This window comes from Equus asinus, chromosome 8 (assembly GCF_041296235.1).
Source record: "Equus asinus isolate D_3611 breed Donkey chromosome 8, EquAss-T2T_v2, whole genome shotgun sequence".
NCBI classification, from domain to species: domain Eukaryota; kingdom Metazoa; phylum Chordata; class Mammalia; order Perissodactyla; family Equidae; genus Equus; species Equus asinus.
This window is the reverse complement of record NC_091797.1, coordinates 27,600,233-27,834,154: the sequence shown is the minus strand read 5'-3', so window position 1 is coordinate 27,834,154 and position 233,922 is coordinate 27,600,233. Positions and strand designations below refer to the sequence as shown.

Here is a 233,922-nt window from a genome sequence, read left to right as displayed (position 1 = left end):
CTGCAAAAAATAAATACAGGAAATTATGGAAAAACACAACTCTGCCCTTTTGACTAAACTACAAATAGAATTTTAAAGATTTTTGAAAAAATAAGTTACTGTGCTGCTGTTACTGATGCTGTCAAAGCAATTATTTGTCTTTCTGAGTCTGCTGATTTCAGCGTATCCTGTCCTCAGAGCCGCTTCATTTATTGAGCCCTGATTTGGGGGGTCAAGAGATTTGTTTGAGTTTCCTAGACCGAGTGCCAGGTAGGTCTCTCCGGGAGCGGCAGGTGGACCCCTGGCTTCAGCAGCGTGCTCCCCAGCTCCAGGCGATTTTTTTCCTGGTTGGTAATTGTTATTATTATTTTGAAAAATCAAGAACAATCATGCATAGCGAGTAGAAACAGGCTGGGTCAGCTGAAAAATGCCCACATGCTCCCACCCTGGGTCTCCGGGTGATATAATTAGCTGGTTTTATCCAGCGGTGAGTGGGCGGCTTGCTCCCCGGGCACCCAGCAAGGCCAGAGGATGATGCAATGGAAGGCAAGCCCGGGCAAGGCCAGGCCTGAACGGTGCTGGCCAGAGATGCTGAGGCGACGCACTGGGGCGGGGAGAGGGCGGGATGGAAGCGGGGTGTTTCAGGGCTGAGGGGTGTGGGGGACCCAACTGCCCACCAGGCACAGCTGGGCTTCTGCTGCCTCAGCCTTGAGCTCCCAACCCCCCTTCCCCAAATCCTGGCTCCCTCCTCCCTTTCCCCATCCCCACTTGGTGACAGAATCTATTCTTAGTTCTCTCATTCTCCTGAGATGGAAGGGTCTGCTGGGAGCTTCTAGAGGTGAGAACGGGGCCCTGGGGATGGACAGAGCCTGAGGCTGGCGGCTGGGGAGGTTTCCATTACCTGGGGAGGTTTTTCAAAAGACCCGTACACTTGCATAGCTGTCTGACCCTCACTCAATTTTAATTCAGTAGGGTCAGATAGGGTCAGAAATTAGAATGTGTTTTTAAATTGTGTTAATTATTATCTGAGATAGTATTAACTATTTAAAAAAATATATGATGAGGCCTTGCACCCTGAGAGGCGGACTGTGCACAGCACAACTCCAGGGGGCGCTGTTCCCCCAGACTCGGATGCTGCTAATGGTGCCCTTGGAGGTGGGCAAGACGGTGGACCTGCTTCTCTCCCCAGAGACCACCACTGTCATTGATTCTTGTGTCTTCTTCCAGAGAGAGGCCACATGCATGTTGGACCTGAGCAGTTTTTCAAAAGGGTTTTCCTCTCCTTCCCCTCCCTGTGTTGAGAATCACTGAGCTGGAGGGAGGAAGCTCTAGCAGGGAGTTCAGGCAGCTGCCAGGAGACAAAGGAGGACGACGCCCTCCCCGCAGTCTCACCAGAGCCAGCCCCCTCCCTCCACCCAGTCAGGGATGGGTCCCATGCACCCTGTCCAGACCCTGTCAGTCTCTGTATCTGCATTTTGGTCAACAAAAAGAGGCCGCCTTTTCTTAGTCATCCTCCTGGGCCCCCAGGCCGTTTTCAGACGGATTTGCTGAGTAAGGGATTTTCCTGCATTTCAGCCCCAAGACTTCCAGGCAGACTTTGATGTTGGCTAGTAAAAACAAAACAAAACAAAACAAGCTTGTGTATCAGAAAGGGGAAATTGGGTCCTGCTGTGTGACTTTAGGAAAGTCACACTGTCTCTTTGTGTCCTCGTTTCCTTCTTTGGGAACTGGGGACATCACATCTCCCTCATTTTTTTTTAACCTCTCAGGAAGGTTGTAAGATCCTAGGCCTGAGAGCACCCATTTTATAGACGAAGATGTTGAGGCCCAAGCTCATGCAGCTCAGGGGTGGCACTGTTCTTGTGGCCAGGTCCAGAGACTGGGCGGGAAGAGCCCTTGTAGGGAGAGTAGGGAGGTGAACGGGGTCTCATCTCCCTCCCTCCCCTGCTGGGACAGACAGCCAGTAGGTCACCACAAATCTGTGCCTGGACTCTCGCATCCAGGTGGGGACACATGACAAGTTCTCACTAACGGAATGTGGATAGGCAATGATGCGGGTCACCTCTGAGCCGGGTGTGAAGAAATTCATGTGCCTTCTTTATGCTCTTCCTTCTCTTTCCTCCAGCTGGAAGCAGAGCTCCTAGGGCCCTAGGATCTGGTGCAGCCTCAGGACGGAAGGCGCCTGAGTCCCTGAGTCAGAGCATGGAGGTCTGCCCCTCACCAACCAGAACACCTCAACCGTACTCACATGTGAGTGAGAAATAAACTTCTGTTGGGTTGTCACTGAAATTTGAGAGTTTGTCTGTTACAATGGCTAGTGTCATCCTAACACATACCCCACTTTTCTCCCTAAGTCCCTCCCCGAGCTGTTTGCATGTACCCGAGAGGAGACACCAGCAAGTACCCCTCCCAGCAGGTGCAGGGCTGTCAGAAGCCACCGAGGGTGGGGAGGCAGAGGCATCCTCTCCACCTGGCCTCTGATTTTGGCTCCAGTGAGGCCACCAGCATTTGGGGCTTAGGGGTTGCAGCTGTTGCATTCCACAGCGTCTCTGGTGGCGTTATGCCTATGTGTGACGCTCAGAGCCATCCTAGGGAAGCAGAAACAAGGACAAGCAGCTGACGGGGGTGGGGAGCAGAGGGGCCACAGCTAGAACCTTGAGTCTGCCCTGAGTCCCTGCCTGTGCCACCTCGGCCAAGGCCCACACCTTCTGGAGCCCCCACTTGCTCGTCTGTAATATGAGTCCAAACCACCTGTCCGGGATAGAGGAGGGCGGGGTGGGGAGGCTGAGGAGGCGGATAATGCCTCTGAAATCAGAGGATCCAAACCCAAGACCCTCAGAACGTTCACGTATGCTGGGGGTTTTTCTTGAGAGGCGCTTAAAGACAGTTTGTGAGGGAAGAAAAAAGTGAAGGAATGCATAATTCCTACTCTTTTGGAATCATCCAGAAGGCTGTTCCCAGCTAAAGGGCCTGGGATGAGGGGCGTCTTGGGGGCTTTGAAGGCCAGCTCAGGGCACTAACTCTGTGTCTGTGGGCAGTTCCTTTTGCCACCACATGTCTACTCTCAGGTGTCACAGTCTCTGAAATTCCACCATTAATGCTTCATTCCTTTGGATTCCTTTTTGGTCCTCTACAAAAATGCAAGCAATGATAATCCCCAACACGTGTTCCGGGCTTTATACTTGTTCCAATAACCCTGAAAAAGACCGACGGCGAGGCCCAAACACCTGGTGCGGGCGCTTCTCCATGCACTTTCCTTGAGGCGGGACGGCGGTGAGCCGTTCTCCCCCTGGGCGGACATTCAGAGAAACTCCCGCACAGGTGCCCCAGAGACCCGGGAAGGAATCGTCACAGTAGCCCTGTGCATAGTAACACAGAACAGGAAATAACCAAGTGCCCTTGACAGGAGAAGGGGTTACTGGATGTTAAATAACAGTAAAGAGGATGGAGCCCTGTTTTAGTTATGCCTTGCTGCGTAACAAACCGTGTTCAAACAGAGGGGCAACCCCAGTCATTTGTGTGCTCACAATTCTGCCATTTGAGTGGGGCTCAGGAGGGGCTCGTCTCTACTCCACGTGGCTTCATCTGGGGACCCTCAACTGGGGCTGAAAGATCAGCTTTCACAATGGTCCGGCTCACACGCCGGCACGTTGATGCTGGCTGTCGGCCAGGGGATCAGCCGGGGCTATTGGGAGTGGGGGACTGGGTTATCTCGGATGGCCTCTTCCCACGACTGCTCGCAGCACAGTGGTCTCACAGTAATCCAGCTCCTCAGAGCAGGGCTCAAGGCCCCCAGGAGTGGAAAAGCAGAAGTTGCTAGACCTTCTCAAGGCTTAGGCCTGGAATGGGCACAGGGTTACTGCTGTCCCATTCTATTGGCTAAAAGTGTCACAAGCCGGATGTATTTCAGGGGAGATGACTACGAAAGCGTGTGACTACCCAGAGGTGTACTTTCCTGGGTGTCACAGGCTTCCTCAACCTCCCTCCCAGCCATGCGGATCAACCTTGGGTAGGTCATACTGCAGAACAAATATCCTCCACGTTTCAGTGACGTCACACAAGGGTTCCTTCTTTCTCACACACAGATCCCACACGCTCTGCTCCACACAGACATTCAGGAACCCGGGCTGACGCAGGGCCACTGGGTGGAGGTGGGACCCTCTGGGACATGAGACTTCCCTTTTGCCACAGCTGCAGGGGACGACAATGCTGGAGAGTTTCACTCAGCCTCAGCCTGAAAGAGACAAATGTCACTTGTGCTCATATTTCATGAGCTAGAACTAGTCACATGACCCTATCTAGACTGCAAGGCTGGGAAATGTGGGAGAGCACGTGGGAAAACGGGTGAGCAATCCTGTCTTTGCCACAGGGGATAAAATTATTGAAAACAAGGGAAAGTTCAACGTAAAATTCGAGATGGTGTTTACTTCGGGGTGGGGGAGGAAGGGCCAGGATAGTAGAGGACCTCACAGGGAGGTGTCAGTGATCTGTAACGTTCTAGTTCTTGGGTTGAGGAGTGAGTGTTAATTATATTATTATATTTTTAAAGAATGAATGAGTGAATAGATGAGTGAATAAATAAAAGAGAGGGCCCAGAAGCAGTGGCACTAACGCCTCAGCTTGTGAACCAAAGAGAGCCCTTCCATAACCGAGCTCTAGCTGAGGCTGCCGGGCCTCAAAGGTACAAATAAATAAGTGAATAAAATATGGGCTCATCCCCTCAGGTCCCAGCTCAGAGGATGTAGTGGGCATGTAAACCCAGCAGGCCAGCAAAGCACAGTGGCGTGGATCCCTCAGCAGGCGCTCTGGGAACCAGAGGGGGTCCCGAGAAGGCCTTCCCCCAAGGGGTCAGGTAGGTTGGGTCACAAAGGATCAATGGGCGTTCAGCAGGTGGAGAAAGGAGTAGAGGTGGGGTAGGATGGTCAGGAACACTCATTCCAAGAAGGGGGAACAGTATGTGCACAGGCACAGAGAGCCCTTCACTCCTCAGGTGGCCTGTGTTCACGGCATTTCCTCACCACATTCTAGGCTCTAAACGATCTGATCGACTCATTCGCACCGTGCTGTGCCGCCCAGGAGTTCCTGCAGGAGCCGGGCACTCCTTCTCCGCACTGGCTGTTGGGAACGTTGGCTGCTGACGCTCCAGCTGAGTCCTCCTTCAGGACTCATCTTCAGATAAGGGAGCTCTTTTGGGCAAGGTCACTCCCCCCTCTACCCCAGGGGCAGCCACATCCAAAAGACTGGTGGAAGCAGGAGTATAAAGGCCCAGCCCTCTCGCTTAAATCCAGGGAACTCTGGAGGACCAGTGCAGCTCCAGAGCTCCCTGTGGGGTCAGCTGAGGCCTCTCTAGGGCCTCCAGCGTCCATCACAGCCCGACTCCTCTCTCTGCCCAATCCAGTTTCCTTTATATGCCCACGGGGGTTGATTGCAAAGGCCCTCCCCAAGAAGCCTCCTTCAAGCAAGTCTGTACTTTAGAGTGTGTTTTCTGGGAAACCTACCTAAGATACCCACTAAAGTATAAATGATTACTCAGTTCCAAGGGATGTCTTCCCTGGGGGTGTTTGCATAGCAAGAATAATAGCTAACATTCATGGAGCAATTTCTATGTGCCAGGCACTGTGCTAAGCACTTTGCCTGTATCACCTTATTTAATGAGGAATAGAATTTACGCCAAAGGAATGAATTTCTAATGGTGAAATTTCAAGCTTAAGGAGGCTGGAAATGTTTATGTGGCACAAATTCTGTTACAAATTTCTCTGCCTCACGGTATTCTCAGTCCTGATCTTTGTACTGGCTGAGTAAAGCCCCCAGAAGTTCAGGATGCGGGCTCCCAATCTCATTCTTCCTCAAAAAAAAGCTTTTTTTGTTCTGCTGAGGAAGATTCTCCCTGAGTTAACATCCATTGCCAATCCTCTTTTTTTTGCTTGAGGAAGATTAGCCCTGAGCTAACATCTGTACCAATCTTCCTCTATTTTTTTCATTTTGGGGGATACCTCCATAGCGTGGCTGGTGAGTGGAGTAGGTCTGCACCAGGGATCCGAACCCACAAATCTGGGCTGCCGAAGCGGGGTGTGCATAACCTTAACCACTCAGTCACAGGGCCGGGCCCAAGAAAGGCTTCTTCTGCTTAGTCACAAAATAATATTTCTGTTCTGCCTCTTTTCTGGGGTCTCAATTCTTGGAAGCCTGTGTGAAGGCTAATTCCTCTTAAAGCTGACTGCCACTGTTTGGGACTCCCCAGGGACTTTTCTGAGAAATGGTGACATTGTTCCCAGCACTTCCTCTCCCTTCCTAGGCACTCCTGCACCCACCGCTGAGCCCTCCTCACATCCTCTGTCTTCAGGCTCAAACTTTCCCTCTTTCCTTTCCATCATCAGCTCCCTCCTGGGTGGGGCTGACCTGGCCCCTCTGGTCCCCCAGGCTGAGCCTCGCTCCATCCCTAAGCCGCCTGCTTCCTGGGGAGCATGCCCGGGCAGCAGGCTGGGGCCCTGACTGGCTCTCCGGCCCTCGGGGACATGTCCCAACATGCTGAGCCCTGAGACTTAGAAGAGGCTGGGCTTGTCCTCGGGGCAGCCTGCTTTGGGGGAAGAGGAGGGTGGTAGGAGACAGAAGACCCCCCCCCCCCAGAGACCCCAGGGAGACCCCAGGGAGAGCTTGGTCTGAGTTTCTCTGAAAGGCTCTGTTCCGTGCACACGTGTGTGTGTGTGTGTGTGTGTGTGTGTGTCTTGTGTGTGACTTTAAAGAACCTGCTCCTTCCTTCCTTCAGGAGGACCTCCTCCTGAGGCAGGAGCCCTCCTTAAGGGCATGCCTAACTACACATTCAAGTGTATGTATGGTTGGAAAGTGTTTTTGTTTTTGTCTTTTTTTGAGGAAGATTAGCCCTGAACTAACTGCTGCCAATCCTCCTCTTTTTGCTGAGGAAGACTGGCCCTGAGCTCACATCTTTGCCCATCTTCCTCTACTTTATATGTGGGACACCTACCACAGCATGGTGTGCCAAGCGGTACCATGTCCGAACCCAGGATTCAAACCGGCGAACCCCGGGCCACCGAAACAGAACGTGTGCACTTAACTGCTGTGCCACCTGGCCGGCCCCAGAAAGTTGTTTCTTAAAGTACTGAAGTATTAGGCACTTAGTAGGTGCATAATAAATATTTGTTGAATTCTGTTGTGGTGGTGGCATTTAGCTAGAAGTTATATAAAAAAAAAAACCCTCTCACTTCCCAACAACAACAACAAAAAGAATTATTTCATTGTGAAGCTCAGTACCACAAAACTTTAAGTAATTCAATACAAGCTTTCCTTAAAAATTTTTTTTTCCCAAAATAAACAGACAGACAATGTCAAGTCTATTTGAAACGCCTGAAAGCCAAGGGGATTCAAGGCAGGAGGAGGAGATGCCTGTGCTGCTGGACATTTGACAACCCAGCCTTTGGGTGGTGTGGGTATGTGTGTGTTGGGGTGGAGAAAGGAGCTGGGGAGGAGGGGCTGCTCCGGGGGTCCTGGCCTTTTTGAGGCCCTCCTGAGGTCGGGCTGCAATCCCAGCAGACTCCAACATGAGGCATGCTGGGGTCAGGTGCTGTGCCCTCCTGCCCTCCCCCGGCTGCATCCCCGCAGTAACGGAGGAGCCTGTGCTCGAGGTCAGCTGCGTTAGTGGAAGGAGACCGGGCATGTCTGGGCAGAGGTTTCAGACACCCCATGGCCCTCGATGTCAGCAATTGCAGCCGCTCCAAGCCTCAAGTCTGTTTTCTAGTGGGAATTCTGTTCAGATTAACGCTCTGCTCTCTGCAATTTTTTAAGAGCAGAAACTGCAAATGTTTTGGGTAAAGGAAGGAGGCAAAGGTCGGGGGCACTGGGGGCAGGGGGTGTGGAGGTAGGCAGGAGCTGATGGGCGCTTCACTGGCCTCTGTGTCTGTCAAGAGCACCAGTGGGCATTTCCAGAATTGTCCTTCGTCAATGTCACCTCAGCAAGCTGCCTGGAAATGAGGGGTGCTGGCTGTGTCCCCCGTTCTCGTGTTTCTAGAGCCACTGAAATAGAAAAGGCAAGAAGCAGAGGGCTCTGGGTGAGAGGCAAAAGCCCTCTGTGCCAACCATAGCCATTTATTTGCTGTGTGACCTGAGTCAGGTCAATAAACTTCTCTGAGCCTCAGTTTCCCCAGCAGTGTATGTGGGCTGTGTGGGGAATATTCAGGAGCTAGCTCATCAGATCCTTCTCTCCTTCCCAGCTATCAAATCAAATCACAGTCACATCAAATGCAGTCACAGAGGTTTCATCTGTCGAGGTGAGACAGAGCTGGGTGTGGGCAGGAGGAGGCAGCAAGAGCTTGGTTCAATGTCCCATTTCCCCTGGAGACCACATTGGCCCTTTCTGGGAACTGTCCCCAATTCCCTCTTTTTTGTGAGGCATTTGACAAGCAATAACCTTGCATCCCTTTAGTTCTGAGGGCCTCAGTTTCCCCGTCGGTGAAATAAAGCGGATTGAATCCGGTTCAGGCCTCCACGATGCTTTGCGCGGCTGTCTGCGCGCCCCAGCTGCTTGGGGGGAGAGCTTGTCTGGGGACGGATCCGTGGGAACAGCGCTGGTCTAGTGGGGCTTTTCTGGGAAAGGCAAAGTGAGACGCATCATTTTTATTATTTAAGGATTTTCATTTATGAAAGTCACCCCTGGTCTTTTCAGCTGCTTTGGGTAAATCCTTGCTCACAGTCGGTCCGCAGCGGTCCAGAGAAGGGCACATCCTAGCAAGGACATCCCTTCCTGGGGAGCGCCAACTCACTCCCCAACTGAAAAAACCCCAGATTTGTGGCTTGGTCCGTGGGGAAGTGTGTCAAGCGCACACCCAGGCGCGGTGGGGGGGCGGCAGCACGCGCCGGTGGCACCCGCGCGCCGAGCCGGTGGAGCGCGGCCAGGGGGAGCGGCCGCCGGCCGGGGCGGGCCGGGCGCGGGGGGCGGAGCCAGGCCTTTTTATTGGGGCTGCGCCGGCGGCGCCAGCGGAGGTGTGAGCGGCGGCCGCGGTCGGTGGCTCGGAGGACCCAGCCGGGCGCGGATTCACGGAGACCCCGAGACCCTGAGAGGAGGTGAGGGAGCCGTGGGGGCTGGAGCGGACCCCAGGGGGGCGGCTGGGAGCCCAGCGGAGCGTGGCGGCGTGTCCGTGTGTGTGCGTCCGCGGGGACGCGTGTGTCCGGGGGTGTGTGCCAGGTTCGCAGGTGAATGACGCGCGTGGGTCTGCGCGTGGGTCTCGGTTTTGCGCACACGGGTGTCTGTAAGCGCGCGTGTGATGGCATCGGGATGTGTCGGGCGGGGAGCACAGAACGAGGGACCCCTGCCACGCTCGCGTCCCCTTGAAACCCAGCCGGGCCGAGGGAAAGCGTGGGCCCTCCGCCCCCGGAGCTCTCCGCCCGCGCCGTTGCGCCCAGGTCCCCCTCGCGCCCGCCCGCGGCGCGGGCAGGACACCCTGGTCCGCCGAGGGTCCGGGAGGGGCGGGGAGCGCCGGGCCGAGCAGGTTCATCCGGGAGCCGCTCCCGGGCGGCTCTCGGACCCGATCGGTGCCGCCCCGGCCCGGCCCCCTGAGGTCTGGGTCCTCGACGCCGCCGTGTCCGCCACCCGCCTGGGTGCTGAGGTCAGCGCGGGCTGTGTCCCCGGCCCTTGGGAACGTGTCGAGACACGTCCCTTAAGGGCAAGCGAGGAGGTGACTCACGGTGACAAGGGGACCCCAGGGAACGGGCCGAGTGAGGTCAGAACCCCGCCCGGGCTCGGGGACAGTGGCGACCCAGAAGTCGCCTTCCCTGCCCCTCCGCGCCTTGTTCCCCCATAGACACAGTGACCTATCTGGCTGGCACAGAGTGTTCCCAGGGAAGCCCGGACACCGGGAGGTCCAGGACCGGGTGTCCGGTCCCCGCCCCGTGGCGCGCCCTCGGACACCGGGAGCCGCGGCCCCGCGCTGAGTGGGCTCGCGCCCGCCGGTCAGCGCAGTAGTCCGCCTACCTCTCTCCCGCCCCCGGGAGCCCCGGGCCGGGCCTGCGCTGGGGTCGCCGATGGACTCCGGGGCGCGCAGCCCCCGCTGGGCCGGGAGGGGGGAGGGGTCGTATCTTTGAGGGGTGGGGCTTCAGGGGGCGCGACGCTGCTCGGGGCCTCTGTGGGCTGCGTACCCGGCCCGGGCGCCCCCACCCTGGTGGAGATTCCCCCTCCGAGGGCGGCTGGACTGGCCGGAGCAGGAGGGGGAGTCGCCCTTCGGGCGCGGCTGCCCAGCGCGGACCACAGCGCGTCCGCCCGGCCACGGGCCTCGGGGGACCCCGGCGCCCTGCTCGCGGGGGAGAAAATCTTGGAACTGGTTTGGCACTTCAGGGCGCCCGGGCAGCTCCCCCGATCCTCCCCTCCCTCCACGTCGCGTTTCGGGGAGGACTTTCGAGCGGTTTTGTTTTCCTTGCTCCCGTCTATTTTTATTTTCCAGGGGTCTGACTCATCCCGTGCTTTGGGCGTGGAGATAAGGTGGAGGGACCAGATCCCTGCGCGCCTGTGCGTGCGGGGGGTGTGTGTGCGCGCGCGCGTGTGTGCGTGTCACGGAGACGGCGCGAGAGCGCGCGGTTACCCAACCGTGGCGGGGGTTTCGGGAGCCGGGCTGGCTCAGCGTGACGTGTTCGCGGCCCCCAGGCCCCCTCCCGCTCTCCCCCTCCCCACCCGGGGTGACGCGCAGCCGGAGTGGAAGCGAAGTTTTGGCGGGCGGGCGCTTTACAGGAAACTGACTCATCGCGACTCCCTGCCCCTGTCCCCGGCCCGGCCCGCGCGCCTCCGCCCTGCGCGCGATTTCCTGGAGACCGGCGCCCCCTGGCGGCCGGCGCGAGCGCCCACAAGCCGCCCCGCGCCCTGCCGAGAGGACCCCACTGGCTCCACGGTGTCCGCCGAGGGCTCGCTGCTTCCTTGGGGGTTAAAATATGCTTGGCGTCTGAGGCACAGAGGCCTACAAAGGAAGCCACTCTCAGTGACTTGTTTGTGAAACATCTTTGTGTTTCTGAGTTTGCTCTGAGCTGGCAGTTCTGGCAGTGGGCGCGAGAGCAGATTTTGATGGGGGGCCTATGAGAGCCGCAAGAGAGGAGGTCGTGCAAGGAGAGAGGGCCCCTGCCTGGAGGCCGGTCCCCTGGAATAACCAGCTCCCGGAGAATGTCCCAGACACATGAGGCACTGAGACCCACAGTGTCCATGTCACCCACCCTGTGTGTCCTCTCTTGGCGGGCACCCCGAGAGCGCCCATCTGGGGAGCTGCCGAAGGCTTATTTAAATTCTCTTGAATTTGAATTAAGTTGGTCTGGGGACGGAGGGGCCTATCAATCTATATTTTGAAAAAGCTTCCCAAGTGATTCTGCTGGGCCTCTCTGGTTAAGAAACCACGAAGTTAGAGAGTGTGTCGGGCTCAACACCAGAGCACAGAACCCAGGGCAAATAGGCCTGGCTTCAAATCCTGGCTGTGCCACTTGCGAGCTGTGTGACCTTGGGCAAATTACGTAACTTCTCTGAGCCTTGGTTACCTCTTCTGTAAAAAAGAACGAGTATACCCACTTTTTAGGAAAATTCATATTTGTAAACTTCTTAGAACAGCCCTTGGCACATAAAAATACATAAGTAAATATCAACCCTCGCCCTGAAGAGAGTGGACAAAGGTTATTTTAGGGCTCTGCCCACTGTACTGGGTGACCCCTCCATGAAGCAGTGGCCTTTGGCCTTTTGAGCTGTGTGGCTTGGGGACAAGTCTCATATCTGTTTGAACTCCTGGCCCTTAAACTTGGTGTAAGGTCACCTGGTGCCTGTGCTCCCTGTCAGCTGAGACCATGGGCTCCACTCAGTGTGCGAGGTGGAGTGGGGAGGGTAGGTGTGGCTCGGGGCCAGGGCTTCCTGCCCCAGGAGGCCACTCAGCACAGCTTTCCCCGTCAGAGCCCGCAAATCCGGACTTGTCCCCAGGAAAACCCAGTCCTTGCTAAGGGGGAGCCAGGCCAGAGCAGGGCAGGTGGGTGCCAGCCTCGCTCGTGGGCACGCTCCCCTCCCTCTCCTGAGGTGGGAGGGGAGGAACCGGGCAAACCGGATGCCTTTCATTTTCTTCCCCTGCAAAACTTGGATGCAGGCACACGGGCAGGGGCTTTGAGGTTGTCTAGACGTCTGTCACCTGATGTGCCTGGCAGGATGTGGCCCAGCCTGGGAGAAATCGTGGCCCTGCCCTGCCCCACCCAGCTCCTCCTCACCCCCAGGCCGCCGCCTGATGACATCCTTGGGAAAGGCCCTCGGCCCCCAGCACCTGTCAGCTGCTTTCTGAGGAGGGTGGTGGCCCCGGGAGTGCTGGGGAGGAGGCCCCGGGAGTGCTGGGGAGGAGGCCCCGGGAGTGCTGGGGAGGAGGCCCAGCCGGAACTGAAGGCGGAGTTCTGCCGCCTGTGTTTTCCCAGGACTTCTGTAAACCAGGGGCCCCTCCAGGCACGTTAACGCCATTAGCTCAGTCGGTGCTCACATCTGTCCTCTGAGACATTCGCTCTTCCTGTCTCCATTTTACGGTTATGGAAAATAGAGCCCAGAGAAGTTAAGCCCTTTCTCCAGGGTCACCCAGCAGAGCCTGGGTTCCAATCCAGGCAGAGCTCACAAGACACAGCCTCTCAACTCTTCCATCCACCTTGCTTGGAGGGACGCCCCAACGATGGCTTGAGCTTGCTTCCTCACCCACGCTCTTTAAACCTTCACACAACCCTGCTTTACAGATGAGGAAACTGAGGCCCAGAGACATTAAGTGGCTTTTTAAGTGGCAGAACTAGGAATAGAACCCAGGTGTTTTTTGCCCCAAAGTCTGGGTACTTTTGAGATGCAGAGCAGGGTCACCCCACATGGGCATCAGGTGGCTGGAGGACCTGTCAGCCTGTCCGTTCATTTGGGAACTGACCTGCTGGCCAGGGCTGGGGCTGGGGAACTGCTGGAGCCTGGCAATTCACACCTACGAGCTTGGGGCATTCACACCCAGGAGGGACACCTCGGTCGCAAACAAATTGATTTTAGCTGATAAGACCGGCAAACAAACAGGCCCCTGATCCTGCTGTCGCAGTAGCCTTGCCTTTGTTGACACAGCTTGCCCTTCAGCTTCCTCAGTGACCTTGGGGTGCCAGGCTGGCTGAACTCTGCCCCTGCCCAGTGTCTCTGGGGAGGGGGGAGCCTGTGGGGAGGAGATGATGGGAAATCAGCTGGAAAGAGCCGGAGAGACCCTGTGATCATGCTCTCCTGGGAGGACCTCACCTGAGACCCTGTGATCATGCTCTCCTGGGAGGACCTCACCTGAGACCCTGTGATCATGCTCTCCTGGGAGGACCTCACCTGAGACCCTGTGATCATGCTCTCCTGGGAGGACCTCACCTGAGACCCTGTGATCATGCTCTCCTGGGAGGACCTCACCTGAGACCCTGTGATCATGCTCTCCTGGGAGGACCTCACCTGAGACCCTGTGATCATGCTCTCCTGGGAGGACCTCACCTGAGGTCGCACGGAAAAGCCCGGCCTGGGGAGGGAGGGTCCAGTTTCCCGAGTGACCTGGGTCCCCTGTGTCTCAGCAGCAGGCGCCATGTCGGAGCCGGCCAGGGATGCTCGTCCGATCCCGCGTGGCAGCAAGGCCTGCCGCCGCCTCTTCGGCCCGGTGGACGGCGAGCAGCTGCGCCGAGACTGTGACGCGCTGATGGCCAGCTGCGCACAGGAGGCCCGGGAGCGATGGAACTTCGATTTTGTCACCGAGACACCGCTGGAGGGCGACTTCGCCTGGGAGCGCGTGCGGGGCCTCGGCCTGCCCAAGCTCTACCTGTCCCCGGGGCCCCGGGGGAGCCGGGACGACCTGAGAGGGGGCAAGCGGCCCAGCACGTCGCCTGCCCTGCTGCAGGGGACAGCCGAGGAGGACCACGTGGACCTGTCGCTGTCCTGTACCCTCCTGCCTCACCCCCCTGAGCGGCCTGAGGGGTCCCCGGGGGAGCCTGGCACCTCTCAGGGCCGAAAACGGCGGCAGACCATCATGACAGGTGAGGACAGGTGCAGGGAAGGACACTGCAAGGGACCAAGGCTCTCAGAATTCATGGTGCAGGGGCTAACCTCTCTGGTCCAGCTTGCTCATCAGGCAGAGGGGGAAACAGGCCCAGAGAGGGGAAGCGATTTGCCTGGGGTCACACAGCAAGCCTGCAGTCAAGACCAACTAGCAAGCATTTATTGGGAACATTCATTATATGCCAGGCCCTTTGCTAAGTTTCTAAGTGGATTTTGTTTAGTCCTCATAGCAATCCTGTACCAAAGGACATTCTTGCCCCCCTTTTATAGGCAAGGAAACAAGGCTCAGAGAGCTGGAGTGATTTGCCTAAGGTCCCACAGTGAATTTGCAGTGGAGAGAAAACGAATAACAGTAATTTCCTGACTGTCCTGTCCCGTCTTAACTCCCCTTCCCATCACACACACACACAGACACACACACACACACACACACACACGCACACACGCCCCGCCCCCCTTCCCTGCCGATTTTGTTCTCTCTGGCACTTTTTTACTATGAACAGCTCCCTCCTTATCTTGATATTGTCCATGTCCCCAGTAGGGTCTTATCTCCATCAGAAAGGGGTGTGTATCTCTCTTGTTCGTTGCTGAATCCCTGGCACCTAGGATGGCGTCTGGCACATAGCAGGTGCTTGACCAATGGCGAATGAGTGATGCTGACGTTCGAGCGTTGCTCTGCCGGGCCCTGGGCCAAAGTCTTCACAGAGAGCATTTTATGAATCCTTAGAGCATCACCCTGGCGTTGTCCCCGTTGTTTGGATGAGGAAACTGAGGCTCAGAGATGCAGCCAGGACCCCACTGCAAATCTGCAGCTGAGTGAGAGCGAACAGTAGTGATGATGATAATAATAACTAACATTTCCACGGCCCAGGCACTGAGCAGAACACTTTCACGGAGTATCTAAGGGAACTCCTAGAACAGCGTGGTCCAGTCGAGCTCGGCAATAATGCACGTCCGGGGCCACGACCCCGTCAGCCGTTGAGCGCCTGACGTGTGGCAAGTGCAACTGAGGAACTGAATTTTCCCTTTTATTTGGTTTCTGTAAAGTTAAATAAGCTTGCAGGGCTAGTGGCTCCTGTCCTGGGGAGTGTGGCTTGGAGCCAGCCTGGGATGGAGGTCCCATCATCAGTCACATCTGTGAAGCTGGCAGGAGGCTCCGTAAACGCCCCCTGGGAGACAGGGTGGAAGTGGCCAGAGCTGTCCCTGTGCTTGGCGACATGTCCCTTTGGCCTTAGGGTGGGGTCCCTGGCTGGCTGAGTGGCTCTGTTGTACCTTTCTCCCCCCGGCCTGGCTGACTTCTGTTCTCTCTCCCCAGATTTCTACCACTCCAAACGCCGCCGGATCTTCTCCAAGAGGAAGCCCTAACCTTGCGCTCCTGGAAGCATGGGGCTCCCGTGGGCCCCTGCCCCATCTTTGGCCTTGGTCCTTCAGTTTGTGTGTCTTAATTATTATTTGTGTTTTAACTTAAATTCCCCCCCATGTACATACTCTGCTTGCCACCCCCGACCCCAGCCTCTGGCATTCTAATTATTTAAAAAAACATTAGACAGCAGAATGATAGGCTGATTAGAGGGCTAGGTATTTTTATTATGCAATTATTTAAAACCCCCTCATCCTCTGCTCTCCGTTTCCTCTCTCCCCAAGTCAGGCGGGGCTGGCATGACCCTCAGCCGCTGGGGGCTGCTCTCCAGAGGGGCCTGGCTCCCTCGGCTCACTATCTCCTGGGCTTTATAAGGTTCTGCCCCTTTCCTGCATCCTCAGATCTGAATTCCTTACAATTTGAGAAGTAGACAGATAGCACTTTGAAGGGGGCCCAGCAGAGTGGGGGAGTCATCAAGACTTTGGAGCGCCCTCGCCTCCTCTAAGGTGGGCAGGGTGACCTTGAAGTGGGCACAGCCTAGGACATGGCTGGGGACTTGGCACCCTCCTGGCCCCTGACCCCCCACTCTGTCCTGTGAAGCCTGGGGTAGGTAGGGTCCCGTAGCAAGCCACCCCGCCTCCCCGCCCACCCCTCTGCCGCCCACAGGGTAGCCAGCCTCAGTGTTGGGCCTCTACCCTGTTGGCTTCCTCTGCACTTTTCGAGGAGCCCAGGTGCCCCTCTTTTTTTTTTTCTGTTTGAGGAAGATTCGCCCTGACCTAACATCTGTGCTAATCTTCCTCCACTTTGTATGTGGGTCACCGCAACAGCATGGCTGAAAGGTAGTGTAGGTCCACAGTTGGGATCCAAACCTGTGAACCCAGGCTGCTGAAGTGGCGTGTGCCAGACTCGACCACTGCACTACAGGGCTGGCCCCCCAGATGCCTCTTTTCAAGCTGGGCTCTCCCCTCCCCCTCTGCTCCTCCCCTCTCCCCCCGTCCTTTCCCTCCAGTACCCTCTCAGCCCTGGATGGCAGCTCTGGGGTGCCTGTCCCCCCAGCTCGGTGGACTGGAAGGGAGGGCCGTGCTCAAAGCAGGGCTCTCCAGTTCTCCCTCAGGCAGCTCGGGCAGCGACCGCCTGCTCCTCCTGGCTCGCAGGGTAGGGGTCCTGGGTGGTCGGACAGGCCTCCTTGAGAGGGGAGCTCTCTGTGTTAGGGGTTTGTGTGGGGGCAAGCAGATTTTTCTAGGAGGGAGAGGGTGCCCTCAGCCCCTGGACCTCATCCAAGGCCCTTCCCATCTGCCCCACCCTCCCCCGTGTTGTTGCACTTTGAAAAGCAGCTGAACAAGGAGTCAGATGTTTGAAGATGGCGGGAGGAGAGGCTGTGGCTGGGGCACACCAGTGGGCCACTCTGGGCCCGGGAGTTGGGCGCTATTGTCTTTCCTGGCCCTGAACATGGAGCCCCTGACTCCAGACAGCTTCCAGCTCCCGTCACATCCTGGCCTGGGCTGTTTTCTCCTGGCTCCTCGTGTGTCCTGGTTCTCCCGTCTCCACCTAGACTGTAAGCCTCTCAAGGGCAGGGACCACGTCCTGTACTGCTCTGTCTCCTTTACAGCCTCTCCCCCAGTGCTGGTATACAGCAGGTGCTCAATAAATATTTTGTGATAACTTTCCTTGTAATAGTATTGTTGTGGTCAATATATTTCGTCATTCATAAGAACAAGTAGGTGGAGGGTTTTTTTTATTGTTTTTATAATTTTAAAAGTTAAGCATCTAAATTTAAACACAGAAAGCAAACAGAAAGACCATGAGGCAAAAAAGACGAACAAGGAGGGGCTGGCCCCGTGGCCGAGTGGTTGGGTTCGCACGCTCCGCTGCAGGCGGCCCAGTGTTTCGTTGGTTCGAATCCAGGGCGCGGACATGGCACTGGTCATCGGACCATGCTGAGGCGGCGTCCCACATGCCACAGCTAGAGGAACCCACAACGAAGGATACACAACTATGTGCCGGGGGGTGTTGGGGAGAAAAAGGAAAAAATAAAATCTTTAAAAAAAAAAAAAAAAAAAAACAAGGAAACAAAAACAAGAAATCATCACAGCTTTGCAAAGATCGCCAACTGTCAATATTTTGGTTTGTTGCGTTCTTTTTTAGTAAAGAATATATCATAGCTTGACATCATTAGTCATCAAGTAAATGCAAATTAAAACCACAATAAGATACCACCGAGTACCTACCAGAACCACTAAGATGAAAAAAAACTGACGATGCCATGTGTGGGCGAGGGTATGGAGCAGCTGCAATTTTTAGACCTTGTTGGTGGAAGTATAAAATATTTCAACGACTTTGCAAAAACCATTTAGCAATAGCTTCTAAAGATGCCTCCCCTCGTGCCCACTGCATGACCCAGGGATGCCATACCTAGGTTTGTTCTCAAGAGAAATGAGTACATATTTCCAGCAAAAGACATGTTTATAGCAGCATTATTCTTACCAGACCCAAACCGGAAACAACCCAACTGTCCATAACAGAAGAATAGATATGCAAATGGTGATATATGTATGTAGTGGAATACCGTACAGCCTGAAAAAGAACAAAGTACTGTTACATGCATGTTCTGATGATCTATTTATAGTTAATCACCTCAAGACTTAGTGGCTGAAAACAATAATCATTTATTTGCTCTCAATTCTGCCATTTGGGTGAGAACTACTTTTGAAATGCTGAATAATTCCCTGCTGTACAGGGCTTGGCTTCGCTCCAGCGCCCTAGTGGTCTGAGATAAGACTCTCCCATCGGGGCTTTTCAGAGACCCCCCCACACTGTCTGCTCATCTCCCGTGGATGTTCCTAGTACGTGGGATATGCTGGGTCATAAGTCCCAAGCGCTGTGCCCTATCCTGGACCTGTTGCAGAGCTTTTCTCTGGACTCTGCTCAAACATGGCAGCTTCCCGAGTCACCCATTAAAGGGGCTGGAGAAGTGTTTAGTAAACGGCCTCCAGAGTCCAAATTGGCCTGCCAGTGCTGTGCCTCTTTTTGGTGGTAGGATGTCCACGGTATGTCCTTCCCCATAGAGGGAATATCCCATCATGCCCCAGTTCATTTGACTGCTGAAAACTTAACTAACGTGATGGGTTTCAGAATTTTTGTAGGGAATGTCAACATGACCCACTTTTTTTTTTTTTTTTTAAGATTGGCACCTGAGCTAACATCTGTTGCCAATCTGTTTTTGTTCTTCTTCTTCTCCCCAAAGCCCCCCAGTACATAGTTGTATATCCTAGTTGTGAGTGCCTCTGGTTGTGCTGTGTGGGCTGCTGCCTCAGCATAGCTTGCTAGATGGTGGCATGTGCTCGCCTGGGATCCGAACCAGCGAAAACCCGGGCCGCTGAAGCGGAGCATGAGAACTTAGCCGCTCCGCCACGGGGTCGGCCTCCGAACATGACCCACTGTTGATCCCCTTTCCTGATATGGGTTGGAAAGAAAGTATTGGCTATATTATTAGCTTCTTACAGTCAGAGGCGTGTAGACTATTCTAGTAACAATACCATATCTGATATAAGGGCTGCAATTAGGGCCACCACGTGGATAACCATCGATCACCACGCTTCGTTTCACCTTCACAGGAGTAGTCTGGGGTGGATGGCATGGGGACATGATGAGGACCATCTTGCATCCTTTACATCTTTGCAGGTGGCTCTGGTCTCTGCAGTTCCACCTGGGATGCAGTATTGCTTCTGACCTACTATCTTGGCTAGTGGAGTAATTTTAAAGGCTTCTGCTTGGTCCTCTTTCCCATAGATTAGGGAACCAATGTGAGAGTTCTGTCAACTGCTGAGTAAATCCATCCCAATTTGCACTCAGGGATGAGGAAATAGCCACAGACCCATTGGACCCATTCATCACCTGGCCTCGTGTGTCCCCTACTCTAAGAGGGGGTTATAATGGTATTTGGGGTCATCTGGTACCAGTGTAAACTCAGACTCTGTATCCAACCGACCTCAAAAGATCTGGTTGTTCCCTTTTCCCCAGGTGGTTTACTTGGGAGGTGGTTCCTGGAAGCCCAAGGAGAGTGGCAAGTGGGAGAAAGGAAAGGAAAAAGCCAATAAAGGTGTTGGTGAGCAGTTCTTCTGTTGCAGCTGGGACCTAAATCCACTAGAGGTCTGAGGAGAGCATGTGGAACGTGCCCCAGAATTGTCCCTCTGGGGCACTTGCCTAGCTACCTCTGGGGTACTTAACTCCCACCGCCATCCATTGCAAGCCCAGGCTGCTCCTCACGGGCGGAGCAAGTTCCCGTGAGCTGGAGAAAACCAGGACTCTCTCATTTGAGGTGAGAAGCTGCATCCCTGCCAGGAACTAATTACCAAATCTTCGGGTGAACACAGAGGCTGTCGGGAACGTGGCTGGGGCATCAGCAGGGCTGCTGTAACCACCCTTCAGCCAGCCTACTGCCCAGGTGAGTATGTTGGCAGAAATCACTGTAGCTTCCACCTGGTGCACAGGAATGTGAGTTCCATGGCAGGGGGTGGTGGGGAAGGGGAGGTGGAAGAGTGGAGCGGGGGCTGGGGTGGTCTTTGCCTATTTTGTTGCTGCTGTATCCCAGCACATAGTAGGTGTTCAATAAATGTTTGTTGAATGAATGAATGATTCACCATGGCTTGAATCTCCTTCCTGATCCGAGCGCTTATCTCCCAAGCCCCACCCTAGGCCCCAGCCTGGACCCTATCCCATACTATCCCAGCTCCCAGGTCACTTGACATCGCTTGACAGTCAGTCTGGCACATGAACCAGGCCATCTGCCCATCGGTAGGATGGAGAAGTTGGAGATTCTCTAACTCAGTTTCCTTTCTTTTAACAACCACAAAAATAACAACGGCTCACGTTGATTATCACCTGCCTAACGTCGTTCCAAATGCTCCCTATGGTTTATAGCATTTCATCCTTATAACAAACCTATGAGGTGGGCCCTTGTATGGCCTCTATTTACAGATGAGAAGCTGAGGCAGCAAGCCCTTCAGCCCCGTGCCTGAAGTCACGCCCCTAGGAAGTGGTGGGGAGCAGGATATCCACGCTGCCCTGCTTGTGACCCAGGTCACACCGCCTCTTTGATCAGCCAGAAAGGGGAAGTGCCTCGCCCAGCCTCTACAAGGGGGCGCGAAGAGGAGGCTGCTGGACCATCTCCTGCGTCTTTAAGGTAACCTAGGTTTTCCCAATCTTACGTAAAGTGTGCTGTACAAATGCAACTTCAGAGCAAGCTCCCTGCCTGGTTCCCCGCACGACTGCCAGCCTCCTAAGCTCCATCTAGAGGTGGTTTGGAGCCGGCAGCTGGAGGCAGGGGACCCAGGCCTCCTGGTTTGAGCCCCCCGCTCCCACCACTGCACCCCAGCACAGCGCATCTTGCCTCAGGGGCACTGAACCATGAAGTGAAGTCAAGCATCTTTAGGGAATTGAAAATTCGTGAGTGTGAAAACTTTCCCATTCATAAACCGTCTGGCTGTCTTTGATCCTTGTTCATTAACTCAGTGCTTGTAAAATTTAGTTTCTGAGCTCAGTGTTTTTAAATCTGGCGAGACGAGATTTTAAAACTAGCTCCACTGTTTCCAAAAAGGAAACTTTCTGGATCTGACTTTTCCTAGCACTTGCTGCTGACCTTGTGCCAGTTGGCTCTGGGGCGGGTTTCTCCCCCGGGGCTGGTGCAGAGGGCAGGCCGGCCGGGCTCTCACCGCCCCCAGACTCCACTCCGGGCACTCTGAGGGCTGTGCACCCTCTCCCAGGCTCTCCCGGCCTCTCTTATTTCTGTGGTTAGGAGGATAAGGGGCACATGACCGGGGAGTGCCTTGAGATCCTTGGGCTGGGTCTGGAAATCCAACCTCGCTGTGTTCCCAGAGAAGTGGAGAGAGTCCCGAGCTGGAGAGACAAAGTTCTGGATTTGCTGTATTTGCCCAAACCCAGCAGCAAACGCTGCTGGCCCTACTCTCAGAATTTATCCAGGGTCCAGGCACCTCTGGTCACCACCTCCAGTGCTGCCTCCTGTCTGAGCCATCGCTTCTCGTCTGGATTATTCTGACAGCCCCCTCACGGTCTCCCTGCTCCTGCCTTTACCTCGTACAGTCTATTCTCCACAAGGAAAGCAGCCAGGGGATCCTTTTAAAACCTACGCTGGATTGTGTCACCCTCCAGTGGCTTCCATCTCACAGTAGAAACCCAGGTCCTTACACGGCCAACAGGTTGTACTCTTACCTCTGACTTCATCTCCACCTGCCCTCCATTCCCTGCTCCAGCCACACTGGTCTCCTCACTGTTCCTCACAGACACAAAGCCTGCTCCTGCCTCAGGGCCTTTGCACTCACTGTGCCTTCTCCCTGAACACTCTTCTTTCAGGTCTTCTTCCTTGTATACTCTATTCCACTATCACCTCCTCAGACAGGCTTCCCCCAGACTACCCATCTAAATACACCTCCCACCATTCTATCCCTTCACCCTGCTTTACACCTCTTCATAGCACTACGTTACATATGGATTTTTTATGTCTTTTTCCCCCCATTTTTGTATTCTCAGTGCCTAGCACAGTGTCCGGCACATATTAGGTGCTCAATAAATAATTGGTGACTGAAACAATGAATGCCTTATTTGGTTTAATAAAGTCACAGAAACTCTCTGAGTATCAATTTTCCGGTGGTAAAAAAAAAAGGGGTGAAAGGATGGTTGGTTGTGAGAATGTGTGTTTATTTAGAAATTAAATTTATTACTTTTGAAAACTTTGTTTTGAAATAATTTCAGACATACAGAAAAGTTGCAAAAATAGTAAAATAATTCCCATATACCCTTCCCCAGCAGTCCTTGAATGTCACCATAATTTTACCACGTTTCCTTCATTATTCTCTCTCTGAATACGTACAAATTATTCTCAGATTTAATTTTGAATGGGTAATGTATAAAGATGGCACATCTTCTCCATCCTTCTCCGTTCCAACACTTTTTCTCCTCAGCCCAACTGCTACCAGCTTCTTGGCTCTTCCATCAGAAATATTCTATGCATTTACAAACAGATATGAATACCCATGCATTTATATAGCATAAATTTCATCCACACACATACAATTTTTTCTTCACGCAAAGCATACTACGTTCACTGTTTCCCACCTTATTTTTTTCATTCAACAACATATTTAGAAAGCCATTCCATATCGATCCACCTGGATCTTTCTCATTTTTCTTCACAATTGCATAGTAGGTCGATATGTGGACGGATCAGAGCTCATTCAACCAGCTCCCTGTTGATGGAAACTTAGGTGGTTTCCAGTCCTTTGCCACCACAGACAATGCTGTGATGAATGTCCTTTCATATCATCATTTTTTACATCACCTGTGGGACGAATGACTGGAAGTGAAATTGTTGAGTGAAAAGCTTTTAGCCTTCTAAATGCTGATAGACATCACCGCATTGCTTTTCATGAACGGTTTACCAGTTTATGTTCTAACCAACAATGTGTGCAAGTGTTTTCCTACATCCTTTATAACATAGGCTGTTATTTTTTTTTAAATCGTGTCAGTTGGATAACTTAAAATGATATCTCATTGTAGTTACAATTTTTATTTCTTTTATTATGAGTGAAGATTAACCTTTTTTTCACGTGTTGAAGAGCAATTGATGTTTTCCCCCATGCATTGTCTATTCACACATGGTGCCAATTTCTCTAATGCATTATTGATTTTTCAATGATCTGTAGGAACTCATGATATAAGGAGGAAATTAGCTTATTTTCTGTGATATGGGAATATTTTTTCACAATTCGTTTGCCCTTTGATTTGTCAATGGTGACTTTTTTTTTGCTACTCAGTCTTTTTTTTTTTTAATTTTAAAATTTCTGTATAGCAGAATATCTCAATTTTTTATGGCTTCTAATGCTTTGTGATACACCTGGAAAGGCCTTGCCTGCTCCAAGATTATTTTAAAATTATCCCATGACCCCTTATGGCATTTGTTCAAACATACACAAAAGTAGAGCGAGGGATGGAATGAGCCAGTGGTTCCCCCACCAGCTTCACCAGGAACCAGAACCAGGCCAGGGCCTGTGTATTATTTGGTCTGTGTCCGGCTCCTTCCCCTCATCCCTTGATTATTTTGAAGCAAATTCCAAATGGTATATAATTGTATGATTTTTATTATTATTATTTTTTTTGGTGAGGAAGATTGGCCCTGAGCTCGCATCTGTTGCTAATCTTCCTCTTTTTGCTTGAGGAAGATTGTCACTGAGCTAACATCTGTGCCGGTCTTCTACTTTATGTGGGAGGGTGCCACAGCATGGCTCCATGAGCGGTGCTAGGTCCGTGCCTGGGATCCGAACCTTCAAACTCTGGGCCACCAAAGTGGAACCTGTGAACTTAACCACTATGCCATCCGGCTGACCTCCAACTGTAAGATGTTTTCAATACTTAAACTTTTGATCCACCCGTAATTATTTTAGAGTTAGACCTCCACCTTGGTTTTTGCAGATACCTAGCCCATTCTCCCGGTTGTTCAATGAAGAAACCATCTTTTCTCACTGATTTGAAGTGTCACCTTTATCAAACGCTAAATTCCCACGCATGTTTGAGTCTATTTCTTTATTGTGTACCATTGCTTTGTCCACTTAGCTTCACGCTCCAGTACCACACAGTTCTGATAGTCGCAGCTCTACGAGACGCTTTGGTATTAGGTTTGACTATTCTGTAGAAGACGACTTGGGTGTCAGCCTCCCCTGGTCTTCCAAGCCGCTGTCAGAGAGTGAGGACCTGAGGTCAGACCTGGGGTGCGGTTACCTCAGCTCGTTCTGTCCCCGGCTTTAGCCATAACTGTGCCCATCAACGCTCCAGCTGGGATGAGGCGTGGCATCACCCTGGCAACCAGAGAGTGGGATCTGAGTCCTAGCTTTGCCGCTGAGGGCTGGGTGACCTTGAGACTTCTACCTCACCCTTTGGAGTCTCTGCTCAGAAGGGCCTCCCTCCCGGCTCCAGCAGCTCCAAGATTCTAGAGCGAGGGGGCCTCGGGAGTACCAGGCAGCGTTGTGAAAGGATAAACAGTGGTCACTTCTACAGGAAGTCCCATAGATTAACACAGGAGATCAGCTCTCTGGGGAACGGAAAGAGTGGTTGGGCAAGAGACAAGACAGTTAACAGCTCCACAGCTCGTGGGCACCTCGGGGCAGTGGCTGCCTCATCACGGGGCCAGGAGGCACGGGTCTGCAGGCACAGCTGGGAGCCTTCAAGAGGTGGGAGCCACCCGGGGTTGCAATGCTTCTTTTCTGTGGAGGGGTGAGGCTTGGGGAGGGAGCAGCGGTCCCTGTCCAGCTCCTGTGACAAGGCTGTGGGTTTGGTCTAGTGCATGGTCTGCGTGGTCTAGTGGAGGGCACCGGGGCATGAGGCTGGGGTCGATTACCGACCCTTCAGTGGTTGTGTGACCTTGGGCAAGTCTCCTGGCATCTCAGAGCCTCAGTTTCTCTGTCACGTTAGTGAGGGGAAGAGAGAGGGGAAGCAGACCAGAACAAGGCAGTAGTTGGTCTCTCAGACCCGCCAACTGGACAGTTGGGTTCTGTAACCGTTGCCATTACGTGTAGTTGCTGGAGTAAGTGGGATGGAGAACAGACCCAGGTCCTCGCCCATTCGTGAGAGAATGATGGCCCTGGGGAAGCCAGAGGTGCCTGTGGAGTGTATTGCACTCCTGCCACTGACGCCCACCCCCCTCTTGTGTGCTCTCCACTTCCTGACCTGCGGTGCCCACTCTCCCACCCAGATCCCACGAGCCCCCGGCAGGGAGCCGGGCCTGCAGACGCCCGGGAGGGGGATCTGTTTGCTCTATTGTTTGGCTTCAAGCTTCATATGATTTCTGGGGAACATGGGGAGATGTGGCAGTGCTGAGGGGTGTGCGTGTGTGTGTCCCTGGTCACAAGGGGGCTTCTGGCTGTTAAGGGGGTGAGATAGCGATGATCCAGTCAGGGGAGCATGGCAGAGGAGGGGCGTGATGGGGTGCCCCCGCTGGCTCACTCAGAGGGCTGCTGTTCTGAGTGACTCTGAGGGGGCAGGGACCTTTGGGCATGCCGTGAGAGGTGTCACATCCGACTGTGAGAGAGCTGCCCGTGAGGGAGTGCTGGGCGACGGCTGACTGACTGGGAGCCGGCTGAGGAGGGAGGGCGTGTGTGTGCGCGTGGGTGGGTGGGTGTGGTGCACGTACAGGCGTGTGAGGATTGACCGAAGGATGTCTCCACTCTCTCTGCATGGCCATGCCTGGCCTCGAAGGGGGCACAGACTGTGTTTAAGATGTTCTGTGAGGCCGTGAGGGGGAGCACACCACACCCGGCTGACGGTGACAGGATCTTCAAGGCAGTGCTGGTGGTGGGACACCCGCCTTCCTGCCCCAGGCCTCCTGACAGGCAAGGAGGGGCCACCGAGTGACCCTCCAGGGAAAGAAGGACAGGCTGGCTCACGGGGCAGATGCTGAGGCCCGTGACAGCATGGGGGCTGGCCAAGGTGTCCAGAAGGTGCCGCTTTCTTACAAAGTGCCAGGGGACTGCTGGAAATGGGCAAGGAGGCACAGCTCAGCCAGGAACTCCTCGAAAGGGATGTCGAGAGTGTCCCATGTCCTGGGATACAGCCACACGGGATTTATTTCAGGATTCTAGTTTCCTTTACTTGTGGGAGCCTGACAGACTCAGCGACGTGGCACCCATGTCACAGGAGACTCTTCCCCTAGTGCTTTGGTTCTAGAAACTTCCGCACTGGGGATCTTATCTCGCTGCCTCGCGTGTGTTATCTCCATCAGCAAAAGTACAGGGGAAACTTCTTCTAAGTCTCACAACCCCGAGCAGAGCCTGCTCTGCCCTGCTCCAGCGAGGGCTTTTGTGCTCCCACAGAGGAGCCCCTGTTCAGGAAGTGGTCTTGGGGGAAGTCCCTCCCATGACAAACCGGGAGAGTGGATCTGGTGCCACCACCGCTGCTGATGTCGTGGCTTGGGCCTCCCTCCCTCAGTTTCCTCATCTGTCAAGTGGGGATAAATCATATCTGTACAGAACCTAGCTTTTATGACGCTCAAATGGAATTTCACCCTCATCCGTGCTGTCACCACCATTGTCGGGGCATCTTTGCCCAGCGGTCACTCTGTGCATGGCAGAGCCAGGAGTAGTGTACATGGATCATGAGTTAACAGACCACGTGTGCCGAGCGCCACCCGTGTGCGAGGCACCGGTCTCAGCACGTGGGATGGAGCAGCGATCGGAAGAAGAAACTCCCTACTCACAGGAGAATTGCGTTTCAGTAAGAGGAGATGGAAATTTACAAAATAAACGAATAAAGTGACAAGTGCTAAGAGACGTAAAGCCAGAAAGGGAGGTGGACCGTGCTGGGGAATGGGAGGTGGCGTTTCAACAGCAATTATCTCGTTTAATCCTCATGGCAACCGTGTGGTCAGTATGCGCCTCATGTTCCAGTGAGGAAACTGAGGCACAGGGACATTGAGCGACTTGCCCAAGGTTGCACAGCTAGCGAGCGGCAGGGCTGGGAGACGCAGAGGTCTGTCTGACTCCAGAGCACCGACTGGAAGTCCTGGGCCTCCTTTTCCACATCTGGGTGTCGGGAGGGTGGGATGGACTGCCAGGAGAAAGGGGCACCTTGTCCTAATTCACACTGAGGGGACCCCATGTATCGTGGCAGGCCCGCTTACCACTTCACCGGCATTCAGCTGGTGCTCGCTAACTGCTTGACACTTAAGTGAGTGCTAGATCTTGGGAAAGGTTTGGGCAGAAGGAAGGCTTCTCAGAAGAGGTGTGTAGGTAACGGCTCTTTGCGGGGAAGAGGTCCTGGTTTGCAGCATCAGCCGGTTCTCGTGGTGTGAGTGCTCCCCGGTGCTGATTCCAGCCAGTCGGGGAGGAGGGAGGAGCACAGGTGGCTTCGAGAGCACCTAGGCTCTGGCTCCAGGACACACTGCAGTTTTACATCTGTGATCTCAGAGACGGAGAGAAGGAGAGAAACAGAGAGACAGAACAGACAGGAAGAAAGAGAGACACAAAGACTGGTGGAGAGAGATTCTACTTCACTTTAAAGTTTAGGGGCCTCCCCAGGGTGAGGGGTTTCTTCATTCAAGTCCTAGGCAACCTCTGGGAGGGAACTTGCCCGAGGCGAGGCGACCTACGGGCTCTAGTCCCCTGCAATGAGCCCATCATCCCTGAAGCAGAGCTCCCAGACTCCTCTACTCAGCCTGTCTGTGATCTTTGGCTCCAATGGGGGCCTTGTTCCCGTTGCCTCAGTTCCTTTGCACCTGCTGTTCACTGCTTTTAAATCCTGCCTGCCTCCTTTAGAGCTTGGCTCAAGTCCTCTCACCTGCAGGAAGCTGCCTGACTGTGTGCACATTAAGCCCCTTCCACTCCGTACAGTTTTCTGTACCCCAGACTTAGTCCCCCCAGGGCAGGCCCAGACTCTACCCCTTCCAGGCTCCACCTCCCTTTTTCCTGGCCTGGGGACTCACCTGGACAAATCCTTATCCATCAAAATCCTTATCAATTGACTGACCTAAGACCTTCAGTGACAAATGAAAGAACCTCAATTAATGAATTGGACAACCCTTGCTTGAGCACCTACTGTGTGCTAAGGAGCTGGGAGCAATTTGGACCAAGGCATACGGTGACATCCATAGGGGGAGCCCAGAACATCATGAGGCCACAGACAAGGGGGCACTGAACCCTGCTTGAAGTGTGGGGGTGGCTGCAAGGAAGGCTTCTTGGAGGAGGAGGCCTCTAAGGTGAGGGAGGAAAAGGTATCAGCTAGACAAGGGGGTGAGAGAATTGGGGTGGTTTGGGGCAACACAAGCAAGGGTGGGAGGGAATCTGAGATTCCAGGAACAGTGTGTGGTTCAGAAGGGTTGACGTGGACCGTGAGGATGTGGGGGTAGACCCCGGCCGGCACAGGGTTCTCTCATATGACGGCTGGAGAAGACTTGTGACAGTTGAGGATTCCAGGCAGAGGGAACAGAGGGCGAAGGCCCTGAGCAGGATGTGCTGGAGGCCATGGTGGTGGTGGGGAGGGGGCAGGGGGGCGTCAAGTCAGAGAGTCCAGCACGGTCTGATCAGGCAGGGCTGCGTCTGCCGTGGTGACGGGGCGCTGGGGGAGGCTGGCAGCAGGGAGTGGCTCTGCTCAGCAGCCCAGTGCCCCCTCACGTCTCCTCTGTCCCCAGGCCAAAGCAGCATGGAGAGTGAGAGAGTGCCCCGAAAAGGCCGGAAGCTGGGCTCCAGCCGCCGGCGCCAGATTCGAGAGCTGGCTGATGGCCAGGATGCCCCCGTGGCCCCAGATACAGAGTCCTGGTCCTCCCAGGCAGCTGCAGAACTGCAGGGCTTTTTCAAGGACTGTGGTGCCAAGGAAAGGGGCTTTGTCACCCGAGAGGACCTGGCGGTGAGTCTAAGACCCCCTCCCACCCCTGAATCCCTTTTCTACAGCCTTCTGAGAACTCCTATCCCAGGAAGGCAGGGCTTGCCTGCTCCTTCCCCTTCTCTCTTCTAAAATTTGCTGTCAGAAAAGACCAGGAATTTGTTTATACTAACGTGTAAATGACTGATAAGGCTTTATGTGTCACTCTCTTCCGGAAACACTAGCATTTTAACAAAGGAAAGGACTTTAAGCCAAAGAGGTAACTTGCAAATGCTATAATTCTAGGTCCATTGAGTAGGAAAGTTTATCTTGGAGAGCAGTTAGAGCCCTGGAAATCAAACCATGTTGACGACTGATGATTCTTTAGTTTTTCCTCATTCCCTGCAAAGGGACCTCCGTGGTTTGCTGGTCTCCCTGGGCCTGCCGTCTCCACGCTCCAGACTTTGTCCTTCCCCCATCAAAACTGACTCTCCTTACATTCCACCCTCAGGGACACAACAAAGTACAAAGAGCTGATGTTAAAATATAATTTTCAAAAGGGTTAAAAAAAGAAAAAAGGACTGTTGAGTACACCTATCCAAGGTCTTATCTAATTAGTTATTGTTATTAATTAATGAGAGAACCAGTAACATGTTGTGACAGGTTCAAGAGCATTTGAGAAGCAGGATTTTTATGGGCCACTTGAGACAAGAGCGTTAGGATAAGATCACTGAGTTCAACTTTAAAAATGGCTAATGTCCAACTGGCCATAAATCTTTGGGGTTATCTGTTCTACTAGACGAAAATTCTTCTCATGTCTTCTGGACAAAAATCTACAAGTTAACAAGTAACTTCAGTTAAGTCTGGGACTTTTAATTAAAGGTAAACAATGAAATGAACTGAGTGAATTCCTCTGGTCTAGACAAAGCCTGGGTAGTCTTTACCCCCATATATTATTGAAAAGATGTGCTGCCTTATTTCCAAGTTTCAGATAATTTTTCTTTGATCATAAATAACCTCCAGAGTTTCTTCTTGCTATAAAAAAGGCTGGTCTCGTTGGGTTTGGCTTGAGCATTTCCATAGGGGCAGGGAGGGTGTAAATGAAACAGCGGGGCCTCCTTGAGCTTGCTCTGCAAACCTGGGCTTTCGAAGTGTTGAGCCATTTTAGCTTCTGTTCAGAAGGTTTCTTAGGGAATCTCAGGTTGGACTTTTAAAACCTCTATTTGCTCTTTTATCTAGAGTGACCACCTCTCCCAGTTTGCCTGGAGGGCACCTGGGATGTGGCACTTTCACTGCTAAAACTGGGAAGGTCTTGGGCAAACTGGGGTGGGTTGGCCACCCTACTTCTCTCCTAAGGTGAGGAAACCACGCCCAGGACTCTCTCTCCGCCAGCTTTCACCCATAGCACCTGTAAATGTGAGTGACTGCCTCTCTTCTTGAGGTTCTCACTTTTTCTAAGGTCCCTCTCCTGCCCAGAAGTGGCCTTCCTTATCTCCTGGTCCAGCCACCCTGCTGGGAGGGCTTCGCAGGCATCGGCTCCATGGGTGTTCCTTACAGTGGACATGTCCCACCTGATTAAACGAGAATTATTCCCCAGTATGACACTCCAGTTACACAATTGATTTATCCAACTATAGCCCAGCTAGAGGGAGGGCAGATTCTTACTGAGCTTGTGTAAAGAACTATATTGCCACGGACCCTGTGTAAATAACTATATTGCCATGAAATTATATTGCCAGTAAAAGTATTGGTTTCTAAAGCAGGAGAGGGTCAGTAAGATTCAGATACCATTTAAAATGTTTAATTTCAGTTTACAAAAGCATAATCTACTAAACCAAAGGTTAGAGACAGCTCAAGAAGACAAAGAACTTCCTTATAGATCCATAAAAATAGAACAATAAAAAATAATGCCAACTATATTCCCAACAAATAACCACAACTAGATTTCCTCGAATCATTCTTTCAGTTCCATGTAATTAATTCCTGTTCCGCCGGATCTTGGGTGAGCTGGCTGTTTCTGGACTCAAAGAGACCCAGAAACTGTCAGTCGGCTAGCTCAATCTGAAAGTCAGCTAGTGTCAACTCAGAATTGTGTATCTGAGGGAAGCATCAGTAGTTCGTAGAACCTGGTACCGGCCTTTCCCACAAAGTTTTGAGTCTGTCCTTTGTGGAAGACACAAACTGTGGCCTGCAGCTTTTAGCTGAGCCCTCAGGCAAGTGTAGGAAACATAAACTTATTTAGTAACGAGACTGAAAGGCTGTGGTTATTTATGACAGTAACCAATAATATCAGAGTGGAAGAGAGTAAAGTTCCCCATTGGGATACAGTACATCCCTAGTTCATAAGGGTTTGATCAGTGTTTCCCCTGAAGACAAGAACAAATTAGGAATGGCAGAGGTGTTGAAAGATCTCTAGGGCCTTTCCATAAAGCATGTAATTTCTGAAATATTTATATTAATAACATTTACCTGTGTAAGCTTACCCTAGGAAAGGCTGAAAATCTCTTCTGATTTGACGGTTCTTCCTATAATGCTCTTTTGTTTTTTGAACTCAAGTCATGTTTAATACCAGATTTCATTACAGGTTAAAAGTCTGAGTTTTTGTTTTCTTCCCCATGCAACAAATATCACAAGATTTTTCTTTATTGAGAATGATCAGTTTCTCATCTTTTAGGAGCAGGTGTTAAACACAACTGTCTTAATTAATCTTAATGAACTTTTAAAATACATTATAAGTTATCTATATTGTCCAAAAGAACTTTAGAAATATTTTAGCTTCAAGGGTTTGAAGTAAGAATTTCCCTATAATTTTTGAAAATCATTTTTTTCATATGTTTTTAAATTGAGGTATAATTGACATAAGCTTATATTAGTTTCAGGTGTACAATGTAATGATTTCATATTTGTATGTTGCAAAATGATCACCCCAGTAAGTCCAGTTAACATCTGTTACCATACATAGTTACAAATTTTTTTTCCTCGTGACTAGAACTTTCAAGAGCCACTCTCCTGGCTACTTTCAAATATGCCATAAAACATTGTGGGCTGTAGTCACCATGCTGTCCACTACGTCCCCACGACTTATTCATTTTATAACTGGAAACTTGTTCCTTTTGATCCCCTGCACCCATTTTTGCCCATTGCCACCCTCCACCTCAGCCAGCCACCAGTCTGTTCTTTATATCCATGAGCTCGATTTTTTTTGTTAGATTCTACATGTAAGTGAGATCATATGGTATTTCTGTCTTTTTCTGTCTGACTTATTTTGCATAGCATAATGCCCTCAAGGGCCATCATGTTGTCGCAAATTGCAAGACTTCATTCTTTTTTTATGGCTGAATAATATTTCATGGTATATATATATATATATATATATATATATATATACACTACATTTTCTTTATCCATTCATCCTTCGATGGACATTTGTTTCCAAATCTTGGCTGCTGTAAATAATGCTGCAATGAACATGGGGGTGTATATATCTTTTTGAATTAGTGTTTTTGTTTTCTCCAAGAAAATACCCAGAAGTGGGATTGCTGGATTATATGGTAGTTCTATTTTTAATTTTTTGAGGAGTCTCCATAATGTCTGATATTGGGCAGGCAAAATCAAAAGAGCTACCAGAGAAGATCTGGGCACTAGATTAAGATAAGATCATGAGGGGCCGGCCCAGTGGTGCAGCGGTTAAGTGCGCATGTTCCGCTTCGGCAGCCTGGGGTTCGCCACTTCAGATCTGGGGTGCAGACATGGCACCGCTTGACAACCCATGCTGTGGTTGGCATCCCACATATAAAGTAGAGGAAGATGGGCACAGATGTTAGCTCACAGCCAGTCTTCCTCAGCAAAAAGAGGAGGATTGGCAGCAGATGTTAGCTCAGGGCTAATCTTCCTCAAAAAAAAGAAAAAAAAGATAGGATCATGGGAGTTTCAGAAATATTACTTGATTACCTATTTAATCAAAGTGACAATCAAATAAAATATTTTGAAATAAACATAGAAGAAGTTAACAGGATTGCAAGGATATTTAGCTCTTTCATAAGAGAGATGCCTTAGCTTTTTATTTTTTTAAAAATTAGAACATGATAAAGCCAAACAAAGCAGAGAAAATTGTTCTGTTGACATATGAAATCAGTTATCTGGGCAACTTACACAGAAGATAAATAGTAACCTCTTTTGAACGCTTGCTAAGAGTGGTAAGATCAATTTATCATTTTAATAGAGATGGAGCCAAATTCTAGCTTTGCATTAACATAACATATGGCAGTAAAAGTTCCACAGGCTTTTTTTTTTTAATTCATTTTTAAACTCATCAAGACTGAGCCAAATTTGGCAAAATGTTAACCTATTTCAGAGCTTATTTTCAGATTAGGTGTAATAAAACAAGGTGAATAACGTGCCCTCTCAGCAAAGCCTCCACAACTCTACGTCCATTCTGCTTTTGCCTTTTTATCCTTTTTCATGTTCAGAAACAACCAGACACTTAAGACAAAACCACTCCCCTTGTCCCTGGGAAGGCAGAACCGTGTCCCATTTCGCCTGCAGACACAGCTGCGTTTGTCCGCCGCTGCTGTTCCCAGGATAGGCTCCAGCATCCGTAGTGATTACAACTTTTACAAAGCAATTAACTTCTATTTCACAGAAAGAACGGGGGCGTAAGTAACTGAGAAGTGTCTGTCTTGCACAAGCATTTCTGCAGACCAGCAGAGCTCACAAACACACAGAACACAGCTTTCTACAGTCACACATGTACCGTGCACAACTTTTAAAAAAAATTGTGATAAAATACACACAACGTAAAATTTGCTATTTTAACCATTTTTATGTGTAGAGTTCAGTGGCATTAAATAGATTCACGTTGTCGTACAGTCATCACTGCCATCCATCTCCGGAAGTTTTCGTCTTCCCCCGCTGCAGCTCTGTCCCCACGAAAGCTAACTCTCCTTCTCCCGTGTCCTCGTCCCCTGGTAGCTTCCGTTCTACTTTCTGTCTCTATGCATCTGACCCCTCTAGGGACCTCATGTAAGTGGATTCATCCAGTGTTTGTCTTTTTGTGACCGGCTTATTTCATTTAGCATCATGTCCTTAAAGTTCATCCACATCGTAGCAAACATCGGAATTCCCTTCCTTGTTAAGACTGAATAATATTCCATTATATGTATGTAACACATTTTGCGTATCCTTTCATCTGTTGACGGACACTTGGGTTGCTTCCGTGTTTTTGTTGTTGTGAATATTGCTGCTGCGAACATGGGTGTGCAAATAGCTACTCGAGTCCCTGCTTTCCTTTGCACAACTATTTAAAGTGGCAAAAATGAATTCACTCGTTAACATGACCAAAAGATATAGCTGCTCTCTAGCGTGTAAAAATAAGAAGTAAAAGGATATAAACTTAAAATTATGCTTAGCAATCAATGTTTCAGTATCAAACTTTTCCTAGAAATTATCCAGGTAGCCAAAAATAATTTATTAATTAACTTAACATTCAGTTTTTTCAAGTTACCTAAGGACCCTGGAAACTGTGTTTAAGGTGACACACTACAAAATTTAAGTACTGTTGATGTAAAATTTGTTAGAATAATGAATCAATTTAGTTGAACACAAATTTACATCTTTATAACCTTAAACATTATGTAAGGATAATGTTGACTTATTTGATCAGTAAGACAAAATGAGGAGAATAGGAATTCTGATTAACTAGCTCCTTTACAAAAAACAAATTGATATTTTATTTAAAAAAAAGAAGGTATAATTGTGTTATACTTAAGGCAGAGAAAGCACAAATGGCTATTATTTGTGTTTTATCAACTAGAACTATTAAGCCACTCTAATTTGTCTAAAAATTCACTTTAATTACGTGAACATAGCTCCTTAAAGGCTTTTCGAGCTAACACTTTCTTGTGAGAGGGATTAAAAACAAACGTCTAGCACATTTAAGGCATTAGAAGTTGGGTTTCTGTATTTTCAGTGATTTGGGGGGCTATTAGTTTCTATAAGCACTTATTTGTCTCAACAAACCAATCGGCACAGCACCCCTTTAAGAGACGGAGTCCGCCGTTATTAATGCCCTCCACATAATATTTCACACTCCCAGTGAGAGTTAAAGGTCTCTCTGAATCACAGACATGTAGACACACACAGATGTAGAGAGTCTGGCTTCATTGCTGTGACTCCAAGCCGCAGGTCAAAAGCGAACCCAGAAACACAGGAACTCGCCAATCCAGATCTCAGAGAACTGTTCTTCCCGGAAGGACAGAATTCTTAACTGATCTGAGGTCGCACCTAGAAAAACAAACACCACCAGCCGCCAACAAAAAATTCCAAACCAGACTTTCTGTTGTCTCTCAACCAACAGACCTCGGTCTGCATCGTTCAGCCAAAGGTGAGACCATAAAAATCAAATTCCGCATCATTGCTGCCACCAAAAACAAAAACACAAAATCAGCAAAAACAAAACAAAAAATGAGAGAAACAGAGAGCGCACAGACTTAAAGTCCTACTGCTTGGAATTCTTTCTAAGTGCCACGCAGCGCTGGGGCTCGCAGAGCCCGTGGAGGGCACTTCTCCAGCAATGCTGTTGACTTGTTCTGACAGCAGAGTCCCCTGGGGCGTCTTCACGGGACCTCCAAAACTGATGAAGCATCATCTCCACAAAGGTCAGATCACGACCTGGGACAAACGTAAAATGGATCCATACCGAAGATTTTATTTAACTCATTAATTAATGAGAGATGTTATGAATGGTTGGAAGAGCATTTAAAAACCCAGGTAATTCAACAAAGACATGTTAGAATCAGGTTGCTGGGTTAGAGTTCCCCAAGCTGGTTAATGTCCAACAGGCCATAAATCTTTGGGGTTATCTGTGCCATCGGACAAACATTATTTACATCTCTCCTGGACGAAATCTACAAGCTGACATGTGACTTTATTTAGTCTGGGACCTTTAATCAGTCCTGTCAGATGAAGCAGTACACAGCTATAGTCTAGAAAATGCTTGGGTGGCCTTTGCCCCAGGAGGGTACTGCAACGACATGCTGTCCACCTTTTGGACTTATTTTCGAGTTCCAGATGACTTTTGCACACCGATAAACACATTCTGGGGAGGATCAGCTGCTGTCCTTTATTAGGGTCCTAAAGGGATGAGACCCAGGAGAGAGTTTTGATGCTGGATGGAGGAAGGGGAAAGATTGGAGGAAGTTCGAGGCTCTGCTGAGAGGGCTGTCTTGCATGGGGTCCGGGAGCCTCAGGGGGAGGCCCTGAGTCAGGGTCTGGGTGGGATTCCAAAACTGGGGAGAAGGGAAGTGGGGATGGCTGAAGACAAACCCCTCTTTTTTTGAGGGTGGCCCAGAGCTTTCCCCGGTGGGAACAGCCACTCAGCTCCCCCCTTCCTTCCAGGTGGCCAAGTTCAGCTTCCTGGGCAGCGAGGAGGAGCCTGGGATGATCTTCGACTGGGTGGACGTGGAGCGGAAGGGACGCCTCTCCCTTGAAGAATTCAGCTCTGGGCTCCGTATGTCTGTCCCGGGAGGGTGTCTGGGGACGTGCCGCACTGCCAGGCGTCCCCTGCACTGTGCCCAGCACAGGGCGAGGCTGGGCTGACAGGAAAGTCAAGAGTGACACCTTACTAGCTAGAGGACCTTCAAACACCCCCTGGAGCAGATGCTAATTCGGATTACTGTGGAGATAAGGATGCTAAACCTGGGTGGGGACGTCAGTTGGTTCGAGGCAGAGCGGAGTCTTAAGACTGTAGCTCAGGGGACCTGCTTGCTTCCTTTCCCAACAGTGAGGGCAGTTCATTGGCTGGCGGCTCCCCTGAGCATCCCCCTCCTCCAGAGAGGCCTCCAGGCTTGCTTTCTAAGCAAGGAATTCCAGGCCCCAGGGAGCAGCAGAGGGTGATATTTAGGGGATGAGGGTTTCCCAGGCCCTTAAGACCCACTGGGCAGGGCCACTCCAAAACCTGCTTCTCAAGACAGACCCGAAGGGACCCAGAGAGACCAAGGCCAGCAGTGCACAAAGCTCCCACTGGTCTCCATGGGGAGATCTTCCGGCCCAGGGAGGGGAAGGTGTGGTGGCCTTGCAGAGACCCTGCAAAGCACAGTTCAGCCTAAACGTCTGCAAAGCCATCCAGAGTTCTCAGGTCTGCTGAGCCTCCAGAATCTGAGGGACAACAGAGGGGGAGGCCAGGAATCAGCATTCATAGGTCGGGGCAACCCCAGGAGCCAGTCGCTCCAGTTCTGGTGATTGAGAAGCTGGGAGTAGGGAGGGAGACTTGGGGCCTGGAACCAGGGGGTCAGGGCCAGGCAGGGAAGGGCAGAGGGAACAGTGTTGTCCATGTAGCCCTAAGGGGCCGTCTTCACATCTGTAGCCAGTCATGCCCACCACACCAGGGCCTTTCCGATGCCTGTGGAACAAAGTCCAAATCCTTGCCCCAGGCCCACAGGCAACACTATCCAGACTCGCCACCCTCTGCAGCTCCCTCGGGGCTGTTCACCCCTTCCTGTGTGCCAGTCTGGCTCCTACCACAGGGCCTTTGCATGTGTTGCCCTCTCTGCCTGCAGTGCACTTCCCTAGAAATCCACATGGCTTGCTCCTTCTTGTTATTCACATCTCAATTTCATGTCACCTCCTCGGGACACTCCTGACCGCCTCACCTGAAGTAGACCCTGTCCAATCCCACAATGGAAATTACCCTGTTTATTTCTTTAGCTCACTTAACAAATTTATTTTTTAAATATGTCCTTTCTCAGCCCTCACTAGAATGTCAGCTCCACCAGGGCAGGGATTTTGGCCACTTTTGTCCCCAGCACATAGTAGATGCTCAATAAATATCCCTTGACTGAGGGAATGAAAAATCTGTTGGCTACCATGGAGCTGCTGTGTGACATCCAGCAAGTCTCTTGGCCTCTCTGGGCTTGAGGTGTTCAGCTGTAAAATGGGTACCTTGTCTACCTTGAGTCGACTCCCAAGGTTGATGTGAGGAACCTATGAACACGGCCCTGTGTAAATGTGATTGACACAGATAGAAGTACTCCCTCAAGGGCTGGAGGAGGGGCGGGACCTGGGCTTAACCCTACTCTGCTCCCTTCTCTCTCCCTCTGTCTCACAGAGAACATCTTTGGCTCCAGCCCGAGAACCCACAGGCTCCGCAGAAGGAGGCCACTGACGTCCCAGCAAAGATCCCTGGCCAGCAGCCTCCCAGCGCTGGAAGAGGCTGACCCAGAGGAGAAGGCAGCCTTCTTTACCTTCATGCAGCAGCTGGAGGCCGGCCACTTACTTCCTGAGTAAGGCCAGCTCCGTGTATGGTGGGGGGCAAGCGCTCACCTGGACACAGAGCCCAGGTGGGAGCTGCCAGGCCGAGCTGGGTGCACATCCTGATTCAGCCCCTTGTTAGCTGTGTGACCTTGGGCAAGCTGCTGAACCTCTGATTCTGTTTCCCCTGCAGAAGGAGTGTAAGAGCTGTGGGATTAAACGCAGCCGTGTGTGTGGGATGCCCGACTGGCCCCAAGCAGCCCTTCCCACCCCGCTGTCCCCTCCCTGTCCTGTCCTGTGGGATCACACCCCAGAACACCCCCTAATAATCCGGGGGTGGGCAGGTCTGGAGACAGGAGAGCATTCTTCAGACTGTCGCAGTCTCTGGGCTCATGGACTTCACTCCTGCTCAGAAAAGAGGGGCCCCGCTGTGTCTGATAGAGCCAGCGAGGGAAGCACCCTCACCGCTTCTGGGGGAGGCAGGGCTCCTGGGGCAAGCACGGCAGGACTTGGGGTGTAGGCTGGCAGGGCGTGCGGTGGGGCGCCACTGACTCGCTTGGCAGCTCGGCCTGGCTCCACCCTCTGGCGTCTGTCTTCATGACTTAATTAAATCTGCATGAAAGTTGCGTTTATTGAGCACCAACCTTGTGCCAGGCCCCGTGCTGGGGCTTTCACTGGGCGTGTCTCTCATTCTCCAGCCACCTCGCTGGGCAGGTGTCAGCCCCCCATTTTACAAGTAAGCCCAGAGAGGGCATGCAACTTGCGAAGGTCACATTGCTACAGAGTGGGAGAAGAGAGAAGGCAGGTGGAAACCCTGGGCCATCAAGTCCCCCCACCCCACAATTAATCACCAAACAATGGAGACAAAGTGTTGTGGGGATTCAAGAAGGGAGAGGGCGCATCTGGGAAAGGATCCTGGAGGAGGCGGCCTTTGAATTGCGCCTTGAAGGGTGTCAATAAATCTTTGTGGCCCAGGTGCCCAAGTTTCTTGGAGTGGGGTCCCTCTGCTTCTCCGTCCCGCCTTATATCTCAACTCTGGCCATCTTCCCTCCCCAGGCAGGCGGAGATCTGGCAGCTGTGGGGGAAGCTGCGGCAGGAGGAGCCCCAGCTGGCAGGCAACCTGGAGGGCTTTCTGGCCAAGATGAGCAGCCGCCTGCAGGAGGCTCGGGCCGACAAGGAGGCTCTGGAGCTGAGCCTGAGGAAGTGAGTAGGGCGCCCCGCCGGTGTCTGGCGCACAGTGGGTGCTCTTCACGTCTTCGTTGAATCTTAATTGAATTCCTTCAGCTTCAGAAGAGTGGAGGCCAGGGGCCCACAGCAGGGCCTGGGAGCGGGGTGGGGCAGAGCTGAGCTGGAAGAAGGGGTTTCTTAGGGGACCTGCTGGGGAGAACTGCGTTGGGCCTTTCGCAGAAAGGGAATGGAAAGTGTGCCTTGGGGCAGGGCCACTGCGGCACCACATGCTGGGGGCCCTGCTCACAAAGGTTATAATGCATGTGGTGACCCTGGGGTTGGCATGGGTGCAGCCCTGCCAGGAGGTCTGAGTTATGGGGCTAGGGGAATGGTGACAGCAGTAAGTGGGGACAGAGTGAAGGGACGACGGAGACCATGTGACAGGGCCAGGGGAGCCACTATCCTGGTGATGGTTACAGGAGCCGGTGTGACTAATGTCAAAGCCGTGTGAGTCAGGGCGCTATTACTGGGATGACTGTTCTCAGGGCGACAGGGTTCAGTGACGGCTGGCAGAGTGAGGTGGGCAGTAGGGTGGACTCCAAACCCAGGCCCAGGCCACCCCTGCCGGCAGCAGAGTCCCAGGGTGCTGATGCGCTGGCTTGCAGGCGGGACTCTGACCACCACCGCGAGGTCCAGCAGCTCTACGAGGAGATGGAGCAGCAGATTCGGCGGGAGAAGCAGCAGCTGCAGGCGGAGGTGGGCTCCCCCCCAGCTCTCCCCTCCACTCCCCGACCCCTCTGCTGGCAGAGCTGCGCGCTGGGCGCACGTCCTCTCACTCCCTGACCAGCTCGCTCCTCTGAGAGGTGAGGTGGGGTGCTGAGCCTTGGCCCCCTGCCCATCTCAGCCAGGTCTCGCTGTGTCCCCCGGAGCCAGTCCTTCTGATCTCTGGGCCTCAGTCTCCTTGTTGCCACAATCCAGGCCTGAGCCAGGGAAGTTGTCCCAAGACCCCTCCTTGCTGGGGCATCCTGGATCCTGCACCCCGGGCCCGGGTGGAGGCAAAGTGTGGGGAGGGCCGGCCGCGCCCAGCTGGGTCTTGGAGTCTGTGGGGCAGGGGCTGAGCCCTCTCTGCTCCCCAGAGCGACTCCCGGGACCTGGCCCTCAGCTCCCAGATGCAGGAGGCCCTGGAGGCTAAGGAGCGCGAGGTGCAGCGGCTGACTGAGGACCAGAGGGAGGTGAGTGACAGGCTGAGGACCAGAGGGAGGTGAGTGACAGGCTTCCCCAGGGGCCCAACCTCTGAGGATTCACAGACCCTGACACCACCTCCTGGGACCTGCCGTGAACGCTCGCTGATTCCGACTGGATAAGTCAGCCTGAAGCCACCAGTCCCGCCCTGAGGGTCCACTGGGCTGGTTGGGCACCCGTATGAGAATAGCCCCTGGGAAAGAGGTATCCTGGGCCCTTTTCTGCCATGAGGCCAGGTAGCACAGCGGGAGCCCTGGGACTTGAGTCAGCAGGTCCCTGCTGTTCCTTAGGAGCCAGGCAGATCTGAGGAAATAACTTGGCTTGTCTTGGCCTTAGTTTCTCCACCTGTAAAATGGGAACAGCCACGTCTGCTGTGCCTTCCCGGCTAGCTGTGTCAGACGAGGCAATAAACGGGAAAACACTTTGGAACAGGAAAGCACAGCAAGCGCGAGGTCTCAGCGTTGGCGAGGCTAGGCAATAGGGTGGTTCCACTCTCGTCTCTTCTGTCAGCTGAGTGAACTTGGGCAGGTTTTTAAGCTCTCCGAGCCTTGGTTTCCTCATCAGAGAAGTGGAAATCAGAACTCCTGCCTTGGAAGGCTGTTGTGAGGACTAGAGATACTATATTTGGGGACCTAGGATGGTGCCTGGCGCATAGTAGTTTCTTTATACATCACAGTCATTACTGTCTCTGAAGCTGACCTAGCTTCCCGGTCAGAAGAGCTGCTGCCCCGACACCCCAGGTGTCGTCGCCTGTGGTCACTTCCAGTTGGCCCTGTGGTCACTTCCAGTTGGTCCTGTGGCTGAGTCTTTGGGTCTGAGGCCCCTCCCTGCTGTCCTTCCTTCCTCAACTTCCAGACCACTGACCGTGGTAAAACCCCCATCTGTTGTGACCAGGAGAGCCAGCATCCCCTGAGCCCTGGACAAGGTGCCCAGAGCCTTCCCCACCATGGCTGTGGCTGGCCCTGCCACCTGGTCTCGCCCTCCCGACACGGGCTGACTTCCCAGGTGCCTCTGCTGCAGCTGCCCCTTGGAAATGGGGGCGGGCCCCCTCTGCCCAGGGAGGAGGGCTGGGCCTTCCTCACGGGGCCATTTCATCCTATACCCTGGGGATGTGAAGCCTCTCCCCCCAGGTCGTTCATTCCTTTATCCAACAACTATTTATGATGCTCCTACTGTGTGCCAGGCACTGTCCTAGGTTCTGAGGAACCTGATAGACACAAACCTCTGCCCATGGAGTGATTGTCTAGTCACAGAAATGGATGATAAAATAAGCAAATAAAATCTAGAACCGATTAGCTAGTGGAAGTGCTAAGGAGAATAAAGTAGAGCAGGGCAGGGGGATCGAAGGACTTTGATAGGAGAGTCACGAAGACTCACTGACACGATGACCTGGAGTAAAGACCAGAAGGAGGTGATTGGCAGGCCATGTGACATCTGGGGGAAGGGTAGTCCAGGCAGAGAGGACAGTGGGTGCAAAGGCCCTGAGGTGGGCATGTGATATGAATGTTCAAGGAACAGCAGGGGGACCTGGGGGCTTGAGCCGACTGAGGGAGAGGAGCTCGGGGATGTCACAGGGGTCAGGTGGGGGAGGCTGCAAGGCCCTGGAGGCCATTGGGAGGGCTTTGCCGGCCACTCCACCGAGTCAGGCAGCTCTCTGTCTCCGAGTCCTGTGACTTGCTGTTGGATCAGGAGCTCCCTGCAGACCACTTGGTGCTTGGAGATGAGCGGCCATAACAGCTCTGAGCAGAGGGTGGCGTGCTCCCGTTTACGTTCGGGCCTGGTGGTACTGGCAGTTTTATCCTTACACAGGCCCCTCTCTCCTCCCCACCCTGACAATTCCAATGTCCCTCCCGGGGGGAGGTAATGGGGCTAACTAGGCCAATGAGGGGTGACCCCTCTCCCAATCCTATGCTTTAAACTGGGTGTCCGGGAGCCTGGAGTCTCTGCCCACAATGGCCCGGAGGGCATGGGGCCTCTCTCTCCCCACCCTGCACCCCCGCAGCTGGAGGCCCAGCTCCGCCACCTCAGCAGCTCTCACCAGGCGGCCAGCTCCGAGAACCAGCAGCTTCGGGAGGCCGAGCGCGACCTGGCTGGGCAGCTGGAGGAGGTGCGGGGGCAGCTGCAGGTGACCCAAGGGCGCCTGAACACCGCCAGGAGCCGCGTGTCCTGGCAGATGGAGGAGGACCCGAGGCAAGTGGCTGCCGTGCCTGGGCGGAGGCCGAGGCCCGGGGCTTCCTGGAAGAAGAAGGAAGCTCTGAGTTCTTTGAGGCTCTGGTCAGCCCCAGGACACAATCTCCCTCCTTAAACCTCACAACCCTGCCAGGCTGGGATTATCATGCTCATTTCTCAGACAAAGAATTTTGAGGCATGGAGAGGGGAAAGTTGTGTGCCCAAGATCACACAGATGGGATTCAGATACACACACACCCCCCCACACGGGTCTAGCGCAGTGCTGGATCCCTGGCAGGCACTCACTCTACTTATTAAACTCAGAGGAGTGGGATGGGCCAGAACGGTCAGGGAAGGCTTCCTGGAGGAGGTGAGGCTTCATATAAGCCTTGAAGATGGAGCAGGATTGGATGAGGGAGAGGCGTGGGGAGCACGGGTCTGGTGAGAAGGATGGTCTGCCCAAAGCCTGGGAGAGAGGGCCAACCTGCAGGTGTGCAAAGGACGGCGAGGGATGAAGATGGGATTGGTGCGACCTCTACCCACCCCTCCCCTGATCCTCACTTCCCTGTTCCCTTTCCAGTGGCCCCAAAGCAGGTGAAGAGAAGCCTCCAGACCCTCAGGCAGTGTCCTCTGAGGGGTCTCCCCTGCCTGGACTGTTTGGGGACAATGATGACTGGGACCAGCTCCTGGGGAGCTTCAGCAGCCCCCCGCAGAAATATTTGCAGCTCTCCTGGAGCCCACCCCCGACCCCGAGATCCCCCGCAGGCCCCCAGACACCCCGAGGGGTCAGGCAGATCTCCATCTCCGAGCCACAGGCTTTGCTGTTTGGTCAGGAGCCATCTTCAGATCCGGATGGAGCTCCCAGGAGCCCCCCAGGGGTGCCTTCCAGGGCCAAGGAAGGGGAAGGAGGGGACCCGGATGGGCAGGACATCAGTCCAGAGCAGCCAGTGCAGCCTCACAGCCTGGATCCTAAGGAGGAGTCAGGGCCTGGCCCCGAGGACCACTTCCTCTGGGGTCTCCCAGGGACCCCCACTGGGGAGTCTGGGGCCGTGGTGGCGGCTGCACTCAAAGTGCTCATTCCCTTGGAGGATGGACCCCCTCCTCGTGTGAACTCTCCCCCTCCCTCGGCTCCAGCTGGGCCCAGCGAGCAGTTCCATGCCTCATTCCTGGATGACAGGGGTCCCGGGCCTGGGCCTGTCCCAGCCACGCCACCCCGGCAGAGAGAGGCCCTCTGTCAGGACCCATACACCACTGGCTCTGGGCCAGAGCTGGGGTCCCCAGGAGCTGGAGCCCTCACCCCAGGGCTACCTGAGCCCTCCCAGGGTCTGGAGCCTGCGGGTGAGGCTCCCGCAGAGGAACTGGAGCAGGGCGAGCCGCGCCCAGACGCGCAGGAGGGCTGTCCCAGGGGGCTCAGAGAAGCTCATGGCCAGGTCCTCGCAGCAGATGGGCTGCCTGCCTTCCATCACCAGAGTCTGGAAGAGGGGCCCAGGGCGGAGGAAAGGAAAGAAGCGGATGGAGGAGGGCAGGCTGGCAGTTCAGAGCAGCCAGCTGAGGCTCATGGCCTGAAACCTGGGCGTTCAGAACTGCCCCAGCAGGATCCTCCACCTGCCCCTCTCCCGTATGCCACACCGCAGGCTCAGGCTCCCGGAAGACCGTCACCCCCAAGGGGCTCTCCCCCCAGGGGTTCTCAGCCTGGGGATGCAGCAGGGCCCCAGGAACCCACGAAAACCCTCCCCACCGTGGAGGAGCTGGAAGTCCCACCCACAACTGTGCACACGGAAGGAGAGCAAGGCCCCTCTCAACGCAGAGAGCCAAGGGCGCAGAGCAGGCTTGAAGACCCAGGAATGGACTCCAGGGAGGCTGGGCTGACCCCATCCCCAGGGGACCCCGTGGCCAGTGAGCCTCTAGCCAACCCTGATTACATCTTCCATGTCGTCTTCCTGGGAGACTCGAACGTGGGCAAAACATCCTTCCTGTACCTCCTTCACCATAACTCCTTCGCCACCGGGCTGACAGCTACAGTGGGTAAGGCCCGCCTGGGAGGGCGTGGGGGTGGGAGGGGGCCCAGGGGCGCAGACCAACGAGCCAGAACAGGCCCAGAGGGAGCCATCCCCGGGGAAGCTGCAGGCTCTGTCCTGGCCACAGGCCCCGCGTTAGACATGATTTTATATGGGCATAATCGTGCTATTTTACTAATCCTCTCTAATTACAGGTAATTTGCTTTTTCTGCATTGATCTGATTAGCTTATAATGTGCCCCATCAACAAAGCACCCTGCAATTTAGGTGCCAGTGCTGGCTGAGGGTGAAAACAAGCAAGTCCCCACCACGTGGCCCATGGGCAGGCCGCCGCAGGGGCCGTGCTGGGCGGATCTGTCACGACCAGCTCTAGGCCCGTCTGCCACGCTCCAGCAGGAAGCCACCTTGGGCAAGTGGAATATTTCACACAGACTGTATTTCTAGAGTGCAAATCCCAGCTCTGCCACTTAGAACAGTATGAACTCGGGCAAATTATTTAACCCCTCTGAGCTGCCAAATCCTAATCTGCATAATGGGGACAATAGTCGTGCTGATTTCCTAGAGGGGGTACAAGGATAGGTCAGTTAATACGCGCCAAGCTCTTAGGATAATATCTGGATGTAATATGGATAAATATTTATTTATTTTTTTTTTTAAGATTTTATTTTTTCCTTTTTCTCCCCAAAGCCCCCTGGTACATAGTTGTGTATTCTTCGTTGTGGGTTCTTCTAGTTGTGGCATGTGGGATGCTGCCTCAGCGTGGTCTGATGAGCAGTGCCATGTCCGCGCCCAGGATTCGAACTAACGAAACACTGGGCTGCCTGCAGCAGAGCGCGCGAACTTAACCACTCAGCCACGGGGCCAGCCCCTGGATAAATATTTTTATTGTTATTATTATAACAAGTAAATATTTGATAACGTCTAATTCAACGGCTCCTACAAATGACATACCCCAAAGCACGAAGGCTCCTCTCCCTAAAAGTATTGGGATATTTGCCCACTTGATAGACCCACCGTGTAGACCACAGGAGAGCGAGCTTGTGGGAGTGAAAGGGACATCCACTTAGGGACAGAGATGGGGTGATCCACGTCTTTGTGTCACCCGGGGTGCATGCTGACCGGGGACCAGGGCCAGGCTGGGAGATAAATGACAGCCCTCATGCCAGAGAGACCCCAGGACAAGTTCTCAAACTTTTTTCTGCCTAAGAATCCTCAACTGGGGAGCCAGTGAAAAATGCAGGGTCCTTGGGAAGGGGGAAGCCGCAGCTGGCCTGGCCTGACATGGAGCAGGGTCTCCAAGGCCACCCTTATGAATCCCCTGAGATCCTGGTCACCAACCACCTGCAGTGCACCAGGCATCATCCATACAAGTCTTACTGCTTACAGCGACCCTCCTATAAATGAAACTCCGTCATTACTGTGTGGTCAGAAAGTTCCACAAAATTCAGTCAAGAGAAACACAGGTGCATAACTATGAAAAGACAGGGCAAGGCTGCATGCGCTGCTAGCCTGCGGTGGGTACCTGAGGGCCAGGTGCGGATCCAAGGCTGTCTGTGCCCCAGCTGCAGTTTGGTGCCCCCTGGTGGCTGCTACCCATCTGGTCTGATCTTCCCTGGGGACCATTCTGGCTTCCTCAGTTGGGGACACGCCCCCCTCAGCATCAGGCTCCTCCATTCCCGCCGCCATCTCTCAGAAGATGGGAACTGCGGCCTGCCGGCGTTTAAGAACAGGGACAGGTGGAGGCCCGAGCCAACTGAGTTAGATCTGAATGTGCATTTTTGCCACGCTTTTCCACATCTTTCCCCATTTTACAGATGAGGAAAACAGAGACTGGAAGGCCTGATGAAGTCTCTTGCCCTAGCTGGGCCCCAAAGTGGATGCCCAGGGCCACCCGCCCTCATAGCGCGTGCCCCACTCCAGAAGTTCCGCCCCCTTTTGGTTCAGCCTTGCCCTCTCCCTGCGGCTGCTCGTCTGAAATCGCAGGTTCCTGGGGAAGGAGAAAACGTGATATTCCTAACAGTTTATGTGGTTAAGTTGTAACACGTTTTGGGGAGAAGGTGGGGACACGTGGGTGAATTGCGGAGGCGCTGGGCAGGGAGGTGGAGAAGTGGGAGTATTGGGGAGCTATTGCATGCAGAGAATAATCCTTCTAGTTGCTCAATAGGTTACACGGCGGCGGGTATTTAAACAGAGGCTGGATTTTGTCGCTGGTGGCTCAGATTAGGCACCTGGGGGGTTCCTGAGACCCTGGGCTTCCTAAGACCTTCAGGAAGGAGGGCAGTAAAGAGCGGTGGATGCTACAGACTTCTGCTTCAGCACTGTGCTGCGCTCAGGCCTGGGGGCGGCCACTTCTCCCGGCTTCTTATGGAGAACATGGGGGGTGGGGAGGGTCTGTGGTTCCAGTCCCCGGCAGGGGCAGCAGCCGGTGCCTATGAGGGTCATCGTGAGCGACCTTGAGAAAGGTGTCCGCCAGCCCCGGGCTGATATGAGGAGATGCCCTTTTCCTGAGTTGGCCTGGGGCCTGCAGTGGGATCTGCAGCCTCGGGGCTCGGCTAGGAGAGGGGGTGGGGATGGAGACAATGAGGCCCCTCTCACACCCCCCACCCCACCTGGTTTCCTCAGAAACAGGGGTTGGCAGAGGGTACACCCCAAAGATTCCAAACCTCCCTGGGATTTCACTCTTGCCTCCATATTTCCAGGGACAGAAAGAATTTCCTGGGCCATGTGGAATCATGGCCACAGGGAGGGGTGGAGCTGTGAAATTTGAGGGGCCAGGGTTCAGCGAGATGAGAATTAAGAATGATAATAAAAATCACCACCTCTCAGGCACCCCGCCCCCCAAAACTGGGCTGGACCTCTGACACGAGTCATTTAACCCTCTCACCCACCCTGCACTGTGGTTCATTGTACATCGCCACCTTGCAGACGAGGAAGGCAGGCTCAGAAAGGCCAAGTGACTTGCCTGAGGTCCCTCAGCCGGTTCAGCAGTACAGGGTGGACACCTCACAGCCCAGTCAGTCACCCCTGAAGTCAGTGCTCCTTCCGCCTTCCTAGGCTGCCTATGTACCCCACCGTCCGGTTGAAGGGGGAAGATGTGTGCAATAATTAGGGGATGAAACAGGGAGTATTATAAAAATAAAATAATGAAGCCAACTTTCCCAAGCGGCCTGAGGAATAAATGTTGCTGTGCAGGTGGGAAGACAGATAAGTTCATAGAGGTCAGAACGATGCAAGGTGCCTTGTATTGGCACGGACTGTCAGGGTGCGGAAGTGAACCCCATGCGCTGGGTGGCAAGGAAGCCCTCTTGGAGGATGTGGGCCCTTGAGGGTGAATAAGATTTGGAGAGGGGTCGGCCCAGTGGCGCAGAAGTTAAGTTCGCACGTTCTGCTTCGGCAGCCCCAGGTCTGCTGGTTTGGATCCCGGGTGTGGACCAATGTACCACTTAGCAAGCCGTGCTATGATGGGTGTCCCACACATAAAGTAGAGGAAGATGGGCATGGATGTTACCTCAGGGCCAGTCTTCCTCAGCAAAAAGAGGAGGGATTGGCAGCAGATGTTAGCTCAGGGCTAATCTTTCTCAAAAAAAAAAAGAAAAGAAAAAAGATTTGGAGAGTGGACGGAAGCCCAGCAGCTGGAGGTTCCCACCCCCTGGGGCTGGTGTTGGGGACAGGTATATATTCGGGCAGGCCTTGGCTTGAAGTGCTGGACGGTAACTTGGAAGCAGGCCTAACCCCCTTCTGTGTGTCCTAGGAGTGGATTTTCGGGTCAAAAACCTGCTGGTGGACGGCAAGTGCTTTGCCCTGCAGTTCTGGGACACGGCTGGCCAGGAGAGGTGACAGGCACTGTCTATACTAGAAATATTGGGACCTGGGCTGAGCCCGGGGTGTGGAGGGGTGGAGGGCAGCCCAACATGAGCAAGAGGAAACCGAGTGCAAAAGCAGCATCTGCCCTTAAGGATCCAGGGGGTCGGGAAGGAGAGATGGGTCCAGCTCCAGTGGGGGACACAGGGCAGCAGACCCAGAGGCCCCCTCGGCCTGGCAGGGCATCTGTGAGAGCCATCCCAACGTGGCCCACAGGGACAGCTGCCCAATCGCTTGTCCTTCTGAAGACACTGGCCTTCCGCTTTCCAGCTGGGCAGTAGTGAGCAAAACACAGAAGGCACATCTTTGACCCAGCGGTTCCACTTCCAGAAATTCATTCTACTGATAAACTCACACATGACTACAGTGTCAGAGGGACAAGATCGTCCACAGCAACATCGGCTAAATTGTGAAAGATGGGAAACAACCTAAATGGCATCAGTAGCGGACCGGTTAAGTCAGTCAGGCTCTATCCACACAGTGGAATATTACGAAGCCACAAAAAAGACGGAGGACCCTTTTTATGGACGAATAGGGAAACACCTCCCAGCCATTTTATTAACGGGAAAAAGCTAACTATAGACTACTGAATATTAATAAGTATAGTGAGCGTTTTACACCATATTTATGTTAAACAGGGGAAAAAGGGTATGTGTATGTATGTGTATATTATATATGTATGTCTGTGTATGCTTATATACATTTATGTATATTCATAAAATACTTCTGGAAAGATATTTAAGAAACTGGAACCCCTGGTCAATTCTGGGGAAGGGGATTGGGTGGCTGCAGGTTGGGGGTGTCCTCGAGGGGACAGACTTTTCGCTGGGTGCCCTTTGGTACCTTTTGAAATCTGAGCCCTGAGCACTATCACCTGTTCAACACTAGCTAGGCTGTAGGAAGGAAAGCACACGCACGCTCTTCGGGAAGCAGTTAGAAGCAGGAGAGGTTAATTCTCCCGCTTTGCGGATGGAGGGGCTGACCCCCAGAGAGGCCAGGGCCTGGGGTCAGCCCACCAGGCCTGGCCTCACGCAGACTCTCTGGGCCACAGGTACCACAGCGTGACGCGGCAGCTGCTCCGCAAGGCTGACGGAGTGGTGCTCATGTACGATGTCACCTCCCAGGAGAGCTTTGCCCACATACGCTACTGGCTGGACTGTCTCCAGGTGAGCAGATGGCTGATGGAATTGGCCCCAGTTTTTGGAGTCAAGAAGGAACTTGTATCCTGACTATTCCCCCCTTTTCTCCCAGGATTACAAATGACATGACAGATATGTGGGTGACATGACCCACTAAGGGCATGTGGCTGGATGGGCTAGGAGAATAGTAGTATAAAGAAACCACAACCACATAGTATAGCCTCCAAAACAAACTACCTCCTTTGTGCTATGAACATTTCTTTCCTGCATACAGCTCTGTGACATCTTCTTAACACCTGGGAATAATGAATTCTAGTACCACTCTAGGTGATAATTCCTCTATCCACACATCTCTAGTTCTTTCCCCTATGTAGTTAATTGATAGGCATCTATCAAAATTCTGCACTAGGTACCAGCACAGCAGAGAGGTATGCAGTAAGACATGCTGTCTTCTCTCTAGAAGTTTCCAGTCTAGTTGAAGAGATGCAAAACAAGTAGGATAAGATAATGATGAGGGGAGCTGGGCTCTGGGGTCTGACAGGACCTAGGTTTGAATCCCAACTACCCACCTCCCAAACTCTGTGACCGTGGGCCAATGACTTAACCTCTCTGAACTTCATTTCCTGACTTCTCTCATAGAGGAATTTTGGGGATTAACTGATATAATTGCCTTCAGCAGTCCCTGGTATATAGTAAGCTCTCAGTAAACAGAAGCTGTTATTATTATTATTATTGTCCATGCAACAATTAGGAAATGATCCACGCAGCCCAAGTGCTGGGCTGTTCAGCACAGGCAGGAAGGGAGGGACCTGGGCAGGAGCAAACCAGGAAGGCTTCCTGGGGGAGGAAACTTTGAGGTGGGCCTTGGAAAGTGGGTGACATGTTTTCAGGCAGAGGGAGGGACAGACCCCCTGCAGATGGAGGGGGAGGCGTCAAGGCGGAAGGGTGTGGAGGGAGTGTGACGTGGAAGGTGGGTGTGTGTGTGGGGAGGAGGCGCATGCCCAGCTTCCTGGAGGGCAGGTCCAAATCCCCCAGGGCCTGGCACACAGCAGGCGCTCAGCGTGTGTGGCTGAGGGCGTGTGTTCTGTGTGCAGGATGTAGGGTCCGGCGGGGTGGTCATCCTTCTCCTGGGAAACAAGATGGACTGTGAGGAGGAGCGGCAGGTGCCCACCGAGGCTGGGCAGCAACTGGCCCAGGTGAGCACCCGGGCGTCGGACCCTCCCCCAGCCTGCACTGGGCACACCCCTCCCCAGAGGGTGGTGCATATGTCACCCTGGCCTGGGCACCCGAGAAGGACCCGTTGCTCATTCCTGCCCCTGCCCCACCAAGGGCCAGGTCAGCATGGACAGCAGCCTGGCCACCTCTGCCCCCACCCACCCCTGACTTAGACCCACATGTGAGGCTGTAATGGTGGGCACAACATTGAACCTCACTGTTGAATTAGCAGATGCCCACACAAAGTCCTAACAACAAAAAACATCCTTAGAGTATAAAGGTTTCAAAAGCGTCACTTAAAATTCCCAATCAAATCTTAACTTTACCTCTGGTCTCTAATCAACATAACATTCCTTCTAATTTATTCTATCTTAAGACCCAAATTCTTGCCTGGGAAGATGGCATCAAAGGCCCCACCACCAGACAGTGGCTACTACTTATTTATGAATAGACTTTGACCACATCCCGGAAAATCTAAAGAATAATAAAGAAGGGAAAAAGAGTCATGCCCCGGCCCGCCTCGGACACCAACCCTTGTGGCATTTCCGTGTTTATTTCCTTCCTGTTTCTCCTCTCATTTCTCATAACCCTGAGGTCATCACTGCGGCTCCTGGTCGGCGGGAGTTTTTTCCTCCTGAAAGTAGTGGCTCCTCTCTTTGACATAGTTCTTCCTTTTCTAGCAACTTATCCTGAGGAGAGAATCAGAAATAAGGATCCCTGAGAGAATAGCGTCACGGATCCCCGTACATAATGTATAATCACACTTGTTTATATGAGGATGTTCCTGACAGTCTGATTTATAAGAACAAACATTTGGCAGCAGTTGGTGGTTAAATTGTGGAGGTTCCTGGGAGAGGCTAGCATTTGCCATAAGAATCCCGTCTTGGAAGAATGTTTAAGGGTGTGGAAGAAATACTCATAAATAATGTGAAGTCAGAAAGGCAGCTGCAAGTCCTGGTATAGGTTAGGTTGAACCCTATGAGATGACTGATATTTGACTGTTTGGGGCCCACCAAAACGGCAGTTTCATAGGGTCTAACCTAACAGTATGATGACATTTAGTGTCCCACCCTCCAATAAAAGGTTATGTAAAACGGAATGGAAATACATACTCAAATACTAACAAGAGTGGTTTGCATTTCGTACTTATACTTTTTATGCTGTATTTTCCAATATGTCCTCCAATTATTTTTAAGATTAAAAAAACATAGCTAATGGTTTACAAATGTCCCCAAGGGGGCCAGCCCTGTGGCCTAGTAGTTAAGTTCAGTGTGCTCCGCTTTAGCAGTCCAAGTTTGGTTCCTGGGCGCAGACCTACACCACTCCTCAGTGGCCATATTGTGGTGGCAACCCACCTACAAAGTAGAGGAAGATTGGCACAGATGTTAGCTCAGGGAGAATCTTCTTCAGCAAAAAAAAAAAAAAAAAAAAAAGGGACCCAAGGACATTTCTCCAAGTGGGGCCACAGGCTTCCCACTGACACTCTGAAGGCTGTGAAGTGTTTCCGAGGTGGCATTTTTGACACCTTGGCCAGCCAGGGTGGAGGGGCAGTGGGCAGAGGAGTGAGGATGGGGACCTGGGCCACATGGACACAGGGCTGCCTCGCCTGCTGGAGTTGGCCAGGGGACGTACCAGGTGTGATGCTGTCTGATGGCCAGGCCTTTGGTGGGGAAGGCTGCCGCCTGGACTCTGGGTGGTCTCCCCCAAGGCACCCACACCCCTGTCTGTCTGGCCTGCAGGAGCTGGGGGTCTCCTTTGGAGAGTGTAGTGCTGCCCTGGGCCACAACATCCTGGAGCCCATGGTGAACCTGGCCCGGTAAGTGCCACCTGCTGCACCCCACCCAGAATCCTCTTGTGTGAGATGGGACACCTGTGACATCACAGAGCTCCCCAGTCTGGGGAAGGAGAGAGAGCACTGTGTGGGGAGTCTTCTCACTCCAGTTCTACCAGTCCCATTAGCTCCATCCCCTCCCCAAAGTCTCACGTCCCCTCTCTGAGCCCCAGTGTTCTCATCTAAGTGCGGCAGGAGAGTCACTCCCCTACCTCCAACCTTCTAGTGACTTCCACTGGATTTGGAATAAAATCCGAATGCCTCACAGTGGGCTGCATCGTCTCCAGAGCCATCTCCCCTGTCCCCCTGTGCCGTGTGTGCACTCGATCTCTCTCTCTCTCTCTCTCTCTAAGCTTCAGCTGCTCAGGGCCCTTCCCCAACTGCGCCCCCTCCCACCACTGTTCTGGATCACCGTCCTCTGTCGTGTCCTTCACAGCCCTTCTTGATGAGTCGTAATTGCACAGGCATTTGTTTCCTTGTTGCCTCTGCCTCCCACATGAGGCCGCCCGCAGCTCCGGGAGGGCAGGCCTGGGTCTGCGGGGCTCTCCCCTCCCTGCTCCCGGGGCTGTGGGGCTGGCACAGACCAGGTGCTCCATACGTGGATGAAGTGAGTCGGGGGAGGGTATTGGACCGGAGGATCTCTAAGCCCCTGCTTTGACAAAGCCGCGAGGGTCACCTTGTTCCACTGCACCCCGATCCGGCCGTGACGGCCTCCAGAAGACAGCTGCTCGGGGCTTCCCTTTGCTTTAGGATAAAAGGCCGAGTTCCTGAATGTGGCTTCCAGGCCCACAGAGCCCTGAGCCCCTGCTGCCTCCAAGGCTTCTTTCTGGCCACTCAGTCCTGAGGCTCTGGGATTTAGAGCAGTGCCCGGCGCACAGCAAGTACATTGTGAGCGAATGCACGCATGCATGAATGAATGAACGAACGAATGAAGGAGCTTCCCTCGCTTCCCCCACCCTCAAGGTCTCTTGATCCTGTGCCTTTGCCCTCTGCCTGGAGTACACCCCTCTTTTCTGCTAGTGAACGCTTGTCCACTGCTGAGTCTCAGCACCGACTGCCGCCTTCGTCCCTAGATCTCTCCAGGACCTGCTGTGAAGTCCCCCTCTGTGCCTCTCCACTCCTGGGTCCTGACCACCCCTTCTCCTCTCTGCCTCCCTCACCACTCAAGGCAAGGACATGTGACTTCATGGTCATAATCAGAGTCCCTTTCGTGGTACCTGGTGCACTGTAGGCTGGAAAGAATGCCAGGAAAGAGACAGAAGGCCGAGTCCCTGTGGCCCGGTTTTCCTGGTGCCGCATGGAATGCCGAGCAGGGGCAGAGCAGCTGGGAGGGGAAGCTCAGGAGTCCAGCCCCCCAGCCTCCCAGCTGCACTCCAGGGCCCCTCCCTGCTGCCCCTGGGAGGTGAGAGAGAGGACTGATGCCTGGGTGTCACGCAGGTCACTCAAGATGCAAGAAGACCGCCTGATGGGCTCCCTGGTGAAGGTGGCCCCAGAGAGGCCGCCGAAGAGAGCTTTCTGCTGCTTCTGACCACCTGGCCTGACCAGGGTAGGACAGCCACCCCTCAGGGGCCTCCTGTTCCTCAGCTCCTGTCCCACCTTCCCGGACAACGACAGAGAGGGCCAGTCCAGGAAAACCATCCTCAGATCAGGACTCGGATTCCAGGGGTGACACTTAAGCTGCCCTTTGTGCTCCAGAGAAGGACTTTGCTGAGTAAATAAGGCTTGGAGGGTGTTGGGGAGGGGGGGAGTTTAAAACTTTTAAAGAATGGGAAAGTCTAGAAAAACAACTTAAGGAAAATACGCCACACATCTCTGAGTAGTAAAATTATGGGGTGAATTCCTGGGGGTGTTATTTTCCTTTTTATATGTATTTGTATTTTCAGGTCTTCTACAGTGACTGGGTATTCCTTATATAATCAGAAATAAAAATAAATGCTGAGAGGAGGGAAAGAGACTTCTCAAGGAGCTTGCTTTGGTGCTGATTATGAATTGCTCTAGCCTGTTTATTACAAAGCACGCTGTTTACGAAAGCAGCGCCACTGTCCGTGCCTGGCACAGCTGGTGGCCCCTGCCTCACTCATCATCTGTCTGCAAGCATGAGGTGTCTTCTGCGCAGAATCCCATTCCTGGGGAGCAACAATGTTCTGATGGCCCCTGATATGCCCCCTCCCCAACCCCCGGCTCCCTGAGCCCCAGCCCCACTCCCTTTCCCCAAGATCTGCCTCTAAGGGGTCACATTCGGGGATCCCACCCCCACCCCAATGCCGTGGTGTCCCCTGGTGCAGCCCCCAGCCCTGAGGTGCAGCTGGGTGCCCTTGGGGTGCAGCTGGGGTGTGGCTGGTGGGGCCTGGGGAGCCAGGGGAATGGGATTCAGCTCACTCATGGGCTTCTCTTTGGGACTTTTGAGGGAATTCCCAGAATTGCACAACATTTGCCTCCCGAAAGGTATGCGTGACAACCCGGGGCTGCGGTTGTCAGCGCCCTGGGGGAGCTTGCTTTGAGGGGCATAGGGAGATGGCCTCTTGGTGCTGGACCATCTCCTGTCACCTGTGTTTGCAAAAGTGTTGTCTGCCTCCTCTCACCGTAACCCCAATGAGGCTCACCATGTCAGAGTCCAGTGTGTGCAGGGCGCTGAGCTGGGAACCTTGTGGTCATTCGGGTGCTGGTGAATTCCTCAGCTGAATCAGAGGAAACCCCAGTGTCATAGAGAGACAAGCCAAGACAGCTCAGGAGACAGACGGGCAGAGAGAGAACGGAGGGGAAAGAGGGCAGGCAGGTGATAGAGGACAGGGCCTCCAACTTGTTTAATCAAGGTCTCTGCCCTTGGCCCCTGTCCCTCTGCTCAATTCCAAAAAGGGAGGCCTCAGCAGCAGGGAGCTCTCTGTCACTAGAGGCATACAAGCAGAAGCCAGGTGACACTTGGTAACAGGTGAGGTGGAGAAGATTCAGGCATCAGAAGCTACCAAAGGTTGGATCAGATGTCCTCAGTGGACCCCATTCAACCTCTAGACCATCCACAGGGTGATTCCGTGACCTGCCAGTTCTCTTACCAGCCACCCTTGCTGATTCTTTCTTACCCCCACTGTCTTCTCTGTTCCTGGATCCTCTCCGTCAGCACACAACCGCCTCCTGCTCTGAGTAATTTCTAGGCCTGTGGTATGCTCAGAGAAGACAGAGACAGAGACTGAGAGACAGAGAGACATGGAGAAGCAGACTGGAGTGAGTGATGCCTGGCCCTGGGCGGGGATGGGGGGGTGGGGGACAGGTCCTGCTGTTGCTAATGGCCCTCTCTCTGGCGTCTGGGGACCTGGCAGGCACCGACATCTCTGTCCTGTGGGCCCTCGAGTTAATGAGGCAGGTAGGCAGGGTGTGATTCCTGGGGGAGCCAGCAGAGCGGATAGAGCCCCTGTCCCTTGGGGGACCTGGTACAGAAGTGGCCCCCGGACCTGTCCCCGCATCTCAGCTCTGCCCCGGCCTCAGGCAGCTAGCTCAGGTTCCCTAGAGGTGGGGCGCAGGAAGCGACGCACACCTGCCCAGAGCCCTCTCTCGGCTTTCCCTGGCTCGATCCAGCTTCTGTGCAGAGAACAGTGGTGGAGGGGAGGCCAGCCTCTCCCGGTGTCAGAGGGCTCCAAGTCAGCAAGCAGGGCTCAGGAACCACAGAGCAGCACAAGGCAGGCGAGGAGAGCCCCCGGAGGGACTCAAGCTGGACTTCAGAGCGAACTTCCAGGCAAGCGGTGAGTCCTCGGGGCATGTCAGCCAAGGGGCCTCTGGTCACAACTGAGCTTGAGGCTGATTAAGAAAAGGAGGGTGGGACTGGGCTGATGGGGCTCAGGATGTGGAGTGAGGGGGGAGGGCAGGGATGTTAGGGCAGAGAGCTTTGGGAACTAAGGGTGCGCAGGAGCAGAGCAACGGCCTTCATTTACCAAGCGCCTACTCTGTGCCAGGCGCTGTTCTGAGCACTTAACTTGTGTTACTTCATTTAATCCTCACATCAACCCTATGAGATTGGGCCTATTATTATCCCATTTTACAGACGAGGAAAGTGAGGCACAGAGGACTGAGTAACTTGTCCACAGTCACACAGCCAGCAGGTGGTGGAGCGGGGTTTTGAACCCAGGCTGCAGTGCCCACAAGCTTGACCACGTAGTCATGGAGCTTCTTAGAGGCAGGAAAGGAAGCTTGGGTGGAGCAGGGGCCCGGTCCCTCGAGCCTTTCTTTCCCTCTCCCCATCCCTTCTTCTTTTTCCTCTGCCTTTCCCGCCCCTCCCCTTCCTTCCAGGCATGTCATTGGCAGGCAGGCCTGGGCCAGGTGGAAAAAATATACAGTAACAAATGCAGAGAGAGTGGCTTCATTACAGCGTCCCTCCAGGGCAGTTAGGGTGTTGGCCTGTCCCTCATTCCTCCCTCCCCTGCAGGCCCTGGGGCAGTCTGAGACCCCACAGAGAGTCCGCAGTCTCCGGTCTCTTCTGAGCTGCCCTCAGGCAGGTTGATGCTACAGGGTCCCCGAGACCAAGCAAGTCCCCCAGACAGGGCTCTGCAGGAGGGGCTCCGGGGACCCCCAGTCCTTGCTCCGAGCCAGCTAGAGAGGGGTCTCTCCAGCCCTACCCCCAGTGCAGGAGGAAAGGGAATGGGGACTAGAATTAGGACCCCACTGTCTTGTTTGCTGCCGGATTCCCAGAACCTGGCTCAGGGTAAACACTCAGGAACTATTTATTCATTGAGTTAATGGGCAAGTCTCTCCCCACTAAAGCTGGGGGTCCTGGCCCCCAGGCGCAGGTTGGGATGTCTAGACCCCACCTCCCAGCTTGAGTCCTCTCAGTTGGGGGTTCCCCATGTCTTCAGCCTGTGGGAAGGAGCCAGGGTGAGGAGGAAGATCCGACAGCTGGGGTGCAGTGCTTGCCCCTACCCTGTTAGGTACCAGCACAGCACTACCATAGAGGGTGTGGTTCCCAAGGTGGTCTGCCCCTTACAGTCATCGGGGATCTTTCAAAAATGCCAAAGCCCAGACCAATTAAATCACGTCTTCGGGGGTGGGACTCAGGCATTTGTTTGTTTGTTTTGTTGTTGTTGTTGTTTTTGGTGAAGAAGATTGGCCCTGAACCAACATCTGTGCCAATCTTCCTCTATTCTGTATGCGGGATGCCACCACAGCCTGGCTTGATGAGTGGTGTGTAGGTCCGTACCCGGGATCTGAATCCATGAACCCTGGGCCCCCGAATTGGAGCGTGTGAACTTAACCACTATGCCACCAGGCCAGCCCTAGTATTTTTGAAACTCCTCAGATGATCCCAATGTGCAGAGAACCACTGCCTGGGGCTTTACACCTTCTGGAAACCCTTGCGTATCCACTTTCTTACTTGAACCTCAGATAAAAATCTGCCTGTTTCACAGGTAGGGCAAGGTTTTGCTCAAAAAAAAAAAAAAATATATATATATAATATTTATTTATCAGATTCAATTCTTACTCCCTGCAGAAGTTTTAGAGATAAATTAAAAAGAAGAAAATGAAAATTACCTGAATCTCACCTTTTAGTGGCAGACCCTGTTGATGTGTTTTTTTTTAAAGATTTTATTTCTTTTCCTTTTTCTCCCTAAAGCCACCCAATACACAGTTATACATTCTAGTTGTGAGTGCCTCTGGTTGTGCTGTGTGGGACACCACCTCAGCATGGCCTGACGAGTGGTGCCATGTCCGCGCCCAGGATATGAACCGGCGAAACCCTGGACCGCCGAAGCAGAGTGTGCGAATTTAACCACTTGGCCACGAGACTGGCCCCTGACATGTGTTTTATTTTCTTTATTTCCTCACTTTTTGAGAGTTGAGGAAACTGAGGTAGAGAAACATTAGGTAACATTCCCAGGGTCATGGAGCTACCCAGGAGCAGAGGTGGGATTGGAACCCAGACTGTCGAGGAGCCTGTCCCATCAGGTTGTTGTGAGGTCTACAGGGGCTAATGTCCGCCAAGGGCACCTGCTGTGTGCAGGTGTCTGGGAGAGGAGGGGGCTCCGCAGGGAAGGAGGGGCGGCCCTCGGGTTGGTCTCTACGCTGTCCTTGTGTGTTTGGAGCAGGAGGATGGAACCCAATGTCACGTTCACCGCGAGGCTCACAGCTACACCCGAGCAACGGCTCCGACTCATCTTTGCTGGGGCCTGCGGCCTCATCCTGCTGGTGGGGCTGCTGGCCAATGGGCTCATGCTGCTGGTGGTGGGCCAGGGCCCCGGCACCCCTCGCCCGCTCCTCGCCCTGACCACCAGCCTCATGGTGAACATCACGCTGTCTGACCTGCTCTTCCTGTCCTGTGTGGTGCCTGTGCTGCTGCTGAGCTTCCTGAGGCATGACTGGTGGCTGGGCCAGGCCGTCTGCACCACCAGCCAGGCCACCAACAACGCCACCATGTTCTGTACCTTCTACAGCATGGTGGCCACGGCCCTTCTGCGCCACGTGGCAGTGGCCCGGCCTGACGTGGCCCTCCCATGCAGCCAGGGTGCCCGCCTGCTGCTCTGTGGGGCCATGTGGATCCTGGGCCTCACTGCTTCGTTGCCCAACTGGCTGTTCCAGAGAGTGGTGGTGGAGGAGGCAGTGCGGGCCCGGGCCTGCCTCTTGCTTCTGAGCCCTGCTTGGACCTCCTGCTACTTCACGCTGCTGGGGGCTCTGGCCTTCCTGCCTTGCGTGCTGGGCCTGGGCTGCTCTTTCAGCCACGTGGGCTGGCTCCTGTGGACACGGCCACGGGGCCCCGTCGGGGAGAGCATCCAGGAGCACCGGGAGAACACGGGGCTCATCCTTATAGTGCTGCTGGTCTTCGTGCTGATGTGGGGGCCCTGCTCCGTGCTCGGCTATGTAGCGGCCATGGGTGGCCTGCCCGCCACGCCGACGGCTTTCGTGACATCCGGCCTCTGCACCATCCTGGCCTACTCCAATTGTGCCGTCAGCCCCATCCTGTGCTTCTGTCTCTCCCGTGCCTTCCGGGCAGGGCTCAGGAAACTCTTCTGCAGGCCGATGGCAGCCAGGCACCCCAGGGGTGTGGGAGGGGCTGGTATGGTGATGGAGCCCATCCAGCCGGGCCATGACAGGGCCCCAGGAGGCCTATGGGGTCTGGCTGGGGTCTGAGAGGATAGGCTGAGGGGAAGGCTGAGAATCAAGAGAGACGGGAAAACCCTTTAGCGATATTAGAGCCCGTCCCTTCCGTTTTACTGGTGAGGAGACTGAGATCCAGAGAGGGCAGGTGGCCCAGCAAAGGTGACACAGCAACTAAGTGGCAACCAGGTCAATGTTTCCATTCTACCTTGGGGCTCACAGACCCACAGACTCTACTACTTTCCAGTTGTATGACCTTGCACAAATCCCTTAACATCTCTGTGCCTCAGTTTTCTCATCTGGAAGATGCGATAATGACCGTCCCTTCTTCACAGGGCTGTTATGAAGATAAACTTACTTAACACACGTAAAGTGCTTAGAAGAAGGCTGGTGCTTGGTAAATGCATGTGAGTGTTGGTCATTACTACTATTACCATCATTTATTTTTATTAATTCAGGGGCATCTGAATGAGTAGACAAGAGGGTGGTAACGGGACTTCAAAGGGTAGAGAAGCAGGTGGAGGAATGATCTGGGGGCTGACAGCCTGGGGTCCTGATTCCTAAAGGCCTGGGGATTGAGTGGGGCGAGGGGAGAGGCCAGCCACAGCCTGGGTGGGGCTCACAGCCTAGGAGAGCCTTTCAGCCACCTCTCCCTTCCCTGCCTGCACCGCCCCCCCCCCCCCCAGCTCTGTCACACCCACCTCTCAGCCCAGTAAGGGACACGAAGGCAACACAGAGTGAGAGTCCGGGCCTGCGAATTTCTGAACGCCTTCCTTTCTTCCCTGTAGTTTCTCTTCCCAGCGTGGCTGGGGCAGGGACCCTTTTGGGGCCCCTTTCTTCTCTCCAGAGCCGACTGGAGGTCCCCACCCCCCTACCCCTATCTTCTCTGAGAAATTCCCAAACTCCACGCCCTCCCTCTGGCCCCCTGTGGGCAGGCCTCAGGCTTCTCTGCTGGCCTGGGGACTGGGGAGATTGTCTATACTGAAATTCCCAAGACGACATACTCTGCTTGGTAATAGGGTTACAGCTAAACACACACGCACGGGCTCTGTCGTCGAAAAGTTTGAGAAATGGTTGAACCAATTCAAACTGATCTCATTGCTGCAGGACTTCTCAGAGCCTTGAATACCCCAAGGGCCACTGGGACCCTCTGAGAGGGGCTCCAAGCAGGCAGCTTCCCCAAATCCATGCCAGGGACCAGTGTTCCGGGGAACACACTTTGGGAAAGAACCCAGGGGAGAAGCGACAGTGTTGAGCAGGAAACATGCTCTCGGCACCCTGGGGCAGTGGTCTGAGCCTCATTCTCCTGCCGGGCGGGCATCTCCTCCGGACACTTTCCCACGGTGACCAAGGTGAGGTGAAACAGGCTGCTGGTTCTGGGAACTTCCCCCTTCCTGAGCTGTGACCCCACCCGGTTCCCACTCAAAGCGTGTCGGAATGCAAGTCAGAGGGGCATCTAATCACAGGGGCAGCGTGAGTCAGCTCTCATTTCCCATCACATTTGTAAGCAGTAAACAAGTCCTGCCCTCTGGTGTAATTAGTACCAAATTTCTTGTGATGTGCAGATTGGGAACGGCTGCCTGGAAGGCTGAGCCGAGGGCAAGCCTGCCAGAGAAGAGAGCAGTCCACTTGCCCTGTGATCCTGGTCCCCAGTGGCCACAGGGATTTATATGTGAAGAGGGACAAGGAGGAAAATGGTGTTTGTTGTGTACCTAAGCTTCTGTGGGTCCCGTGCACGTGTGCATATCTGCATGCCGCTCTAATGGCTGTACAACGATCGTGGAGGAAGGAGTGACGGTCCCCTCGCACAGAGGAGCAGTAACTCATCCTGGGCACTGGCCCGAGTATGGTCCAGCGGCGCCAAGAACCCCCCTTTGTTGCTCACAGACCCCAGCCCCTCCTGCTGGGTTGGCATCGCTACCCAGGGTTGTGGGATTTCCTTGCTCATTGTTCCAGAGCAGAGGGTGGCCCCCTGTGGGTGCAAGTGGTGAGTCAGCGTCTCCAGACCTGAGCAGGGCCTGGCACTGACACTCAGTGAGGACTGTGGAGATGAGCAAATGAGTGATCCAGTGCAGTAAGGTGACCTGCTTGCTTTAGAGAATCATCCGACTCATCTCTCTCACCTCCTCACAGTGGCCTACAGGCCGTATGCATTCTGGATTCTTCACCTCCCTGACCCCATCTCCTGCACTCTCCCCTCCTTAACGCAACTCCAACCACACCAGTCTCCTTGCTGTCCTTCAAACACACGCTGCCACCTCAGGGCCTTTGCACTTGCATTTCCTCTATGTGGAGCTCTCTTGCCTCAGCTATCAGCCTGCCTCCCTCTCTCACTGAGGGCTCATCTCAAACATCACGTCCTCAGAGAGGCCCTCCCTGACCACGTCATCTAAAATATCACCACGTCACTCTCTACCTTCTTATTCTTCTTTGTAACTCTTATCGCCAAATAATTACATTATTTACCTATTTATGTGCTTGCTGTGTGTTCCCTGTCTTATGCGTGTGTTTGCCGTGAGCTCTATGTGGAGACAGGCCTGTGTTTGTTCTCTGTGTCCCCAGTGTGTAGCACAGATCTGGGCACATCATAGCTGCTCAGTAAACCCTGTTGAAAGGAATGGGAGAGAGGGAGAGGAGAACGTGGACTCTGTCACACAGCAGCATCGGTGCTACTTTTCACAGGAGGAAAGAAAACAAGGAACCTTAGTAAAAGAACCAAATTTACTTCAGTTTAAGGCAAGTTCCACACAGAGACTGTCTCAGAGACAGGCGGGCACAGGAGCAGACAGCGTGGAAACACCACCATCATGCACGACTGGGAGGGAAGCGGTGTCGGGCAGCAGATGGGGATCGGGGCTGCTCTCTTCCCAGGCTCGGGGGCCTGAGGGGGCTGAGGCACCCCGGGGGAGGGAGGGACTGGCATGCATGACCTGCTCCCCACGTGGCCACAGGCTGGGCGCTGGGGGACCCGGGGTGAGAATGCCTGTCTCACCTTTCCCACAGCAGGGGCAGGGGCTCCGGCTCAGACACCAGAGCCCAGGCTGAAAGATGAGGGTGGATTTGGGGGGACAGCTTGGAACAGGGTGACCCTAGAGCCAAGACGGCCTGGGGGAGGGGCTGTGCTGGTGAGGAGTGGGGTGGGAAAGCCGGCACGGGATGAATGGACTCTCAGCACACCAGATTCGAAGGTAAACCCTGGACCACTGGCCAGCCCTCTTGCCTCACAGATGTGGGAATGGACCCAGAAGGCAGAGGGGCCTGGCTTGGGTTCCCCCCGCAGGCAGGGCTTGAACCCAGGACTCCCGTCTCCTGTCCATGGACAGGGGGGCAGTGTGGGAGTGCCGGGGCCAGGCTGCTCCCCGCCCAGGCCTCCAGTGGACAGCAGGGAGTGGGCACCAAGGACCCTGAGCAGCCCCTGGGGGCAGGAGGGGAGCCAACCGTGGAGGTGTCCGGGGGCCCCCTGTGGATGCGTGTGTCTAGAACCAGCGTCACATGGGGCCTGAGAGGCACCAGAAAGGACCTGTGCCCGAAAAGCCTCCCTTTCTGGCCCACCCAGCCTCTCCTCCTGGGTCTGCAAAGCTCCCACGGCATGCAGTGTCCGCGTTCAGACATCCCGGCACCCTGGCAGCCCCCGGGCTTCCCCGGAACTAGGGACAAGGTAGATACTGGGGTGGCGGTTAGGGGTGGGCGACAGGAGTAGACACCACAGGAGTGGGGAGGGACAACAGGGCCTGGAGGAGGGAGGCCCAGACCAGGCTTCTTACAGGAGCACACGGGATCGCTCAGGTGGGCTGAGGGAGACCCCAAATATCCTGATTGTTAACACCTTCCTGGCTGGGTTAGAACCAGGTGTCAGGGAAAGAAGAGAAGAGCAGGGGCTCAGAAGCCACCTCCACCACCTGTGGCCCCCAGCTCCCTGGATTGGGGCTGTGCGGTCAGGAAAGTGGGAGGAGTCTCCAGAGACCCCGCCCCCTGCCGCAGCCCAGGCACACAGGCGCCAAAGGCCGGGCGGGCTGGGTGGACAGTAGCTGGGTCTGGGGCCCCTGCCTGTCCTCCTCTTGGCTTCCCCAGGCCCCAACCCTGCCGCAGGCCGGGCTCAGATGTGCGTGTGCAGGGGGGAGGCAGGGGGCGTGCGGCCCGGGGACTGCGGGGGCGACTGCGCCGGGGCGGCGGGCGGGGGGCGCGGGCGGATGCCCTGCGCCTTCATGTACGACACCAGCTGGTCCGGGATCTCGGCCAGCACGTCGCGGGCCAGGCGCGCCATGCTCAGCACGTGGTTGCCGGTGCGGTCCACGTAGTCCCTGAAGGGTACGAACTGGCCAGCAGGGAAGGCAGGGTCAGGCGAGGGCTCCTGCCGGACCCAGCCCCCCAAATCTCCAAGCCTGGGATCCTGTCCCCCTCCTCCCCAGCCTCCGCCCACTTCCCTCGACCCCTCCCCCTGAGGGTGAATTGTCGGAGTCACTGCTCTTCCATTCACTCAACACGTAAGTAATGAGCCCCTATTCGGTGCCAGGAGACACCACCCAACAAGAGTCCTTAACCTCTCAGGTCTTGGCACTGAGCACAGGCGCTCAGCAGGCGCCCAGGAAAGGCTGAAGGAGTCCCCTGGCTTCTGGAAACGGGCTCTCCTGTCTCCTCATACCTCTCAGGCAGAGCCCTCTTGGTCTCTTTGGCCCTGCTTCTCTTTCTCTCTGGCGGACACCTACAGTCAGGCCCCTTTGGCTTCCTCCCCGGGTGTCCCCAACCCTGGAGAGCCTCGGGCTCACTCCCGCCTCTAGGCCTTTGCATACCGCATCCTGCCTCCCAGATTGCCCTGGCTCTGGGTGTTTCCATCCCCCTATCTTTGGTCTCCATGTCTGGAATGACTGCCCCCCCTCTGATTTTTTTCAATCCAGGGGTTATGGAGAAAGTCAGTTTTTTATTACGAATCTCCTAAGCACTAGGGACTCAGTCTCAGATTCAGGGAGGGCCGGGCTTACTGGGGTGCGTTCTGAGGCTGGACTGGACGGGGATCCCCTGAGGACAAAGGCCTGTCTGCTCATTGCATTTGCCGGCCTACGTGGAGATGTTGAGACACGGACTCAACAAGGCAAGCAGTGCCTGTTCTCGGGGAGGGCTGCAGCGACACTAAAGACACCGGCTCCCCCTCGAGGGGTTTGCCATCGCCCGGGGAAGGCAGCCCAGCAGAGAACGACAGCAGCTGCAAGCAGTTAGATGGATGTCCTCTGCAGGAGGCCGTGGGGCCGGGGCTCAGAGGGCTGGGCAGAGCATCCTGGTCGGGGCAACAACAATGTTGGGGGTGAGTCTCAGACATGGCAGAGCTGGGACAGCCCACAGAGAAGTGGGACCCAAGCCTGACTTCTGTTCCCTTCTGTGGTGGCCAGGCCACTCTGGGGCTCCCAGTGCCCCCTCCAAGGCCCTTTTCCACAGAAGGCTTCAGAAGTGGGTGTGAGGTCAACCTGGCTAGAGGGGCTCTCAAATTTTCCACGGGGCAGGCAGGGTCTGGGCTTCACCTGGACGATGTCCCGCTCGGCCAGCTTCCCCCGGGAGGAGATCCGCACGTCGTCACCATCCAGCTCCACCATGGCTGTGCAGGGAGGAGGGGCATGGGGGTGGGGGAATTAATGGTGGGTACCTGGGCCTGGCAAGACAGTGGACTTATCCTCCAATCCCGGCCAATTCAGGGCAGAGACCGTCAGACCAGACCCCCATGTTAGAGAAGAGGAAACTGAGGCCACGAGACAGGAGGAGCCCAGCCGGGTGAGTCTCTGACTTGTAGCCCAGGGCTCCAGCTCCCCCACCCTCCCCAGGCTCCCAGGGTTGGAGGAGGGAGGAGTGACGTGGGGCCTCCCCACAGCCTTGGGATGTGGGTGTAGGGTACACACCCTGACACTCCCCTCCCTGCGCAAACAAACGCACCTCACACCCTGCCTGCTCACCCAGAGAGTCACCCACGCCCAGGCGTGAGCTCTCACTCTTTTGGGACGGGTCATCCCCAAGGGCCTGAGCCTCTGGGGAAACATCTAGGGGTCTGGGGACTCACCGTCGAACTCCGCCTGGCCCACGCCGATGATGATGATGGACATGGGGAGTTTGGCAGCCTGGGAGACAGCATGGAGAGGGGGTGGACCCAGGCGAGGGGCCAGTTAAAAGAAAGGGTAAATCATGGGTAGGGACAGAAGGAGGTGGATCAAAAGAAAGGCAGACAGAGAAGAAATGGAAGAGAGGTGGATGGAGACACACAGAGAAACAGAGAAAGAGGAGTTGGGGCGGGGGAGAAGGCAGCCAGGAATACAGACCAAAGGAAACAGAGGTGGGGCATCAGCGAGGAGGAGAAGGTTGAGGGGGAAGGGGGCAGAGGGGAAATGGGTCACAGGTCTGCTTCTGTGAGACACCTCCATCCCCTCTCCTGCCGCTGGGCCTCCATCATGTGGGACATCTTTTACAGGGGCCTGAAAGGAGGGCCAGCTGTGGCTGGGGCCCCTTATACAGGCAGACCAGCTGGGAGCGGGAGCCACGTTCCTGTGCCTCTCACCTCCTCTACCTGGCCAGGCCGGCTGGGGTCCAGGGTAGCAAACCCAAAGTTGGGTTAATGGGAGAGCCACGGGCATCTGGAAGTAGTGGGCCACCCAGTGTGATGAAGTGGTGGGTACAAAGCTTAGGAGCAGGAGCCCTCATCAGCCGGTGTGCCCCACCCCCCAAAGCCCACTGCCCAGCCCTCCAGGCTCTGCAGCAAGAAGCCAGGAGTGGTCCCAAGGAGGGTGGGGAGAGGAGAAGCCACGCCCCAAGCATGTCCCTAAAGGAGCAGGAGAGCATGCCCCTGGGTCCCCTAAGAGGCAGACAGAGACCCCTCCCCTCCCCCGTCCCCAGACCCTGCTTACATTGACGATAGCCTCCTTGGTCTGCGCCATGTCCGAGATGACCCCGTCGGTGATGATGAGCAGCACGGAGTACTGGGAGCCATCCTGCACTGCGGCCGCATTCCTGGGGGGCACAGGGGCTGAAGGTCCGTCTGGCCGGGCTCTGGCCATGTTTTCCCCCCACAAGGACCCTTAACACTTTAGCGAGACAGCTCTTTGAAGGGGGGCGGTCTCTTTAGGATCAGAGTTCCCTGAAAGGTGAGTCAATGGGAAGAGACACTCCCTCCGCCTTCCTGAGAGGACAGATGTGGAAACAAACGCCTTGTGAGCCGTTGGGATGGGGGTCTACTGACCCGAGCACTTACCTGGCCACGTGGGTGACCACGGGGGCGAAGTTGGTGGGGCCGTAGAGCTGCACCGTGCGCAGGCTGTGGTGGTAGGCTTCCAGGATGCCATCGATGCCGCAGCACGAGGGGTTCTCCTGGTTGCCGTTCTGGGGGCACAGTGGATGGGGAGGCTGAGCCCAGGAAGGAGGGTTGGGAAAGAGGGCAGCCTGGGGGTCTCTGGGGGCAGAGCTGGGGTGGGGAGGCCAGAGGTCTGGGCTCCCCTAACTCTTCTCTGGTGAGGGGGGGGCAGGGGAGGGAGCCCCCAGGGCCCATCCTGAAGGGCAACATCTAAACCTGCTCCTTGACCCCCTCCATGTACCTGCTCAGCTAGGCCCCCAAGAGCTCCGGCTGCTCCCCTCAGGAAAGCTCGGGCCAGCCCACCACACCCTAAAATGACTGCCAGCGGCTGATCCATCCTCTTGTGCCCTGTGCCCAGCACAGTGCTTGGCACTCCACAGGCACGTGAGGGATATTTGCTGTTAGTGATCCAGTGACTGACTGTCCCCAACTCGTGGGAGGGAGGGAGAGGAGGTGGCCTGAGGAGTCACCTCCACAGGGCCCCCATCTCAGGGGGTTCCTGGAATTAGCTGCAGTTGCCCATACCCAGTCCACACCCCTTTATCCTCATTTCGGGGCCCTTGGTGGACAGTGCAGCCACGTCTCCACTGCACTTCCACCCAGGTCTTCTCAGGAAAAGGAGGCCAGAGCCCACTGTGGTGGCTTCAGACGTGGAGGGGAGTGTTTGTGAGCAGGGTGGGGAGTGGGTTTCTAGAGGCCCTGATACAAGACCCCTCCACAGAGCGGGCAGCTTCCCCCGCCCCCCCCCCCAACAAAGGCTGTGCCTTAAGTCCCTAGGCGGGGAGGATGGGAAATGCCCCTCCCCAGGCTCGGCACCACACCCCATGCCTGCTCGGCCCGCAGCCCTTCCTCCCGGGATATCCTACCAGTGGGAACTCGTGGGACACCCTGCCGTCTGGGGGCAGCTTGGCCCCGAAGCCGAGGGCGGGGAACATCTTGTCGCTGTCGTAGTGCTGGATGATCTCGCCGACGGCGGTCAAGGCCAGTGCGTAGGCGTTCAGCTGGTAGGGGCTCATGTAGTGCAGGGACGTGGACTGCGAGGGGTTCCCTGTGGCACAGGACGTGGGACGTTTGCCAGCCTGAACGCTCTGAGCCCCCCGGGTTCAGAATGCAGAAGGGGGTGTCCAAGGGCACCCCTAACTTGTATTTTGTTACTCTTGACTCCCTTCTTTCTCTTTCACCACACATTCAATCCTTTAGCAAATCCTGGTTCAAAACCTCCAAAATATATCCGGAAACCCACCAGCTTCTCCCCTCCTCCACGACACCACCTTCCTCTGGCGTGTAGCGTCGCAGCAGCCTCCTAACTGATGGCCCTCTCCCTGCCCTTATGTTCACAGTGAGCCTGTCAAACCTCAGGCAGCTAGATCACCCCTCTGCTCTGCCCAGAATGTTCCAGTGCTCCCATCTCACCTGGAATTAAACCCAAAGTCCTAACACGGGCCCAGAAGACCCCACGTGATCTGGCCTCCAGTTACCTCTCTCCTCATCTCCTACCATCCTCCCTGTCACTCAGTCCCAGCCTCTCACCATTCCCACCTCAGAGCCTTAGCAATGGCTGTTCCCTCTGCTCTGGGACACTTTTCTGCAGAGGTACGTACACATGACTTGCTCCCTCGCCTCTTTGAGTCTCTACTCAAGTGTCACCTCCTCAGCATGGTCTTCCCTGAACAGCCTATTAAAATTTATAGCCTCCCCCACAAACTCCCTATCCCTCTTCCTGGCTTAATTTTTCTCCATGACCCTTGTCACCACTAATATTGTCCATATTTTACTAATTTGTTTATTAACGAGAGGCAGTGCAGCATGTCCTGTTCCCCCAGGGAGACTAGGTATCTCAAGGGTAAGACTGGGGCTCAAGGTATGTAGGCCCAGAGCCCAGATTTGTTAGTGACCACAGTCCAACCTGGGGATACCTTCGCCATCTTGGTTGTATCTTTGGTTCTTCAGGACTAAGAACCCCTTCTTCAGTGAGGATGAGGCCAGAGGGTATGGGAGACCTGCCTCCCAGCCAGGACCAACTAGCACAGCCCTGAAAAGCCCTCCCCTTTCCAGTCCCCTCACTCCCCCTTCCCGCCCCCCTGCCCATCCCCCTACTCACCATTGGAGGCAGTGAAGTCGATGGCCACTGTGAAGTTGATCTGGGTCCTGGAAGAGGGAAAACAGCAGGGGAGTTACCTGGACAGAGGCAGTGCTGTGGGCAGGGTGAACAGTGCTGGACAGGGAGTGAGAGACCTGGCTTCCACGCCAGCCCCACGGCTCACCAGGTATGTGGCCTTGGTGAAGTCACTCATCTCCCTCCAGTCCTGGAAAACTGGGATAGTAATGTCAGCCATGCCCTCCCTCAACGGGTGGTTGTGAGCCTCAGAAGAGTTGGGTAGGGTGAAAGCTCTTTGAGGATGATCATGCTCTGTGTGAGCACGGGGTTATGGTTACTTAATTCCTCCCCAAACCCTGTCCCTGGGCCCACCTGAGGCCCGCGAAGGAGGGTCTCACTGTATTTCTGGCTCAAATTTGGAGTTCGATTCAGGGTTAAAACTTATTTGACAAAAAAGAGAGACAGGTAGTCATTGTGCATCTCCTGAGGGAGGAACAAAACACCACCCATGAGATTGTCTTGCCAAAAAATTGAACCTGAATCCAGGTGAGCTTCCAGAGCTATCTACTGGTTGTTTACAGGAAATGCAGGGGACAGAGGAGCATGTTAAATGACACCACAGGGGATGCAGCCAGTAAAAGCCAGTCTGTGGGAAATTCTGTCGGAGCACTTCTGGAAGAGTGGTCCATGGCCCAGCAGCGTTGAGGTCCCCTGGGAACCTGTGAGGAGTCTCCAGCCCTGTGGACCTACTGAATCGGAATCCCATGGTGGGGTGCAGGAATCTGTTTTAGCAAATCCTTCAGGTGTTTGGGGCAACCAATAGATGAAAGAGAATTAAGGGACAAATCAACCAATTGCAATATATGGATCTTGTCTGGATTTCTGATTCAAATAAGCCAATTAACAAACTTTATAAGACAATTGGGTAAATTTGAACACTGACTAGATATTGGTATTAAGGAACTGGTTGATTTTTAGGTGTGATTATGGTACTGTGGTTTTATTTTACAAAGAGATAGTCCTTATAGTTTAGAGACACATCCCGAAGTATTTGGGGGGATGTCTGGGATTTGCTTCACCATAACTGGATAAAAGGGAGAGTCCATGGAACAAGACTGGCCATGGTTGGTAACTGTTGAATCTGGGTGAAGGGTACTTAGGGGTTCATTCTATCTTCTCTCCACTTTTGCATGTGTTTGGAATTTTTCCATAATAAAAAGTTAGGTCTTGAGGATTCAGATTCAGGGTTGAAACTTTCTGAGGGTTTGGCTGTTCTGGGTTCTGTGCTAGATGCTGACAGAACAAAGCTGACAAGGCCTGAGCCCCTGACATAATCTAGTCTTGTGGTTCTCACACTGCAGTGAGCGTAGAGTCACCTGGGGAACTGATTTAAAAAGGAGGCCCCAGCGCCCCACCACCAGGGATGCCAATCCAGTTGGTCTGAGATGGGGCCCAAGAATCTGCTTCTTCAACAAACATCACCTGCCCTCATCCAGGGATTCCAAGGAGGGGTTCTGGGATCACACTCGGGGAAACTTTTTTTTTTTTTGGTTTTGGTGGTTCCAAGGTAGGGGTAGGAATGATGTAATATGAGGCCAGTCTCACCTCACCTGCCTTTAGCAGATGGTCCCTATTGGAAACCACAGTCCTCTCTCCATCTGATCACAGCCGAGCTGCTACTCATGGAACCTTTGTCCCCGAGGGAGGGTGAAGGACATGGTTAGCAGGAGACCCAAGCCAGGGTCTGCAGGCTGGAAAGAGTCCTCCCCACACTCTTTCCCCGTCGTCTGCTGCCTGGGGGCAGAGCATCCAGTGGACTCCAAGCTCTGAGGGAGAAGGAGCCACAAGATGGCAAGAGCCTGGGTCCCTGAATGACTGTGTGGAGCAGCTCCCTACTCATCCCTGCCACCCCATGAATGAAAAATCAGCTTTCATTTGGAGCAAGCCTTGAGGTTGGAGGATTATTTGTCATAGCAGTTGACCTACCCTGTTCATCTGCTGTCTGTTGTCATCTCTCAGTGTCTTTGTTAGAGAAAAGGAGACATTTGGAGGGTAAGAGCCCTGCCCCAGGGGCTACTCTTGGGAGGGTGGTTGTAGCCCACAGGACTACAGCTGAGGGACACCATCAGCCTGACTCTTCCAAATAAAGGGTGAGGGCAGAGGTAAGCTTTACTCCTTAAATAACTAACTTCACTAGTCTTCCCCTGCTCTGAGTTCTGAAACAACTCAGGGAAGGGCAGGCTTGGAAAGCAGGTACTTTTGTGGGAAAGTTACTTCTGCAGGCCCGCCTCTCCTGCCCAAGGGCAGAACAGGGCAGGACGCGAGCTGCTGAGCAACCAGCTCCCTCTCTGACACGAGGGCAGAGGTGCCCCTACCCTTCCTCCAGGCCCATGTGGAGGAGGTGGGAGGCCAGGAGGAGAGGATACCCAGACAAATGCCGCCATTGGCCACCTGCCTGGACACGCAGCACGTTGGGCTCTGGCTCCTGGGAGCCCGCTCTCTTACTCGGGTTCCCCAGAGAGGGTGAAGAGAGGGATGGTGGTGGGCTGGGCAGGCTCCAGCGTTCTGACTTGTCCATTCCTTGGCACTCGTGGCGCCAGCTTTGCGCAGCAGCCCGGCCTCTGAGGGCTCTTTCTCGATGAGACGATGAGACGTCACAGCACCCAGCCCTTTAACTCATCAGTCTCCGTCTGCATCACACCCCACCTGGCAGCTGTCAGGCAGGCAGGGGCAGGATTATTCATGACCATGCACGAAATGTAGCACGGTGACAGAAGGAACCCAGCCACTGGCTAGGCGTGTGGCCTCAGGCAAGTTATATAAAATGGAGATACTCATCCTCACCCTGCTCCCTGTGTTCTGTAAATTGGGGGCACTATGCAAATGAGAAGGATAAAAGGATAAATAGGATGAAGATGGTTTGAAAATTACCAGGTGCTACGAAACGAAACATGAGGGGTGGTTGCTCCGTGAGATAGAGGACAGAGCAGTTCTGGGGGGGAAGGGAGCAACGGCAGGGTCTGGAGTAGGCTCAGAGGAGGTGCGGGGAGGGCGCGGGCTCAGCTGGTAGAAGCAGAGCCCGCAACCTTGAGAGTGTGGGTTCAAGGCAGCAGGGCGTGGTGTCACGGGAGAGGGAGTGTGGCTTCCCAGGGCCAGGCTCTTCCCTCGGACCTGGAGAACTGGGCATCCCAGCTTGGCTGGGATGAGTCTTTGGCAGCTGTCCTGCCTGCCTCCTCTTCAGACAGGTGTAGTCACTCACCTGCCTGCACCTGTGGGCTCTCGGCACCCACACCCTGAGCTGGCAGGGAGCGTGCTGGGCAGGACCTCAGCTCGGAGTCAGGCTCCCTTTCCACGGGCTGCTAGCTGGAGCCTCCAGGCTTCCCTGCCTGCCTTGGCCTGGACACCGACCCCTTGGGTTCTTTCTGCTCCTTAAACTTGTGTTTGACCACAAGCTGGCCCTAGGACCATCCCCTGGCTCATCCCCCAATCCCTCCTGCCCCTTTGGGTCCCTGATGACCCTGGGAAGGTTAATTACTGTCCCTCAGACAGACAAGAGGTATCAAAAGCTCAGAGCAGGAAGGAAGCTTAGAATTTGCCTGACTCCAACCTCTTTATGTACAGAGGAGGAAGCTGATGCCCAGGGAGGGAAAGGGACATGCTCAAAGTAACCCAGCAAATTTACAGCAAAGAGGGGTCCAGAGACTGGGTTTTTTGGCTCCCTAGTCCAGGGCTCTTTCCACTCCCCTAAACCCTTGATTCTCTTTGTGATGAAGTCCCTACCACCTCCAGGTCCCTTCTCTGCACGGGGCCCTGATATGACCCAGGCTGGCCTCTGTGGCTCAGGAGCGCCCTCTGCAGCCACTCAGGATCCAGGGCCACGCAGGGCTCTGGGCATCTGCTCAGAGTCCAGGGTCACAGGCTCCCGCCAGGGCTTCAGAGAGGCCAGGGTGGGGCCAGAGCTGCTGACGTCGACGTGTGGGACTCCTTCCCCCTCTCTGAGAAACCAGGCTGGCTGCGTCTCTTCTTACCCTCCTTTGATGTAGTCGAGAAAGGTGCACTCCGACTCCACCGCAAAGGAGAGCAGCGTGACCTTGAAAACAAGAGGGAGCTCTGTCAGTGGGGAACACGGGGTGGGGGAGAGGGTTCCTGACAGTTACACTCAGTGGGTGCCCGTTTTGCATACAGTGCCCACAACGACCCTATGAAGTACTGTTATTATCCCCATTTTATAGCCAAGGACACTGAGGCTCCAAGAGGTGCCCAAGGACCCTGCAACAACATGGCTGAGCGAGATGGGAGTCGGGTCCGTTTTACTCCGGAGCCTGCACTCTTGGCCTGATGCCAACTGCATCCCAGAAGGGCCCTGTCTCTGTCACTGGGGTTCACGGACTCAAGCCAAGGCACGAATTTCCCCTAAGTGGACACCGGCGTGGAGTGTGGAGGGCAAGGGGGTCTTCCTGACACAGGCCTAACAACCCACCGGTGCTGACAAGCTCCATGCTTCCATGTCCCGCTAACGATCCTGAAACGTGCCTCTCTGGTCTGCGCTTCTCTTCAGCCTTACTTATCCCACCTCATCCCTCTGGCGTCTCTGGATCTCTACCCTCTCAGACCCAAGACCCTCATGAGCAGCCTTTCCTTTCCCTGGAGGTAACTGACCAACTGGGACCCCCTCTCTCAAGCAGAGGCCTCTTGACCTGTGCCTCCTGGCGCTTCGGCATCAGCTTTGCCAAGATGGGCAGCTACCTGGCAGCTCGTTACAACAATGATTTAGAATCGTGGAGACGAGTGAAAGCCTGGTAGCCAAAATCAATAAAACGAGGCAAGATTGGGGCCGAAGACCCTTTACCTGTGTCAGAGAACTCCACTGTAGGATTTGGGGAGCCCCCCACTGGGGCAGATTCAGCCAGCTTCATTGACTCACCGGTAGGCTTGGTGAGGGCCTCTGCTTGACAAAGCCGATGAGCCATTAACCCGAATAATGGGAGGGTCTCTGAGTGCTGACTGGGCCTCAGAGACCCCCACCCACTGTGGACAAAGCCTCCTTCCTTTCGGAGCGGACTATGGCAGTGACCTCTGCCCTAATGGACCTTAGAATCCCTGGGGAGCTTTTAAAACATCTTACAGCCCAGGTAAGGACCCCAAACAATTACATCAGAGTTTCTGGGGTAGGGCTCTGGCCCTGGGTCTTTTTTTAGCTCCTCACATGAGTCTAACCCACAGTCAGGGTTGAACCCCGCTCCAGGCCCTGGGATGAAGCCATTCCCTAACTTGCCTGACCATATGTATTCACTGAAGGACTTGCTACTCAAAGTATGGTCCCTGGACCAGCAGTATTGGCATCACCTCGATACTGGTTAGAGAGGCAGAAATGCAGATTCTTGGCATTTTAAGATGATCCCCAGCAGACTCTGCATAGAGTGAGTAAGGTATGAGAAGCACTCAACACAGATTCCTGGGCCCCAGCCTGGGCCTGCTAAAATGGACCCCCAGGGAACTGACCTGGGCATCTGTATTTTAACAAGCATCCTGGACCCTGAGAGATTTTTTATGGTGAAGACTGGGAAGGAAAGTCAGGAGACCTGGGCCCAGTCCTGCTCTGTCCCTAACTCACTGTGACACCTGGGACAAATCACATCCCCTCTCTGGGCCTCCGCTTCTTTATCTCTAAAGTAAGAAAGCTGGATGAGATCAGTGATTTTCAAAACTTTTTTTTTTTTTAGCTATACATCCAAGATTCCTCAGCTGGGAAAGGTGCTGCCTGCCCTGGGGCAGGAATGTGTGGGAGAGTTTCAGGGGTCTCACAATGACTGGGGCTCTACTGGTAGCCATGGCTGAGGCCAGGGGGCTAAGCTCCCACGTTGTATGGGGAGGTCTTGCGAGACGAAGTTATCCTGCCCAAAACACCGATAGCTCGTCCGCTGAGAAACATTGCAGCTGTAGACAAAGGAAATACTACCCCAAGCCTCTCTGTGAAACAGTTACAGTCAGAGAAGTGGTGGTCAGCCGGCTCCGAATGAGCAGAGTCCTCCGCAGTTTACAGGCCTGCATCTTCCTGCACCTCCCATGTGTCCCTCATAGCCAGCCTGTGCAGTAAGCGGGGTAGGGATGACTTATCCACCCCATTTTACAGGTGGAGAAAATAACGTTCCTCAGAGGAACCCCAGAACTCCCTGACTACGACCTCTTCTGCGTCCAGAGTTGCCATCTGCCTGACTCAAATGACTAAGTTTGGCTGCGATAGCTGATGGGGCCATGGACTTGAAGGGACATGAAGGGTACAAACTTGGGTGTGTTTGCACTGCAAAGACATTAGCTTTTAGATTGTTCTATAAATGCACTGTGGGCTCCACCTCAGGGCCTTTGCACATGCTGATCCCTACAGCTAGAATTCTCTTTCCCCAGTATCCTCAGTACTTGCTCCCTCCCCTTCTTTCAATCTCTACTCAAATGTCACCTTCTCAGAGCAGCTTTCTTTGAACACTTTACATAAAATAGTAGTTTTGTCCCTGGCATTCCCTATCCCTTTATCTTGTTATACTTTTTCCCACAGCACTAATCACTGACACACACACGGGGATATGTGTGTATATGTATTTGTTCTCAGTCTCCCCTCACTAGAATATAAGCACTAGGAGGGCAGGGATTGGAGTCTGTCTTGTTCCCAGCTGTACCCCCTTGTGCCCAGAACAATGCCTGGCACATGGTAGTCCTCAGTAAATATTTATTAAATGCATGAATGTCCTGAAGATCAGCCCCCAGAAGCCAGTGGGCCAGTGTGACCCCAGGATGGCCAAGGTTAAGTGGGGCAGTGCCTGCAGCCGCTGCCAGCTCTGAATCCAACTGCGGGGCTGATGGCCACCTCTCCTACCTTCTCCCTCTGTGACCCTGGGTGAGTCACTTCCCTACCTGCAGCCGTGGCTTCCTCTTTCACGACAAGGGTCTATCAGTTATCATCAATGTCCGCCTCTCAAGAGAACAACCTGTGCAAAGCACCTAATGGGAATTTCCCAGAGTAAGGGCCCCATAAATGCTACTCCTCTTCCTCTTCTTCCTGCAGGCAGTCCCCGTGGGAGCCTCTCTCGGGATTTCTCATTCTGTATCACAGTCTGCTGCACCGCCTCCACCATCTCCCCTCTGGGCTTTTGCTCCATCGGCCCCACCCCTCCCCACCCCCAACCCGCCAGGTCTGGTTCCCACACTCTGCACACACAGATACCATGACTCCTGACACCAGACCTAGCTTGGGGCTCAGAACGTCTACACCAGGCGGCTGAGAGCGGGCGGCTACTCACTGTGCCAGAATTCACGTATTTCTTTTTCTTCATTTTCTTCTTCGGGTTTACCACCTGCAGGAAAAAAACAAGTAAGAAGGAGCCTTTCCAGGCAGGCAGGGCTGGGCCCCAGGGCTTCCATGGACCCCGGGCTGCGGCCTCAGCCCCTCCAAGCAGAGTGTGGGAGTGAAAACCGGGGGTCCAGGGGAGGAGGGTCCAGGGAGTGTTGTGAGAGACCGACACTTAGATTTATGCAACTGGGCTCCCCAGGTAGACCCAGTGTCCCACAACCAAACACACCTGGAATAATATTTATTTACCCTTCTTTCCCACTGCTCCTCCACCCCATGCAACCAAAGGAGGCCCCGTCCATGCCTGCCCCTGTGGTTGGCTCAGGCTGCTTCCCTCACCCCAAATGCCCTCCCCTTCTCCCTCCACCAACTTCAACCCTCCCTGCTCTTCCTTTGAGACCCAGCCCTGGGGTTGCCCTGGGCCTTCGAGGTTCCCCTAAAACCGCCACCACCGCTGCCCTTGCCCTGCAGTCAGAGCCTCCTTAACTGCCCTCCGCGTGCAAGCTTGCATTCCAAACCAGACCTGTCATCAGAGACTATCACAGGCCGAGGGATACAGTAGGTGTTGGCGGGCTGACACAGTGGGTTCAACTGGGGGCGATTTGTGCCTCCCCCCAAGAGACATTTGGTGATATCTGGAGACATTTTTGGTTGTCACAACTGGAGTGTAGGTAGAGGCAAGGGATGCGTGCACACAACACACAGGACAAGCCCCCACAACAGAGAATCAGCACATCCATGACGTCCCCAGTGCCGAGGCTGAGAAGCCTGGGCTGGCTGAGGGGCCCACCTCGCCCTGTGCTCCTCCGTGGTCTTTCCCAAGCACTGTATTTGTACTCTCATGGGAGCCTCACCAGCTCTTTTGTTTTTCACTTGGGAAGTCTAGGCCCAGCCTTTCCCTAATCTCCCATCAAACAAAGCAAGGCGGTTTTCACACCGGCTCTGCTGGCTGGCTGTAGGTTTCTGGTGAACTCATTTCCCCTCTCCCCTATCTCCTGTTCTTCCAGCAGGGGCAGCCAGCTGCATCTTTAGCAGAGTCTCTTCTGTCTGGATGAGTACTGATAGCCACTTCTGGAGATAAGGAAGGAAGGCACAGAAACACCAAGGGATTTGCCGAAGGTCACATAGCTGGTCTGGGTAGTGACAGAATTAGAAACCAAGTTCCTGCCTGCAGGCCAATGTTGCATACGTGACAGCCACCTTGATGACAAACACAAACACATTCCTTCACAAATATTCAGAGGGTGGGGATGGAGGTACCAGTTCCTTTCCTCTAGATTCTTCACTCCAGGTGGAGAAAGAAGATATGTCCTCAGGTGATAGGTGACAAGAGCTACCGAAAAAGGGGAGTCAGAAACCTGAAGGGAGTTGGAGGAATAAGGACCCTTCCTGGGGGAGCATCAGTAAAGGGTCCCTGAAGCAGGCAGTATGGAAGGCGGCCACCAAGGGACAGGGAGGATTTGGGCACAGAGAGATGGAGAGAGGGCGTGGGGGTCAGGAGGAGCACAGGGTTGGGGTCTAGTCTGACCGCAGGACACAGGGTGGAGGAGTAAATTGGGCTGGATGGGAGAGAGCTAAGGATGCTAAGTTAAATGTCTGAACAGCAGCCAGCAGAGAACTCTGATGCCCTCTAGGCCAGTAGGAGACAAGATCACAGCAGGCTCTGAGATGCTGGGACCTGGTGTAGGGGAGTCCAAGGGGAGAAGGAGGGACATCTAGGGAGATGTTTGCCTGGTTCTGCCACCTAATAGCTGTGTGACCTTACGCAAGTTTCTTAACCTCCCTGTGCCTCAGTTTCCTTATCAGTAAAATGGGACTAAAAAGTACCTACGTCATAGAAAGATATGGGGATTAAATGGGTCAATACAAGTAAGTGTTTAGGACAGGGTCTGCAATGTAGTAAGTACTATGTAAGCATTAGCTGCTACTATTTTTTATTACTACTACCACCACCACCACTCCAGGTGAGAGGTGATGAGGGCCTTGGGGGTGTTGGAACAGGTACCGAGCTATGGCAAAACAGCACTGTCAAGAAGTGACCACAGATCTTGGGCCCGGGTTTAGCTGTGGGGCCAGGGGCGAGCAGGGAGACAGAGAAGGAAGGAAGAGCTGGATATGGGGCATGGGTGGGAAGTTCAGGTGGGAGAGCTGGCAAGCTGTGCAGGTGGAAATTGAGAGGCTGGGGAGAGAAGCCCAGAACAGCCTCGCAGCCTCCACAGGTACGAAGGCCACCCAGACGATGTGGTGCTCACAGACACGTTCCTGGGCAAACGGCTTACTAGGCATTTCAGTATCCTGTTGACATGGGGGCACGGTTGCAGCTCCAATGCTGCACTGTGCCTCAGTTTCCCAATCTGTCCCATGAGGGCATGGAACTTTTAGAACTGAGTGCATCTCAAACTTTTATTCCAGAGTCGCCCTCCCAGCTGAGGAGAACAAACACAGACTCCCAGGAGGCTGGGCGTCACCCTAAGACGGGGCCACAAGCACATTTCTTTGAAGTCTTCTGTATTATCTTTAAATTAGTCCGTATTCCACATTTTCACTCTCTAATTATAACTGTTTTAATATTAAAGCAATGTTTTGTTCTCAGATCTTCATGTGAAGTGGGCACTGAAGAAGCACCCTGTTTATTCTGAGGTTTCCTGCGCTCCCCAGCACACCCGCCCACCCCTGGCCCAGCCTCTCCAGCCCTAAGGGGCAGCACCCGAAATTCCATGCAGGGGACCATCGCCCCCTAGGGGCCAGGCCAGGACTCTCCCAACTCCCGGGCTGGAGTTGTCTCTCCTAAGCCTTCTCCTCTCCCTCTCCTCACATCCCCAGGGTCCCTAAGGCCCCCAGGGCAGGTCTGGGGTCTGCCCTCCTACGCAAGGGGGCACTGAGTGGCTCCCAGGGGCCAGGAGCTGTGTGGCTCTGGTGATACATCAGCAAGTGAGACAACGTCCCTACCCTTGAGGACCTCATGGTCTTTGAGAGGGTAGGAAGTATGATAAACAGGTAATAACCGCAGGAGTGGGGAGGCAGGAGCACTAAGGAGAGGCATCTACTTCTACCTTTGGGGTGGAGTGGGTGAGCAGGCAGAGAAGGCTTCCTGGAGGAGGCACATCCAAAGGGAGCCTCCAAGGATCAACAGGCCCAATCAGGTGAAGAAGAGCAAAGGGAGCCCCAGGGGAGGCACTGGCGTGAAGGAAGGCACAGAAGCTGAGCCAGCGTGGAGCTTCAGAGAGCTTCAGATGGCGTGATGGGGCTGAAAGCTGGGTGGGCAGAGGGAAGGGGCCGGGACCAGACCCTAAGGGCCTCCTAGGGGTGGATGTGTGCATCCGCCTCTATACACCCACCAAGTGCACACAGATAGCAGGTCGCTGGGCATGGTACCCATGTGAAGAGTAAAGAGTACCTGGTAAAGGGCCCTCTAGGATCTAAGCCGGGTGGGGGCTCTTTCTGAATCTCGTACTCCCTCCCCTGTGTGAACCAGGCGGAGGCCAGGGGTGGGATGCACAGCTGGGTTTTAAGCAGGGCAGCGATGTGGTCGGATTACCATTTTGGAGGAGCTCTCGGGTTACTGAGTGGAGGACCGAAGGAGGCGGGAAGGTCATTAGGGGGCTGTTGCAAAGCCCCACACTGGAGATGATGTCGTGGGGGTGGACGGGAGTGAAGGGAACAGAGGTCAGAATATTTAGCTTGTAGAAGGAGTGGGGTGCAGTTGTGGCCTGGAGGTGGGGCGAGGGGCAGGAGGTGTCAAGGATGACTCCCTAGGTGCTGTGGCCCCTGATGACAGCACAGGGATGAAGCCAGCTGGCCAGGGGGAGGGGAGGGCTGGGGGAGACTTCAGCCAATGCATTCAGCTGGGAAGGCTGAGTCTGAGGAGGAGCCAACACACGCTGGACATTGAGTTGGACACCTAGGGGATGCCAGACCCGAGATGAGGGTCTTCCGTGGCAGAAGCCTGTTCTCTCTTCAGGCAGTTCAGACTCTAGAAAGGGCTTCCCCAGCCAAAACCCACCTCCCAGTGACAACTCCCAAGGTGCAAGGCCTGCCCCCTGGGCTGCCAGCGTTTAATTCCTTTTCCACCTGATGGCATTTCCATCACAGTGCTTCTGCTTCCCAGCACTGCGGTTTCTCTGAGCGATTGCAAGGGAGCAGGGATGGAGGACCAGAAAACAAGTCAGCCAACCTTTCCTGCTTTTAGCCTGAGAGATCGTGGCCTCTTCTGAGCCTGTCAAGCACCCTTAGAAGCCAGACTCCAGGAGATTCATTTCCCTACAAATCTCCTTAAAGGAGGCCAGAAAAAGATGGAAGCTGTTTCTCTCTGCCTGTGGCAGGGGACAAAGACAGCCCTTCCTTTGTTGATGCAGAAAACGAAGCAGTTAACTCTGAGGATCACAGCCCTTTCAAAGAAATTCGCCCACGCTCCATCCTCACGACAGCCTCGTTCAACTGAATTCCGTGTGTGGATGTATCATAAACACCCACTGTGTGCCCAGCGGTGCCCAGGCCAACGTGAAGGGGGGCAACAGAAGGGGTGTCCCCTTGCCTGCCCTTGGGGAGCTTCAGTCTAGCTGGGACACGAGACCTGCCCACAGGGAACAGAGATGCAGGGGGAGGGAGTGGAAGTATGGACGGATTCCGATTCAGTGATGGGAGTCAAAGCCAGCTCTTCAACTTCACTAGCTGCGTGGCTGCTCACGTGAGCATAGAGCCAGTTTTAGGATGGTTGTGAAATGTAAATCTTCTAGCACACGGGCGCTCAACAGATGATACTAGAAGACAGCACTGACATAATGCTTGCTAGGGCCCGGGCATTGTTCTAGTAACTGGTTTAAATTTCAGCGTGCATGGCACAGAGTGGTTCAGAAACTTAGCCGAGGCCACATGGCTAGGAGGTGGGAGAGTCAGGATATGAAACAAGCAGTTATTAGGGTTGTGAGAATCTGCACTTAAGTGAGTCTGGCACGAACTGTGCTGCCCATGAGGTTTAGAAGAGGGAGATAGTGCAGGTGGCCAGCGTGGCTGGGAGGGCGCCCAGAGGAGAAGGACCTGAGCGAGGTCTGGAAGGTAGGAGGGCCTCCCAGGAGGGAGAGCACATGCAGGTTCAGCGGCAGAAACTGTCCTTTAAGGGCAAACTTTATCTCCAGAGAGATTGGGTGCCTTGTCCAAGGCTCCCCAGGTCTAGATCGGGGTATCCCCACTCCTGTTCCTCTCTTTCCTTCCGGAAAAGATAAGGTATGCAGCAGGCCCTGAAACTGTTCTGATTGGAGGCAGAGGGTCACCTTGAACTCAGGACCTCCCGATGCTGTCGCCCGCCTTCTGCTCCACCCCAGCTTCCATCCCCCACCCTGTTGGAAGAGCTCTTTCGGGGGGCACTGTAACTCAGTGATTCAGAGTCGGGTGAGCCCAGGTTTTGTCTTCGGCAAGTCCCCTAACTTCTCTGAGACTCAGTCTCCCTAACTGTGGAATGGGACAGTAACGCCCACCTCACAGGAGAGCACGCAAAAACTCCAGCCTGTGGCTCACTGTAGTCCTCAGTGACTGGAGGTCTGTATCATCAGAGCAAACCCGACTTCTGGCGTCTGCCTCACCTCGTAGATGTTGAATTGGCTCTGCCCGCGGGCCAGCTCCCGGTAGCTGGTGGTAAACTCCCCAATGAAGTCATGGCTGCAAGAGAAGGCTGCTGCTGAGACCACGAGGCCCAGGCCCTGCGCCACCTCTGCCCATCCCCCCACCTGTCACATCCCTTCCTCTGGTTCCCAATTCTGCCCGGGCCACTGCTCCAGCGGCACAGGCCAACAGAGAGGCTGGGTCCCTCGGAAGAGTCCAGTGTCACCCATGGAGCACGAAACCCAGTAGTCACCTAGCAAAGAGCTGGGCCCTGGTGAATGGGACCCACTTCCACTTAGATTCTTGTTTGAACAAACCAGCAATAAAAGGTATTTTGGGGACAACTGGGGAAATCTGAATATGAAACGAATATTAGATGGTATTCAAGAATTGTTGTTCAGTGTGTCAGGTGTGATGATGGCATTCATAGTTATGTAGGAAAATGCCCTTATTTTTCAGACATTCTCAATGATATTTAGAGGTAAAAGTGCCATGATGTCTGTAATTTAAATTACATCAGTGAAACATAGATAAAGCAAATATGGCAACGTGTAACACTTGTGAAATTCAGGTGCTAGGCTTAAAAAGCGTTCATTAAACTCTTCTCTCTACTTTTCTGTGTATTTGACATTTTTCCAATAACATTTTGGAAAAAACAATTAGCACTATGTCCGTCCAGGTAGGTGGAGGTGTCCACACCTTCTGGGGCTCTGCCCCTACAAGTGCGTGTTTAAGTGCAGCAAAACCTTGTATGAAGCAGAACTCCCGTCTCCCCTGTGGGTCGGGGAGGCCCCACCCACTGTCACTGTCCCTGGTGGAGGACCATGGGCAATGTGCTAGTCTGGGGTGCCTGCTGGAGAGTGATGCTCAGGAGGTGTCCCCGGGGCCTTGGCCCTCCTTGAGCCCACATGGTATGTGGACTACATATTTACAGCTCTCAGCATTCAGATGATGAGCTCCTTGATGGTGGGACCCAATGGCGTCTGGTGGCTGTCCCCAGTTTTCCCTGGTAAAGAAGTATGGGGAACTCCAGGGTAAGATGAGGCAAATCATGGGAGGAAACAGGAAGCTGATGTGCCTCTAATGTGGTTAAAGAGGAGCAGAGAGAGGGACAGAGTGAGTTCAGAGAGGTAGTGCTGGCACTGGGGTGTCTGTATAGGAAGGTCTCAGCATGGAAGGGGCTCGGGCTAACTTACAGTGGTGTTTGCACAGCCCTTTACACTATCCCCTGTCCGCTCACAGACTTGAGAGGTACCAATGGGGATTGTGGGACTTAAAGCCCCTCTATGACACCCACTGTGGTGCCGCAGGATGGAGGGTCACAGAAGTCAGGATGACATATTTGCATTTAGTTCAACAGACAAGTAGGAGCTAGTGAGGGTTCTGCACTAAAGCTGTGAGAGGCCTGTTCTTGTCCTGGTCTCTGAACTCCCAGCTACACAGGCTCCTGGGGGCACTTTGATCTGCAGAAGGGGAAGGCACTGGCCTCTCAAAGACCCCGAGCGGGATCTGCCGTCCCACCGGCCAGGCTGGCCCTGCCTCATGGCTTCTGAGTACGTTTGTGCGCATCAAAGCTGACCATTCCCATAGCCCACCCCCTCAGGCACTGCTCCCTGCAAACAGCTCCTCTCATGAGCTGAGGCCCTCCCCGCGAGATTGTGGGGAGTCTCTGAGCGCTGAGCTCACCTTCTGCACCTCGGTCACCCCACGATGCTTAGCCTCACACAGAGAACGTGTCCAGGAATGCTCAGGGGGTCACTAGGGTCTGTACCTTAGAACATGCACATTTCAGAAAATCCTAAATTCTCCAAGATGTGGGGAGATTTGGGGCCCTGGCTGGCTGCTAGGCAGCTATTTGAGGAAAAGAGGCCTCTTGGGCCCCTTGCATCTCATCCTGCAGGATAGAGGTCCTCTGGTGTCTCAGTGGAGTTGGGCAGGGACGAGCCACTGGGGCAGTGGACCTCCCACAGGAAACCCAGGCCCCATCACCCCCGGAGCTGCCATGGGTGGAGGCCTGGGCACAGCTCTCCCCAGGTGGCTCCCCACAGTGGCTGCCCCCATCCCTGCTCACCTTCTGCCCTTCTGCCGGCTTACCTGCCATCTCGATCCCAGTCATACACCTCCACCTTGATAGTCCTGTAAAGCAAAGGGCCCATGGTGGGACAGGCTTGACCCAGCACCCACGTGGCCTGAGGACGGGGGTCCTTCTCATGCTCCTGGGCCAGAAGGGGATGCAGGGACACCCACTAGGCTCCAGGGCCCTCGGTGGAGAGGAAGCAGCCCAAGAGACAAAGGAACTATCTTGAGGCCTTTTAGCAAAGGTCTTAGGGACAGAGGCACCCCCAGAGATGTGAAGGGGCTTCCCCAGATTTCAGGGAGGATGTGGAAAAACAGCCTCAGACTTCAGTTCACCCCACCTTCTCCTTGGCCACCCCAGATGGGGCACTGGTCCCAGCCAGAGTGAGAATTTATCAGGGATGGGGCCATCGCAGTGGGGGTGGCACCCCCGGATCTCAGGCCTAAGCAGGGTGGGCTCTCCTGGGGAGGGGTAACAAGACTGTGTGGTGGGAGGCTGGGTTCTGAGGAGTCTGAGTGGTGGGGAGCCAGCCCTCCCCATCAGGGATGGGCCCAGGGGCCCTGGCTCGGGGATGGCCTGCTGAGCTTTTCCATGCCATGACTGGCTCCTGAGTGAGGGTGTAATTATCTTCACATCTTAGCCTGGCTGCTTTAATTAGTTTGTTTTGACTCCTGTGCATGGGGCTGGGCTTTGGGAGCCCGTTTTATTTTTAGCCCGTTTCCATGGCAACGGGCTAGCGGACCAGAGGCGGAGAGGAGGGAGGTGGAGGGTTGCGGGTTAACCCTTGGTGCCAGTGGTCCTCCAGGGATGCCCAGGGACGGGGCAGCTGCCAGGGTCCCACTGCAGGGTCAGGGTCTGGGGAGGCGGGAGAGGCATGGGGAGTGGGGGTCTCCGGCCTTCAGTTCTAAATGGGGCACACAGAGCCGGCTGCATGGGCCTGTCTGCTAGTAACATCTCTTCATCTCGCCCATGGCCAGCCAAGGCCTATCTCCTCGGGTCTGCGAGGAGTCAGCCTTCAGGTTCCAGAGCCCCAGAAGGAGGCGCTGTCTCCCTTCAGCTGAGCCTCCGCGGGGCTTGGGGGCAGGGTGCAGAAACTGCTCTTGAACGAAGGAATGCCTGGTAGGCTGTGCGCTGACTGGATTTTTGTTACCAAAATGTAAAATGGGGTGGGCATAGAAGCGCACCATTTAAAGGAGTCCTTTAAATTCTTGTTAAAAAAACCCAAAACACGATGTCTCTCTGTGGTGAATTATTGTGGAAAGAAAAAAATATCTAGGCCCCCGACGGTGGGCTGGTGAGCTGGAAAGAGGCTGGAGTGTGGACTTGGACGCTGGGCCCCTAGCTGTGGGACTTGGAGATGTCATTTAACCTCCCTGAGCCACAAACCATCATTTTAAAGTAGGGATAATGAGAGTCTTGCAGAATAGCTGCAAAGACCAGTTGCTAAACCCCCCTGGCATGCGGGTGGGTCTCTATAAAAATGCCTCTTTCTCTCCACTTTAGCATTTGGCCACACTGGATAGTTTTTTATGAAATTTACTTAAATCAGGGACAGTGTGCCCAGGTTGCAACCGCAACTTTCGATTCCTAGAATGACAAGGCTGGAAGTGACCCGAATGGCATCTGAGCCTGGCCAGGGAGCTTTTTGGACACAGAGGCGCCCATGCCCGGTTCTTGGCAGCTCCGGCAGGGCCCAGATCTTAGTTTAAAGGCTTCCCCAGTGGTTCTGCTGTGCATGCTCTGGAGTGTGACCTCCAGCCCCTTCATTTTCAGATGGGGAAACTGAGCCCTAAGGGCACCCAGTGACTTGCCCAGGACCACATAGCTGGTGAGGGTCTGAGCCAGGACTCTGCCCCACAGTGCTGACGTCTCCCAGTCCTTCCCCTAGAGCCCTCCAGCTCTGCGGGGGACCTTCAAAGACCCAGCAAGGAGTGCTTCTCCTTGGACCACCAACACCAGCCTCAGGCGACTAGAACAGCGACAGCCACATGCTCAGAGGCTGCAGGAGGACCCCAGTCACAGTCACAAGCCTTGGACACCCAAAAAACTCACTGGCGAGATTTTTTAAAAATCCCACTGCCAGAGGGCCTGATTTAATGGGTCTGGATAGGACTCAGGCACGTTTGTTTCGAAAAGTCCCCTGGCTGATTCCCATGTGCAGCCAGAGCCAATGATCTCTCTCGACGAGAGCACTGGTTTTCAAACTTGGTTGCACACTGGATCCCCTGGGAGCTTTAGCAATCCTGATGCCTATGCCTCACCCCCAAATTCAGAATCAGTTGATCTGGGGTGCAGCCTGGGCAGGGGAATTGTCAAAAGTTCCTCAGGGGATTGGAACTTGCAGCTGAGGTTGAGACACAGAGTATGAGATTCCTATGCAAATGCAGCCCAGCAATCAAGGCTCCAGGATGGCTGTAGCCTGGGGGTTCGATTAGCTCGGAGGCTGCAACCTCCAGCCTGGGGGAGAAGGAGGTGAGAGAAACAGTGTCCAGAGACAAGAGAAGTCAGTGGCAGAAGCCAGACACAACTCTGACTACTCTGTTGACGGTCTGTCGCTGTCCAGCCCTCGCTGGGCTGCCTCAGGTCACCTTGCGGCGACTTGTGGGCTTCAGGCCTGCTCCCAACCCCTTAGCACAGGCACAACAAAGGCTCGTGTCAGGCCGACTGTGACTTCTGGGGACAGCACCCAAGAGAAGGGGCTCCTGGGGGTGGGACAGTAATGGGGCCTCTGTTGCCCACAAAATGAGCATCTTATTTGTCATAAAAAGGCTCAGAACATGGAGCCCCTAATCTGGGAGGCAGTGAGCTGGACAGGGACGACCGCAGGCTCCGGGGCAGGCACCCTGGGTGGCAATCCCAGCTCTTCCTGGTTCTGGTCATGTGGGCCTGTGCAACTGGCTTGACCTTCAGAGACTCTGTTTACGCCTCTGTGAAATGGGACAATCATACCCACATTGGGGTGGCTGTGAGGAGTCCACTACATCATTCACACCGTTAGCGTTGGACACGTGTTGTTCTGTTCCGTCTAAAATACTCAAGCCTTTTTTCCGAGCTCCTGTCCCCCAGACAATTCCCATTCACCATGAAAATGTCAGCTCCACGAGGCCAGGGATTTTTGTTTTGTTCACTGCTGTATCTTCAGCCTCCAGAACAGTCCCTAGCATATATTCGGTACCATAAATATTATTATTAAATATCTGTGGCTGACTAAGATCTCCTGACAGCTTTGCAAAGTGGGCCACACAGTAACAACGCCCTCCTCCTTCCATGAAATCACAAAGGGAGGCCCAGAGTGTGTGGCTTTCCCCAAATCACATATGTGGTTGCTAACCACAGGAGGCCTCGGGGCCGGGAGCATGTCCTGTGGGTCTCTGGACACCTGGGGCCAGAGTGACAGAGCCGGGTGTGTGTGAGCCTCCGCAGGCCAGCAGTATGAGGGGTGCTGGCAGAGACGCCGGGCTTCCCTCCCAGCACACCAAGCCGCTCTATCTATAGTCCACTCCGAGCCAAACTGCAGGTCAGCCTCCTAACGGGCCTCTCCAGGGTGGGAGAAGGCACATTTCCCTGCTGCTTACAAGTCCCTGGGGCTCACAGGCCCTGAGGGGTTCACCCTAAACTGACTGAGTCAGTCCAACACTCCAGGAGCTTCAGGAGGAAGAGGAGAGCCAGGCCTCTGTGGGGCAGGCAGTGAGCCTGGAGGGCATGAGCACCATGCAACCCTGTGCAGTGACTTTGCCTCCTGTCTGAGGACAGCATCTGCATGTGTGAGCTGAGTGTGATAAGAAACTCCTAAACTGGCCTGGCCCCTCCCATGTGGGGGCGTTCAAAGGAGAAGCACCTGGTTCATCCAGGGGGCCAGAAGTGTGAGGTTTCCGTGATATGAGAGTCCCCAGCTCCGGGAATCCGCTCCCCTCTGCAGGGGAGGACCCAGTACCCTGACCGCCCTCTTCAAATCCACTCAGTCAACACAAGGGGTGAGTGACAGCAGCCCAACCCAGGCGCATCTGGCTTAACAGGGACAAATCCTCAAGTCACAGAATGTTCAAGGAGAGAGCAGGGGGACTTTGGTGGGGAACTGCTTCCTGTCATCACCCCACTTCACCCCATGGGAGGCCTGGACTGGCTCTGACCCTGATGCCATTTCCTCTGACTCCAGCTCTGCTCAGCTGGGTTGCTTGGGTTTGGTCTCGTGTGGACTGGAGACACACGAAAGGCCAGGGCACCTCAAAGTAGAGGGTCAGCCCAGAGGTGAATTCTGGACAAGGGAAATGTACCCTCTCCTTGCCCTGGCAAGTCACATAGTCTCCAGTCCTCTATTCCCCGATCTGTGAAATGGGCATGTCACTTGCACCCACCTTCTAGGGTTATTGCGACATTTAAATTCACAAAATAAGATAATGTATTTAAACCAATTAGGACACAATTTGGCCCATGTCCTAAAGACTCGGTAATCTTTAACCGGTTTCCACTCATCATTCCAGGAAAACTGCCCTTTCTCAGCAGATCCCTGGTTCTCACCCTCCGGCCCTCTTTTTCACAACACTAGTTGATACTTGTTTGAATTCTCCTCTCTCAGCTCCCTGACCACGCCCCCTCCTCTTGCTCTCAGCTCTCTCTCTCACCATCTCCTCTTCTTTCTCCTGCTCCTGACCTGTGGCATCTCCCACAAGGCCCCGGGCACCTGACCTCTGCCAACCCCCCCACCACCATCCTGGGGACTCCCGGACCTCCGTTCTCCTCTCCCCTTAGCAGAGCACTGCTGTGCCTGTCCCACGGCCACCTACTCTGGCTCCCTGTCACATTTCCCATTTCTGTTGGTGGGACCATCTTCTCTTGCCCCCCAGGCTCCAAACCCTAATGCTCTGTCTCTTTCACTCCCATATCCAGCTGTTAAGACCTTTTGAGTTTTCCTTCCACCTCCAATCCCAAAGCAGACCTGGCCGGCCCCTGAGCAAGGCTCTCAGAGTCTTCCTCCAAATGCACCCCACTCACACCACGTCTTGGCCAGCTGGCAGCAGAGCGGTGGGTTAAGAACACAGATTCTAGAGCCAGCCTGCCTGGGTCCAATCCCGGTTCTGCCACTGACTGGCAGTCAGACCCTGGGTGTGTCACTTAACCTCTCTGGGTCTCAGTTTCCTGCCTTGTAAAACGTGGATGGTATTAGTGCCTTTTTCAGAGGAGGTACTAATTGTTGTGAGGATTAATTAGTTCGCATGCATAATACCACGGAAGTGCTACTGGACCTTTGCCATTATTATAATTACCTGTCTGTCCCCTGCCCTGGCCTAGAAGAAACCTAAGAGGGAGGTTTGCCGTGATAGTTCAGTACCGCCACAGCACCCAACACGGTGCTCGGTGCCTGGCTGGCTTGGAAGACATGGCTGCTGGATTCAACCGAATAATTTCTGTGAGGCTTCAAGAGGTGCCTCGGAAGAGAGGAAACGTGGCCTCGTTTTCCTGCACAAGGCCCTCCCTCTCCTGCCCGAGAGGCCTCCCAGACAGTGGCCCCTCTGAGTGGCTGCTGGGTACGTGGGTTACCCTAGGGCTCGGCGGTGGGGAGGCCGCTCGCTTCACAGGCCCGTTGCGTGACATGCCTCGCCCCCTCCATTAATTCTGCTGTCAGTCAGTCACGGGCAATCTGTTCCTGGCTGTGGAGAAGAGCCTGAGCTGCCCAGCCATCCTGGAGGGCGACCGGGCTGGGGCTCAGCCTGGGAGGGGGAGATGCGAGCCTCCTGGGCCCTCCCCACGACCTGCACCCTTCCATCACACCCTCACCTCCTCCAATGGCTGAACAGTGAGCCCAGACCACAGGGCCTGGCTGCCTTCCTTGCCATCCCTGAAAAGGCTGGGTTCTGAGGTGCTGGGATCCTAGGGTTGAGGGTTGTGGGGGGTCAGCTGCACCCCCAACAACCTCTGGGCAGTGGGGCTAGAGATTCCAATTCCTTCCACCCTGTGAGACTTGAATTGCCATGCTCTCACATCCCCAACCTTGAATTTTCCCTCCCTTTTTCTCCATATCTCTCCATTCCAATCATTATTACCATGCCCCTGTCTCCAGCAACTGCCCCCCACCCCGACCTTCCAGCCTTCCCTGAGCCCCCTTTAGACTGTACTGCTCCCCACAGACAGTCCTCGCATTCCCCACCACTCTAGGAGCCCCAGGACCCAGCCAGATATGTAACAGGTTCGTTTGGCTGGAATGCCTATTTTGCCTCCAGTCTCATTTTGCACAATTATTTATCTATCTAAAATAATGTGTGCACATCTGTGTTCCCCATGATCAGACTATAAGCTCCCCTGAAGATGGAAATGCATATGGGGCCGGCTCAGTGGCATGGCGGTTAAGTTCGCACATTCCACTTTGGCAGCCAGGGGTTCGACTGTTTGGATCCCGGCTGTGAACCTATGCACTGCTTATCAAGCCATGCTGTGGTAGGCGTCCCACATATAAAGTAGAGGAAGATGGGCACGGATGAGAGCTCAGGGCCAGTCTTCCTCAGCAAAAAGAGGAGGATTGGCAGTAACTAGTTAGCTCAGGGCTAATCTTCCTCAAAAAACAAAAAAAAAGATGGACACGTGCAACCTTCCCTTGAAGGCTGCACAGCTGGAGGTGTGGGGTCAATCACAGAGAAGGTGTTTGGTACCACCTGTGGAATCATCTCTGGAACAGACTATGGCTTCTCTCTCCCCGCCAAGAGGCAGGAAAAGGAGCCACCTCATCTCCTGGATTAGCAGCCTAATAGGGAGGGAGCCAGGGGTGCCTGGAGGCCACTCCTCTGCTCATCCTGCCCTGTTCCCCACCTCACACACCCTGTCAGCAGCCACTGTGAGCAGGGTCCCAGGGAGCCCATGCCAATGCCACCAGGCCTGAGGTGCCTGTTCTGACGTCCCAGTGTTCCCGTCAGAGTGGCCAGCAGAGGCCCAGCTTCCTCAAGGCTGCAGGTGAGCCCCCAGCCAGCGTGCCCACCAGCCACAGCAGTCACCAGGAAGTCAGGCTGGGTTCTCGTGACTTAAAGCAGACCAATCCCATCCTACGTGCCCCCCCTCCCCCGGCACCTACCACAATCTGTAATTATGTGTTTCTCTGTGTCATTATTGGATTAGTGTCTGCCTCCCACCCTAGCACATAAACTGCACGAGGTTGGGTGAAGGGTGACGACTTTGTTTTGTTCCCTGCTGACTTCCCAGCATCCAGTGCAGTGCCTGGCACACGGTAGGGAGTCAATTACCATTTGGGGACGAAATGCTGAATTTGGTATTATACACACCAGAGCATTCCTGTGTAGGTTGTTTCACGTGAACTTCAAAGCAGCCCTATAGGGGTAGGTAGACACTTAAATGCCCCTTTTACAGAGAAGGAAACTGAGGTTCAGACAGGTCAAAGTTTGCCCAGGTTTGACAGAGCTTTCTAGTCACAGAGCCAAGATTAGAAACCAGGTATCTGGTATCTACGCTCAACAATCTACGCTCAAAGATGATGACGACAGCTGATGAGCACTAAGAGTAGGCTTTGTCGCATCATAAAACTCCACGAGTTCTTTGCGCTCAACCCCTCACCCCCATTTATGGCAACTTGGCTGGCAGAGAGTATCCTGGGATCCTGACTCCCAGAGTCCCTTAACCAGGAGTTGGGGTTGGGGGGACGAGGCCACTTCTGCCTGTACCTAGAGCCACTGTCTCACCCTCTCCTGCCTCTCCACTGGGAACAATGAAAAAGACAGGCTGCTGAGCTCCAGGCCAGGGCACTCCGACACCCACTGGGTAGAATCCCAGCCGCCTCCCACCACTCCCATCCTGGGGAGGTTCCCACCCACGGCGATGCCAGAGTGGGAGGAAAGAGGCGGGACGGGGAGGGGAGGGCTGTGAGCAGATGAAGGGCAGACCCCGCCCACGGAGGTGGAGGGAGTCCCGAGTCCACCCTGAGCAGGACCACTGTGTGCAGCTCCAGGAGGACTGCTCACACCAAGGTGACCCGTGCCTCCTGCACCTGTGCTGTCTCATCTCACCGGTCATAGTCCCCATTGCAGAGGGCTCGCACAGGAATGGAGAAAGTTTGCCAGACTGGGTTTAGGGTGTTCTTCATGACCTCGGTCTTGTGGCAGATGGTGAACCTGGCGAAGAAGAGAGGGAGGCTGTCAGTCAATCCTGAACCCAAAGGAGGCAGAATCCAGGTCCACAGAGGGGCCGCTGGTTAATCTCTTCAGTTGCCAGACATGGAAACTATGGCTTCAGGAGGTGATGAGCTGCCTGTCACTAGCAGCATCCTTGCCATATGGAGCTCACATTTTAGTGACAGACCATAAAATAAATGAGGAGAAAAATAGACTATCAGATGTCCCAGAAGCCTGTCCTGCCACATGGAGGGGCAGCCAGGAGCCAGAGTGAGCTGGGGGCAGGGCTGTCCCCCGAGATTTCCCAGTATCTACCCAGCTACCTCCTGGCTTGGAAAGGTCACCCAGGAAAGAGCCTGGGCTCTGCCCGTGCCCACACAGCCTGTGCCATTTCTTCTCTGGCAATTTTCAAGTCAAAATGTCATTCCTGTCACCGCGGCTCAGCGTCTCTCTCCTCTGCTCCTTCTCGCCCACCCACTGGAGTGTGGAGATACGTGTGGGAGACCTCCCCACACACCCAGAGCTGGTGACGAGGGCAGGAACGGGGACGGGGAAGGAGGGCCACAGCTGCCCCTGGCTGGGGCAGGCAGGGCAGGAAGAGGAGGCTGGGGGGCCAGCAGGAGGGAGACTCAGGAGCAGCAAGGGGGCAGTGAAGGGAGGGAGGTCTGCCCTGTGCAGAAGCCCTCACAAGGCTCCAGAGACCTCCCGCCTGGAACAGCCACGGGGACCTGCTGTGGACGCTCCCAGCTCCCCATCTCTCTGGAACCACTGACTCCTGTCTGCCTCCCTTGCCAGCCAAACTTCACCACCAGGTCTTCTAAGCTATTAGCCTGATTTACTCCCTCCTTGTTTCTTCCTGAACCCTGCGTAGTCTGGTTTCTGCTTCACTCTTGCCTGAAACCTTTCTCTTTGAGCTCCCCAAGCTCCCCCCGCCCCTCACCAAATCCACAAGCCCCTTGACTGCTGCACTTGCCATGGGGGACCAGGCACCATTGGTCCCTGTGGTCATCTTACCACTCAGCTCAATTCATTCTGACACACACACACACACACACACACTCGGGGCATGGTGTGGGAGAATGTTTACCAGCGGGGTCAGACTGATGTGGGCTTCAGCCCCAGGGCTACCACTCACCAACTGTGCAGCCCTGGGCAAGTGACTTGCTCTCTCTGAGCTTCCCTCTCATTGTAAAATGGCGGTAAGAACAGTAACGCTGCCAGGCCCTGTTCTAATGACACGTATTAACTCATTAATCCTCCCAGCACCCCTGTGAGGGCTGTGATGATATCTCCATTGTACACACAAGAAATTGAGCTGCGGGGGGTCAGGGCTGCGCTGTCCAGAATGGGAGGCACTAACCACATGTGGCTATTTACATTTAAATTAACTGAAATAAAATGAAATTTAAAATTCAGTTCCTCAGTCGCACTAGCCCTCTTTCAAGTGCTCAACAGCGACGTGTGGCTAATGGTGAGATACAGAACATTTCCATCCTTCCAGAAAGCTCCACTGGGTTAGAGACTTGCCTAAAGTTACACAGCTAATAATTGGCAGGCAGCCCTGCTCTCCATCGTCACATCCTTACCCACAGATGAGTGATTAGGATTGAAGAAGACAAGGTCGGGGCAGTGCCAGGAGCCCTGTGGATGCTTCCTTCCCTTTCCCTCCTGGCGTGGCAGACGTGACATCTCACTCTCCCGGGCCCCTCACTGACCATCCTCCAGTCTTCCTCCTAAGTAGGGGTGTCTCCCAAACCTTCTACTCTCCTCCCCTCAAACCCTGGGTGACCAACCTGCTCTCAACAGTTCAGCCTCTGACCCGCCACCTGCCCATTCTCAGGTGCCCATATACTGGCCACCTCTTGGGTGGGGGCCTCTGGCTTGGTTTCTCCAGCTGCCTTTGGTGTCCCTGCTGGAGAGATCCAGCCCCAGATATACTCCCATCGCCTCCCCCATCTGACCAGCTCCTTTGCCATTTTCAACCCTCCAGGTTCCCAGCCTCTCCACCACCAGGGAGCAGCTGTGACTTCGGTCCCCTGCTGAGTGGGGTCTCCGCACTGCCCTTTTGCCCCCGTCCCCCTCCCCTCCTCCTCCCCTGCATTTCCACAGCGCAGCTTGCGCTCAGCACCTCCCACCTGTTCAACGTGTCAGTCACGAGCCTCTCCCTCTTCCCCGCCCCCTCCCCATCCATCCTACACATGCTCTGCTAGAACAATCACTGCAAACACTTTGCGACACGCCCCTCTCCCTCTCCAAAACCAAAATCCCTCCCTCCCCATGGCCAGCTGGCCCTGGCCACCCGGAGCGACCCCGCATGGCCTCGCTAGAGGGGACCCGTGTGGACGTATCCGTGGGCACTCAGAACATTGCTCAGGCCTTTTCCTCCCTCCCTCAAGTCAAGTCAAAGTCAACAAGAATTATTTTAAGAAATCCTGCTGGGAGTCCTTTGCAGAGACAAAGGATCCTTTTGTTATGCAGATGATCACACCTAATTTCCCTTGTTTTGTACCTTCAGGTTTAAAAATCAGTTTTCCCTAGAACTGAAACACACCTCCTCTCCGCCGCTCCCCTGTCCCCCCAACACACACACACACACACACACACACACACACACACACACACACGCTCACACACACACTCACTCACGCATACATGCTGCCCTCTGCCCAGGGCCCACTGGCTGGGCACACGCCTCCTCTCCAGCCCCTGACGCTTCCCTGCCCCTCCCCCGTGGACCCATTTCCTTTCTCTCCTTCAAAACCTGCTTCCAAGTCTCCTTCTCCAGCAGCGTTTCTCTAATTAACCTCCCTGGCCCCACCGCTTCTTCCCTCGTTCTGCAGAATCCTGATTCTGGCCATAAGTGGCCGCTGCCTCCCAGAGCTGTAGTGCTTAAAGAGACCGAGGAGACCATCTAATGCAACTGGTTCATTTTACTGATGAGAAAACAGGTCCAGAGAGGGAGCATAACTTGCCCGGGGTCATACAGCAGGTTAGTGGGGAGGATTAGGTCCCCAGACCCTCAACCTAGAATCTGTCCCTCTGTGTACACTGCTGACCTACACTTGCTAACATGTTGTGTGTTTCTGTCATGTCACGTTGTAGGGGTGGGCTTCTAGATCAGGGAGAGGAGAGGAGGAAATGGGGGCTTCAAAGACGTGCGGAGTTTGGAAGGAAGCCTGTGGCAGAGTGTGGGGCCGGGTGGGAAAGAGGGTGCAGATTGCCTCGCCGAGTGTGCAGTGGGGGGACAGGTAGCTGGGGGTGTTTGGAGGGCCATGGTGGGGGAGGGCTGGGCTTGGAGATATGGAGTGATTTGTGTGGAAGAAGGAAGGGGCTCTCAGAGGGGCCTCTCACTCCTGCCCTCGCCCTGGTTTTGTGCACTCCCCTACCTCCAGCATACCTAGCACCCACCATTGCCGAGACCCTCAGAATGGCACCACTGGCTCGCAGGCTGCTCCCACGCCCACCACCCCATCCCTGGGCCAGGGCACCACCCTGGAGCCTCTGACTTCCACCCGAGCCCCCTGCCCTCTCTAGAGCAGGAGCCCCAGGGTGGTACCCGGAAGAGGTGGCCCAGGCCACCCCACCTGGCAAGTCACCACAACTCCGTCCAGCCCCAACCCCAAAAGGGGAGTGAAGTGTTGCCAGAGAACTCACGTTCCATCTTCGTTGCTTCTGTAGAACACCAAGAAGGGGTCAGACTTCCCAAAGAAATCTTTCTTGTCCAGCTTGTTGGCACAGAACTGCATTGTGGCGACATCCTGGTGGGTGGGAGGGAGAACAGGGGTGTGAGGCAGGAGGAGGCTGGAGGGCGCCCCAGTCCCTGTGGAAACACAGCCTCAGGGCCCTGGAAAACCTGAGGCTTCAGAGCACCAGGCTGGTTAGAGAGGATAGCAGCTTATGTGTGCTCCACACCGACTTGGGGACAGGCCCTGGGCTGACACTTCGGGAGGTGGGACGTTCAAGGTTAGGCATCACCAGTAACTCTCGAGAGGCCCACCCAACTCTCTAAGGCAGATGTAGCTGGACCATGACCCGTCTCACAGCTGAGGAGCCCAAGGCTCTGAGCAGGAGTAAGTCCCCCAAGTTCGCCAGGCAGAGCGCTGGGCTTCTGACTCCCCTGATGGCCAGTTCAGGGCCGCGCTCACCCAACACAGCCCTAGAGCACAAAGAAGTTACCCAGGCCTTGGTGAGGATGGCTGGACCCCTCCCCTCCCATGGTCCCAGCTCCTTAGCTCTGTGGCCGGCAGGGCTTTGGGCAGAGATGCCCCCACATCCTCCCCTCCACCCTGCCCCGTGCGGCCTCTTCAACCTGAAAGCTCTGAATCCTGACAAAGCAGCTGCCAACTGGCCAGAGCTCAGCACTCTGTCCTCCGGTCCCTGGGGCCTGGCCTGCCCTCGAGGGCCAGAGCCTGTCGGGAAGTCACCTAGCTCCCTCACGCTGCCCCCTTCCTCTCAGTGGGGAAGAGAGTCTATAGAAATCAGTGTCCTACAGCCCAGTGAGGACCAAAATGGCAGCAGAGATGAAGATGCAACCTCCCACAAGCTTGAAGGACATGGTCAAAGCTTGGGGAGTGGGTACGGTATAATAGTTAGGAATATGGTCACTGGAGCCAGGCTGCCTGCTTCAGTTGCATCCCTCACTAGCTGTGTGACACAGGGCAAGTTACTCACCCTCCCTGTGCTCAGTTTCTTCACTATAAAATGGGGGTACTGGCAGTGCCTACCTCATAGACTTGTTGTGAGGATGAAAGGAGTTAATATGAGTACAGTGCTGAGAACAGTGTCTGGCACATACTAAGGCTGTGTGTGCAAGCTATTATGATTATCTGGCCTCTTCCGCCCCCCCCCCGCCACATACAGTGGGGGCCTCTGTCCCTGCCCCACCCCCACCCCCCCCACCTCACACCCCTCCCCTCAAGGAATCTGACAACAGCAAGCAGAACATCCCTCCATTCGCTCATTCATTCATTCAACAAACACTTATTAGATACCATCTGCGCTGGCTGGTCACTGAGCTCATGGTTTTATGTCCTTCTCACATCTAACCCTCAAGAGAATCCTTTGTCGCTTTTTACAAATGAGGAAGCTGGGGGTCAGAGAAGCTGGGTAACCTGCCCAAGATCCCCAACTGGTCACTGGCAGAGCGAAAATCTGACACGTGTGAACTGATTTCGAAGTCACGCCTCCTCTAGCACACGGCTCCGCCTCCCGGAGAGAGCACATCGCAGTTCCCGAGGCCGGTTCCCCATTTCCTGGGACTCCGGCTCTGGGAGAGAATGGGCAGGGGCGCTGGGCCGTGGCTGCCCTGGGTCGGAAGTGCCTCCTGCAGGAAGGGTCGGAGGAGGCAGTGCGGAGGGACGGTGGCCACACACGAGGTGCCCGGATGATGACGGCTTTTGTGACGTCCCTCATCATCGCCCACCTGAGAGGGAGAAGGAGGCTCCCCTGGGGGCTTCCAGGAACCTCCTGAGAAATCTAGGGCTTCAGACCCAGCCTAAGAGAACGGCTGACGTTCTGAGCACTTACTAGACGCGGGCTCTGTGTTAAGCCTTAAGCCTTCTCGCTACAGACATCGTTTCATTGACTCCTCATAACAGCCGTAGGAAGTAACTCCTCTACTCTCCCCATTTATCAGATGAGGAAACTGAGGCTTTTAGAGGTTGCCACACACCCAAGGCCCCGCGGTGGGTAACCAGGCAGTTAGACTTCAGGTCTTTCTGTCTCACCCTCCCAGAAAGATCTCAAGTCACTGTCTCTCCCCAGGAGAAAGTTCCAATCCATCCCACCCTGGAGGGAGGGAGCACTTTAAACGCCTCCCTGGGGAGCCCCATCCCACCACCTAGAAAAAGGAGGAGGCCGAAGAGCTGCTGGGCTCCTCCCAGAACTAGCTATTTAATTTGTGGGGCCCAGAGGAAAGGGAAAATGTGGGATCCTTTGTTAAAAAGTAATAAGAGGGGCTGGCCCTGTGGCTGAGTGGTTAAGTTCTCGCGCTCTGCTGCAGGCGGCCCAGTGTTTCGTTGGTTCGAATCCTGGGCATGGACATGGCACTGCTCATCAGGCCACGCTGAGGCAGGGTCCCACATGCCACAACTAGAAGGACCCACAACGAAGAATATACAACTACGTACCGGGGGGCTTTGGGGAGAAAAGGGAAAAAAATAAAATCTTTAAAAAAAAAAAGGTAATAAGAAATTTCAAGACAGTGACAGCAGAGCATTAAACCAAGCAAAGGCCCTTGTGATTGCCCAGGTCGCATACCCATCGGGCGGGGCCTGGCTCCTCCCTACAGAGGCAGCCGGCAGTGGCATCAGAAAACACTGAGGGGACCGGACTCTGCTGAGGAGAGCAATGGGGACAGCCTGAGCAAGGAACCCAAAGCTCTGAGATCTAGTTAGTCCCAGCCGTCCCTCAAGCTCTCTGAGCCTCAGTTTCCTCATCTGTAAAGTGACGTGCTGGGCAGGATGACCACCGCTGTTCTTTTAAAGCTGGGCAGTTTAGGCTTCAGTGCCGAGGCCACAGGGAGCATAGTGGGACGGGGCGGCAGCTGCGGAAGGCTGGCACTCAGGGGACAGTGGGGAACCCAGGGCCCCTCCAGCCTCCCAAGGACATGAGCTTGGTTGTGTTTCCAGATGTGGCCCCACATATCTGGAGGTCACCTGTGTGACACCTGCACCTGAATGAACACAGGTGAGTCGCATGCGACAACCTGTACCGGTTAACCATACACACATACATTTGCAACAACCAAGACAGAGGCCACAAAATCCAGGGGCGGAAGCTCTTCGTTTCCCTTCCTAGGAGAACCCCTCGAGGCCCTGCAATCAGGAAGGGGAGTAGGAACGTTAGAAAAAAATTAATGCAGAACTTAATGGACCACAACTGCCAGGTCCCTTCAGTGCTCCAGTGGGAGGGCCAACGTCCCACAGAGCACCTGACTGGGAGAGAAGTACCACAGAGCCAAGGCCACCTGGTTGGACCCCACCTCTGCCACCTACCAGCTGAGCAGTCTGGGGCAAGCAACTTAACCTGAGTCTCGGTGTTCTCCTCTGGATAAATGGAGTAATAATGCACCCGTGAGCCTGCTGGGAAGACCAGAGGAGATGGCCTATGTTAAGTGCCAGTCCATGGTGCTAAGCAGAGAGCAGCTGTAAGAATGGGAGCCAACACTTGCAGAGTGCCATCTACTGCTGGGATGACCCACATTAAATTGCCAACATTCAACACTTGTTTACCTACAAAAATGGCAATGTAATAAAGTTCTACTTAATATGCGCCAGGCACTGCTTTTCCTTCTATTTATTCATTTAATCCTCTCAACAACCCCAAGAGGTAGGTGCTATTATTCTCATTTTAAAGATGAGAAAACTGAGGCACAGAGAGGTGAACACCCTTGCCCGAAGCCACAGCTGGTAAAAAGAGAAGCTGGGACTGGAACAAGACAATCTGGCTCCAAAGATTAATAACTGAGGTTCCAAATGATGACCCCCAAATCATCAAGATAAGTTTAATTATGTTCTGTAGCCTCAGTTTGAGAAGTCAGAGAAGTGTGAAATCCATTTTACAAAGGCCTCCTCCACGCAAACTAGTTAAAATAAAAAAAAAAAAAGACTGGCTCTGAAATTCAGCTAACTGGAAAAATCCGCTAGCGAGCCACCCCTTATTCCCACTGATGGCAAATACCTGAGGCTTTGTTGGGGGCTTATGGCGTTGCTCAACTTGATCTGCCCTTCCTAACACAATCTAGACCCAGGGACATTCTCCAAACCCCATTATGATAATCTGTATTGTTGTGCCATTGTGAATCCACGGGAATAAGACAGATCTTCAGAGAGATATCTAGGCTGTAACCAAGGCAAAGTGCCCCCTGATGGATGCACACCTGATGTGGAGTCCTTGAGACAAGTTGTCTGGGGACTGTGTTTTGAAGGTGGCTCTGAATTATACCAACAGTCATATGAACATGGCTCTGACTGCGCCCCTTAAATGAGGGTTAGTGAATGGATGGATTGTTGGTGTAGTGTGAGCCCAGGAAGAGGCTGGGGAAGCGGCATTATGATGGACCGGGCCAGCAGGATTCGGGAGCAGCAAATTCTGGCTGAGGGTCAGAGGTCATGCTGTTCGACAGCCTCAACCTGAGGGTGGGGCTCTCTGAGCACATGAAAAGCTGTTCCCGAACCAGAAGCGTCTCTGAAATCAACTGCGGAGAAGATAAAGCAGCTCCTGCAATATATAATTTCCTGCAATTTCTGCCTTTTCACCCTATCCTTTAAAAAAACATATTAAGTTCTTCTAAAACAGCAGGATTGCCTCAATTTGCATCTCTCCGCATGTTAATCAGGCTGCTTGGGAGACCACAGTGAACAGTCTTTCAATCCAGGGGGGCCTGGCCCACTCTAGCACATAGCTCTCCCTGACTCAGAAGAGGGCTGTGGAGGTCAGAGGTCAGGTCCGGAGGTCAGCAGGTGGGCTGAAGGCCGGGAGAGGGTGGCAAGGCCCAGGAGGGGAGAATGGAAGGCTGCTCTGGTTTGGGTCTTGCTAGCACCCCCCAGGGTTAGAACCAGAATAAGGAGAGTGAAAAATGTAAGGGGTGTCAAATATCTCAGTAATCAAAATAAAAATTTTAATGTGATATTTTGAAAAATCAAAATCAATGCAAAAATCCACGATAAATAAAATATCAAAAATTTAAATAAAGCCATTTTACAAATGAAGAAACTAAGGCGCAGAAAGGTCAAGTAACTTGTCCAGGGTCACAGAGCTGGTGAGCAATGGCACTTAGTCTGGATCCAGAGTCCAAGTTCTTAAACACTTTGCCCTGCTGCTCACAAGCCCACGTGGAGGTCAGGCTGGTTCTTCTCTGCCATCTTAATGACCGACTTCTTCAACAATCCACTCAGCTGTGCATCTGTTGATTTGGTCATTCAAGGCTGAAAACTCCAGTTGGCCATTTTCCCTCCCACTCATTAAGCCTGTGTGTCTAGGATACTAACCAAAATCCACCAACTAAAGTTCAAAAGAAAAATGGAGCCATTCGGCTACGAGGATGTTCACTGCAGTATTAATTATATTCTTTCCTCTAAGAGAATAGATTCAATAAACTATGGCCCATCCATACAACAGAGAAATAATATGCAGCTATTGGATACATGTTTTCCAAGAATATCTAATGACATGGGAAAATAAATCAGGACACCATATTCTACTAATTATAAGAAAAAACTCTATACACGTACACCCAGAAAAGAGGCTTGGAGGAAACACATTAAAACGTCAACAGTGATTGTCTCTGGGTGATTTTTCTATTTTTTGCATCTCCAACTTGTCCACAATGAACATGTCATTGTTTTAGCATGAGGAAAAACATTTTTGTTTGGTTTGGTTTGAACGAGAGAAATGATTTCTAAGACCCAAAAACTATGAACTAATTTTTAAAAGAGTGATGTTTGCATGCTGGTCACTCACATGCTGGACACACAGCCGTGTAGCCACAACATGAGTCTTCACTAAACATCAACCTGCATCCCTTTGAGTCTCAGAAAACCTTTTCCACTTTCCCCCATTTCACTTTACCTCTATTCCCTGGACACTGGGTTCTCCCTGAAGCTTGTCTTTAGAACCATGAGAGCTCTGATTTCGTCAGTATCCAAGGCTGGTAATCTCCCGTTACAAGGTTCTGCACAATCTTGCCCCCACTCCCACCTACCCCCTCGCCTCTCTGACATCACTCACCGCTCTTCCCCTGCCCCAGTGCCTTTGCATGACCTGTTCTGTCTGCCTGGCCCCATCTTCCCCCAGATAGCTGCAAGGGCTCATTCTCTCGCTTGTATGTTTTTTGGCATATTATATAGTATTATCCACAAATTTTCCTCCAGGATAGTAAAGAGTGCTATGAAATATTTGTTATAAAAAAGAGGCAATGGGTCTGACAGGCTTGAGAACCACTGCTGTACTGTGATTGCTGGTTGGCATTTCTGTCTCTCCCAGTAAATTGGAAACTCTGGGAGGGCAAGGACTGAGTCAAAGCATATTTGCTGCAATGAAATGAGTACACGAGCAGGCTGGGATATCTAAGGGGTGGGGGGCAGGTGCATCATGACGCTCAACTCCCTTGGCTTATGAGTGGTGAGGCACACTCTTGCCCGTGTGTGCGGGGACCTGACTGGGAGGCGGTGAGGATGTGCTCTCCTGAGCCAGGAAGTCCTGAATCCAGAGAGAGGCAGGTCTGGGTGCCTGGCAGGCCCAGGGGAAGCCAAGGGTTTGGGAAGAGGAGGGCAAGGAGCTCCCCTGGCCACGATGGCAACACCCCTTGCCTCTCTCCAGAAGCCCAGCCACTTGCCATGCCTGCTAAAGGCTACTGGCCCCACAAAGACCACAAGGCCCACGGCTGCTCCACGGACAACAAGGCTCGTGGCTCCGTGGGTGCGGGAAAGACTTCCTGAGGATTAGCAGTCCAAGAACCCCAGCAATCCTGGGCCACTTCAACCTCTCTGCATCTATAAACCCAGGTCACTCACACCTCCCCAGCCCTGCAGTGAGAACCAAACAAACTGTAAACATGAGTCTCCTGAGCTATGAGGACTACGCAAATGTCAGTCAGTGTCACATGGAATAACAACAGTTTACTGCTGAGCAAAGTTAGATCTCTGGTGATTCCGAGGCCCTTCAGGAGCCTAGGCTCATCGCTGTCAACATCAAGCACCACTGAACAGTATTTTGGATCTTTCCAGTAAGCTGGAACTTTCTCGGTATTTAAAGGCTAGATGTGCGAGGCTTTTCTATACCCTCTCACAGCCTGCAGGTGACCCGCTGGAATCCACTGTCCCCCTTTGCCGCCCATGCCATCCCCGCGGACAAAAGACGAGGGAGGTTTGTCCGCCTGCAGAAAGTATTCATTCGAGCAGGAAGCCCAGCCCTGGGGAAAAACCATCTCTCGGACTCCACCCTCTTCCTTTGATCCTCCCACCGAACGCTGGGCTGCAGCGACAGAAGCTGAGCCGTTCCGAGGTAATTATTTTAATTCAGCCAGATGCTGGGATTAGTCTCTTTTCCTCACAAGTATTCTAGGGAAAGTCAGAACTCAGCCAAAGAGGCCCCAAAAGAGGAGCTGACGATCGGGAGGAAGGGAGGGAGCCGTCCTCCCCCAGCGGCTTAAAGGAAGCGCTGCCGCCCTCCCTGGGTGACAGAGGGGAGGGAGGAGGGGGAGGAAGAGGAGGACGGAGGGGCCTGATAGTATTAAACGCCGGCTGTTTGCCAATCCCAGATACCTAGACCAATCATAGTGCCCAGCACTGCCTAGAGCTTTAGGATTTCCACAGCACTTTCACTTACATTAGCTTATTTAATTATAAACTAGGGGGGAAGTCACCTGCTCAGCTGGAAGCTGGGAGGAAACCGAATTTAGGCTTCAAGGAACTCAGATTCAGCCTTCCCCCAGCACCCACGAGGAGCCACAGCACCGTCGCCTTCGTGATCTCCTTTAATCCTCACAGCAACCCTATCAGCCCCAACATACAGGTGGAGAAACTGAGGCTCAGGGAGCTTCAACAGGAGCTCTGTTCTACATGGCAGCTGCGTTCTTTCCCTTGTCTGAGTTCCAGCAGCATCCAGATCCTCAGCACACACGGGAGTTTTCATAATCATCTGCTACGCAACATTTGGTCTGTGCTTCCGATTCTGTCAGTCCCAGATTCGTGATAGATCCTCCGAGAGCACCTACTGTGCGCCGAGCCCTCTGCTGGGTGGGGACATCAGGGAGGTCTGCTCCTACTGTCAAGTTTCTCTGACTCTCTGAGCTGAAGAGACGAGGAGAGAAACCAGACCGAGCAGCTGCGTAGGAGTTGATTTGATCACTGCTGTGCTGCCCTGTCCTGTCAATTCTGTGTCTAATTCTCCAACTGGAAGCCCCTGAAAGCAGAGTTTGGAAGGCCACAACCTCGTGGTTAAAGACCCTAGCTCAAGAACCAGACTGCCAGGGTTCAAAATCCCTTCTACTCAGTGGCTGTGTGCCCTTGGGCAGGTCACTTAACTTCTCTGTAAAATGAGGACCATAATATATCAGATATTATAGTATACCATACTACTAATACATCAGATAAATAAATCGATACATGTAAACCACTTAGCATAGTGTGTGGCTCAGAATAATTGCTCAATTAATATTGGCTACACCATGATACTTCTAGCCCAGCAGTTCTCAAAGTATGGCCCAGGAACCCTGGGGGTTCCAGGAGACCAAAGCTATTTTCATAGTAATGCTAATAAAACGTGGAGTTTTCTAGAGGTTACCTAACAGTGATATCACAACAGATTGTTTGTGGAAGCCGATATAAGAATCCAGCTCTCTTATGTGCAGCCAACATTAAAAAGAGTTACAACAATGTAAAGTAAGGCCTTCTTCTCACTAACAGACTTTTGTTCTGGAAAATATTTTTTCAGAAAAGACGTTAGGGACCAGTCCGGTGGCACAGGAGCTAAGTTTGCGTGTTCTGCTTTGGCAGCCTGGGGTTCACCGGTTGGGATGACGGGTGTGGACCTAGGCTCCATTTGGCAAGCCATGCTGTGGCAGGCGTCCCACATATAAAGTAGAGGAAGATGGGCACAGACATTAGCTCAGGGCCAGTCTTCCTCAGCAAAAAAAGAGGAGGATTGGCGGTAGATGTTAGCTCAGGGCTAATCGTCCTCAAAAATTTAAAAATTTAAAAAAAAGATGTTATTTCTGTTAACATGTAATGGGTTAAACTATTGCTATTTTTAAATATAATACATAATTTGAATTTTTTTCTCAGTTTTAATTTCTAATATAGCAAATACTGATAGCTAATGGCTGCAATAGTTGTACTGACTTCCCAGGAAGGTCAGAAAATCTTGTTTCTCCTCATCCCTCCCTCCACCTGAGCTGGACTCAGCCCCACGGGAAGCTGGGTTCCCAGGTTACCCCAGGCTTCGTCTCGTGCTCACACTCTGTCACTGCCTCCTCCTCTTCTCCCCAGGACCCACCATGTCCCACCCATGGCTCCTAATTAACCTAAGAGGCATGCAAACCTGGGTGGTTTGAGGGAATGAGCCCACGGTTTTAGAATCAGGCTGACCTGATTGCAGACTCCAGCTCCCCACACACACACATACCCCCAACCACACTCTCTCAGCCCCATGCAGGGTGTCACCTTACTCCAGAGCTAAAAGTGAAAAATGACAACTAAATGCCAAGCGCCCAGACTCCAAGACTGAAAAGGCCCTGCTGCTGCCAGTGTTGGTGCCAAGTCTCGGCTTAAGGACACGTGAGCGGTGGCCGTGATGCGAGTAGAAGGAGCCCTGGCATGGGAGCCAGGGGACCAGGGCTCCCAGCCTAGCTCTGCTGACTGTGGGTGAGTTCATTCCCCTCTCTGGGCCTCAGTCTGCTCAGCTGTACAAAGGGAAGGCGCCGTCTAGCTCTGATGTTATAGAATTCTATGACAGCCATGTCAGACTGAGGAGCCCTTCTTCCCCCACCTCCCTCCAAGGGCAACACATGGTCCTGGGGTCACAGGGAGGCCAGCCTGCCCACATCACTGCTCATCCCCCCCACCCCACCAAGTCCTGTCCTAGAGTCCCTCTGCCACTCACCCTACAGTTGCTGAGCTCCTCAGCGGACAGGATGATGGTGCCACATTTCTTCCCTGGGACACCACTGGGAGAGGAGAAGATGGAAGAGTGGAGAGTCAGACAAAGACAGAGACAAGAGCCTGCACACTCCCGGGCTCAGGCCCTCCTCATCCTCCCCTCACCCCACCATCCTGCAGATCTGCCCAAAGCCCCTGAGAAGACAGAGTCTCCTGAAATACTCGTGGCAGTGTGGCCTAATGCACCGCTTCCTGGGTCAGGCCCCAGGCCTGCAGCCACCCCGCTCCCTGCTCCCGAGAGCCCGCCAGGAGGGGCAGTGTCTCCAGGGAAAGTCCTCGAATCGGAAAAGCGTCCAGACTCACCCGGAGGCTTCTGCACCAGTGGTTCTCAAACTTTCCATCCAAAGACCACTTCTGTGGGCAAAAGACCTCATGGGCTAGCCACCCCACCCTGCTCCCAGCTGACCCCCAGAGTCCCAGAACATTCCAGCTCTGAGCTGCTCTGATTCATTGTGGGAGGGAGAGCAGCAAGAGGGAGCAAGGCAGGAGGGCTGGTGTCCTCTTGGTGGCAGCCCACCTAGGCTCTCTCCATGGCCACCTCCCCTTGAACTCCTTGGCTGGGGTCTCTCTGGGGAAGAGAGAGCCCGGCCAACCAGGGGGCTCTTCAATGATGTGGGCAACCAGGACATGAGGTCGGCCCACCCAGAGGATCCCCTCTGGGGCTCCACCCAGGGGATCTACACCTCTTCCCTTGGTCAGGAGGGACTCCTCCCCAGACACCAGCCCATCCCACTCTGATGTTTTGGACTAACCCGGGGGGGTCCCAGTGCAGCCAGGGGCCACTGGGAGGGAGAAGAAAATGTCAGGTTGTCCAGCAGCTGCGTGACTTTGGGATCATTACTGCACCTCTCTGAGCCTCAGTTTCCTCACCCATAAAATGGGTGTGATTGCAGTACCCATTTTACTAACTAATATGCACACACAGTGCCTGGCACAGAGAAGGCTCTCAAGGAGCATCGTTTCCCTCCCTGCCCCTTTTGCTTCACAATTGTGCAAAGCTGATAAAATCCGGCCCCACCTCAAGCCAGCCTTGGGGCCACCAGCATACTGTCTGTGGAACACACTTTGAGAACCACTGATGGAGCTCTCCCCAGTGCCAGCTCTTGGAGGGAGAGGCTCCCAAACAGAGGAGGCAGGGGAGCCGGCCCCCGGGGCTGATGAGACAGCCCAGATCTCTCCAAATCAGGTGAGCAGAGCAGGGGCTACATCTGGAGGGTCCCCTGCCAGCTTGTCCCCCTAGAGTTGGGCTGCTGAGCTGAGTACCCCAAAGGCCCTCCCACCCAGGTCTGGCCCTCCCTGGTAGTAAAGACACGAGATGTTGACCGGGGAGATAGAATTCTCACTCCAGCCTCCTCCGCCCAATGTTTCTCCATCTGTTCCTCTCTTTGCCTCGGAGCCCCTCTTCTATTTCTGATCTTTCCTTCCCTCCTCTCCAGCCCCAACCTGCTCGGTCTTCTTTTCTCCCTCCCTCCCTCCCTCTGATCTTTCTCGCCCTCCCTCACGCTTCTCTCCCTGACTTCTGCTCCCTCTCCCACTGCTGCTTATCTACTCCCCTTGTAAATTAGCATCCACACCCTTCCTGGGCTGTGAGCATCCCTGGGTCCCCTGGGGGCCCCATCCCACATCTAGCTTGTCTGGTGGCCAGTCCAGCTACTGGGACCCTGACTCCTGGGAGCCCTCAGCAAAGGCCAGTGGAGCTCCGCTTACCCAGCCAAAATGCTCCTCTGCGGGGGGCGCCTCCAGACTGGTCCCCCAAGCAGATGCTCTCTCCCCTGTCCCCACCAGGGTGAGTCCAACCAGGAGAGAAGGAGAGGGAAAGAGTGGGGAGGGTCTAGGTTGCCCATGTTTGCATGAGGCCAGCCAAAAGCAGGTGACCAGGGTGGGGTCTGGGGGAGTGAGGCTGGCCCACTGCAGCTGGTGAGCAAATGCAAAAAGTGAGGATTTAGCTGAATTTACTCTGTGAGGAGGAGGCCAACATCCAGCAGTGGAAGCAGCTGGGGGATGGGGGATGAGGGTGGAAAGAGGGAGAGAGAGAAGGGTGGGAAATGGAAGAAAACAGGCCAGGGAGAGAGGAAGGGGATGGGGAGAGCTCAGCCCCTGCTGATTCCTGGAAAGGACCCCTACCTCGAAGTCCCACTTTGCTCCCCAAAGTCCCATGAGCCACTGGGGCTGGGGATGCTCAAGCTCTAGCCTGGATGGGGGAGGGGCCCGCTACAGAGTGGCCCAAAGTGCCTGGGTCCTTGAGGAGGGACCCAGGACCCTCTAGCTCCCCCTGACCAGGGCTGAATGCAGTGGCGGGAGCAGGGACTGGCCCCAGACTCTGAGGATCCCTCTGCACAGCTGGCTGGATGTCTGACGGCTCCAGGGCCAGAGATGTCTGCTGACCTACCCGTTGGAGACAGCTGGCATGGGTTTGCCTGTCCTGGAATTCAGGCTGAATGCTCCTATCCTGTGGAGGGAGAGGGAGAGAGAGAGCATGCCATGAGCGGAGTACCTCTGTCCTGAGGGACCAGAGCACTTGGCATCCAGATTCTGAGAGATAGGTTTCTATTCTGGATCAAGTATCCACATAGGACTGGAAGCCACAGGCCAGGGGAGGGCGGGGTCTCCTTCCCAAACCTTTTTATGAAGCCCTGAGCAAGGTATGCTACCTCAGTGGGTCTCAAAATGTGGTCCCTGGACCAGTAGCGTTAGCATCCCCTAGGAATGTGTTAGAAATGTAAATTCACAGGCCCCAGCCTGGACCTAGTGGATCAGAAACTGGGGGTGGAGCCCAGCAGTTCTCCGCTTTACCATCAGCCTCCAGGTGATGCCGATGCCTGCTCTACTTTGAGAACCGCTGCTCTACTGGGAGCCTCAGTGTGGGCTGCGAAATGGGGGGACTGCTGAGAGAATCACATGAGATCACAGAAGCAAAACAGTGTCCGGCCCAGAACAGATGTCCAGGCAAAGGGAGCTCTTCGTAGGTCCAGCCAGGGACACAACTAGACTTAGACACAGGAAACCTTCGGTGGGGGAAAGAGGTCCCCCTCCTTCACCAATACCCAAACTCTCCAAGATCCTCCTTGCCCTTTAAGCTCAGCTCACTAGCCACCTGCTACCTGACGTCTTCCTCAGTACCCCCAGAAGGTGTGCCCCTCCACCAAAGGTGGGCCAGGCAACAGCAGGCAGAAGGCAGACCCAAGGATGCATGGGCTTTTGACCAGGCAGCTGGGAGCTGAGAGGGGCAGACACACACTCCCTCCAGAACCCCAAATTCTATAAGCCTCAGAGGCCCCCTCTAACCTGGGTTTGCTCCCCATTCTCGATAAATGAGAGGAATTATTATTTTCTGTGGACCCAGAGGAGGAGGTCTTTTTGGGGGCAGAGAGGCCTTTCTGGGGGCCCTGAAGTTACCGTACAGTTACTGGGGGTCAGACACAAAAGCCTGGGAGAGACCCCCCGCCCAACAATAACACATTCTGCAGCTACTGATCCTGGGGAGGGGACAGCATCCAGTGTGGACTTGGCGGAAACAAGCAGGGGGTTGGTGCCCCTTTTCTGCCCACCCTGCCCTGAACGCTTCTCCCAATCTGGGGGCCTCTCGTGCCTGGGCCCTGCCCCTGGGGCTTCCTGAGACACAGGGATGAGAGGGTCCCCTCCACCACCTGGCCAGCCCTGGCTGGTCCCTGAAGCCACCCTCAGGCTCCACTGCGAGAAGCCTTGGGATTCCTCATCCCAGAGTCTGCTCAGAGTAACAGCTTTCCTCTAAGAGCACTTGCGGCCCTACAATGCAGACTGTCAGGGGCAGGGTGAGATGGGGAGGGCCTCACCATGCCCAGTTCTGGCCTACAACAGGGTGTAGGTAAGTCGGGGAATGTGCTATGTGAGCAGAACCCTGGGTTCAAATCCCAGTTCTCCCACTTCCTAGCTGTGTGGCCTTGGGCAACCCACCTCCCCTCTCTGGGCTTCTGTTTCTTCCCCTATACAATGGTAGGAGTGGGAGATGGGAGTGGACTAGACGGTATCTCAGGCCATCCTAGGAATATGGGGCTCTAAGGACCGAGCCTGGCTCCCTCCAGGTTAACTGGGTTGAAAGCCCTGCAAGGGCAGGGCCTATGGGGTCTCCTTATCCCTCATCATCTGTCATGACTGGCCAACTGCTCTGCCCCTACCCTGGGCCAGCCCACAGCAGGTGTGGGTGAGAAGTTGGCCTATCACTGGGGAAGCAACCCAGACAGCCCCACTCCCCTCTACACTTACACGAGGGGCTTCTCCAGGCGGCTCCCGGGGGACCCCACGATCTCTCCAAGGGTGCAGAAGGCCTGGCCCAGGAAATCCTGCATCAGGGTACAGAAAAGAGCAGTGTCACCCACTCTGCTCACAGCTACCCACCTCCCCTATCCCCCGACCCCTGGACATGTGAGGGCTCTGAAATGACAGCATGCAGCCTCAGACACATGCTGTGTCACAGAGACTCAGAGTTTGGCATGTAAGAGACCTTCAGAACCCCTGGGTGGTCATGGGCAGACTCACGTGTTTGGATAAATCAGGACTCTTGGAGTCAACGTCGTATCTGCGGGGAACACAGAGAGATGGGGAAGGCAGCCGGGGCAGCCCGCCCAACCCTGCCTGGGCCCTGGAGCTGAGTCAGGAGTCAGGACGCCTCTCCCCCAAAAGCAGGCTCCAACACAGTGGATATTTCTGGAGTAACGACTGGGAGGCACAAATGGGAGCCTTCTGGGTGCTGGACGTGTTCTGTCTCCTGATCTAGGTGATGGTTACATGAGTGTAAACAGATGTAAAAATGCATCATGGGGTCTGTGTACTTCACTATATATATGTTATACCTCATTAAAAATTGAAAAAATAAAATAAACTTGCTCTGACCCCCGGCTGGTTCACAGGTGGCTGAGCCACCTTGCCCTTCGCTCCTGTTCTGCCATCTTCCCAGCTAAGGCTCAGCTGCCCGTGGAGTTCAGCACCTTGCCTTTGACCTTCCCTGATTGTTTCCCCTTGCCCAGGCCTGCCCTACCTGCCCTCAGGCCCGGTCACTCGAGAAGGAGGGAGGCGTTAACACCTCCACCTCAGCCAGGCCAGCTGCAGGCAGGCTGACCCACAGCTGGGCACCTCCCTTCACCTGGAGCCTGCTCCCTGGAGCACTTCCTCCAGCATCCCCCCACTCACCAGCTAGGCCGGGATGCCTCCTGCTGAGGGGCAGTTATCCTCATACCAGCCCCGTGCCCTGAGAACTTCTCTCTCCAAAATGTCACCAGGTGCCTTCTCTGCACTGGGCTGTTCTGAGTGCCCTCGGCCTCAAGCCCCCATCATTCCCTCCAAGGTCACTTCCTTCCACTGCATTTTTCCCTTTGCTCCCCTAGACCCCAAACTCTCTTTTTTTCCTATTCTGTCCACAATTCTCTGGGACATAGACCCTTCTAACCAGCCCACATCCCATAAAAACAAAAAATAACCCTCCCCGACCTGTTCAGCACACTAAAATGCCACCATCACCTTCACCGGCAACAGAGGGGCCCTCTGCATCTCTGCGATGAACATGCAGATGCCTGGAGCCCAACAAGCCTGGATCCCTCTGTGGGAGGGGGACACTGGAGGGGACCCTCTCCCGAACAAGCTTGGACAGAGGATGAGGTCAATGGGGACCTCCCGGTCACCTGCAGAGAAAAGGGCTCCCCAGAGGTAGAGCTAGAGTTGCCCCCAAGATCTTTCCTCAACCAGCCCCCAGGGCCAGGGAGCTTGCTCAGTGCTGCCCACACTTAACTGAGACAAATGGAGGGCGGCAGCTTCGTTCCCTCTCCTTACCTCCTTCCCATCTCCTGCTGAGGGCAGGGCTGGACTTCAGCTAATTGTCACTTGCATCCAAGCCCAGCCCTGGGCTTCCTCTAATATCACACCTCCCCCACCCACCCTGGTAAGGAGAACTCCTGCCCTAACCACAGGTCCTGTAGCCCCATCTCCCACCAGTGGGTTCCTCCCCCAGCTCCAACCTCAGCATCATTTTCCACTTACAGGTCAAAACGGAGGTTCTGCTTCTCCTCGAAGAAGTAATCCACAATGAATTTGCGTACAAAGTCAGGATTGAGCGTATTGTCGATGACTTCAGTGCGTCCGAACTGCAAGAGGAGATGGGTGTGGACCTTGGGGCCAGGCTGGTGGGGCAGCGGTGCACTGGGCTCGGAGCCTCTCAGTCCTGGCTGCAGTAATAATAGAAGCCATGCCTCTCCTGGCCCCCATCCCCATCCCCACCCCCAGTTGAGGTGAGAGCTGCTCCAACAGTGGAGACCCTCCAGGTTGTGGCTCCAATCGCCATCATTAGCTTTATTCTCCCTCTCTATCTAGGCTCCACCCAAGTTGGATGGTTGTGATACTTGAGCTGGCCCTTCACTTTCCCACCTCACTCCCTTTGCCTATGCCATGTCCTGTACTTGGCCTCCCCTTCTTGGCCCTTGGCGTGTCGTCCATTCCTTCAAGAGCCATTGTTAATGCTGCCTCCTCCAGGAAGCCTTCCCAGTTCCTCCAACCGGAGAGTTTTACTTCCCTCTGAACGGCCATTGAACTTGCGCCTGCCCCTGTGACCACCGTATGCTGACTGATTCCACAGTTAGGTGTGTACTTATTTGATGCCCTAATTATAAATGCAAGGGCAGAGACAGGGGCTGTGGGATCTTTAAAGATCCCCACCTCTTGGTATGCACGCCCTTGCATAATCCCTCCCCTTGAATGTGGGCTGGACCTAGTGACTCACTTCTAAGGAACAGCACAGAGCACAAGTCACTTCCAAGGTTGAAATGAATGACTATGACTTTTGCCTCGGGTACCCTCTCTCACTCTGTCTCGCTTGATCACTTTGATGAAGCCAGCTGCCATGTTGTGAGCCGCCCCAGTGAGAAGCTCCTGTGGCAAGGAACTGAGGGCAGCCTTGGGTCAACAGCCAGCAAGGAACCACGGCTGTCAGCCAACCCATCCCTAAGAATCTGAATCCTACCAACAACCACTGAGTGAACTTAGAGTTGGATCCTGCCCCAGCTGAACCTTGAGATGACTGAGCCCTGGCCAACGCTGTGACCACTGCCTTACGAGGGACCCTGAGATGGAGGACCCCTCAAAGGTGCAGCCAGATTCATGACCCTGTTGTTTCAGTGGCTAAACTCTGGGCTAATCTGTTACTCAGCAACAGACAACAACACAGAGACTTAACTTTCGTGGTACACCTGCAGCACATACTCTAGAATTTCGTACACATTACACACTCAATAATTGAATCCCATCAGAGTTCCCAAATGGTTTAAGGCAAGTCATTGCCCATTTCCGGGCATCAGAATCGCTTGGAGGGCTTGTTAAAACACAGATAGCAGGCCTCACTCCCAGAGGTTCTGATTCAGTAGGTTTAGGGTGAGGCCTGAGAACCTGCATTTCAAAAAGTGCAGGTGATGCTGACGATGCTGCCCTTTGAGAACCGAACCACTGGGCTAGATTGTGGTACCAGGGCTCTGGGTTCCCAGAGGCCTTCCCGCACCATGCAGGAGGGCAGCATGGGCATGGTTCCAGGCCATCGGTTCCATCAAAGCAGCCTCTTTTACATCTGTTCAACACACTGAACATTTCCAGTGAGATTCTGTTTCAAAAAAGGGTCATGAGGCTAAAAGATAAACTGTAAAAGCACCGTCCTGTGCTCCTGGAAGGTAGGGAGCGAGGTTCCCTGAAGTCAACAAGACAGACAGATGCATGATAAATATTTTAAATAGGTGGTTAATCTTTCTTAATATATAAACATGTTTTTTTGGCTTGGGCAGTAATTGCCAAAATAAAAAATTAATCCTGAGTACTAGCCCTCTTTGATGGGGCTCTGCAGTGCAGGAAAATGCCAGCACATGGGCCCCTCTCAGGTGTGATGGTTATCTGGGGCTTATCCTAGCGTCCTGTTCCACCCGAATTAAGTTAGAAACCTGCAAAGAGAACCTCCCACCCAAGACAGCGTGGGGTCATCTGAGGAGCTCGACATTTGGCACCTTCTTGCCTCACCCCCTCATCTGGTCAATCTCTCCTTCCTGTCAGTTCCATCGGCTAACTCTCCCTCCCATCCCCGCCTCCTCTACTGTGGCCTTGGTTGAGCCTCATCATCTTCTCACCTCAACCACTCAACCAATGGCAGCCTCCTAGTGGGCCCCCCATGTGGGCCAGTTGCTAATGCGTGAAGACTCAGCTCCCCAGAAGTCCTGCTCTCTGACTTCCAGCCCTGCCTGTGCTCCCATGATCCTCCTCACATCTCTATCGTGGCCGTTACCACATCCCCTGATGATGACCGACTGAGGCTCTTTCCACCCCACTAGACTGAGCTTCACAAGCAACCAAGTTTTCCTCATCTTTGCAGCCCAGGACTTGACACAGTGTTTAACAGTCACAGGCCCACAGTCGCAGACGATTATAGGACCAGGAACTGTGCTAAACATCTTGCATCGTATTACCTTATTTAATCCGTTTATGGTAGGCTTCCCCATTTGATAGACGAGACTACAAAAGCACGGAAAAGTAAAGTAATTTGTCAGGGTCACACAGCTAATAATTGCTGACTTCAAGGCAGAACCCAGGCCTCTTGGCCCTGCTCTTGAAGCCGTGTTGTGCTACATGTAAAGTCCTGAGGGCAAGGATGGCAGAAGCTCGCTGCTCATAGCGCCTGGTACACAGCAGGTCCTCGGGAATTATGGAATGAAGTAAGCTTGGATGAGTGGGTTTGAGTCCTGACCTCATCACAGCTAATTGTGTGACTTGATCAGAGCCTTTCCACACCTCAGTTTCCTTATCAGAAGATGGAGAATAATACCACTTGTCCTGCATACTTCTAGAGTTATCATCCAACTCAATCCCGTTATTCATTCAACAGTTTTCAAGCACACACTATAGGCCAGGCAGTGTGCTGGGTGCTGAGTTACCAACATAACTAGAACATGAATCCTGTACTTAAGGAGGTCACTATCACAGGAGGGACAACTCATAAATAGCCACAATACAGTACGATAACAGTGCTAAGAGAGCTACATAGAGGGTCTATGGCAGGCTCCTCCCCCTGGCTGCACATTACAATCACTGGGGAAGTGTGAAGAGATTGAAATGTAGAAAAAGGCAGATTACTGGGTGTCCTGTTTCATATACTAGTCCCGGGATCTGACTTCACAGAGGTCTGCACCTTCCGTTGTCTTTCACTTACTTTACAGCTCTGTAAATTGTAGGAAGCATAGAGTAATGCAAAGGATTCTTATCCACAGAAACGCAAATGGATTTTGTTCAGTGGAATGCAATTGATGATTTGATTACTAGCCTGTAGCTACTGACTGATTTTGCATCCATTTGTAAATTCATTTCAGCATTCCTGACTGCCTGTATGTGTGTGTTGTTTGAATTACTTGAACCAGTTGTGACATCTTACTGGTTCCCTCACTAATTAATTAATGAATTAAATAAATCTTTGCCACGTGTTCATTTTATATTTCTATGGGAGTCATGATCTTATGTTTTTTAAAAATGTTTCCTTTAACAGGAGTTTTTTAAAAATACCCATGCTCAAGCCCCACCTTGCCAATTAAATCCAAATCTCGACGGGTGGGGCCTGAACCACTGTTTTTAAAAAGTTCCCTAGTTGATTCTAATGTTCAGATAGAGTTGAGAACCACTGATGAATATGAATACAGCAGGAGGAAGGAAGAAAACTAATATTTACTGAGCACTTACTGAATACTCAATAGATCAATTGGATCATTAAGTTATTTCATTCGATGCTCACAAAAACCCTTTGAGTTATTACCCATTTTACAAGTGAGGAAACTGAGAATCTGAGAGGTTAAGTAACTTGCCCAAGGTGACATAGCTAGGCAGAGCTGGGATCAAAAACCAGGTACGTCTAACTCCAAAACCCATTATATTTTTACTTCATCTAACTGCCAGGAGTCCTCCAGCACAATGAAAATCAAATAAAGAGGAGGTTTACTTCCCAAGCATTTATGGAAGCCCCACTGTGTGCAAGGCAATGGGGAGGCCATCCAGTTGACTAAGACTGGGTTCCTGCCCCACCCCCTAAATTCCATAACAATCTTATAATGTATAAACGTATAACCCTTGTTTCAAAATAATTCCTGCATCGTCCTCTCCTGCTCTTTCTAATTCTCAATACCTCCCATCTTCAGACAAAAGGGATATTTCTCCTAATGGCTTTCTTGAGGAATATTCCAAGTAAACACCCAGGTTCCAGAGAGTCCTACCTCCCCCTCAACACGCCGCCCTCCTCCCCCAAACACCTTAAAAAATCCCTGCGCAGAATGTCATCTAGACCCCAGCCCGGAGGGAGCATGCATTCCTTGTGCAGACGGTCTCTCTCCTCACCCCGCTCAGGCAGAGACTCCAAGGAAAACACCCGCTAGGGAAGATGACAGCGCTGCTTTTAAAATGGCACTTGAAGCTTCAACGGAGGGGATTCCCTAGAGATTGAGCTCTGCCGGAGAAGAAAATGGAGTTCCCCTGGAAACAGGACAGGGAGGGGGACTCCAAGGGCCCCCCAGAATCTCCTAGAGCAGGAAAGGGGCAAGCGAGGGGGCTGGGCAGTGATGAAGGACCAGGACTAGGGGGTCATTAACATAAGCACGGCACAAACAAGTGTGAAATCTACAACCCGGACACTCACTAAAGATGTTATAGAGCCTTCATTACTCTGGCTAATAACAAAGAAAAAAAATGCAAAAACTTGGATTTAAAAAAATCCAAGAAGCCACCAGGTCCCTGTCAGGCCTGATTTACACCCCTATTAATGATAATAGGAACACAACGGAACTGATGTTTTTCAAAAAAATCAATTTGGTGTATTTAGTTCTACATAGAAGTATAGGGTTTTTAAGCCAGAGGGACTTGGAGAGAAGAGGTATTAGGCAAGCAGTGGGAAGAACAGGGAGGCATGGATCCGACTGCTGTGCGCCCGCCCGCCCGGGGAAGGAGGGGAGGGTGGGTTAACCCCTCGCCACCCGCCCCCCGTAACCTGGAGCCAGACCAGCCCTGGAAGTGCCTGTCCCTCCTTCCAGTCCATTTATCCACACTCCAGGCTATGGGGGGGTGGGGGGGTTGTCTCACACTGCTCACAGTAGGGGGCACAGACCACCAAACACTGGTGGGCACAGGAATTCTATCATTAACAAAGCCGAAGAGAAGCCCCGAAATCTTTGTTTTACCCAGTGATTCTAACACAGAGAACCCTAGAGAATTGTTGGGAAGATGGACAAGTGTGGACTGGGTAGGCTGTGGTGTGAAATTGGGGAAGGGGCCGAGCCATCAGGGAGGTGAGGGGGGACCTGCCTGACCCCAGGGGGCTGGGACGGCCTCCCAGTGGGAAGAAAGAGTAAGTATAAATGAGAAAGAAGCCTGGAAATTAGGGTATTCACCCTCTGAAAAGCTCACTTCTTGTTCCTGGCAACAAAACCCAGTGGGAAAGGCTCCTGACATGCCACAAAAGATTCTCCCAAGGGCTCCTACAACCTCTATGACTAAGCCCCAAGAATATCAATTAAGCAGCATTAATTACATATCATCAGCTCCAGTGAGACCCTCAAAAGGGAGGCAGACTTGAAACTTCTTTGAGGACTAAATTAAGTGGTTCCCAGGGGCTCTGCTACACACAGAAGTTGGGATTTATGGGGGCGGGTGGGCAGCTGTCCCACCACTGCCCTGGGACAAAGGCCAGTGCAGGGCTGGGATTGAGAATCGGGGTCAGGCAAGCAAAGGCACAGGGAGAAGGGAGAAGGGAGATGGGAGGAGACAGAGGAGGGGGTATTTCTTCCTGCTCTGGCCCAGCCTTGGCACCATGGTTCTGGGAGAGGTTGTGTGTCGTTCCCCCCACCCCCACCCCGTCCCACCCTCTGCCTCTCACTCACAGACACAGCACTGTCTCCTGCCACTGCCCCTTCAAGCCTGGGGTGGGAACAGCTCCCTGCTGGTGCTAGGCCCTGGGTGCTGCACTGTCCCCTGTGGGTTTCCACAACCTCACCCACACCTTTGAAAGAAATCCATTAAATCTCTTCAGTTAAACCAACTGAGTAGAATTCTCTTTTCTGCTGGGACCCTGACATATATTTTCTCTCTCACATTCACACACACAATTTCCAACTCAGTTGAACACAAACGAAGAAGGGTCCTCCCCGCCGCGAACCCCCTCTTCTCAGACTGTGTAACATTCATGTGTCAACCTGCAAAAGCAGAAACCAGTTTAACCGGCAAAGTGTTTATTTGGGACCAAAGAATTGCAATTTGGGGAGCACAGAGTCAGGTAGAAACCCGAATAGTGTCCCACTAGGGAGTAAAATCAGGGATTTTTAAAGGCAAAGAGAGGAGGTTGTATTACAAAGAGTTTTAATTGGAGTAGGAGGCAGAGAGCTAGTCCTGGCTAAACATTGACTATTCACTCCATCTTCAGAAAGTCCACAACCCTCTGTCTTTGTGATCGGGATGTCCCTTCTCCTGCTGACGTCTCAAACAATTGCTTGTAAAGCAATTGCTGTTTTGGGTCAGTTCAAAGGTTTGGCCCGGGCCAAGGTTCAAGCCAGCAGTTGAGTCCGTGACTCCTGCCCATGCAGCAGAGAAACCCAAGGTCCCAAGCCCTTGGGGATGCAGGGGCTCAGTACTGCTGTCCCACCAAAGGGCCTCAGCGGGGATTCTCAGGGACCAGGGCTCCCACCCCAACCTCCACCCATCCCAGCCACACAGGTGCCACAGTGAGGGCCAGGTAGGGAATGACACTACGTGATTAGAGTCAGGGTTTGAGGCTCTTAACCTGGGCTCGAAGTGGGTTTGTGACACCCCGAAATTGAATGCAAATATCTGTAAATGTCTACATTTTCTGGGGAGAGATGCATGGTTTTCATCAATTTCTCAAAGGGAAGCATGTCTTCAGAAAGCTTTATGGGGACCAGCTCCGTGGCCGAGTGGTTAAGTTTGCACACTCTGCTGCGGCGGCCCAGGGTTCGGATCCTGGGCATGGACATGGCACCGCTTGTCAGGCCATGTTGAGGCGGCGTCCCACATCCCACAACTAGAAGGACCTGCAACTAAGATATACAACTGTGTACAGGCAGGGTTTGGGGAGATAAAGCAGAAAAAAAAAAAAAGATTGGCAACAGATGTTAGCCCAGGTGCCAATCTTTAAAAAAAAAAAAAAAAAGAAAGCTTTATGAGTCACTGATTCTAGCTTTGAAGGCCGATCTTAGGGTTTCCCACATAGAGCAGTAAAGTGAATAGTTAACAGAGCAGTCTGGGGCCAGGCTTCCTGGGTTGAAACCTGGCTCTGCTATTCACTGGCTGTGTGACCTCGGGCAAATCCCTTCACCTCTCTGTGCCTCAGTTTCCTCTTCTGTAAAATGGGAATAACCATCTATCTACACGTTGTAAGGCTGTCAGAGGCTTAAATGATCTGATTTATTTAACATACTTAGTCTCTAAGATGCTCCTGGCTCTCACCACTAACATTTTCTGCTTACCTTCCATGCCTGAGAAGGTTTCTGTCCTCTGTCTAAAGGGGTCCTCCGTGCCTGAGTCCCCTGGAGGCCCCAGCTCTGAGTGGTTTCTCTCCACATATCTTCCACACACAGGGTAAGGCTGAGGGGAAAACGCAGGGCCAGCCCCTTGCTCTTACAAACCAGCTACTCCACTAAGATCCAAGCTCTGCCCTCCCCGTGGGCTCCCCACAATGCCAAGGTCCAGCAATGCCCCAGGCCTCCGTTAGAAAAAAGGCAGTGGAATGTGAAAGTTCTGCTTAGAGACCCAGGCCTGGAGAAGAAAATGCACTCTGGCCTCTGGGAGGGGAGGGAGGCAGGCAGAGCCCTTGGGCAAGGAGGCCGCTGAGCGAGAGTGGGGCTGGAGGGTGTGTGTGTGGGGGGGGGGGGGGGCGGAGGGCCCGCTCAGACACACTGACTGGCAAGGAGGTGCAGAGCAAGGCAGCCTGGGAAGAGGCTCTCTCTGTTGCTTCCAGATTTCTAAAATCTGGGCCCCTCCTCCTTGCTGGGGGCAGCGACAGCAAGCAGCTCAGGGACGTCTCCCAACATCTGGGTCAACTCCCCGCAAATGCCTGCGGCTGGGGGCACTGGGGCCTGGGGCCAGGGTTGGGTAGAGGGGTAACCAGGCCATGGGCCCAGGACCCCCACTGGCCAGGGTTCTGTTGCTTATTATCACAACCCTGACATAGCCCTACTGCATGCCAGGCACTAAGTCTTTCCCATATATTAGCTCATTTAATCTTCATAACACCCTTATAAGGCAGTACTATTATTGTCCTCATTTTACAGATAAGTAAACTGAGATCAGACTCAGAGAGACTGAGTGACTCACGCGAGGTCACACAGCTGATGGGTGGCAGGAACAGGATTTAAACCCAGGCAGTCTGGCTCCAAATCAATAAGGAGTGGATCTCGTCACTAACCAATAAGAGGTTAATACCATGAGTGAGGCTGGGACTATGTCCTATCCAGTCTGTCCTCCTGTAGCTCTCCCACCCCCGGCCCAACCGCTGAATGTCTGCAGTGCTTACGGTCCCTTCCACCTTAACTCTTCCTGCGGGGCTGGGTGGTTCTACAGGTCAGGTGGTACAGGTGAGTGCCCTGACCTATACCTCTGCTCAACCCCCACTTCCAAGCCCTATACACACACACACACACACACACACACACACACACCCCCAGTCCTGGTCCCTCCTGTGATTTCCATAAACATTTGTTGATTAATTAACGAGTTGACCTAGAACCTAAACATTTTAGAGCCGGAAGGAACCAAATCCTCTCAAGCAATGAGAAAAGAGAGTCAGAGAAGGGGTTGGGGAGTTCACACAGCTGACGAGGAAAAGGGCCATGACAAGAGCCCAGGGCAGGTGGGCTCCGGCCCTGGCCGTGCCCTGTTCTCCCAGCAGCCTGTCAACGCCCCCTCTCTCATCTTTCTTCCTTCCATCAAAGCCTCCTCCTCCTTCCATGTTGTATCGTGACTTCTCATCTTCAAAACACTTCCGCACATCCATGGTCTCATTTAACCCAGCACTGACCTCATGGAGAAGATATTCTTATCATCCCAGTCTTACAGACGAAGGAATGGAGCTCCAGGAGCCAGAGGGTCCCCCCCAGAGGCACCGGGCGGTGGGGAGGGGGAACCAGGGCTCCCAAGAGTGACGAGGCACCACGTGCGCCCTGTGGTGTTCCTCGCGGTCCCCTGCCTCAGTAACGAGTGGGTGGCTCTGTGAGCCTGGACAATCTTACTGGCCCCTGATGTAAGCAGCTCTCGCCTTTTTACAAATTACAGCTGGAAGAAGCTCTGGAGACCTCCCCCAGCTGCAAAGCCCCCTGGCTGTGCCGGCCAGACCGAAAGAGGCCGGAGCTGACAGACTGCTCTCTACCTCGAAGCTGCCCCCCTTCCCCAGCTGGAGCTCCCCTATAATTTTCATATATTATTGATGGCTCCTTAACTGGGGATTCTAGAAGCCTTGCTGCAGAGCCCAGCCCTGGCCCCTCATGAATCATGTTCACCGGGATTAAAATTAGAGGCCAGAAAGCTATCTGACTCAAATAGAAATAGGAAACGAGAATGTGCTTTCCAAGGTTGGCTCCGGGAATGGAGTCCAGGTGGGCGCCCACGGCTGGAGAGGAGAAGGACCTGAGGTCAGGGCACCAGAAAGGGGGGCCTGGGTTGTGGGGAGGGGCACAGAAGACCTGGTTCCATGCCAAGCCCGCCACCATCTTGGGTCTGGAAAGTTCTCTTGCTGGAGGGGGCCAGGATTCTGTGGCCACCCCCTCCTTGTAGAGTGAGGAAAACCAGGCCCAGAGAGCGGAAGGGGCTTATCTAAAGTCACACAGAGCGAACCACAACTTCTGTGGCCTAGTGGCCTCCCAGACTACTTCCTGTTTTCTTAAGGCCTCCAGGTGAGGAAGGGCCGAGGTGGAGAAGGGGGACCTGAGGGAGGGGACCCAAGGCCCCAGAGGCCTTCCCGGTGCTCAGGCCTGGACAGAGAAGGTTTCCTCTCTGGCCCCAGACACCAGCAGCAGCCTGTGAAATTTTACCAAGCTCATAATGAAAGACTTCCTGCCAAAAAGATTAGTTCCTAATTAGCCATTGTTCCAGATAATCTGTGAAATCATCCCAGCTTCTGGGGGAATGGCCCTTTCACCAAGAAGCCTGGCTGCCAAGCTGCTGGCACGACACTCCCCCAGTCTGTTCCTCTGGTCCCGCCTGGGTGGCTGGGCCGGGGTCTGGCTGCAGCGCGTTGGGGGAGGGGCCTCCACAAGCCTCGCCCTAAAGGCACGTGTCCCCGTGCGCACCCCAAAATGTCTGTAGTTCCTACCGAAAGGCATCAGGATGTCTGAATGATGCCAGTGGTTTCTTCCTCTGGGTAAAGCAGTATTTTCCTAAGTAAAGTACTTAGGGTTTCTTATGAGAGCCATTACTGAGCATTTTCTCCATGCGTCCCAGGCACTTGACATGAATTAGCTCGGCTAATCCTCACAGCAGGCTTGGGAGCCCGAGCTCTTGCCCAAGAGCCCAGCTGGGCAGGCGGCGGCCCGCGTCTGGACCCAGTGACCTTGACTTCAGAGCCCACACTCTCAACAGCTCAGCCACCAGGTCCTAGACTGGTCATCAGGGATCCCAAATTGGGCTCACAGCCTGGTGGGCAGAGGGTCATTTCATTTTACATTTAAACTCTTGGCCATTGGACAAGCTGGATCTCCACTGCCCCTGCCCACCATCGTCTCATCTCGGGAGCTCCACAAGGCTACAAACCGTCTTCCTCCTTCTGCCCTTTCCCCTGCAGTCTGCTCTGCACACAGTGGCCAGAGCTATCTTTCTGAAACATAAACTGGCTGCATCACTCCCCTGCTCGAAACCCTCAAATAGCTTCCCATCACACTTAGAGCAGTACCTGAACTCCTACATGGCCTATGAAGCCCTACAGGACCAGCCCCTGACAACCTCTGTGACCATATCGCCCACTGTCTTCATTGTTCACACCACTCAAACTACACCGGCCTTCTTTTTGTCCTCCGAGTACAATGAGCTTGTTCCCACCTCAGGGCCTTTGCACTTGCTGTTCCCTCTGCCTGGAACACCCTCCTCCCAGACTTATGCATGTACCACGCAGGACTCAACTCCAGGGTCACCAGCCCCTCAGCAGGACCTTCCTTGAACCCCTCTAACTAAAGCAGCTCCCTCTGGCCACTATCTCATTATGCTGTTTTATCCTTTCACAGCACTTAGCAATCAGTACCTGAAACTACCCAATTTCAAGCCGCTCCAGAGCAGGGACTCTGCCTGTCTTGTTCTCCACTCTGTGCCTGGATCAGGGTCTGGCATATAGTAGGTGCTCAGTAAATGCTTACTCACTGACTGCTGCCTCTTTGGGAACCCTGATTAAATCTAAGACCTTGTACTCCCAACAGGGCCCTACGGGGTGCTACCCGCCCTTCCTGAGCTGAGCTCTCGTGTCTCTCCAACACACCCCGGGGCCACAGTCAGATCCAGTCACTGACGTCTCATGGACAGGCGGGGCAGTCCCACCTCCAGACTTTGCTCACGTCAGGCCCCATTCCTGTAACGCCCTTTCTTCCTCTCACCATCCTTCAAGTCCCAGGCCTGGTGCCACCTCCCCTTGGAAGCCCCCCCAGCCCTCTGGATCTTTCCTTGCTCTGAAGTGCTGAGAATTCATGTCTAAACCACTTGGGTGGCTCTTGGCCTAGTCGTGGTCTGGAACTTGAGGGCTCCAAGAAAATCTGTTCCAATACCCTCATCACAATGAAGAAAACGAGGCTTTTAAATCCTTCTATATCTTTGTCTGGTGTCCCCAGCTCCCCGTAAGTTCTCTGAGGGCAGAGACCTCCCTGCTACAGCTTTGCACCCTGGAGGATACCAGAGTGTCTTATTCAACTTATTTTCTCCTCTTGGCCTCCACTCTCTTATCTACAGAATGGGTTACCTGAGATAAAGCGCGTACATCGCCTGGTACGTTGCCCGGCACCCAGACCCCATCAATGATACTATTTTTACCAAGTGCCCACCTGGCTCCTCCAACTTATCCTATGTTATCTCTAATCCTTAGACAGTCCAGCACGTAAGTATTGTTAGTTGCCCATTTTACGTGTGAGGAAACTGAGGCTCAGAGAGGGTAAGTGTCTAATACAAGGTCACACAGGTCTAAGTACCAGGGTCTTGAGACAAACCCAGGTCTGTCTGACTCCCAAGAACTGCCCATGACACCACCACCCCTCTGTGGTTCAACAGGGAGAGAACTCTGGTTTCCTTGCCCTGTCCCCTGGGGTAAGTTTCACCATCTCTCTGAGATCTGGGGATAATCTCTCCCTGCCTGCAAAGTTGTTATAAGGATTAGGGACGATGAGTTTGAGATGCTGGGCAGACGGCAGACACTCAGTAAAGGATGCCTACTGTTACACAGCAGATTTTCTGTACATCTTGGTTGATTCTCTGAGTAGCTTGAACAATCAGAGTTATCAGGAAACAATCTCAGCTGCCGGATCGGAGTGTCTGGGGAGCTCAGAGAGAGCTAAAGGGGGAATCAGAGTCAGATAAAGGCATGGGCGTGGCTGGAGGGCTTCCTTTGGAGGAACGCTATGAGGGTGGGAAGTACACCAGTCCAGGGGCGCAGAATGTTTGGAAGCTGGAGGGAGGACACAGCTAGGGAAGGAGCAGGGAGCAGGCCACGAGGTAGGCTGAGAAAAGCTTGGAGTCAAACAGCTTGCGTTTTGTTCTATTGTTTATAATATATGACTTGAAATTATCTTTTTAAATGAGTTTCCTCCATCCTAGGAGTGGGAGTTACATCTGAAAGACCCTAACGAGGAGGCCTCACCTCAAATATGTTACCTCCTGGGCACTGGAGAAGCTATGAACAGAGGGGTGTTAGCAATGATTTTTCATGGCCAACAGGAAGGTGTGGAGAGACACATGGGTGGTTAGAAGTGTCATACAAGCAAGTAAGCACCTGCACTAGCAGCGTGTGAGCATCTGTGGAGACCAGCGACCTCATGCCTTGGGAACGGGCCTGGGCTTCTGACACCCCTGGGCTCTCCCACACATGGTGCCACTGCAGCCTGATCCTCACCAGCGCAGGAACACAGTCTCTTGTCCTGCCTCCGGCTAGCCTTTCAGGCAAGAGGTAGGTCCTGGGACCTCACTGAACATATAGGACAGGTGTGCGACTGGGGGCCACTTGCTAATATTAGGCAGAGTCTAAGCTTGAATGTTAGACCATATGAAACTGCCAACATTTTCAAGGCGCAAATCCACGCAGTTCAACTCAAGACACCGGTGCACGGGGCAGAAGTCAGCCCGAGTCGTGTTTTCACGGCTGTGTAGGCTCCAGAGTGGAGGCTGAGCGGATGCAGAGATGTGCCTGCACCCACCCCTGCCTGTGGGAGGCTGCTGGTATCTGCCCCAAAGGCCCGACAGCTGCAGAGAGCCCACTGTGGTTAGGTGGTTTCGTAACAGATTTGAATCCCGACCCTGCGCCCATTAACCACATGGCCTTGAACAGCTGCTTCAACTTTCCCTGCCTCGCAGGCCAGTACCACCTCCCCAGTGGTCGCTGCAGCACTGGGAGGCACCAGCAGAGCACACAGCAGGGGGCACCAGTGGTAGTCCCTTTCTTGCGGCCATTTTTAGGGTAGTCCGCGTGGAGAGGCTCTAACGCCAGGCTAAGAAGTTGATGTTTTGTCTCAGAGGCTTAGGGAACAGGTGAATTCCTGAGCTGTGATTTTGAGAGCCATTGGAACCAGCGAAAAGCCCTTTTTAGCTCAGGAGGAGCTAAAGGGGAGAGAAGGGATGCTGGCTGCTGAGGGCAGAGCCAGAGAGGAAGATGGAGGTCTGGAAGGGAGCAGGAGCCAGACAGGCCGCCACTCACAGAGGCAGGGTTTGGTGGGCAGACTGAGAGGCAGGTAAACATCACAGGCAGATAAAGACCGGGAGAGGACAAAGGCACCAGAGAGACAGGGAGCTGGGGTCCTGCACTGTCAGCGGCCACCATCCTGGCGGCCAGTGAGCCAAACTGCAATGCTCTGTTTGGGCACGACACAGCGATAACGGCATCCCTGCCTCTGGCCCATCCTGGAAGAGCCCCTCCTGATGAGGAACTCTTCCCACAAGGAGCTGGGATGCTTCCCTTCAAGCCCTTCTCCTCCTGGAAGCCCTCACTCCTGGAGCCAATCAGGTCCTGGCGTCCCAGGCTGAGAAGGGGACTCAGGTTTCACAGGAAGCCTGAATATTCTAGAATGTTGGCTGTCTCCTGGTGCGGGCAGGTTGGTTTAGTTCGCTGGGTCTCCAAGTGCAGCCGTTCCCACTGTGATGGAGCGCCCAGGTGCCCAAGCTGGGCAAGGGCACCTTACAGCGGATATTTCCAGGCATTTCGCAAGTGTTATCTTAATTAGTCCTCCCAAGAAGATGTCCCAACCCCATTTCCCAGTTGAGTAAGCTGAGACTTGGAGAAGATAAACACCTCACCAGTCACATAGTCAATAAATATGAGCTGGGATGGGAACCCAGGGTTTTGGATGTTAAGTTCACAGCCTCATCTGACAAGGCATTTGACTGTTACTCATACTTAAGGACCGGATTGAGAAATATGGGAAGGGTTATAACAAAGTTATGTAGAACTACATAGGTGGCTGAACAGCATATCCCAAAGGTCAACTAAAGAACTGAGGTCAATCTGGGAAAAGGTGTCTAGTAGAGGACCACAGACCTCCATCCCATTCACCCCCTGTCACTCATGTGGATGACAACTGCCGCCGCCAGCACCAGAAAGCAGAACCAAGAGGATGGACAACCGTAATTCAACATGATCATCAGACCGTAACTACAGACTGAATCTACCAAATGACACATCACAGAGGGAAACGTAATATGTCACATTTAGGTTCAAAAACTCAATTGCCAAATCTACACTGGAGGAATTCTGTTTGGACGGCACCTCATGTGAGAAAAACACAGGAGCCTCCAAACTCAACGTGAAGTAAGTCGAAGACAGCTGCCAAAAAGGCTAGTGGACGCCTAGACAGTGCCGATAGATGTCTAACCCTCAGAAACAGACACACTCTGCAGAGACCGGAGGGAGGAGCGTGATCGTGCAGGTCAAGCCCTGGTGAGGAGGGAGCCAGTCCGTGACCCTCTGGGCTGGAGAAGTGGACGGTGCGGGACACACCCTCTGGGAAGAACACTGACAAACGGACATGTGTTCCAGGTCTGTGCCTGGATTGGTAAAGGGACAAGAGACAGTGATGCAAAGAGGAACCACTGACAGAAATGGTCACATTCTAAGTCTGCCCGAAAGCAGACTAACAGGGCCTGAGCGCCGTCCTCCAATATTGAGGGAAAGAGCACGTGGAAGAAGAAACCAACTTACTTTGTCCATCTAAGGAGGGCAGAATTAGGAAGAAGTGGAATTTTGCCTTTTATAGATAACTCTATTATGGGTCTTACAATTTCGTGTTCTAGAAACCACTTTCACCTTGATCTCTCTGTGCTTCAGTTTCCTCCTCTGCGAATAATGATGATGATGATGATGATGATGATGATGACGATAATGATATCTTCTTCACAGGGCTATTGTGAGGATTAAATGAGTTACTACATGTAAATGCTTACAACAGTGCCTGGCACACTACTGTTACGTAAGTGTTTGCTATTAGCATTATTACTGCTGTTATTGTTACCTCCCTGAATTGAAAGTGAGCTGCTCTGGCCTCAGACACTGTCTGGTACCCCTCTGTGTCCCAGCATTCTCCCCTGGCACACAGTAGGTGCTCAACACATGCTCACTGAGTCAGAGTTACGTGGAGGCACATATCAAGGTGCTCCAAGGAAGATCATTCTGAATATTTAGAGATGAACTGTCATTCCCAGCTGGTATTAAAATGTTCAGCGGGCTGAGGTTACTCAAAAATAGACTGAGCATTCTAGCAGGGAGGTATGGGTGTGGTGGCTGGGGCCACACGCCCTGCAGGTGGTATGGGTCATCCTAAGGTTCTGTGATACCCATCTCCTCCTTTGCAAGGGGCCCTTGGCCAGGACAGTTACGTGGCAAGGGAGGGGCAGGGATCACCCTCCCCACCTTTTCAAATGGGAAACCACGAGATTCGCCCTATCATGCCCCTCTTCCCAGCGAGAGCGTTTCTGGGACTCTTTCTGCCCGGCCAGCCTGCGTTTCCCAGGACATGCAGAAGTCCCTGGCAAACCTTGATGCAAATAGTGCTCCATTTCCTGGGTGAAAATTACATCTTGAGTCAATTTTCATAAAATGCAGTGACAGATTTAGGTGCTAGGAAGATGGAGCTTTCTCAGAAGGCATTAAAATGACCCGAATGGTTAAAATCAGCCAAAACCCAGCCGCCAGGGGACACGAGAACAGCTTTCATCCCTCTGCCGCCTTGTGCAACTCTGGAGTCTAGGCCCTGCCTGGAGAAACTGCTGTGCCTGCACTTGACTCCCTCCGGTCATAGGATGATTAGCTCTCAGCCAAGATGCTGCTAACAGACGTTTGCAATGAACTAGCAGGTGGAGTGGTAAGAATTGGTTCCTGCTTGGTTGCGAAGGCGGTCTTCCATCCCAGGGGCAGTTCCATAGAGAGAGATCTGGATTTTTCTTTAAATTCTCCATCGCTGATGCTTTTCTCTGTGGGTCACACAGAGAATCAGGCAAAGAAGTAGGGTCTCGATACGCTTGAGTGCATCTTCCCTTCTCCAGAAACAGCTTGAAGCCTGTGTCCTAGGGGTACCCATGTGGCTGAGCTCTGCCAGTCACCCCTGAAGGCTGCGCATGGTGCTGACTGCCTCTCGTAAATGAAGTCAGTCTCCTTGACTCTAGGGACCCTCCTGCTCTGACATTCTAACCCCATGACCTCAGCTGTCCTCAGCCTGACAGCCATGAGCTCCCTTTAGGTGCCTCTTCCTGTATTTTGCCAGCGCCTCACCCTGAACGCCGCCAGCCTCGCTCATCTGCTCACTGTCTGCTCTGGATGGTCTCCGTTTGCCCCTCCGAATCCACTCCCGGCCCTTCTCCACCCTGCTCTGTGCCTCGGAGGCTGGCTCATGTGGACTGCATCAACAGCTCCCTGCCCTAGGTCTTTCCAGTGGGGTTCCACAAGTGGGAGGTGCTGGCAGGGGAACAGAGGGTGGCAAGAGGGTGAGGTTGGCTGGGCTGACCGTGTCCTCCACTGAGGGCCTCTGCTCCTGTCAGGAAGCCTCCTTGCAGTTCCAGGAACCACCCCCTCCCCCTCCCCCCTCAGGCCTGGAGTAGCAATGGCTTCCCACTATTGCCAGCCCCATGATTCATCACCCCTCATTGGTTTCCCTAAACCTCGCCCACTGCTTTATAAATAGCCTTTTATTACATCCCCCAACTACTCAGGACCCAGACTGACCTCATCCAGGCCGCCCTCTGTGCCTTTGTTTACACCACCATCTTTGCTGCTGGACCCTTGTGCCATGTCCCCCGGCTTCACTGAAACCCAGCTCAATCAGCTCCTCCAAGTGGATGCTCCCACTGCTCTGGGGTCTAGCACCCTGATTCCGCCACCTGAGACCAATCCTGCCCCTCTCAAAAGAATGTGGAAGTTGAACCAGATGATCCTGGAAGTTCCTTCTGACCCAGATTCACCTCTGCTCCACATCATGCACCCCTTAGCCAGATGGCTTGTGTTTAGGTTAAAATTCCATTTAAAAAAATTTAATGAGCTATCAAGGTGCTTTAGCCAAACATGGCACTCTGGCTATAACTTCTCTCATTTTATTCTCATCGATACTTCTCACCATTTCTTCTGTTAAAATTATTCACGCACGTGACTCTCCCCCTCCAGGCTGCAAACTCCCTAGTTCCAGCTCGTGCTGCTAGTGAAGCTCTATTCTTTTGACCATCTTCCTCTTTCCCCAGGCGCCTCATAAATGCTTACTGTTGCAAATAGTGGCTGAAATGGGGGGAGTGACCGGCAAGGCCCCCAACACTCTGGATGATGCTATACAATGATATTTACTGAGCAATGACTATGCACCATGCATGTTATGTCCATCATGTTGTTTCTCCTCCACCACAGGCCTACAAGGTAGGTGTTACCCCATATTATACAAATGGAAACTGAGGCACAGAGAGGTTAAGCAACTGCTCCAGGTCCTCCACAGATGTATTTGACACCCAGGCCTCACACCTTTCCTCTGCTCCACCCTGCGGGTGCATGTGGTAAGATGCAACGTGGACAAATGGGGACCCTGACCCAAAGGGAGACAAGTCTCAATTACAGAATGCAATTAATGACTAGTGGAGCAGTGCCCTTCTGAAGAGGCCCTTCCAGACTTTTCTGAATGAATCACTAAGACATTAGCACATTCCTGCTTTCTATGAAGCTCAGCCAAAAGGCCTTAAAAGTAATTAGTTCACTTAAGTAGGCCAAACATTTCCCCAGCAATCTGGTTTACACTTTAATTGACTTAGAGTCTTGGAGAGGGCAAAAAAGTCAACTTTAGCCCAGCCCCTGTGGAAATATTTCCCATACATTTTATGGATAAAATTCACCCCCTTCAGCCTCTTGCCTCTGCCGAGCCTGGGAGGGGGAAGGGAGAAGGGGGAGCAGGGAGCACGGCAGGCGATGCTCCAGGCAGTCCGCTAACAAGGCAGGGGAGGTTCCTTACTAAAGTCAGAGGAACAGAAGCTTTCCTGGCCACTCTCATTCTCGTCATGTCCTCTGGGAAGCCCCTCTACCCCACCATGGGCTCTTGGCTTTGGTCATCTCGGGCACCATTCTTCTCCCTTCCCCTTTCTGCAGGCCCTGGGAACTGGCCCCTGTCCCTCTGCTCTCGGAGCTGCCTTGGCCCCATTAGGCTTTGGAGCGTCCCTCTCTCAGTGGAGACCCCATCCACAGCCCACAGGCCGACTTCGCAGGTACAGGTGGAGAAGGGCATGGGGTGGGGCTGCCGAGGTCAAATCCCCTCTTGTCCCAGCCTTGTGCCCCTTCTGATCACCAGAAGGCGTGAGCTCAATTCCTACAGCTCCGAAGGCCACAGGAAACCAGTTTTGGCTCTGAGACCCAGTAAATCCGCCCCTACCTCCTCGACTATGGACGAGAACATTCTTCACCCCCAGACTTCAACCTCGTCCTTGCTTGGCCAGACCTGCTTCTCCAACAGTAAGGAGTTCTGCTACTTCTGTTGTTCAAACAGGAGCCAGGGGCATCAAGACCCTCACCTTTGATTGGGTTCCCCCTTTTCCTCTCTGCACCTGAAAACCAGCTGGCACAGAAGGCCTGAGGGAGGAAGGAAGCAGAGATGGGAACGAGACTATGGCTGCCACATCCTTGCCTGGCTCCTTTTCCTACTCCTTGCATTCCTTCAACAGCCATTTATTAAGCACCTACTGTGTGCTGGGCACCATTCCAGGGGCTTAAAATATAACAGTGAACAAAGCAGATGAAAATCCCTGCCCTCATGGAGCTGACACATGACAAACAAGATAAGTAAGCAAACCAGAGTGCCATTTATGGTTTGTGGCACAAAATGATAAGGAGGAAAAATTAAGCAGGAACGGGCACGTGTGTTGGAGAGATTGAAATGTCAGATTAGGTAGCCAGGGAAGGCCTTGATAGGATGACATCTGAGTTAAGATCTGAGGGAGGTGTGAGGGGGCCACAGGGACATCTGGGAAAAGAGCATTCCAGGAAGAAGGAACAGCAAGTGCAAAGGCCCTGAAGCGGGAGGAGGCAGATGTGGCTTGAGTAGAGTGATGGAGGGGATGAGCAGTAGGAGAAAAGGTCAGCCAGGTGAAAGAAGTTAATCGTGGAGGGCCAGGTGGACCATCATGGAGACTATGGGTTTGCAAGATGGGAGCCACTGGAGGGCTCTGAGCAGAGGGACAGAATTTGACTTGGGTATTAACAGGATCCCTCTGGGTGCTGGGAGGGGAACAGAATGAAGGTCTAGGAGGCTCACAGCCACCCATGAACAGTTTGTGATTCTTGAGAGTGAGCCCTTCCAGTCCGCCCTCTCCTCATACACACCACCACAGGGGCAAAAGGCACACGGAGCGCCGTGAGGACAACGGAACTGAGACAAGGCTGGCAAGGCGGGTGGTCCTGGCTTGTGGCAGGGCTTGGAAGCCAGGCTACCGAGCTGGGACTTGATTCAAAGCAAAGGGGAGTCACTGACGGTTTCTGATCAGGGAATCACTAGACAGAAGCCATGCTCACCTTAGTCAGAAACCAAGGGAAGGCTACTGTGGACAAGGCATATCCTAGATGCTGTACCAGGTCTCAGGCCACCAGACAAAGAGATCTTGGTGGGCTTGGACTCCCTCTGTCCCCCCTCAGACCGGGGCTCCCCGAGGGCGGGGCCGCGTCCCCCCTCAGACCGGGGCTCCCCGAGGGCGGGGCCGCGTCTCCCCTCAGACCGGGGCTCCCTGAGGACAAGTTGTGTCTCCCCTCAGACCAGGGCTCCCCGAGGGCGGGGCCGCGTCCCCCTCAGACCGGGGCTCCCTGAGGACAAGTTGTGTCCCCCCTCAGACCGGGGCTCCCCGAGGGCGGGGCCGCGTCCCCCTCAGACCGGGGCTCCCCGAGGGCGGGGCCGCGTCTCCCCTCAGACCGCGTCCCCCCTCAGACCGGGGCTCCCCGAGGGCAGGTACTTTCCCTCCACCTTCAGTCTCTTCCTGAACCAGCAGGGACAACACTCCACCTCTGCACACTTTACTGTCCTTCCTGGGGAGCTTAGATGCCGCAGTTAGAAATATCAGGTGGGATAACTCCAGAGTTTGACACACAGACAGACAATCAGGGACAGGCCCATGTTACCAGAGTGGGAAAGCGGCTTTACCTACCTCCCGCCACTGCTTGTTCTCCATCCCTTGAGTATACATGACACACACTGTGGGGAGAGGAGAAAAAAAGGGTTAGCACCTCAGGCCAGGAGGAAGGTGGGGCCCCAGATGGGGAGGGCCCCGGAGGGAGGGCACCTCAGGAGACTCTGGCCTGGGTAGGGGTGGGGAGGAGGGTGGGCGTGGGGTGGGGTTGAAGAAGCAGACCTAGAGCATAGGCGTGTCTGGGAGGGGCACCCTTTAGGAGAGGGGGCAGGGACCATTCACATCCAGGCCAGAGCAAGTGTGAAGTGTGAGGCAGGTAGACAGGTGGGCATGACAGAGGACTGGGTGGCAGAGGTGTGGCCGGAGAGAGCCTCTGAAACATGCATTGTCCCTTTAGAGCCCAAGCAGCTTCGTGAGACCTACTATTAACATCAGCCCCACTCTACTGATGGGGAAACTGAGGCTCAGAGGAGGCCAACGACCTGTCTGAGGTCATACACTTGAGTGGCATTGCTCAGGACTAGAACCCTAGGCTCCAAAATCAGTGCCCATCCCCTCGGACCACAGCCAGTTGGGGCTCTCAAATGCACTGGTTTCCCTGGGACTAGACCTTCTGGCCCCAGACACCCTGACCCCCCCCAACCCACTCGGCTGTGTCGAGGCTTCACTAGCACAGGGGCTGGGAAGGGTCAGACCCCCCCAGCTGTCTTTCTCTGGACAGTATCGGGGGAACATTCAACCGCCTGATGCACCTGGGACGGTGCCTGGCGCATAGTTAGTGCTCAGTAAGGGCTCCAGTGTTGGCTGCTGCGATCAGTCCTAACGTTGCTGCTGTTGTCACTGTTATTATTGTCAGAGCAGGACTTACGTGGGTCAGACTTGGAAAACATGTCTTTGTCCAAAAGGTTCCTGAAAGAGGGGGAGAGAGCAGGAGTTAGCACAGCCCAGAAGAGGAGGCGATCTCGGGGGATTCAGGCCTTTATTGAGACCCCGAGGCTGCCGCGGGCCTGGCCTCCGGCAAAACAGGGAGAGCTGCGGCTCCTTCTGCACATGTTTATTAGGCGCTCATTAAAGTCTGCGGGCCCTGGAGTTTCCTCAGCTCCGCCTCCCTGGGGTGTGTGGTGCTCCCTACCCCCACCCACACCAGTGACACATGCACGCATCTGCACACATCCCCCCACACACTCTGTGTACCCTGGTGCCCCGCGTCCCACAGCCCCTCGCTCTCGGCCCAAATCCCAATCTGCCCAATGTCTTAGCCTGTTCTAGAAATTCTCTTCTTACCACTTCTCTGTCTCTCAAAAAAATAAAATAAAATCAAGCAATCAAAATGTCTCCATCCAGTGTCCCATTCTCTCTGGGCTCTGCTTACAGACAGTTTATTCCATCGTCTCATCTGTGCTGATGGATTAATGAATTACACCTCCCAGGGGACGCAGACTTATTTGAACAGGGTCCTTCTGTGGTCAAGGCCAGAGCTATCACATGGCCCTAATAATCTCACTTGAAGGCACTACAGCAAGATGATGGGCACAACGTTTGGGGACTGAGCAGTCTTTGAGCAGGCAGGTGCTGAGCCCCTCCTGCCCCGCCTCTGTGCAATCCCCCATCTCCCACGCATCGAAAACCACCCCCCCCCCCCACCAGGCGCTGCCCTAAGTGTTATGCAAATCTTCCTACCCTGCCCTGCAAGATCAGCATTGGTAGGCATCATCCCATCTTCCAGATGAGAAAGTGGAGGCAGAGGGACATCAGGGAGGGGGATGTCCTGCACATCTGGTGTCCCTCATTCTACAGCGACCTGCTGCTGTCAGGAAGCAACACAGCCCCTGGAAACTTGGTTTCTGGCCGGGAAGTGACTCAACCTCTCTGAGCCTCCGTTTCCTCATCTGTACAAGGGAGACCATCGTGACAGCCTTGAAGGTTGTTGATGCCCTCCCCTACCTCCCAGCCCTCCTCGTCCTGTACACCCACCGTTTCCTCCTGCGCCTGCTTCTTTCCTGAGGGCTTCCTCTGGCAGGCCAGGCTGCAATTACCAGGAAGGTGACGCTCCCCAGGGCAGCCCTCAAGCAAGATGGGCAGGAGCTGGGGGAGAAATGCACTGCTTCCTCACTGCCGCCCCCTCAACCCTGGGGACAGCTCTGAGGTGTGTCCCACAGTCTCCCAGAGGGCCCAATGGGACGAGCCCCAGGGGCCCACCAGGAGACCTGCCCATTGAAGGCCCTGTCGACTCGGGTAGCCCGCTCATGCCCCCGCTCATGCCCCGTCCCTGTAGGAGCTTCCTGGGAGCTTCCCCTGTGCGAGCTACTGACTGCTTCCCACACGCCCTAAAGCTAAGCTCTGCCCTTGCCAGCCAACTCAGCCTTGTCCCATCTCCCTCAAAGATGTCCCCAGGGGTCTTCTCACCTCCCCTCATGCCCTCCCACACCCCCCCACAGGCCCCTGTGCCCTTTGAACCCCTTTCCCAGAGAGGAGAAACAATCGACACTGGTCTGTGTAGCTTCCTGACAGCCGACCCCAAACATCAGAGCTGGATGGGACCCTCAGGATCATCTCTTCCACCTTCTCCTTGAAGAAGGAGAGACTGAGGCCCAGAGAGAGGCAGGAGTGGCCACACCCCACAGCAAGCAGTGGTAGAGCCAGAAAGGTCTAGAAGGAGGTTTTACCCTGGGTCACCATCACCAAAGCCATCAAGTGTGACAACCTGACTGGGCAACTTGACCCCACAGTCAACCCCACTGCCCATGCCCCCAATCCTGAGGTGGGAGACAAAGACCGACTGACAGACAGACAGATAGATGCAGTAGCAACCTGGTGCCAGCACATGGTGTCTCCTGCTGCCGGGGGAGGCCCCAGATGGTGAATCACCCCAGCTCTGATCCCTGAGCAGAATCCCGGAGATGTCCCCAAGAGAGGGGTCCCCGGATCCCCATCCTCCATTCCAGTCTCTTCATTCAGGGGCCTCTCCCCAAAAGCAGCCGCCCTGGCTAGCTCTCCATGACCCCACAGGCACACAGCCCCTCGCTGGCTCCCACCCTCCTCCACCAGACCTGCTCCCAGCCAGTGAAAACCATCAGATAAACCATCGGATAAACCTCCCAGCCCACTGCAGGGAGCGTGGGATGAACCGATGCCCAAGGCAGCTCTGGAAAGCAGGCAGCAGGGGAGGGGAGACAGGTAAGATCCCACTTTCACACATGCTCATCCGCACCCAGGTGGGCAGACCTCCTCCTGCAGTGCGCTAGCTTTAGGGGCGGGAGCGTCTGTCTTGACTTAAACAAAGGACAAAAGCCTTAACACCAAAGATGACTCTACAGTGGTGGAACCTGAGGCACGGTGAGGAGCTGGAAAGCAATAAAGAGGGCTGGGGGGGCGGGACTTCTCTATGAAAGCAAGTGCTGGGGTTTGTCTTTGAATTCTATAATGAAATTCTATCACTACATAAAATCCTAGAATGTTCAAGGTGGAAGGGACCCCAGAGGTCACCTTCTCCAATCCCTTTATAAATCAGGAATGTGAGCCTCAGAGAGAGGTCAATTGACTTCTCAAAGGTCTGGGTGTCCAAGTTTGGGTCTGGAACGCAGGTTTAGTCATGTCTAGGCTAGTGAGAAAGAGAGTGAGACCCTGGATTTTAGCCTAAATGTGAGTGTGTGTGTGTGTGTGTGTGTGTGAGAGAGAGAGAGAGAGAGAGAGAAAGAGAGAGAAGGAGTCTTATCTTCAAAGAGAAGTGGGCTTTTCTTGGCCCTGCTCACCCTTCCAGCTGGGCAAGAGGCACACAGCTTGACTAAGAAATAGAATCCAGCCACCTAGATTTGGTGGCTCCCCATCCAGTGACCTCAGGACTCTCAGTGAGCCCTGGGGCATGGGCCATCCTGGCCGTGGCATCTGAGGGTAATGCAAACCCTCTTCCCTCCAGTCTGCTGAGATTATCCTCGGCATCTGTGCAGACCCATTCCTGTCCTTCCTCTTCCATTTTGCCCTCCCTGGACAGACACTGACCAACAACCATTTCCTCGCCCCTTCCCCGAGCTCTCTCTGGCCTGCAGTGTGCAGCCATACTCAGTACACCCTGGGCTGCAAAATCAGGGGTGCATCTCTCTTTCACACAGGCTGTGCGCTCCTCCAGGGCAGGGACCCCGCTTCTACTGCAGGCCAGCCCAGCACTGACTCAGTAGGTGCCTTGCGAATTGGATGGATGAAGGAAGACCAAAAGGAATGGCCAGAAGTGTGAGCGAGGCACTTGTCTCCCCTCCTGCATGGTGCCTGGTCATGCTCGGGGCCTGCCACTCTACTTCCTGTTAGCTGTAGAGCCTAATGCTTAAGTGCATGGGCTGGGTTCACATCCCAGGCTTGGACAAGTTACTTGCCTTCCTTGTGCCTCAGTTTCCCCATCTGTAAAGTGGGACTGAAAACACTTGCTCCCTCAGGACTGCTGTGGGGCACTTGGACATAGTGAGGCTCATCGCATGGGTCAGTCATCATTGGCCTAGTGCTGAGCAGGGCAGTCACTCTCCTGGTGGGTGCTCAGGCTCACTTGGTGATGAAGGAGAGACGGGATGGGTGACACAAGCCATCTCTACCCTCACCGGTCCGAGGAAGCCCAGACCCAACACATACACTGCCAGCGCCCCAGTGTGAAGTGCGTGTGGATCCCCCCACTGGCGGAGAGCAGACCTGCCTCTCCCCAACCTCAGGCTCCTCCTTGACCTCCCTCCCTCTCTCCTCTCCCCCTTGAGGACCCTCTGCCCCTTTGCCTGGGTCCCTGCACCCTATACCCCTCTCTGATCTCTACCTCATCCACACTTGCCCCCTACCATGCCTCACCCCACCCGCCTACCCTGACAGAAGCCTCACGGCCGCCGAGCCTGCCCTCTTGGCCTTGAGATGGCTTCACCCCATGAGCAACGGGCCTCTCGCTTCCTCAGACTCGCCCCTGCCCTCACTTGTAAAAAGGCAGACTCTTGGGCCCCATTCCTAGAGTCTGGTTTTGTAGGTCTGGACAGGGCCCCAGAAGCCATGTTTAAACAAACTACACACACAGACACACACACACACACACACACACACACATTGTGTTCCTGACGGCACTTGTCCAAATACCATATGTCAGGACAGCAGGTGTCAGGGCCTCAGCTTCCCCCACCGCAACAACATACACACACACAGCACTTGAAGGCTCTTACATGATCCTTACCCTGATCCACTGAGCACTCCAGGCTCAGAGATGGTGAGTGACTCACCCACAGACATACAGCCAGGAAGAAGCCTGGGGTAGGAAACCAGGTCTTCCACCCCGAAGCAGGGCCGGAACCACAAAGGCACAGAAAGACTGGACCATAAGTGCTTTTTCTCCACTTTCCATCTTTGGAGAGCTCAAAGAGAAGTCTTTTCCAACAAGCAAAAAATGTATTTTTTCTCCAAAAGAGCATAAAACCCTTCAGCTGTCCACACAGCAGCCTGGAGTTTGGATTCTTTAATCAAGGCTGGGGAAGCAGAGCCGGGGCCCCTGCCCTCCCCGCTCTTCCCCGAGGAATCATTTCCAATTCAGCCGCAGCGGGAGAACGACCACGCACTGGGCGTGAGCTCAGGTCCCCAAGGCCCCAGCAAAGGGAGAAAGTGCTAGAAGGCCAAAATGAGAGCTCCTGGCTGGTGCTAAAGGAGGGGACCTGAGGCTGACAGTCTCCCATCGGCGAGGCTTAAGAGAGTCAGTAGTAGAAGCTGGGGCTCTTCAGTCAGAGAAAGGAGGAGACACCCAGGGAGCCCCGGTCTGAGGGGGACGCGGCCCCACCCTCGGGGAGCCCTGGTCTGAGGGGGACGCGGCCCCGCCCTCGGGGAGCCCCATCTGAGGGGAGACTCACTTGCCCCTGGGCTGAGTTGCTGGTGAACTGACCATCACACCTCCCTGGCTGTCTCTAAACAAAGCCCACGACTGCTGCCCGGATGCACCAAGCAATGACTCTGCCTACGGCACAGAAGGAAACATTAAGAGCACTCTCCCTCAGCTTTTCCTGCACCTGGGGTCCTTAACAGGGGTCCATGGACCCCCCCCCAAAACTTTAAGCAAATTGAGGCATATTGGTACAGATGGATGTATTCTTTCTGGGGAGCTTTCATCAGATTCCCAAAGAAGCTCACGAGGCTAAAAAGGTTAAGAAAAGATGGTTTATCTTCTTCCCCACAACCCTCCCTGAGCATCCCTTCTACCTCTAGGAAAAGCTGAGGGGTGTTGAGAGCATAGACTTGGAGCTTCCTCACTGGGTCCAAAACCCAGCTCCACCCCTTCTAGCTGTATGACCTCACTCAGCCTCTCTACACCTCAGTATCCCCATCTGTAAAGTGGGGGTAATAACTGTCCCTCTCTCCTAGGGGTTTTCAGAGAATTAGTAGAGTTCATATACGCAAAACAGTGAGAACAGTGTCCAGCACAGAGTGAGTTGCAATTCAGTGCCTGGCGTACATTCAGTGCTCACTAAAGGTCTGTGGAGAGTGAATGGTTCCTAGGGATGCCCCATGTTCTCCCCTCCCTGCCCATAATGCTGGGCTGGAGTAGAAACTTGAGTGCCCACATGCCCTCGTCCGCCACTGCCCATCTGGCTCAATGGCCTTCCTTGAGGGGAGCAGACTGGGCACAGGGGAGCCACCATCAGGGAGGAACAGGAATCCTGAGGAGGCCCACAGAGCCCCCTGGGCCTGAGGGACCCGCCAGCAACACCCCGTTTCTCTGTGGAGCAATTCAACACTAATCATCTGGCCAACCTCCCAGGCAGGCAAAGATGGGGCGGTGGGCAGGGGGGCGATGACATTCATCCAGGGTAGAATCTGCACCCAGTCCTTGGTTGGGTGCTTAACCTGGACACCCTGTTCACCCTGCATATCAATGTCAGGAGGCAGATATTGTCCCCACGCTACAGGCCAGGCAGCCCGGGCTGAGCTGGGCGCCCCGTGTCACCCAGCTTGCCAGGGGCGCACCGAGCCTGCACGCTGAAGCCCAGGCCATCTGGAGGGGCCACAGGGAGCGCCTCCATTACCCAAACCCAGGGGCTCCCCAGGCCCATGCCGGCCAGCAGCGCCCCCTGGTACTCACACCCTCCGCTCCCTGCCCCCAGCCTCATGGGCTGCTCCCGAAGAACAGCTGAGGAGAAGACCTGGAGGGCTTTCCATGCCCTCCTGTCCCACTCCCCGCCCTAACGGGCAGAAGGAATCCCAGGCCAGGCGAGGAGGGAGCCGCAGAGGACAGGAACGCTGGCACCCAGCCCCTGGCACTCGCCCATCTCCCTTCAGATCCCGTTCCTCGCCCGCGGGCACTGTCTCCCTGCCAAGCCACCTCGCCAAGGTCGGAAAAGTAACTGCACAGGGCTTAGAGAGCTCTCCTTCCTGGGGCTATTTGCATTTTTATTATCATTAATTATTGTAATAATCGTCCATCCCACACTGGGGCATGAGCTCTGGCCTCAGAGGCATCCAAGCTGGAATCTCCACGCGGCCATATGGCGATTCTGTGACCCTGGACGAGCTAGTGAACCCCAGTTTCCTCGTCTGGGCGTGGGGTCATACCCGCCTCGTGCAGTGGTGAAGCCAATAGCCTAAAATAGAAGTGTAGGAAGCATGCTCAACTGCTCTCTCCCTTGTGCCCCTCCTGTCCCATTCATCAAGTCTCAAAGGTTTCAACTCCAAAAACACAGCCCAAATCTGTCTACTCTTCGCCATACCACCATCACCATGGTGTCTCACGTGGACGCTGCAGTGGCCTCCTCCCTAGTCATGTGCTTCAATTCCTGGCGCTCCCCACCCCCAACCTGTCTACTCTCTTCACAGCAACTAGAGAAATTTTTTAGAAGGCCAATCAGATCACTCCTGTTTAACACCCCCACCCCCCCACCCCCCACTAATGTGAGTTCTATAGGAGGAGAGAATTTCTCTATGTTGTTCACCACCATATTCTCAGCACTTCAAACTGTGCTTGGCACAGAGAAGACTCTCAATAGCAAATGAGGATCAACATCAATTACCGAATGAATGAATGCATCAGTAGCGTTCAGTTACTGGTGCCTATTATCATTATTGAGTTTATTTAGCACATCCTGGTTTATATAGAACTTCACAAACATAATCTCTTCTTCTTCATAACAATCCTATAGGAGGTGGACAGGACCAGTACTTCCCCCCAGTTTACAGATGGAGAGACTGAGGTTGGAGAACTTAAGTGACCCAGCCAAGGTTTCAGAGACGGTAAGCCAGGAAGTGCACTGACTTTTAGTGTCCTGCCCAGGATTCTTCAAGACCCAAAGGCATGCAGCTCTCCTCCTGGGCCCTTCGGGCACCATACTAGGACGGCAGAGGCACGTGATATGAGGGAACAGGGGCACCTCGCAATGTTTGAAATCACAGGAAGTCTTTTTTCTCGCCCAGGAAACTGACAGGAAGAGAGGTAGGCAGGGGTCCAGCCAAGCTGTGCTGGGAAAATCAGTCCGCAGTCACCTAACACTGGCTGTCCACCGACAGCAGGAAAATCCAAGGAGCCAGGCCTCAGAGACACGAAACACTAGGCCCCTTGTAGCCCCAGGGAGCTCAGGCAGCCATGGGTCACTTGGAAAGGCTCCTTGTGGCAGAGGCCATGGCTGTCCATCCAGCAAGCATTCCTCACTCTCCCCCTGCTAACAGAATCCACATTGGTCCAGGTATCTGATGGAGACGCCCTGAAGTCAGAGCAGGCAGGCTCCTGTCTCTTGTTGCTATGGACTGAATTGTGCAGTCCCCAGGTTTATACATAGAAACACTAACCCCCACCATGATGGGATCTGGAGATGAGGCCTTTGGGAGGTAATCAGGGTTATTTGAGGTCATGAGGGTGGGGCCCTCGTGATGAGATTAGTGCCCTTCTAAGAAGAGACACGAGAGAGCTTGCTCTCTCTCTTTCTCTCTGCCATGTGAGAACACAGCAAGAATGTGGCCATCTGAAGCCAGGAAGAGAGTTCTCACCAGAACTCAACCATGATGGCACCGTGATCTCAGATTTCATCCTTGAGAACTGTGAGAAATAAATTTCTGTTGTTTCAGCCACCCAGTGTATGGTATTTTGTTTTGGCAGCCCAAGCTGACTCATATACTAACCTAGAGGCAGGCATGGGTCCTGGCTTTGGCTATTGAAAATAGAAGGGAAAGCCCGCTGAGAGATTTTGGAAGGGATTATGCTTTCCAGATAAAAAGAACTTTTCAGAGAAAGGCCTTTGGCCCTATGGCCTGCTTCTCATCTTTGGATGTGTTGTGATAGCTGGAATAGAGGCAGCCATTTTGTAACAATGAAACCCACCACTTGGATGACAGCAGAGTAGAAAGATAGCTGGGTCCTTGATGGAAAGTGAACTGACAAACCAGCACTGAGATAATTTACCTCCAGACTCATTGTGATTTGTGAAAAATAAATGTATTTTGAGTTTGAGTTACTATCAAATTTTCTGTTACCTACAGCCGAAGCATTCCTAACTGAACCTGGTTCCTCTGTGCCCCAAGGCCTTCCAGCTTTATTCTCTTCACCTCTTCCTCACCCTTTCTTCCCAATGAGAGCTCATCTCCAGCGATGGCCTTGGGTCTGAGCAGGGGGAACTGTGGGTTGGGAGAGAAGGGATGGTAAGCTACCACCATGTGGTCTGGATGCCATGGAAGGTTGGCTGCCAGCCCATGATGACTCTCTCTGGTCTCTGCTCCCCAGAGTTCCTCTGGGTTTGTCTCCCAGAACCAGAGGCACCCCTGAGCAAGGAAGGCCTCTTCCATCCCTGGAGAGAGAGCACTACTTCTTGGCCACATTTATCATGGTTGGTAGTCAGGCTCCTCCCGTGATCCTCATGCAGACCCCAATCCTCAACCTCAAGAAGCCCTTAGGAAGTCTGAGGAAACTGAATTTGGATTCCCTTAACCTCTCTGAGCCCTGATTTCCTAATCAGCAAAAAGGGAAAATCTGTTATCTACCTCATAGGATTGTTGTAAGGTGAAAAAGATACAGTAATTATGGTAGGCAGAAATCTAAGATGGTCCCCAACATTCCCGGCCCCTAGTGTCCAGGCCTGCACAATCCCCGCCTCTGAGCGTGGGTGGGACCTGGGAATATCATTGCCTCCTCGCTCCTGGCATCACTGTCACTTTATATAAGACTCCGCAGTAGCCGACTGGGGAGAGAATCTCCTGCCGGCTTTGAAGAAGTGGGCTGCCGCGCTTGCCGTGAGAGGCCCAGGTGGCTAGGACCTGAGGGCGGCCCCCAGGAGCTCAGGGCCACCCCAATCCAACAGCCAACAAGAAAACAGGACTTGGATCTTACAGCTGCAAGGAACTGAATTCTGCCAACAACCTAAACAAGCTTGGCTTGGACCCCAAGCCTAGGACGAGGTCAGAGGCCCTGCAGATACCTCGATTCCAGCCTGGAGAAACCCCGAGCAGAGAAGCCAGTCATGCTGTGTCTGGGCTTCTGGCCTCCGGAAACTGTGAGATAACGAGTGGTTGTTGTTTTAAGCCGCTAGGTTTGTGGTAATTTGTTATGCAGCAATTGAAAACTAATATAATAATCTTAGTTGGAACCAAATTGTTATTTGAGTAGGTCAAAATCAGTTGAGCAGAGGCAATGGCATATGGTTCAGCCTAACACAGATGTAAAGTGCCTAGCGTGTAGTAAGCACTCAATAAATCCCACTGTGATTATCCCCCTGGCTCCACTAAAGAGTGCCTTGGCGAACTCAATGGCTGAATGGAGTTGTTCCTAGCACTGGCTCTGACAGCTGCCACGCTGCCCTCAGGCCCCCTTCCCCAGGGCCGCCCTCCCCCTGCCTGTCAGAAGAAAGCTTTCAGAGCCCAGTCGCACCCCTTCCGAGGGCCCAGGGCACAGCTCCTGAGCTAGGCTGCCCCTTGGGCCCCAGGGCAGCGAAACGCCAACCTGAACAGACAGCAGAAATCAACGTCTCCGGGGCGGAGGCAACAGCTGCCCACCAGCCCCCCCACCAGCTGGCGGGAGAGGGCAGCTGCTTGAGAGATTCCAACAGGGCTAAGCAACCGACCGCCCCTGGCCTGTCCCTCCTTGCCCTCCCTACGGGTCTCCAGAGCCCCACCATGTGCGATCTGCATGCTTCTTCCAGCAGGACCCTGCGGGGGTACAAAGGTTTCCTGTTACATAAAAAATGCAAATCGCTCTTTCTAACCAACATAACTGGTCCAGATTCCCACATCAGACGACACACAGAGACCTGGAAGAGAGTGGGGCCCTTGGGGAATGGGACACTGGACAGATGAGTCTTTTGGGGTCTGTGGGAGGCTAATAGTGTCAGGAAAGTTCTGGAACAGACCATCAGAGGAAGGAGAAGCTTGTGGCTCACACTTTCTACAATGTCTGCTGGTTTCTGGTTCCACAAATCATCTACCCGACTCACTCCCAAAACAACCCCTCAGAATCTCTAAATGTACACAATATGTCAAATATATCTCAACAAAGCTGGGGGTAAAATAAGAATCTTTAGATGGATCAGCTCTCCAGGACCCATGCAAACCCTGAACCCAGCTACAGAGACAAATTTTCCATTACTTTCAGGTGTTAAATAATAAGCACCATAAATAACTACTTATGGATTAACTCACTTAATCCTCCTAACTGTGAAAAGGATTATTATGCTTCTTTTAAGGATGAAGAAACTGAGATAGAGGTGAAGTAGTCCACCAAGGTCACAGGAGCAGGGCTGGGATTTGAACCCAGGTAGACAGAGCCCATAGCTCACGTTCTTAACCACTGAGCCAAACAGCCAGGGGCTCTATAACCTTTAGCCCTGAGTTTCCCAAAGTTGGTAGAAACAATTGTCTGAGAGTAGACCATAGATTAGCCCAAGAGATACCCTATCCAAAGCAGGAGCCCGAATGGTCCATGCCACAGCATCATCTGCCTTCAGCGGAGGCTTGGCTGGCCTCTCCTATGCTTCTGTGCTGGCGCTCAGCCGAGCCCCTGTACCAGGCAGCCTTGCTCAGCTGGGAGTGCTGTAGGATAGACATGGTGGAGGGTCAGGTCCTCCCCTAGGCCAGAGAAGAGAGCTCCTAGGGCTGCAGGGAGTGGTGGGGACCTTCTTAAGGAGCAGAGAGGAAAGGGAACTGGCCCCAGGAATGCTAGTTTCCAGTTCCCTCAAACATTGGCCCTCTCAACCCCAGCTGCCCATCCTGAAGTCCCCTGGAGTTCTCACCCCATCAACCCCCTCTACCTGCCCTACTGTTCCCTGCCTAACAGCAGGTGTCAACTAGATGCTCAGGGCAGGAGCACCCTTAGCCTCCTCTCCTGGGGCCCAGTCGGTGCTGACCACGAGATGGGGAGCGGGACTTGACTCTCATTAACTGCTGACCATTGAGTGTAGAATATGCTGGAGAAAGCCTTTCCGTGCAGCTCTCCCTCCTCCCCATCTTCCTCTCTCCTTCTTCCCTTTCTCTCTCTCTCTGTTCTAGAACCTGGATAGTTGGACCTGGTTGAGGCAAAGAGATGGATTTATAATTTTAAGCCCCTTCAGATTGTTTTCTCACCTCCTCTCTGTTCCAGGTGACTTTTCCCCTTTCTCCCCTTCTGACCCACCTCCTCACCCTCTGGCTTTGTCAGAAGAGCAGGGACAAAGCCTGGGACAGGCCCTCCTCAGGCTGATGGATCATATCGCCCGAAAGGGAACGGACACCAGGGTTGATCCCAGAACAACATCCCACAAGAATTCAGATGCATCCCTAGGTCCCTCTTAGGAGTCCTTTGGACACCTTCACTTCCAGAGAGCAAACAGGAGGGGCCAAGCACTACTGCCTTACAGTAATTATCGTAGCTACCTGTTGAGCACCTACTGTGTGCCAAGCAAGTGCAAAGTATTATGCTGGATGCTTCACAATCCTCTACTCTCTAAGTTAATTCCTCCTACAGTATTTGTCAAGCACCTGCTAGGAGCCAGTCACCCTTCCACGCATGTGAGCTGCCATGTGAGCTGCCTCCGAGAATAAGGTTTCTCAATGAATATGGGTTCATTGTTTGCACTTGACAAATGGGGGAAACTAAGGCTCAAGGTTTGCCCCAAGCAGTGGAGCAGATTCCATTTCAAGGCATCTGACTCCAAAGCCACAAGGCCATGTGTCCCCTGCCTCCTCTCCTTGCCACTGGTGTAGAGGGTTCACGGTCTGAGTCAGGTGGGGATCCCCGCCCTCAGATGCTTACGGAGTTGCTTTGGAGGAAGAGGGATGAAGTCTACACATGTGAGCTGTCTTCAGGGTTGAGTGCTCAGTGTGTGAGTGATCCAGTGGCCCAGGCTGAGTACTCAGGGCCCAAGGGACACAGAAGACAGTGATTCAGGCTGGGTGTCTCATGGGCGAGAAGGATGGCTGGAAGTGGGGAGCATGAGGCCATACTTCTCAGGATGGAGAGACATGAACTGGCAGAGATGAAGGAGGGGGGAAATCTGGATGGGGAATGGGCTATTCAGAGGCCTAGAGGTGGGAAGGATCCCCAGACAGCTCTGACACAGGCGTGATTGAAGGCGAGGAGGGAGCGGCAGGCAGGCAGGCGCGGGGATGTGCGCCCCATAGGAGAAGGGAGGGCAGGCGGTGGCAGCTGTTGATGGCTGAGGAGGTGAGACTAGAGCTAATGGGCCATCAGGAATCTCCCAGCAGAATAACAGCAGGATGCAAATGGCGCTGGAAGATAACTCTGACAGCACAGTGTGTGGGACCACCGGGGAGACATGTGGGAGTCATCACAGGAGCCCCGGAAGGGCCTGGAGCACCGGGACAGCTGAGTTCCACCTCATCAGCCCTCCCTCCCACTCCCCGTCAAATCTCCACCAAATTCCTCCCTCTCTCCTGGCCCAGCCCAGCTCCTCTGGCTCTGTCTACACCTCCCCAATGCCACAACTTTGGAATACCGGGGTGGGCGGCGGGGGAGTCTGACCAAAGAGGGGCCTGGAAAAGGATGGGTGGGAAGTAGGAACAAGGGCACGGCCAGGACTCTGGAAATGCTCTTGGTCATTTGGGGCAGAGGGAATGTCATCTAGGAGGAGCCTCGAGGTGGGCCCTGCCTCGGCCACAGTGCCCTCACTGTCCCAGCAAGGCAGTGACCCTGGGCCAGGCACAGGGTGACCGCACTAGGGAAAAATCCCCCTTTCTCCACCTGGACCTCCTTACGGCCTGGGGCAGCCTTCCCCTCAGACAGCAGAACCTGGGGGAGACCCAGCTCTTAGATGAAGTTACCACCAAAGCCTGTGTGACCAGAGGATTTAGGGGCGCTAGTGCGCAAAAACGCTCCTCCCTCTCCCCCGCTGGACTCTCAAATCCTACACTCGGTGTTCTAGTCCTTTGGCTTAAGATTTTGTACCCAAGTTGTTGTTTTTTCAATGGTGCCACTTTAAGTTGTTATCAGTTATCCACACCTCAGTATGAATGAGTCAATCTGATCCTTTTTCAAGACTCACTTTTGTTGTTGGAGGTAAAGAAAGGCTTTAGAATCTTGGGGTCGAGGACTCTGGGTGGGTGGGGGAAGAGAGGATGAGAGTGTCGGGGCAAAGGAGGGGAAGAAGAGAGAAAAGGAGGGCACAGAAGGCAGAGGCTGGGCACGCCTGGGAGGGATGGGGCAAATCACTGCTTTCTCGATCTGGGGAGGGGTTGACCAGAAATAGCCTGTGCGAAGACCCTGGTACAGCCTTTCACTACCCCGTTCTCCCGACTCGGGCGCCTGGACCCCTATTCCTGTGTCTTCACATCTCCTCACAGCAACAGCCCGGAGTACAAACTTTCCGGGATACGACCCCAAGCCTGGCTTCCCATTCAGCCGTCGCCAATGGCCGCTAGGCAGGGGCTTTTGCTGGACAGGCCGGGGGGCGTCCTGGCGGCGAGGACACTCTGGAAGGGGGCACGCGAACGTGCAGGGTCTGAGCGGCAGGGACCGCGGTGCTCCAGGTCCAGGGGCGGGGCAGGGGGACCCGGCCAGCGGGCGGCTCACCTGCAGGACACGGTGATCTCCACCTTGGTGGCGGGGATGCTGCCCGCCAAGGAGTCGAACTCGCTCAGCGACGCCATGTCCTCGGGCTGCTCCATCGCCCAGCGCGCCCCCCACCCCAAATTAGTCACTCCCTGCGCGATTCACGCCTCCTCCGGAGCAACTGAAACCCTGGGCTCTCCCCCAACTCCGGAGCCGGGGCTGGGCGGCAAAGGGCGGAGAGACGAGCGCGAAGAGGGGGCGTGGGAAGTGAGAGAGGGAAGGCGGGGCGGAGGGTGCGGGGGCCGCGGATAGAGGAGGGGGGTGCAAGTGACGCGACCAGGAGGCTGGGGGCCCAGCGGAGACGGGCAAGGCGCCCAGGGAGCTGGGGCGCAGCGGGGAGACGCGGGGGGCGCGGGGAGAGGGCACCGGGAGGGACGCACGGAGTCGTGGCGAGGGACAAGGGGAGAGGGGCTTGCCGCTGCGGGCGGGGGCAGAAGGGGTGCAGGAGAGGGAGAGGGGCGTGGGGGGCCGGAGGGCGCGGGCGGTGGGGGTGGCCGGAGCGCCGGGGCTGCGCTGCCTCTCGCTGGGTCTCGGCGCGGGCGGCGGCGGGGCTGGGGACGCGGCTGCGAGCGCCACCTCCTCGGCTTGGGCTCGGGCTCCGGGGCGCCCGGGCTGCGGGAAAATCAAATCTGCCCGAAGCGGCCGCCTGCCGCCGCCCGGGGCGGACTGCGTGCCGGGGCCGCGAGCACAGGAGGGGGCGCCCGCAGGGGCCGGGGCGGGGCCGCGGGCGGGGTCTGCGCACGGGTGTGAGTGTGTCTGTGTGAGCGTGTGAGTCTGTGTGTGTGCGCGCGCGTGGCGGGCGTGGGGACGCGGCTCCAGATGCTGGGAACCTGGGGAGCGATAGCCAGTGATGGTCCCGGCCGTGCGTCTCCATCTGCGCCTGTCCCCCACTCCCCACCCTCCTCAGGGGTCTCCATACTGGGGGAGGGAGAGGGTTCCGGAAGCCAAGGGGCATCCGTTTGAGAAGGGTCTATGCGAGGCGGAGGTGGGGAGGGACGTGTGCAAAAATGACACCACCACCACCACCCCAGAGGCTTGGAGCTTGTCTCTACTGAAGGTGCATCCTTCCAGAGGGCGGGTCTCAGTCCAGAAACATACTCCACGTCTCCTGGGGAGGCGTGTGGGGGCGACCCCAGTGCCCGGAGGGGTCGCCTCGGTTTTCCAGTGAGGGCCGTTAGGCCTTGGCTGGTTCGGTGCATGGGCGCTCCCCTATCCGCCCCTGGCTCCCGCCGGGCCTGGCAAGCCGAGTCAGCCACCTAAGGCACGCGCCAGCGCCAGTGCCCTCCCCATCCCCGGCCCGTCGTGACCACACGGCTGAGCCAGCCCCAGGTCTAGAAGCTTCCTCCACCAGACTGAGGGCGGCCAGAGCTCCCCAGGCTTCTATGCCACCAGCACTGAGTAGGCGCCTGCAGCGTGAGGGGCTCTGATCCCTGCCCTGGGGGAGAGGGGAGAGTTGAGGCACCTCCCTGGCGGCCCCCCTCCCAGCCTGGCCCTTCCGGGCCTGGGTCGCAGCGCTGTGGCATCTCCCAGGGCTGCGCGCGCGTAGACGCATCTCCAGAAAATCCTCCGCAGCCCCTCCTCAGCCCCAGTCTAAGCTTTGCTGAGATGGGGCCCCCTCTTCCGCGCCAACCGCCCACGCTTCGCCCCGACGCGCCTCGGTGCCCGGGGAGGGGCGGCGGGGCCCGGAGCCTGAGGCTGGGCCCGGAAAAGCCACGCCCTCTGGGCCTGGGCTCTGGCAGCCCGGCCTTGACCGGCGCGTGGAGATTCTGTCTGAGGTCAGTTCCCAGAACGTCAGATACAGCTAGAGTCAGAGGTAAACATAGGAACATGTTCCTCCCCCTGGGTTAAGTGTTTTCCGTTTACACATGGCTCAGGATCGGCCGGTCTCGGTTCTGCCACCTGGGACCGACAGGCAGCGGCAGAGGCGCTGGGGTTCCCAGAGCTGTGGGCACGGCTGGGTCCAAAGACCCCACTCGCTTGGGCTTGAGGCCGTCTCTCCACGGAGAATATATTTCAGGCCTCCTTTCCAGAGGGATGCAAAACGGGACTAGGAATCTCTGTGCCCACCACTGCCCACCCCTCACATACCTGTCCTAGACAATGACATTCGTTCCATCAGTATCTACTGCGTCCCTGCCGTGTGCCTGGCCTGGTGTGCTAGGGCCATTTGGGAAGCGTCCCTGATAACAATGAAAACACCATTCTATTTTTCAAAGACACTATGCTTAATTTTTTTTTTTGAGATATTATTCACATACGATAAAATTCACCATTTTAAAGTGTACGGTTCATTGGGATTTAGTACATTCACAAGGACCATGCATGATTTTAAATTCTCAAAATAATTATAGATGTGAGGTATTATTATGCACATGTAATAAATGAGGAAGCTAGTGCCAGAGAGACTACGTAACTTGCGCCTGTCATCACCCAGGTGGGAACTGGCAGAGTGAGAATTTGAACCCAGGCCCTTGAGACCAAAGCTGACTCTGAACAAGAGGCTTGACTGCCTCTGGGGATGGAGCCAGATGACAGGGGGTCTTAAAAGCCATCTATGTAATTAGGCCCTGTTGGGGAGGACAACAGTAGGGAGCCATTGCAGGCTGTTGAGCAGATGAGTGGTGAGACCGATGTTCTACCATGTAAACCTGTCATGTGACAGCATCTGGAGTAGCAGCCCCAGGTCTCTTTCTAGAAAGATTGGAATATGTCCGTTTCTTTCTATTCCCTCTTAGTCACTGCATTTCCACTGCTGGCTCTTTGGCAAAAAATTGTATTGGGCACCTACTCTGCACTGTGCTAGGCTCAGAGAATAAAGAGATGAAAAGGACATAGTGTCTGTGCCCAGAGTTCCCAGGCTAGTGGGGGCCCCAGGACATGCAGACGGATGAGCCACAGTGCAGCAGGAGCAGTGCTGTTGAGGTAGGTGTGAAGGCCCTCGGAATACAGAATAGTGACCAACAGTTCTGCCCCCCGAGTGGGAACAAGGGAGGGTCCAGGAAACCGCAAAAATGAGGCGCTATGGAGACGGACAGTGAAGATGAGGTTTGTTTGGTTCCCCCAGAAGCAGCCCCTGCCAGGAAGATCTGAATGTGAGTGGTAGTTTATTCGGGAGATTAAGGAAACGCTATATGTGGGGAGTGTGGGGGTGAGACAGGGAAGGCAGCCAATAAGGGCGGTTTATCAAGCCAGTCGTCACCGTGGGCAACTAGGGCTCCTTCCCACCGAGGAGCTCTGGGCAATGGTGTAGAACCTGCCTCAAACTTAGCCTGCGGGAGGGGTGAGGGAGCAGGGGTGTGTATATACCAGCTTTCGGCAGTCAGCGCCCAGTGGCTGAGCGCTGCTTTTGAGGGTGTTAATTCCCCGGCCCTCTGGGCTGACCAGCACAGAATGGCAACGCAGGTTCCAGAAGCCAAGAAAGCTTCAGGCAAAGAAACGCAGGTGTTGGCAGTTGGATGGGGGGCAGGGGCGCACTGAAGTGGCTGAAGGTGAGGGCATTGACAGGACGGTGCTGCTGCAGACGATCAACTTCTGCCTGGAGGACAAGGTTGGGCAGGCACTGCTGGCAGGGAACCAGCATGATTAAGGGCCAGAAAGCCATGTTGGGGGCCCCTGGTGTGGCTGGAGCACAGGGTGAGGTGGTGGAGGTAGAATAGGAGGCCAGGAGGCGAGGGGCCATGATGCGAGGCCACAGGCCTTGGCTTCCTTGGCTGCAGAGGTTCGCAGGAGACACTGAAGAAGGGGTGGTCTGAAAGATGCCCCTTGGCCACATGGCCCACCCCTGAGCCCCAGAACACAAAACTTGCTGATCAGCCCAGGGCAAAACGCTCAAGTCCTTGCTCAAATGAATTGCTGATGGTTCAAAGGCAGCCCGAGGGCACTGCCATGGGATGGGTCATTTCTCCTTTGAGGGATATGACAGTGCCGAGCAACTGAGGTCACCGGTGATGTCCAGGCAATCCAGCGGGCAGGCCAGCAGGTGCTACAGACGTGCTGCAGACACGCTGCTGACGTGCTGTCTGGGCCTGGCAGCCTGGCCCACCCTGCCACGTAACCAACGCTCATCCCTCTGATTAAGAACTGTGAGCACGGAATGGGCCATGCCCAGAAGATCTGGAATAATCAGCATCAGCGTTTTGCCTTTGCCATCCAAGACTGCAAACACGCTCTCATCTGACCTAATCCGCAGTGTTAATGACGGCAGAGCAATTTCAAGAGGCAACTCGCAGCATTGATAAGGAGAGGAAAAGCACCAGGGGGCGGAGGAGGCAGAGCTCCTCACAGAGCAGGCAGCTGCTGCCCCCGACACCCCCCAAGATCTGCCCTCAGATCTGCCCTGTTTGAGGTTGGGGATGGTAAGAGAAGAGGGACACAGAAGGGCAGAAGAAGGAGTGTGCACGGGACAGGGAAGCGGGGGCTGCCCACATCGCACCTTAGAACAAACTAGAAAAAGGTGTTCTTTACTTTGGGTAAACACATCCCTGAGCCAGCCAGAGCACATGGCTTGAGGAGCAGAGTGTGGGCTGGATTTGAGCCTCCACTTACTCCCTTGGCTGGGTGCCCTTGTGCAGTGAACACCAAGCACTACTGTACAGGGCCGCCCTGGGGAGGGAAGGAAAGAAGAAGGGCACGACGGGAACCTGAAACCACCATGGCAGTAAGGAGGTGGGAGAGATGCAGTGTCTGATTCCATCCATTAATAGAAATGCTAGAAGGAGCTTGGTTGGAGACCATCTAGATTAAACCCATTCTTTCACTCAAAAGCTTAGAGAAGAGTAGTAATGCACTGAAGGTCACCTGACTCTTCCCTTGCTAAGAAACTCCACTAATAACAGCAAGGTCAGGTACCCAAGAGCAGTGAGGTCGTGCCTGAGAAGGTGTGAGGAGAAGCCATGTTCTGTTGGGGTAGAGGCAGAGGCAAAAGCTGGCCACGGGGCTCTCCACACCTCCAGCCCTCATTCCTCCTGGAGGGTGGCAATTTCCCTGCCAATTGCCCCACCATCCCAACCAGAACCCCACGCTGCCCCTCCCTTCCGCCCCTCCCCAGATCACAGCGCCAGCTGGCTGGGTCCATGCTTCACCTGGGCAAAGGGAAGCCCCAGGGCCCTCCCGCACCTGGCCCAGCAGATTTCCTGCGCCGAGGACCTGACCCTCCCACCTGCCCTGCCCTGACATCTGTCTGCAGCCCCCTAGTCCTGGCTTCCTCCCTCACTTCTCTTCTCTCTTCTTCCTTCCAGCCACTCATGCTTTTCCAAGTGAGGGAGGCTCCCTGACCCTTCCAGTCTAGCTACTGGAATCTTCACACCAGCTGGGGGAGCCACTTAAAGCCAGTAGGGTTGTTGCAGTCCTCTGCTTGAGGCCCTCCCCTGGCTCCCATCCCACTCTGTGGTAAAAAGACTTGCCAGGCTACAGGCTCACTCCTCCCAGGGACCTCTCTGGCTTCATCTCATCTTTCTCTCCCCATCAGCGACCCCACTCCAGCCACACAGACCTCCTTATTGGCCCTGCAGGCTCCTGTCTCAGGACCTCTGTACCTGCTGTTCCTTAGCCTGGAACACTTGCTCCCGGGGCCCTCGGGTCCCTCAGGGTTCTGGCCACATGCCCCGTCTGCATTGAAGCTTTCCTGGCCATACTACCCAACACAGCGCCTTGCTACTCTCATCCCCCTGGCCCTGCTTTATTTTTCCTCATGGCATTATCCTTGTCTGTTTCCCCCAACAGAAGAGAAGTTTCATGCAGGCAAGGACTTGGTCTCCTTCATGGTTGCACTCCAGCCCCTAAGACAGTGCCTGGCTCATAGAAGGTGCTCGATTTGTCAAACGACTACGTGAAAAGTCCACCCCTCCCCTCTGACACATCGACTCCTTTGTGAGAACCCTTTCTTCCAACCACCAGTCCCCAACAGGGCCTGAGTCTCCCCCACCCCACACACAGCTCCTCTGGCCTTCGGTCCAGCAAACATTTATTGAGCATCTACTATGAATTCAGCTGTTGAACTGCTGTTTGACAACTGTCAGACTGAGAATCTCGGGTCCGTGGGCCAGTGCCACAGAGAAGGGAAGGAGTCTTAGACGTTCATTTTGTTGGCTGAGGACCTCCTGTACAGGGAGCACAGCACTGAGAATTTAACATGTCACACAGTTAATCCTCACAGTAACTGCAGGATGCTGTTGTCCTATGGGACAAACCTTTACTCCTCTGGGCCGTGAGCTGTGCTCGTCCATCACCAGGGGCGCAGAGATGAGGGAGACCCAGACTCCTCAGAAGCTCCGTCCAGTGCAGCTGGAGCATTCATTTTGACTTCATGTTATAGGAATCTGTAGAACGATGGGCATTATCTACTCCATTTTACAGATATGGAAACTAAAGTCTGAAGTAGTTCAGTACCTGAACTTGCCCAAACTTACACAGGAAAGTTGCAGAGACAGGATGCAAACCCAGGAGTGCATGGGTCCAAAGCCCCTGTCTAGGCCCGATGCCATGCTGCCTCCTTCCAGTCTTCACTCAGAACCTGTCTGGGAGCCTCAGTGTCTGCCAACACGGTCCAGTCCCTGGGCCCTCACAGGTCCACAGGGCCTGGTCCAGCACCATGTGACCTGTGCTCAGGGCCTCGACCCTTCCACTTCTCCCCATGTCCGGCATGGACGTCATAGCCTGTCACTAAGCTCTCCCTCCCCTCTCCGCCCCCACATTTTTTTTTTTTTAAAGATTGGCACCTGGGCTAACAACTGTTGCCAATCTTTTTTGTTTTTTTCCTGCTTTATCTCCCCAAACCACCCCCATACACAGTTGTATATCTTACTTGCAGGTTCTTCTAGTTGTGGGATGTGGGACACCGCCTCAACGTGGCCTGACGAGCAGTGCCATGTCCGCGCCCAGGATCCGAACCCTGGGCCGCTGCAGCGGAGCGCTCGAACTTAACTACTTGGCCACGGAGCCAGCCCATCCACCTCGACATTTAACCCAATATTTGGCTCGGCATTGTTAGTTGTGGTATTAGAAACCTCAGTGCTGCAAACGACTTTAAAGATATTGCAACTCACCTATGTTTTACAGATCTGGAAACTGAGCCCTAGGAAGGGAAAGAAACTGGCCCAAGGTGGTTTTGCCAATAAGCAGCTACTAGGGAGAAAAACTCACAGGAGCTCTGATCAGAATCAGTCTCCTGGATCCTTTCTTCTCTCACCTCAGCTCCTTCAAGAAGGGATGGGTCCCCTTGACATTCTATTGATTGATAAACGCAAATGTGCCATCTCTGGGCCTTCCACAATAAGGGCCAAGGTGACCGTCCATCTCCCCACACCAACCATTGGGCTTTTACACCCAACCAGAGCCAGTCACGCTTGGCTGCCCCTGGCCTTTCCTCCTGCCATTTCCTCTCTGCCAAACTTTACCCATCTTTCAAGTGCCATCTCTTAGTAGATTTTTTCCTCCTTTCCCCGCTAGCAGGGGGTGTGCCCTGAAGGCCCCGGTCCTTGGACTTTGGTCCTCCACAGCCAGGCCTTTCCCTGGCTTCAGCCTCCCTCTTTCTTTTCACTGGATGTAATTACGTTTGAATACATTACTGCCCAGTCAGCCAGTCTGCTCTTGGGCCTCCTGCACTCTCTCTCCACTTGATATAAGCCCATTTCTTCTTGTTTGAGCATCTTGGGAAATGGAGAGTGAGTCCTCACATTTCTTCATAAGCTTAAAAGCAAACTATGTCCCTCCCTGAAGTCCCAGCCTCCCACCAACACACGTGACACTTTCCTGATTGGCACACTCAGGCCTGGTGAGGGATGAGCAGCTGGATTTTCAGCTGGGAGGCCTCGATTGATTCTCGTCCCAGAAACCCCTCTCATTTCCCCCGCCGCAGTTGCTGAGGGTCGGCCTAGGCCTCAGGATTCTCTGCCCCTCCCCACCTTAGGCTGATGGGTGGGATTGGGGCTCTCATTTCACTCTAGCCTTCAGATTCTCTGTCACCGTCACCGTCTTCCCTGGCTGCACCTGCAATGAGGTGGCCTGAAAAGCCACCAAGGGTGAAATGCTCTTTTTTTTTTAAGCTCTAAATTCATTTTCATGCCAAGCTGCCTGTATTTGCTTGCCTGGCTGCCAAAGAAAACGGAAACATTCACAAAATGCCACGCGTTTGGCTTCATGCAGAAGCTGTAGTCCCAGTGGCCCTGCCCCTGGAGGTCGCCTGCCTGCATCTCCAGCTGCCTGCTGCGATCTCCCTGAGTCTTATTAACTCTGGGCTCTGCGCTGGGAGAGGAGCTCATGAGACACACTTCACATCTTGCCTCCTCCACCCCCGACTAAGAAAAGTTGCCCTGATTACAGGAAGTGCGTGTTCCCCAGTTCTCTGATAATTCCATCAGGAGCCAGGGTGAGGCTCAGGTGTCAGGCTGCGGGAGCTGCTGCCAACAGCCTCTTACAGGCCGCCTGCCGCCTGCCTGGGGGCGAGGCAGAGCACCGCTTTCTCTCCAGTCAGGTTGTGACCTTGAACCCCTAGTGGATCTCTGCTTCTCAGGTTCCCCCAGCTTAAAAAATGGGGATAATAAAACTATTAGAAATAAACAACAACTACAGCAAAGTTGCAGGAGACAAAGTCAACTTACAAAAATCAGTGGCATTTCTATACTCTAATAACGAACAGAACAAGAACTTAAGAATACAATCCCATTTACAATTGCAACAAAAAGAATAAAATATCTAGGAATAAATTTAACCAAGGAGGTGAAAGACCTAAACAAAGAAAACCATAAGACATGACTGAAAGAAATCAGTAATGACATAAAGAAATGGAAAGATATTCCACATACATGGATTGGAAGAATAAACATAGTTAAAATGTCCATACTACCTAAAGCACTGATTCAATGCAATCCCAATCAGAATCCCAATGACATTCTTCACAGAAATAGAACAAAGAATCTTAAAATTCATATGGGGCAACAAAAGACCTCGAACAGCCAAAGCAATCCTGAGAAAAAAGAACAAAGCAATCCCTGACTTCAAAACATATTACAAAGCCATAGTAATCAAAACAGCATGGTACTGGTACAAAAACAGGGACACAGATCAATGGAATAGAATTGAAAGCCCAGAAATAAAACTGCACATCTCCGGACAGCTAATCTTCAACGAAGGAGCTGAGAATATACAACGGAGAAAGGAAAGTCTCTTCAACAAATGGTGTTGGGAAAACTGGACAGCCATATGCAAAAGAATAAAAGTAGACCATTATCTTTCTCCATACAGAAAAACAGACTCAAAATGGATCGAAGACTTGAAGGTTAAGACTTGAAACCATAAAACTCCTGGAAGAAAACATAGGCAGTACACTCTTTGACATCAGCCTTAAAAGGATTTTTACAAATATCATGTCCACTCAGACAAGGGAAACAAGAAAAAATAAACAAGTGGGACTTCATCAGACTAAAGAGCTTCTGGAAGGCAAAGGAAACCAAGATCAAAATGAAAAAAACAACCCACAAACTGGGAGAAAATATTTGCAAATCATATATCCGAAAAGGGGTTAACCTCCATAATATATAAAGAACTCACACAACTGAACTACAAAAAAATAAACAACCCAATCAAAAAGTGGGCCAAGGATATGAACGGACACTTTCCCAAAGAAGATATACAGATGGCCAATAGGCACATGAAAAGATGCTCAGCATCACTAATCATCGGGGAGATGCAAATCAAAACTACACTTGGATATCATCTTATGCCCATTAGAGTGGCTATAATCACCAAGACAAAAAGTAATAAATGTTAGAGAGGTTGTGGAGAAAAGGGAACCCTCATCCACTGCTGGTGGGAATGCAAACTGGTGCAGCCACTATGGGAAACAGTATGGAGATTTCTCAAAAAATTAAAAATAGAACTACCATATGACCAAGCTATCCCACTACTGGGTATTTATCCAAAGAACATGAAATCAACAATTCAGTGAGACTTACACACCCCTATGTTCACTGCAGCATTATTCACAATAGCCAAAACGTGGAAGCAACCCAAGTGCCTATCGACTGATGATTGGATAAAGAAGATGTGGTGTATATATACAATGGAATACTACTCAGCCATAAAAAAAGACAAATTCATCCCATTTGCAACCACATGGATGGACCTTGAGGGCATCATATTAAACAAAATAAGCCAGACAGAGAGAGACAAATACTGTATGATTTCACTCATATGTGGAATATAAACAAACTTATGGACAAAGAACAATTTAGTGGTTACCAGGGAGAAGGGGGGGAGGGTGGGCACAAGGGGTGCAGAGGCACATTTATATGGTGTTTGACAAATATTAACGTACAACTGAAATTTCACAATGTTATAAACTATTTAGACCACAATAAAATTTTTTTTAAAAAACAGGGATAATACCCATAATACCATCCCCCTCCAAGTTGGTATGAGATTCCAATTAGATGAGGATGTGCTAGAAGCTACCTAGAAGAAAAATACCATCATAAAATTGTCGAAGTCTAGACCAGAGTGGGGTTAGGAACCAAGTTTGGGCCCCTCATTCTACAGACTGAAAAGCTAAGGCTGGGGGAAGGAAGTTGTCATGGTCACACAGTGACCTGGCTTGAAAACCAGTTTCCACAGTCTTTGAGCTGGAGGAAGGAGGGAGCAAAGAATGGTAAGGAAAGCTCCCCTGTGGGGGTTTAGGGTATGAAGGAGGGAGAGAACAGACCCCAGGCTTGAAGCTCAGGCCCGTCAAGGCCCAGCCAACTGATGTGGCGCCTCCATTCATGAAATGGACTCATCTCTGAAGCGGACATGACAACGCCTTGTTCACAGGCCTTCGGAAGGCAGTAAATGGAATAATGTGTTAGGCACCTGGTACCTGGTAAGTTCCCCCAACACAAGTTCCCTCTCTTCTCTTGTTTCATCTTAAACAGCAAGACAAATACTTTCAAAAATGGAGGCATGAAGGGAACACTTTCTCTTAAAGCTGAAGGTTGCCTAAAAGCCAGTTGTGAACCTTGATTTGCCTTCCTTTGGGGGCTTTTCTTATCCAGTGAATGTGAAATGGCCCTTTTTCCTGCCAGCATGAGGAAGTAGGAATACCGCTGCTCCCTCCTCCCCCGCTGCTTCTGCTGTACAGGATCTTCCTCTGGGTACGTGTGGCAGCAGCTTTTTTAATGGAGCTGTAGTCAGATCCTCACGGAGAGCAAAGTGATTTCTAGATTAGCTGAGTGGTGAGGCTAATGCAGTTATGATCCAATAAACACACCGATTAGCGTCATTTGTGCCCCTTCCTTCCCTCCCTCCCTTCCTCCTGCTGTGCACCGGCAGGCCAGGTGTGCGCTCTGCTTGGAGGGAGCTTGGAGACAGCTAAGGCTGGGGCCTCCCAGCCCGCTTGGCCTGTGCTGCTCTAGGATGGCGCAGTCGAATTGGACAGCCCAGCCTAGAAGGCGGGAGGTTCAGGTTCTAATCCCTGCCCCTTCACCAGATCATTCTTTTTCTGCACCTCATGTTTCTCTTCTGTATATCAAAGGTGGAGCTAACAAGGCTGAACGTGGGATCTGGAGTTCCCAAGTTCAAATCCTAGCCCTGCCTTTTACTAGCCATGCAATTCTGGGCCCATCAGTGCATCCATGCACTCACTCTGTACAAGGCTTTGTGCCACTTCCCTTGGGAAGTGAAACTTCCTTGGGAAGTTTCCTCAGTTTGCTCATCTGTGAATGGGCATAACAATGCCAACCTCAGAGACTGGTTTGGGGGATTAAGAGAAAAATATATATAAGAAGCTTCCACAGACCATGCGACAGAGAAAGGAAAGTAACTTTTTGCTTTAAGGATCCTGGTTGACTTTCTCTGATTCTATGAAAATATTTGCTATTGTTGGGTGTAAAAGAGGGGCTCGAAAATTACTTGTTGAATGAATGACTTCAACTGTGAAGTGGAACGTTAAGCATCTAGGAGGGAACTGGCTCTTTACGATCAGGCCTGCTGCAGAACCAGGCCCCAGACACAAGGGCTCATCCAACCTTACCTGACACACAGGGCTTCTCCGCTATCTAGTCCAGTAGACAGGAAAGAGGGCTGGTTGGCATGTGCTGACAGAGCCTTCCTAGGCCTGTTCAGTGCCACGCTGACATCTGAATTCTGGCCCCTCGCAGTCTGAGCAGGTGCTGGCTTTCCCCATCCAAGGGGTAGCAGGCCTGGCTTAGAATCATGAGTGGCATCGGTAGGCGCCTGCCTTCTGAAGCAGCTGGAAGGCTAAACTGTATTCACAGTGGCCTCTAGTGGCAAATTTCTAAAATAGCATGCTAAGTGGAAACGGCAGCTGAAGGAATCTTCTCAGAATGACCTAGATTCAGAAATTTAGGGCTAAAAGGGGCATAGTTCTGATCTTCACTTGATGAATGAAGAAACTGAGTTCCAGAGTAAAGTGATTCACCCAAGGTCACACAAAAGGCTCACATCTCTCTGTCCACAAACCTTACCCCAAATTGGCCATCTGTGGTTTCAGATGCAGTTAGGGATCATGAATTACCCACTTGGAAGACCAAAGGCGGACTCAGTGTCTAAATCAGATCAAGCCGACCTCAGAGCAAGATTTGAGCATGATTCCTTTCCCTGCGCTTTGCTTCTCTTATCTGTAAAAGGCGGCTGCAAGGCCCCCTGTCCAGGTACGCACCTGAAGAGAAGTAACCTGCTCTACAGGCAACAGAGCTCTGAGACCACCAGGGCTTTGCAGGCAGCACATTCTACCCTTAGACAAACGTGCTTTTCAATGTTGCCTCCTCCACACGTTGCAAGAACGTAGTGCCAGAAGGGGCCACGGTGACGGCTCAGATTGGCTTGAGGATTTGGGGGTAGGAATCATTTCCCTTGTGCAGAGAAACCTATTTTGACATATTCTGGAGAAACAATCCAAAAATAAATCAAGTCGAAGACTTCCTGAGGGCTTAGGGGAAAGGCTTTGCTGCCAATACCAGCCGAAGCCTGGGTTTGGAGACTTGGGATAAAGCTATTTCTACAAACGGATCTCAATCTTTTTCTGACAGGGAACAAATTTTTGTTTATTCATGTAGCAATAACCTCAAAGAATTGCATAAGGTGCTGAGGGACTCTCAGAGGGGAATACGCCCTGGTCTTTGCTCTGAGGTTAGCCCAGGGGGAGGGAGAGGGGTGCAGACAGGCTGCTGGTACACTGGGATGAAGAGGCCAGAGGGGTATGTGGTGGCTTCAAGGTCCCTGGTAATGACAGCTGTTTTCTAAATGCTGGTCCCTGTTTTAAATACCTCTTCTAGCTCATTTAATCTTCACAATAGCCTTATGAGGTTAGGACCATTATCCCCATTTTATAGTTGAGAAAACTGACAGAGAAATTAAGAAACTTAACTCATCGCACTGCTGGTAAGTGGTGAAGCTGGGATCTGAACTCCGGCCATCTGGTTCCAGAGCCCTTTTCCTTCAACGTCATATTGCTGATGACATCTCCCCTGCACTTTCTGTGACGTCTACTAACTGTACCATCTTATGCACCCTGGTGCCCACACAGGATCTCAGTGCCACACTCCCTGGTCAGATGTCCGCGGTGTACTAACGTGGGAATAGAAGACGGAAGGGCACTATTTCTTAAAGCTCAATCTTAGCAGTCAAAGCCAGTTGTTAAAGCTCATCCTGTGCTTTGAATCTCTTCACTTTTCCAAGACCACCAATGGTCCAGGAGGCAGATCAGCTTATGGTGCTGACTGCCCCATGCTCTGAGGAACCCCCGCCCCAATTCCATGTTGGATAAAAGCGACCTCTAGGATCTCACCACTCAAGGTGTGGTGTCTGGACCAGCAGTCACCATCTCCTGGGAGATGGTGAGAAATGCAGAATCTCTGACTGGATGCTGACGCCAGATTTGCTTTCTAATAGGCTTCTGCAGTGATTCTTGTGTGTGGCAAAGTGTGAGAAGCCCTGGGCTAGGGCCCTTGGGGGCCATACACTTTATAGGCTGGGTGCCAAACTTCTTACTCATCCCAGGGGAACTGGTGTGCAGGTTTTTTTCATTGGCTTGTCTATTCCCAACTTCAAGCCTTCTCCAAAAAGTCTAGAATCTCCTATCCTTCCCACCAAAGCTGTATCTCTCCTGCCCCTTGGTTATCTCCAGCAGTCCCACAACCTATCTTCATTCATCTCCCTCTAAGTGAGAAACTCATCCTTGCCTCTCTCATAAGCTACGCTCACCTCCATCTACTGAGATGTGACTGAAATGAGCTTTTTCGGCCCTAGCACACCCCACACTTTTATAAGACTTGTCCTAACTGTACTTATCCTGAGAGGGTGTAGATACACATCACAAAAGGATTAACCAGGATTCCTTTTAAACAAACTTCCTTGACACGGAAACAGGAATTTCTACAACTCTGGCTAACTGGTAGAATCACTAGAAATCGTGAAACGGTTCAAGTTTCACTCTGTGAAGTCACACCTTCATGGAAACTGGCACATGCCTGCCTGTGTGATCACCTCGGCATATGTTTGGCGAGCTCTTCCAGAAACAAGGAACTGCCTGTGCTGCTCTCTTCCCAAGTGTACTCACAACCTTCTCAACTTCTCAAAGGAGCGATAACACATTTCCCCTACTCCCATGACCTGGGAGAAAGCGGGTATTTTCAGGGTTATAATTCTGGGAGGTAAGTGGATGGTGTCTTATTGCTTGCTCCCAGAGGTGGATCCAATTATGTCCACCCAGTCCAGGCTGAAAGAGATGTATTCCTACTTTCCCAAAACAGTACCTCGAACCTCAAAAGCACCTCTGGGAAGTTACAAAGTCATTTACACAGTTTGGTGTTGCGTTTGCTTTTCTGTTGTTGAGACGGAAGGCAGAGAAAGAGGTTGAACGTGGGGAAGGCTCAGGGAATACAACCTTATTTAGTAGTCCACAAAATAAATTACCAATTCCGAAATTTATAGAGTGATAAGGAGGAACATTTAAGCTACAATCCCCTCTTCAACCAAGGAGCAACCAGTTTAAGCAAGCGAACACCACAATACACGTTGCCTCCGGGCCCACAGCGACATGCAGGTGCACCTCTTGCAAGTTCAAGGGATGGTTCAGTCTTGCAACACTTCCCCCTGGTTAATGTACAGGTGAGTCCCCCTCACTCAGAAATGCTAATCAGTAGCACTTAACTTCTCCTTTGGTACCGCTTTTTTAAAGTCTCACCTGCTCCTGAACGGGAGCAGTCCACTGGAGATCCACAAACCTAAAATGATGTAAAATCTCGAATATGAGCCCTGCAATACTGCTTGAGAGGTTAAAATGGCTGCTAGAACCTCATACAATACTTAAAATCAGACCACAGCAGCGGTTTTAACCATCAATGGCATTTTATTTTTGGAAGTTTCTATGTATTACATAGGTATTAACTTCCTTTCTCTCGCCCACCCTCTAGCCCCAAATCAGAAAGATTTAAAAAAAATAACGTATAAAATCTCTTTTCTAGTTTCTCTAAAGTCTTAGGTTAAAAAAACTTAAGTGATGGCTATCCTTTGTGAGAATACTGCTTTTTAAGGAGAATTCAGTCTGTTCTTATGCTCACTATAGATTTCTACTCCTTCCTGGGGAAAAAATGGTCAATGTTTCTGCTTCCTTTTAATAAATTCATTTCTCTATTATTACACATTATCATTCCCCACTTGACACCTTCTTAGAAACTTGATTATTGGATGCATTTTTCATTTGGCAAAAATTCAATGTGGTTTTGTGTGGGATGTCTAAGTGTCAGAAACAGCAGTGTTGATGTTCTTGTTTTTGAGAGGGAAAATATATAGCGAGATGCATACATTCCCTGGAAGAACAAATGCAGGAGACTGAAATAAGGTATGCAGAGTTAAGAAGGCTGATAGACACTACTTGATTCTGAATTCTGTGGCTGTCAGCCACCAGACTGCAGCATAGCCCAGAATGTAAATCCCTGCAGGAAGAAGTTTGGAAACGCATTGCAAAATGACGGCATTGACTTCATTTTGTTCCAAGTGTGTCGGAGCAGTATGGGTCATTTGCAGGGAGCAGTAACCTGCGAACGATCATGTATGGACATTTCTGCAAATGCTCTGTCAATCTAGGCACCGGAGGAAGAGACCAGCAGCATCTTATTAAAATACACTTCCACCTCTAACTCACCCAAGACCCCAGGCCTCCTTAGCGCCGCAGTTTACAAGGCCAAAATAAAGTTTAGAGTCCTGTGTCATTCTGGGTCATCTGGAAGCTGGTTCGCTGGGGCCATCTCAGAAGACCTGTGTGTGCCCAAGGGAACAGCAAGTCTACCCAGAAGGGTATGCCTTAATGATCTTCACATCATCCACGGGGCGGTCCTGGGAGTTTGTTTCCACCATTCCTACTCGATTCACCATTCCTATACCCTGGCACACACGGCCAAAAATGGTGTGTTTGCCGTCAAGCCACTGGGTGGGAGCTAGGGTCACAAAGAACTGGCTGCCATTGGTGTCTGGCCCTGCATTGGCCATTGCGAGAATTCCAGCCCCTGGTGGGAAAAAGGAAAAGAGGAAAGAGTATGAATAACCCGTACAGCTCCAGCTTTCATTCCCAGGATGGTGTAATGATGAAAAGAAGCAAGACTTTGTTCTGGCCTCTATCATCAACCACTGACATGGATAACCTTTCCCCCAGGGCAGGCTCTGCCCTTGCACAAACCCCATTACCGCACCCTGATGACCTCATCTTCCTTGCAGTCTCTATCCCTACGATCCCTGCTAACTGCTGGACCATGTTCCCAGTTGCCCCTAAAATCCAACAAGGTCTCCTGCTGCCTTGAGGAAGTTTTTGTTTTCCTATAGTTTATAATGGCAACATTCAACGAGGAGTTTGAGTCTAGGTCACTCAGACCAGCTCTCTGAATTGCCCAGGACTCTGAAGGAGGTGCCGCTTTCCCCAATCCGCCAGGGCTCTTTGTGGCGCCGCAGCTGGGAAGCTACATGGCACCATGCCAGCGTCAAGCATTCACCCTGAATCACAGCCAAAATAGTGAGCTTTTAAAACCCACTCCCCCTTCCCACCCCATCCAGCCAGATTACATACTTACCCGTGAATTTCAAGTCTGGATGAAGTTCATCTTCAAACTGCTTGCCATAGATAGATGCACCACCTCGACCTGCCAGATTAGAAGACGAGAAACCAATCAGCCAGTCCCAGATTCTACCTCTTAGCAAGAAATATGGCCCAGGGTAAAGGACTTCTTGGAGTACAGGAAAGGAAAAGGCAGTGAGCACGCCTAGCCCCCTGCGAGGTATACTGCAACCACACAGCCCAGCAGCAGCATCAAGCACTGACACAGCTCATTCAAATCACTGGTTTCATTCAAGTAAGACGTCTCTTTTCAAAATAACACCAAGTGCTTTTTCCTGCTTATTAAAGTAATATATGGTCACTGTCAAAAATATAGAAAACACAGAATATTTTATCAAGAGAACATTAAAGTCCCCTGTAATCTAACCATTTAGAGATAACCACCATTCATGGTTTGATGTGTTAAGAAGTTTCTTTATTTATAACTTTTTTCTTTTTTGCTGAGGAAAATTCACCCTGAGCTAATATCTGTTGCCAATCTTCCTCTCTTTTTTTTGCTTGACGAAGATCTGCCCTGAGCTAACATCTGTGCCAATCTTCCTCTATTTTATATGTGGGTCACTGCCACAGCATGGCTTGATGAGTGGTGTAGGTCCATGCCCAGAACTGAACCTGGGCTGCCAAAGCAGAGCCCACTGAACTTAACCACTAGGCTACACGGCCGGCCCCAATTTTTAACATTTTTATGAGTATTTTAGACAAGAGTGCCCCAAGCCCTAATCCTGTGCCTATCACAGACACTGGTAATCAGTCAGCATTCTTCTCTGCTGAGCTTAGATTTGCCTCTGAATCCTTACCAACCTAGAACTCCAGGCAGCCATTTTTAATGGATCAAAGATGGCATAAGAATTGAAACCTATTTGCTGTCCTTAACCTAGATGAAGGAAAATAAAATTCATTTAAGTCAAAGATACTCAGCTTAAGGAGAAACAGGGACAGTGCTAAGTGGCAATGTGACAGAGAGAAATAATATTATAGCAGGCAGAGTCCACAGAGAGGAAAGGTAGTATAGCGTAAGGAGAATGGGAAGAAATACACAATCAGGAATGATTTGCTAGCATCATCGCCACCACACGTTATTTATATTATGTCCAGAAGAGTGTGGTGCTGTGCTGGGCACTCAGGTTTTGTTCTTAGAGCAAAATGATACATTAAATATGGATTTTCCCCTAGGAAAAAATGTCCTAATAGGAGGTAACTCTCTTGGCTAAATAAGCAATTAGTTAGTCAACCATATGTCTTGCTGAACTACTTTGGTTTCTCCAAGTTGACCAGCCAAGACAGAACAGCCCGGAACACAGTGAACATTGGATTTACCAGCTTGCCCTGCTTGCCTGGCAGCCAGGAAACAGCCCAGACGCAAGGAGCTCCCCTCCTAAGCCTGCTGTGAAAGTACCAAGTTAAAAGCACCATGTCCACTCTGAGGCCCCTGGCCCCGCTAAGGTGTTCCCATGGTAAAAATCCTTTGCTTTACCCTTTAGGATGCTCCAACACAGGGAGCCTGTCACAACCCTGGGGTCCAGGAGAAAATACTGTTCTCATGCAAAGAGGAATGGGGGTGAATCCTAAAAGACTTGGGGAAACCTCTACCTGGCCCAGGCTACCTATGCTTCTGGAAAATTACTGAACTACCAAATTATGTAAAAATTCATTCCAAAAATTCCAATCTGCCAGTATACTTCCAAACAGCAATTATATAACCAATATGTTCCCTCTGACTACACAGTCAAGCTTCCTGGCCTGAGCTTGTGGGGAAGGGGTGGTTAGTGCAAGTGCTAGGGTTCAAGACCAGAGAGGAGAAAGAGCTGCGCGGGCAAACTGAGGTCAAGCCCTCCTTCCAGGGCCTGCGTGAGCAAGCTGAGGATGAAGTTCAGTAGTGCGCTGTCCATCCTTGGGCTGAGCCTTGGAAGTATGAGCCTGCAAGCTGAGGGCTGCCAGAACGAAACCTCAAGGCCCCTGCCCTCCACGAACTGAAACCCATTATACAAATGGCACAAGAAACAAGAAGAGGGTTACAGAATAGGCCAGGCAAGGGACACAGAAGCAGCCTGGGGTCTTAAACAATCAGAAGGAGACATGACGAAAGAGCACGGAGGCCCCTTTTTACTCACTAGGCATAGTGTGACCAACGGCAACTAATTTGGGCCTCTACAGCACCATTTCCTCACAAAATGTCATCTTTTCATAACCTAATTCAGCTCAGTAGGGTTTGCAGCAAAATGTCAGAAAGACAAATAATTCTAATGAAAACATTCCTTTGGGCATGTGGGACAGGGGAGAGATGGCAGGGGGACGGCAGCTGATGAAAGACTTCTCCAGTGCAGAGCAGGCTACACAGATGTCAATGACCACTGACAAAATTGACAATTTGGAAGCTCTGCAGTCTAAGACTTGCTGTGTGTCCGACAGGCACAGACCTGTTTTCTAAACTCTCTACTCTCAAAGTTCTTTTACTCTTCTGTCCTCTCTTTTAAACATATATTCAATGTATTTAATATTTCAGACACACAAAAGGTACAAAGATAATATGACAAACAACTGTGCACCCTCCCCTTAAGAAGTAAGGGGGATTGGGGCCAGTTGGGTGGCACAGCGGTTCAGTTCACACGTTCTGCTTCGGCGGCCCAGGGTTCGCAGGTTCAGATCCCAGGTGCGGACATGGCACTGCTTGGCAAGCCACGCTGTGCTAGGTGTCCCACATATAAAGTAGAGGAAGATGGGCACAGATGTTAGCTCAGGGCCAGTCTTCCTCAGCAAAAAAGAGGAGGACCGGTGGCAGATGTTAGCTCAGGGCTAATCTTCTTCAAACAAAAAAAAGAAGTAAAGGGCGACAAATCCAGTCGAAGATGCCATGCACCCATCTGCATCCCTCTCCTCCCCCACACTTTCCCACGTGCTAAAAACTGCTACCAAGAATCACATTTTCCTCTCAGGTAATCACTATTTTGACCAGAAGTTTGTCATTTCTATGCATTTTCTTTTTTACTACATACGTATGCATGCCTAAAAAAAGCATTGTTGTTTTGCATGTTTTTAGGTTTATATAAATGGTATTACACTGTACGGATTCTTCTGCAATGAGCTTTCTTGGCTTACCACTGCAAATGAACTCATCTGTTTCGTTCCACGCAGCCCTCTGCAGGATTCACCCCACTGTGTGATCACACACCAATCTTATCTTTTCTCTCGTCGATGAGTATTTAAGATCTTCCCAGTGTTTCTGCTATGATAAACCACGCTGCCATAACCACTCTTATACTGTCTCCCAAACACAGTGCAGCAGCTCTCAGGGGCTACGCCTCATGGGGGACACGCACGATCAGTTTATGAACATTTCACTATCACTAGATTTTTCCGAGTATCTTGCCCAAAGTGGCCCCGACGTGCATCTACCCATGGTGCTCTCTCTCACTTTTACTGCTCTAGGTCCTTTTGCCACACTTTCTAACGTTTGTCAGTCTGAGAGGTGTCCGATCTCTTGTGGTGTTTTCGCCTGCTTTCCCTGAACTGCTACTTGTCCCCACTGCTCCCATGCCACAGCTGATGGGACCATGGATTAACATCCAGCCCCAAATCAGTGACAGGTGGGCCAGTGACCCATAAGGAGGCCCACATGAAAGTTCTGCCTGGGGCGCCTGACACCAGAAGGCGACAGACCACACCAATGAAAGCCTGCCTTCCGGCCAGAGAGCCTCCAACAGACACTGCAGGTGAGCTACCCTCTGCGCACTTCCAAACCCCTCCACAGCCTGCCCCAACCTCAGAGGCAGGAAGGCAGGTACTGATCAGTCCCTTCTGCAGCCAGGGGTGGCCAGACGACCCAGTTCTGACTAACTGACATAAACAGAAGACTGCTGATTAGAGCTTCTGGGAAAGCTATCACTTTCTGATAAAAAGGGACAAACATACTCCTTTGTCTTTCACACACAGCTCTTTCCCTATCTTCCTTCTTTGAAGGTAGAGGTGATGTCATGAGCAGCAGCAGCCATCTTGCAACCATAAGACAAGTTTGAGATCAAAGGCCAACACGCTAAGGATGGGAATCAAAAGGCAGCAAGCATCCCAAATTGATACAATCACTTTGCTAGTAATAGAGTAGGAAGGGGAAACTGGCTAGTGGAGCTGCTGTTGGATTACCAGGGCACACGCCAGATACTAGATCTAACAGGAAACAAAGCTACAGTTCTCTAAGAAGGCCTGCAGTTTTTAAAATGGAGTCCTCTCTTCCTCACTTGCTTGTGGGGTCAAAGAGGATCTGGATTTCAGTTCCGACTCCACCACTCACTAGCTGAGTAACCTTAAGTAAGATACTTACCCTCTCTCTAAGCCTCAGTTTCCTTGTCTATAAAATAGGAATAGCAGTAGTACTTACATCTCACAGGACTGTTATGAGAATTAAACGAGATACTGCATGGAAACCATGTAGTACGTAACAGGAAGCAACAACGAAAGCTTCCAACCGGTCTCCTTGCTTCCAGCCTTGCCTCCCCCTTTCCACACCAGTCTATTCTCCACCTGGAAGCCAGAGGGATCCTTTTGAAACAAATCTCCCCACGGCAGTCCTCTGCTCAAAATCCTCCAGTGACACTTCATCACACTAGGGACAAAATCCAAAGTCTTTGCCACAGCTTCCAAGACTCTCCATGGTGTGGTGCTCTGCTCCCCTCCAAGTGCTCTCCTCCCCCTCACTCACCTGCTTCAGCCACACTGGCCGCTATGCTGTTTCTTGCCGAGCACACTGGTCTAAAGCTGCCAAGGGCTGTTGCCTCTGGAGTGTCCTCGCCCTGACAGTCTCACGGCTCACTACTTCACAGAAGCCTGTTCAAATGCCACCATATCAAAGTCTTCCCTGGTCGTCCTATCCAAAACAGCACCTCCCTCACTCTCTATTCTGTGGTCTCAACCAGGGGTGACTGTGCCTGCTGGGGACATTGGGGACAATGTGTGGAGACAGTTTTGATTGTCACACTTAGAGGTTCTACTGGCATCTAGCGGGTAGAGGTCAGGGATATAGCTAAACATCTTACACTGCACAGGATAGCCCCCACCACAAGGAACTATGCAGCCCAAATGGCCATAGTGCCAAGGCTGGGGATGCGCGCTCCATGCCCTCATACCACCTTATTTCCTCTTGGTCATTTGTCACAGCCTGCAGGCCACTGCATACTTGTTTGTCCATTGTCTCTCCCATCAGAAAGAGAGCTCCACGAGGGCTTTCCTAATGACTATTGTATCCCCAGCTCTTAGAACAACGCCTGGACTGTGGTAGGAGTCCAACAGACAGTCGTTAAATGAATTAACAACCAAAATAAATAAGAAATAACCACACTTTTTTGAGCTATTGTGTGCCAAGCCCACGCTAACCATTTTACAAACATGAGCTCATTTACTACCCACAACAAAGCCATGAGGTGCACATAACCACACTCCCCACTTATAAATAAGAAGGCTCAGCAAGGTTACATAACTTGTCTGCCTTTAGTAAGTGTTACTGTGAAGTCAAGATTCAACCACAAGGCCACCAGGCTCCACAAACCCTGCTGTTCACCCCCACAGTTTACTGCCTTGCAATATACCACAGCTGGATTAAATTTCCTCACATATTTTTCTTATCCCAGTCCCAAATGGTCCCTGAATGATGCCAGATCAGACCTGCACTCCTGTCCGGGAGTCTCTGTGAACGGGCCCGCTCTTACCCCCGTGCTATCTCCCACTACCCTGTGCACTCTGCCCCAAACTGCTCCTTTACTGTTCCCCACATAGGCAGTTCGGGGGCCCCAGAAGTCCCATCTTGTGCATTTGTCCTGGGCAGGGAGAGGTGGCTGGGTTATCACAGAGCCAGTCCAGTGTGTGAGACATGATGCCTAGGGTGGTGGGCTCTCCTTCACACCCTGTCACTCACGCCTCCACTCTGCACTTCTTCCTAAATTGAAAATGCCCTTCTCTGTACCTCCCAAGAGTTAAAATTCTACATTCCTTTCAAGGCCCACCTCAAAATACGCCTTCATCCCATTCTAAACCCGCTCCACTGTACTTTTTCTCTTATTATGAATTATTCCAACCCATCTTATATACATAATCCATAGCATACCACATACATTTGCATATTTATTATATTATTACTTTCTAGATATTTCTTCTAATGAATATCTTGTTTTCCCGGCAGTGCAGAGAGCTCTGCAAGGAAAAGAAAACTGCCTTGGCTTCTAATACTTCTAGTACTTGGCTTAAGTACTCCTCACAGGCCTTAGAATAGCAAAAGATGCCCAGCAGACTCTTAGCAAATATTCATCAAATGAACAAAATTAACAATGAGCTTGCTGTTCAATACGTTAAATTTCAGGTGTTCCTGGGGCTACCAAGAGGAGAGGAGAAATCAGAGTGAGGGTGATGCACAGCGTGATCAGCACATAATCACTCACCGCCACCACGGCGGCGGCTGAGCACTGTGAGGCTAAGTGCGGAGCACGAGAGGTGAGAGGAAGAGCCTTACAGGATGCCAGGTCTTCCAAGGAGAGGACGAGAAGGAGCTCGCAGGGACAGATAACAGAGACTCAGAGGGCTAAGGCCAGCACAGTGCTAGGACAATAGGGAAATTTAAAAGAAGAAAAATGGTTTAAAATGAAGCAGGAAGTCAAAAACCAAGCAGGTTTTTGAGTTGAGAAAACATCTGGCAAAGACATCAGAAAGACTAGGGAAAGAATAGCTCCAGAGTGGTCAGACTGAGGGACAGCCAGGGATGGAAATGGGACACTGACTTGCTGAAGAGCCCAGGATGTCAAATGCTGCTCATCTGAGGTGTTTAGCAAAAAAGTGTTACCTAGTCAGCTGGCAGTTCATACCAGTGACCCAGGAGGGCCTAACACCTTTGTGCTTTCCACCACAGACCTGCCAGCCGGCTTAGCTCAGTCATTAATTATACTCAATGCTGGATGCAATTATTTGGAAATCTTTTGAGTGATTCAATTTCATTAAAATTACATCATGGAAATGTGACATTATGAAGGATTGTGAACCAATTACAGAAATATAGGGAAGCTCTGACATGAGCAACTCACATTTGAGCCACTTCCAATTCTTGTCCACTAATCATGGATTCTCTCAGTTCACTGGTGTTATGAATGAAAATTTTATCACATAACAATGACAGAAAGGAAGAAAACAGGAAGGAAGTATATCCAAGCACCGACAGGACACTTTCAGATAAAGAAAGTGGAGTGAAGCAGGGTAAGACTCTGCCTGCAATACCTGATGACGCAAACACAAAAAATTCCAATTTTTTCTAAGGCAAAAACTCAGGGACCAGCCCGGGGGCATAGTGGTTGAGTTTGTACACTCCATGTCAGCAGCCCAGAGTTTGTGGGTTTGGATCCTGGGCGTGGACCTACACACTGGTCATCAAGCCATGCTGTGGCAGCATCCCACATAGAAGGAAAGAGGAAGATTGGCACAGATGTTAGCTCAAGGACAATCTTCCTCACACACACAAAAAAGTCAGCAGCATCAACCAAGTAAGAAAAAGGAGACAAACTTATTCCCAAAATTCTGAAAAGAGATAGCCAAGGAAATAAATAGGAGATTCTTCTGCCTGTCCTCCTTAAAAGTAGTGACTGGGAACGGGGAGTGTCACCCAGAGAATTCTCTCAAACACCCTCCAATTTTGAGAAGCCAACAGAGGGAGTGGGTGAGTAGCCCTGAGAAAGTTCAGGAGAAGCCCTTGGGGGCAGAAACCCGCAGCCACCAGGAGCACTCGGGGGTGGTAGGGCAGGCTGCCAGCACTGGGCATCTTAGGGGAGCAGGGCAGCACTGGGCCATGATGGGGTTCAGGACATGCAACCTTGGCACATCAGCTATTGCAAGCTAAAGAAATCTGAGAAATGGCAGGTGCAGGAAGGACTTTCTGACCTTCCCCCGAAGCAGGTCCTAAGAGCCTCATGTGAGAGGTGCCCTCCCCAGACCTGGAGGAAAAAGAACATCCTTACCACCAAGACAGAGGGACATCAGGAGGAATTGGAATGAACAGGCCTTGCTAAGTTTCCCCCACTTTACTACACTTAGCTAACGTCCCTTTTGTCCTATCACATTTTCCCACAACCATCCACTCTTCAGCAAACCTAGCATAAAGACGCTCAGATGTACGTGCTTCTTCAGGAGTTCATTTCCATATAAAGGCTCCAGTGTCATGTAAAACTTGTATTAAATACATTTTTCTTTTTTTAAAGATTTCATTTTTCCTTTTTCTCCCCAAAGCCCCCCGGTATATAGTTGTATATTTTTAGTTGTGGGTCCTTCTAGTTGTGGCATGTGGGATGCCACCTCAGCACGGCTTGATGAGCGGTGCCATGTCTGTGCCCAGGATTCGAACCAGCGAAACCGTGGGCCGCCAAAGCAGAGCACGTGAACTTAAACACTCGGCCACGGGGCCAGCCCCCTGTATTAAATACACTTACATGATTTTTCTCTCATTCATCTGTCTTTACAAGAGACCCAGCTGAGAAAGAAAAGGGTAGGAGGATCTTTTTCCTCTGCCACAGCTACACTCAGGGGACTACCCAGAGCTGAGGGTGGTGGCAGAGGAACACCACCAGCTGGTGGAGGGGGCTCTGGGACAGAGCTCTGATGGAGCCTGCGAAAACAGAACAGAGGCTAGCCCTTCCACAAGGGGCTCACTCAGCATGAGCTGAACTTGTGTTCTCTCCCACACCCTCTTCAGGCTAGAGTAAAATGGAGAGAAAAAACCTCAGCATTTGGAGTAGGAAAGACAACTGGTCCCACATGGGGGGGAAGAAACAAAGAGAATCCACTCACACTGTACCTGAGCAAATAAAAGGGAAGGACTTCATAGATGCTGACATTAAGCCTGAACGAGATGAAAAGAAATGGCACAGAAACTATGCAAACATAACACAACAAATGGAAGGAGAGAAGGAAAGGAGGAATGGAAAAAAACACCCCTCAGGAACTCAGTCTGGGAGAAAACACAAGACAAAAACATAAATCAACAGAGTAAGGTGAAAAGATTCCAGAGCTAACGAAACAAATTGAGAGCCAAATGACACCAATACAGCACTAATGAATTACAGCAGTAAAGAATAGGACAGACAGGACTAAACACTGTATACGGCAAGGAAAACTCTGAGATCACTTCAGTAGACGCAGGAAAAAATGGAAAAACATCATCTCACACACTCAAAAGAAATGTGATGGATACGAAGGCAAAGGTGATGAAACAAACCATAACTAGCTTCCCAAAACAGAAAGTCCAATAAGTCTAACAGAGAAAACAGTCAGAAATACGAATCAAAAAATTTTCCCTGAATTGAAGGAGGGAGTAAATCTGGCCTCAGTACTCTCCAAAGCCATGTTAAAACCATAAGGCGATGGAACAAAAAAGATCCGAGGGAATGAGTGTGGACTAAGAATAGCAAACCCAGTCACGGTATTTTTCAAGTATAAAGGCAACAGGCAGACATTCTCCAACATGAATGAGTTCAAAAATATAACACCCTCCAGCCCTTCCAATAAAAACCACTCAACAAGAAATCCTGCCCTCTAGCATGGGAAGAGAGAAGCCCAGCGGTGAGCACTGAACCCTCTGACATGTAGAACCCATGCCGTAGCTGAGGGCCTGAAGCAGGTAGAGTGGAAAGTGTTATAATCTCTGACAAGGGAAAAACAGAACAACAAACACTGGGAGTGAGGGAAGGGAAGACAGGAAGTACTAATTGCCTCATCTTTCATAGCAGGAAGTCAACTTTTCTGTTAAATATATACATAATTAAATATAATACTTTTTTAAAATAATAGTATGCATGACATAGCCTATTCTTCTGAAATTATTTCCACTTAGCTAGTTATCCATCCATCCATCCACCCTTTTAACTAGATATCAGAGAAGAAAGACGTTTAGAATAATGGCCACCAAAAGTTAATAGTAATCATTTCTGAGAGATGGGATATTGGGGGAATATAATTAATGGTGGTCATGAATCTTTATAAGGTATGCTCATGGGTGATTTTTTGTTCTTTTTTCTACTTTCCCATATAGTGTGTATTGTGAAAGGTGCACATATACATTGAAAAAATGGAATCTCTCTGGTCATAAAGGAAAAAGGACAATTGAGAATGACAAAAAAGGGACCAGCCCCGTGGCTGAGTGATTAAGTTCACACACTCTGCTTTGGCAGCCCAGGGTTTTGGGGCTGGAAGGGTTTTGGTTTTGGTTTGGAGCCTGGGCACAGACCTAGCACCACTCATCAGACCATGCTGAGGCAGCATCCCACATAGCACAATCAGAAGGACCTACAACTAAAATATACAATTATGTACTGGGGGAGTTTGGGGAGAAGAAGAGGAGAAAAAAAAAAGATTGGCAACAGATGTTAGCTCAGGTGCCACTCTTTAAGGAAAAAGAAATAAAAACAGAGAATGACAAAAAAGAACAAGATGAGAAAAGACTGCCACAGAGAGAACCAAGCTTATTTAAAGGCAAAAGAGCAGAAGGAGGAATGAACAGAGAGAAAAAGCAAACTGAGAAGCAAGGGCCCTTGTAACTAATAAGTGTTAGCATCCATCAATTTCACTAATAAATCCTAGCTAAATAATGACAACTCCCACATTCACACCTCCACCTCAGACCTTTCCTTGAACTGCATACTCACGTCCAACTACTTATTCAATGTCTCTATTTGAAGGTCCGACAAGTATTTCAAACATAATGTGTCCAAAACCAAAACCAAATTCTTGATCTTTCCCATTTCCCTAAATTCAAGTCAAAAACCTTGAAGTCATCCTTGACCATCTCTCTCTCTCACACACCTGCCCATCCCCCCAAGTCAAGCTCAGCAAATCTCAATGGCTCTATTTCTATCAAAACATAACCTGAATTCAGTCACTTCTCACCACCTTCTCTACTATCAGCCTAGTCCGACCACGTATTTCTAGACTGGGTGACTCCAGCAGCCTTCTAACTAGTTCCCGGTTCCCACTCTTGCCCCCACATCTCTCCAAACAGCAGCCAGAGCGATCTTTTCAAAGTACAGGTCAGATCACGTTACTCCTTTGCTCAAAAATCTGTAATGGCTCCCATCTTATTCAGAATAAAACCCAAGGTCTCTACCGTGTCCCATAAGGTCCTAGATGATCTGCTACACAGGCTCCCATCTCAGGGCCCCTGGGCCTGCTCTTCCCCCAGTCACCCAGTCACAGGGTTCACCGCCTCATTCCGTTCAGACCTCTGCTCCAATAACATCTTCTCAGAGAGGACTTCCCTGATCGTTCTACTAAACTCACATTCCCACACCTGTTTCCTGTCTTAATGAGAGCAGACATTTTTCCCTTTGTTCACAGCTATAGTCCGAGTTTAGAAGAGTATCTGACACAAAGCAGGTGCTCTATATTTGTTAAATGAATGGATCAGTGAAAGAATCCAACATTTTTTCTCAAAACATTGCATTAGAAACCAATATTGTCTCAATAAAAAAAAATAGAGACAAAAAAAAAAAAGCGCAAGTGGTTGTACCCAGACAACTTGGCAGGGTCAGGAGTAACCTGGTCCTCTAGTTCCTCTGCCTCAGAAGGAGGCCGAAGGCAATGCCTCTCTCCTGGCCTGGAGCCTCAGGACATTCCCACACCTGCATCCCTATCTGCCAGTAGAGGCCTCAGCTGTATAGGGCTGCAGCCCCCCTCAGGGGAAGTGCTATGGTGGTGTCCGCATAAGACATTACGCAACTTATACACAGTAAAACACTCATTTATTTTGCATCTTCATTCTTAAAAAAAAAATTGCAAATGTCATCTTTCTGATAGTCTGATTATCAGACTACTCTATGGATTAATATAATTCAGGCAAATATTATTTGCTCTTAATAAACAACACATGGAAGTTATGAGAAACTTATAGAGCCCAGGAATCAAGGTCGGTTTCTGGTCCATTCCATTTCTGGTCAATTCCCACGTGTGTATTAGGGTGAGGGTATGTGGTAGGAAGGGCAGAAATCAACCAAGCCAGTCCCTGGTATGTGGACGAGAGCTCTGGCTGCTTTATAGTTAGTTAGGACAGAATGAGACTTCAGAAATTAATGTTGGCTTAACTGTACCTGTCCCTGTTGGGTCACCTCCCTGGATCATGAAGTCTTTGATGATTCTGTGGAATTTGGTGCCATTGTAGTAACCTCGACGAGCCAACTCAGCAAAGTTCTTACAGGTCTTTGGCGCATGCTTCCAGTACAGCTCCAGTACAATGATCCCCATGCTGCAGCGGGAGAAGACAGCAGAGCTCCAGTCAAGAACAAGGTCACAGAGGGCAGGAACATTATGGGACTGCTCCACAACTCTTCATTTTCAAGCTTATAAGTCATGAAATTGTGATCATGCTCAGCTAAGGAAAACTACACAATGCAAATAACATAGCCACAGATATCCTGTTTGAGTAAAACATGCAGGGGCTGCCAGGACTTCTTTCAAGCAAAATAACAACCGTGGACAACTCAAAATGCTAATACCTTACATATAAAAAAATCACCAATCATCTGAAATTCTAATACCTTATATATAAAAATCATCAATCATCTGAAACCCAACCAAATTAGGGAAAAAAATTTACACTTAATTTGTAAATTTGAAAAAAAGGAGGACATTAAAATATCGAGGTGCATATTTATTTACACATGGCTAAGTTTCTGGGTGAGGGTGGAAACCGGGTAAATGGGCGACAGAAAGATTTTCAATAAATATCTTTTTTAAATATTTGTATTTTTGAACCATGTAAATGCAGTACTTATTCGTAAAATTTGGTTTTTTTTAAAGATTGGCACCTGAGCTAACAACTGTTGCCAATCCTTTTTATTTTTTCTGCTTTTTCTCCCCAAACCCACCCAGTACATAGCTGTATATCTTTTTTGCTGTGGGTCCTTCTAGTTGTGGCATGTGGGATGCCACCTCAACGTGGCCTGACAAGCAGTGCCATGTCTGTGCCCAGGATCCGAACCAGCAAAACCCTGGGCCTCCGAAGAGGAGAGTGCGAACTTAACCACTCAGCCACGGGGCCAGCCCCACGTAAAAATTTTTAATGAAAATAAAAGTTTGCATGTTTAGGAGGGGTGCAACAAAGGCAAACCTGATTATCTCAAACTCACTCAATGTGATGGGGAACCCCCCGAACTCAACTACTGCTAAGGAAAAGAAAGAAGTAAAAGACCAAGACACGTACCTTCCTCTCCGCTCCACCCTCACCTAGATTTTAAGCTCCAAGAATGTGAGAAGTGAATCAACTCTGTATAGCCCAAATACCCAGCATTCTATAAATACATGTGGTATGTGCTAGAACACTGCTTTCTAAAAGCCTTTCTACCAGCAATTTATCCCTCACGCTACTAACACTCAACACAGATTAACAATTACTCTGCAAGGCACCGCTCTCACTGCTCTTCCCCTCACTGAGGTTACATTCTGATGGATATTTGTAAAATACAGGGAGTAACTTTTTGGACTGACAATCAAGAAGTATCTATATGAGTCTGAAATGTGCATACCTTTCAATTCAGCAATTTCAACTCCTATCTATTCTACAGAAAACCAACCAAAGCACTTAAGGATACAATATGTACAAGGATGTTCATTCCAGTATTTGTCATACAAAAAACAAGAAGCAATTTAAATGTCCTTCAAAGAGGGAATGACTAAAATATGAAATGTCCATACTACAGGGGGCTGCACGTGTTAGTGAACGAAAGAAGAGCAAATTACAGGAAAAACATATATACAGTATGATCATATGATCCTATTTGTTAAAAAATAGAACATAAAAGAGAGAGATGTTTCTATGTACATAGAAAAAGATCTGGAAGGTCATCCAACAAACTATTAACAGTGTTTTTACGTGGAGCAGTGGCTTTCACTTCTCATTCTATACTCTTCTACACTGCTTGGATTTAAATTTCAACTTATTTTGTAATTTAGAAAAAAAGGGTAACAGCTGAGTTCAGGAATTACGTTCAAGTTGGGGCCCGAAGAAAGAGAATTTTGCCATATAAGAAGCTGGGGAATGGGGCCAGCCGGTGGCTGAGTGGTTAAGTTCACGTGCTCTGCTTTGGTGATCCAGGTTTTCACTGGTTCGAATCCTGGGCACAGACATGGCACCGTTCATCAAACCATGCTGAGGCGGCGTCCCACATGCCACAACCAGAAGGACCCACAACTAAAAATACACAACTATGTACCGGGGGGCTTTGGGGAGAAAATGGAAAAATAAAATCTTAAAAAAAAAAAAAAAGAAGCTGGGGAAGATGGCCAGGAAGCAAAAGCAGCATGTGAGAGAACGCTGTGCTCTGGTGGAAGGCAGCACAGAGAAGAACAGAAGGACACAGACAGCGGCTGGACCCTAGCTACCGCTGTGGGAATGGCAGATGCAGCCAGAGAGGTAGATAAAGGCGAGATTAAAAAAAAAAAAAGCACCTTGAATGTCAGCTTACGAAGTTTTATACTGTCGTAGCAGTAAGAAGTTCCTCAAGGTGACTTGTCCTTCCTTGGAAAGACCACTTTGAACTTTTTCCAAAGAGGCAATGGAACGAACGGGGCGAAAGGACCTAGCATGTGAGGTGCAAAGATCCGGCTCCCATTGAGGTTCCCCTACTTACTAGCTGTGTGGCCTTGGTCAAACCACTTAATCTGTAAATTCTGGCATTTTCCTTGCTAAAATTGGAGAGAAAGTAGGATAATACCTACATGATCTGAGTTGCTACGAGGATTAACTAAACGTGATGCTATACATCAGGGGCACGGCACTAGCTGTCTGGTGCTCAATCACATCGTTCTCCTATCACTCTGACAGCGGGGGACACGTGCCTCTTCCTGGGTTCTAACCATTTCTTTAGACGACTGTACTACTCATCACGTTAAAGCGTCCATGTCTGCCTCCCTCGCGTACTGTAAGCTCCCAGCGGCCAGGCCGTGTGTATCTTAGCCACCTGCGCATCCTCAGATTCCAGACCCTAAGTCCCCGGCCTGTGGACTCCACACACGCCGGCTGGATGAATGAATGAGGCGGGAGGAGGATACACAGGCAGCTGTCGCTCACGTCTCAGCGCGAGTCTGCGCGGAGCTCGGGCGCGGGCGGCGGCCCCCGCTCAGCCCTCGGGCTGCCCCTCCGCCGCCGCTCCACGCCGCTCCAGGGAGGCCGGCCGACCGGGGGACCGAGCCCCGCGGCCAAGCCCGGGCTCCGCGTCGCCTCCCAGCCCAGCCCTAGAGGCCGACCCCCTTCACCTGGTCTCCAAGTATACGTTGGGCGGCTGCCAGGAGTCTGGCGGGATGGCCGCCATAGCGAAGCCAGCGGAATCCTTCTCTAGCAGTCGCTACTTCCGGCGTCGATGCTCTGGGGACCCGCCGCCGAAGCGCACACTTCCGGCCCCCGGCGCTCTACCGTTTGGATGCCGGGATTTGGGTGATTGGGTCAAGGAAGAGGAAGGACGCTTCCTCCAAAAAAAAAAAAAAAAAGGCGAAAAAAGGGCCAGCTGCAGGAACGGAGAAAAGTGCAAGCTCCGTTAGAGGCGGTCTCCAAGTGGGGAAACCGCGCCACGCTCCGGATGATCTAATTGGTTCATATGGGCGTGGAAGGCGGGAACAACCAACAGATCTGCACTCCGATTGGAGTTATGTCCTAACTTTAAATCCGAAGAATTTCCTAGTCCCACAATAGGACAGGCACCGAAAGCGGGAGGCGGAGAATGAAAGAAAATAGAGATGAGAGATGCCAGTAACTAGCTTTTGTAAGGTTCTCTACACCTTACATGGCGCTTACACCTTATTATTTTATCTACTTGACAAAGCAATTTTGTAGAGTAGATATCATTATTCCCATTTTTCAGATGTGAAAACTGAGACTCAGTAGTTAAATGACTTATAGCCATACCGCAAATCTGAGCCTCCAGACTCCAAAGGCAAGAAGTTTAGGGAGAGAGGAGAGGAAAAGACAAGGAAGAAAATGAAAGAGAAGAAAAGGGAGAGACAGGAGAATGAAGATCAAAGGGATCAGGGCTAGAGCGAGGCTTAGAGTGACTGGCTGGGATAGATGGTGCCCCAGGGTTGTTAGGACGGTTTGCTCAGGGTCAAGGGAGGAGGTTTGGAGGGAGGACAGGAAAGAAAGAAACATACTGTAAATGCTTTGCACACCACTTAATAAGGATGGCTAAATGAATGCTTACTTTGTGCCAGGCATCGAGCTGAGCACTATTGTGTACTTTCACACTGAAATCAAACACAAATAGAGACCAGACTTGAAAATTCCCTTAGCAGACAAACCAGTTCAGTCACACAAGCAAAATTAATTAGCTTATTCTGTAAAACAAGCAAAACTTAATTTGAGCCACTTCTTGTTAATGCCTCTGAAAGTCATAAACAAAACAAATTGTTCCCCAAAATTGATATAATGTAAGCACTTTTAACCCATTTTCCTGTCACTGGAAAAACTCTAACGTTATAACCAATCACTGTGAAGACAAACAGCCACTGCCTCCTCACTACATAAGGTGATTTGTAACAATATACCTCTGAGCCTCATTCCACGTTGGGTTTGAGTGCTCCCAGTTCGCAAACTGTTTTTTTGTGCACAGCAAACTTTTGCTAATGACTGTTTCAGTGATCTAGTGGTTTTACTTTCACTGTTTCAGACCTTTGATAACACTTAATCTTCAAAACCCCACGAGGTAGATATTACTATTCCCTCTTTATTTTGAGGAAACTCAGCCTTACAGAGATTAAATAACTTGCTCAAAGTCCCACAGCTGTGAGCCTGTGCTGTTAACCACAGTTCAATCCTACTTTCCTTAATTGTCAGGTGGGAATAAAGGTATCCAAGGCTGTAAAGATCAAACCAGCAGTGAGCTCCTTGAGGAACTGGGCCTCCTTCATCTCTATGCCCTCCTCTCAGAGTACTGAGCATAGGGTGCTCAGGTTTCATTGAATGAATAATGGACAGAAAACGATGAGTGCTGTGGTAATGTAAGGTATAATTAATTTTATACCTTCTGCAGTCTCGTGTTCATGCCCTCTTTGTGAACCTTAAGCAGAATGGAAACGTTTTCATCATCGGTCCATTTTGTCTGTTACTATTTGAATTGACTTTCTCTGGACCTTACATATATAAGTAAGTTCCTTACTATATATATCTTGGTAGGCTTAGGGCACGGTGAGAATGCCTTGGGGTTTTACACAAGAATAAGAGAGTGTCTTGCTGTCCCATTCCAAAATCCTTCCTCAAGAGGCTCAGTATTTCTTGGCCTTTTTGTCCCCAAGAGAACATTAGGTGTTAGTGACTTGAGGAAGGAGTTGACAAAGAGACATGGATTCCTTTTCTGAGTTATAACTGATAGTTCACATTAAATTAGAGCAACTTGTTATTTATTCTATATCTAAGCATGTGTCTTCCGAATAAATGTCCTTTATTAAAAACAAAATTATGAACTTTTACTGAAACATCTTCTTTTAGGCTGGAAACCTGAAGATCATCCTCTTTCTCTCTGCTCCCTGTAAGAGATACATCATCAAGATCTGTCAATTCTTTTTCCAAAGATCCTCAAATTGTATCCCTTCTTTCCCATTGCCACTGCTGTTACAGACCCTTGACACCAGGATCATTTCAGAAGCCCCCTAGCTGGGTTCCCTGCCTTCTGGCTTTCCTCCACCAATACATCCTACACATACACAGCAACCAAAGCTTTCTTCCCAAAATTTCTTGTAGTATGTTTCTTCTTTGCCCACATGTGTTAAATGATTCCCTTTGCCTATTAAAGTCCTGAACCACTTGGGTGGGCTTGAAGGCCCTTCTCCATTGGCTCCTGACTGATTTTTCCAGCTTGATTTCCTATATTTTATCCACACCTTAAATGTGCCACCAACATTCCCACTCTCAGGCCTTTGCCCAGGCTGTCCTCTTCCCTTCCAACGCTTCCCAGACCTCACCCAAGCCTTTGTCCCAGCTCCTTCAGAAGACCTCTCTACTCTTCCTGTCTACAGTAGACTCTCTCCCCTTCCCTCTGCTTGGTCTTTAATTCTGTGCCGCCTTCTATTGTTGTCTAACTGCTTGTGTTAGATTCTCTCCTCTCCAAGTAGATTGTTAAGAGCCCATGTTAGGGATCACGTCCTGGCTCAGTTTGGTTCAACATTCACATAAGGCCTGTTCCAGACCAGAAGCTGAACAGAGGGGGCCTCCAATGACTGAGCAGAGCTAACACACCAACCCACAAACCAGCAATTCTGTTACACAGGGTGCTATTACCTGGGAACCTTGTCAAGGGTTTTTCTAAATCTCAACAGAGAGAAGCCAACAGTAAAGAAATGAGTAGATTTACCCATCATTTCCCGCTGTATCCTCTCCCCCAAACCAATTGCTCCTCCTGTGCCCCGAATCACTATCTCCCTAGTCACCAGACATAATTTTGACTTCTCACACTTCCTTAGCTACATCCCCACACACATTACAGGTTACCATGAACTTCCACACTCATGATTTTTTCTCAGTCTACCATTGGCCAGATTTTAGAATGAAGGGCTCTGAGTGACTGACAGGAGGAAGCAACTGGCTCCAAGGCCTACAAGGATTTAATGTGGGCTGGAACTCAAGCCTTTCCCCTGCGCCTTTCTACTACCTGGCAGGCTTTCTGATCTGTTATAACTGGGAAATGTTTCTTGAGTGGATTCTCGTTCTTCCATTCCTTTTACCTAGACCTTCAAAGTTGCTTTTCCTTTGAACTTTCCAAAGTTAATTTTTCCTCTTCCACTCTAACCTTCATCCTCCCACTGAATGTATATGCCCATAGCAGAGCTCTGATCATGTCACACCCCTGCTCAAAAACTTTCAGTGGCTCCCCACTGCCCACAGATTAAATTCCTAGCATTGAAGACCTTCCTGGCTATGCCAAACTGATCTTTAAAGATTGTTTTTCCTTCTGTAAGTAGCCTTGGCCTCAGCCAGATCAACATTTCAGGCTCCCAGAATGTACTCATATCTTCCCTCCCTCTGAATCTTCTCACTCCTATGCCCTGTGCTTGAAATGTCTATTCTCAGGCTCCAATGTCTGAATCCTTACAGGCCACCTCCAAAGTCACTTCCTCCCTAAATCTTTACCTGGAGCACCTACGAACCACTAGGCACTGAGGAAGACAGAGATGGGTTACATACACTGTGCTCAGCCCCAAAGGACCTCCCATTCTAGGGGAGAGAGAGAATTAAACACACAGCTAGAGGAGAGTGGGATGAAGGCTGTAATCAGGAAGCACGCCACGCTTCCTGAGCGCTGTTGTTCCAGAGCTGGCCTTGGGTAGTCAGAGGTTTCCAGGGAAGTGATAACCTGAGCTGAGATCTGGAAAATGTGGGAGTTAGCCAGAAGCCAGGAAAGGTGTCTTCTCTTTGCAGATCTGCAGCAGTGTGAAGAGCTTGGCAGTCAGAGTGTTTCTTGGGCTGTCCTGGAGCTGAGTGTAAGGGGATTGTGAAGGATCTTGGGATGTGATTGTGAGGGCAAAAGGGACCTATGAAGTGGCAGAGTCAGATTTTGTACACTGGAAGTGTCTCTCAGGCTGTGGTATGGAGACTGGCGGGAGGGCAGGAAGACATGGACTGTCTAGGACCTCTGGACCCCCCAGAGCACTTTTTTTTTTTAAAGTATAAGTTTAAATTGAAGTATAATATACATCCAGAAAAGTGGACAGATCCTCAGTGCAATAATTAAATTAGTTATAACCCAGAACTCCATCTGTGTAACCACCATCAAATCAAGAAAAAATATGTTTCCAACCCCACAGACGCACCCACTACCAATCATTACCCCTTCCCCCTCCCCAAAGCTAACCACTTTCTCACTTCTAAATTCACAGATTGGCTTTTCTCTGTTTTTGAAATTTATATAAATGCGGTCATAAAGTATTTCTTTGTGTCTGGCTTCTTTTGCTTAACATTATGTTTGTGAGATATACCATGTTGCTGTAAGTAGTGGCAATTATTTTATTTCTCAGTGCTGTATAGTATTCTGTTACATGACTATACTATGAAGTATTTATATGTTTTCTATTGTTAATGGGCATTTGGGATGTTTCCAGATTAGAGCTCTTACAAATAATGATGCTAGGAATATTCTTGTATGTATCTTGGTGCACTTGTGCATGAATTTTTGGGGGGATGTACATAGAAGTAGAATTGCTGGGTCATAGGTTATGTGTAAATTATAATAGTTAATACCAGGCTGTTTTCCAAAGTGGCTTTAGGAATTTACATTCCTACCAAATGCTTTTTTATATGTGTATTTGCCATTTAGATATCCTCTTATGTGATAACATCTTTTTGTGTTCAAATCTTCTGCCCATTTCTCTACTTGGCCGTTTGTCTCTTTTTTTGTAAGATTGGCACCTGAGCTAACATCTGTCGCCAATCTTTTCTTTTTCTTCTTCTTCTTCTCCCCAAAGCCTCCCAGTACACAGTTGTATATTTTAGTCGTAGGTCCTTCTGGCTCTACTACATGGGACGCTGCCTCAGCATGGCCTGATTAGCAGAGCCATGTCCGCGCCCAGGATCTGAACTGGCAAACCCTGGGCCACCGCAGCAGAGTGCACGAATTTAACCACTCGACCACGGGGCCGGCCTGTCTTTTCCTTATTTGTGGAGTTCTTTATATATGCTGGACACAAGCTCTTTGTCAGTTTCTCTCACTCTACAGCTTGTCTTTTTGGTCTCTTAACCGTGTCTTTTGATGATCAGAGTTTAATTTTAATGTAGTCCAATGTATCAATTTGATTCTTACAGAACATCTCCTTTCTGACCAGCCACATGTCCAGTACTCAACAGTCACTTGCATGGCGACAGCATTGGACGGAGTGGCTCTAAAGTTTTGTTTTGTTTTGTTTTACTGGGAAAGATTCACCCTGAGCTAACATCTGTTGCCAATCTTCCTCTCTCTCTTTTTCTTTTCCCTCCCCAAAGCCCCAGTACATAGTTGTATATTCCAGTGTATATTCTAGTTGTAAGACCTTCTAATTATTCTATGAGCCCTCACCGCAGCATGGCTACTGACAGAGGAACAGTGTGGTTCCCCCGCCCAGAAGCAAACTGAGCTGCAGAAGAAGAGCACACAGAATGTTAAACCCCTAGGCCGTCAGGGCTGGCCCAGCTCTAAAGTTTTACTGTTTTGTTTTTCTCATATAGATCTGCAGTGTACATAGAATTTTAGTGTACGGTGGGTGTGAGGTAGGAGTCGTTTCATTTTTTTCTATATGGATATACAACCGACCCAGCACCATTTATTGAAAGCATCATCCTTTGCTCGCTCTTCTGTTGTACCCCTTTGTCATAAAGCAAGTGTTTATACACTGTGGTTCTATCTTTGGTCTCTATTCTGTTTTATCGGTTTGCCTATCTCTGCATCAATATCACACCACCTTTGTGGCTGTAATAAAAGTCTGAACCCCGTGGCATTTTGTTTGTAGATCGCTTGTAGAAGGCAGTTACGATCTTTGGCACTAAAGACAAGGAAAGATAAGGAGCCTGGGTTCAAAATCGTGACTCTATCACTCTATCCATGTAATCTCGAGCAAGTTCACCTTTCCACAAACCTCAGCTTGGTCAGTATGAGGATAAATGTTGTGGGACTGTTTGTATCATAGGGTTGTTGAAGTGTTTCACGAATACAAAGTGCTTAGTAATGTCTGGCATAGAGTAAGCTCTCCATAAATATTAAAGAATGGGCCGTGTATAAATTGGAGCGACTTGTTTGTCTTTCTCTTTCAGACTAGGAACTCCCAAAGGTAAGGGCCTGCCCTCCACATACGTATCCCTCTCACACCCACCCCTCAATGCCTAACACGCTGCCTGGCTCGTGGTAGGGGGCTCAGTAAGTGCTTGTTGAATGAATCAGCTCAGCTACGCAGTCTGTTTGCGCAAAAACCGGACAGCCCCTGACCATCACTGAAAAGGACTGAGGACTAAGAACCCGACGCCGGGGGAACGAAAAGCCGCGCGCTCCATATCGCGCGAGACGTCCCCCACGCGCCGCGTCGCTGCGCGGTCTGTTTTTGGCGGAAGTGCGGGGCCGGCAAGAAGGAGCTGCCCTACGGCGCGCTGCGTCGCCTGGGGGCGGGAGTTGCTTCCGGGTTACACCCCCGGAAGCAGGAAGTTGTCGGCTCATCCTCCTCACTCGGCGGCTGCTGTCCCCGAGGCGGGAGGAGCCCGAGGGGGCGCGGGCCCCGCATGTGAGTGATTGGGGCCCGAGGCCGGGAGGGGGGAGGCCGGTCTGTGACAGCCTCGCCGCCGCGCCCGTCTATGACATCCTCGTGCAGCCCCTCCCTCGCCACTGCTGCCATCTCTTGCCCCTGCGCTGACCGCTTTTCTGAGCCTCTGGCGTTTTGCAGACTGACAGCATCCTCTGGCAACTCCCCCGGGGTCGACTCCTTGAGACACCTCCATTTCTTTCCTCGGCTCTGCCTGGGAGAGCAAAGCGAGGCCGACCCTGCTTGGAGTTGTTTTGCAGGCGTCACAGCAGTGTCCGAAACAGGAGCGATGCTAGCCAAGTCCAGATTCACTGCCCTCTTGACAGATTAGAAATTTTTTTTGTATATTGAGAGTAGATTTCCCTCCCCGCTCCGAAACATCTTTTTCTAATAATTGTTAAAGAGGGAAATATTTTTTTTTCTAAGTGTGTATTTGATATGTGGTAAACATGGCATCTCGGATTTCGGAAAGGAATATGACTTGGTTTATTGACCTGAGTAAATGAGTTGTTTGTAATCGCCTTTTAGTACAGGGAAATTCGCCTGCCTTGTGTTTTATGCTATTTTGAGACCATTAACCCTTCTGGCTACACTTTTTCTCCTCTCACAGGGCACATAGCCTTGATATTTGCAATATATTTCTTTTAAAGCACTTAGCATAACCTTATAATAGAAACTATTCCCAGATACTTATTATTTTGAGTTTTTGTGGTTGCTTACTTGGTTGTTCCCATGGTGCAATCTTCTCTGGGCATCTCTCCCTTAATAAGTTTGTTTGAGTTCTGTTTTCTTGTGAGGAACAACCTGCCTTAACCTAAATTCAACTTAGTTACATTGAAGTTTTGGCTGAAGTTTACATCGCCCAATTTGCATCCTAGGAGGAGGCCCTGTAGGCCCTGCCTTGGACCAAAACAATTTTCAAGACCGGGTTTGAATCCCTGTTCCTCCACAGCTACCCTACAATACCACAGAAAATGTCCATGAGTGAGGTTCCTAAGCTGCTCATCTAAATACTCATTAGGCTGATGTATTTAAAACAAAAAAAAAAAACAGAATAAAAAGTAAAATGAATGGACCATTAATTACATTAGATTAGTTTGGGAACAGAATGATCACTTTAGGTCCTTTCTATAAATTTGTTCAACAGACGCTGATCAGGTTCCATGTCTCTGAGGTGAATTTCCATGTCTGTTGTTAGTTTCTTGTGTTATTTTCTGCACTTTTCTCTGCTTTCGAGAAACAATTTAGTGTGAGAGGGAGAGAAGGAAATGTAATACTAAGTGATAAAGAGTTGTGTTTAAGGTTTAGAGGACAAAAATCAAGGTTGGAATAAAGGTCACTCACTGGAGAAAGCACTGGGGGCTGGGCTTTGTAGGGAGAGGAAATTATGTGTACAAAAGCAAAAAGGTATGAAACGGTTTGGCAGTGAAGAATGTAAGGAAGGAAGAAATGAGACTGAACAGGAGGGCAATGACCAGATCATAAAGGGCCATGCTAAGTAATTTGGACTTGGTCTTCTAACAGTTATTGAGTATTTGGGTATTGAGACAAATGTTTTACATACTCATCTTATAATCCCTTAATAACAGTGTTGGAAAGACACAATTATCCCCATTTTATAAATGAAAACTGAGGCTTAGAGAGGTTAAGTAGTGTCTCATGGGCACACAGGAGATGGAGAATCTAGTATTTGCGTCCAGCTTTTTCCAGCTCTAGTGCCTGTGTTCTTAACCACCATGCTGAATTGTTCCCCAGAAGGGCATGGGAGTCAAGGAAGGCGCTTTAAATAGATGAGTAATTTGAGCCAATATGTGTTTCAGAGAAATAACTTGTGAAGAGGGTAGAGGATGGATCAGAGAGGAGAAGGAAGACTGAAAGTATAGAGATTAAATATATCTTTATGATGGTCCATGAGAAATGTGGACAGCCTTGACTGCCATTAATGTGGAGCTAAAGAGGAAGTGATGACTGTGAGAACTTTACAGGAGGAAGGAGGAAGAGAGGTTTTACATTTGGAGAGTCCATTAATTAAGAAAGGGAATGTAGTAGGAAAAATGGGTTGTAGGGGGAAATAATGTCAGGGACATTACATATAGGGGACTAGAGGAAAATTTGAGCCACGGCATCTGGTTGGTAATTGGACAGATGGGTCTTGAGTTCTGGAGAGGAGATTTGGGAATCACTAATAGCTGGTGGTTAAAGCTGTGAAGGGAATAAGAAAGTCAAGGACCACTGTGATGCATACCAACACGCAGGGACATAGACTCTGAGAAGAGAACAAGAGAATTATGCCAAGGTTTGAGAGCACTTGAGGGAGGTAATGGGTAGCAATGGCAGCTGCTGCCGAGAGGTTGGATAAGGTGATAGATAACTGAGAAAACATCCTTTGGACCTGGCATGTAGAAAGCCATTGGCGACCTTAGTGACAGCAGTATCAGTGAGTAAGGGGGACAGAAATATGATTTCAACAGGTTAATAAATGAATGGACACCTGAGAAACAAGAAGGTGAAGTGCTGGCCCATCCGTTTTTTTTTTTCTTCTAAAGAGCTTGTGTCTGAAGGGAGGAAGAGCACAAACCCTGGAAATCTAGAGGAAGAATTCTTTTTTTAATAGTAGAACCTGGAAAAGGTGAGGATAGGAGCAGGTAGAGATAAGTTTAAAAATTTGGGGGCTCCTGCTTCAAATATGTCAGTGTCATAAAAGACAAAAGAAAAAAAAAAAAGCTAAGATCTGTTCTAGATTTAAGTAGACCAGAGAGACGTGACAGCTAACTGCGCTGTTTGATCATTGGTTGGATCTTGGATTTCTAAAAACCTATATGGCCTTTTTTTGGACAGTTAGAGAGATTTGACAGGGACTGGATATTAGGTACTGTTAAAGAATTATTAACTTTAGTAGGTATGATAATGATGCTTGTGGTTATATAGAATAATGTCCTTATTCTTAGGAGATAGATGCTGAAACATTTCGAAGTGATTTCGTGATGTGTAGCGACTAACTTTCAAATGGTTCTGGTAAAAACAGACAGAAAGCATTCATTTCAGTTTTTCTGAAATTTTTCAAAATAGAAAGTTGGGAAAAAAATGGAAGAGGCATATTTTCAGAGAGCAAAGAAACTACCAGACTCATGTCTCACTGGGTAGAGATGTCCAGAAAGAGGACTATTAGATTCAAGTGATGATAAAAGTGCAAAAAAGTAGCATTCTCTCAATTGTAAATTTTAAGCCCTTATAGTTTTAAACTGCTCTTTTAAATCATAGTGTTTTAATGTTTTATCAATTTTTTCCTTTAAATATGATTTGTTTTTTGTAGTGATTTTTATTACAATCCCCAAACCATATTTTTTTCCATTTACTTGAACTTATCTTCAGTTAATGGAAATCATTGGATAAAATAGAATGAATATATTCATAACACTAAAGAATGGATTATGATACTGCATAGCTAGTGTAATACTAAAAACATAGTAGGGGAATAAGAAAATTCAGTATTACTCTGGACATTGCTCCCGCTATTGAAGATTGGAACGTGTTTAGATGGACTTTAACAGCTTTCTTTCTCAACTGTAGTGTTCCTCGTTTTGTGTTTTAACTAGATGGATCAGTATTACAGCTGAGAGTTGCCAAGCGGACATAGCTATTTAGTTTGGAAAACTGAGAACCTCCAGGGTGATGTCACATCGGTGTTTAGGACATATTTATATCAATAGAGGAATCAATTCTATATTAAACAGGGCAAAGGAGAGGTTTACATTTAGTCTGACCTTTTAACCTGTTTTCTGCTTTATATAAACACTTTTATTAAATTCTGTCAGAGTCCTTCTATCAGCTATGCTGCTGTCCTGTTTTTTTCTAGGCCGAGACAGAAGGAACTGTGGAGGACACCTCCTCAGAGCTGCCTGTTGCTTCCTCCTATTCTTGAAGTGCTCCTTCAGGAGTGAACAGCCACTGGCTTACCTCCCCCAGGCCTCTCTTGAAAGCAGGAGTTCTTAATCTCTGCACTCTTAACATTTTGAGTGAGATGGTTCTTTGTTGTGCGGGGCTGTCCTGTGCATTGTAGAACCTTTAGTCTTTACCCACTAGATGCCAGTAGTATCTCTCCACTTTTGACAATCAGAAATGTCTCCAGGGGCCAGCCCTGTGGCCGAGTGGTTAAGTTTGTGCACTCTGCTTCAGTGGCCCAGGGTTTTACCGTTTCAGATCCTGGGCACCAACATGGCACCGCTCATCAAGCCATGCTGAGGTGGTGTCCCGCATGCCACAACTAGAAGGACTCACAACTAAAATATACAACTATGTACTGGGGGGCTTTGGGAAGAAGAAGGAAAAACAAAAAAAAATCTTAAAAAAAGAAAAAATGTCTCCAGACATCATGAAATGTCCCCTGGGGAGCAGAGTCACCCCTAGTTGAGAACTCCTTTTCTAAAGCATTGTCTCCTAATTGGGGGTGTGCCCCTACTCAGTAGGGAAGAGGTTTGAAAACTTCTGCACCTGGGGCTCACTCCCAGAGGTTCTGGCAATTCAATATGTCCAGGGTGGTGCATGATACTTTGATTTTTGTAACTCTGTTAGTGATCCTGCCTGTGCTCTTGCAGGTAAAAGCCACTGTTAAGAGTCAAGCTCACTCTTTGAAACTTTCTTCTGTGGCAAAGCTCCTTACTGCAGGAGTTGTACCTTCTTTCTGGAGGTAAAGGGGTTGTTGTCAAGCCACAGCTGATTTCACTCAGTCCCCTCATACTTAGCGCTTAGCCATGACTTGTGTTTGATTTCTTTTTTAAGGGACAAGATTTTTTTTTTTAATACAAACCCTTGTGTTGAGGGCTGACTTTCATTAGATCACAGCGAGGGAGCTGCTTTGCTAGTTTGAAACCTCGACCTAAGGGGACAAAATTTTTTTGTTATTGTTTAATTAACGTCATATCCACTAGATACCAGTAGTACCCCTCAAGTGTGACAATCAGAAATGTCTCCAGACTTTCCGAATGTTCATGGGGGGCAGAATTGCCCCCAGTTGAGAGCCACTGATCTAACCAAAAGCAAAAGGAAGACTTATTATCAAGATTCCCATGTACTCTTAGAAACTTCACTGAATTATTAGTAACTACTCTCCTGATAACTTGAGAAATATGTCAGAATTTCAGGGAAAAAGCAGATACAGCTTGTAAAAATATATTCAATATTGTAAGATCATTGTATACTTGAATTACAAAAAAATGTTTTGCAATACAAACTGGGAGTTTGAGTTTTTTTTTCTTTTTTCCTAAGAAAGATTCACCCTGAGCTAATATCTGTGCCAGTCTTCCTCTGTTTTGTATGTGGGTTGCCGCCACAGCGTGGCTGCCAAAAGTGGTGTAAGTCCACTCCCGGGAATTGAACCTGGACCACCAAAGAGGAATGCACCAAACTTAACCACTAGGCCACCGGGCCAGCCCCTAATGAGTTGTTTTTGGTTTTTGGTTTTTTTTGGTGATGAAGATTGGCCCTGAGCTAACGTCTGTTGCCAACCTTCCTCTTTTTGCTTGAGGAAGATTGTCCCTGAGCTAACACCTTACCAGTCTTCCTCTATTTCATGTGGGATGCTGCCACAGCATGGCTTCACAGGCAGTACTAGGTCCATCCTCAGGATCCAAAACTGTGAAAGCCTGGGCCACTGAAGCGGAGCATGCAAACTCAACTACTGTGCCACCAGGCCATCCTGAGCCTAATGACATTTTTATATGTATCAAAAGTGGGCAGAAATTACAAAGGTTACAAAGACTGTGAAACAGTCATCAAAGATGATGATAGGTGGTCCTCCTTTTGTCTTCGCCTGCACTTCTGTCCTGTTCATGGTTCTCCTAAGGGCACACTAATGGGACCTTCTCTTCTGCCTGAGGGATACCTACATGTGCCCCACCTCCCAGCACTTTAAAAGTTTTTACTGGGATTTTTTTCTAGAATTCCCACTGCTCTCCTTTCTGGTCCTCTGCTGAGTTTTAATGGATTTCAACTGGGTATTGTTGGATAATTTGTTGCAGTTTGCTTAAAGGAACATCTCTGCTTGCTTGCTTGCTTAGAATATCTTTGTTAATTTAAATAGGAAAATGCTGTCTGCGGAATCACTAGTCACAAAAACCAAGATGTAAAAAATATTGTAATAAGTTATCACTTTATTCTTTTTCCAGGAATCATTGTAGTCGATCACTTTCCAGTTCTCAGCCTCTCAGTTGTGATACTCGAGGGACACGGTGTTGTGGTTTCGGAAAACTGCCAGCTCAGAATAGAAAAATACTTGGTAAGGGAGGCAGCATGCTTAAAGTTGAAAGCACCAGCCCTAAAGTCAGGCACACTTGGGTTCACATCCTGGCAGGTTATGAAACCTTTCTGAGCACCCGTTTCACCATCTGTGAAAGGAGATTAATTACCTGTCTTATGGGATCGCTGTGATGATGCACTGAGATAATGTTTCCAGAGTGCTTAGCACAGTGCCTGGCCTGTAGGAAGGCATAGCAGGAAATGATAATATAGGAATGCAGTTGGACGGAAGTCTTTAGTTTCAAATGAATTGAATTTTTTATACTTCTTGAAGTGTTCATTCTCTTAAAATTTTAGAGCTAGAGGGGGCTTTAAAGACCTTCTGGTTCAATCCTCTTACTTTTGGATGAAGAAATAGACCAAGTGACTTAACCAAAATCATAACAGTGTAGTGTAATAAATGCCATAATAGGGGTAAGTTCAAATTTTGTAAAATACATTTTAAAAACATCTTTACTGAGATGTAGTTTATATACCATGAAATTCACCCATTTAAAATGTACAGTTCAACGGTTTTCTGTATATTCACAAAGTTGTGCAACGATCACCACAATTTAAGTTTAGAACATTCTTGTCACTCCAGAAAGAAACCCCGTATCTATTAACAGTCACTTCTCTTCCCCCCCCGCCCTCTCCCTTAGATAACCACTGATTAATCTACTTTCTGTCTCTACAGATTTGCCTATTCTTGACTTTTCATATAAATAGAGTCATATAGTATGTGGTCTTTTGTGACTTTTTTCACTTAGCGTAGTGTTTTCAAGGTTCACCTGCATTGTAGCATGCATCAGTACTTCATTCCTGTTTATTGTCCAGTAATAGTCCATTTTGTGGATATATCACATTTCATCCATCTATTTAGCAGTTCCTGCTCAGTTGGATTGCTTCTATTTTTTGAGCTGTTATAAATAATGCTGCGTGAACATTCGTGTATAAGTTTTTGTATGGATATGTGTTTTAAATTCTCTTCGCTTCATACTTACAAGTGAAATTGCTGTGTCACATGGTAACTCTATGTTTAAATTTTTGAGGAACTGCCAAACTGTTTTCCAAAGCAGCTACACCATTTCACATTCCCATTGGCAGTGTACGAGGGTTCCCATTGCTCAACATCTTTGCTGATACTTGTTATTATCTGCCTTTTTGATTATAGCCATCCCAGTGGGTATGAAGTGGTATCTCATGATTTGTATTTCCCTAATGGCTAACAATATTGAACATCTTTTCATGAGTTTATTGGCCATTGGTATATCTTCTTTGGAGAAATGTCAATTGAAATCCTTTGCCCATTTTCTAATTGGGTTGTCTTTTTATTATTGAGTTGTAAGAATCCCTTATGCACTCTGAAACCAGTCCCTTATCAGATATATGATTTACAAATATTTTCCCCCATTCTGTGGGTTGTCATTTCACTTTCTTGATGGGATCATTTGCAGCACAAAAATAGCTAATTTTTAATGTCCAATTTATTTTTTATTTAGCTACTCATGCTTTTGGTGCCATATCTAAGAAACCATTGCCTAATCCAGTGTCATGGAGATTTTTCCCTTTGTATTTTTGTAAGAAAAGAAGTGATTTTATAGTTTCAGCTCTTAAGTTTAGGTCTTTGATCCATTTTTAGTTGATTTTTGTAAATGATCGAAGAAAGGGTCCAACTTCATTCTTTTGCATGTGGATATCCAGTTGTACCAGCACCATTTGTTGAAAATACACATTTTTAAAGAGTTTACACCCTTCTTGCATCTGAACCTTAAAATGAAGGCCTGTATGGCCTTTAAAAAAAAAACCTTTGAGGAAGACCAGAGTTTGAGGAAAGAATGTATCCCCTTTAGCATGTGAGATTCCTCCCTCCCTTGCCCAATTCCTCAAAGTCTGGATTCCCTTTCTGGTAATCCACCATTAGAAGTCTGATTCTGGTTTAATGGGTCTGTGTTGGAGCCCTAGTATGAGTATTCTTTAAAAGCTCTCTAGGTGACTCTCATGTGTCGGCACACTTAACAACTAGTGAAGTAAAAGGTTAACAGTCCTAAAGAGGACCAAACAGAAGGAGTCATTTGGAGGCGCTGCTGGAAAAGGAGATATGCTGTGGTATGTGCTGGCGTGTGGCATCTCAGGCCTCCCTTTTCTCTGTGGGAGCTCCATGACTGTTGTCCTCTGCTCTACAGGTGGCAGCATCTCCCTACTGAAATAGAGCTGTGCCGTGTCAGTGCTTTTTGAGGTTAGAAGCCTGTGGAGATGAACTATGTGAAATAAAAGGACCTTCTGCCTTAAAAACCCAATATAAGAGGAAAACATAAATCCCAAGCACTGTTGTTCCTCCTGTAAAGGAAGAAAAATATTATTGTTCCGTAACACAAGCACTTTTTAAAAAATGATAGAATTTCATTTTACAAATAATACAGAGAGAATTCTACTTTGCCACTTTAGTTTTTACCTTTTATTCTGTGGCCACTGTGAAACAATTTGGCTTTAAAATAACTATGAGAAAAAATTGAATTTTGAAATTAGTTATAGATTTTAGGTCTTTTAAGTATATAAAATACAAATAAAATGCCCTTTATTGCCTATAATTGAATTTGTGAAAAAGCATAAGGACTGCGACCCGCAAGGTCTGAAGAGCTCCCATGTCGTGGTTTTTGTGTTGCCTGAAATCCGTGCTCTGCCAGGAGCAAAGTGTGTCAGCACGTTCCTCACAGCAAATCTTGCCTTCAGTGATCAGTTCCTCCTCTTGTGTTGCTAAAAGGTCTAATGTAAATGGAAAGAAAGACTTGATCGACAACACTCTCTGTGTTTCCTTTCTTTTTATTTTAGTAAATTACCAGTAAGCAGATCTCCGGTGGTTGGTTTCACACGTCATTTTGGCTGGCCACTAGTGTTTCAGAGTCCCATTAAGGATTTATTATATTCTAGACCAGTGCTTCTTAAAGTGTTTGGGAACCAGTCCTGGTCTGTAAACTGTTACTAGCCCACAATTAAGTAACGTTTAAAAAATTTGTGTAGCAACTTGACCTTGTCTAGCCGTATTCATTGTGTTTTACAAAAGTATCGGCTTGCAGTGGACTGGGAAAAACACAAAACTGGTACTTCCCCACAGATGGTCAAGAAGCGCTGTTCTAAAGGAAGTAGCTTTGAGGAGGAGGTGCTTTAAAGAAACCATCATTCTTTTTACGTGTATTTTCTCTCTCTCAGGGATTTTGTGTTGGAAGACATGGATCTTGCTGCCAATGAGCTCAGCATTTATGACAAACTTTCAGAGACTGTGGATTTGGTGAGACAGACAGGCCATCAATGTGGCATGTCAGAGAAGGCAATTGAAAAATTTATCAGACAGCTGCTGGAAAAGAGTGAACCTCAGCGGGGGCCACCCCAGTATCCTCTCCTCATAGCTGCGTATAAGGTAAAAATGTGTTCTGACTTGGAAATAGCTTAGATGGAGCACAGATTCTTCAGTTTTCTCCCCAAGTACTGCTGTTGACCAAGTCTACCATTGAACCTTGGTTTTTCTATGAATAAATTGGCCTTTGCTCTTGTTACCAGGAAATTTGTCTGTTTTGTTAAATGTTCTAGATGAAAATGTGTATTTATAATTAAACTATATTTGTAATTTTTAATGGTGGACATAACCCCTGGTCACATGACAGAAGCTTGGTGAGCCTTGTAACCCTCATAGTTTTTAAAGTGTAAATGCTTTCAAAAGTGATTGTAAGTGGCTTGTTTATGAAAATGGATTAGTTCTCAAGGTACATTGGACATAGTAGAAGAGGCCTGTTTTTTTCTTGGCATTAAAGTATCTTGTTTGATGGGAAAATTATTAATTCTTTTCCTGTCTTTCCTTGTAGGTCCTCGTAACCCTGGGATTAATCTTGCTCACTGCCTACTTTGTGATTCAACCTTTCAGCCCATTACCACCTGAACCGGTACTTTCTGGAGCTCACACCTGGCGCTCACTCATCCATCACATCCGGCTGATGTCCTTGCCCATTACCAAGAAGTACATGCCAGAAAATAAGGGAGTTCCTCTGCATGGGGCTGATGAAGACAGATCCTTTCCAGGTAGAATGCTGCCTTTACTCCTTATGAGATACAGCTTTCTCAACAATGTATAATGGGAAAGGCAATAACGTTTATTGACATCTGATGAGAGACTCTTTCCCTATACTTTCTCATTTAATTCAGTCCCCACTAAAACTCTTATGGGATGGGTTTTATTATCCCCATTTTGCAGATTGAGAAACTGAGACTCAGAGAGATTAAGAAACATGCCAGAGAAACATGTAGTGGAGCCAAATTCAAACCCCCGATTCCAAAGCACAAATGGTAGGAGTGAGTGTTTTTGTTTACAGGAAGGATTGGAATGTATCCTGTTCTGCCCTCTTCTCTCCTGTGATCCCTATCCGTAAAAGATATTTTGATAAGTAGCTGTTGATTTATTAAAAGCATCTGAGTCTCGCTTACTTTTAACCAGATCCTCTAGTAGTCCTTAGCCTATTGGGCTAGGTTTTTGTCTGGGTTTATCCCACCCTTCTATTTAGTCTTTTCTCTCTGTCTCACAGTGCGTTTATTTAGTGCTCCTAAGTGTATAATTTTGCCAGTAAGTTAAATTTAAGAAACATTTAAATTTGGTAACAGTGCATCAGTGGCAGTTTAGGAATTCCTAGTCTGACAGACCATTTGAGAAGTTTCCTTTTGAGAATAGTGTAACATGTCATAAGACTTGAAATTTACTTTTTTATGAAGAAATATGTAAATTAATGTCACAAATGGATTGTAGAACGTTTTGTATAACCGTGTTCTGAAACCATTAGGATCCAGCATAATTGTCTAGGAAGTTTGTTTTCTCTTCAGTGTTGTTTTCAGAAAAAATTTACTTGTTGAAGCTAAGCTTTATAATCACAATGTCATTCTTTAAGTCAAGACCTAATCACTTATAAAAATCACCACTTGGATTGGGTCTCCTTTGAAAACTATTTTTGTACACTTGAGGAAATCATGGAAAGGTTTCCAAAATTATATCAAAATCAAAGGAAGGGAACATTGTAAAACAAAAACTTAGCTTTGTGAGTTTTTTTTAAAATTAGTTCATACATTTGGAGTTTTTAGTTCCACATATAACTTCCTTGTATTCATTGGGAAGGTTGTTTTTGAATTGTCATCAGCAAAGCTCAAAAAAATGGTTTACAGCTCCTATCAGGAAGGTCCAGAGCATGTGGGGGAAAGTGTCAGTCAGGCCAGCCAGTGCTGCTTCCTCAGATGCATTGGTCTCCTTTCCGGTCCTCCCCTCACTGCCTCCCTAACGGCATCTTCTGCTCTTTGGCACATGAGATGAAGTCAACAGTTTTTAGGACCAGGTTGATGGCAGTTACTTTGTTTCTCCCCATCCTATAAAGTAAATCTCCATAAACTATTGAGTTAAGAAATGATAGTCAATGGACAATGATTGCTCATTCTCTAAATCAGAGTTTAAAAATTAAAGAAATGTTAGCATCTTGTCAACAAGCCAGGCTGTTTGGTCCACTCCAAGTGAATATTTTGCCTTGCAGGTGGAAATAAAATGAGTCCTTGGAGCTCAGTTGTAAAGAGAGAGCATTAGAAGGGTGTGGTTTTAACTTTTTAATGTTGTTTATTCTATTAAAGTGCTGCTCTAACTTATAAAAGTGGATATGGATGCACTATATTTTCCTACGTGTGATAATGCTGGGAAACTGTAAATGTAAAAGTAACAATGTTTTGCATAGCATTTGGAAGGAAATTTGAGAATGCATAATGATATGGGGGGTAAATAGAAACATATTGGGGGGAATAGGTACAAGAAGTAGGAACTGCTGGGCTTGCAAGAGGCCCAGAAAAGTAAAAAAAAAAAAAATACGTTATCATTCCTAATGTCGTGGTACCAAAAATAACTGCCTTTCAGTTAGGGTTACTTAGCAATACCTTTAAAGTAAATGTAGAGGGAGAGTGGTGTGGCACATTCAGCTCCTGAAAGGAAAGCCCTGGAACCTATTGTTTCCTTAAGGGCTGGCCTGTCTAACGTTCCCTGGGCTCCTCTGACACTCCTTGTGGTGGTGCCTTGGGAGTGATGGAGGGAACAGGAGCAGTGGTGATGCACCAGAGGCACCATCGCCCTTGCTGGTAAGTTTCCTCCTGACCACTGGTAGTTTTTCCTCTTGACTCCACCCGGGGAACAGAAGGCAACAGAAGTGGGGTTCTTTTTCCAGGTTTCAGCCTTGGGTAGGAAATCCGGCCCCTAAATCCTATTGATGAGGAGAATGAAGTGACTCTGTAGTGAGTCATGTAAACATCCCACTCTGCAACAGAAGAGAAAAAGAAGATAAAACTTAGCAGATGCCAGGCCCTGTTCAAAGGGCTTTCCATATATTGGTTCATTTAATCTTTACAATATCCCTATGAGGTAGGTTCTGGTCTTATGCCTATTTTACAGATGAAGACACTGAGGTACAGTGAGATTAGGTCATTTGCCCAAGGTCACATGGCTAGTCAGTCACGGAGCCATGATCTGACCCCAGGCAGCCCATCTTCAGAGTCTGAGCTCTTCACCTCTGCTGTGAATAGTTTGTAGGCATGCAGTATACCTGAAGAGGCCAGCTCTAAGTTTGATTTTGGAGTTCTCCATTCTCTCTCTCAGGTCACCAGGTGCTTTCTCTCTCAGCTCCCTAGACCTTAGGGAAACAAGGTTCTTTCCCCTGGTACTGCACATCCAAAGATAACGGCCCTCCAAGCTATTGGTCCTTTAGAATTTTCCTGAACTAGTCTTTTCCTAGGCATTCAGCCCAGCTCATCCTCCCACTCTGCACCCTTATAGATAATGTTTGACCTATTGTTTGACTTAATCTTTTCTCTTATTAAACCACAGTTTTCCCTTCACATTCACATTCTTAGTTCTTCCCCCTGCCCCTGCCTGGTATCTTTATATTCACTTTGACCCTGCCAATCACCCTCTTGGCTTTCATCCTTCCACGGAATCATTGAGTCTTAGAGCTAAAAGGGAACTTTAGAGTTGATCTAGTACATACCCCCGTTTTAGAAAGAGGAAATTGAGGTCAGAAGAGGTGAAGTAATTTGCTTACCCAGCTAGAAGTGGGAAACTTGCACTTGAACCTTGGTTTCTTAACTCTAGTCTGTATTCTTTCCATCACGCCACACTCACTGCCTGCTGTCTCTGCCCTCAGCCAAGCCAGGTTCCAACATGTTAGGCTCAATTACTTTGTTTGCTTTGGGCATTTATAATTTTTAATTATCACGCCCATTTACACTGAGGAGGCCTGGGTAGTTCTCACAGACTGTGAGAAGGTGCATCTCTGTATCTGTACTGCATAGCTGCGACTTCTTGTGCCCATCAACTGTCAAGGGAAGGTTGAAGTGGATCTAGCAACATCAAGGAGTTTGGGAACAGCAGATGGTTCCTTGACTTAGAACTGAGGACCTAGTCAAACCTAGAGTCTGTGCCAGTGCCCAATGATGAAAGGCTCAGATCTCAGGGAATGCCTTACTCTTTTATTTGCAAATAAAAGGTGATAATGGTAGCTCTCTCAAGCACTTACTGTATACCAGCCACTGTGCCATGTGTTTTCTCAGCCTTCACGGCAATCACATAAGGTCGTTACTGTTTTTATCTCCATTTGAAAGATGAGGAAACCGATGTGCAAGGGGATTGACTAACTTACCTAAGGTCTCACACTTAGAGACAAATTTTTATACAAGGAGAACTCAAAAATAGCTGGACTCTGTGGTTTAGAATGGTTCGAATGCGTTGCTTACTAAAGACCAGGCTATTGGTGAAATAATTTCTTGGGTTCCTTCCCTCCCTGTGGAGTATGAAAATGGCTCTGGGCATGCTGCCACCCCTGCGAGGGACCTGGCCAAGGGCGCCTTCACCATCAAGACTTCACCCCTGCCTCAGGCCCAGGATACTAGAAGAGGTGCTAAACAAAATGAGCTACTGGAGAGTGACCTGATTAAGTACTGAGCATGCCCCAATGCAAGTCACAGAGACTGTCGTGGGCTTTGCAGGCTTTTTGTGGGTGTATTTCTAATAGAAGAAATCTAATATAAGAAACTGTGAGGTTGTATTTATTTAATCTTTATTTTGAGGTTTCTCCAAATTCAGACTGCTGGTTTGATTTTTCTCCCCATGGACTTAATCCTGTTGTTAAAGTTTCTGAAACGTCAAAGTTTCATTCATTTCATTCAGTGAATGTGTGCTGAGACCCTACTGTATGCCAGGCACTGTCCTCAACAGAACAGTGAACAAAACAGTCCCCTGGTCTTGTGGAGTGATGCTTGGCTTTGTGCCTTTCTTCGGCCCTATCATTTTTACCCAGGGGAGTCTTGTCCTGGAAAGAAATTTTTTTTTTTTTTTGCCTTTTGCCAGGTTAATAATCTGCATAAAAGGACTCTCTCCCCTCAGAATTCCAGGGCGTGTTACGGTTGTCCACAGGGAGCGAGCCTAAGTGCATTCTTTTGGTAAACAACTCTCAGACACAGGAAGCCTCCTGACAGGCGTTGGCCTCTGCTCTTCTGCAGAGCGCCCAACTTGCAGAGAAGGCTGGGAGGTTATAGTTTCTGCCTTTCTTAACTTCAAGGCCATGCTTTATCTGAGAGACTGTGTTTGACATCTCAAACAGCGAAATGAATCCGTATCATGGTGAGAATTTGGAATACAGGTCATGAGTTTTACTGAACTCTTATATGTGGAATTTTACTTCTGTCACACTTTTTTTGGTATATGTAAAATAGCTAGCATGAGGACGATATCTGGAGTAAAGAAGCCTTGGAAATTAAAAGAAAGTTGGGAAGTTGCTATCCAACTTCCACTGGCCTTTTCTGTCTGGTGCTGTAGAAAGAGTGGACAGAAACAGAGGAGGCCTGGAAAGAAGTGAGATGCAGCGGGTTAGGTAGCTGAAGAAAAGCTCTGGACTGGCTGGCATGGGAGGGTCTACTGTGTGCCATTGGCTATTTTCCAGAGTGGGATTTGCTCACTCTGTGCTGTGATGGCTCCAGCCAGTTGTACAGAGAACACATCAGGTAAAACCTTTTCAGATAGATGGAGGCCAGGTTGGAGTCTGGACACTTGTCCTTCTGTTGTTGGGGATTCTGTGGGAAGGAGAGGAAGAGCCCCAACTGTACACCACCCCTACACCCAGACACTTCACTGCCTGGCTGTTCCTCGTGCCTTCCCACCAAATACAAGCACATTCTTTATCCACTGTGGTGATCTCAAGGCTGCAGGGAAATCAAAAGTCGTTCTTCCTCTTGGATGTGCGCTCGCCTAATTCAGATGGATGGCCTGAGCTACCCCATTCCAGTGATTCTCCTTCCTTGTCACGTCCCCCCTTCCTTTGCTGGCTGCCAGTCTGTCCACAGTACCTCTGCTCCTGTCAGGTCCCTCTCTAGGGATGACTGAACTCCACATTTCAAAGTTGATATTCTCAGCTTAAGTTTTCATGTTCTCCAAAGACATTTTTATTTGGTAAATACATAAAGCACTTACATACAAAGACAATAAAGAAGTGTAAGATTTTGATTTTTAAAAATATGCTTTTATTATTTTCACTGAGGAAGACTTGCCCTGAGCTAACACTGTTGCCAGTCTTCCTCTATTTTGTATATGGGCCACAACCATAGCATGGCCACTGACAGGTGGTGTGGGTCCACGCCCAGGAACCAAACCCAGGCCACTGGTACGGATTATGCTGAACTCTGCCACTAGGCCACTGGGGCTGGCCCCCCAAAAAGTATATACTTTTAATAAAGTAAAATTTCTTACCTCTGTCTCTCTATCTCCCCCACCCAAAACAATCACTGGTAATAATTTGCTACACATCATTCTGAATTTTTCCATGACTATACAGATAGATATATACTTTTATATGTAAACATAAAATGCTTTTCAGTTCACACACAGAAGAAAGGGCTTGTGTACATATTTTTGACTAGTCATATTGTATTAGTTTCTGAGGCTGCTGTAACAAAGTACCTCAGGCTGAGTGGCTTAAAACAACAGAAATTCATTCTCTCACAGTTCTGGAGACTAGAAATCCAAAATCAAGGTGTCTGTAGGGCTGTATTCTCTCTTGAAGGCTCCAGGGAACAATCCTTCTTTGCCTCTTCCAGCTTCTGGTGGTTGCCAGCAATCCTTGGCATTCCTTAGCTGTGGTAGCATAGCTCCAATCCCTGCCTCCATCTTTACATGGCTGTCTTCCCTATGTGTGTCCTGGTGTGTCCTCTCCTCTTCTTATAGGGACACTGTTTAGATTGGATTTAGGGCCTATTCTACTTCAGTATGACCTCATCTTAATTACCTAGTTCCTAATATGGTCACATTCTGAGGTTCCAGAAGGACTTGAATTTGGGGAGGACGCTGTTCAACCCAATATATTAGGTTGAACATATATATACATATATTGAGTATGTACATATACCTGAGTTGAGTGTGTGTGTATATGTATATAACTCACTGGGTATATATAAATAACCCAGTACATTTTTCAAGATTTTATATTATCCCATAATTTGACAGTTTCTGGTTTTTTTGCTATTACAAAAAATGCACCTGGGATATTCATATATACATACATATACTATTCTTTCTGTAAGATAGATTCTCGGTCAAAGGCCATAGGCATATTAAATTTTAGTAAGTACTACCAAATTGTCTTCATAAACTTAACTCCAATGTATACTTTCATTAACAGCACATATTGATCATCAAAACTGGATACTGTTGTTGTTTTGCCAGTTAAAAAACTAAAGAGTGATATCTCATTTTAAGTTGCATTTCTTTGATTATTAGCAGAGTTGGATGTCTTTTCATCTGTTTTGGAGGCCATTTATGTTTATTTTTCTGTGAATTACTTTTTCATATTCTTTGCCCATTTGAAATTTTTTATCTAAGAGGAGTTCATTATTATATATTAGATTGATTCTTTGCATCTTATAGGCAAATATTGGATTAATCTGTCCATTTTTTCTTTGTGGCGTCTTGCTTAGGAAGACTTTCTTGCTCCCACAATTATAAAAATCATCTCATATTTTCCTCTAGTTATTTTTTAAATTTTGTTTTATCCATTTATATGTTTAATTTATCTAGAATTAATTTCAGCATATAGTGAAAGGGATCAGACTTCATTTTCTTCCCAAATAGATGGCCACTTGTCTTAATATCATTTACCAAATCCGTCCTTTCTTCCCTGAGTTAACACTGACCTTTATCACAAATTAAATATTCTCATATGTATATACTGGATTTGTTGCCACATTCTTTATTCTGTTTTATTGAGCTTTCTGTCGGTTCCTTTATAAGTACATGCCATCGAGTCTCGTTATGTGTTGTAGCTAAGTTCCACGAAGTCCCTGCAAACACTGAATTAGCGAATGCTGACCCATTGCTCCTGGGGGAATACCGAGTTAGGTTCCCAGGAGCTTCTGCCACATTTTCATCAACTGATCAATGCATGACCTTGTTTTATGTGTGTTTCTGTTTAAAGACACCTTATTTAATATATATTGTTGATTGATTAACGTTGAGCTCACAGTCAACAGCACAGTCACCCATGCCTGAACAAAGTTGATCTAACACACGTGTTTTCTCTGTAAGGCACGTCACAGCCTTCTTGCACTTAGGAACACTAGATAGGACTCTAACACTGTGCTTGGGGGCCTTTTTTTAAAGTTAATAAACTATTTTTAGCATAGTTCTAGGTTCACAGCAAAATTGAGCAGAAAGTACAAAGTTCCCATATATCCCCTGTCCCCACAAACGTACAGCCTTCCTTGGGGGCCAGTTTAAACAGCAAAATTACCAACAAAAAATGTAGCACTAATTAGACAGCAAAAAGGACACTGGTTTACAGTCTGAGAGGTGAAACAGAAAGGCAGACTTGCCTTGTTCCCCGTTAGCTGGCGTTTGCTGCTCTGCAGTCTGTGGATGACTGCCAAAGCACCGCAAATACTGATTTGGGGGTTACAAGTAAATTTCAGGGAGTAGGCGAATTCATAGATAGGAATCTGTGAACAAGAGGATTGACTGTACTATCTTAATTATAGTAGCTTTATAAAATGCGACTATGTTTTTACACCTGGTAAGTCAGTCCCTCGTTATTTTTTCTTTTTGAAGAATTTATTTTCTACAACTCATACAATTCAAGAATAGAAAGACAAATAACCCAATTAAAAATGGGCAAAAGCGGGGCTGGCCCGGTGGCGCAACGGTTAAGTGCGCACGTTCCGCTTTGGCGGCCCGGGGTTTGCCAGTTCGGATCCCTAGTGCAGACATGGCACTGCTTGGCAAGCCATGCTGTGGTGGGCATCCCACATATAAAATACAGGAAGATGGGCACGGATGTTAGCTCAGGGCCAGTCTTCCTCAGTGAAAGCAGGAGGATTGGCAGCAGTTAGCTCAGGGCTAATCTTCCTCAAAACAAAAAAAGGGCAAAAGATTTGAATAGACATTTTTCCAAAAAAAATATACAGATAACCAATATGCACATGAAAAGATGCTCAACATCATTAGCCATGAAGGAAATGCAAATCAGAAGGACAGTGAGAAGCCACTTCATATCCACGAGGATGGCTGTAATAAAAAAGATAGACAATAAGAAGCACTGGCAAGGATGTGGGGAAATTGCCACCTTCATCCATTGCTGATGGCAATGTAAAATAGTGCAGCTGCTTTGGGAAACAGTTTGGCACTTCCTGAAAAATTTTAAACAGAGTTACCAAATGACCTAGTGATTTCACTCCTAGGTATGTATACAAGAAAACTGAGAACATATGCCCACACAAAAGTTTACATGCAGATGGTTGTGGGAGCATTATTCATAATAGCCCCAAAGTGAAAACAACCCAAATGTCCAACAACTTATGAATGAGTAAACAAAATGTGGTATATCCACATAGTGGAATATTACTTGGCAAGAGAGGGGAATGAGGAACTGATAGTGGTATAATATGGATGAACCTTGAAAACTATGCTGTTAAAGAAGCCAGACACAAAAGACCATATGTTGTATGATTCCATTTATATGAAACATCAGAATAGGCAAATCCGTAGAGACTGAAAGATGAGTGATTGCATAGGGCTAGTGGGAACGGGGTTGAAATGGGAAGTGACTGCTAATGGTATGGAGTTTCTTTTTAGGGTGATGAAACGTTTTAAAATTAGATAATGGTAATGGTTACACAAGTCTGTGAATATACTAAAAAACACTGAATTGTATACTTAAATGGATGAATTTTATGGTATGTGAATTAAATAAACCTTTAAAAAAATGTATTATCTACACAGAGAAAGCAAAATAATGCCCTTTCTCTCCGGTCCTGCCCTCCTCGTGCCCAGCGTGGAGAGAGGCCCACGCCCTCCCGTGACCCATAAGCAGTCAGAGGTGAGGATCCTCAGGTCTGCCATCTGCCAAGTGTCCATCACATAAGCCTCTTAATATGTCCTCTAATTGTATCCGTGCCTGAGGGGAATGTCCTCCATAGATTTTAAGCAGTGATCGTACTTCATAATTCATTTGTATTACCCAGGATGCCTTCTGGCTCTTAAATATTTCCAGAGTTAATTTGGGCAGTGGGTGGGTTATTGCCTGTTGCTGTTCTCACACGTTTACTGTTCTAGTTGAACTTTAGTATGCAGTTGTCACAGCCCCACACCCCTCCCGCCATCATCAGTAAGCAGCTCTGATGGGATTCTATCCATGTTGTATTAAATTTATGTATGTGTTTTTGGGTAGACTTGACACCTTTATGATATTTGGTCTTCCCATCCAGGATCATGGTATGATATGTTTTATTTATTCAGGTCTTATTTTATATCCTTCAGTAAAATTTTAAAGTTTTACCTTTCTTGTTAAATTTATTGCTAGTTATGAATAAGGTCATTTTACATTTCAGTTTTTAAATGGTTATGGCTAGTAAAGTAAGAACACTATTGATGTTTATATGTCTAGATATCTTTATCTTGTATTCTTCCACTGTATTAAATTCTCTTTTTAGTACTCTATTCTTGCTTTCTTTTTCTTTCTTGATTTCCCTTCACTGGATATTTTTCCTCCACCTGTTTTTCAAGGCGTCTCTATCTGGAAATCCCAAGAATATCTAAAGTCTTTATAAAGCTCAGAATAAAACTTAAATACGTTACTGTTAAAATAATTTCTCCTTTCTCTCAGGTTCAGAACGCTTGCTGCCAGCCCATGAAGCACCTTTGTATAAATACGGTGCCTCTTTCTCCTGACACTTTACTCTTATCTCCTGGGAAGATTGTCCTAACTAACTGGTTCAATTGGAATATGACACCTCACTGCACAGAGATATCATAATAAACTCGGGTCTCCGATGTCTCCTGTGTTGGTGCTCCCTTAGAGGAGGGGCTCTTAGCGGTCTCAGCCTGCACCAACGTTCTTGAAGTGTTGCTGAACTCTGTGGATTGTGTCACCACTGCCTCTGAAATCACTGCTTTCTTCCCAAGCCCACCACCTCAGTTTAGACTCTCATTATGTTTCATCTCTCATCGCAGGACACCTCCCTGCCAAAAAACAAAAACAAAAACAAAGTACTCCCGGCTGTTCCTCTTCCCGGCCTCTCTCTTCTTGGACACCCTGGTCACCACCCAGAGTAACCGTCCTCAAGCACCAGGAAACCCCTGCTCAGAGGCCTTTGACCGTTCCTTGTTTAGCTCCCAGTAGAATCACAAGTGCTTCAAGCCCTCCAAGCCCTCGTCGCCGTCTTCCTCGGCAGCCACTATTCTATGCCACCCCCCCCCACCACTTGTCTCTTCCCACCGCGCTCTGGTGCCCTGGTCCTTCCTGCTGCTTCTCACTCTGTTTGCTCATCTGTGAAATGAGAATAGCAGTGCCTCCTCAATAATTACCTGGTGACAAGGGAACGATACAGCTTGCAGAGATGACTAGCACACAGCCTGGCGCTGAGCACGTTAGTCTCCTTCTGCCTTCCTTCCCCCTTCCTCACGAGTACTTTGGAAACTGAAATGCTATGTAACTGTAACGTGTTGTTATGATTCATTATGCCCCATTGTATGTCCCTCACCCAGAGTACTTGTATTTTGGCAAGAATTCATCATATTTGACCTTTAATAAGAAACATTTGGAAATATTCCAGAAGAAGAAAAAAATGTAACTTCGCAGCCTCAGTGTGCCACTGAAACAGGTGCCCCTGAGGGGTTTTAGCTGCCCCTGGAGGCTCATGGTGAGCATTGTGGAAGGAGTGCCCCGCTCTCAGGGTAGGGGTGCAGCCGGAGTCCTCTGGGGGAAAGTCTGTCCGCAGGCCCAGACAGGTGAGAAGGGCAGGTGGCAGCTGCCTCAAGGAAACACGGGTTCTATGTGCACAAGATAGAGGGTGTTTGGAGGGTGCCCAGGAGCCGTGCTGAGAACAAACACAGCTGTCCCCTGATGAGGCTTTCTTATGCTGCACTACTGCTGCCTTAAAAAACAAGGAGAAGGTGCTTCCTGCCCACCACAGAGAGTGTGTTGTGGTTAAGAGTCAGTTTCCAAGTGTGTTTACTGGTTAAAGAATTGACTTCAGTGCAGCCACATTCGGTTGTCTGTTGTCTTTTGTTCTAGACTAACTCTCCCAATTTGGTTTCCATTGGGTTTTAATCAGAAGCCATCTGGGGAAGCATTTTGGATTCAAATTAGAGTTTATCACAAACACATAGAGAACACAGATGAACCCAGAATGGAGCAGAGAGCAAACAAGAAATAATGCAATAATGTCTTAAACAGGATAGTGTTAGAGAAACTGAGAAAGGCTGTGTAGAAACAGCTCACCCCTCAGAGAAGGACCACCCAGGGAAAGGTTGTACTAAAGGTTGATAGTATGTAAAGGTTGTACTAAAATTGGAAGGACACAGAGAGGATTAGCATCCAGCTGGGTGGGACGTTCCATTTCTGACCAACCTGCAGTCCTTGGGGGTGGAAACTGTGGTTAGTAGCCCCTGCGTCTTTGTGAGCTGGGACAGAGTGCTGTCTAATGAGCAGGTGCAATTCCCTTTATTCCAAAGATGGGCCCCTGAAAAGTCCCGTCTCTCCTCTCCAACCCTTCTCTCTGCACCCTTTCCTCACTTCCTCCCCAGAGTTAGCCTGGCCTCCTCCTGTACTTGTGAACTAGGGTCTAGGCACACACCCAGGTGTTGGAGAAGACCCACAGTGGCCCGTCACTGATGGTGAGACCTCCCTTTTTGCCTGCCCCTCCCCACTGTGCTGTAGCCATTCTGCCATTTGAGACGTGGGGTCCCAGGTTAGAAAACAGTGGAAGAACTACATCTCCACGCCCACGTCGCTGAATATCTTCTCCAATGTTCAATTTGATTTGTTGATTTGACTTAGGAGATACATGTACATGTTAAAAAATATTTTCCATAAAGTACAGAGAGAGAAAAGGACCTCTCCTCCTACCCCTGTCCCCTAGGGCCTCTGCTCCCTCCTCAGAGCTTGCTTATTTCATGTGTACCTTTTCGGAGGGCGCCAGTGCTTGTCGTCGTTTGCTTTTAAAAGGTCCTATACTGTCTTTCCTTTCCCTTTCATGCTGGGGCTCCGGGCTTTACCCGCCGTGCTCCTCCTGCAGCTGTTCTCTCCGTATCCCTTCCTCTCGCAGACTTTGACCTCTGGGGAACAAACGACTGTGAGCAGAACGAGTCGGACCCCATCCCTGCCAACTGCACTGGCTGTGCCCAGAAATTACCCCTCAAGGTCATGCTCCTGGAAGATACCCCGAAGAAGTTTGAGAGACTCCATCCTCTGGTGATTAAGGTAAGCAAGGAGCCTGATTCCTCACTGAGGGATTACTTGTGTAATGGCTGGAAAACATCGAGCTCTGACGTTTCTGCTAAGTAACTGTGTTTTGCTTTGCTTTTGTTTTCTGCCTTATGAAGACGGAACAACCCCTGTTGTCTGAGGAGCTTCAGCATTTTCTGTGCCAGTATCCTGAGGCGACAGAAGGCTTCACCGAAGGCTTTTTCGCCAAGTGGTGGCGCTGCTTTCCTGAGCGATGGTTCCCATTTCCTTACCCGTGGTGAGTGTGAAAAGGGGTGTTTAGCCTGTGTGTAGAAAGTGGGCCGACCAAATGTCAAAACAGTAGGAGCACTGCTGAGACCCTACCGTGAGCCTGGCACCATGCGAGCACTTTTCGGTACACGCTTCCAGTCAGATGATTCTCAGGAGCTCACTGTTGAAAACCAGTGAGGAGAGAAAGGGGGTGAGTGGGAGAGGTGTGTCAAAAGGAACGCCACCAGGAGCGGACACCAACATTACCTAAGAAAATCATAATCTATTTCTAAGTGTGGGTTTGTATTTGTGTTTATGCAGAATGAGTCGTTAGCACTGAGGGCTAAAGAGAGCATGAAGAATAGAAAGGAAACTTCATTTCTCTTGATCCCTTGGTGCTTAGTGTCTGTTGTTCGTTGCTGATGCTTGTAATAGCTCTGGGAGGTAGGAATTATCATTGTCATTTTTCAGATCAGAAAAGTGGGAATCAGAGAGATTAAGTACCTTGCTTCAGGTCACCCAGGCAGGACTGAAACCCAGGTCTGTCTCCCTGTCCTTCCTTTATATTATAGAAGACTTGGTCCATTTCTTGAGGTGAAGGTTGCTCTCTAGAAAGAAAAGGAAAGCCAGTTTCCATCTAGAACCATTCCAAAAGAGAAAGTTGGTTTTGATGGATAATTTCTTGATGCTTCCACCTTTCTTTAAATTTGCCGTTCACTTGCATGGTTGAATACTCAGTTTAACGAGCTGGTCAGGCTTTGTACCGCATGCTGCTCCACCTCAGAGGAAAGTTCACGGTTTTTGCCCCCCCTCCTCCTCCATTCTTCCCGTCTCCTGCCTGGCCTGCTATTATTTCAGCCTCTTTTCCAAGATAGAATGAATGGATTGTTTCTTTCCTTCTTCTGTGTTGTTTTAGCTGGATTTTATAAACATCCCACCCACGTGTACAAATCATGGCTGTAGAGTGTGTGTGTGTGCGTACATGATACAGTTAAGTGATTTGTCGTGAGTGTTCTTTATGGACCGCAGACTTAAGGCATTCTCCCTCTCCACCCCGCCCACAGTTTTCCCACCCTGCTCAGCTCTCCGGTAGTGGTGGAGGTCGGCTGGCTTGCCCAGTTTAATTACTTTTTTCTCTTTCGTATTTTTACAGGAGAAGACCTCTGAACAGATCCCACATTTTACGTGAGCTTTTTCCTGTTTTCTCCTCCCTGCCATTTCCAAAAGATGCCTCCTTGAAAAAGTGCTTTCTTCTTCAACCAGAACCTATCGTGGGGAGTAAGGTAGGGAATTTTGAGAGGACTTGGGTCTCGAATTTTGAGACCTCATTTGGGTCCTGGGCTGATGTCGTATCAAGGCCTTCCCTGCATGTCAACTTAGAGGGTGAATTGGGGGAACACCCATGTAATCTAAAATCTCCCCTCCTGTAGCCAGCCGGGAGACATGCAGTGGCCTGCCCTTCTATGAAGGCATGCTTCCAGAAAGTCTAGTTACCTGCAGATCTGTTTCCTGCTGATAACACCTGGGGGCAAGCTACTTTTCTACATTAAAGGAAGTAGAATCCTGAAATTTGAAGGGAGGTGAGCCTGCAGTTCACCTGACTTTCCTCCCTCAAAGTAGAAAGCATGCAGTTTAAATGAATAGTATGTAAAGGAGTAGTCTGGTTCACTCATTTTGTAGATAAGGAACCTGAGCCCCAGAGAGGTTAAATGATTTGCCCACAGGCACAGCAGGTTAATAGGGCTCTCTCCACACCCTCCTCCCAGATTGGCTTTCCCCAGAAATAAACAAATGAGAGACTTCAGGTAGAGAACTGGAAATGCAAAAAGCTTGGCAGCCTGGAGAGGATTTGGGACAAAAAGGTTGATATGCATGTGCCAAAGGCAGGCAGCTCAGTTTGGACGGAAACCCCTCTACCACCGACTTCTGACCTCGGTCCATAGCCACGTCCCCAGAGCCTGCGTTTACTTCTGTTTATGTCTGTTTACTTTTCTCTGAATTGCTCTTTTGTTGAGCCTCATTCCTGAGGAAGGTTTTTGAGCCTGGATTGGTTTGGAGGAATTAAAAGGATGAATTTTCCTTTGTAAAAAAATTAAATTTCCCAAACAGTGATCCCTACCAACTCTGGGCTTTGTCTTCAACCTCCTGATACTATTGTTTGGCTCCAAATTTGCTGAATTGTGTTAAAGGAATTTCAAAGCCTATAAAAACAATAATTTTGTCTAGGAGTAAGAACTTCTGTCTGCCAGCAGTAGGGTGGAGGTGCTGGGCTCTTGCCTCACATTTTAAACACGTTTATCCTGCTGTCGCTGGCTAAAACTCGGGGCCCTCATATGATTTCATCTTCATAATTGTGATATAATTCTGGGTGAAGGCCATTATCTTTATTTTGGTTTTTGCACTTGAATCTGAAGTTAATTTCACCAGCCTGTTTAGCAGCGACACCAAGGAGCACAGCCAAAGGGTAAACACAAAGTTACTCAGACACCGATCAAAGTCATCTTGTGGTTCTCGAGGATGTTTTGGAAAGGGGAGTGGTGCAAATAGGCAAAAATCCTGAGAGTCTGGTTTCTTGGAGCATCTGTTCCCCACCCTGGCCCAAGCTCTCCTTTCCTCACAGCCTTGTTACTCCACCCTGTTGTCCACATCCCTAGGCCCTAGACCCTGGTACAGTCACAAATCTCTGGGCCCAGAATCCAAGAGGCAGCCTTGGGATAGAAGATAAGAAGTGGGGATCTGATTGTTAAGAGGCCCTGGGGGAAGAGGTGAGGGGCTCCAGGCCCACTTCACCCCCTCCACAGTATTGCCAGCTGTAGCTGGCCCGCTCCATCCTGTTGTCTGTTTCTTCCCATCCTGGGTGTAGAGGAACATGGTCCTGCCCCCTTTCAGACCTATATGAAAGAGAGAGACGTTGTTTTTGGTATTCTGGGTTTCTTTTCAAGACTGCAGGTGTCAGTGCCAATGTTAGTACCAGTCCATTGCATGCCAGCTTAAGACACCAGTCCTCCTCCTGTCACTACAGCAGCAGTTGAAATGGCTCTGGTGTTGCTATGGAAACAGAGTCATGGCCAAGGCCTATGGGAACAACAGAGAGACCACGGTTTGGGACAGGAGACAATGGGGCCAAAACCCAAGGCTCTGGAGGCCCTGAGTAGTGAAGAGAAAACCAGGACGTGGCCCAGGGTATCAGACTTCTGACCCCTGCTTTATATGGGCATATAAAGCATTTCTCTCAAGGGCAGGGGCTGGGAGGAGAGAGGAGGGGAGGCCCTAGGGCCTTCTCTTACCATGTAGGTGGGAAGAGAAACCTGAGCAAGACCAGCTTCTCCCTTTATCCCACCCCAACCCCAGGGTTTACAGCTCTGCCTGGCACAAAGGATGTTGCACTTAATGCCTGGTGGTGGCAGTAGTATGCCCTCTGAAGTGCATTAGTTACCCGTGCGGGTGCATATCCTGGTTGTCTCTAGTTTTCAAAATCAGAGGCCACTCTTACTGTCATTAGTTTAGTCAGTAGCATGACATATCTGCTTACCTGGGTCCTGCCATAAAGTGTAAACTTGAACTTGCTGCTGTTCAATTCTTATCAAAATCCTGATAGTAAGAAATCATATTCCATAGAACATTTCCCAAAGCATATGCAAGCCATCTATTTCTCTAAAATGTCTGGATCTAATCAGACCCTCAGAAGATTGCACACTTAGACCACCATGTGTTGGCCTCTGCTAGGCTTTTGTTAAGTTGCAGCTAGATATTTTGCCTTCGGCCTACTTTGAAGCTGTAGCTAGAAATAGTTGTGAATTATGACGCTCATGCCATATGTGTGATAGGGCTGTTGTTGAGGCTGTTGCCCACTAAATCACACAGTGTCTCTTTAGGGGGACCCATAGAAGAGATTTTACCCTGATCTCAGTACTGGGAGATGTCATGCTTGGGAGAGACTAGTTTGTTTTTTTCTTTTGGACATAATTGTGAATGGTGTTATTGGTCCCATTTTCCTCTTTGCTTAGGCTGCTGGGAAACTCAGAGCCATATGTGTATAGACTTTTGTGTACTCATCTCCCCCCTGAGTCTTACTTTGTTTTCTTTTCCTTCCTTTTCTTCTCACTTGCTTTCTCCTCCAGATGCATAGGATGCATGACCTGTTTACCATCGGCAGTGGCGAGGCCATGCTGCAGCTCATCCCTCCCTTCCAATGCCGAAGACACTGCCAGTCTGTGGCGATGCCACTAGAGCCAGGGGATATTGGTAAGTGGGGCCACTGGGGGGCAAGGTCAGCCACAGGATCTTTTTAGTTTTTAACTCAAAAAATATTCTAAGAATTAAATATTGCCTTCACAAAGTTTCAATTAAGGAGAGTCAAAAATAGCATTATTTTATTAGCAGAATCAATGTTCATGCTTAGATGGAACACTAATGAGAAAATGTGGCAGAGAGAAATGTCTTGTTGTATATACATTTAGAATACATCTGTCCATTGGTCTTAGAAATTTCAAGTTAGAAGGATTCTGGAAAATATTTAGCGCAATCCCTTATCTTCCAGATGAGGAGATTGAGACCCAGAGAGGAGAGGTGACCATCCCAAGGCCCCACCATCAGTTAGGCAGAGCATCCAGTCTTAAGCATCTCCTTTAACAGAGTCAAGTCAGGGGAGGTACAATTCCTGATTCGAGGAAACCCTTTCTGTGCCCATTTTGCCATTAAAACAGTGCAAGCAGTATGTAAGAGCACAAGCCACATAAGGAAATATAACCTTCCGTGTGGGTCCCACAGCAAAGTCACAGCCACACGGTCCTGACTCACCCTTGGCTCAGTGATTTCCCAACTGTGACTTGTTTTGTGCCTTATATTCTAAAAGTCCATTCCAGAGAAACAAGTTTGAATCAATTGCTGTCGCTAGCAATCAGTTTCATAGTAGAGTTTTCATGACAGAAGCAAATAAATCAGCACGTGTCACCATCGTCCTCGTTTTTTCCTGCCTCACGAAACGTAGGGGAGGCCTGGAGTCTCTGGCCGAGCCCAGATTGGTTTTCCAATTGATTTCTTTTAATTTTACCCATTTGGAAGACCTTAGTCCCTAGAAACCTCTCACCTCATCTGGATGTATCGTGCAGACTGTAAACTACGCCAAGCTTTAATCCAAGTTACATAACTTTTATTTCAGTTTAAAAATGGAAAAATAAAAGTCACGCTCAAAGGAAATATTAACTGATAATGGAGCACAGCTGGCCTGGCGTTTGGGGATTACTGCGAAAAAGAGGTTCTTGAGTAGATATTGTTCTGAACCTGTGTTCCTGTAGTAGCGTGAGCCTTCCATCAAGGCTGACTACTGCGCAAGTCTCTGTGGCATTTTGGGTCGGCACTGTGCAGTTGTGCTTGAAAAAGTTTCTGTTTATGTTCGACAAATGCCTGACAATTCAAACAACTGCAGAAACACCTTAGTTATCTAGATTCCAGGTTTACAGCTCCTACAAGCATCCAGAATGCCAATTAGAGAATTAGAGAAAAAGGAAAAAATGAGTGACCGTCAGTGATCAAGGAAGCTTTGAGCATCAGAAGCTGGTGGGGATAGTCCAGAATCACCTAAAATCCAGAGCGTGATATGTGCCATGCTGTGACTGTCCAGTTTGCTGACCAGAAGGAAAGGAGCCCTGTGGTTGGCAGTGTCCGTGGAAGGCCAGCCACATGACAGGAATGTGGGGAAGGGCTGGGAGACTGGATGGAAGAGGAGGAGGGCAGGTCAGGGAGAAGAACCGGGGTGGGGAGGACAGTGAGCGCCTAGAGCAGAGGCAGAAATAGGAGCAACGGCTGCAGCCACCACAGTTAAAGTGAGGACAGGAAAGCAGACCCTGACAGTGGAGGAGAATAATGCAGTGGTCGTAGGACAAACAGCAGCTCCAGCACCTCAGGGACCCTTAAGAATGGCCCTGTGACAAGTAAGTTCTATGGTTTTTGACAAAATAAGCATTGTCCTATGAAGGTTGAGGGAAAGAGGACAGGGTTACAGATCACCAGAAATCCAGTGATGGGAGGTGTTTTCAAAAATGATGTCGGGGTCAGGCATCAGAGGCTGACGCTGGTGAGCCCACACGCCTGCTCACAGTGACCTTTCCTGAGTTGCCAGGTAGAGGTTAAATTGAATTCAGTGCTCTCAGTTTAAAGATGGGTAGGGTACATCATACTCTAGAACATTTTCCATCAGGAGATTATTGAAGTGTTAGAGTTTTTAAGTTTACCTTCCTGCTCACTCATATCATATAGGCCAATGTTCCCTAAACAATGCTTCATGACCCCAGGGGTGGGAACAGGAGCCCCTTGGAAAGGGCCCTTGGCAGATAGGGCTCCTTGGGTCACTTGACTTTGGGAAATGCTTGTCTTGTCGACACATAGTGCACATTCGTGTACAAAGGCTCCAAAAAGCCTTGGAGGAACCTCATGTTTCTCTAACTTACTTGACCATGGAACCCATTTTCCTTGAAATGTCTTATGGGATGATACCGTTTGCAGAATACAGTTAGGAAATGCTGGTTTCAGTTAATCTGGATGTTCTGTGATGAGACCATGTTATAGATAACCTCAGGAGAATTAGATAGGCAGTCCTGCTCCCCTCAGAACTCATTCTGTCTTCTTGCTGATAAAGATGAGATAGCTCTGAGAATTGATGCCCAACGCCAGCCTCATCCAGAGCAGCCTGCCTTGGTAAACCTGCTGAATTGTGATTCACTTACCCAGATGAGGGGTGGAGATGAAGTGCCCCGGTTCAGAGTGGCTCCCGTTGGATGTCAGGTTACAGAGAGGAGTGATAATAACTGCGAGTATTTATGCCAGGAGAGCTAAAAGACCCTCAGAGCAAGATTTGCCTCTGACTCTGTGGGTGTGCCCTGAGTACAGCTCCGCCCGACATCCCTTGCTCGTGCCCAAAAGTATGCCCAGTACCTGACATTCATGTGCTTTCCTGTTGCTGTTTCCCTTCAAGGCTATGCCGGTGCCACCCACTGGAAGGTCTACATTGTGGCCAGAGGGGCCCAGCCTTTGGTCATCTGCGATGGAACCACTCTGTCAGAACTATAGGAAACAGAACTATATAGAGGAACAGCTTTGAGAGCTGAAGACTACTTGAAAGGGGGGAAATAAAAACAAAAACGATGAAACCACTTTCCAGGGGTTGGTTACTTAGTCACCTGCCCTGTGCATGTGTGTGAGCCAGAGGCAGTGGCCAGAGCCCAGCCCTCCCGACTCTTCGAGCCCAACTGCGTGGCCAGGGCTTGGCCAATACCCATCTGTCAGACACCAAGCTCTTCCAGGCCTTTTGGCGCCTCAGCCTTGAGGCTGCCCTTCAGGCAGGGAGCAAGGTTGGTGCCTGCCCTCACTTGCATGACATGATCCCCTCTGCTGGCCCCTTTGCCACGGAGAGGGCAGTCATCAGGTCCTGACTTCAGAGCCATCCTTTACGAGGTCAGCCTGCTTGTCCTGTCTTCCTGGCCACACTATGCTATAATTTTTGGAAAGTAATGGCTGATTAAAGAAGTCTTTGCAGTTTCCCAAGCAGGACAGAATCTAGAACCCGTAAAAAGAGATCAAATAACCTCAAATTGCACTCAAGAAGTGCACTTCTTTCCCAGAGTCCAGGCTTTTGGAGTCTCAGCGATGCCAGACTGGAGTCTGATTAGAACTGAAATCGTGATTCCAGAGGTCACTCTGCTCCATTTGATCAGATTCTTATGCCTCCCTGACTCCCTTTCCCTTCTCCCTGGCCTGTCTGGATGGTTTCTCAGAAGTCGGGCTCCTGCCCGCTCCCTTGGCTGGGCCAGAGCCCTTTCCTGCTGAGGCAGCACTGCTCCTGTCAACTGTGTTGCTTTTCCCAAGTGTCCTCAGAGGGGATGAGTTAGAGTGCTGGCTGGGCAGAGGGTGCCTCCCTGGGTTTGATCTTTAGGCTCCGACTTTGTGCAGGAAAGATGTTTTACAGATGTGTCAAGCTGATGTTGTAATGTGGTTGTGGAAGGAGTTCCAGCCCTGAAGTGTTTGCCAGCTGGGTGTGCGGCTATGTGATCCTCTGTCTTAGAATGAGTTCTCTCTTTGTACCGGAAAACAAGGTGAGGTATTTTTATTGTTTGTAATAATATAAAACTATGTTGTTTTGATTGGATGATTCAGTATGTTCATTGTTTTCCCCAAGTGCTTCTAGTATGTATTAATCAAAAGGTGTAAATATGGACACTCTTTTCTTGTTCCCTTTTTTTTCTTTATTACTCTTTTATCGACACTGTTAAATATCTGGCCCCTGGTCATGCCATCGCCAAGATGAAGAAAAAACAAATGCCGCTGTGGTTCTGAACTGTGGAAATCAAATGGATACAGGAAGTGTCTGTGTCAGAGTTACGGCCCAGAGGCAGACGGTGGTGAGGGAGGGGTGCGACTCCTCGGGGGTCCTCTTCATCCCTGAGGCGCCCCTGCACCTTGTCCCAGGCCCCTTCTCTCCACATCGCGTGAGCAGCAGTGGGGTCCTCGGGCGCTTGAACTGCCTGTTTGTGGGCTCGTAAAAGCCGGGGCGGGTTCACAGAGCTCTGGGTAGAAACAGCCTCCTCCGCCAGCTCGAGTGAAGCTGAGATGAACTGTACCTGAGGGAATTTCTCCTTGAAAGAATCAGCGCCTTGTGTGGATGAATACAGAAAAAACAAAACTTTTTGTACATATAAAAGTCAGGCTTGCTAAGCAGTTAGGATTTAAGAGCTTTTAAATCAGAGGGATCATTTCAAGGCCAGCTTTGTGCAAGCTTTTAGAGCCCTTGCAGTGTCCTTATGGGCGCTGCACACGTGGAAGGATTCTGTGTAAACAAGTTCTTGAGAGGCTTCTCGAAGTTTTCTCCAGTGAGGCCCTTTGGGTGAAGAAGAGAGAGAGTTCCTTAGAAGCAAAGCGACTGTTTTGCTGATTGAGATGTCTGTTTTGTTTTTGTGAATTACTTTGTGTTCTTTACCCATTTCGCTCCTGCCCTTCACACCTTAAATGTTCATAAATACCCATTTCACCTCACCACCTTGCCGACTAAGAACCCCTTGCACGCAGTGGTGTTCTGAGGCATCCCCTAGGACGTCCTTTACGCCCCCGAGCTGTCTGCAGTTCAACAAAGAATGGTACGGCAGCAGACAAGCAGAGCCTGCTGTGCCATGCTGCTTATTTTATTTACAGTCTCTCCAGTTCACAACTGAGTGCAGATCTATGCCGAGGGGGAAATTCTCCACAGGGCTTTGTGCTCTTAGTTGTTGGTTACTTAGAAGTAATTTGCCTTCTTCTCAAGGTAATTCTGATGAGCAGAGTCTACCACTGCCCAGCCCCACAGGAATGGCTTGGGGCTGCCAGCCAGTCCCCTTCTAGGCACCCAAGGCTTTGTGTGCGGGTGCTGCTCCCTTACCTCTCGGCTCCTCCGTGGAAGCAGCAGAAGTCCCTCCGTATGACCCAGTGAGGAAAAGAGAGTCATCAAGATGAGGGAGCAGGGCTGGGGCGCATGCTGGGACCACCTAACCAACTCCCGACCTCCACCACCGCAATAAGAACAAAACCACAGGGCTCTAAGAAGGGAATTTGCTCGTAAATTTGCTAAGAGGTGACATGGCAGTGACTTCCGCACATGGGTTAGGTTCACTTTCTTGCAGGTTCCCAGAGCAGAGATGCCTTTCTCCAGAAATCGTCTCTCAGGGGAGAAAGGATGCTTTGCACCAGTTTGAAGCATTTATGTCCAGATGTCCTGAGGTCTCCAGGAGTCAAGTGTTGAACAGACACCACCCCTGTTCTGGCTTGTAAAAAGAGGCAGAGCCTATCCTCTCCCACTCTCAATCTTTTTAGGGAGGGGAGGGAATAAAATAACAGTGGCTTATGAAAACAAAATCTACCCATTTGATGAAATACAAAACAATTTATGAAATGGGCAGATTTGGGCTCATTTTCTGAGAGAAAGGAAGAATGACATTTGTCCAGTCCATCCCAACTTAGAGTGCCTCAATATACATGATCTCCTTTAATCCTTACTCAGTCCTGTAAAGGAGGTATTGGATCCTTATTTTAAAGTAAGGACACTAGGGCTCGCAACAGTTAACTGTTGCTAGGTTGATAGTGGGTTCCACAGCATATACTTTCCTGCTGCTGCACAGGCTGATGCCTAAGAGTGAAGATGTGGATTTAAGTGACTCAAGTCACCTCCATGGCGTAGGAGAACCGAGGGACAGAATGCTTCAGGTTTGTTTTCAAAACTGTCTTGGACAGAAGTGAAGGAGGGATCTAACCAGATGATTTTTATAAAAATCCTTTCACTTTTTCCCTCTGCATTTGAAAACTGTTTAAGAGTGAGTGTGGCTGGAATACAGCTGTGTCCAGCCATTTTCCTGTCACCACATGTTTCCAGCTGTGTGACCAAAAGAGGTACTTTGCCCAATTCCAGTTGTGGGTCCCCTTGGAGTTTACATCACTTGTTTTTCAGTTCTCAGTTTTCTGTTCCCTTCTTCCAAAATTCAGCCTAGACCTCTGAGTAGGAACAGTTATTTTAAAATAAAATCTCAAGTTTCTTAGCTGGAAGCGATGGCCTCAATCATTTTCATGTAGTCTAGAATGAGAGTTTGGTTATTAACCAGTGGCTTCCATGGTGAACATTCAGAACCTCAAAGCAGATGTTCGCTTCTTATCTTCTCCTTGCCCAGCAGGAGAAGGCCAAGTTGTAGGGAAAGACAGCGAAAGCGCATGTCTCATTGCTTGGAGAGAGGCGATCTTGGCTACCTTTTACAGGGTTTTTTAGGCTTTTGAGTTCTCCTAGCGATGGAAGAGAAACTCTCCTGTGTTCACAAGGCCTATACTCATTGACTTTCAGTGGTGACCCAGCACCCTCAATTGAAATCGGTTGAAGGAAGGGAGTTCCAGAGATGTGCTTAAAATAGTACTTTAGGTTGATATTCTCTGTGTATTTGGACCTGCGCACATTGTATACAGAGCCGATGCACGTCAGGGCCAGGAGGCTAGAAGGTGCAGGTGCTTGTAGCAAGATAAAGCTAACTTCTCACAGGGAGGTAGCCCTGTAGCCGATGAAAAGCGGGAGGCTCTGGGAATGTGCTGCATCACCATCAGCGTGCATACCCCTGGCCTCCTCACCCCCAGCCTCCCGATATCCAGCAGCTTCTTCCACAGAAGCATCTCAGAGGAGATGGACAGGTGTTCTCCCTCTCATGCGCCACGTCTGAGTCCACCCCCCTGGACAAAGTATAACTTTAAGTGCTGGCCTTGGTGAGAAACTCTCCAGCCAGTTTGTCTGTTGTCCAGGTCCCTTAGTGTCTGGTTTCCCGGCCCTGCATAATTTAAGCATTAGAGCTAAATACATCAGTCATTTTTTCTCCCTAGAGACCATGACATGTCTAGAGCTTTTCAGAATAGTGGAGAGAAGAAACGTTATGTAACTCCAGGTGGAGGCCTGGAACTGTCCAGACGTGGTAGGGCTGGCCCAGAGACCATTCCTCCTGCGCTTAGTGTGTCTGTCAGTCAGCTGGCGTCCATCCAAGAGTGAGCCACAGCTGCAAACACCCGAGCAGAGGAGGGAAGCCAGTGTAGTTTTGAGCTTCAAACAGAAACTAGGGAGTCGGGACATCTGCTTTGTGCCAGGCTCAGTTTACCTCGTGACTCCTCACGACAGCTCTGTGGGGTAGGGGAAGTCATCTTGTGAAGCCACCTTCACTCACAGATCAGCAGCGTCCCAGCCTTCGGACTTCAGGCCCTCAGAGCACTTTCAGCCCTTTCAGGAACAAACTGTCACTTATCTATGAGAATTGGTGACAGGAGCAGACAGACACGTGGCATGCCCGGAGAATTTCCAGTCTCATCATGGGCAACCTGCTCTCCAAGCTTCTTTCCGTAGTTTCACCCTCAGAAAAATGCCAGCTGTGGTCTCTTGCCCCTCCCTCCCTCCTGTGGAAAGGTCATTAATGCCTGGGTTGGGGGAGAAGATGGAGAGGCAGAGGTAAGCCAGGAACTCAGTGCTGGGTCTCTTCCCTGCTCCCGGGACAGCTGCAGGTCGTCTTCAGGGAACCAGGTGTGACGGGCCTGTGGCAACACCTGTCCCAACCACGCATGCTCCGAATGGGCTAAGCTGTTAAAATGTGTTCCGTGTCGAGTGTTGACGGTCACTTCATGTGCTGCAAACTTGTAAAAACTTCCACCATGTAAAGAATGTATGTAAATTAAAGTTTTATGTAATGAAAGTTTTTACTTTTTGCAATTAAAAGTGTGTATGTTGGTTGATAAGAACTTTTCTATGCTTGGTGTCATTCTTTAATTTCCAGTTTTCATACCTCAGGAGACTTCTAAGCACATCCTACTCATGAGGCAGGCCTATGGGGCTCTTCTGTGTTCCTCATGGTCACCTGTCCCTGCCTGGGCTTGGTCATCTCGAACGTTCTTACCCAGCTTTGTGCTCGCTTGTGCTCAGGCTCTTTTATCTGCATTCCAGCCCTTTGCCCACAATGGCTTCTGATCTCCTGTTCCCATGAATTCTCAAGTCTCAGGCCTCTTGTTAATACCCTCCCCAGTCCCTGTACTTTGTGCAGAGTTCAAACGAGACCCTGGACGCCTTTTTCCTTCTCACTGGCTGCACATGATCCAGATACCCTCTGTGTCGCCTCACCTGTGAATGTCCTCAGTTCTCACAGGAGGACAGCCAGGCCCCCTTGTTGGCTCACCCCAGCTGCCACCAGGGCCACTCTTGGCACTCAACTCAATGCAGATTTGATTTAAGTCATTTTTATGTGTTCATATTTTTTGTGTAATTTCTTTTTTATATACACAGTTTTATACAGTGTGTTCTCTCTTCTGTTCCATTGACCTATTTGTCACTTCTTTCACCAACACCACGCTGTCTTGTTTGCTGTAGCTTTATAGTCAGTCTTGAAGTCGAGTAGCGTCAGTCCTGTGACTTAGTTCTTCTTCAGCATTGAGTTGGCTGTTCCGGGTCCTTTCTCTTTCCATATATACTTTACAGTCGTTGTCGATAGCCACAACATAACTGGCTGGAATTTTGAATGGGACTGTGTTGAATCTGTAGCCCAAGTGGCGTCCAGGTTGTTTTTAATTAGAAGTTACACCTCCTGTCCCATGATGATATTTTTGAACTTCAGTCTGTCCTTTTTTGCTCAGTTTGAATTCCAGTTTATTACTGCACATTCCTCCAAAATGACACATATCCTTTAAGCTTTCTTAGTAAATCAAACTGACAGGCCTCCAGACACCAGGTTGAAGACAGATATTTCACCAATCTTATTTCTTCAGAATAATGACTTCATTATTTTTGTAAAAATGATACTTTCTTCTTACAAAGAATTGAAGACAGTTTGGATAATCTTACGAAAAGCTCCACCCAGAGTAACTACTAACATTAGGTGAACAGCATTCTAGGTGTCTCAAGGGTATTTCTAGCTAGAAGGCTGGACAGAAGTGCTTTTATTAAAAATGGGACCAGTCATGCTATTTAAAAAATAAAAGTACTAAATCAATTTTCTGTGAATCTACAGAAGAAAAAGAAACTGAAGTAGACATTTGTTCTCCACGAAAGTTCCTAAAAGATCTCCCTGAAGTTAATTTTATGAGAAACATTAAGAAACTAGAATTGTTCCTAATAAAGTTTCCTTTTCAGATGATATGGTTCAAGGCTCTGAAGATGAGGAAGTGGCTCGCTCTTTCTCCCACCTCATCTCTCCCTCTTCCCAATTTCTATTAATTATACCTCTATTGATATTGTCAAAGTCTGTGCATTTCCTTCTGCTCTGAAACCATAATTCTCACAGTTATGTAGCCTTCATTTTATATGTAATCTAATTTGTGACTCAACTACCAGTACTTTTACCATCACTTCTTCGTTCCTGAGTTGTTTTTAAACTCTTGATTGGCTGAATTTCATCATTTTTTCAAGGATGGCTAATGAATGCTGTATTTTCTGTGTTTAAGAATGTTTCTCTGGTCTTAATATACTTGAATACAACTTGGCTGAGTAAAATATTCTTGCACTACACTTTCTTTTACTCAGAACTCTGGAGATATTTCTCCATTGTCATTTGGCAGCATTGACTATTGGTAAGAACAAAACTGAGTCCAGTCTAAGAATCCCTTTTAAAATGAACGTGACCTTCTGTCTTTCTGTTTTTGTGAGGAAGATTGGCCCTGAGCTAACACCTGTTGCCAATCTTCATCTTTTTGCTTGAGGAAGATTGCCGCTGAGCTGACATCTGTGCCAGTCTTCCTCTGTTTTGTATGTGGGAACCCACCACAGCATGGCTTGATGAGCAGTGTGTAGGTCCGTGCTCAGGATCCAAACCTGTGAACCCCAGGCTGCCGAAGCAGAGTGTGCGAACTTAACTGCTAAGCCAGTGGGCCAGCCCCTTCTTCCTCTTTTTTATTTTTTTAATCTGTATGCCTGAAGAATTCTATATTTCTTGTTCTTTATCAGTTTTTCCTGGAACAGAGTGTGCTCTTTTGAGGTGCAAGTCCATTCTTCACTCCAGGGAAAATGTCTTGTATTTTCTTCCTTACTACTTTCTTTTCCATTTGTTAGGTTCTGTTTCAGATTCTATATTTATTTGTTTCATTGTCTTGATGTTTTGTAAATTTTCTCTCTTTTTAGTACTTGTCTTTCTTACCATGATTATCTCAAGGCTTCTTTCTAAATCAAAGTACTTTTTAGCTCTATCTATTCAGTTTCTTGTTATTTCTGATGTGTTAGATTTATAAAAGTGCTCTCAGTTCCCTTTTGATCTCATTCTGTCATTTCATCTTTTCTTACTTTCTTGATTTCATGTTGTTATTAAATTTTTCTATAGCTCAAAATGCTAAGGGAATTTTTTTTTAGTTCCTTGGATTAAATTTTCTTCTAGACTAGTTTCCATCCATCATATGTTCCTTTCTTTTATCATTCGTTTTTCCGTGTATCTGTGTAGCTATCGTGCTATTTCTTTTCAGTGTCTCATGCTTAATGTGGCAGCTCTGACCAGACCTTTGCTTCTGTATAATCTGGGTAGATTCTCAATTCTAACAGTATCCGTACCCACCACTAGGATCTAACAAAGGTTAACATTCTACCATATTAACAAACTATTGATTCACACAATCCGGTTAGTGCTTGCCACAAAAGCCCCACTCTTGCTCTTTCGTAACTGAGGTTCTCCCCAGGTGGACAGCTGAGACTCTCTCCTTCCCTTCCTGACCTGGAGTCGACTTTCTCCTTCTTCACTCTGTCCTCATCGGGAAGTCACATTTTCTTAACTGTCAACCATATTCCATCTTCTCTTGTCTAAAAAAAATCCTTATTTTCCACCCCTACCAAGAGAAAGTACTGAAAACTAAGTTAACGAAAACCTGGTAAATGTAAGAAAATACAGCATTAATGGAAAAACCAGTAGACTAACAGCCCTTCTTTTCCAACTGCTCGGGCACACACCCGCACACACGGCCCCCTGCCCCTCAGGAGCCATCTGGCGGTGGAAGGGCTGGGGAGTTGGAGCCGGAGGCCTAGGAGTGGCGGGAAGCCCAGTCCTGGCTCCCAGGGAGGTCCACTCACCTCTCTGGTTTTGGTTTTCCTAATCATTAAATGCAGCCAATCCTGTCTTCAGAGGTCAGTATGAAGAGGCACCCCTGAGACCGTGTGTGTGAAGGACCAGCTCTCCCTGCGCAGCAGGTACTCTAGGCGCACTCTCCGTTTTCCTCCCGTCCTCAGCCTGTTTCCTCTCTGCCCTCCACTGTGGACATCCTCGAAGTCACCAAGGCCAGAGCTGGACCAGACCCAAAGGATTCTCAGACTGCCCCGCTCCTTTTTTATGAATAGGTGACGAAGCTGAGGCCCGTAGTTGGTGGCTGAATTGGGAGGAGAGAACCCATCCAGTGCTCCTGACCACCAGTCCTCTTAAGTTGCTGGGAATACTGTCTATTTCTCCTCCCCGCCCCCCTCCGTAGTTCTCTCCCTGGCTCCCCTTAGCCCAGTTCCATCCTGAACCTTCTGTAAAAACCTCCTGAAGGGTATCACCTCTCAGCCCGCACTGGACTCTACCTTCATCCTCTTTGCTCACTCCCAGCATTTAATGCTTTCCTTCACCCTCTCTGGCCTGGGTTCGCAGGACAGTTTTCAATTGAGCCCATCCCCTGCTCTTCTAGAGGCCACACCCCTCAATATTCTGCGGTCGCCCTCTACTCTCTCCTGCCCTCTGCTTCCCTAAGGTGGCTCGGATGGACAGAGGCGCCCACCTTCTCCTTCCACCCGCACAGATCCCTTCCTCGCTGAAGAGCAAACTCTACACAGGTGTGCAGCCCGACTGCATACTCAGGAGGCCTCGGAGAGAACTGTCCTGTCCCAGAAGATTCTCTTGGCCCCCAGGCACCCCCACCCCTGCCTGGACCCTCAGTGCCAGGCAGCTCTGGCCCTGCCAGTCTCCAGGCATCTCCGGTCCGGAGCTGGACAAAGCACCGAGGGCTTCCTGTGTTAGGCTTCCTCCAGATGTCCAGCTTTGGGCCCTGGGGGTTAAAGAAAAGAATATGGGCCTGGCCCCTTGAGGGTTTATGATCTTGTTAGGAGACACAGGGAATAAAGGTAAGGTGCTTTTTAAGAATTAAACATTGGGAAGTTAGATGCTGTCTGAGAATTAAACCATAAATCAATACAAAATCAGAACAGAAACGTAAAGTCATCTGAAGAAATGGTTCCCAGACTTGACTGAAATCAGAAGGGAGATACAACACAGAGAAACATTAATGTCAAGATTGTGCCCATCAGATGAGGAGAGTGGCCATTAATGGAAGCCCAGAGAAAGGAGAGCCTTAGAGGCAGATGCTGTATGGCCTGACTGGGGAGTCAGGGCCCCCCAGGTGGTTGGCATAAGCGTCCTGGCCCCTGTCAGGCCTACCCCTGTTGCATCAATGGTGCTCCAGGCCATTGATGCCTGATTCCTGTCAACAAGCCTCAGATTCTATAGCAAGCATCTCTTTTCTCTGCCTGCCTGCTCACCGAGCAACCTTCTAATAAATTGGCTTCCCATGTGGTGTACCTCCAGGAGAGAAGTGTAATTCTATGAATGGACATTCCTGTCTATGTGTGTCAGTCTCTTGTGAGGTGTTCAGATGAGCACGTACTCCGGGGCCTCTAGGGCGGTGATCTTGTGAGATGAGGGCCAGACCTGCACTGAGGTTGGTCCTCCCACCTCCAGGTCCCCTTTCCAGGCCTCCAGGAAGCCAGCCACAACTGCCCCCTCACTCCTGGTGAACCCCAACCTTGCCTGCACCTCTCTTGATTCCAGAGCTCCATCCATACTGAGCTGCAAGAGGAAGGCGGAGAGCTGGAAAGTGGGGTAGATGAAGTCGCCAGCGAAAGCCAGGCTGTGAGCTCCAGGAGGGCAGTTCTTCGTGAGTGTTTCCTGAATGGATGAAACACTAGCCCCCCAAAAATGAGGCCTGAGCTGGACCCTCCAATATATTAGTGGACTAAGCATGGAGGGGCAGGGAGACAGACATGCCAGAATGAGAGGATGCTTGCTTTACATGGAAAATGAGGCACAGAGGTGAGAACAGCATGATGATGCAGAAGACTGCAAGGAGGTTGGCAAACACAGGGAGTCATGGGGCAGGCCAGGTTGTGGGGGCCTGGGTCCAAGCAGAGGAGTTGAGATCAGATGCGACAGGCAATGAGAGCCATCAGGTTCCTGAGAAGGAAACACCCAGGTGAAAGTGGTGTTGGAGAACATGAGCCTGGCTGGGTGGGCTGATGGGTGCCAGGAGAAGAATGAGTGTGCGCAGGGGCAGAGACCAGGCGGGGCAGGCAGCCAGGAGGCAACGGAATAACCTGGGCTCAGGGTCATGGGACTGTCCACCGCTGGAACTGAAGGAGTCAGGGAAGACACACAGACATTGTACAAAGAGGACTGCTGCAGCATCATTTGTATTAGAAGACAAAAAGGAAAACAGCCCAAAGGTCCATCAGTAGGAAAATGGGTCAATTGACGGCTGTGTATTCACACAATAGACTATTATACAGCAGGGAAAACGAGCAGGGTACCTCTACGTGCCTTGACTTCAAGAAATCTCGAAAAAGAGAGAAAAAGAAAGAGAAAAATTTTAGAAGGATCTATCCAACACAGTAGCCACTAGCCACATGTGGCTATTTAAACTTAAATTTATTAAAGTAACAAATACAGTTCCTTAATCACTAGTCACATTTCACCTGCTTGATAACCACATGCAGTTAGTGGCTACAGTGTTGGACAGTGTGGCTAAAGAACATTCCCACCCTCACAGAGAGTTCCTTTGGACAGCACTGATGTTTTAAAACATACAAAATAATATTTACATATCGGGTGTGGATAGAGACTGTGTAGTTGAAATACAATGGAAATCATGCAAATGTCAAACAGATTCAGACGGAGGTTACCATCTGGGAAGGCAAGAGTGTTCAGGGTCAGAGAAGGGATGCTGGGGGCCTCCACGTTCTAGCTCTGAAGCCAGGTGGTAGCTGTGTGGGTGCTTGTGATATTATCATCTATATAGAAATTTTTTTTTGAGGAAGATTAGCCCTGAGCTAACATCTGCCAATCCTCTTCTTTTTGCTGAGAAAGACTGGCCCTGAGCTAACATCCGTGCCCATCTTCCTCTGCTTTATATGTATGATGCCTGCCACAGCACGGCTTGATGAGCGGTACATAGGTCCACGCCCCGGATCTGAACGGGCAAACCCAGGGCCACTGAAGTGGAACATGCAAACTTAACCGCTGCACCACCGGGCCGACCCCTTATTATCTATATTTTCATATGCCTGAAGCATTTCATAGGAAAAGCATTTTTAAAGAAGATGGACTGGATGAGGGACACTGTGACGGAGACGGAGTACAAGACAGGCAGGAAACCAAAACGGCTTGAATTTCTTGTCTGGGAAACTGGGGGAAGGGGACTGGCTGTGGGACATCTGGCCTTCCTCATCCTGGTATCCACACCGTCCCACGTGTGCCATTCTGATCTCTTGTTGCTACCACCATCCTACGTCCTCATAGACACTCTTCTCTAGTTCTCATTGCCGTGGTTTCCTGGCCTCCAGACAGCTGTGACGGGGTCAAGCACAAACATCCGCACAGACTGGCCTCCTGCTGGTGGCACACACCTCTTGGGTGTCCCTCCTGCTTGCCTAGCCACAGCCCCCAGCGTTCTGACCCCTTCCCACAGGCTCCTGACTCCAGCTTCAGAGCCAAGCTGGCCCCACACGCCTAAAGAGGGCTGCTTTTGTCCCATGAGAGTCCCAGCGAGGCCTGGGACAGCTGTGCTCTGTCAGGAATTTGTCTGCTCCAGGAAGCCAGTGGCCCAGGGGAGGTCTGGGCCAGGTGCCCAGCCCTGCTGAGGCCAAGGGCTCCCGGCCACAGGCTTTGGGCATTGGCTGAGCTTGGCATTTTAGCGGGGAGAGGGAGCCTCCGTCCCCACTGGGCGATGAAGAGCCAGGGCCTGGTTAAAATTTGGAGTCGGCTGGGCAGCCAGGCCCTCCTCTTTGGGGCGATACGTTACAGTCCCTGCTGTGAGGATGATGTCCTCTTCTCAGAGGCCCTCAGGCCCTATTGGAACCATGAGACCCCAGACCAGGAGATTAGCAGATCCCATTCAGCCCCGGCCGAGGCGGAGCCTCCTGCTCTTTCCACCTATTTGAAACAGCTAAGTGTTTGACCTTCATTTCACTGAATCACCCCAGTGATTCTCTGAGGCAGGTGTTATCATCCATCTTACATATGAACAAAGTGAGCTGTGAGGGTGTAGATCATTTGTCCAGCTAGCGAATGAGTCAGGATTAGAGCCTAAAAGGGTCTGATCTGCTTCCGCCTCTCAGCTCTCTTGGCTTTTTTCTCTCCCTTCCTCTGGTGCCCGTCCAGCCTCCCTGTCCTTCTGTCTGTCTCTGCGCCATTCTGTGTGACTGTCCTCTGCTCCCCTCTCCTGGCCCCATCTCCCATCTCCTCTTCCCCCCTCCTTCCCCGTCACGGAGAAAAGGAAGGATTATTTTTAACAGACTAGTCTCATCTACTGAGTCAAGTTTGAAGCCCACCATTCTTATTTTTAAATGTGTTCAATCATTCAAATTTCTTTTTTTTTTTTTTAATTAAAAAATACCTAAACCAAATCAGATTGCCTCTCCTTGCCTGTTCAGAAAAGGGTTCTCACCCCAGGTTTATATCCTGGCCCATCTTAGCTGGGCTTCGAGAGTCCAAGGAGGACAAAGACCTGGCCCTGTCCCGGAAGCTTTCCTTCTCTCTGGGAGGACAGGACCCAGAAACACAAAGACAATTCACCATACAGAGAAGGTGGGCTTCCCAGAGCGTCCCTGAGGGGCAGACACTGTGGGTTCCAGGCAAGTAAGGCATGTGCCCTCAGGAACTCAGGCCTACCTGGCTCACAGGAGACGGGTGCCCCCTCCATGTGGGCTCCCTTCCCCGGGGACACCCCCAACACCCCACCATCTTAGGGGGAAGACTGTGTGGAGAGGAGTCCTTGAAACTGCTCCAGGGAGAAAGAATTCAGAAGGGGCTTACAGGGTTTCCATGAACAGGTGTCACCTTCAGTTTGATGCAGGAGTGACAAGAAGGAGGTGTTGGGGGTGAGGGTAAGGGGGTGCAAAGGCAAGGAGCAGCTCCATAAACCGGGAAAGCGTGAGGCACTGAGGGGAACGAGAGACACTTCTAGTCTCCTGAGACCCCCCACATATAAGCCCCATAAAGCCAGCAATGACGAGCTTTTGGGTGGGACCATTCCCATATCAGTCCCCTCATCTTTCCTTCCCAGCCATGCCAGACAGAAGGAGGCCTGGCGAGGTTCAGACCTCCCCAGGTGGTCCACGACAAGCTGCAGCTCTTGCATCTCTTGCTTAGGGCTGAAGGGAGTGCGAGGGATGAGGTAAACCAGATGAGGGGCAAAACTTTGATTCAGAAGGAGAAAGGGGAAAAGGAAAGGAGACTGTGGTTGCAGCTGCCTGAAATGCGGTTCTGAAAAAGCAGGAGGGCAGTTTCCAGGTGAGGGGGCGGAGGAAGAGGCGTGAATCCAATGGGTGAGAGGAAAGGAGGCCTGGCATTTTCTTCTCTATGACCCCCTGATTCAGAACTGTCTATTTTCAGCATTTTGAATAGACTGGTCCTCTGATGCTGTCTGAGGCACTTGTCTGTCCTTTAAAATGATCTCCCCGTTTTTCTCACTGCCTGCTACCCCTGGTTTGCAGTTCACCGGGGTGGATCTAAAGTAAAATTTCATAGCAGCTCCACTATCATTGTACCATCAAGGGGCTGGGACTGCGAAAGCCAGGCTTCCAGGTGGTTTGGATTCAGTGCTGGTGACCTTTTGTTTCCATGAGAACATAGAACGTGGCAACCAGCAATCTGGCCTGAGCCTGACGTTTAAATTCTAATAAAGGAGCAAGCTGAGCTACAGCGGTGAGAATGGAAACAAAGAAAATAACATCCACATTATAAGAAAAAGCCTTGTGGCCCAAAGGCGAGTGACTCAGAGTTATTTATAAGACCCCACAAAGGTCGATCACCTGATGTCTAACCTTGGGAATTGGATGAGTCAATGTCAGCACAGCTACTCTAGGGAATATCTTGCAAACATCGAAAGTGGTAGTTATAAAGATACAAAGGAAGTTGGAGAAGTTATTTATGATAAGTTATCTGGGAAAAAATCAGGACCCAACGTTTTACATGTGCTGTTGTTTCATCAAGGGAAGAAAAAGAAAAGATCCTAGGTCTGTGCTTCTCAAACGATCCGTGGTGAAGGACCAGTTTGTTTTCGTAAAATTTCCAGTCCATCACAAACCAATAGTTTTATAAAACACCATATAAATAAATGACAAACATATATCCATCAAAGGACTATATCTAAAATATATACTAAAAAAACTCTCAAAGCTCAACAGTAAAAAAACAAACAAAGCAATCCAATTAGAAACAGACAGATGAACAGACACTGCATCAAAGAGGATGGCAAATCAGCACATGAAAAGACGTTCACGTCTTTATCCGCTAAGAAATGCAAATTAAACCCACAGTGAGATCTCCCTACACTCCTATTAGAATGGTGAGTCAGTTTCCTAGGGCTGCACAACAAATTACCACAAACCGCGTGGCTTAAAACAGCAGAAATTTATTCTCTCACAGTTCCGGGGGCCCGAAGTCTGAAGTCAAGGTGTCCTCAGGCCCATGCCCCCTCCAAAAGCTCTAGCAAAGAATTCTTCCTGGCCTCTTTCAGCTTTGAGGCTGCTGGCAATCCTTGTGTTCCTTGGCTTGTAGCTGCATCGCTCCAATCTCTGCCTCCATCATCCTATGGCCTTCCTATAAGGTCACCAGTCATCAGATTTAGGGCCCAGTATGAATCCAGTATGACTTCACTTTAACTGGATTATGTCTGTAAAGACGCTATTTCCAAATAAGTTCATATTCCTCGGTACTGGGGGTTAGAACTTGAAGATATCTTTTAGGGGGACATAATTCAACCCATGATAACAGCTAAAATAGAAAACAGAGATAACCACAAATGTTGACAAGGATGTGGAGGAACTAGACCTCTCATCCAGTGCAGCTGGAAAACAGTTTGGCAGTTTTTATAAAACTAAATATGTATTTACCATATGACCTAGTGATTGTCTTCTTGGACATTTATCTCAAAGAAATGAAAACACATGTTTACTCAAAACTCTGCATACAGTGTTCACAGCAGCTTTATTCATAATAACCAAAAAACTGGAAACAACCCAAATGTCTTTCAACCAGTGAATGGTTAAACAAACTGTGGTACATCTATACCATAGGATACTACTCAGCCATGTAAAGGAAAGAGCTGTTGATACATACAACACCCTGCATGGATCTCAAAGGCATTTATGCTTAGTGAAAAGCCAATCTCAAAAGATTGTACACTATATGATTCCATTTATATAATACTCTTGAAATGACCAAACTATAGCTATGGAGAACAAAGTTGTGGTTGTCAGGGGACAGGGTTAGGGGTGGGGGTGAGACTGTGAAGGGTTAGCAGGAGGGAGTTGTTTTCAGCTCTGTATCTCGGCTGCATCAGGATGCCTACACGAATCTGAGATCAAATTGCATGGAACCACACACACCTACACGTATATGCACTCACACGTACATGGGTGAGTGAAATAGGAACAAGGTCTGTGATTCAGTCAACAGTACTGTACCAATGTCAATTTCCTTGTTTTGATATCGTACCACAGTTATCTAAGATAGCACCATTGAGGGAAGTTAGGTAATGGGTTCATGGGACTCTCTGTGTTATTTTTGTGGCTTTCCGTGAGTCTATAATTATTTCAAAATAAAAAGTTAAAATAATTAATTAGAAAAACAAAGTGAAAAGCAGATATATAAAATATAAGCCCCATTTGCTTCAACCACAGATTCAGTAGACATAAAACAACTGTGTCAAATTGCTGTGAGACTTTCTCAATGCCCA

General features: G+C 50.9%; 6 protein-coding genes and 1 long non-coding RNA gene across 13 annotated transcripts; 5 read left to right on the top strand and 2 right to left on the bottom strand.

The window, feature by feature from the left end:
* Positions 1–585: 585 nt before the first annotated feature.
* LOC139045846 (uncharacterized) lies at positions 586–8,690 on the top strand. The gene is made up of 3 exons (XR_011505001.1): positions 586–817; positions 2,105–2,229; positions 5,008–8,690. It is a non-coding gene; the product is annotated as an uncharacterized lncRNA (long non-coding RNA).
* A 237-nt stretch (positions 8,691–8,927) lies between these two features.
* On the top strand, positions 8,928–17,060 carry CDKN1A (cyclin dependent kinase inhibitor 1A). 2 transcript variants are annotated; one of them, XM_014830969.3, is made up of 3 exons: positions 8,928–9,054; positions 13,552–14,004; positions 15,342–17,060. In XM_014830969.3, the coding sequence occupies exons 2-3, from the start codon at positions 13,560–13,562 to the stop codon at positions 15,389–15,391; spliced, it is 495 nt and encodes a 164-aa protein (XP_014686455.1). In that variant the 5' UTR covers positions 8,928–9,054; positions 13,552–13,559; the 3' UTR covers positions 15,392–17,060. The 2 variants fall into 2 exon arrangements, with proteins under 2 accessions (XP_014686455.1, XP_014686456.1); XM_014830970.3 differs by having other exon boundaries at positions 8,932–9,054; positions 13,549–14,004.
* A 7,454-nt stretch (positions 17,061–24,514) lies between these two features.
* Positions 24,515–54,597, top strand: RAB44 (RAB44, member RAS oncogene family). 2 transcript variants are annotated; one of them, XM_014830989.3, is made up of 14 exons: positions 24,515–24,625; positions 28,576–28,790; positions 36,141–36,252; positions 37,849–38,023; positions 39,048–39,194; positions 39,824–39,914; positions 40,295–40,390; positions 42,403–42,590; positions 43,150–44,594; positions 48,338–48,419; positions 49,499–49,613; positions 50,681–50,782; positions 52,541–52,617; positions 54,070–54,597. In XM_014830989.3, exons 2-14 carry the CDS (start codon positions 28,587–28,589, stop codon positions 54,158–54,160), a joined length of 2,925 nt encoding a protein of 974 aa, XP_014686475.3. In that variant the 5' UTR covers positions 24,515–24,625; positions 28,576–28,586; the 3' UTR covers positions 54,161–54,597. The 2 variants fall into 2 exon arrangements, with proteins under 2 accessions (XP_014686475.3, XP_044632509.2); XM_044776574.2 differs by lacking the exon at positions 50,681–50,782 and having other exon boundaries at positions 54,070–54,579.
* A 3,999-nt stretch (positions 54,598–58,596) lies between these two features.
* On the top strand, positions 58,597–59,922 carry LOC106824509 (galanin receptor type 3-like). The gene has a single exon (XM_014830812.3). It carries the CDS (start codon positions 58,705–58,707, stop codon positions 59,737–59,739), a length of 1,035 nt encoding a protein of 344 aa, XP_014686298.3. The 5' UTR covers positions 58,597–58,704; the 3' UTR covers positions 59,740–59,922.
* Positions 59,923–62,408: 2,486 nt separating this feature from the next.
* On the bottom strand, positions 62,409–148,463 carry CPNE5 (copine 5). 2 transcript variants are annotated; one of them, XM_014830986.3, is made up of 22 exons: positions 147,742–148,463; positions 133,630–133,670; positions 132,780–132,826; positions 111,927–112,030; positions 110,433–110,472; positions 110,160–110,236; positions 108,307–108,366; positions 106,221–106,271; positions 105,862–105,925; positions 95,914–96,017; positions 92,155–92,259; positions 84,166–84,207; positions 82,053–82,128; positions 76,424–76,477; positions 73,157–73,218; positions 69,132–69,178; positions 67,897–68,078; positions 66,932–67,059; positions 66,588–66,690; positions 65,750–65,807; positions 65,220–65,293; positions 62,409–64,021 (listed from the first exon to the last, which is right to left on the bottom strand). In XM_014830986.3, the coding sequence occupies exons 1-22, from the start codon at positions 147,834–147,836 to the stop codon at positions 63,803–63,805; spliced, it is 1,833 nt and encodes a 610-aa protein (XP_014686472.1). In that variant the 5' UTR covers positions 147,837–148,463; the 3' UTR covers positions 62,409–63,802. The 2 variants fall into 2 exon arrangements, with proteins under 2 accessions (XP_014686472.1, XP_014686473.1); XM_014830987.3 differs by lacking the exon at positions 106,221–106,271 and having other exon boundaries at positions 147,742–147,972.
* Positions 148,464–163,100: 14,637 nt separating this feature from the next.
* PPIL1 (peptidylprolyl isomerase like 1) lies at positions 163,101–180,450 on the bottom strand. Its single transcript, XM_014830975.3, has 4 exons — positions 180,140–180,450; positions 176,977–177,131; positions 164,835–164,903; positions 163,101–164,276 (listed from the first exon to the last, which is right to left on the bottom strand). The coding sequence occupies exons 1-4, from the start codon at positions 180,193–180,195 to the stop codon at positions 164,056–164,058; spliced, it is 501 nt and encodes a 166-aa protein (XP_014686461.1). The 5' UTR covers positions 180,196–180,450; the 3' UTR covers positions 163,101–164,055.
* Positions 180,451–186,954: 6,504 nt separating this feature from the next.
* On the top strand, positions 186,955–222,714 carry C8H6orf89 (chromosome 8 C6orf89 homolog). Of its 4 annotated transcripts, none has more exons than XM_014830912.3 (9): positions 186,989–187,108; positions 193,291–193,400; positions 196,610–196,817; positions 197,260–197,473; positions 210,050–210,204; positions 210,327–210,466; positions 211,592–211,721; positions 214,560–214,683; positions 217,412–222,714. In XM_014830912.3, exons 3-9 carry the CDS (start codon positions 196,629–196,631, stop codon positions 217,504–217,506), a joined length of 1,047 nt encoding a protein of 348 aa, XP_014686398.1. In that variant the 5' UTR covers positions 186,989–187,108; positions 193,291–193,400; positions 196,610–196,628; the 3' UTR covers positions 217,507–222,714. The 4 variants fall into 4 exon arrangements, with proteins under 4 accessions (XP_014686397.1, XP_014686398.1, XP_070371098.1 ...); XM_070514997.1 differs by having other exon boundaries at positions 186,993–187,108; positions 197,319–197,473; XM_014830911.3 differs by lacking the exon at positions 193,291–193,400 and having other exon boundaries at positions 186,955–187,108.
* Positions 222,715–233,922: the final 11,208 nt, after the last annotated feature.

Bases quoted from the DNA above. Each gene is read 5' to 3' on its own strand.
- CDKN1A (XM_014830969.3), top strand. From the start codon at position 13,560: ATGTCGGAGCCGGCCAGGGATGCTCGTCCGATCCCGCGTGGCAGCAAG. The intron at 14,005-15,341 runs GTGAGGACAGGT...CTCTCTCCCCAG, and splicing joins GCGGCAGACCATCATGACAG to ATTTCTACCACTCCAAACGC.
- RAB44 (XM_014830989.3), top strand. From the start codon at position 28,587: ATGGAGAGTGAGAGAGTGCCCCGAAAAGGCCGGAAGCTGGGCTCCAGC. The intron at 38,024-39,047 runs GTAAGGCCAGCT...TTCCCTCCCCAG, and splicing joins GCCGGCCACTTACTTCCTGA to GCAGGCGGAGATCTGGCAGC. The intron at 39,195-39,823 runs GTGAGTAGGGCG...GCTGGCTTGCAG, and splicing joins CTGGAGCTGAGCCTGAGGAA to GCGGGACTCTGACCACCACC.
- LOC106824509 (XM_014830812.3), top strand. From the start codon at position 58,705: ATGGAACCCAATGTCACGTTCACCGCGAGGCTCACAGCTACACCCGAG.
- CPNE5 (XM_014830986.3), bottom strand. From the start codon at position 147,836: ATGGAGCAGCCCGAGGACATGGCGTCGCTGAGCGAGTTCGACTCCTTG. The intron at 76,478-82,052 runs GTGAGGCAGACG...TTTTTCCTGCAG, and splicing joins GCCAATTCAACATCTACGAG to GTGGTAAACCCGAAGAAGAA. The intron at 66,691-66,931 runs GTAAGTGCTCGG...TGTGCCCCCCAG, and splicing joins GTGGTCACCCACGTGGCCAG to GAATGCGGCCGCAGTGCAGG.
- PPIL1 (XM_014830975.3), bottom strand. From the start codon at position 180,195: ATGGCGGCCATCCCGCCAGACTCCTGGCAGCCGCCCAACGTATACTTG. The intron at 177,132-180,139 runs GTGAAGGGGGTC...CTCCCGCTGCAG, and splicing joins AACGTATACTTGGAGACCAG to CATGGGGATCATTGTACTGG. The intron at 164,277-164,834 runs GTAAGTATGTAA...TTTTCCCACCAG, and splicing joins TCCAGACTTGAAATTCACGG to GGGCTGGAATTCTCGCAATG.
- C8H6orf89 (XM_014830911.3), top strand. The intron at 196,818-197,259 runs GTAAAAATGTGT...CTTTCCTTGTAG, and splicing joins TCCTCATAGCTGCGTATAAG to GTCCTCGTAACCCTGGGATT. The intron at 197,474-210,049 runs GTAGAATGCTGC...TTCCTCTCGCAG, and splicing joins TGAAGACAGATCCTTTCCAG to ACTTTGACCTCTGGGGAACA.